Consider the following 274,848-nt stretch of genomic DNA (forward strand, 5'->3'; position numbering starts at 1 on the left):
GTCCTGGGGCCAGGGCTGCCATGGGAGCCAGGCTGAAGGTGAGGCCAGGGCTAGGGGGTGGCCTGGGAGGCTGCAGCTCCTGCCTCTGGTTTTGGCAGTACAGAGAATACTGAGAGCGATGATCTTACCACAGGGATGAATTGATCTTTTACAAAGTCCTGCCTTTTGCTTCCCATCCAAAGCTCACAAACTGATTTATTTGCAATAGGAGATGAGGAGGCTCCTTCCTACTCCTTTTTCAGGGCAATAAGCTGGGGTACTGCCTTGCCAGGACAGTTGTCAAAAGAGGGAATAACCCATCCTGGAGACACAGCTGCAGGGCTCCTGCCACCTTTCCCCTTTCTCCAGCTACCTAGGCTGGCTGTGCTCCTCTGCTTTACTCTGCAAAATAACAATGCACTCTCTCTGGTCCTGCCTCTTCTTCCCAGAGTGAATGTCACCCTGAAGGAGCGTGGTTTTCCCCATGGGAAGCTGAGCTCCACGAGCTGCACCACTCGAAGGCACTGAGTGCTCCCAGAGGTAATGCTGTGCAAAGCCACATTTCCCTTGATACCTTGAATATCTTAAATGCCTGGGGAGAAATAAGTCTCTTCTCTCTTCAGCACGAAATGGCTTTCAAAGTAGATTTGCAGGCTCCAGACTCACCTCCCTCGTGTCTGGTGTGAGCTCTTCAGCGAAGGCAGAGAGGAAACCGCTCCTCCAATAATAAATTGCAGGCACGCGCTCCCCTGAGCAGTTGTTTGGAAAGTGTCCCATATGCCTTGTGCCAAATTTGCTGGCCAGGGAAGCTCAGTGGTATTAGCATGTTCCAGTTAATTAGGGCTGTGAGTCGTCCTTTTCATCGCCTGAAGAGCTGGGAGAAGGACAAAGCCAGAGCACTGCCTTTATAAGGCTTTGTGCTTTACAGCACGGTCCCTGCTCAGCTCAGCTCGTGTGTGCTCTGCTCATACCCTGGGGACACAGCTCTTCCCGTGGGGCACTCGGTGTCATACCTATCTCTGAGTGTCAGACACTGGCTTGTGAGTCATGTTTCTGGGGAGCACGGAGCCAAATGGATTTTCAGCCAAATCCCTGAGTTTAAATCAGGAGTGGATCTGACCCTCCTGTGCTCACACACTGCTGCCAGCCCAGCCCAGCACTGCTGAGCTGAGCAGGGCACAGGTAATCTGCTCCCTGCCCACAGCTGATGTGGGTCCCCATGGGACCAGAAAAGATGGAACAAAGCAGTGATGGAGCAAACATGATCCTGCTGCTGCCACGGTGGTGCTGAGACCTGGATCCCAGCTCCTGGATAACTGGTGCCTTTTGGCAACACCAAGCCCATAGAAGACAAGTCATGCTCTGAATTTTCCAGCCACTTGCATCACTTTTAGTCTTGACACTTTGGAAGAGTTTAGGCTGGGGCTGCCATCAGCCCATCCAGCTCTGCCTGTGCTCATCACACAATCCAGCATTTATAGAGCTGTTTGTCATCTCAGGAGCGACAGCCTGGGCAAAAATGTCTTTGTGGAACTGTGCAGCAAGAGTATCCAGTCTGGGAGAGCAGGACCTTGATGACAGAATACGCTGCTTAAATGAGATGGGCAACTTAGAAAGAAATCCCATAGGGCAAAGTGGGAAAGCAGCTGCTGCTGCTGCACACCCAGGCACCAGGTCCTCTGCTCCAGGGGTGAGCTTGCCAGAGTGAAGCATTTTTATAACCTTTTTTATGTACAGAGAACTGATATACATCAAATGATTTGCCCAAAGGCAGACAGGGAGTCTGTGAGAGATGGGGGAACCACGTTCCAACCCAAAATCTCATCCATGTTTCTGTTTTACCCAGACAACTGCTGGGCTACATCGTATCGTATTTTTGCAATCCCAGCTCTGAAGAGCTTATCTGACTGCAATTATCCTCTTCTGCAGAAGCTGTTTTCTACCTGCCTCAGTACACAAACAACAAGCAACCCTCTAATAAATTAACAAAGCTTTGAGTGCAGTGACTTGCAGAAATGGCAGCTAAATGCAGGGGCCAGTTCTGGGCTCAGCAGTGCTGATGTCTGCCTGGACAAACTGCCTGGAGTCCTTCTGTCCTCATCCTGTGAGGATGATCAAGGGGATTTTATGTGTCAGAGTGAGATCCAGGGGTGGGAAGGGGATGAAAGGGGCAAACCTTCCTAGGCATTAATTGTTTAATCAAAGGAGCCCTGTGGGTTTGCCCCTAGTGGGGCAGGAGCTGAGGTGTGGTGATGTGTTCAGCAGGACAAATCCCTTTAATTTTTTTCCATATGATCATCTCCTTCCTGACTCACTGACCCCCATCCTGCAGACACACCCAGCATCCCTGACTTCTGCCTGCCCTGAAGGTGAGCAGAGCTGTGGCAGACCCAGGCCAATCTCAGGCCAACCCGTGGTTCATGTCTCCTCCTGCTTCTCCAGTGCCTCTCACTGACACTATCAGTGTCAGATAGCTCAGATATTTTAGCCAAACCTTGTCCCTGATGGTGTCTCTGCTCCTTCACTTATTCCAGGAATGTTCACAGGGGGACAAAAAGCTGTTACAAAATGAGAATCTGTTTTTAAATTCAGAGAAGGTACAGACAGCTTCCATCCGCCCTCCCACCCCTGAGTCTCTTTGTGGCTGATTCAGTTCCCAAATGCATCAGACTCCCAAATCCACTGCATCCGTGAACTCTGGGGTTCAAATGGAAAAGGGGCTTTTGTGTTACCAAAACTTGCTGATACTTTGGAGGCTGCTCAGGAAAACACAGGCACAACACCTCAGGAAGGAGCAGTGGAAATGTTTTGGTTACAGGCAGGTGGAATTAAACAGATGTTTAAAAAATGAAAAGCTGCTTTTTAAAGTATGTCACTGTTGCTGCTCCAGATGAAGCAGGATGAACCAGAGCATCTGGAAGCCTTGGTAACAGTTTTCTTAGAGATTCCTCCCAGGGAGTGAACAGATAATCCACCTTCCTTTCCTGACACAAGTGAAGCTACAGCAGATGGCTTACAGCTGCAGGGTGGTCAGACTGAGAACCTGCCTGCTCACAGAGGCAGAGCAGATTACAGGCCTAAAGACAGCTCTCTTCTCTGCCCCATTTCTCAGCCTTTTGACATCATTTTTGCTCCCTGGGGTACAAAATTCACTGTTGTATTTCTCAGAAGCCCGGGTGAGCAGACTCACTGCCTAATAAAAGCCCAACCACTGGGAAAGGCTTTTGAGCTGCAAAGATCCTTTGAATGATCCCATCATGTCTGGAAGGACATGAGGCTCCTGGGACACCCATGAAGGCATTTGTGGGTATCCAGCCTGTGTGGGAGAATACTCAAGGCTTGAGGTGACAACAGAGCATGCAGTGGGTCCTGGCATCTCTTCTCGGGGCTGCACAGCCTTCCACACCCCAGGACAATGCAAGGCACCATCTTTGTATTCCCCCATCCTCCTCCTTCAGAGTGTTGCTGATTGGGGCTGGGAGGACCCTCAGCTGCTTTGGGACCTGCAAGCTGTGTGGGGAGGTTGTTCTGCACCTTGGTGTTCAGGCTGCTGCAGTTTGTGCCACGGCTGCTCCTCTGAACCCAGCAGGAGTGAGAGGGGTCTGGCACTGCAGCCCCCAGGTGTCCCTTCCCTGGGGAGAGCCAGGCTGTGCTGCACCTGCTGCTGCTGGAGCTCTGTTGTGGCTGGGTGAGGTTAGGCAGACTGGCAGGCAGCCTCTGTCTGTGGCACTGTGAGAAGAGCCTGACCCCAGGGACAGGGCTGGGGAGCACCCAGGGACTGGGGACCAAATTCCAGATTGGTGGGTGCCATTTGGGATGACAGTCCAGGTCTGCTGAGAGCTCAGCTGCACCTTTTTGCACTGCTCTGTGTGGTTGAAGAGCTGAGGTGATGTTTGGGAGCACAGCAGGTTTTGGTGCTCCACTGGACCCCTGAGATACGGGAGAGGACTGGGGACTTAGGGACTTGCACTGACTAATCCATGATTTAAGAGCTTGCAGTTGCTATCATGCAGCAAAGACCACGTGCCAAAAATGGCTGGAATTCACCCCATGGTCCTGATGAAGGTTCACAGCTTCAGGCTGCACAAATTTCTCTCCTGTCAATCACTGCCTTCTCCCCAGGCATCTCATTTCAACCCTGGGAAGAGAAGAGTGGGGAGTGGTAGCAAAGGAATCTGGGGAGCAAGCAAGGAAAATCTCACACAGAAGAAAAAGGAGGAAAAAAAATAATCTTGAGCTGAAATCAACCATCCACTGCTGAGGACCCTGGAGAGGAGGAGTACCCATGCACTGGGAACAGGGGAGTAGAATGCTCCACTCACTGCTGCTCTTCACCCCTCTCTGCACCCACTGGGAGACAGCATTGGCTCTCTCCAAGCAGTTTTGTCTTGTTCTACTTCCCCCCACTCCCAGTTTTCCTGAGCAGCTAAATCAACAGCCTTAGGGGAAATGAAGGGGGAGAAGACATGAAACTCCCACAAAAATCCAGTTAGCACAGCTGGTGGATTTCATGCTTTTCCTTCTGAAGGGGAGACAGAGAGATGAGGGGGAAGATGGGACTTATGAGGACTCTTGTCCAAGTCTTGGGTTCAAGTGTCACTTTCTATGTGATTTCAGGAATGTTCTCATTCCTCTTTTTCTGCTGAGCCATTAGAGAGTTTTCTTTCTCGTGGTGTATTGTGAATTTTTGGCACAAAGGGGTGCTTGAAAAGCCTCCCCGTTTCCTTTCTCACAAAGAAAAGGAGACCAAAGTTCACTGTGGGGGTAAAGAACAAGACTTCTCTGATAAAGTTCCAGCTGTAGGTACTCAAAGCCAAGGAGAGGTGTCCTTCCCCTCAGCCTGTGGGAGCTTTTCCTAGCCCAGGTTCCAATTCACACATTGAGTTGGAAATCCTATGCTAAGAATACACATGACTTCTCCTTGAGGGCAAAACCTTTAAAAAGGTGGGGTTATCTGTGCTTATCTGCTTCCTTGTGTTGCCTTTAGAGTGCTTTCCTGGGCTCCAGCGAGCTTGGATTTTGCAGATTTGGACACGAGGATGCTGCTTTTCTCTCTCTCTCTCTTTCTTACTTCAGGTGTGTGGACAGTGCACGCATCCTAAAATTGAAAGTCACTCAGTTTCCACATCCACAATGAATCTGGCTCTGGAGCAGACCAAGCCACTGCAAAGTGGCTAAAAACTTTCCAGCATTGCTTCTGTTGTATCTCAGGAGTCCCTGAAGTCCCGTCCCAAAGCTGCAGATTGCTGTGAGCACTGTGCAAACACTGAGACAGAGGAGGGTGGAGGGAGGCCTGTGGAAGCTCTGCTGAGCTGCAGGACCTGCAGACCTCTTGCTGCAGGGGAGATTCCCCCTCTGGACATGGCTGTGCCAGTCCCAATGAGTCAAAGCTTGAGGAGATGGGACAGCTGTGGGGTGAGGGCAGACAACACTTGCCCAGGTCTGTGGTATGGACGGGGAGCCTGCAGAGCTCCAGCTCCCAGCACTTCTCTCTGGAGAGGAAACTGGATGTGGTGGAAAAGCTTCTCTCTGCTCGATGCAAGAAGCCCCTCAGTGGCTGAACACTGTATAAACAGCAGCAGCAGGCTCCCTCCCCCTTTCCATTGCTGTTTGTTAAACACACGCTCTCTGCCTTTCTCTCATTCAGGAGCCAAGGCAGCATCCAGCTTGGTGAGACAGGGCTGTCAGTCACCCTGCCACAGGGGCTCAGCCTGCTCAGGGAGGGGTTCCAAAGCTACTCCTGGCCATGAAACACTCTCCAGCAGCTCAGATCCTCACCTGACTTCCTCTCTTCTCCGAGGACAGTTGCAGAAAAGTGCTTTTCACTCCTTTGCCACAGGTTGACTTCCAGAGAGTGGAGAGGACCAAGCGCTCGGTCCTGGCCAGCGATGAGGCAGTGACTGGAGGTGAGCAGCTCGGCTCCTGGAGGAGGAGGAGGAGGAGGAGGAGGAAGCTCTGGCCTTTGCAGGTGGGTCAAGGGGGGCTCATCTGAGCAGCAGGGCTGAGAGGGGGCCAGGTCTTGTCCATGCCAGATGGTTTGGACAAAAAAGGTCCAAGCATCTGTGGGAAACTGGATTTGGGGACTGACAGTCCTGAGAGCTGGAATAGAGAAAGCAAATGAAATACTGACAAGGAGAGTTTTGAAAGATCCCTGAGCAGAAGCAGGGAGTGTGGGAAGCAGGATGCTGAGTGAGAGCAGTCAGGAGAGCTCCAGGGTGCTGCAGAACCCGGGCACAGGCAGCTCCAGAGGTGCAGGTGAGGGGCTGTCTGAGAAATCCTGATCTCTCCTGCAGTCTGCCTCCTCGTGGCTTGGTACAAACCTGTCAGCTCCTCCGTGCTGGGGCTGCACACGCTGCTGGCACTCAGCTCTCTGCCACAGATCAGGGTCCTCAGAGAGGGAGATGCAGAGGGGATATGGGGTACAGGAGGAAAATCAGTGCTTGCTTTCTCTCAGCACCCATTGCATGTTAGTCCTGGAACAGAGACATCCTCTTATAGTCCTGCTGCAGATGCATTTCACCTACAGAGTTTCTGGTCTGTCCCAAAGCAGGATACTGTTGTTTTCTCTGTTCTGTCACTGAATTGTTATTTCCCTCTGCTCCACTGTCTCACCTATCCCAGACTCCATAATTTTCAGGAGGTAACAGATCCCCCAGGTTAACCAGGATCCATCCACCACGCTGTCTCTTCCTTTCTGCAGCCCCAGCAACTGGTGTGTCTCTCTCTCAGTGCCACCCATTGATCCCTATGTCCCAGCCAGCCTTGCTCTGCTCCCATGGCACATCCACAGGGCAGAGGGCACTGCACTGCTCCCCCCTGCTTTCTGTAGGATAAATTCCCATGAGAAAGCATGTATGCCTGCCAAACAGATCTCACCACCTCCTTTTTCATCCTGTCCTGAGCTGGGTGATTATGGCATCCTCATTGCCCTGTCCCCTTCAGAGTCTTCCATGGCTCCAGCTAGGCTGGGACATGAAAATATTTAGTGTGAGGAACCACAAGAACTCCCTGTTTTTTTTGTGGTTCCTCATCCTTGCACTTTGTCTCCCAGTGCCAGTTCTACACTGGGGTCCCCCAGGAGCAGTTCTGGGTGGCAGTGAGTGTCTGATGCCATGAGGTTCCTGCACCAGTGGCCCTGAGTTGGATAGATAACTTACAAAGCTGCAGCAGATGGTGGGCTGGTCAGAGGGTCTTCCCTTTTGCTGGAGTATCACAGCAAGGCAATCATCCCTTCACTGGGGACAGAAGGAGCTGGGATAATTTCTCTCTGTGCTTTGGCTTCAGGAAATCATCCAGAGCTGCTGTTTGTCCTGAAACCTGCCCATTGCACAGAGAAGATAAAATTCGTTCCCCTCCATCAGACACATTTTGCATTTTCATGCAGTTCCTGAGATCTATGTTCAGGTTTTATGCTGAGATGCAGAGTCCTCTCTGCTGGTGAATGCAGGAGGCTGGAGTTCGAAAACTTGGGCTCTGCCCAAGCCCTGCTGTGGATGTGCTATGTGGTCTCTGGCAGGCTGGTTAACCTCCATATCCCCATTTATTGTGTTGTCCTCCCTTAAGTGCTGTGCTGTGGGGTGCAGGGACACTGAACTCTGCTGCCTCTTGAGTGTTGGAAGGGAACATGAAGGTGGTAGAAGGTGGCTTCTCCCAGGGTGACCACCAGCTTCTCATGATGAGGGATGGTCTCAGACCTCCATGTCATGGATGTCTGTCTGGATATGGGTCTGGGGATGGGATGAGGCAGTGCTCCTGACTGGTGGAAATTAAGGGATTTGGTGGAGTTGAGCATGGGATAAATCAGTGAGTGAAGCCATGGAAGTATCTATCAGCCTCAGCCCTCACACCCCAACATTGCTGTAGAAAGAGTTTGTCATTGACCAAAGAGCAGAGACTGGCCCAAGTCCCTTCACTCCCTCTTTTTGATGCCATGGACTCCAGCCTCACTGCTTGGACAAAAAGAGAAATTCTAATTAACAAGCTCTGTTTTCTCCAGCCCTCTGACCATCCCTCCAGCCTTGCTTTCTGAACCCTGCCAGCCTTTACAGATGGCTCTTCCAGGTCTGGGTGTGCCTCTTCCAGCCTGGCTGAGTGCCTGGGGCTGCAGCAGGGACATGGAGGGAGCTGGGGCACCCCAGGAAGGAGAGGTGGATGAGTCCCAGGGCACCAGGTCTGGGCCCTCTGCAGGAATGGAGCTGCCACTTTGGTCACTGTCCCAGTCAGGGACAGCAGTGTGCTCAGTGAAGGGCTCCTCTGTGCCCCTCTTCGCAAAGGCTGAAGCTGCTGGCACAGGGGGCAGCTCTGTCTCACTGGGAGCCATCCCTGGGTCCCAGCCCTGCCTCAGGCTGAGGGTGAGGGTTATCTTGATACAGGCAGCACTCTGTTTCTGCATCCCTTCATGAAAACTCAGCACAGAAGAAAGGGCCTGGATAGTACTTCTGTCTCCTCCTGGTCTCTCCTGCTGCTGTCTTGTCCCAAAAACAGTTGGCTCTCAGCTCCAAGGATTTTTTCCTCTAGTCTGGCAGGCCTGTTAGGCATGGGGCCTGACAGCAGCCTACACATATGCCAGTACTTCCATTACTTGCTGGAACAGTCCTCAGTCCACTCCTAGCAGCGTCCCAGCGACCTCCAGGCAGCCCCTGGAGTGGGAACATTTATTATAATCATTTTGTCTCTTAATTAAAATGTCTTAATTGATTTGTAATAGTTCCCCTTTGGAGGAAAAACAAAACAAACAAAATCAAATAGTGACTCCATTAAGGCCATTTTGTTAGGAAGTGAAGCAGCTCCAGCAGCCATGATGCTCCTGGCTCCTCTCAGATGGTGGGCAGCTGCCAGTCTCCAGCAAAGGGAAATGGGCTGAGATGTGAGCACAGGAACTGGCAGCCAGTTGGTGGATGAGATAGAGAAAACGAGAAGGGAGTGTCCACTGGCCTGTTGCCAGGAGTTGGTGCTGGAGATAAATGGAACAGGCAAGCCACAGAAAAGGCAATAACAAGTGATAAAGTAATGCTGGGCAATCAGAAAGTTTAAATCCCAGATGGGTGGCAAGCAGGGAAAGTACAGTCACTGAAAGTGTCCCCAGCACTTGCTCTGTTTCCTTGGCTCACCTTGCTCTCCTGGCAGTGGGGTTTGCTCAGGGCCAGGTGTCTGCCCAAGGGGCTGTGGCTGTGCCACCTTCCCAGGGCGCTGTTCCCCTGCTCTGCTTTCCCCTGCACCCACTGCATGGCACAGCTCTGAGCTCCTCCCTCCTGCCTTAGAACTTGAGCTTCCCCTTGGTCTTTCCAAGGCAGGGTTGTTGTGGGGGTCTGAGATCACCCTTAAACAAACCCTGACCCTAGCAGATCCACCCATTTTTTCCTCTGCTTCCTACCCTCCTAGCAGTACCTACATGGTGTCCCCTATCTCAGAGTGTCTGAGCCCAATAACCTCATTTACAGGAACCACTGGCACAAATCAATCTGCAGAGTGAGATGTCAAGGCAGGCACTGGGCAGGGAGAGGGAAAGAGAAGGGGTCCAGCAGGGGTGGTTTCAGTGCAGGCAGCTCTTCTGCTGGGCCTCAGCAGGGTCCTGGCTCTGCAGCTGGCCAGGCAGATTCCTGGGAGCAGCTCCTGGGGGGAATCACAACCCTTGCTCTGAGGAGGGATGACAGGACAAGCAGATGTTTTAGCTGAGGTGGAAATGCAGTTGCAAAGCATTCTCCCTTCCCAAGGACAGGCTGTCCTTCAACCTTTGGACTTGCATGGGACTTGCAGGAAGCCCACCAGCACCCAGTCAGTGCTCACATCTTTTCTGGGAAAAACCCAGTTCTTTCCTCGAGGATCCTGAGAAGATACCCAGGAGTCTGCCTCTAATTCCCACTTCATTCAAGCCCTTTGCGTCCCTCCCTTAGTGAAAGGGCATTTTGCCCCCTCTCTCTGCAGGTCAGAGAAAACACAATGCTTTGCTGACCTCCCTTTTTGGGCAGAGTGATGACTTTTGCTCACTTTTGTTTAAGTCTGCAGTGGGAGTGGGGCTGGGGAGAGGGGATATGAGGGGCCATGCCCATCCCTCTCCGCACAGCCCACAGCAATTCTGAGCCATGGAGACTGAGCAGGGGCCAGTACCAGTAACAGGGCTGGTCTTTCTCCTGCTGCGTTTGGATTCATGAACACCCTGCTGTGCCAACACTGCTGTTCCAGGGGCACCTAATGCCAGCCAGGGCTTCCAGGCTGTGCCAGCTCTGGCCCCTGGGGCTCCCTGCTCCCACAGCCATCCCACACAGGCCCTTGAGCCCCATGTGGCAGGAGGCTGAGGGATGCTGGGGCTCTGGCTCTCGGGCTCTCTGTGCCTGCATGCTCAGCAGCAGCTCTGTGGGAGGTTGTTCACAGCTTCAGTGGTTTATGCCCTGCACATGCATGTCCCTGTAGGAGCTCCCTCCTCTGCTTAGCCAGAGGATGCTTGGGTGTCACCAACACTGAGAGGACAGAGAGGTTCTTTTAGGGATCCTGGGCAGAATGAAGATGGCTCTAAATCATGGTGACAATTAAAGCTCTGTTTCTTTATCAGGGTATTACAATTAGCATAGAACTGAATTTATGATTGAAACAGCACAAGATTTCTACAAGGAGAATCAACCTAGCATAATCTACAAATAGCAAAATGTAGAATTTATAAATAATTTATGATTTCTAATCACCTAAGTAATAGAGAATTCATAATTCAACTTATAATTTATAATCACCTGGACCCTCTTCAGATTGGGCCAAATCCTAATACATGGTTTGTTGTATCATTGTAACAATCATAATCTGAACTCAAAAATCCTGCAAAGGAATATGAGCCACTCACTGAATCCTTGGAGAAAGCAGAGGATGGTGGAGGTGTCTCCTGGCCATAGGGTTCATGGGTCTCACTGTCCAGTAGCTCCTTACTTAGGACTTGTAGCTGTGCTCTGTGTGCTGTCACACTTCCCTCTTCTGTGATGGGGACACAACACCTGCCTGGCTGGGTGCCTGTGACCTTCAAAGCCAGCAAGGCAGGCAAGATTGCCTGATGCCTGGGAACCCTGAGACTGGCAGGGGAAGGAAGAAGAAAACTGGTTTGTCAAGTTGTTCCACAGGACCTTGAGGGCCTGATAATGAGGGCCAGGAATGGCTGTGAGATACATTTGATCACAGAGAGAGGCTCATGAAATGGCATTAGCTGTGCTACCCATTACTGGGAGGGAGAGCAGACAGTACTGGGTGGATTGGGTGGTAGCATCACTAGCAGGAGCAGTGGCAGAGACTTATGCAGAGGCAAGGGAGACAGATATTTTCACCTGGAGAGGTGAGAAATAAGAAACAGAAAAAAACCTGATGTGCAATCTGTAAAGAAATAAATTGTCACAGGAAGTGGAGAAGAACACCTTGACTTTGAGAATACTGTGTTTTTCTCCTTTACTCATTCTTCAGGTGTTAGGGAATTTTTGTAGGCAAGTAAATCTCATCAAAGATGAGTGCAACCTGTGCTCTCACTTCTGCTGTGTCTGTGTTCCAGACCCCCTTCTCCTCCTTATGGAAAGTCTCAGGCCAGGCATGGGACCATTGGAGGGAGCCAACAGCACATTCACCATGGAGAAGACAGCATTAGATGAGAAGCTGTCACAGGGCTGGCCTGCCAAGGACTTGGTCACTCCCACCCAGGGTCTCTCTGGGTCCCGCAGTGTCATGATGGACAGCACCAAGATCCTGGGGGTCCAGGTCATCCTGATTGCTGCCTACTCCCTCATCATCCTGCTGGGCTTCATCGGGAACTCCCTGGTCATCTACATCATAGTGAAGTACAAGACCATGAGGACTGTCACCAACTTCTTCATAGCTAACCTGGCCCTGGCAGACCTGATGGTGGACACACTCTGTCTGCCCTTCACCCTGGTGTACACCCTGCTGGATGAGTGGAAGTTTGGAGCTGTCCTTTGTCACCTGGTTCCTTATGCTCAAGCTCTGAGTGTCCACGTGTCCACTCTCACCCTGACTGTGATTGCCCTGGATAGGTACCGCTGTATTGTTTTCCACCTGGACAGCAGGATTTCCAAGAGGCTCAGCTTCACCATCATAGCTGTCATGTGGCTGGCAGCAGCTGTCCTAGCAGGGCCTCTGGCCATCTTCAGGGAGTACCGGTACGAGGAAATCCCATCCATTAACCTCAAAATGGCTGTGTGCTCAGAAAAATGGCCCTCTGCTAACAACAGAGATGCCACCATCTACAGTCTGTCCATGCTCCTCCTGCAGTATGTTCTTCCTCTTGCAATTATTTGTTATGCCTACACCAGGATCTGGTTCAAGCTGAAAAACCACGTCAGTCCCACTTCTAGGAATGAAAGCCAGTGCCGGAGGAGGAAGACAACCAAAATGCTCGTGATGGTGGTTGTGGTGTTTGCAGTCTGCTGGCTCCCCTTCCACATATTCCAGCTTGCCATTGACCTTGATCTGGTTCTTATCTTCCACGAGTACAAACTCCTGTACACTGTCTTCCATGTTGGGGCCATGTGCTCTACATTTGTCAACCCCCTGCTCTATGGATGGATGAACAAGAACTACAGGAATGGATTCCTTATGTTCTTCCGTTGCCAGAACAAGCCTGAGAGCATCCACACTGAAGGCTCAGTTAGGGGGAGGTCTTACATCTTCAGGGCCAACACCCTAAATGGGAGCATCAAACAGACTCCTGGCAATGGAGCACTGCCCACAGAGGTTTAGGGATGGGACATCCACTTCCAGGACTGAGGCTGGCTGGGCCCAGAGACATTCTTGGGTGAATGCCTTTTTTTGACAGAACATTGTGCTGCCAATTATAGCCACAGCAGCCATGTAGAAATACGAAATACCCCCTGTATCTCTCAAAACAATAAATCTGGTGTATTTTTGTCTGAGCAAATAACTTAATTTTTCCTTTCACCGCGTTCAAGTTATGCATGGAGACACAAGAAAAAATAACACACAGAGAAGGCTTTTATTTAGCCAGAAAAATACACCCTTCTTGCTATTTCCATTTGCCAAAGTGGGTTGCTCAACCTTTTACCCCCTGACACATTACACATTACAAATGTGGAGCTGATATTGTGTGTGATTGTTCATCTGTACGTCTCCTACCCAAAAGCCTTAATGATCCATCTTAGCTAATGCCTCCAAGGGGAGGGAGACCTGCACTCTGTTCTGCAAACACCTGCTTGTTAGTGCCATCACTCCTCTGACCTGGGGAGAGAGTGGGCTGGCACAGATTGAAGCTGGGCAATCCATGATCTCTTGCCCAACATTTGCATAAATCTGCATTTGCAACCCACGGGATGTGCTCAAGTCCTCCGAAAGCCCAGGAGGTGGCAGTGGCACTACTTACCACAGTCTCCTTTACAAGTGCAGGAGCAGGGCTTTGGGAATGCCTCATTAGCCAGGGCCTGTGTGCCAGCACCCTGGGATTAGCAGGGAGGAGAGCAGGAAGGGAAGCAGATGGGTTCAGTTTCAGTCCTGTCGATCAGCTGCCCCAGATCTTTCCTCTCCTAAGGGATTGTCAAGGGCAAGCAGCTAAAGATGTGACTCCTGCCATGCAATAACTTGACAACATGACCAGAGAGGCAAAAAACTGCCCATGAAACCATTCTCCAAGGCACTCAGAGGGTTCACAGCTTTCCCCTTGCTGAGGCTGAAGGTAGTATGGGTCTGAATATGGATGCTTCCTTTCAGATGTAACCTGCTGGCATGGTTTTCACAGATTTGGTGTCCTCTGACAGAAGACATGGAGACTAAGGAAGATGTGTTCTTTCAAACCAAACTCTGTGTTCTCCTCCTGAAGGCTTGTGTCAGCTGGGGAGTGTATTTTTAGCTCTGCCATCAAAGGAGTCTTGATTGCTACTGTGATCTTGGTGTCATCTCTAAAAGTCAGTGTTCATCAGATTGGAAAGTAACTCCCAGATGCAGGAAAGAGACTCAACAGATCTCCTCATGAAAAATAAAATTAAAAGAAAAATTTTGATGTGTAGGTCTTCACTGAAACAAGGGCAAGAGGTAAGAGGACCTGCAGTACTGAGTACACCAGGCTGGATGAGGCTGCTGGGCTGTCACATCTGGGTCCTCAAGAGATCAATTGCCAGAGGGATTATTTGAAATTCTGCCTTCTCTCTAGCTTGACCTGCCTCTGGCCTTTGTTCTCCAACTCAGCTTCTAACTGCCACAGTAGATTTTTAGCTCTTTGTTTATTTCTGCTCTCTGCTCCATTTTCCTAAATAGGTATGAGAAAGTTGTTTCTGGTTCCTTCCCAAGAGACATCAGTGCCAGTGAGGGGCTGCAGACCACACTTCACACTTGGAAGCATGTTGATGCCTAATAACCTCCTCAGCACCTGACCCTGCAGGTCACAGCCTGGCCTTCTATGCAGGGAGATTCAGGATCTACAAAGATCCTGTCAGGAACTCATTGGTGTTCCAGTTAACAGGTCATCTCCTTCCTGACAGGCCAAGAAATTATGGGAGAACCAAGACACAAGTTAACCTCCTCATGTGAGTGCTGTGGAGTGGCAGTGGGAGTTTACTGTTCCATCCTGATGGAAGGGGGAGGATGTTCTCCTCCACAGCACTGGTAAATTCTGTCCCTGCTTAATGAGCTGGTCACTTCTACAACCCTGAGGAACTCTGCCCACCTTTCCATCAAGCTCCAAGATGCAAGGAAATGTTTATGTTTTAAAAGTAGTTCAAATGTGTGGAAAGAATTCAACTATTGCCAATAAACACTTCAGAAAGTGATTTAATACTCAATAATATAAGTCAGAGTAAAATAACAAATTTAGCAGTGCAAGCTTGGAAGCCAATCATGCTGCCAGGCAAGATGGATGAGGAGCTAAATTGCTCTTCTAGAGGCCTTGCCAAAGGTTTTGTCCTGTGACACCCCACACAGTATCTAACTGCAGAGCAAGGCAGATAATGACATTATGAATGACTGTTTAATTTTGAGCCCAGACTTTTAAACTAAATATGGATAAATAAATAAACAGATCCAAATTCTTAAAAAATAAATACTGGCAGTGGCATGTACAGGGCAGAGGCATTTTTATGCTGGAGCAAACTGAGAAGGAGAAACTATTTACTTGAAAGGTAACAGCAAAGTTCTTGTTTGCTCTGTTTAATACACTTGTGCAGCTTCACTGATAGATTTGTGTCAGTGAGCTTGCTGTTTTTTCCTTGCAATTGGAAAAAGTTACAACCTTCCACACCCACTGCTGGCAAGGAAACCAGCTCTTAGTGGTGCATACTGTGTGTATTCCTGTGGAAAACTATGATGCCTCTATTGAGGGAAAGGAGCCTTAGTGTCCAGTACCAAACAGAACAAGAGAAGGTGGGAGCAAGGAAGCAAAGCTGCTTAACAAAGGGTGGTCAGAGTAGATAAAGAGTGTGTTTTGACTATTGTGACTGCATAGAAGACAAGAATTAATTTGTTTACATGAAACAGAAATCTCTTGGAGATGAAGGTTCCCCAAATATTAACACCCTGCTAAAGATGGCCTTACTGCCATGATCAGCTCCATGAAACCAAAGACTGGCAGCTTTTTTAGCTTTTGAACTATTTAGAGCTCAGGGCAGGGTATGCCCTTGCTCTGTGGGTGTCAAGGGCATGTCCTTTAGTAGTTACAGATAATCTTGCAGTCATCTTCCCACTGCCTGTTCCTTGCCAAAGGCACATCCGTGACTGCCTGGCCAGGGACTGGACTCTCTGCAGAGCTGGCCCTGGTGTCACTGACGTGGGACAGGATGACTCCTGTCACTGGCACAACAGCTGCCAGGGATGAGGCATTTCATTACAGAGCTGGAAACACCGTGACAGAAATGAAATGAACAAGTGTTTCATCAAAGCTTATCTGGAAGACAGTGCTGTACCTGGTGGCCAAACGAATTTCCTCTAGGGCTCTTCCTGATTCTTGCTGACATCCTTCTCAATATGCTGCTTCTCTGAACTGACCTGAGAATATTTCACAGCTTTTAGGAGGGAGATTCTGAATTCCTTTAGAAGCATCCTATTTCTTATGCTAGGATGCTCCTTCTGGTCACATCATCCAAATCTTGTATTATAAAATGTACCACTGCAAAGTTCTTAATTGCCTAGAAAATTATTAACTTTGAATAGACACAACAGGTGGCAATGCTTCTAGCTATTCCATGCAGCCATTCCTCACATGCCAGTCTAATCCAAGAACAGCTGAGATGTGACAACTTCTTAGTTTAAAACCAGCAGCATCAATAACTGTTGTTCCCTAGAACAGGATGCCCTAAGAGCTCTTGAGAACTAGAGTCTCTTATCAAACTTCCAGCCTTCACAAAGCACATTGAAATTTGCAGAGCACAGGCTGTCCTTTGGACACACAGGAGCCTTTCAAAGCACTAGAAATTTTGCCTCTAAAACACTTGGCTTATTCTGAAAATCCCTTCCCATTTAATTTCCAAATCATACACAGCTGTAACAAGGCAGTACACGTACAGAGAGCAAAGGTTTGTATTGTTGGCTTTTTACTTTTCCTTGTGTTAAGGTAACATATTCAGCTGGCACTTCAATCAATGCAGGGTCAGCTGTGTCCTTTGGTCAGGGCTCTCTCAGAATAAAAAACATGACATGCTCCTGCATTTGCCTGGGCTGCATCCTGCTCCTGGAAAGGCCAGATTCAGCCTCTCATGGCTCTCTGCCTTGCACTAACAGGTGCCCTCTCCCATTCTCTGTGGAAGCCCAAGCAAACAATGCCAAATGGCACATGTTTTATTCAACATACCCACAAATGTATCAGCAGAAACACTCCTCTGAGCTTTGCACAAAGGCTCTATAGGGAAATACACACTAGTCCAGGAAAGAGGCCATTCCTCTAACATATGCTAATTTGCCAGAGGAGCTGGAGTGAGTTCTGTGCTGCTGAAGGAGGTCTCAGACAGTTCAGCCTTTCCCTTGATATCAGGTGTTAATCTTATCATTGTTACAGCTAACATGGTCCAAAGCCAAATTAGCCTTTGGGCAGGAGCTGGGGAGTTGGCATTGTCTTCTCATGCCTTTGCCTTTCAGTTGTGTTATTGTGTGATTCCACCAGGGTCTCTAAATGTGCTGAGTTTTAAATAAGGCCCCATAATCAGCTACTCTGGTGAAAATCAGGAATTACTGCAATAATCTGGAAAGAAAAAGAAAGGATTCTGGGTTCATGTGGGTAAGCAGAATTTGGTCTCTTGCATTTGAAAAAAACAGAGCTTTGTTTTCCTTTCAGTTTTCCCTTATCTAGCTTGGGATTCTTCAAATGCCAAAAATAATATTGCATATTACTGCCAGAACTTTTATCTTCATTTTGAGCTCATTTCAGAGACAGGACTTGTTCAGGAGAGCCTGGGAGGGGACAAAGGCTAGGGTTTTAAAGCTCATCCTTATCTCTAGTCTCAGTGTTTTTTAAGTTAAAAGACAAATCAGAAAAAGACAAAGTCACTCACGTCAAGGGAGGTACCAATTTATCTTCAGACAACACAACCTCTATTTAATTTTCCATCCAGACACCCCATCACCCTTTGCCATAGTGTTGTACATACACAGGGCTGGATGAGGTTGGGGGAGGAAAGCATTTTTCTGCTGCTAATAGCAATACTTCAGTGTCATTCATGATTTATAGCCAGCAAAAAAATGCTTTTTCTGCTCTATGTTCTGTTCGCTGTAATGAGTTCAGAAGGAATAGTGCACATGCCTCATGGAGCTCACAGGAGGAAATCTTCATTAGTCCAGTCCTCTCCAGTGTGGTAGCAAGGACTGGGAACATTAGAGGAGAAACCCTCTTGTTTATAACTAGCTTATTGAAGTGCACAGACATGGAGTTGTCACTGTGTCACTCTGCTAATGTGTCACAAACTTTCAGACACTGATCATCTTCAAGATTCGCAAGCAGCTCAGCCACATGGTGCTTCTTGCTGGTGTGTGGAAGGAAGAAGGAAATCAGGGGATAGACAAAGATTTCAAGATATTCAGGAGAAGATGAACCCTTGGATGAAATCTGGAGGTTGTATGGTTCTTTATGTAAGCTGGGGTAGATTGTTGGCTTTATTGGGAGCAGGATCAAAGGGGAGTGAACTCTGCCATGGTGCAGGAAGAACACAGCCTCCATCAAATTAGAGACAAGTACGAAATAACAGCAAACCTGGATCCATCATGTCCACTGCTCTGTTGCAGATTGAGGCAATAAAAGATGCTATTTAGGGAAAGCACACATGCTTGGCCACTTTAGTGGTCCATTCCCCTCATTCCTGTAACAGCAGCCACAATTGTTGTATCAGCTATGCTAAAGTGGACATCCCTGCCTAGGGCATTTAGTGTCCATGTCTAGGCTTTTTGCTTGTGATTTTGTCTAATTGCTGCCTGACTCTAACAATTCTGTCTGCTTCCCAGGGCAGCCAGTTCCAGCAGTTCACTTCCACAGTGTGAAAAAGCACTTCCTTTTATCTGTTAAAACCAACCCCCTATAAGATTCAGCAAATGCTGCTGGTTCCAGGACTTCCTGAACAGCAGCTGAACCAGAGCTTACCTAGGGCCTTCTTCCTTTTACAAATCTTGCTGTTGTCCTCATTTTTCAGCATTCTTCTCTCCTGATTCAATTCACATCTCCTAAGACAGTTTCTTCATACCTCATCATCTTGTTTGTCCTCCTGTGGATCTCCTTTAGTTCCACAAATACTGCAATGAGCTGAATTTTGCTCCAAGTTCCTGTGAAGGAGTGGGATGTATCAGTTTTTTTCTGGCCTTGTTTGGGATTGATCATATGAGTGCTTTTCAGTAGGTGAAGAGGAAGGACACCTCTTGGAAAAAATGTCAGGCTGCCTCTCCCTGGCTGCAGTGTTGCTTATTCTTAATGAAATCTCATTACACTGGTCACTGAGTCAGTTCAATGAATCGTGAAATGCATCCCCAGTTTTGTTTTTGAAGATGAGAGACAAAAGGGCAGTTACATCCCTTCCTCACCCTGAACTCTCTATCCAATAGATTTATCAGGGGCAAGACTGGAGTCTAAATGATCCTGATAGTGAACAAGTGTCATTGATCACAGCTTCATCTGTCCATTCCATGAAACTGAGAAATGAGGAATTATGCATTTCAGAAAAAGAGTGATGAGGTTTTGTTACTTGGCAACTGTAGCTCCCACATATTTTGGAAAAAACTGAGAACATCCTGTACCTCAGAGAAATCAACCAGCTTAGGTGAGGAGGAAGGGAGCTGGCAGCAGATCTCCAAAACTTTGAGCTGGAAAGATCTCGTGGGGCTTCTGGAAGCAAAAATTGCTTTATGTCTTCATGCTCCTCAGCTTGTCTCCTCCACATGACTGTCTGCATCAGTTTCTGGGCTCTTCATGGTGAAATAATCCATTGTTCTGCCATTTCTGTCTCGCAGAGGCATTTCACAGCCATCTGAATGGGCTCTAATCCACCTGCCAGCTGCAATCAGCACACAGCATGGCTGCACTCCTGTCAGCCAAGACTTGAGCGCCAGAAACAAAAACCTTCAAAAGAGGAATCAGCAAGAGATCTGGATGTGAAAACTGGGGAGGGGGCAACCAAACCTGAGGGCTGGTGAGTGCACACACAGGGATAGCCAACCCAGGCAACGAGGCCACAGTAAACTTTGACTTGCCCTCTGCAGTAGCAGTTGACTTCAGACAAGAATTCAGACATGATTATTAAAATAATAATTTAGGGTTTCAGTTGCTGGGAGCCAATCTCCAAGGTTGAGCTTAGCAGACTGCTGTGTTGCTGGACACCAGATAATGCATTTATGTAGTGGTTCAGCATTTTTGGTCCAGCTTTGTTACTGACAACTTTGCTGTGTGAAATCCCATTTCTCTTTCCTAGGCTGCATATAAGAATCCAGTGGTTTCAAAGAGCACATCTTAAGTCTCCAAGACAACCCAGCAGTAACCAATTAAGTAAAAGTCAGATAACAAAACTACCATGGCAAGAACTGATTGAAACGGTCTGTTGCTTCAAGGAATGAGATTGCTACAGTGGCAAAGATGTCTTACTGCAGTCCTTGTAAGGTCTGCCTGGCACTGCAGTCTGTTCTGTGAAATTCCAGTTGGCTTCATGTAAAATCAGTGACAGTTGGGTTGTTGATACCCAGTAGATCATTTGGAATCCTGTTTTTTCCTAATTATGTCATTAAAAGGACATGAGCTGATCTCCCTGCAGCCCAAGCAGCTGGAACAGCCTGGCAAGAGCCTGTCTCTGAGGCACAGATTTTAAAGCACTGCTCAGGTCTCCCAGAGAGTGGGGAGAGGTTCTGGGGCATTTTCATCATGTGCATAGTATAACAAAAGATCATAGGAAATAAATGTGAGGGAGATGGAACTTCTTTAGCTAAACCATTCCTGGTCACAGGGTGTCTCACCTCTTCCAAGGCTCCTGTGATGGTGGTTTCATCTGCTCCCCACACAGTCTAATGTGAGCCCTTCCTAATTGTAACCAATAAATCTCCCTTACTGCAACCTATCACTTCTTGTCCCCTGGCAGACACAGATGATAGTTTATTACCTTCTATACTGCACTTTTACCTATTTGAAGGGTGTCATCATGCATCTCTTCCATTTCCCCCAGATTAAATCAAGTAATCTTTTTTCTGCACCTCCTTGCAGGGCTCATTTGCTGTACCTCTGGTTGTTCTTGCCATTGTCCTCTGGACTCTCTGTGCTCAACAGCCACAAGTCAGGGGGCAGGGGCCAGGCAGTGTGCTGCCACAATGAACACAGAGCAGGTGATGTGCAGGTACCACGTGCAGTGAGAGTGTTGGGAGGCAAACAAGTGTATGTTCTCACATGATTTCCTTCAAGTAAATCCTCCACCATCTTCAAGTACTTCCAGAAGGGACAGTGTGCCTACAGTGCTTGGTACAGGTGAGATCAGATGAGGCTCACAGCCTCGGGGTGAGCCACAGCCACTGTGCCATCCCTGGCACTCCCTCACAGCCTGACAGGGGTCCCACCACCACCTGGAGCACAGAGCGAGAGGAGGCTCAGGGACAGAAATCTGTGTGGCTTGAGTGAAGAGCAGCAGAAGTCCAGTGCCCTCAGAGCAGTGCTGTGCTGCAGTGACCAAAATAACAATCTGGAAGTGAAGCCCCATTACCACTTGGAAGTAATTTGCAGTTGATGGAAGATTCTGGGAGCTCCTGTGGTGACAGGGAGCAGCTGTGTCCATACAGGGTGGAGGGAATGTGGCACTTGGGAGAGTGCTGCATGTCATGGCTGAAATGTGGGCAGCAAATGCTTCACCCTTTCAACCAAGAACAGAGGAAGGCTCACAAGATTATGTGCATGGCAACATTTGAGCTTGATATGGAGAAGGCCTTTGCTTTCCAGGCCTGTCAGGTCAAGGTGTGCAGCATCTGTGTGGAAGTGCTGTGTGAGAAACCACCAGCCTCTGAGAGGAGGTTTGGGATCCCTTCCAACTGCAACCACACACACTTCTTGTCCTGCATTTAGCAGTGGAGATGTGCCAAGTAGTTCAAGAAATCCATCATCAAGTCCTGTCCAGAGTGCAAAGTAATATTCAAGTTTGTCATTCCCAATGTGTACTGGGTAGAAAAACAGAAGAAAAATGAGCTGATTAAGGAGTTTAAGCTGAGTGGGGAAAAAGCCCTGCAAGTACTTTGAAAAAGGGAAAGGAATGTGCCAGTGTGGATGAAAGTGTCTTTGGAAAGAAGTTTTGCAGGGAACAAAAGGGCTGAAGGAGGCAACAAGGTCCTGCAGAAATGCTGGGTTCTCTGAGCAGTTGATCTGTATGCTGGAATGCACAATTGGGAATTACTCTTCTCCAAACACAGTGACTGCCTCTACACTATGGCAGGAGCCCAGGCTCTTTGTTTCCCTGTCAGCTGAGCTATTTCCATGTTCTGACTCATCCACGGCTGTTTCTACCCCAGTAAAAGCAGCAGCATTTGCAGCATTGTTCAAGCCCTTACAGGTGAAAACAATTATGAGGCAAAAGTTTCCCCACAAGTTGCACCAGTCATACTGAGTTTTTCTCTTCTCCCTTTGCCTCATGTGTGCAGCATAGCCATGGTTCTCTAGGACAGAGGGACACAAGTGACAGGAGGCCACAGTGATCACGTCCAAACCTGCCTTTCCTCAGGAACCTGGTGCCTCACAAGTTGTCTCTGAGTCAACCTCAGGACTATTTCTTGTGCTGCCTTCATCTTTCTGCACTCCCCATGCCTGTTGTGAGTGCAGCAGTCACTTCTCACTGTCCTGTGAAGCTCCTTTAATTAATTAAGTTCAGGCAACCTTTAATTGCTACTTCTTCCACCTTCCCTTGAAGAACAGCACTTACATTATATTTCCTTCTGGATAGAAACTATAATTCTTTTCAGCTAGTTCTCTCTTCCAGTTTTGTTAAATCCCTGATGAGTTCATCTTAAACTGATGAGCCTTGCTTTCCTCTTCTAGGAGACAGGACAAGTGCAGCACCCAGAGGCTTGTAAATCCTGTCATCTGTGCTGCTGCAGCAAAAGGCATTGTCATTGAACACATCTTACAATGATTGTGTTGCCATCAGCTGGGGATCTTGGAGGCAGATCTTATTGGAAAGTGCTGCTAAATACTCAGAGAAAAGCAAATTTTGAATTCTCAGGGGTAAATGTTTATTCCAGACACTCAAAAAAGTAGTGATTTGTGAATCAAGGTGTGGGAGGGTTTTTAGTGGTGACAGTGCCTGGAATTTTTCAGCAGCTTTTTTTTCTCTTGTTGAGACTTCCCATTAACAATCACTAATGGTGATGGCAGCAGCTCCACGGGTGTCCTGGCAAATGGAAGAGCTGGGGCAGAAACTCTTTGTGCCCTCCAGTGCACTCATTACTGTTTGGTCTCTTCAAGTTCTGTTTCAAGTCATGGATTCCCCTTGGATCCTTATGGGGCCATTCCACAGATAATAAGCAGCTGCTTTCTGATTCTCAGCACATATTTTCCCTTTGTTACAGTGTTCTCATCAGGTCTGGTCACACTCCCATGTATTCTGATATTTCTGTTACCCTGCACCATCTTAGGAGAAATAAATTAATAAACTTCCTTGCATGCACATCTTTCCCTGTGTCCACTTAAAAACCAGTCCTGTGGCAAAAATTCTTCAGTTCTGCATTCAGATAACTGATGATCTATGAAAGCAAGTTGCAAATGAAGTTCCTAAACAGAATTTAATATAACATTGTTGTTGCAGTGACTGTAACACAGTGCAGATTTGATGTTTTCAATCCAGAGTTAGAAGGGCATGCACTCTTATCAGTCTATTTGATTATAAAATCCCTATCTCTGTTGTACTGTAGGCATTGGGGTAGCTCAATTTGTGGGTTAATAAACTCTCTTGGATGTCTATAGCACTTTTATAACATCTAGGACTTCTTGAGTTTCATGGTTACCACAATGCTATATAGAGCTCATTCCTTCTATTCACAGGTCATTGTGCCAATAAATATGAGATAGATACCTTTGGGCATTAATAAACAGGTGCAGCCCTACAGTGTGACAAGGAAATGATTTTGGCTGGGACTTTCCAGCAGTATATTATCAGATGGGATTGTATAAACAAGTCAGTGCTAGTTGGAAGAAAGCATGGGGTATGGGACTTCATTCCTGGCTGTCATCCCACCTCATAGTCCACAAAACCTCTGTAATTCAGTGGATCTCTGAAGGCTGGAGGCAGCTTGCCTCTGTCTCTCTGTGCAAACTGTTCTACTGAATGTCTGTTCAGGGACCTTCCAGAGTCATGAATATGCCAAGTCATCCCAAGGTATTACATGAAAAGAGACCCTGGCACCAAGTTCTGCTTGCCAGAGACTTGCAGACATTTAGAAATGCTGTCATGCAAGCCAAGATACAGCTCCAAGTTCTTTTAATTCCTGCACTGATCAGACAACTGCTGAATGCGATAAGGCAAGGATTTCAGCTCAAAATGGACTAGGGAACAGGAGGGGAGAGGAGAGAGACAGTAGACAGATACCAGGTAGGAGGTGCAGATGTTAAAGCTTTGATGTTCTCTCCTTCAGTGGAAAGAGTAGAGCCAAGATTAGCAGCATTGTGCTGAGTAATGGCAATATCCTGCTCAAAACACCAGGAGATGCAATTGTTCTGAATGTCACTGTGTGAGTATTTGATTGTCCACTCAGTTTGCTCTGTTTGAAACCAGAAGAATATCTGAGACCAGGATTGTACCTTTTATACTTGACAGCTGGAGCTGGTTATTGTTTTCAAGCAAAATGCCTCCTTGCTGGAGTGGCACTCCAGTACCTGTCCCAGAGCAGGAGTGTGGTGTGAGCCAGCAGCTTCCACTGGAGGAGCATTGCTCTCCTAGCTGTGCTCTGACTGTACAGCCCTGGTGCAACACTGTCAGCATCCCAGACATACTTCAGACATGACACTGGACAGCACACCTGAGCCTTTTTGCTTTCATAAACATTGCAAAGCAGGAGAATGAGCAAGACTCTAGAGGGATTCAGATGTGTTCTGTACATCCCAGAGAAGCTCTAGTGGTAAATGAGCTCTTTCCAATGTAGCACTAAATGATTCACATCTCTCCTGTTGCTCATTGCATCTCCAGGGGAAGATGAGAGTGCAAGGAGTGGCTGTTCTGGTGGCTCTCTCTAAAAAATATGTATTTAATTATCTTGTAGGAGGCAGGATGGAAAAAACAGTCTCACTGCTCTGGGACCAGAAATCAGTGGAATTTATCATGGATCCCAGTCCAGGGATCCTGTTCATTTTGCATTCTGAGATCAGCTTTGAGAGGACTCTGCTGTCCCTACCCAGTCAAGCTCTTCCATTATTGTGGCAACCAGCTGTGCTGTGCCAGGAGAGAAGCTGTTGGCTCTTGCTTTCCCCCCAGCACTGTGCTGCCCTTTGCTGCCACACTGAAAAGTGTGTCCATAACTTCTGTCAGCCTTTTGAGGAAGCTTTTATTGGGCAGGGGTGAGGACCAGCACTGCTGGGAGATGGTGAGGCTCAGCCTTCCTGAGGAGCCTTATCCTGTTCTCTCAGAGGTCCCTGCTGCTGCAGCTAAACAGTGACCAAATCCCTGCCTGTGCCAGGTAAGGCACAGCTGTGTGTGTGATGTGTGGGCCTGTAGGGCAGAGACTTCAGACAGTGTCAGCCAGATCACTTGAATATTCCCTTTCCTTGTTGGCTCTACATTCCTGAGAAAAAATTAAGTTATGGTGCGAGTCACCCCGCAGTCCTGCTGTTTTGGTGACAGCTGTGGGGCAGCTGTGCTGGAAGATGGAGTTTCACAGTGAAAGGGGTAGAGATTTATCTCAATCCAGTTCACTGCTCTTGGGTTGAGAATATTTTAGGGCACCCCAAAAATCATGCCTGACTGTTGCCTGAAAATGAATTTTCAGGGATGCTGAACAGTGAGTGACTCTAATGGGTTTGGGAGATATCCATCTTCAGGTATTCTCTTTAATCTCTTTATACCTCAGGTTTTTAATCATTCAGGTGGGGAGTGAGAAGCAGCATTCTCCTGCCTCCCCTCACATACACTGTTGTTGAGGAGGCTTCACTGCTGCTGCTGGCAAAGTCTCAGATCAGAGCTGCACCCTCAAATGCCAGAGCTTTGGGTAGCTTCTCCTTCACAAACCACAGATAAGTCAGGCTTGTCATAGTGAACAGGCTCAGCACAAAGAACACTCTAATTCCACCTGGTGATGCCTTCATAAGGGGCAGCTCCTTATTAATGAATGGATTTCCCATTCAGTGAAACACATTTCTGTACTTCACAAGTTGTAAAGGGATCTGAGCAAACACACTGCATTGGGAACAGTGAAAAACACCCAACATGGATCAAAAGCATCACCATGCTCATAAAAGGAAGGAGGGTTTTATCCTGATTCATTTCAGGAGGATGTCATGAGTGTGCCACAGACAGACCAGGGCTCCACAGGGATTTGTGGGAGTAAATAGAGAACACAACTTACAAACTGTGGGAGAAAGCTCAGAATCTGTTTCTTGAGGCAAGACCATTTTTCTGGTTCACTGGGGAGAGCTCCAGCTTAATCAGGGATATTGGCACATTATTCCTGATGTTCCTGAGGAAAGAAATGAGTAGGACTGAAATGTTTACTTAAAGAAATATCTTCTGGATCTTATGAAGAGTCAGACTTCATCAAGAATTTGCCTTCAATAGCCACCAGCTCTGTATTCAATCCTCTCTAATACACTCTTAGAGTGACACAGGGCCTTGGGGAACTTGTCCTGGTCTATTAGACAGTGATGAATTTATTCTTCAGATGGGAAGTTGTTCAGTTCCTGTGTTTTTTCATCTTGACACAGTTTTTTAGATGGGTGCATTATCCATGGGAAGCTTTAGTGGGTTTTGGATACTTGCTGATATCCTATACTGCTCTGTGATCAACTGGCAGTAAAGCTGGAGGGATTTCTTCCTCTGAGCTTTGAATGGTCATGTTTCCATTTCACTTTCCAAATCTGAACGAAATTAGAATTTCCAATTTCAAAAGCTCTCCCCTTTCCTTTATCAGCAATAAAGAAGAAATGGGAACGCTTGCCTGGCTTGTTCTACACTGTTCATTATTTTACACAAATGTATCACTAGGTTTCTCTTCTTCATAAAGTCTCTACAGACAGGCTTTTAAACTGTGCTTCTTCTGATAGCTTTCATTATTTTCAACACCTAACATATAATACTTTTATGTCTCATTTAGTGGAAAACTGTAAAGATCAAATTTCTGTTTAAAATATGAAGCCTTGTTAACAGTTTTTTGAAACTGAAATAGAGAAGTCATATGAATCATTGCTTCTCTTCTATTACTTAGGAAATAAAAAGAATAAATGTCTAGAAAATGTTTTCTGTAACCTTTTTGAAAGAAAAATATTTCACTGACTGTAAAATATGTGCTTGTTTGCCTGCTGAGGACAAGATTGGTTGGATGGTGACTCAGGAGCCAAAGCAATTTCAAAGGAGAGGTGGGTTCTGTTTTATAAACACAAAAATCCCAAGTGCTGTGCGTGGCTAGACCTGTCTCACAGAGAAATTGAAATTTTTATGATCCTAGAAGATTAAATGAGAGATTGGTGCAATAACTCTATTGGTTTAATGTATGCTTTGTTTTGGATAACATAAGAGATCTTTTGCAGCCTAAACTGAATGTAAAACTTTTGGTCCCTTTTCTTATTGATTTTGTGCTGTGAGTTCAGTAACAGCCCAAGTTTTGTTTTGTTACTCCCACTGCCCAAAACCTGTGTATATAACCAGAAACGCCGAAAATGTTAACATTTCTGAGATCCTTGATGTTTATGCTTGCAAAGAGCTCCCAAACAGACCAGAATTCATCAGAAATACAACAAATCCCTTTGTTGCTTTTCCACTGGTGCCATTTTAAAAATAGTAACATCTTTATTGCAGCACTTCTGAGGGAAAGGGGCTCCTTTACCCTTCAACAGTCAGACAGATGTCTCCAGTCCTTTGGCTGCTGCTCTCACACCGTGCAGTTACTGCCAGAACACAGCACACAGCCCACGGATGGCACCATGACATGGGAGCTGCAGCAGATGTGTGCATAGAAAGAGGGGCAGGTTCAGTGGGGTTTTACTCTCAGAGGAAATAAAGTGCCCACAGTCACCAGTGCAGTGTCAGAGCAAATCTCAGGGAGGTTTAAAGCAGCTTGGAAGGACTCATGGAAACTGTCCCTGGTGACTACAGCTGACAGCAGCTCCCCCTGGCTACTCCTAAATCCCCTCCCACACCCTCTTTACCACAGCAGGTCCCATGGGGGTTTAAGCTCTCCACCTCCAAGGGGAAGATGACCCCCCCAAGCCCTTGGCAGTGTTTTTCTCCTTGCTGCCACACTGTCTCAATCTCATCTGGCTTCTGTTTCAGGGGATGGGGTCACGAAAGCCTCCTGGAAAGTGATGCTGTTGGAGGTGACACACTGAGATGATGTCAAATCACATTTTTGAGATGACACCTCTGCCCCACAGCACTCGCACAACTTCAACAACATCGTGGTGGCTGAACTGGAGCAGGGATGGAGCTTTGGGAGGCGTGCAGGTGGGGGAGCTGGAGCTGCATGAACTGCTACTGAATAGCTGAATGATCTGTTACAGCTTCTCATCTATTTAAGCAGGCTCTGAAGTCAACTCTTCAGAAGTAAAGGCTGGTACCTGCTGCAGTTCTGTGTGCCTGCCTGTCTTTTGAACTCCTTCAAAGAGGCCCTTGTACTTTGTCAGGAAAATGAAGAGGGAGATCCCTGTGTAATCTCCACCAATACCTTTCATTTCCCGAGGTAACGATGCACGAAGTGTCCTGGGGAGAGAGTGCCCTTCCCCTCCTGACACAGCAGGGGCTCCTGTGGAACCCTCCTCGGGCTCGCAACAGACACAGCTGCTTCCCCTGCTCCTCAAAGTGCCAGCACCGTGTAGCTAAAATAATTTACATCTTGTTAATGCAGTTTTTTTCTGAGATAAAGCAATGTGAATGTCCATGGAAGAGTCAAAATGCCCAATTTAGGAAAGAATTTGAGTTTCTAATGCCATCCTCAGCATGAGCGTTGTTAGAACTCCTCCATGAACAATGAGAGAAACACGGCTGCTTTCCTTCAAGTGTTTTTCTCTCAAATTATTACTTTCAGTTGTTCTGTAAAGTCGACCAGCCATTTTGTTCCAAATATTTGGCTAGGTAATAATTCCAAGAAAATTCTAGTGATCGTGTATTGATCTGAGTAAAAGTATGGAGCTTTGGAAAAGTAGAGGGGTTGGGTGGAGTGTTTGATGCAGAACAGACAGCTTGCCTCAAATTATAAGAAATAAACATTAACAGAGCACAGAAATGACTGCAGGACTTCAGGAGAATAAATAACCATTTGCAGATTGAATACTGGCTGTTGTATCACTGCTTTGTGAGGTTTATTAATGACTGGCTCGGTGAGAGGAGCCCTTTTTCTGCTCCTCCACAATCAGAGGAGGCATGAGATAGATGTGGTTTACATTAACCTAAAGTTAGAAGTCATGATGTAAATTGCAGAAATAGACATGAATACAGAAAAAATCAAAAATGTGTAATTTGAAAAACGTGTTCAAGCAATAGCTGCACGATATCCTGCTTCCCAAAAGGTTCAAAGGGAGAGGGTTATGGGTAGAAAGCCTTATGGGGCTGTTTGTTTCCTGAGGAGCAAAGCACTAAGTTTTAACATTCATGAAAACTGAGAAAACAATTACTTTGTCGTGTATGGAAATTTTCCAGAGAAAAGGAGGCTTAGGGGTGATCTTATTTCTGCAAGTCCCTGACAGGAGGGTGTATAGCCAGGTGGGGGTCAGCCTCTGTTCCCAGATAAGCCTTGGAAATTATGTAAGGCTCCTAATTAATTATTTTTGTTAACTTTTCTAATTGGTTTTTAAAATTACACCTATTTGTATTACAGTGACATAACCAGCAACACAATGAGAGGACTTAAGCTGTCCCAGGGGAAGTTTAGGTTGAATGACGATAGGATTTTCTTCACAAATTCAGCTATTAATTCTTCTAACCCTTTTCTAGCTTCTCATTTTTAAGTATATTGTTTCTGTCTTACCACTCAGGTTTCAGCTGTATTTTTACTGGTTCTTCTGCTTTTGACCTCCCTGGAAAACTATTTTATTAATAGCTCTGAGAGCTTGTACTAGCCTGTACTCATTAATATGGGCCTTCTTTATATAATACCAGTAGGGGTATTATATTCTGACTCACATTCCCCTAATAATCCATGTTGAACACATTTTTTTCACAAAAAACGTGATTAGACACTGGAATGGGCTGCTCGATGAGGTGGAGTCACCATCCTCAGAGGTGTTTAAGGAAAGACTGGACATGGCAGACGCATGGTCTGTTTGACATGGTGGCGTTGTGTTGGGTTATGGGCTGGACTCGGTGATCTCAGAGGTCTCTTTCAACCTAAACGATTCTGTGATTGCTGGATGCCATCCCCGGAGCCTGGAGCAGCGCTTTGCCCCGAGGTGCTGCGCTCCACCAGGGGAAGGGCCAGGCCTGGAGCGCTGCTCCAAGGAGCACAGAAGGGAGGAGCACGTGAAGACAGCGCACAAACGGGAACACACTCCTGGTACTAAAGTGATTTCAGCATTTATTAAAATAAAAAAAGGCCTAAAGGATGGGGGCTTGCAGGCTGAGCAGGAGCATTCCCGTTGAGGATGCTGCAGTGCTGGGTTTCCTTGGGCAGTGATGTCCCCTGTGGAGTGGCACAGGTTCACTGGGTCAGATGCTCCTTTTTATCCTGTTTTTTGTCCCTTTGGATTGGTTTCTGTTTGGATCCTTCATTTCCATGAAGGTTTTAGGCCTTGATTGGCCATTACAGCTCTGTCCAGGCTGGCTCATGGTGCACTTTACTGAGATGTAACACGGTACATTGAGTACCCTATTTCTTATAACGACCCTTCTAACAATATAACAACCAGAGTAACAATGCTTAGCAATTATCAACTATTCTACAACAGTTTCAAATCTATTTTTGACAATTGCACGCACTGATGAACCGAAGAGCTCGATGCTATTCCTGCAGAACGCACTCCCACTGCTGGGCCCAAGCCCGTTACAAACTAAGCGCTGATTAAGCGCTAATTAAGCATTAATTGCGCCGCGCTTCACGGCCCGTGCCGTGCCGTGCCGTGCCGTGCCGTGCCGTGCCGTGCCGTGCCGTGCCGTGCCGTGCCCCGCCCCACCCTCGCGCGCCGCCGCCCTCACGGAAAACGGCGGGTACCGCGCACGTGCGCACCGTCTCCTCACGGCGCACGCGCAGGAAGAGTGACCCCTCCCGGCCGCCATCCCGCTCCGCCATGCCCCGGACGCCGTTTCCGCGGTCACTTCCGGCGGCGGCCCCGGCGCGGAGGCCCCGGTGCAGCCCCGCTCCGCCCGGGCCCGGCCCGCAGCCGGCCCAGCATGCCGGGGCGGCCCGCCCCGCACAGCCCGCCCGCCCCGCACCGCCCGCACGCACGCTCCCCCCTGCGCGGCCGGCCCCTGGCCCCGGCGCTGCCTCCTCCACGCCGCCGCGCCCCGGCGGGAACGTGACCACAGCTCGCCGCCTGTCCGCCCGCGCGGCCGCGGGGCTGTCCGGTGAGTGGGGACACCTGGGAGGGCACCGCGGAAACGTTTGGCAGGTCCGGAGAGAGCCGCGCCGCTCCGCTTGGCCTCGGGCGGTGCGGAGGAGACGGGGCTGGGGGTAACGGCCCGAGGCTCGTCCGGCATCACCGGCTGCCGGGGCCGAGGTGTGGGCCCTGCCGGGCCTGTGCTGCCGCAGGTGCTGCTGCCTTTATCCCTTATGGCCTCTCCGCCTCCCAGAGCCGTCCGTCACCGCTGTCGAGCGGGGAGCACGGGGAGCTGGCGGTGGGTGAGGGTTGCGGGGCTCCCGGCTCCCGCAGTCTCCGGCCGTGTCTCTGCATTGTGGCCCTGATGTGACACCTTGTCGCAGGCAGCTCTTCTGAGTGTGCGGCTCCTCTGGGTCACCAAACTGACCTGAGAGCTCCCCTTGCAATTACAGCTGTGGAAATGCAGATGAATGTATCTGTGCCCAACTGATGGTATTGAAGTTGTAGAAATAGAAGTTTCCTTCTAAAAGTAGATAAATAGAGAACACATAGTTACCTTGTTTTAATTAGAGTCAGACTTAGATGCCAACAGTGCTGTTAGTTTACTGAAGTGATTAAAAGCCCTATTTGTTGGGAGAAACGTTGTATAACTTGGCAAGAGCATAACACAGACCGTGTGTTTTAGCCATGGAGGCTCCCTATGATGGCGCTGAGGTCACGGTGGTGATGGAGGAGATAGAGAGCACTTACACTTACACCTCTCCGGTGCCATCCAAGAAGAAGAAGAAACATAAAAGTACTGGTGATCATGGAGAAAAAGCCAAGAAGCCTCGGTAAGTTCTTTCTGCCTTCATTTAGTTCCTTTGTAGGGTGTGGGAGCAGTTTTCCCTGTTTCTGACATGATTGGACTTTGCAGTGCACTTGGAACACTTCATAGTGTAAAACATTGTTTATCAAATATCAACTTGGCACTTTGGGCCTGCTCAGACATTCTTTACAGGTGCCACTGTTGCTCAGTTTAGAGTTTGTTTACCGCAGAATAATTTGCCTTAGGCTGTTCCTCAGAGGTTCTCTTTTTCTTCTGAGGTTCTCCCCAGAGAGAGAGTTTTAATTTGGTTAAAATATGCATTTGCAAATAAAATTAAATGTAACTTGCTTGTCACATGACCTTGACACAAAGCTAAACCTTGTGGATTTATTTTTCCCCAAAGAATTTATATAGAACGACCTTAATATTTCAATTTCTGGTTGTGTTTCAGATCTGCTTACCTTCTCTACTATTATGATATTTACTTGAAAGTACAACAAGAGCTTCCACACCTCCCTCAATCTGAAATCAACAAAAAGATCAGTGAGAGCTGGAGATTGCTCAGTGTGGCTGAAAAGAGCTACTACTTGGAAAAGGCCAAGCTAGAGAAAGAGGGGCTGGACCCGGTGAGTTGTCTTTCTGGAAGTTCCTTGGCTGCTGAGAAGAGAGGCAGTTCCCTGCTTACATAGCTCTGTGTGGGAGTCATTTTACTGCAGATTCCAGTTTGTATCCTTGCTCAGGGCAGCCTTTAGAGAAGCCAGTGAGGCCACTGCCTTTTGCCTTTGCCTTCTGTTCAGTTGAGGGAGGATGGTTTGTAATACAGGATGGATATGCCTGGTACCTGCTCATGGCAGGTTTTTTTGTGCCCTTTCATCAGAGTGAGTGTCGGTAAAGTGGGTGATAAAACCAGGACTGAACGGGATTCTGCAGGCTCTGTCGTGTGGAGAAATTCCCAGCAAACTACAGGAAACTGTTTGAACCTTAGGCACTAAAACAGCAGGATTGAGAACTGAATCTCTTCCTTTTCTCGTCTTCATTTATTCCATCCTCTGCTTTTGCCCACAGAACTCCAGGGCATCCACTCGAACTGCAGTAATCCCTGACATTCCAGGCTTCCGCAAGATTCTTCCTCGCTCCGATTATATCATTATTCCCAAAACCACTCTTCAGGAGGACAGGAGCAGGCAATCTCTGGAGCTGTGTGTGACACAGAGCCCAGCAGCATCTGAAGGCTTGGCACCTCCCAGGAATGTCACCAGTGTGCCCCGTGACACCGTGCAGAGCATCCTTTCCGTGGACTCGGGCCAGGCCAGCGTCTCGGAGCCCTGCATCGCCATCGAGGGGCTGGCAGAGGACACAGCAGCCTTTGCCCAGCCCGAGGCTGCAGAAGAAGCTGTTACCTCAGAGGTTCTCTCTCACTATGTTGGGCCTGTGACAGAGAAAGTGGCTGGGGAGATCCTCTTGGATGAGACTTCTTTGGAAATAGAAGGGCAGCCGTACCAGGCAGCGCGAGTGGTTATTGAGGAGACGCTGGTGAGCAGCTCCACAGACATCTCCAATGGGGGCATTGCTGTGGCCCGTCCCCAGGTGCCCGATGGGGTGTCTGTGGTGACTGTGGTCACTGGGAGGGTAAGTTTGTCCAGTGACACTCAGGCTCCTGCCAGTTCTCACCTGAAACATCTGGGTGCTGTTTCCCCCATTTTACTTGAGATCCTCTCATTGCCCAACTTGCTGATGCTCAATGCTGAGAGAAACAAAAACTTTTTTTTGTAATGAATGATATAAAAGTAACTCCTTGACTGAGTTGTCTCTGCTTGCAGATTGACTCAGCCCTGTGGTGATATCAATTGTCTTAACATGACTGAGTTCTTTTAATTGTTTGTTATAACAATATTTGAGGTATTGCAGTCCCAGTAATTGGGTTCTGCAGGTGCACTGCAAGATTTTGGTGAGAAAAAATGCTACTGCTGTTCTCCTGATAGCTGTTTTCCTGGTTTTAGAGAGCTAGAAGGGAGTCCTTTTAAGCTGGAGTTTTAGGGATCCGTCATAGAAACTTTAGTCTGTGAAGAGTTGGATTCTCTGTTTTGTTTGAGGAGTTTGGTAATTTCCAGAGTACATCTGGTAAGGCTGTTGCTTTTGAAATGATTGCTGCTCTATTCTGTATTCTGGTATCATCACTCCTTAAGACACATTAATCTTCATGAGAGGGAGGGATACAGGTCACCATGTCTTGTTTTCTGCATGTATTTTCCCTTTGATTTCATTTTAGGATACTGAAGAGAGTAGCTCCTCCACACCTGCAACACAGTTTATCATGTTACCTTTGCCAGCTCACTCTGTTGTGGAGAACCCAGCATCAATTAAATTGGTAAGAAATTCAGAGTCTTGTATGGTATGTTAAAGTTTGGATGTATTGTCATAGATTTCTCTTAAAGATGTTAGAGGGAGGGATTTGCTCATGGTTCAGTTTTTAAAAATAATCCAATTTGGAGCTGCTGTATCACTCGATGTATTTCTTGTCCCTTGTGTTATGTCTTGCATAGGCTAAGAGGATCTCTGACTTCTACAGTGTCTTACAGGGCCCATTTTTTCTGTCTTCTTCCTCAGGGAATTCTTGGAAACAGGTGGAGTAGATAAAGCTATCACAACACATCTGGCCAACAGCAGTTCCTGTGTAGCCATCTACATCCACTAGTTGGGTGCATATTTCTCTTTATAAAAAGCAATGTCCATCCCTTTGAGGGCAGGGATCTGCTCTTATGGCAGGAAAACATGAACTCCAAAGCTTGTGCTTTGGCAGGAGGGGAGCAATGACCTGAGGTTTTGAGAAGCCATATTAAAGGCTGTGTGGCCTGCTGGATGAGGAAGAATAGTATTATTTCACTGATCTAACCACTCCAGCCACCTGTGTTTTTGTAGCCATTTTGGGAGTTCATTGTACAGTCAGTACTGCAGCTCCTTCTGTTATGTAAGCTAGCATCAAATCTTTTTTCCAGGTTCTCTATGCTTCCAGCTGGTAGAACACTGCAGATATTTATAGTGGTGTATAGTGTGATGCTCTTCCAGTTGTCCTGGGGAGAATGGAAATACCTCGGGTTTTTATGCCTGAGAAGGATCTGGTTAAAATTGACTCATTTCCTTGACAGCAGCACTTGCAGTTCTAGAAAAAATCTGTACCTAGTTAGGGAGCTACAGTACAACAGCTCCCTCGGGAGTGTTGAGAACAGGATATTGGAAGTGCTGTGCTGACAAAAACTCAAGTGTGTTGCTGCAGTTGTCCTGGCACAGATGACATGTCCTACTTTAGTTGTTTGTATAAATAGTGCCTGGTGATGCTGCTCGTGTTTCAGTAGTTCATAGCAAGTTACAGTGAAGGACCAGGAACACTTGACCATCCCATACAGCACCAAGTTACTGACAAAACTGCCTTTGCATCACGAGTGTTTCTCTTCAAGTCTTTTTGCTGTGTTGTCATGAGTGTTAATCATATCTTGTCTTACTGTGGATTGCTGTTAGAAGCATTTTAATGCCATCTTACTGTGACTTTTTCATGCTCAAAAAGAACTTTCCCATCACTGTAAATGCAAGATTAGTTTCTCCAGGAGGTTATGTGCATTGTTCATCTCTGCTCTGCAGGTTGATCTAAATCTAAATTCAGGTAATTCCAGAGGCTATTGTGTAGACTGAGCATTTAGACTCACAGTCGTTATGGTGCTGACTCACCTGGTGCTGACCCAGCTGTGTGGTGTTTGTTCAGTAAAATGAATAATAGTGGAAGGCTGGTGATTTGCCATATAGCATTTGTAAGGTGCTTATGAGGAAAAAGAAGTGATCAACACAGCTTTGTGGTTTTCAGGTCTGTAGACAAATTCTTGACAATTCTTGTTTCAGACAACCACCTATACTCGCAGGGGACATGGAAATTGCACCAATCCTGGCTGTTCCTTCACTTATGTCACCAGGCATAAGCCACCAAAATGCCCAACATGTGGGAACTTCCTGGGAGGGAAATGGATCCCAAAGGTAAATTTGTCTTTCTTTTCCTGACTTTGAGACAAAAAGTGCTGGTTTTGTGAATGCCTGTGATACTTCTAGACTGTAGATCTAGCACAGGAGGTCAGATACACCAGAAATGATCCCTGCACTCGTGTTCCAGTGCATGTGCTGGAGCAAGTCACTGTTGCAGAGGACACTTGGCCAAGGTGAGACTTCAAATCACCACAGCTTGGGTAAAGATGCTGCTCATATCTGTTATATGAGATAGATGGGGCTGCATTTGCTAAAATATCTCTCATTGAGAGGATACACATGCTTCTGGCCCTCTGCCTGCACAACTCCTGTGACTGGAAGGCATTGCCTGTTCCTCCTGCTACAGCCCAAACTAAGCTTGGGAAGCTGTTTTGTGGTAATTAATATCAGCATTTGAAGTTTTCCGACAAATTTTGTTTTCTGTGGTCTTTCAACATTGTTTTTTTAACAGAGAGGAGGAACAACTCTCCATTAACAATCCTTTAGGAGCTTGTTAATAAAGTTGATCTAGTGGAAGCTGAAGTGCTGTTGGGTATTGTTGTCTCATGGCCATGTGCCTGATCATGGTGTTCTGACCACTGACTGGAAGGAAGTTTCCAGGTGTTGGTAGAGTTGTAAAGCCTGTCTGAGTGGAAAAGTCTTTCTCCACATGATGCCTACTCTGCTTAAGTTATTGGCATCTCTGCTAGCTGTGTATAGAAAAACACACTTGATCCTTAAACCTTGGCACTATCCTGGTAATTAGTCAGCTCTGAACAGATGTGCATTTCTGTCTGAAGCAAGACTCCTCAGGCACAATTAAAAAGATGTTCTCAGTGTGAAAATTGGCATTGACATTCAGTGGCTTTATGTGGATTTGTTCTGAACCTCCTCTGTTTTGTGTCTGGATCCATTAAACATTCAGGGATGAAACTCTTTTGGGCAGCTTGCAGACTCTGTGGTGTCTGAACTGAAGGCTGAGCTTCCTGTGTGGTAGGGTACAAATAGTGATGGTGACATCTTTGCTTTTGTTTGGTAAACTTGCTGATGTAGAGAGATGGCTGAATGCAAAAAGTATTTCTGGATTCTGCCTGAGCATGGCATGTCTGCTGCTGTTCAAGCCTACTCTGGTTAGAACCTGAAAGGTTTTAGAGGGAGCTTTCCTTTTTGTCTTTCAGACTCACTCTGGTGTGCTGGATTCCATTTCTGATATATTTTTCCATATTCCAGTTTAGTGTTCATTGTACCTTTGTTGATTCCAGTGCAATGATTTTTGTAGCCTTAGTCTTGGAACTAACATTTTTCTTAAAGTCAGAAAATTTTCCTAAATAATCCTGTTTTCTGGTTGGCTCACATGCTTGCTTTTTTGAAAGCTTATATCCAAAAGATGCAGATCCTCTATCTTAATTCCCTTTGATTGCTGTCTGTTCTTCCACATTATTAAGCATCAGAGAGCTGAAGCCAGGAAAGAGGAGCGTAGGAGGTGGGCCCTTGGTGGGTGACTTTGTGGTGTTGATGCTAATGGTGATATTTTAGGGAGTTTAAGAAAGATTGATTCTTCAAAGTAAACAATGTCTAAAAATAATACATGAAGGGCCAAGAGGCCAGATACAATGTTAGCAGGGCCTTTGCTGTTGTAGGAGATGCTGTCTGTCTACTCCCATACAATTCACTGCTTAAACACTTAGAATTCTGCTGTTTTGAGCCAACATTAAATAGGCCACGGCAAACATGGCATATGTGCAGGGGACTTGCTTATCTGTGAAAGCTGAAAGCTCTGAAATGTGACTCTCTCCTTGTTTCCAGGAAAAGCAACCAAAAAGCAAATCTGAGCCAAATTCAGGCACCTCTCTTAAAACTCCAGCAGCTAAAAGAGGTCAGCAGTCAGCCCTCACAGAACCCACGGCCGCCAGCGAGAGTTCCTCCAAGTCTGCCTTGGAGAGCTCCGAAGCTGTCAGCCAGCTGCTGAGTGCTGTGCCTGGTGGAGGGCAGATGCCTGAGATGGAGTGGGAGGAAGTGATCATCTCTGAGGACCACTTTCTCCCAAATAATGTGCCTGCTGAAGACAGGAGGAGTGCCCAGCAGCAAGCAGACACCTCTTCAGAGCAGGCAGAGAAAGGAAGTGTAGGGCTGGGGATGCCCACATCTTCTGAGGTGTTGAGTCCAAATGCCTCTGTGAAAAAGCCAGTGGTGGGGTGAGTCAGTTTTCCATGTGTTATGGGAGCATATGATGCCTATTGTGTGCTCATGGGACTAGTCCCAGAAGTTGAAGGCTGTTGGCAGTGCTTCCTGTAAGACTTACTGTGTTTGCTGTTTTATGCCAGTTCAGGATTGTTCCTTTGAGTCTTTGTCCATCAGAACTAATATTTTTCTTTAAATGACAGATTGTAGTCACAGGGCAGATGCAGCCTTAGCACTGTCTCTCTTTCTATTGCAATAGCTGTGGTTAGTGTGGTAACAAAGCACAATTCAGGGAAAAGAGGAAAACTGAAGCTGAGGGGAAATAGATGGAATGTTTTTCCACTTGTAGCTCTTATTTTTCAGAATTGATGCAACAGCTGCTACACACAAGGGACAAGAAGCAAAGAGCAAACCAAGACCCAAGCCCTCCTTGCTGGCTGCAGCCAGACCCATGCGAGCCATTCTGCCTGCTCCAGCCATCATGGGGAGAGAAGCCAGCACGGAGCAGCTGAGCAGCAGGCAGGCCTTTGCAAGTACTGGTAAAAGCAGCATCTCTGTGTGCTTTGGGAGCTGTTGTCTTTCCTCACCTTGCTGAAGTGGTGTCTGCCAATAATAAGATAGGTTTCAGGGGAGGTGGTTACCAATGCTAGGAAAAAAACAGTTTGTCTCTGCCTGAATGGAGTAAATGGGCCATGAAACACCTGCTTGGGTTATTTCAAGCTCAGAGGAAAGATCTCACATGACTATAGTGGCATTTAACTAAGATGTCAGAAAGAAACAGAACCTGTTTTCTTACATTTAACCTGATGCATCTCTTTCCTCCTTCTAGACAAGCATTCCCCTGTGAGAACATCAGGCTTGAAGCCCAGTACACTGAAACAGTTGGGCCAGTCAGTTCTGCAGCCACCAACTGCTGAGGAGCAAAAGGTTGTTCTTCAAATGCAAACTATTTTCATGAATTTTTTGGGGGGAGGGTTTTGTTTGTGGTTTTGGTTTTTTGGTTTTTTCTTTTTTCTCTCAGGTGAGTGATATGACCTGAGTGAGAAATAGAACAAAAAATGTATCTGCCTTATGATGATGAGATCTGTGAGTGGCTGTTTTTATGATATGGCTGGATAGCAGAATGACTGCTTGGTGGCTGAGTGTGGGAGCTGAGCTGAGAGATGCTGTTGGACAATCCTGCTGTTGGTTACTTTGGGAACCTCCCAGCTACTTCCAGAAGATGCATTAAGGATCTGCTGGTGCTTTGATAATCTGACATGCAATATTGAATACTGAGCTTTTCACCCATAAAATATGACTCAGTATGCCAAGGTGCTGAAATGAATCTGTGAATTGTATTGCCTTTGCATGCAAAATGGTGTCTTATGGTATTTGGGATATTAAATGGACATTAATCAATCTCTTAGCGGCAGTAATGCTAATAGATATTGATATTGGTGCATGTATTTAGTAATAGGTGTCTGATGGGTGTTGTTTTTTCTGCTTTCAATCTCTAGCTCCACAGTTCTGTGACAAGCAGGGCATCTCAGGTTAAAGTTGTGGAGGTCAAGCCAGACATCTTCCCTTCCTACAAGTACAGTTGCACCGTAACTTTGGTGAGAATTTTTCAAAGTGTGGAAAACTATTTCACTTCTGCCACAGGGAGTGTCCTCTCTGGGATGAGGATGATATGGGACTTCTGTTTTACTGACTGGCACAAATACATTTCATTTTTAACATGAAATAATCTGTGCTTTATGTCATCTCTAGACCTAGTCCAGGATGGCTGTGCAGGGCCTTGTTAAGAGATGGATTTTAACTCATGTCCCCATGCAGAATCCCCATGCCCTCCTTGAGTTAGCAGGGAGGATCAGGGGTTTCTGAATGAATTTAATGTGCTTCTGATCTGGAGAACTGGCCCCAGAATGTTTAAGTGCTACTTACAGGATTCTGTGCAAAGTGACAGGGCTTGCTATTGATTAAACAAGATGTTATAAAGTGGAGATAAAACATATAATAATCTTTTTTAGAATCTTGTTGGCTTAGAATCATAAAGCCATTCAGGCTGGAAAAGACCTTTAAGATCATGGAGCCCAGCTATTAAAAGTCAAGGTCAGCAAACATCTCCTTTGTGTCATTCAGGATTTGGGATTAGCAACATCACGTGGCAGAGGGAAATGCAAGAACCCCTCCTGCAGTTATGTGTATACTAACAGGCACAAGCCACGCATCTGCCCAAGCTGTGGATACAACCTTGCCAAAGACAGGACTGAGAAAACAGCAAAATCCCTGGTAAGGTTCAAGTTGGCTTGTTTTATCACATGTCTGTTGTGAGCTTTGCTTTTTTTTTTTTTTCCTTTTCATTATGATAAACTTTTCTGACAGAATGGTTCCTATTTAAAATATCTGTGGTGATGTTTGTTGAATTCCTTTAGCAGTGGTGCTTCAGGCTGAGAGAGTCTGAGCACACCCATTGCTACCACTGGGTGTCTCCTCAACTTAAAAATCCTTCTATTGTATCAGCACATGCTGGGAAAATCGACCCTGAAGTCACCACATTGCTGTGTCAGCTTTGTTGAACTTCAGACTTCATCAAGAAACTCCCAAGTATGCTCTGCTTTGTGAGCAGTTTGGGGCTGGTTGCAGTTAAGTTGGTACATCTTGTATTAGAGCTTCCTGTTTTTAAGGGTTTGTAGAGCAATTTTACTTCCAACCTGAATTTATTTCTGTATGTAGGGATTTTTTTTTCTGATGTATAAGTATGTTTTCAGTTGTCTGCTGTTCTATGTGGATGTAATTAATTCTGGGGTTATTTTTTTTTGCTTTTGCAGTTTCAGAGGTTATCTTTTCTCATACTGAATTGTCATGTTTTTAAAACAATAAATGAAAAAAGGACCTTTCCTGCTCTTAGCTGAAATGCCTACTCAGCAAATAGACAGAATTTTAGTCTGTGTAGTAATGACTCATCCACTTGCCCTTTTTTTTATTTTGAAGAACATAACTTTGTTTGGTGGTGGTTTTGTTTTTTCTTTAAAAACACAAACAAACAGAGATGGCCTGTGTGAAACTCACACAAACAGCTGTGTAAGGAACAGCAGTGTGCTTAGCTCAGCTTCCATTCTGAGAGGCATGTGGCTTGTCTCTTCCTCATTTAGGTTTTGTCTTTTTTTCTGGTTGTAGATCTGTTTAACATTCCTGTCGCACAATTCAGTGTTGTCTCTGGGCTTTTGACTGATCATTTATCTCATTGCTGGACTAGTCATAAAACCAGGTTGAAATGTTGACAGAAGAGTTTGAGGGATTAGACAGACCAGCCTGTTTGGGTTCTCTGTTCTCCTGGCACAACCTGGAGTTTGGTTCTCCTGTGTTTGTGCATTTTGTTGTGATGGTATGTGTTGGAGAAGGGTACACTGTAGACCCATCAATTGTTATTGATTAGTGTGTTCTGTGTATCACAGCCCCAGTTCTCTATTGGTTCCTTGATTCCTCCAGCTTCTGGAGAGCTGTGCAGGCTGCCCTGAGCCTGCCCTGATAGCCTGTGGAGAAAGACAGTGATAACTGGAGGTTCAAGTGATGAGGGTTATTGAAGTGTACCTGTTGGTGGTTATCCTCACCTTCTGGATCCCCAATCCCTGCACTTAACAGTTTAATGGCCAATCTCTGATGGTTTGGCAGTGCAGGAGTTGGGCTGTAATAAACTATTTTTGTTAAAGTAATTTGAGCTTGAAGTGGAATCAATGATTCAGCAGTAGAGTAGAAGTTGGGTTTACTGAGTGCAAAGGCTGCTGTGTTTCTGCTACCTTTATGACTTCTTTGGGCTTAATATTTCATCCCCACGCTTGCCTGTTTGGCTGTGCTGCTTCCTAGGAGGTCAGTGCAGGTCAGCCGGGCGTGCTGAACACCAGCGAGCCCCTGACGCCGTTGCAGAAGGAAACCCAGCGTCAGTCCACGCTGCAGCTGCTGCGCAAGGTGATGCAGATCCCCGAGAACGAGTCCGAGCTGGCAGAGATCTTCACCCTCATCCACGAGCTCAACAGCTCCAGGCTCATCCTGTCCAACGTGAGTGAGGAGACGGTGACCATCGAGCAGACCTCCTGGTCCAACTACTACGAGTCTCCGTGCGTGCAGTGCCTCCTCTGTAACAGCCCCTTGTTCAAAGGGGGACACAAGTAAGATTCTGCTTTGCATTTTGATTCTTTCAAACTCGTGCTGATTTTCTTTGTTCTGAGTCTGCCTGAAATAATATTTGCTTTGGCCCCTGGTAGTGAAGCTGGTGAAAGTGACACTGAGTAAGCTAGATGTGTGTGGAAAGGGTTTGGCAGGATCAAAGAGTGACTGCAAAGTCCAGATGTAACTTTTTTCTTATTGAAACAGAGTATTTTCATTAGTCATCCTCTCTTTGTTTTCCATTCTGATGCTTCGAGGCTGAGAGAGGAAAACTTGTGTGTTTATAGATGGCATTGTGTGATTTCCTTTTTCTCTCTCTCGCTGGTCTGAGTATTTCCTGTGTGGGTCTTTTTGCTTATGATATTTTCATTCCTTTCACTTCTTAGTGTGTGCTTGAGTGAATGCTTTTTGGAACAAATATCCAAATTGAAACCTGAAGGACTTAAGGAAACTTTTAGTAAATAAGCTAGATTGCCTTAACTAGATTTAAATGAAAGCCTGTAGGATATCTCTTCCCTTAGTCTGGCAGACATTCTCCTGTTTCTGAAAATATGATCTAAGATTTTTCCTACAGCAAAATGTCAGGGAGTTTAATGTTGTGTTTCTTTCTTCCACAAAAAAATTCTTGATACGAAGGATGGACGTTTGCTTTGGTCAGGCTTGCACTAACTGAGATCTTTCCAGAAGAGTTACTTTTTATGCTCTGTATTGTTTTCAGAACAGAGCAGTCTCACACCCTGTCCCTCACCATGGGTCTTACCAACCTGTGCATTGTAAATCCTTGTCTGTGCCTGGCTGCTTTGCAGTGCTCTGCACATGGGACTCTCCCATGTGCCTGCACAGGCTCTAATTGAAGCCCTGCCAGTGGGAAGGAGGTGACTTTGGCTTTGATTCCTGTTTTCTCAGGTGGACAGCAGTATTTCAGCCACTGGCACTCTCCTGTCTGAACTCCCCCCTTGTCAGTTACATTGTAGAGGAGCAGACCTTTCTGAATCTCTGTGTGCAGGACAGGCTGGCTGGTGGATTATTGATCACCACAGCAGTGGTACAGCCACTTCTCCCAGGACATCTGGGGCCCTGGTTTTTCTCCACCTCTGCAATAGTAGGTGCCCAGTGTATGAAGCTGAAGGGATGCTCTAGTGCTCTTTAAAAGAATGTGAGCAGTGACCTGCCTTTGCCTGAGAAATCTGTTTTAAAATGTAACTTTTTCTAGTGTGATATGATGTGGTGAGCTGGCTTAGATTTACATAATAATGAACTCATGTCAACTAGAATGTCTGAAGTTACTGCAGGGTTGGACTAAAAACCCATTGGCTTCACTCAGAGTGTTTGCTGTTTTTTTTTTTTGTTGTTGTTGTGTGTTGCAGTTCCCTTGCTGGTCCTCAGGAGTGCTGGCTGCTGACAGCCAATAGATTACAGGTGGTTACAGCTCAGGTCAAAGTGTGCTTGAACCTGCAGTGTCTGGCCCTCCATAGCTTCACTGACATTTACACAGGTAGGAGAAATATGAGCATACAGCATGACTGCAGTCTGAACCCTTTGGAGGCCTTGGGATTGTATCAGGGCATTGTCCAGGCACTAGAAAAGCTTGTTCCCTTCCCTGGTATACTAAATTTGAATTATTTTTTATTTGCTTCTGCTTATTCTGCAAGTAAATCTATATTTGTGAGTGAAAATACATGAATGTTCTGGTGAGGAAGACCTTGCCTTGATTCACTGGTGTAGGTGTCTGTAAATGTTGAGTTCTGCAAGGCAGCCCCTGAGATCATAGTCAGAGACATCTCTGGAGAGTGCTGTTTGATGGCATTGGCTAGTGAGATGGATTGACAGTTGTTCCTTGTGGCTTTTAAAATCAACAGACAAGTCTGTGAAAGGATCTGATGTTTCAGCAGGGAACTCTGCATTTCAGAGGTGCAGAAGCACTGTTTGTGTTTCCATTATCCTCTAAACTGTACTCATGAGTGTGTTGTATATCAAGAAGGAATAAATTTCTTTGTGAGGAAGATCTGGAACCCTACAGACAATAACTGTCTTGTTTTAACTGCAGGCCTTTTCAATGTGGGTAACAAATTGCTGGTGAGCTTGGATCTTCTGTTTGCAATCCGAAACCATATTAAACTTGGAGAGGATCCCAGAGTGGCTGTTGGCAACATCCTTGACTCTGTTCAGGAGCAAACTGGTGAGTTTTCCTTCTTGCTTTTTACCATAATATACCAAAATGTGACCTGATGATGATGGTTAGGTTATAAAAAGGCAAACTTCACCTATTTTAGTGTGGTATGGTTCTATTAAACCACTTCTTGAACCAAACAGTACCTCTATGACCAGTTCTTTGCAACAATTCTCTGGAGGGCAGGTTTGGTTTTATCCTGTGTAGAAGAGCCCTAGTACCTCTCCAGTGGCTTCAGGATGAGAAAACTGTAATAGTGGCATGTTCTCTTTTCAGATAAAAGCCTGAGCCCTGATGAGCAGGCTCAGCTCCAGGAGCTGCTGTGCAATGGCTACTGGGCTTTTGAATGCCTGACAGTCCGGGATTACAATGATATGATCTGTGGAATCTGTGGCATAACCCCCAAGGTGGAAATAGCCCAGAGGAATACGGAAAATGTCCTAGCACTGAAAAATATAGAGGTAGGTTTTTCCCACAGCTCACATCCTGTTTGTGTTCAAAGCAGATCATAATGATTTTTTGCTGACTCTGGTCTTCATGATGCACAATAAATACATGAGACCTTTGTGAGTGGTTTTCTGCTGATGCCTGACAAGAGGATGTGGCTGGTGCAGCAATGCCTGTGCTTCCTCTTAGAGGTGTTGATGTGTAGTTCAGGGAAAACGAGATCCTTTGTCCCTGGACCACAGCTTTTGTCCAGCAGCCTTGGGTAGGAGGAACCTTGGATGGAAGTTGTTGAATTTGGTCTTCTTCCTTTGACATGAACACATTCCTTTTTTCCTCAAGTTTCCCTGAAGTGCTGTCTTGTCTAATGGGGAAAAAAGCACTAGTAGGAGAATGTAGCATGTCTGGCTTTTATGTCAAATAGGTCAAGTTTTGAGTCTTACCTGATGCAAAGTGGTTGTGGGAAGCTTTAGGAGACTGAAATCATCTTGTTATATTTGAGCTAAGCACTCTCCTGGATAGTCCTCATGCCATGAGTGAGACTGACACAGAGCTGTTAAATGAACTGTGTTTTTTGTATTTGACCACTCTTTCTTTCTCTCTGTAGTTTACTTGGCCAGAATACTTGCCATCAAGTGAAGTGAATGTGGAAGACTTTTGGTCCACGATGGAGACAGAGGTGATTGAGCAGGTGGCTTTTCCTTCTAGCATCCCCATCACAAAGTTTGATGCCTCTATTGTTGCTCCTTTCTTCCCTCCACTGATGAGAGGAGCAGTGGTGATCAATACAGAGAAGGACAAGAACCTGCATGCACAGCCAGTGCCAGGTAATGGCTCAGGTTGTGCCTATTAAGGGAGTGCTTGATGTTTTGGTGACTTCAGTCTTGGTGATGTTTAACATTAAGAATAGCTGATTGCATGACACTTTAAAAGTCATTTGTGCTGAGGAAAGACAGGAACACTGAGGTTATTTCAGCTGTTCTCAGGCTACTTTGTTACTTGAGGCTTGGCTTTTCCTGTGAAGTTTGGATGCACTGGTGGGCTCTGATGCATTTGAGACATGGGGGACATGAGAGCATTGCACCCCAGGTGAGGTAGAGTCTGATTGCAGAGGGGTGCATGCACATCTTGAATGCCAGTCAATGTTTGTTTCATGTTAGACTGATATTTGGAGTGTGGAAGTTACTGGTAGTGCTTGGTATCTCAGTGTTACAATCTCAATAAAGGGTGAATAAGTTTTTGCAGAACTTGAGAAAAAACTAGGAGAGTGGTGTGCTAGTCCTGATCAGAGTTGTCAACATTCAGTACATCCACTGCATATTGGTTGCATGGAGCAAGAAACAGTGAGAGCAATAATCTCACATCTAAAAGCCAAGATGAGTTAGCACCTGGTTCCCTTAAGAATTTAAGTGTTGTGTATAGGAAGGAAAACTGGCTTTGCAAGCTTAGCAAGTGTGTGAGTTGGCTTTGCAGACAGGGCTGCAGCTGCTTCAGAGCTGGGCTGCAGAAGAGCTGTGTGGGCTTTTGTGGAAGTGGAGTTCCGGAGAAAGAACCAGGGAGATGTGAAGGCTGAGCCTGGAGCTGTTCAGCCCAAAGGCTGCAGTGACATTTATCTCTGCTCTTCTTCACTTGGTTGTCCTCCCATCAGTCATTTAAAGGTTACAAATGACAGGATAGATAAGTGCTTATGGGGTCTGCAGCTATGCTGGGCTCAGTCGAGTGACCTCAGCAGTGAAGGGCTCAAGACAAGTGGTCTGTGACGTGCTCTGTGTGTAGGACTGTTCACAGCTCTCTCTTGCTGGCTGTGGGTTGTGCAATCTCTGCTTCTGTCATCTTCTTAAGAAATTATTTTGGTAAGTTCCCTTCCTGAGAATGAGTGCTGAGACCTGTTTCCTGCCTTTGCAGGTAATGGGAGTGCCTTGGTGAGGCTCCTTCAAGAAGAAGTCTTCAGGCCTGAGCTGATAAACTCTTACAGTGAGGAAGAGCTGCAGAGCTTTCTGACACAGTGTGGCATCCCCTGGGAGGCATCACATACAAAGGTAATGGCTTGTTTGCCCACAGACAAGCCTGCAGGAGTGGAGCTGTTCTTCAGTGTCTTTCCCTCATCCACTCTTGCCATCCTAGACAATTAATTTCTCATCTGACTGCACTAAGGGCAGGGATGGGTGCCAGCAGGTTATAGGATAATTTACACATGGTGAAATAAATTGAACCTTTGTGGGCTAGAAGAAAGGAAGCCTGTAATTACCTTGTCACTGGCTCAGCATTGTGTAATTGGTTGTCATCCTCACACTGCTGAGTGTGGGATTAGGAAGTTACTGGATGAAGTGCAAATTAGGATTTGGGAGATCTTGCATGCTGCCTTTTCCCTCTCTGCAGGAGTCTGTTAATTTTAGTCAATTTCTCTGGGACCTGTCTTTTCTAGGATGAGCTCTGCTACTCCCTCCTGGCTCTCTATGAGTTTGTACAGAATGGAACAAGCATTACACCATCTTCTGCTCATCACACAGGAGGGAAAATCTACAAAGTGTGTCCACATCAGGTAGGGAAGACTGGAGCCACAATGTTTTTTTTCTTCCTTGGCTCTTCATTATTTGACTTAACAGCATGGAACTTTCTTATTGAATAGAAGCAATGGAATGGGCTTCTCTGAGCCTTGGGAATGAAACCTGTTCCTCAGGGCTTGGAAAATTCCCCATGACAAGGTGAATGTGTATGAGGAGGAAGCAGAGTATCTTTAGAGAAAGTAGCTGTCTGGTTACTGTATAGTCTGCAATACCTGGAAGGAACCTGTATTTTTTTAAGACTAGATTTTTTTTTCTGTAAGTTTTCAGTTTTATTGTGCTGCTGATATCAATCATTTTTTTTCCCTAGGTGGTGTGTGGCTCCAAGTACATAGTAAGAGGAGAAAATGCTCGGGATCACGTGGACTTGTTGGTATCCTCACGTCACTGGCCTCCAGTGTATGTTGTTGATTCAGCCTCTTCAGTGGCACTGTGTGCAGACCTCTGCTGGCCTGGCCTGACTTCCCAGATGTGGGGGAAGAACCAGGGCTGCTTCTCTGACCCCATGGAACCTCCAACGGTTAGTTATGTCTTTGCTCTCTGCTCTGCCAATCCAGCATGGAAAAGCTGCAAGGGAAATTAAAATTAACACACCCCCCATATGTAATCTGCATTGTGGCTCAAGATAATTTTGTAGAATCACACAATGGTTTGGGTATGAAGGGCCCTTAAAACTCGTCCAGTTCACCCTCCTGCCACAGGCAGGATCACCTTCCACTAGGCCAGGTTGCTCACAGCCCCATCCAACCTGGTTTTGAGCACTGCCACGAGTGAATTTGACCTAATAAGTGTCTCCTGATTTAAGCTTTGCCAGGGCATCACTCCTAAGCATAGCAGAATGTATTAGGAGATTGTTTGATTAATTGTCCTTAATAGGAAGAGCTGTGCTGGGAGTGCATTGTAACAGTTCAGATCATGAACTTTGGAGCATGTCACTTATTTTGACACAGCAACTCACTTCTTTCAGACTACTCCTATTCCTTGAGAAGTGGGAGAGAAAGATGGCTCCTAGTGCCTTGGGATTATCTGAGGGCACACAAGTGAGGAGGGAGTGTGGCATGTAGAGGAAGCCTGGATCATTTAGCCCTCCGTGTCTCCTGGGTCATAGTGTTGGTTGGAGTTTGGCCAGCCAGTAATTTTATCTTCTTGGCTGCGGGGAAGTTGTTGTTCCACCTGCTGTGTGTCTCCCCCAGTACGTGTCCTGCCCTGAGCTGCTGGACCAGCACTACAGCGTAGACGTGACGGTGGCTGAGCCCTCCCTGCAGCACCCCATCACCAAGTCCTGTGCGCGCCGCATCGTGCAGGCGGGCCCGGAGCAGAGCAGCCCCTGGGACGCCACGGCCCGGCACCGCTGCATCGCCCTGTGCCGCGAGCTGGAGCCCTACGGCGCCATCGCCGCCGCCATCGGCGACAGCAGGACCAGCACCGTGCGCCAGCGGCCCATCACCTTCGAGAACCCCACGCACTATTACCTCTACAACCGCCTCATGGACTTCCTCACCAGCAGGGAAATCGTCAACAGGCAGATCCAGGAGATCGTGCAGAGCTGCCAGCCCGGGGAGGTGGTGATCCGTGACGCGCTCTACCGGCTCGGCGTGGCCCAGATCAAAACAGAGACGGAGGAGGATGAAGAGGGGAAGCAGGAGGAGGATGGAGGTTGCTGAGTTGGTTTCTCTCTCTGGTTGTGTGGATGGGTGGGCTGAGCCAGCTTTAGCAGCTGTCTGGCTTGAGAGTTTATTTTTTATTTTATTTTATCAACCTCCACAGGTTGGAGATGTGATGCTGGTGGCTTTGACTGCTGTTACTGACCAAAGAGCTCTGTGCTTCCATAGCATCGTGATAGCTGCTGTGAGCATAGGTCTGTCACCCCCTTGCAGAAGGCTGCAGCTGCCTCCAAGGCATGTGATGGACCTGCTGTTCAGGGCTGTGGGATGTTGCCCTCCCTGCAGCTGGAGAGGGGAGAGGAGTTGCTGGTAGCAGGGAGTGTGAGTGGTCAAGCACACACAGGTCATTTTATTCTGAATCTTGCTTGCTGACTTCTTTGTGCTTATTGGTGGCAGGGCTGGGGGTGTGGGACCAGGCATAAACGGTAGATGGCTACGTTTCCCCCAGAACATTCTGAATAGGTGAATTTAGGATACTGACTCCTGCTTGGTAAACTTGCAGAGCTCTCACAAGCATTGGCTGCAAGGAGTCATGAGAAGGAGGAGCTGTGCTGCTTTAACATGCTGTATCTGGGGAACCTCCCTGGAGGCTGCACTCCTGGTCCAGGATTCTGGGTGCTTTGGCTGCAGGGAGTTTCTAGAATTGTTTGTCCCTTCACATGAGCACTAATAACTTAGAAGCCAAAAGGTACAGTGAGAGGAGAGGTAAGAACTGAGCCCCAGGGCGGCCAAGGGGTTGGAGGATGGTTTAAGTGCTGTGCAGGAGGTGGCTGTGGAGAGGGGAGGGACACTCAAATGTTGTCTGTGGGATCAAGGAGGAATGATGAATGCAGCGTCACCAGAGCTGCACCCACGTGTGCAATCTCATCACTTTGTCAGGTGTCACACCTGCCCTGCCCATGTTCCCACAGCACTCTGGGGGTTAGAGGAGTCTCCTGCTGCCCAGGTTGCTTTGTCAGCCCCTTGAGAGGAGTCAGGATCAGACTCTGCCTGTGCAGCACACCTGAGGAGCACCTGGGTCTGTGGCTGCAAAGCTGTGCTGCCACTGCTGCAGCTCCCTTTGGCCATGGCTGGTGGTGAAAGTGTTTGGTGTTTGCTGTGACACACACAGGAGACAAGCAGGATGCCAGACTGTTAAGTTGCCATCTTGGGAGTTTATTTTGTCTGAGTGAGCAGTGGGGAAGATTCTGAGGCTTGCGGTGTGGTTGAAAACTCCCTTCTGTGAAGGGGAACCTATTGAGTACCGTACTGTTAAAGTAAATGTATTAAGTCTGAGCAAATGCAGTAATCATGGCTTGGGGTTTTTCTGTTAAGAACATTAACTTATTATAAGAGACATTAGTGACTTTTTTCAGTCAGTGATAAAGTTTAATAAATTATCTCCAATTTTGGGGGTGAAACTGTGGTCAAGTGACTTGGGTTGTTTTTTTTTTTGTGTGTGGGTACAAGGCCTGGATGGCTCCAGGAGAAAAGGCACAAACACTGCTGAATCTCTTCTGCATTTGCCCTGCTTTTGCCATTGCACTTGCCCCAGAGACTGCTGCCATGTGCCACATGGTGACTTGTCAGATGTTCCATTATCACAACTGAAATTACATTCCATTATATCCGTGCACAGGGACTACTTCAGAGCTTTAAAACCTTGCTTTTAATACATTTTTGTGGTACACAAGAATGAGTGGTTTTGAGAACTGGTACTGAGGAACAGAGTTGCAGGGTGAGTGGGTAGGCCAGTGCATCACCCATGCTCTGAGCTGTTCCCCTCTGAGAACAGTCCTTAGAGTCCTAGGAGAGATTAATTTTGTTAAACACATTTTATTTTTTATAATGCTGACAGAGTTACATTAGCTTTTCATTTAGTAAGGAAGAATGAATCACTTGGTGTTAGCATAAAACCAGGTTTAATAGAATCAGAAATGGCCCACAGTGAAATTGCTCAGTGTGACAAAGGCCACCTGCAGTGCAGTTGTAGTTTCCCTGAGCGCTGTCAGTTGCAGTTTCCCTGTACCTGGAATAGAAATCCTTTACCCACCGAGTCAGGTGAAGCTGAGAAGGTTCTTTAGCTACTTCTGGTAGGTACACAGGACTGGGTGGCCAGGGCAGTAGTAACCCTGAGCAAGAGCTAGCTGAGAAATAGGTTGAAGTGTGTTAGGCCCTAGCTTATGAAAAAAATCACCTCAGCTGTACTATTAAAGTACATTAAGGAAATTTCGTACAAGTCTGTAATAGTGACAAAGGCAGTGATTGCTACATGCTCAGTAACTCAGAAGTTCTGTAGGATATGTGTAATGTTGATCATTTCTAGACCTCTTTAAGCTGCCATTCTTTCCTGGATTGGGGTTGTGTTCAGGGCTCTCATGGAAGAGCACTGTTTTCTGTTGTATTTTACCTGAGAAAGAGCTGTCCTTCTGTCCTGTTAGTGAGGCACAAGTTCACATAACCCTGGCTCAGTGGCTCACTTCACCCAAACACTCCCTGCAGAAGCATCATCTGCAGAGAGGTGGATTGCACAAGGAAGTGTAGGGGTTAATGCATATTTAATGCTATGTAGAAGCTTTACCCATTTCTAAACACACTGCAATCTCCAGGGCTTGACTGACAAAGGGAAGAGAGCAGAACCATCAAAAAAGGGAGTGTGTGGAGTAGTTCCAGTGCCAAGACATTTTTCAAGATGTTCTTATAAAACTCAAGGGTTCAGTAATGTGAGTGACACTTGGAAATGTCTTGGCTGTGACCAGTATTTTTTTTTAAATTACAAAACCCAAACTCCTGCAGCCTTCTCTGGGGCATGGGGAGGCAGCTGCTGGGGACCTCTGTGTACCTTGTAGAGATGGAGCCTTTTTACCATCCTAACAGCTCTATGCTATGTGTGAGATAAGACTCAGGGACCCCAAGGTGTCTTCTTTGCTCTCCTTTTGGTGAGAGAGTCCATAACACTCACACTTCAGAAAGCACAGAGAAGGCCAAAGCAGAAGGTGTCTGTGTCCTAGGGTGAGCTCTGTGGAGCCAGGACAAGGATCAGCCCCAGGGTGAAGGTCCCACCTAACAGAACTGGTAGTTGTTGCCCTTGAGAAGTGGCTGCCCACTCTCCTCTTGCTCACAGGACTCCTCACAGCAGCCAGAGGTGTCACAGCCACTGTCTTCCTCTGCACTGGAGGGGAGGTTGGTGTAGTCCTTGAAAGAAAAGGGAGAAACACAACACCCTGAGTGTGTTTTGGTCCCTTTGATGTCTGACACCTGTTCCCGTGGGGATGTGCTCACTCCACTCTACCACCCTTGCTGTGCCCACAGGGCAGGGCTCACAGGCAGGGCAGGCATGTGCCTGTGCTTTTGTGGCCAGCTAGTCCTGAGAGAGTTCACAGCAGCTCCAGGGGAATGGGGCAGGGTGCTGTGCTGGCAGTGCATGAATGCCTGTCACATTGAGGTTTCTGCCAAGAAGCTGTGCTTCCCTGTCCAGCCCTCTTTGGCCATGGTGGGGAATGACTTAACCCTTCAGCTGGAGCCTCTCTGCACTTCCCACCAACACTACACTGCTCCCATCAGCTTATGGTAGGGGATATCACAGAAAACGTGTCCAGAAGCTGTGTTCATACAGGGGGAAAGATCCTCCCCCTTCTCTCCAGAGGTCCTCACCTGCTCCTTATGCACCTCCAGCTCTTTCTGGATGAAGCAGCCAATCTGGTCGAAGGTGGGTCTCCGTGTGGGCTCCAGGCTCCAGCACGCCTGCATGATGCTGTACCTGCAGGGCCACACAGAGACAGGGAGGTTGTAGGTGCTGCTGGAGGGGTCTGCAGCCCCAGGCTCTTCCCTGCAGCACTCTGCATGTCAGGGACACGTGCAGAGAGAACTGAGCAGTCCCTTCTTGCAAAAAACCCATGGTGAGTGCAGTGCTCCAGGGAATGGTGAACACTGGAGTGGATGGAGCAAACTAATCAACAAGAAGCTTTATGCCATCAAGACTTCAGGCTTACACTCATAACCTCCTGTAGCCTACTCAGGCTTGTCTTCTCATAATCATAGAGTCAAAAGAAGCTAACTAAAAAAAGAAGAAAACCCCACCAAGTTCAGGAATGTAGACATGTAATGTGAGTGTTCCCATCCTCCTGTCCCTAAACAGGAGATGCTGAGTAGACTGCCCCAGGCCTGGTTTTCCTACAGGAGCAGGAGCAGCCTGGTAGGATCATCCTTAACCTCAAGGCAGACAGCTGGGAGCAGCAAGCAGAGCTGTGGACAAGGTCCCTGTGCCATGTCCCGTGCCCCTGCCTGTTGCCAGCCCCCCTGTTGCTGCTGTGTGAATCTCAGTGCATCCACTCACATTTCCAAGGGAGCAAAGTCAGGCCTGGCCATCTGGTATCCCTGCTTCACCATGCTGTAGAACTTGCTGTTCACCACCATGCCAGGATAGGGGCTCTTCCCTGTGACAGTAAAAGGAGCAGAGGTGGCTCTCAGACCACAGTGTTCAACACTGCAGCCTTGAGGGGTGGGAAGCCTGGAGCATCACCAGGTCTGAGTTAGAGGAAATGATGTGGGATTCTTTGTTTTGAATGGTCCCTCTGGAAACATAACAGTGTTTTACAGCCCTGATAAACCTAGATTTTTGTCAACCTTCCTCCTTTCTTGGAAATTTTTCTGCAGATACATTAGGGCAGTAGTGAGCCACAGAAAACAAAAGGGGTTTGCAAGCTTGCTTTCTTACCAAGGGAGAAGATCTCCCAGAGCAGGATGCCATAAGACCACACATCACTCTGCACTGTGTAAATGCAGTCAAAGATGCTCTCTGGGGCCATCCATTTCACGGGCAGGCGGGCCTGGAAGAGCAGAGAGTCCTGCAGACTGGGACAAGCTGGCAGCTTATGCTACACTCTGTCTGTCCTTTCCAGCCCTCCTACCCTTGTACCTTCTCTTGTGTCCATTTCAATTACTTACATTGCCTTTTACAACATAGTTGGAGTCATTCATGATGTCCCGGGCCAGGCCAAAGTCACAGATCTTGGCTACCCGTCCATCTGATATGAGCACATTCCTGGCTGCTAGGTCACGGTGGATGCACTGGGGAGAAGAGACCACAACTGAGACCCAGTAACTGGCCCCCAGCAATCCCAAAAAATTCCCTACAGCCTAGGCCTGCCACCAAAACAACACTTGTAGGGGCAAGGGAAGCATGTACTGCTTGAAGAGCCCTGTCTGAGGCACCATGTCATGTACAAACTCTGTGTTTGTAGCTCTCTTTCAATCACTTCATTTGCAGTGTTAGACACTGTGACATGTCATGCTCGGCCTCTTTAATCACTCCTGGGGCTGTCATCTTCCCCACAAGGAAAGGGTCAGAACCAGGGGCTGTTGACACTGTCCTCATCCCTGAAACAGTCACAGGGTGACGGTCACACTCTGAGCCAGCTCTGGCAGTCAGCTCAACAGCCACTTTCAGTTCCTTGTCCCTGGGGTAGCAGGGACACTGCCAAAGTGAGAAAGCTTCACAACAAAGCTCCTGACCTCGTGTAAAAGCAGGGGAGAAAACGTTGAGACCAGCATGATGCACAGCCCTGGGTTCCCCCTGTAACACTGCCCTCCCATGCAAGGGCTCTGGAGGGAACACCAGACACCAGGGCCCAGCCTGTCTGAACCCAGCAGACACAGCAGAGAGGCCCATATCCAGCAGCAGCTTGCTTGAGCTTGGCTACCCCATCCAAAGACATCCCAAGCCTTCTGCAGCCAGGATTGGGTGGCTCCTGCTTGGCTGGACTGGTGTTTCCCACTCGGTGTGCTGGGGGCAGTGTTTGTCTTGGCACTCACATTCTTTGATGCCAGGAATGCCATGCCCTGGGCCACCTGGCTGGAGAACTGTAGCAGGTCAGAGAGATTGAGGGGACGGAGATCCTCCCTGGCTTCATCTTCCTCCAAGCTTCTCCCTGAAAGTCAAAGCAGAGATTTAGATTTGCTGCAAAGCTGGTGAGTAACACAAACGGTGGCATGTTGGGGTTCCCAGAGCTAAACCAGACAGGATGGCCAAAAGAAAGAAATCACAAACGACAGAAATGAGCCTTTGACTCACCCCTGACTTGTGCAGAATCTGATGCTGCTGAAGATGATGATGATGACACAGGCCTCATTTCAACATAAGTTTCCAAACCCTGGCTTGAGAAGCCACTGTCACTGAGTAAGAAGCAACAGAGAGGGGGGCAGGCTGTTAGAACCCTCCAGCAGTACCTTCTGCCCTGCTCCATGTCCACCAAGAGGAGAAACCACACACCTGCCCCCAGAAGGTGACTTAAACAGGGGCTTAAGGGCAAAGGCAAACTAGAAACTGACACAGAGAGGGGACCTGGGCCCTCTGTGTTATGGGGCTGTAGGGTTCCCCTTTTTTAAGGGTGACGGGGAGCAGTCAGCTCCATCCTACCAAGTGCATGTGCCCAATAGTGCAAGAAACCAAAAGGTTTTGTTTCTGAATTGTGGAAGGTCAGACAGGGCTGAAACCTGCATTTATTGTGGGATATTCAATGACTGCTGTCAAAGTCCCTGAAAAACTTGGAATTATAACCAGGTCTAAACATATGCAACGCCAGTGGCTTTTACATCCTGGTATCCTGCGTGTCCCCAGGCAGGATTTGATCTCTCCCCAGCACAGTGCTCTTCACACTTCTCCCAGGGAGTACCCAGGCCTGCACTGCTCAGCCCTGCAGCTCCCCAAGCTCTGCTCCTACCTGCGGATGTATTTTTTCTCTAGCTCAATGTTCTTGTAATCAGCAGCACTGTCTAAAGAGGTGTCCAGGGCAGAATCCTGGATAATTATGGATTCAGTCTTCTTCCTCAGGAAGTTCAGCAGATCTCCATAGCGACAGTACTCGGTGATGACAAGGATTGGGCCTGGGAGAGCAGCGGAGAGGGTTCAGTAAGGAATGCTGTTACTGTGCCCTGCCCTGAGGACTGCTTTCCCTGGGAGGGCAGCAGAATCCACCCAGCTCATCAGCTCAGCTGTGCCAAGAGGAGGGGCCCTGTCAGGGGTCTGTGGGGGCAGCAGGGCTGGGGGATCCTACCTCCACAGGTGCATGCCCCCAGCAGGTTAACAATGTTCTCGTGGTGTCCCAGGTGACTCATGATCTTCAGCTCAGACATGAGAGCCTCCTGCTCGTCCCTGTCTGCTGATGCTGTGGGGTGAGAGAAGGATTGTGTAAAGGAGTGAGGGAGGGACAAGGGGGAGGTTAAGAGAGAGGACAGAAAAAGGTGCAGACAGAGTTATGGAACAAAAGGAGGAAACAGACTTAGAGTGAAAACTATGCCCTCTAACTGTGCCTCTGGCCTCCCCTGTCCACAAAAAAGGCAGTAGTGTGATTCCAGCATCTGGTACTTGGCACAGAAACAACTTTAAAAAGTAGCTGTTGCAGCCTGTGAGCACCAACATCTGGTGAACACACTCTACACATCCTGCCCAGAGGAGCTTGGAGGATTTCAACCCTTGCAAGTTGCTCTGTGCTCACACTTTAGCATCTTCACAGCCACTTTGAGCACCGAATCTTCTTTGCCCAGCCCAAAAGCTGTGGCTTCTACCACTTTTCCAAAGGCTCCTGCTCCAAGAGTTTTTCCTGCAGAGAGAAAAAAAATGTACTTTTAAGACATGTGATAGAGCAAGATTGAGCAGCTGTCCTGCACACAGCCTTGAGGAGGATGTCTGGTGGACGGGGATGCCTGCTGGGCTCACACAAGATGACACATCCCTTAGTCAGGAGATGGCAAACATCTGTGAGAACTCTACAGTGAGCAAAGGTGGAGTGAAAGAGGCCATCTCCAAACGTTGCCTCACCAAGTCTGTGCCTTAGGAATGACCCCACATGCAAGAGGAGGGACAAGACCCCTGCAGCCTTCCTTGGAGCAGGGAGGCAGGCTACACCCTGCCACTTGCCATCCTTTGTGGAAGAGAGCAGCAAGGCCTGGTTAAGGATGCTGCTGGAATGTCTGGATGCAGCTTTGGATATCCCCCAGAGCTTTGGCTCTGACTCTTGAAACATTTCAGCTCTCTGATGAGCTTCATGCCACCAGGCAAGCAGCAGGGAAGGTTTCTTACCAAACTGGAGGTTGTTCCTTGGAAACTCCCATTTCTCATTGTATGGCAGCTGGGTGGGATCGATAAAGATGTAATTATTGCCCTCACAGGCCTCTATGATCTTCCACCGCACCTGGTACTTGGGTTTCTGCAAGGAAGAGGCTCCAGTTACTCAGTGTTTCCCAAGCTGGGAGGGTTCCCCAGCCCCAGCATCCCCTCAAGCTCACTCTGCAGGTGCAGAGGGAAGATACAGATTTCAGCCCATCAAATATCTTTTAAATCTGGACTGAGTGAGAGGGTTTTTTCTGGACAGCCTGGACTCTTTGCAGTTATGGAGCCCCCCAAGTCATCACCTATGACTGAGGAAGGTTCTCTTGCCACTGGAAGCAGCCTGTTGCCATCATTTGGGATGGCAGAGCTGGGAGATCCAGCCTGTCCCACCAGAGCAGTGGCTGACAGTGCCCAGCTGGTGCTGGAGGGAGATGTCCCCACTGTGTCTCCTTCCTTGGACCCCTGGTTGCTGAGCACAGCAGAACAGTGGGGCTGGCCCACCCCCACTTCCCTTACAGGGGTAAAATAAAAAAAGAGAAAGAGAAGTAAGAATTTCTCTTTTCCAAGAATGTCATGGCAGAAGTAACAGGGCAAGGCAGAGAAGCAGAGCTGGAGTCCCTGAGCAGAGAAGGCTGGGACTTGTCTGAGATAGGTAACCATGCTATTTATAGACATGTCCTGCTTCTCTTGGGCTTGCAAGCCCTTCCAAAAAGCTGTTTATTTCAGATCTGTGCTTACACATTGATCCGTCTTTGTCTGTCTCTGGACCACTGTCCAAAGGCAGCTCTGCCTGCTGAGTTGTAGGTGCTTGTCTGAGAGAGGGCTCTGATGGATCTTCTGACAACCAGCACCAGAACTTTGCTGCAAAATCTTCAGCCTTGATAGGCTGTCAAAGGAAGGGTGCCAAAAGGGAGAGATGAAAAACAGGAGATTTTCACCCACTGATGGAGCAGAGGTGGCTACTGATTGGTTCAGTTTGTGGAAAAAACAGAGAAGGAATCCAAATGCTGGAAATGAGCCTTGCAGAGAAAATGGGGCAAGTTCTTATATAAAAATAGTGACCAAGTCTTCCTGGAAACAAACTACTTCTAACACCATCCTGTTTCTCCATAAAAACAGTTTTTTATAAAGCAGTGAACAGAATAAAAAGTAGATGCAAACTGCAAACCACTTTTTTTTTTCCTCCCTCAATTCAGTCCATGGATTTGTGGGGACCAGAGCAAAACCAGCTGCAACTGACAGCACAGAGTGAGCACCCTTGTCTGGCACCAAACAATAACCACACTGACCTGTGGGCTACAAGACTGAAGGAGCAGGGCAGGGGAGGTTTTAATAGCCTGGGTTGGGTGCATGAGCTTGGCCCTGCAGCAGGAAGCTCCAGATGGGATCTGGGAGGCAGGGGAGGTGAGGGAGGCAGCTTGCCTGGTCCCTCCAAGCTGGATGGTCCCTGGCCTGGCTGCCAGCAGAGGCTGTGTGCCCCTGAGGCTGGGCAGCCCTCACAGCCCGAACAGGGAATCTCACCTGGTTGTACTTGTAGAGCAGGAAGAGGAGTAGGAGGAGCAGCAGCACCAATGCACCAATGCAGGTGGACAGAACAGGGCTGAAGAGCTTGTTTGGAAGGGCCACGACACTCCCTGGAAGAGGAAAAAAAGGAGAATGAGTAAACACTCAGTTCAATCCCAAATCTTGGGAGCATTTTGCCCAGCTATTCACTTTGGGTTCCTCTGTATGCCACACACCCAGCACTGCCCTCAGTACACCCTTTTGGGAGCTGCTGGGAGCTGAGGGAAGGTCTTGATGCCAAACTCTAGGCTGCAATGGTTCTCCACATACCCCCCTATTTCCACACAAACAGCACCAGATGCAGGTCAGACAGAGCAAGACCAAGATCTGTGCTGCAAGAACAGCCCCACCAAAAGAGGCAGCCCCTGTATTTTCATGGGCTGAGAAGCTGCTGGATGCACCATGCCCTGGAGCTGAGTGCTGCAGTTATAAGATGCTCATGGTGTGGCTCAGTCTTTGGCTCCAGGCTATAACCCAGCCAGAAATTCCCGCAGGCCTCTCAGGACTGGCAAATGCCAAAGCCCCATATCTGTGAGGGTAAAGGGCTTGTGGAATCTGCTCCAGCTCTCTTGCAAGAGAGTGGGGATATAATACATAAAGGATGTAATCTCCAAGCCCCCAGATCCTCCCCCACTCTGCCCAGCTGATGGTTTGTATCTTACTGGTGATGGTGAGGGAGTGGAACATGTCAGAGGCATTCCCTTCCCCATTAATGGCCACGCAGCAGAAGGTGAAATTGTCACCCAGCTCCTCGAAGAGGATGCTGCTCTCCACCTCCACCTCTTGGAAGGGCAACACATTCACCACCTGGGGTCTGGAGTCATTGCTTATCAGTCTGTAGTCCTCAGTGTACCTGCAGGGATGGCAAGAGGTCGGACAGTGAGTGCTGCCCTGCAGCACAGCAGCTCACAGCTGAGGGGGCTTGTGTCAGACAAGAGAGGAGACACAGGGAATTAGGCTTGCAGCTCTGTGAGATGTGTTACTCTATGCCCAATTAAAGATCTCCCCCTGAACACAGGAGTATTTTTTTCTCCCTTAATTCTGTCCATGGATTTGTGGGGACCAGAGCAAAACCAGCCACAGCCCTGTATAGACAGAGCCATGAGTGCCTTTATGTGGCTCAGCACTATTAATTAACACTTTTTGTGTTCTGCTATCAGTCCCTTCAGTGGGGCTGGTCCTGAGACACAGCAGCCCTGTCCAGGCAGCTGCAGTTGCTTCCCATGACTCTCTAGCTCAGTAACCCATGCTCTGCAGAGCCTCAGGCCTGTGGAAGTCCCAAAAAGATGACTGGGCCAGCCAGGATGTACCTCTACAGCAACATACACCAGGGCACCTCTCCAAAGGACCCTTATATTCCTTGGAAAAGCATGGGGAGAACATGAATCACAGGTGGACAATCTCTTCAAGCTCAGGACTTTAGGAATAGAAAGTTCTCCCGGTTCTCAGGCAGACCCCAAGAACCTCTTTTTCCAGCAGAGCAGCATCCCTGTTGCTGTTACTGGGCAGGATTGCTGTATTGCCTGCCCAGGAGCCCATGTGGTGCTGCTCAGTGAATGCCAGGCAGGGGCAGGGGCACAGCATGGAGGGCTCAGAGCCCTGGGCAGCCCTCACCTGTCAGAGTGCACGGGGCACTGGTACCACTCGATGCGTGGGGCAGGGTACCCGATGGCCACGCACTGCAGGAGGCTGGAGCCATCAGCTGGCACCTTGATTTTGCAGACCCTTGGAGAAGCTGTTGGGGAAGCCACAAAAACAGTGAATGCCGTGACCAGAGGAAGAGCACATCCCCCATGCTCTGGTTTCCTTTCCATGCATGCAACAACAAACCAGAGGAACCCCTGTGCTACACACAGGCAGCTTTGGGCTGGGTCTGTGCCCTGTGCGTGCTGAGCTGGAAGCAGCCTGGAACCCCAACCAACTGTTTTTTTCCAACTGGGAAGCAGACCCAGAGGCAAGCAGGGTGAAAGAATGGACAAGCACTTACATTTTAGGGAGATGCTGAAGGTAACTGACTCATTGGTCACACTGTGGAAGGCATAAAAGGTGTAGAAGCCTCCCTCTCCCTCCTTCAGGCGGTTCAGGGAGAGCGTGTTCTTGTACCTGCTCACAGAGAGAAACACTGTGAGGGGCACACAGGCCTTGCTCAGTGAGATGCTGCTGCTTCCTGTGCTCTGGAGCACTTCCAGCACTAATCCCAGCCCATCAGGGAGCCTGCCAGTTGCTTCTGTGGGGGAAGTAGGGAGGAACTGATCTTCCTTAGGTGAAATACCTTTTGCCACCAAGAGCACTTCAGCACTTCTGAAAGGCTACAGGTGGGTGAATGCTCAGAAATAATTTAACATCTAAATAATTGCCTTTCAAGGGTCAGGGGATGCTAGTCCTCCTGCCTTTGGCAGAATGAGTTTCTCCATGAAGTTGTGCTCCCTATTGCCCACTCCCCTCTGCCCCCAGCCCATTGCTCAGCCCCTAGTGCAAGAAAGAGTTCACCCTAAAACCATAATTTTTGCTAAGTGGCACAGTTCCTCTTGTGGATTGTTTTTTGTTTTTAAGAAAATGAAAGGGGAATTGCCCAAACCACTAACAAATGAAATTATTTTCTTTTAGTCTCCCCTTGGTCTCAGTTGGCTGCAGGCTTTGGAAGAGCAGACCTGTACCCTCTGTTAGATCACATTCACATAACAATGTTTGTGACATGGGGCTCTCAGTGCCTCTCAGTGCACACTCTTTCAACCTCAGAGCAGGGGATGGGTCCAAGGACCAGTGAGGAAATTAAGGTTTTTGTACCATTCATCCTCTCCTGCAATTTCTTCTGGCAAGGAGAGTGCGGAATTGAACAAGCAGATCACAAACATGATACTGATTCCCACAAGGCTTTCTAAAGAGAAGGCCACCAATTTAGAGAAGGGTGGTGTCCTCCTTGATCTGATCATACTGTGGTTTGCTAATAATACTGGAAAGAGAAAACAGAAATGCAGAACAGTTTCCCTCTTTAAAACCAGAGAGTTTTCTGTAGAATAGGGCCTGCCTGTTTCAAGGAAAACTCTCTTGGAAACATGCCATAGTAGTGTAGAAGACAAACAGCACATACCAGTTGTTTCCAGAGATCATTTCACCCTTGAATACGGTGGTTTTAGAGTGCTTCAAGGGATTCCTGTGTTCCCAGGCCCACTGGAGAAGTTTTGGGTAAGCCTTAATGTGGACCTGCAGCTCCACATTCTCTCCCAGAGCAACCTCCAGGCTGGTGGCTTGCCCTGGGGTCAGGTGCACGTAACCTCTCTCTGCAGGGTGGAGGAGAGCATGGCTGTCAGCAGGCATGTCCAGAGACCTGGAATAACCTTACAGCAGCCCCATAAATGGATCATTATTGGAAAGAGCAGCCTCAGCTGGGAGACTGCAGGAGGGAGTGAAACATTACACAGGTTATGTTCCCAAAGGAGTACTCTTAAATTCTTTCTTTGTCATGGCACTGCCTGAGGAGAGCTAGGAAATCTTAGTGAAGTCTCTGAGGAAAGTTGTACATGTTGTATCCTAGGAAGTGACGAGGTAAAACAATATCTCCTAATTGTTCAGAAAAGACAAGCCTTTTAGCCAAAATCCTGACTTCTCACTAGGAGAGAACAGACTGAGCCTTCTTTCTGAGCTGTGGTTTTGGATCATCAGCAAACTGTGAGCTCTAAGGATAAATTTTACATCTTGAGATACAAACAAGTGTGTAACAGACCTGAATCCCCTTTGGTGGATCTGTGGCTGGGAGAGATCAGATCCATGCTCTGCTCATGTGGCTCACCCTTCCTTCTAACCAGCCTTTCCTGGTCTTCCAGCACAACCTCGCCCCACTCCCTTTTTACTGTTTCAAAGCTGTTTATAAATGCACAGAGACTAAGACTAGCACTCCAATTTTTCACCCAGAGCCCAAAACATGTCCTCTGGCCCCTCAAGATACGAAGGGAACACCAATTCCTTTCCTAGCAGCTCCATAGTTCCCATGTAAGCCCTTGGGCACAAGTGAGAATAATGTTTTCAACAACAAACCTAGGAAGAGAATGGAGGCAGAAGCAGCAAATACTCCAGGCTACACATGATTCAGCCCTACTAGGCTTTTGGGGAAGTACTTACCTACTACCTGAAGCATTGTTGAGGCATTCCTGGATCCTACTGAATTGTTAGCTATGCAGATGTACTTCCCACTGTCTTCCATGGTCACAGCTGCAACGGACAGGGTGTCATTGATGAAGTAGTCACCATTTTCCAAGTCAGTCCTTTTAGTTCTCATGACCTGTCAGGCAGAGAGCAGGGAACAGCACACATTGGGAGGGCAGAACAAACACATCTCACCTGCTCTGGGCTCGAGAGCTCATCCCTGAGAGCAACCTGTGTGTGAGACCCAGAGGCACATTAACCCCAAGGATCCAGGGCAGATATTCCACAGCAGTGAGGTTATAGCTATTGTCAGACAGCACCCTGGCCTTACACTGTGTGATCCAAACATACCTTGTGTGTGGTTTCATCGCCTTAATAAAGGCATCAGTTATAATAAGGACTTCTAGCAAAACTCATCTAACCATCTAGCAGTTAGAAGTCAGCATCATAGAGATTTTGAAATGTATTCCTTTTCTTCAGACGTATCTTTTCTCTGGACAAGTCTGTCCTGCAAATGTTTGCTGCTTATAAGCCCTGGCAGGGCTGGGTGGAGAAATGTTGCTTTAATAGGTACTGTGGCTCCTGTCCAATAAACTCAGCTGAAACAACACACTCTCCTCTCTTGCAGCACAAATCTGACAACAGGCAGGTGTTTCTTAATCCTGTGTCATCCCAAAGAAAGGATATTCAAATTTCTACAGCTTGAATAGCTGCATTGGTTGGGTAGTTCAAGGCTTTGCCGTGGGTCTGAGCAGTTTTTACCGCCCTGTGTCCCCCATTTTCCAGGAAAGCCCCACACCCCAGCTTACTGTCTTTGCTGCTGTCTCCCATCTGATGTCATACTTGTGGGTAGGAGCAATCACTCTGCAGGTGACTTGGAAAGGTTCTCCCACGATCCGCACATGGTCCACAGGGTCCATCACCACAGACACAGGCTTCTCCAGTGCTGCACAAAGGCAAGCAGGGAAAGATCCATGTCAGCTTGTGCAGTGAGCCCATGAGCTCTGGGGACTCCCCAGGACCTGGCTGCCTTGGGTGCTGAGGCACAGGTTGCCCAGAGAAGTTGTGGATGCCCCATCCTCACGTGTTCAAGGCTGGGCTAGGTGGGGGCTGAACAATCTGATCTAGCAGGTTGGAACTAGATGATTTTCAAAGTCTCTTCCCACCCAAACTATTTTATTACTCTATTCTATGATTCTACCTCCTCCTTTCCATCCTCTTTACCCCCTGCCTTCCTTTCCCTAGAGATCACCACTCCCTTTTGAGCACATGTCTGTGGGAAGCAGTACGGGGGGGAGAGTACAGCAGTCAGGACTGTGGGTTGAAAGGGAAGGAGAAGCTTTTGCCATGGTTACAGATGGAGCATCAGGGCCTGAGGACTTGCAGAACATTGGACAGATTTTCCTCTGGTCTGTGACAGTGCCTGCAAAGATTTGGAGACTGCTGAACCCATGCAAACCTGTTGCAGTGTGAAGCAATATCCCGTTTTAGCTATCCCAGTTTCCCAGGTGTGCCAACCTCCCCCTCCCCCTTGCCAAGTGCTGTCCGTCAATCTTAACATTCCAGCAAGGGCATCGTCTGGTTGGTCAAGTTCAAAAGATGCTTCTCAGCCCTGGGGTCATTGGCCAGTCCAGGTGTCATTGTCCCCTGAGACTGCCCCCCTTTCCACCTGGTTGGTGGCTCACCTACCCCTTCCCTCCCCCTTTCCCAGGGCTTAAAAAGACACGGGACCATGCGGTCTGGATTCTGTTGGAGCTGTTACCAAGATTCGGAGGTCTGTGACCATGGAATAAAACTCTGGATTAACCCTCTGGCAGAATCTGACTCCTTTTCCTCTTCATCTTGCCTAAAGCCTTTCCATTAGAGGTAAAAACTGAATTCCTGCTTGCCTGGACTTGTTCCAAGTGCCAGCTGCAACATCCAGCCAGCCAGGGGTGTCTCTGAGGTGAAACACCACAGCTGCCACCTCTGGTCAAGCAGCAAAGGCCAGAAGAGCCCAGGCACTTTCCACCCGGTAATATTGGGATCTTATTCCAATACAAACCCATCTGAAGGAACCAGTTTGCCAGAGGCTGATGGAATTTGGCCTCCATGAAATGACCTTTTGAAACTGCAGGTCCAGAAGGTCTTTCCCTAACTATATACTGTGCCCAGCTTAGCTGTATGTGGCCCTTAGGACAGCAGCAACCCCTGTTCTTCACCTTCTTCCACAACCAGTTTTATTCTTGATGAAGTCTTTATTTTTCCGTTTATCTGTGCTTGGCATCGGTAATAGCCCTTATGCTTGCTCTGCACATTGTAGAGTGTTATTCCTCTCTCAGCACTGAAGGAGTAGTTGGTCCCAGGTGGGAGAGGAGAGGCATCATCCATTATCAGAGTCACACTGGATCCGTACTCGGGGGCCGTGACGAGACAGGGGAAATCAACATTCCCACCTTTGATTCCCCAGATCCGGAAAAAGGGTGTGTACCACACGTTATTAGGGTCTGCAGAGGAGACAGGACAGCCTTGTGAGAGGGGTCAGAAAATGCACTGAAGTGAGAAACACATTCCAGCACGGCAAGCCTCCAGCACTGCTGCCCAGTGGGAGTTCGATGCTGGGGCAGCCCTGCTCAGCCTGCCTGACTCAGCCTCCAAACACTCACATGACAAACCCAGCTCCAGCTGAGGCATTTGAGGGGATCACAGCAACCAGCTCAAAAATGGCCATGGATAAGAGAGGCTGAAAATATGCATACCTCTAATTAAACTTTTCACCGTGGTGAAAATTTTACTTATGAGACCTCCAGCTTCCCTGCTCAGGGCAGCACTTGTGGTACAAGGGAAGGGGTGAAGTCAAGTGGTAGAGCTACCACAGCACAGCTTCTTTTGAGATAAATGAATATTTGGGGTTCAGGTCATGTTGGGAGGATGTAATTCATGTGACCCTCTCCCTTATCTGAGGTACTGGCAATAGAGTTCTCTGATTTTTTCACTGCTCATTACAACACTGAACAGACTGTTTTTCAAGAAGGGAAGCCACAGCAGAAGGAGGGAGAGATCCACATATATATATATATATATGAGATGTAGCTCTACACTTTATCCCAGTGCTTTAACCATGGGCCCCATTTTGTGTGGCCTCACATGGCTGTGGCTCCACCAGGAGCCTGCCCTGCTGCCCAGGCACACAAGCAAACACAGCAGAAAGCAGCTGTGCAGTGCTCCCTGCAGGAGGCTGCTCTGCCAATGGGAAGAGACAAGCAGGGTTACCTCTCACAAACAGGTGGATGGCTGCAACGCCCTTGTCACTGCTGTTGACATAAGCACAGCTGTAGGTGCTTGTGTTCCTGTAAGTGGCCTTGGGAATACTGAGGGTGCTGCTGGTGTGGTTTCTGAATGTAACCTCTTTGCTATTCCATGCAACTTCAGACTCTCCTGAGCAGTGCAAGAGGACTGGATCACCCGTGTTGACAACCAGAGCAGGGGGGTCAGGGCTGATCACTGGAGATGCTGAGCCTGCAAGGGAAAGAGAGAGTGAGAAAGCAAAAATGATCCCTAAAGATTCTCTGTTGGAGTTCACACTGCTGAGAATGGAGTAGCTCAGCATCAGGAAAAGGCTGAGCTTGGGATTCAGACTGGCTTTTTGGCTCACATCACTCCACCATTCTCTGTCCCACCAGACACACATGGCCTGATACTCCAAGGAATGCATTTCAGGGAAGAAACACCACCCTCCACACTTCCCTGCCATTTGAGCATTTAGACAACTGGGACAGGAAAAACAATCATCTGGAGCTGATTAGGGCAAATGCCAGCTTGGCAATTGTTCCTGCTGATTTTTTGCCTCTTCTTACAATAGTTTTCCTTTTGTGGCAGAGCTGGAGCTGCTCTATGGACTGGGTTAGCCCATAGCATCATTTGGGGGAGTTTAAGCCAAGTTTGGTGCATGGGGCTTTTTGTTGTATTGGTGCTGAGATGAGCTAGAACAGACCTGGAAGGCTCCTGCAGAGCAGGTCAGTGCATATAATTTGGCTTTTTGTTGCCAAGTACTGGATTTTGAAGGACACCACCTCGTGTGTATCATGGAAGCACACACTGCATTCTCCTCACAGACACCAACAAAACATTATGAAACGACACAACATTATTATTATTCCTGTTTGGGAGAGGAAACTGAGGCATGGAAAAGCTAAAGAGCTGATGACAGCCCATAGCTGCAGTTGCTCATACAACACACCAGTCCTGCAGACACCAGCATCACAACCAGCCAGAGTTCTGAAGCATCTCTGCTTTGAAGATGCCTGCTCTGCTGGCTGAATAAAGGGGAACCAGGGTCCTACTCCAGCCTTAGTGTCAGAGGGAAATATTTTTCCCCAGTTTTGCCCTGTCAGCGAGTTCCTTGAGTCACCTCCTATATTTAGGGTGGGGGGAAGTGCAGAATGAATCAGTGCCACAGGGCTGGGGAAGAAGTGGTGCAGCCACCCCGCTCCAGGCCCTCAGGGAGGACAGGAAACACATTGCAAATGGCTATCTGTGCCTGGGGGGCTCTGCACCCCCTCCCAGCCCCTGTCCAGGGCTATTCTCCCACTTCTGCTTTCCTTCTCAGTCGCTCACCCAACCTCACATTTAAAGGGACACACACCCTCATTCAAATAATACTAACCATAAAGGGAGCTGTGCAATTATCAATTCATTGCTCTGCAGGCAGTGATCCTCCTGCCATGGACACTGGCCCTGTAAGAGCCAGCAGAAGCACAGCCCCATCCTCATCCAGCCCTGATCACAGCTCTTTAGGGGAGGAAAGCAATGCCCAGGGTACAGCTGTGTGTGCTGGGCTGCCAGCTGTGCTCAGGGCTGTGCCCTCCAGAGCCCACACAGCAGAGCCCAAAGAGCAGCATTTAAACCATCTTGGGCTGATGGCTCCCCCATGCATCAAAGGGTTGGGAAGACCCTGGAGAGCGTTGCTGGGGTGTGTCAATGACACAGTGGCCATGGGGAAGCTCAGACAAGGCCTAGATTAAACTCACTGGCCCTGTAGGGAGAAGCAGAGAACAAGAATCTTTGGAGCATGGAAAATTTGACATTTTATCTCCCTGTTCCCCCCCCACCCTTTTTTTTTTAATTCTTTTATCTTTCTGTGGAAAGAGGAGAAGCCCAGAGTGGAGAAAAACATACCCCAGAATAATTTACAAAGCTACATTTTCCACATATCTGAGGGAAAGCATTCCTCCCTTTTTGCTAAGCTGTGTTTTCTAGTGGGGTTTGATATCTCTGTTGCTTTAACTCTTTGTCACTGGATCCTTTTCCCTCACCTACTCTCTGCTTTGGCTATCCATCCACATCCAGGGCTTTGGCACCATTTCATGGGGAAAATGACTCTTTTTGCAGGAGGACAAGGAAAGAAAACAAAACAAACAGGAATTACCTCACTGTGCATCTTTGTTGTCACCAGCTCACAGGTACTACTGAGGTGCTGGGGCCAGAAAAGGCTCTGGGTAGGTGCTCTCCAGAGCAGTGAGGAAAAAGCCTTCAGGCTGTCACTAGAGCCTCACATCCACACTGTAAGCACCACACAGGTGGAGTGAGGACAGACAAGACAGAGACACCAAATGCAGGACAAGGCAAGCTGGAGGTCACTGAGCACCCACTCCTTCATGTGTGCTGGGGGATGAGTCAGAGCAGTGGGTCCTTTTCCAGAATGGGGAAGCAGGGCTGCTGGGGGAGGCTCTGTCCCTGCTGACCACTGTGCAATCTTGCACGAAGCCCAGGGATGGCTCTGTTCTGCTCTCCAGCAGCTTCCGCAGCACTGCCAGTAACTGCTGGCCAGAGGTTTTACCACACTTGGGTTGTGTAACCATGACCTCTCCTCACAGCTGCAGACAGTCCCTGCCTCTCCCATGCCAGCCAAAACACTGCTCTCCCCTGCTGAGCATTTGGTGAGGAAGGAGAAGTGAAGGCTGGTATGAGAGAAGTGCCCAGGATCCTTACCACAGGAGCCGGCCACCAGGATTTTGAGTTAGTTCTGGGGAGTAACTAGGCTAAGGTCTCGTCCAAAGAGGGATCCATACCAGACCTGAGCTCCCTTTGTCCCACCCTCAGAGATAGCAAGGAAAAGTTTGATTTCTGAGGACCTCAAAGTCACCTACAGTATCTGGATGGACAAAAGTGTGCTCATCACAGCTCTGCTTGGGGCTTCTACCTCAGAGGTTTAGGTTACCCACAATAAGAAAACAAACCTCCCAGGAATACATGTCAAGATGGCCAAGAACACAGATGCAAGATGATCAGGTTTAAAACACTTCCTCTGCTTGATCTGAGCCCCTTACCCTCCCTCAGCAAGAGCCCAGATCACAACAATCACATCACATCAGCCCTGGGTGCTCACAGAAGATGCCCTGGCAATCCAAGAGGCAGGAGAAGGAAGTCAGGCTCTGGCTCCAGCTGGAGGCTGTTGCTTTGTAGAACCTTGGCATGGTGCAGCTTTGAGCTGCAAATGGCCAGCAGTGCTGGTACCCACACAAATGTGTGTCCTACAGCCTGGCATGGCAGACAGTGCCTCATGAAAGTGGCACAGATGGTGATCTGGCACTGGCCAGTGGCTCAAGGAACTTTTGGGGAGATCCTAAAAGCTATTGTTATGATCTCTCACAGATCTGCATTAGACCTCCCTAGTCCCTATTATTGTAAAAATCCACAAGAAATGAAAAACCCTGAAGCCTTCACAACCCAGCTCCCAGCACAGCAGACAATTAGAAAATTATGCTCAACATGTTATAAATGTCACTTGAAGTGAAACAACAAGTGAGAGGCGTGCAAATGCCCTGGGCTGAAAAGATGAGCACTGCAGTGGCCCAAGAAGGATTCACGTCACATGCTAAATGCTGTCCCCACAGGCGGTCCCCTTCCAAAGAGGGCTTCACGGCACAGTCTCCAAGCATGCTCAAAAGGAATATTGTGTCCCCAAGCATGCTCAAAAGGAATATTAAGGTGAGCACCACACAGGACCTGAGAGGTTCCCTGCACTTCAAAATGCGAGATTAGTAATGCTGGTTTCCACCTCTTTGGTTGTAAACCTCAAAACAGGCTTAGTGACTCTTTTTTGAGGTTGGTGGGTTGTCACTTCTTGGCCATCTCTGCAGCCTCAAAAGACAGGCGTGTTCACCTTTCCCTTCTTGCCTGGCTGAGTTGTTTCCATCACACCCTGGCTCTATGGCCCTGCAAACCAGCAATCCTCAGACACTCCAGCTAGGCATAAGGTGCTTTGGAAAGTGCCATTGCAGCTGATTTTCCCAACTCCTCCACCTGCAGACCAAACATCTCCAGCTCCTTCCCCATCTGAGCAAAGTATTATTTTGGAAAGAGCTTCCCTCAGGACACAGTTGCTGCTGAACCATTCCTTCATCTTAAACCCTATCCAGACCCATGGAGTGGGAAGTTTCCTATCCCCCCAAGGCTCTCCTATGCTACATGCACCTCTCCATCCTCCTTGGCCTTGCCTTGGCAGGGCTGCAGGCAGCCAAGAGCAAGCCAGGCTCCAGAGCCAACACAGACCAGCAACACACCCTCTTTCCACCACTGCCCTCCCTCTCTAACTGCAGCCAGCTCTGGGTGACCTTCAGGAAGCTGCTACAGCCAAGCCTGAAGTGAATTCCAGCACTGGTATCTCTTCCCTGCAGTACCACAGAGCACACACCTTCTGCCCAGCCATGCCCAGGGTCCTTGAACCTGCTCACAGCAGTGCCCACTCCATGCAGCAGCAAACGGGGACCATCCCAGCCCACAGCAGCCTTTTGGGACCCAGCCCAGCTTCACTCTCCACCTCCAAGAGCTGAGTGTCTGTGAGTCCAGCTCCAGCACAGCCCCATCCCCACCAAGGCCTCCTCAGCAGAGAAGGAATGGAGCACTCACACCAGAAACCCAGGAAACCCTCACCACATCCCACAGCTCCCCTGGAGTGACCTGGGGCTTTGGGAGTACTCACCATGCCAGAAGCCAGCTGTGGTGAGCAGCAGGAGGAGAGCAGGAGCCATGTCCCCAGGCCCGTGGTGTCCCCAGGCGTCCCCAGCGTGGAGCTGATGCTGCTGCAGGATCCTCTCAAGCAGTGGGTGCCTCTTCTCCAGCACTCCCCTCTCAGGAGCTTCTCCTTTCTGAGCTGACCACAAGTTAACAAATTCCCTATTTTGTTTGTTTTTGAAACAGGGGGAAAAAAACCAGGCCATGCCTTGTCACGTCACCAGTGACAAACCCATGGCAGAGGTGGGGCCATGTGCACACCCCGCTGCAGGGTCCCCTCAGGTCTCAGAGAGGAGCCCATCCCCAGACTGGCAGGGGCCACTGCACCATGCTGGGGTTTGGGAGAATCCTGATGTTCTCTGGCTTCTGCCACTCCAGTGCCCAGGGACATTTATACACTTTTGCCTTGCATGGGGACACAAAGTGTCCCCACACTTGCAGGCAGTGGATTCCATTTTATTTCAGGAGGACAGGTCTCACCTCAGGCCCAGTGCTGGCTTTGGGACCTGAGGACCCTCACAGGGCATGGCAGACCCCTCACAACAGACCCACAAAGGCAATCTAGCCTAGGGCAGCTCCCAGGTGGGAAAAAGGCAGTGAAGATGCCAAATTATTTTGTGTAACCAAAAGTGTGATCCCTGGTGCAGAGAGGGGTCTTGTGGCCACACAGGATCACCCCCAGGCCCCATGCCAGCTTCACCACCTCCCTGGCAGGGAAGGTGTTGGGGTCCAGCATGCAGGCCCCTTCTGGTATGGGGGCACTTGGGAACCCCTGCTCTTTCCTGTCCCCGTAACCTCCAGTCCTGGGGCTCAGAGTGACCCTGTCACCCCCAGGCAGCCACAGGGCTCAAGCACAGACCCTTCCTCCCCCAGAGCCCATCCTGCCCTGCTGCTGGGGAGGCTGCTGGGAGCTGTTGTATAATTGGCAGCCTGGCAGGCACCTCGGAGTGGTAATTAAACTAATTAGCTAATTAGAAGTGTTAGTAATTAATAAATCAGGTACTTTGTTAACCCTCCACTGGGCTGTGAGTATTCCAGAACAGGTGTGAGGGGAGGCTTGACGCTAACCAGTTACCCAGGGACACCCAGGATTAGCAGCTCCTGTCGGACACAGGGAGCCCCTTGCTCCCTGCTCTGTCTCTGGATAACCTCAGGCTGCAGCAGAAGTTCAGGGCTGTCCACAGCAGCTCTGGGGTGGGAAGTGACAGCCATCACCTGACAGTGCTGGGCAGGAAGCTCAGGGGAGGAAGGTCCAGGCTCTGCCATCTGCCCCAGCTGTAGCCCCAACAGCAGGGAGGGGACAGGAGCCCCCTGACAAGAGAAGGGTTGTTCCAAAATATCTGCACAGACGTGGCTGTTGAATCTGCACCTGCAGTGCCCTGAAAGCCTCCAGAGCCTGGAGGGGAACGGGCTGCTCCAAAGGGGGCACTTAGAGAGGCACCAGCAGGACAAGGCCCCGGGGCCAAGAGATGAGAGCATGGCTGACTGTGCTGGGGATGACTAAGAGTCATGGGAGCATGGAGAGCTCTTGGGTTTGGCCAGAAGGATGGCTGGAGACTGTGAGGGAGTCCAGAGAGAAGGAAAGGCAGCTTCTGGCCAAAGAACATTTCCCCTCAGCAGTTTTTCCTGGCAGGATGCAGGGAAGAAGAACATGAATTAGAGGCAGCATGGTGCTCTGGGGGGCTCCTGCCCAGAGCTGGGGGTTGTCAAGCAGCTGGGCCACAGGAGATGTCTGCTTGATTATTCTTTCCTCCTTTCAAGCCAAAGGGGCTTTTTAAAGGATGTTTGTTTCCCTCCTTCTTCTTTTTAAGGCTTCTTTTTTTTCCAGGAACAAATGCCAGCTCAGAGAGAACTGACTCACCAATGTGAATAAGTATTAAACCAGACAGGTTCAATAGAGAGAAGGGAAACAATCTCTCAGCCTTGCTTCTTCTCTTTGAGGGGGCCCCTTGCACAGCATCTCTGCTGGCAGTGATCCCCAGGTGACAGCCTGGACTGGGCACACCTGGGGATGCTCACTGGGACAAGCTTGGGGTCTCTCCCTCTTTTGTGTCCCTCTCTTCCTCCTGCACCCCAAATCTTACGTGCAAGCAGCAGCTCAGCCACAGGAGTGCTGCTGGAACTGCAGCTCTGAGCACAGGGCAGGGAGGCTCTCAGGGAAGCTGCAACCTTACTTTGAGCAATCTAAAGCCCAGGAGTATCTGTGGAGGCCCTGCTGGTTGTGAAAGTTGGGATGAGACTTGCTCAGTGCCTGGCTGGGGAAGGGGGAATGGAGGCTCAGTTGTGTCCCAGGCTGGGACCCCAGCACTGAGCACAGCTGGCCACGGTGCCAAGCCTGCCTGAACTGCCCTGCAGCAGTTTGGGGACACATGTGGAACACCTGTGTCCTGCTGGTACTGAGCTGTTGGTGCCCCACAGCTCCTGGGTTTGTCACTGCAGTCTCTCTGCTTCCCTGAGCTCCTCCATGGGGTGTCTGTCTCTTCACTGGAGAGGAGACTTGTTTTGGGGTGGGGGAAATGCCCTGCTGGGGGTCCCCATGTTGTCCTGCTCGTTTCCAGCCCCAGGACCCCACCCAGCACAGGCTGACATGCACAAGGTCTGCTGGGTAGGGATCAGTGGGAGCCTGCAGGGTTCAGGCTGAGCTCTGTCCATTCCCCCTCTCTGCTGTCTCCCAGGCCTTTGATGCAGCCTCTCTGGACAAAAGGGGATTCTTTTTCTCCCTGCTGATTCAGCTCCTGGAGAAAAATGCCCTGACTGAGCCGTGCCAGGTGACTCAGAGCATATCTGGGGAGAATCAGCCCGAGCTGGTCAGGGAGGCTGCAAACCTCCACTCTGGAAAAATGAGCAAAGGCAGCAACCCAGGAAAGGCTGGAAAAGGGAGCCTTGCTGGAACCTGGACCTGCTTGCTGCTGCACTCCATGCCTTGGACCTCTGGGTACACAGGGAGCTTCCAGGAGCTGAGGGAGGCACAACTGATGCCAGTGGGGGCTTCATTGTGAAGCCAGAAAACCGGGTCAACACTGATATGATTTAACCAAAAACCCCTCTTTGCAGCAAGCACGTGGCTCAGAGAAGGTGCAAACATCTCTGCTCTGCAGTTTGAGATGGATTTTGGAGGAGCAGTTACATTTGAGCTAGAGAGGAGAAAACTTTGGGCAAGACTCACAGAGTGCCTGTCTCTCATGGCTGGGGGACCTCAGTGCCTCTGAGAGGTGACTGGGGAAAGGGGATAGGAGGGGAGAGCACGTGGGTCTGAGGGAGTGGTGGTGTGGGGAGCCAGGATTTTGGCGTTTCAGCTTTTGAGGGCATCAGCAAATTCCTCATGTTAGAGGGAAGGAGGAGAGCTGGGCAGGGGGGCCCTGTGTGCTGCAGGGTGGCTCCTGCTGCTGCCCTGCCCTGTTGCTGTCTCCTGGCCCTCCCACTGCCCTGAGCTATCGAACTGGGTGGGAAAATCAGTGCTGTGGTACCTGCATCTGCTTCAGCCCAGCCCCTGTTCAGTTTGTCATTTCTCCTGCATGCCCACCCTGATCTGAGCACAGCCCCAGCAATGCTCCAAGGGGCCAAGCCAGTGGGGATACACATGGGAGCAACTCCTGGTGTCCTTCCCTCCACCCACAAGACCCACAAGCTGCACAGCCACCAGAGATGGGGCAGATCCTGCCCCTTTTCCTTACCCTGCCTCAGGGCTCAGCTGCTCCCTGCAGTGCTTCTCCCTGCCTGGCTCCCAGCTGGGCTTTCACTAAGCACTGGGGTCATGCACAGAGTATTAACATGCTTAGCTTTCACCCACCACAGGGTTAAGCTGTGTTCCCAGCCCCATCTGAGTTGTTCCCAACCAAAAGCAGGCAAATAAAGTAAGAGATGGGACTTTGCAAAATGAAAAACACCTTTATTTTTAAACTCTTTCTTTAAAAACATATTTGTAAAAGTTTACAGCATAAAAATAATCTCATGGCTATAAATGTGACATAGTACAAATCCTACAAATACAACTGTAAACCTAGAAAAGTGTTAACTCTTTGGTACCTTAGTCTGAACTCTGTTTTTCCCTTTGCCCTCGTGCTGATTTTGACAGACAGCATGGGGATAGGTGCTGCTGCTGTTCAGAAAGGCTGCAGAGGAACAGTGTGATGCCAGCAAGCCAGCACAGCAAGATGGGGAGAGGGCACACTTTGGGCAAGACTGGCAGTTCTGGTGCAATCAGCCCATGAAGGAGGAAAGAACAGGAATGATGGGACACTGCAGGCCTCCCAGCACAAGCTGCCCTTCCTGCCTCCTCCCACCCCAGGCAAGAGTCCTCACTCCAAAGTGCTGCTGGAGCAGCTCCCCTGCCTTTGCCAAAGCCAACCAGATCCACCTTGGCATTTCCCAGAGGCCTCAGGTCTCCAGGTGAAACATGGGAATCATGCTGGTAGCCCAGAAACCCGTGTGCTGGTCTATAAAAACTTATTCTTAGCAATATCTGGCCTGCTTTGGACAGGTCCTGCAGATGCCACGGTGCCTCCACTGTTACACTCACATGCAGGCAGGGCTGGGATGTGCTGCAGGAATGACCTGTGTGGCCCTGGAGCTGCCCTGGCTGCTCTCTGCCTGGCAACCACCCGAGGCAAAGGATGCCAAAAGGGCCACCAAAGGGCAACCTCTGTGCTCTCCAAGTGGGAGCACAACCAGGCTGCATCCAGGCTCCCTGATGATCCTGGAACCCGAGCTAGGCACTGAGCCCAGCCAGGGCTCCTCCTCGCACGTGTGCGTTGGAACAGGGGCTTTGTCTCCTTAGCACTCTGTGAAATCCCCTTCTCCAGATCTGCCAGCTCTGCACAGACCTTGGGCTTCCTCACAGGCAAACCCTGAGTGCTCAGTGCCCTGTATTTGTGGTGCTGTCTCCCCACAGCCCAGAGCCCTGGCTGGGAAGAAAGAGAAGAGCTGCTTCTCACTTCTGGCTGACTTCCCCTGGCTGCACATCTGCACTGCACTTCTGCCCCCATCCCCGTGGGACCCTGCCACAGCCCCCCTGGCAGGTGAACAGAGACAATTTAGTTAAAGTCCACTGTGCTCTAGATTTCACACAACACAAACAAACACTAAACGTGACACTCGCGCTTAAGGAAATAACACACTCAAACTGAGAGGGACAAAAGGATTAAAACCTGTGCACACATCAGTCTGAGGAACACCTAAATATGGAAAGAGACACCAGAGTGCTGCATTAGTTTCTGGGATACACATATGAAATAGTGACTGGCAGTAGGATTATGCATATACTGGTTCTGATAACAATGTAACAGTTGTAGAGTAAAATATAATCTACAAATAAAAAGATATTGCACTAGAGATGGGCCCAAGCTGTGGCATGTGTTCCTTCATGGGGGGGGTCAGTTTGGATCCACCTCTAAACACAAAGACACACCCAAACAAAAATACTGATTATCAGAACAGAAAACTCAGTGGGACCGGTTCCCTTCAGAGTCTCGCAGGGAAATGATGGCTACAAAACTGATGGGCCCAGAACAGGCAAACCTTTCTCCTGGCTCTCACCTGCCAGGCCATGCAGGGACTGGAGCAGAGAGAGAGGGAGTGTGGGGCTGGATCTGTCATGCCCAGCTCTGCCAGGCCCTCTCTTGGAGGGATGCTTAGCAAAATATGTTGGTTTTGTCCAGCTGCCAGCTTGTCCCTGGCTGAGAAGGTCTGGTCACTGCAACTTGCTAAAGGTGCTGTGAAAGGTTGAGTAAGGACAGGAAAATACCACGAAGTGCAAGACTCAGCCCCTAAAATCACGGGCCAAGGGCAAGTATTTGGTCATATTCCTCTGGAGTGCAGAATGTACCATTTTGCAAAGTCTGGCGCACCTACTTTGAGAAGGAATAGGGAGGTGAGAGTAGCATCTCAGCAGCAGCCAGAACAGATTTTGATGCAAATAATAATTGCAGTAAATCTACAAAAGGGACAAAATGCAATAGGCATTCAAATATAGCTAATGCCCAGCTAATAGGACAGGATACCTGAGCTCCCCCAGCAGGAAGATCTCCCCTTCCAGGACTGTGGAAACTATTTGATAGTGGGAAATTAGTAATTTAATTAGCAATTAAATCTGTACAAGATGAAGTTTAGAACAGGATTTTTGAAATAAGCAAATGGCCAAAGGGAAAGTGAGAAGGTGTTAATTGATGGGAAGTCTTTGGGCTGGAGGGAGGCAGTAAAAGTAGCTCTCTCAGATTGCTCTGGTTGCTAGAAGTATCTAATATTTTTATTAGTCAGTCCAGCCCAAAAATAACAGTTTGTTAACAAAATTTGCTGATGACCCAAGGTCTGGAACAGCAGGGAGTAGCTTGGTTAGTAATGCTGGAAGTGCAGAAAGACGTAGGTGCCTAGATTGGTCAGAGGATGACTCCAAGCTCTCAGTATGTTGTGGCTGGGAAAAAGCCAAAATTATCCAAAGCTACACCAGATAAGTTGAGACCAGCACAGGCCAGAACTGATAATGCCCTGTGTGAGGTGTAGGTTTGACCTCACCTGGAGTACTGGGTACTTCTGGTCACCTTTGGTAGAGAAGGGTGAATTAAAAATGGAGCTGGTGCAGACAGGGGCTGTTAGGATAATCTGATGTGCCATCCTCTGGGCTCAAGTTGCAGTGACACAGATCCTACCAAGCACCTTACATGTTAAAAAAAAAAAAAATCAAGTGATCTGACCCAAAGGATCTCATAAATTACTGCTTCTCTGCAGTGAGGATTATTTAATGAACTGTGGCCATAGGAGATGGCTCCTTCATTACAAGCAGGAGGAAACAGAGGATGGAAAAACAGTTGTCATTCACAGTATGTTTCCTATGGATGGTGGGGAATCTGACCACATAGGCTGAAAATATCCTCTGCTGGCTGCCAATAAAAGTGCTATTTCTTATGTTCACATTTTACCAAGGACATCAGCCCACAAAACACCTACTCCTCCTTTAGCTGCATAAATGGCAGAACTGGAATGGTAGAAAACTTTAAACAGAAGCTGTTCTGCTGGGGATTTCTGACAGAAGTTCCATATTTTTTTAAAAATTATTAAATTCTCAGTGGCTCTGAGGTGGCAGAAACCCAGCAAGATGCTGACTGAATTTCTGATTTTGTAAACCTGCCTGTGCAGTTCTTGTAGGATGCACAGAGAGATGTGCATGAGTAGGGCAATGAAGAGTTAATGGGAGCAGGGGACAAGCAGTGAACAGAGCTCTGTGTGAAGTGAAACTCATTTCAGAGAAAAACCTGCTGTCTTCTGTGGTGTCAGAGCTGTGGTTTGGGGGGATCCAGCTTTCATCTCTGCAGAGGTGGGGCTCACAACTGATTTCCAAAGCCTGGTGCCCCTCCTGCTTTGGGTCTGCTCATTCAGTGCCAGCTGAGAGCACAAGAAGCCCCTGACCCATCTGTGAGAAGTGGGGAAGGAGGGCAGAAGCAGGGGGAGCCCATTTAGTTTACAAAACACTCACCAAGAGAAGGGAATCCTCTCTGATTCCTCTTGCCCTGCTTGGTTCCCTGTGACATTTCACAGCCCTGGCAGGCTGCAAGTGGCTCTGCCTGACCCCAGAAGGTGGCAGGGTGTGAGATACAGCTCAGCTGTGACCAAGGAGCTTCCCAGCCTCTCTCCCTCTCTTTCTTTGGAGCTATCCCTGGGTTGGTGTCCTGGTACCCTTATTTCTGCCCATAATCTTGCTGTGACTCAGGAGGGAAGGGTGAGCCCTCCCATCCTGAGAAGGGGTGTTTGGGTGAACAGTTTATCAAAGGTGAGCCTTTGCTTCCCAAAGATAAAGCACAAGGATTCTGCAGCTGGCGTGGTTATATGATTTCCCAGCAGATGAACTGGGTGTAGTGGCAGTAGATTAATGAATAACCATATTGCTTCCTTATACTGGCCCTGGCTAGTGGATTAATATATTTGTTCCCTTTAAATCTTCAATGGAGAATAATTAGCTTAGTGTCCACACAGACAACACGAACAACAGTGACTGCCCTCCTTGCTTCTATAACCAAGTCATTGTGAGGGCATTTGGAGTTCCTGGCATGTCCCTGGGGCTCCTGGTGCCACGCTGGGCACAGAAGGGTGTGACAGCCTCCAGGGGGATGCAGAGCTGTGCCCCAGAGCTGTGAACACCTGTAGTGCTTGTGATGCTCCATCCACCATGGAAGCACTGCCAAGAGAGGAAAATGGTATTTCTGTACCTCCCAGACACTGGCTGGCCTCTTCAGGCTTGGAGGAGAATCCAATGTACTCCTGACCTCCAGCAGCTGAAGGCTGGCGTTGCAGGTCCTCTACACCCCAGCAATGGGCTCCAGGTGGATGATCTGTCCCAGTGGCATTTCACAGAACCACGGTGTGGCTGGTGCTGAGACCATCAGAGAAGTGCTGGTGCAGAGGAGACGAAACTCTGTGCCATAGAGGAGGAAGAGGCTGGAGTGTCATCTTAGCAATGCAGAAAGTGGCCTCTCATGGAGATCCAACCATGTCTTCCACTTGAAAAGGTGTTGGTCTGTGAGATGTCTCCCTCCTGCAGTGGTTTGATCACTGAGGAGGATGTGGCAGTGATCTAGAGGGTGTCTGGCACTGAGCCACCTCTTTTTAAGGGGGAAGGGGATGACAGTGGGGAAAAGTCTTTAATTCCCCACCCAGCACTGGGAGACAGGAGGGAAGGAGGAATGCTCGGGCAGGTGGGGATGTCCTGATGTACAAGCACAAGCATGGCTCTCTGTGACATCTGGGTCAGCCCCCTCAGCTGGCCTCTCCATAGGGAGATGCAAAGTCGGCCCAGCTCTGTCTACAGGAAACTCTCCTCCACTTCTTGGTGTCCTGTGGTTGGCTCCTGGCAGCCTGGTTGTGGGTCAGATTCCTGCTCCTCGTCCTGCTGGAGGCCCAGAGGGCTGTCACAGGATATTGTAGATGATGTGTTGGCCTCGTTCAACATAGAGCTGAAGGGAGACAAGAGGGAGAGAGAAATGAGTGTCTTGTCCCAGGTCTGTGGGTGGGAGAGGATTCCCAGAAACTGGGAAGGTGTTGAGTTCCCATCAGCCCCACTCTATGTGAGTAGCTTCCCCCAGTGGAACAGACCATACCAGGTGGGTCTATCCAGCCCTCAAACACAACACATGGCTGGGTGGGTTCTACAGAACGTGGTTCCCTGCCTGCTCCCCTCCCTGTGAGTGGGGTTGCTTGTCCTCAGCTGTGCTGGCTGATGTGCAGGGATGTGACACTGTGCCCTATCTTAGCTCATGCCCCAGCTCCTCTGGTTCATCTCCACCCTTGTGGGCTCATGCAGGTCACAGCACCTCAGATGGGGTGACACTGCCCTCCTTCTCTCCCAGTATACCCACCCCTAGTCTGTGCCTCAACAGAGCATCCCCATTTTCTCCTGAGGTCCCCGTTTCAGATTTGGACAGCCGGGGCAAAGGACAATGCTCAGGAGCAATGTTCTTACCTGGCCCTGCTGATGGAGGCCTCCTGGGGGAGGTCAGAGCTCCCCTCAGGTTTGGGGTCGGGAAGGGGGATGATGTAGTCGTTCTCCCCCCCGTGCTGGTGCACGGCTGTGTAGAGGATGTGGCTGCTGGGGGAGCTGGCAGCCAGGCGGGCGTTGTTCAGCACGGGAACCGCGGGTCTGGTGCGCACGACCGCGGGGTGGTCGCTCTTCATGAACTCCTCATCCACCTGCTGGTACCTCTGCTCCCACAGGAGGTGACCAAAGAAAGGGAGAGGTCTTGTGAGTGGGGACAATGCACTCATGTTGGGTTTCCTTGTCCTGCCTGCCAGGCTTTCCTAGAGGGGCTGGTATCTCCTAGCTGGGTTCAGCTGCTCTTACTCCAAGAAAGACAGGCCATGGATCTTTCCTAAGGGAGAGGTCAGTGGCACAACTTCACAGCTCCAAAATACCACACGGTTGGAGGCAGGATTTTGATCTGCTGCCAGTTCTGATTTCTGCAGTTGCTGAGTTACCAGCTGCTTGTCTGGCGATGCAGTTGTCTCAGCAATGTTCCTGGGATGCCCAAACCACCTTCACTGGCTGCTCCAACTACTGCAGCCTTGGTCACAGCAAAATCCTCTGCCATGATGAATGCCCACATGTCACATTGTGTGTTCTCTGTTCTCTCACTCTTGATGAGGCTGCTGACTTGCACAACCTGACCAAAGACTCCTGAAGAAAGTCCAGACCAGACTAAAGACTGGTCTCCAAAGCCTGACTGAGGGCCCTCACCAAGGCACTGACCCCCTTCTGTCCCTCCAGCACAGGGTCCTTTGGACATACCTTCCTGTAGCAGTCCACCAGGAGGTTTCCCATAAGCACCACCAGCTGTGAGAAGGATGGCCTGATCTCAAACTTCTCCTCCCAGCACTTCTGCATGATGCTGTAGCTGCCAAGAGGGAAAGGAGAACACTGAGTCAGCAGGTGAGGAAAACAGGTAGAAATGCTTCTGTGGCATGTAGAGCACATCCAGGGGAAACACATATTGACAGCACTTACATCTCATCAGAGGCGTGGGTGGGTTTGGACATCCGATAGCCACGTTTGATGGCGTTGTAGAACTGTTCATTCATGGGCAGCTCAGGGTATGGAGTCCCTCCTGGGGGTAAAGGGAGAGCAGGAATTAGGCTGCAGGATTGCCTGCCACCCTCCAGCCAACATGCATTTCACACCAAGGTTTTCTTATTTCTTTACCTTTCTTGTTTCATTTCACTTCCAAATGCAACGTGAGCATGGGGAAGAAGGAGACAGGGAATGAAGTGCTACTCTGACTGGCAAAGTAGGGACTTGGAGGTTAGAAATGCATTTTTGTTGTTTTAGAAGGGATCCTGCTAACATGTTATCAGAACTACAGACACCACCATGACCTCCAGGGCACTCACCTAGGGTGAATATCTCCCAAAGCAGAATCCCAAAAGACCACACATCGCTCAGGGTAGTGTAGAGGTTGTTGAAGATGCTCTCTGGAGCCATCCACTTAAGGGGCAAGAAGGTCTAAGAGAGAATTAAAAATGAAACAAGAAGAGAGTCAGCTCTACCCACAGCAGTTGTTTTAACAGATAAGAGCCTGACACCCAAATTACAAGCAAAGAAGAGCCTTCAGATCTGCCTGTGAGTCCAACACATCTGTTGACATCTGCTGTCAGTCAGTTCTGGGAGGGACCAGTTGCCTCTTTATTTGTGCAGAACAGACCCAGCAGGCAGGAGGAAAGAATGGATGTGCTGTGTCCATTTCCATCCCAGCCTGCCATGATGAATGCACACATGTCACAGTGTGTGTTCTCTGTTCCCTCACTCTCAATGAGGCCACTGACTTGCACAACCTGACTTTGGAAACCTGAGACCAGGCTGGAGGAGGCTAAGGGGTGACCAGAAAAGAGCCATCCAGCTTCTCTTCTGTTCTTATTCACTCAGAGTAATAAAAATGAAAGCCTCACTTGTCCAGCTTGTATGCAGAACTGGCTGCTGCTCCTGGGATTTGCACAATGAATACCAAAATAATCTCCAGGAAGGATTGCAAAGGGGCTCAGTTTCATTTCCCATTTTGGACAGGAAACCAGCTATGTCAAGGCTGGACTGAAAACCCCAACCCCTCTGGGGGAGGGTCCCCCTGACCAAGCTCTGAGTATCTGTTTGACAGCACGTGGGAGAAAGCATGAGAGAGCTTTGCAGATTAGATAAAGGTGGGGGTTTAAGGCACCTGTCTCCATTCTCAGCCTCAGTTTCTCTGGGAATTACATGGCCTGTTTTGCTTGGGATTGGAGATTCACAAATGCCTCAGGGCTGGAGTGGATAGGCTGTTGTTAAAATCACAGGGAAATGCTTTCTGGCAAAGCTCAATTACAGCTTTATCCTCTCCTGCATTGAAAGATTGGAGACATCTCTCTGGAAAGTAGCTGCTTGCAAGAAAACACTTCTTCTTAACTTGTGGTCTAGTGGTTAGAGCAGAATCCTGTGAATCTCTTCCCAGAGTGGTCAGTGAGTCACTACAGCCCTACCAAGCTGCCTAACCTTGCCCTCTTCCTGCCTGAAGCTCAGGACCACACTCAGTGCTGGCAGGATGCAGCACTGCTGCTGTGATCAGGACAGTGTACAGGGGACAATCCTGAGTTTTGCTACTTCAGGTTCTTCTATAAAGAGCCAGGAGATGGGGACAAGCAATTCTGCTACTTGACAGTGTGCAGAGCAAACAAAGTGAAGGATGGTTGGCTGTTGACATCATCTCCTGAGAGTCCTGCTCTGTCACCATTTCTGGGCACAGTGGTGGACAGGTGGCTCACAGGGGGACTATGTAGGGGGTGCCAGGCCCAGAGCCCTGGGAAGAAGGAGCTTGCAAGGCTCACATTGGTACTCACACTGCCTTTGGAGATATAGTTGGAATCCCTCATGATGTCCCTCGCCAGGCCAAAGTCACAGATCTTCACCAGCTTCCCCTCACAGATGAGGACATTCCTGGCAGCCAGGTCACGGTGCACACACTGCAGGGGGGACACAAAGCACTGTCACTGTGAGGAGCCTTCACACAGCCTGAGAACACAGCCCAGCTCCAGCACCAGCCCACGCCTGGGGCTGCAGGGATGGGAGGCACCTCACGCCATTTCAGGTGTCTCCTTCACCTCTGGGGACAATCATGGCTCCACCACCAGCAGAGCTAACACCTTTTTGCTGTTTGCCTGGACTGCTTCCTCCGTGACAGCATCAGCCATGCAGATCCAGCAGGGGAACCTGACCAGCCCAGCAGAGAGGGGATTGCCAGGGCTGGACCCAGCGAGGGGACTTGGTGGGCTGGGAGGAGGGGGTGTCTCTATCTCTGTTTGGACAACCCAGCCCAGCAGCCTGAACACATCTGAGTTACACCAGCCTGGCTTGTGCCTCCTAGTCTGCCAGCATGATGGATGTTTTCTGTATGAGCAGCCCTGACATTTGCTGTGGGAGCACTGAGCCTGCACTTTTAGGGATCAGACTGTCTGGCTGGGGGCACAGAGCCAGGAATTTCTCTCTGCATTGATGCCATTGACGCCTTCTGTTAGCTCTGCCCTGTGTGATGCTTCACACAATCCAACTTTATTACTGCCTGCCCTGGGCTAAGCCAGACCTTAGGAAGCCCAGAGCCTCGACCTCCACGGTGGCTTAATTTCCACTGAACAAGCACTTCTGATGAGCTCTGGGGTGCTCAGAGCATGCAGTGCAATAAGGGTGTCTAGGAAGAGTAGTTGCTTGCTGCAGAGTGCCTTGTGCTTTAGCTCCCTGCAGGCTGTTTGGTCATCCCAGTAAACAGGGATGATATAATGCCACAGCTGTGCTGAACACGGCTCAGGAGGAGCAAGAGTCAGGGAATTTCAGGTCTGAAGCTCAGTGTGAGCCAGGGTTAGCTGTCACATGCAAATACAGTCATGCTGATCTCCAGGACTGTGTTTCCAAAGGGAAGTGGTCAGCAGCTCTTCAATTGCACAGCCACTTATCCCACAAGGAGTTTGGCACAGACAGAGGGACAGTGGGAGGAAGCCGACCGCAGGACATGGCAGAAAACACACTGCTGGCCACCACAACAGACCAGCCAGCATACATACATTTTTGGAAGCCAGGAACTCCATCCCATTGGCCACCTGGAAGCTGAAGCCCACCAAGTCCATATAGCTGAGGAGTGGAGACTCATTTATCAGTGTCACCCGGTCTGTCCTTTCAGGAGCTGGAGGGCAAGCAGAGATGGATGTTGGTGTTATCAACATCAGAGATGGATGTTGGTGTCACCCAGCACACTGGTGAGCCTCCCAGTAGTGAGAGGACACACTGGGGAATGCTCTGCCTCCAGCAACAAAGGGACACATCTGGGAGCTCTCATTGTGAGGACATCTAGCACTGCTTCTGGACAAGTCCCAGAAGTGACCTTAGCAAGCAAAGGCATCCAGCACCCAAAGCACCTCTCCCTCCTTCTGTGGCCAGGCTGTTACCTGAGGGGGAGTAGCTGTCCAGCTCATAGGGGGTGCCATAGTTAGAGGACTCGATGTCAGCATACTTGACTTCACCCTTCATGTCAGACATGGGCACATAGTCCAGGGAATCATCCTTGCTCATGTCCATGTAGCCCCCGTCACTCTCGACAGACATGGAGAGGTGGCTGTGGGGGCAAGAGAAGAGGCTGCTCAGGTCCAGAGGAGAGGAGGAGACATGAGGGCTGGGGGCAGTGATCTGTGAGTCTGAAATTCCCAAACCCTCAGCCCCAGCACCGAAATTTCCCACACAGCTGGCAAAGAAGCCCTGCATCATGGATGAAGTGGTGTGCAAATGGCAGAGTGCTTAGGAAGACCTCAGCTGCCTTCAGGCAGAAAGGGCAGGGGGGAGCTGTAACACTGCTCTATTTCACTATTGTTTTGCTATGTTGGAAGGAAGTGCTGCTTTCTAACTTCCCAGGGGAACATTTCTCTGCACTGCTGTGCCTGCATCCCTTACAGCTGGCAAACAGATAAAGGACCATTTCCCTTTCCTTGTGACACCTCTTGTGCAATTGCCCTCCTTTAGCACTTCTCCCTTAGGCTCAGTAGCAACTCAACCTGCCCTGGAAATGCACAGCTGAGATCTCCAGTGGTTCAGACATGCTGGAAAACCCTGTGTCTCTGCACTCACTGCATGGCTATGGTTATGCAAATAAAGTTAATGGTGCCAGGAAATATTCCCAACTGGCATGGAGCAGCTGGCATGTGTGCTAGCAAACTCAGGCTCTGTTTGCTAACTCCTCGCTGTCAGGAGCTGCTTGGAGGTCACTGGTTGGCACGTGGGCTGGTCTAAGAAGGTAACAGAGGAGCCAGCTGTGTCCCAGTGCTGGGCCAGTGTTTATTTCACTGCTCTGGAGAAATGCAGGATCCTTCCTGAGAGTACCAGCTGTTGTAGTGTGTTTTTATGTTTTATAATGGTTCTGTCTTTGTATCCCCTTATTTTCCCCAAATGGTTTACCTCAGATTGTATCCCCTCCCTCTACCTGTGTGATCCCTTTCCTTTGCTGAGATCATCCTCAAATCCCCACCCTGGCTCTCTGTCAGTCACTCAGGATCCCATCCCCTCCATCTAGAACTTTCGGCCCAGGACATCGAGTGATTAGCCAGAAGCTGGGGTCAACCCCCCAGGTGTTATCCCATACGCTGTCCTAAATGTCCATTTCCCAGTACCCATCCCTTAATTTTTCTTATTGGTCAGTAAAATGTTATCTACTTTAGGTTTCCACCTCCCTTTAAATGTAACCTTGGCGCCTCTCCCGGGGCTCTCAGCAGGAGCCCCCTGAGGTTGTAGGGGCTCCCCGGAGCTCCTGAAATAAACCTTGCATTAACCTCTGCTAAGAGTCGACCCCTTCATCTTCCACCGTTGTTCCAGCATCTCCTTTGCTGCAGGCATCAACCTGGCTGCCTTCTGTACCCCCAGGAACCAGCCTGGCTGCCTTTGGTACCCCCGGGGATGGGGATCAGCCTGGATGCCCTCTGTGCCCCCGGGGATGGGGACCAGCCTCGCTGCCTTTGGTACCCCCGGGGATGGGGATCAGCCTGGATGCCCTCTGTGCCCCCGGGGATGGGGACCAGCCTCGCTGCCTTTGGTACCCCCGGGGCACAGGGGAGCGCCCCCCTCGCTGTCCACCGTGTCGGGGCTGGCCAGGGTTCCCTCAGTGGCACTCAGAGGGACTCAGTGGCACTCAGACAGACCAGCACACAGCCTCCCTCCATATTGGGGCCAGGACGGGGCGGGCAGCAGGGAGGAGGAGAGAGCTGCTTTCCCGTACCTGTGCACAGGGTCCTCCTTGGGGGTGTTCCCGTAGAGCTCCGCCTCTCGCCGCGCCTTGTCCCCGCAGGCCTGCAGGAAGGTGTGCTTGTTGCGGTGCAGGTAATCCACCAGGTCCCCGTAGCGGCAGTACTCCGTGATGATGTAGATGGGTCCTGGTGGGACACAACACCGGCATCAGCCCTGCCTTGGCCATCCTGGCCGTGAATTTCACTGCACAAGGATATTACCAGACCGCAGGGTATCAAGGCAGGGCCAAAGGGAAAAGCCACTTTTCTGGTACTGAGCATTTTTTGGCATTTGAAATTTGTGTTTGTGGAGGGAGGTGGAGGTTAAGACACACATGCCTTCCCAGTTTCAATCAGGTTGGAAGAAAGGTGTTCAGAGTCCCACATGGTTTTCTTAGGAGAAGGTTGAATCATTTGGAACCAGAAAACAGGTTGAATCATTTGGAACCAGAAAACAGGAATTACTCTATCTAAGGACAGTTGTCCTCCTAAGCACAGCCCAGGGAAGCAGAGATAGGGTGCTCAGGGCTCATCTACCTCCTTTGGTGCAGGCCCCCAGCAAGTTGACGATGTTGAGGTGAGGTCCCAGGTGGCTCATGATCTTCAGCTCGGACATGAGGGCTTGCTTCTCACTGCTGCGGGCTGTGGCTGTAGGGGAGAGCCAGTGTGAGCAGCAGGGCAAGGAGGGGAGAGTGTGGCACTGACTGGTCCTGTAGCTTTAGGGTGGGGAAAGGGGGAGAACTCACACTTGAGCATTTTGACTGCCACCTTCATGGTGGACCGGGAATGGCTCAGGCCATGGGCTGTTGCCTCCACCACACGACCAAAGGCACCGGAGCCGAGAGTGCGTCCTGCAAGGAAACAGCCAGGAGGAAAAGTTGGCAATGTTCGAGAGGAGAGGTGAGGAGAGGAGCCTGGAAAATACAGCTCCTTGTCTGAAACCACACCAGCATTGCTGCAGTCGTCTTGGTGGGCATGGACAAGGCCGTGAGCTATGGTGTTTGGGGTTGGGGCTGGTTTCCAGAACTGCCAGATACAAGGTGGAATAGCCAGGAATAATATGGTGCTTAATGCCAAAGGGGGCAGCTGGCCTCACACCATGGTCTTAGATGATCCCCCTGTTCCAGGACCACATCATATCTCCAGGGAACTCTTGGATTCTGGGTTGGTCTCTTTTGGATTATCACCCCCAGATAGCCAGGACCTCAGGAATCCATCAGTGGGACTGCAGAGCCTTTACCTAACACCAGCTTGTCCCTGGGCACCTCCCAGGTGGAGTCATAAGGGAGCTGCATGGGATCCACATAGATGTACTCGTGCCCATCAGAGCTGACCGACTCAATCACCTTCCAGCGGATTTCATAACGAGGTTTCTGGAAAAGGGAGCAGAGAGAAAAGAGACTTCAGAGAGGCTGGGAGTCAGAGAGGGTGTGGGGGATTTGTCTGGACTTTGTTAAGGAGCCTTTGGTCCCTACAGCCATTGTCTAATTTCCCATCTACCCCAGAGATGCCAAGGGCACACAGGAACTGATGGAGGCCCATAGGTCCTGGTGTAGCTGGGACATCATGAGACCCAGCCACCCTAACCCTGGGGTACCACTGTATCAGGCTGGGAACACTCTCCTCTCTTACCTTCTGCCACAGCACAATCAGGATGATCAAGGAGATCACAGTGAGGACCAGCAGGGCCAGGATGACAGAAATGATGACCACCTTGAATGGCAAGGCTACAAAGATAACAGGGAGAGCAGTCAGACTCCTCCACCCCTGCATGGCCTGAGCACCCAGGGAAAGGAGGGGAGAGCAGTGCAGAGAGGTCCCCGCACACTCCTCCCCCAGACATTGACCCTGAGCTGTTCTCTGAGTGGGGACAGTGTCCTCCTGGGCACACTTTCCCAGCACCTGCAGCCCCCCAGGGATGATGGGGTGATGGGTTGTTACTGGTTTCTGCCTCAGGAGAGGTTTGGCCACAGGAGGGTGGAAAGATCTAGAGGGACTATTTTGCTGGGGGGAGAGGTGTCAGCCCTGGGCCTGGGCTGAGACCATCCTTCTTCATATTTGGGATGTTCAAGTCCGTGGCACCATCTAGTGACCTGTGGGCTAACAACAAGACACTGGGGACCTGCTCAGGCACTCCTGTCTTGCCTCCCTGGAGAGATGACCCTGCCAGTAGTGGGAAGAGCATATCCATGGCCATTGGACATAAGGGCTCCACACTCCAACTGGAAAAATCTTTTCTGTTCAACCCAAGGGAAGCTTCATTTGGGGCAGAAGCAGCCAGGTTTCCAGGCTGGCGACACAGAAAGGTCTATCTCCCCACTACTGCCTCAAAACTTGTCTCATCCCTCACCGTGTGGCACCAGAGTGATGTCCTGGGAGCTGGTGCCCAGGAAGTTGTGCACGGTGCACCTGAGGAGCAGGGGCTCGTGCACCCTGTGCAGCTGCAGGGTGCTGTTGACGCGGTAGAGCTGCCGCTCCGCCTGGTACGAGGCGTTGGTCTGCACACCCATCTCGGCCGACTCGTTCCCCAGCAGCCGCCTGGGCTGGCCCTTGGTGCTGCACCTGCTCCAGAGAGGACAAAGGCACCTGAGAGCCAGCAGGGACCCCGTGCCACCATGGGATGCCCAGGTGAGTGTGCCAGCAGAATGCAATTAAATAACAGCCTGTTATTGTAATAAAGAAAAGCACAGCTGTTCTCATGGCCTCCATCCCTGCACTCACCATTTGATGTCACTGCAAGTAGACCAGCTGATCTCTGGTTGGGGCATGCCTTCAGCAGAGCATGTTACAGTCTGCTCCCCACTGCTGGCACTGCTGTTCTCCTTGAGCTCCACCACTTTAGCTGGCACTGAAACCAAAAGGCAGTGATGGGAATTAATCTTCCCTCCTGACTGCAGGATGGAAGGGGAACATGATTCCTCGGGAATGTGAGTCTACTGTATCCCTGCCATAGCCTAGGGATGAGGTGGGACTCATCACCTCCATTGTGGTTTATTTTTGAAAGGGAATGGCAAAAAGAGTAAGGTTCGAGGGGGTTATGGAGGAGATCTGCCCCCACATAGCCTGACTGGAGAGCAGGGTGAGCATGGGGGAAAGCCCAGGACATCACAGCTGTGCAATCGATCATCTCTACATCTACTACCTTGGGCCAAGCTGATGGTGTCTGTGCTGCCTCCCTGTCCCCCTTGCTCTGAGGCCAAGTGTGAGATATTTCACCCAAGTGTTTTTGTTGCTTCAACACTCTTTCTTTAAGCAAGACCACTCTGGAGCTGCAGCCACAGGAGTAAGGGCTTCATTCTGAGGGTTCTGCAGCAAAGGATGGTGCCACCCCTTGAGGCTGCTCCTGCTCTCCTCAGCCATGTGTGTGCGTGCCCATCCTCACCATTTATCTGCAGATGGAAGGAGATCTCCTGCTCATCATCCTCATTGGAAACCCGAATGGTGTAAAATCCTCCTTCTTCCTGCTTCACCCGCACCAGCACCAGAGCTGTCTGGTACCTGGGGAGACACAGTCCCAGAGTGATGGCTGTGGGGAGGTACCCAGGGACTGGTAGTGCTCCCACCCACCTGAGAAGTGCTCAAAATCTTCTCACAGAAAGCTATTCAATCACCAACTGTGCCCAACCAGCAGTTTGGAGATTCCTTTGTGAATTACCCCTTCTCTGCACCCTGGTGAGGAATGATGGGCCCATACCTGGTTTCTGACAGGTTCCTGCTGGTGATGGTGAACTCGCTGCTGCTCTCCATGGTCAATGTCTTGTTGTTCTTCAGCCACACAATGCTGGGTTGGGGATAAGCCTCCACTTCCACCTGGATAGTGTGGCTCTTGTGGACCTCAGCATACACCGTGCTGGGCAGGTGGGTGTGGAAGTGCACAAAGCCATGCTCTGAGGCAAGAGGAAGAGGGTGGTCAGAAAGGGGAATAACCCCCGCCCTGGCCCTTTAGATAAACATGGATCTGGAACAAAACTCTCTGAACACCCAGAAGTGGTGGGGCAGCTCCAGATCCATCCCTCAAGACCTCAGGCTTGTGTGTGAGAGGAGTGTGGATGCAGAGCCACACCGGAGCAGAGCTCACAGGGTAGAAGCATGTGGCTGTTATCTTGTGGAAATAATGGAGATGGGATAGTTCCCCTCAAATTACATGAAAGAAGGTCAGATGCAGATGGAAGACAACATATCTTAACATCACCCTGGCCCTGCACAGTGCAGAGGAGCTCTTACCAATACCCTCAAGAGTCTTAAAGCCATGAAGGGAAATTTGGGATGTTTTGAAGCCAAGAAGCAGGCAGGGGTGACATGGGGTGAGGTTTAGCTCGTTGTCATGGTTACTTAGAGCAGAAGTGAGGAGGGGAGAAAGCTGGAGGCTGTGAGAGAGGAGGGGGGGTCACTCTGGGACATCCTGCCTGGACGCCCACACGGTTTGGTGGCTCTGGGGGTGTGGGCAGTGACGCACCAATCACTTGGACAGTGATGTCCTTCCTGTCTGTCTTCTCATGGTAGCCCTCAGAGACATTGCAGACATAGGTCCCACTGTCCTCCAGCTCTGCATTCTGGATGATGAGGATGGAGCGGATCTCATGAGTGGATCCAGGCAGGAAGTCAGTCACCGGCTCCACAGCCTTCCCTGCCTGCAAAATGGGGACAGGAGATGTGGTATGAGGAGCCAAAACCATGTTCTGCCACTGGGCTCACAGGGAGGGGGGAGAAAGTGGTAGAGGACCCCAGTCTGGCTGCCACAGGACAGGGAACACACAAATCAGAGACCCCTGAGACAGTCTTAACCCAAGCATATCCCCATCAAACCTCCCTGTGTGGCAGCAGCATCCCATAACTTCTGCCATGGAATATCAATGAGTGATTGCCATGGCACATCTGGGTGAAGGCTGGAGCTGCTGCCCAGAGCCTGTGGGTGTGGAGCACTCACCTGCTTGCGGGGATAATCCCAGTTGAAGTTGACCAGCTCGTTGCCACTCACAGTGCACATGACGGTGACGTTTTCCCCCTGGCGCACCATGGTCTGCACTGCACTGATGGACACGTTCACAGATGACACTGTGGGAGAGGTGAAAGAGAGGAATTAATTATGGAGGGATAAATGTATAATAAAAGCAGGACCCCCAAAGAAGGAAATGATTGGCATCTGACTCCATGGCTTTGGAATGCTGAACACTCGCTTTATTAAAATTATATTATATTACATTATACTATCCTGTAACTATACTACATCATACTTACTTCTAACTTCTAACTACTACTGAAAACTTGTGACTGTCAGCCAACAGTTCAGCCACACGTGGATCCAACTGGTCAATGAATCAAAATACCATCACCAGAATCCAATCAAGTGATCACCCTGGGTAAAAAAATCTTCCAACACATTCCACATGTTCAAAACCACAGGAGCAGCAAATGAGATAAGAATTGTTTTGATCATTCTTTTCTCTGCTTCTCTCCATTCAGAGGGCATGTGAATACCACATAAGTGGGCAACCAGTCCATTTACCCTGGGTGGACTGATCCACTGGGAACTGTCTTCCCTGAGGGATGGAGCTGACTTGTAGGCAAAACCCATTCTCTAACAGAGAACTAAATACAGCCTCCAAATTGATCATCACTGAGGAGACAGGGAGAGAGTTTGGGTGTCTCCTGCCACTGGCCTGAATAAACAGCCACAGCAGGTGCACAGGTGTGCTAAGACAATGTCAGCTCACCCTGGATCCTGTAGACATAGAAAGTGTCAGAATCCACCTCCTGGTCATCCACAAATGTCCGGCAGAAATAGGTTTTATCCTCAAAGAAGCCTTTAAATCCCTGTTGTGGATCATATGTAGCTGGGATGGGGTTCTCCACCTTCTTCTCATAGAGGGTGACCTGCATCTGTGGGTTGGTCACACGGCATGGGATGACAGCCTCTGTGTAGCCCGTGATGAAGATGAAGACCTCTTCAGAGGTGACTGCAGGGAGGAAAACCAGGGAGGGATCTGTGGGAGAGAAGGAACATTGGTTAGAAAATGCTGTTTGGAAGCTTAACCAGGGCTGCTTTGTGCTCCTCCAGGAATACTCGACCACAGGGCCCTGACTCCGTGCCAGTGGGAAGCTTCCCATCCTTCCCTAGGGAAAGTAGAGCTGCATGTTGTGTGCTTGTCAAATGTCTCCTGGGAGGGTGAGAGAGACCCAGCACCACTGAGCAGCACTGCTCCCTCACCACTTGTCCCAGCACACCACATTCTCCATGAGCTGGCACACCAGAGACATGCCACAGCAAGAGAGACCTACCATGAGGGCTCTCCTGCTGTTGGAGAAGGGATCTGGGGATGACAGGAGCTTGGAGACAGAACAATAAGTCAAAGCCCTTTTTTCCCTGGTTGCTAAACCCCATGGGAAGCCAGAGGCAAGGACATGCTGTCCCCTACCTGGAACGTAGATGTAGAGGGCTCTCCTGTCTGCTGGCTCTGGAGCCTGCTCAGGGCTGTAGGTGCAGGTGTACTCCCCGGTGTGATGGCCTGTCACGTTCCTGAGGGTGAGGTTGCTGACAAACACACCGTCCCTGTGCTCCAGCGAGGCAGCGAGGGGCTGCCCCTCCCGTTCCCAGACCAGCTCTCTGTCCCCATAGCACAGGAGGGAGAAGGTGCTGTGGGGGCTGAGGACAAGCTCAGGGTCCCTGGGTTCGATGTGCAGCCTGCGGTCCCCAGACGTCACCTCCAGCAGACCTGAGAGAGGGGTGAGACCAAACTGAATTCCTCTGAAATCCACAGAGAAGCACACCTCATGGCAATGGGTTTGCTTTGTAGTGTCAGCCTTTACACTGTAAAATAACTTTCCTGGGCTTGCCTTCCCTAGTGTAATCAGCACTGACAAACCCACGGTCTCCTCAAAAACATCCTGCCGGTCTAGACCGTGGTGGGTCACCCTTCATTCCCTGTACCTCCTACAACCCTTTCTGGAGAGCAAATCAGACATGACAGGATTCAGCAGTGTTCAGTGCAGCCCATGCTGTCTGTGGCAATATTGGGTGGAGAACCCCCAAGGAGGATAGGAGGCAATTCCTTGCTCTTCTGGATGCCTGTCCATGTAGTGTCAGACAGGACACAGATGAGGATGAAACAATGTCAGTTTACAAGAAAGTGAAAAACCTTGCAGGAAATCCTTTGGAAGCAATAGAGCAGGCAAGGTCTTCCTGAATGGTTCCCCATGTCTCTCCCAGCTTCCTTGCTTCACCATCTGCCCAGATGTCCCAATGGGGCTGTGACACGCTCCCCTCTGGTGTCCCCACAGGTGGGCAGGACAGCTGGGGACAGTTCAGGGACTTGCAGCAATGCTGTGAACAGCCCAGGTGCAGCCAGGAGCCCTGGTGCCTTGCTGGGGGGGTTGTTGGATATTTGGGATCTGACCAAATCCCTCCTGCTCGCGTGGGTTCTCAGGTGTCTGCTGAGGAAGGTCTGAGCACACCTGGCACTGCTGCCTGTGGAAAGGTCTCCTCCTCCCACCACGAAGCAGGAGGGCACTCTACATCCATGCCACCACAGGACTGAGTCAGCCCAGGCATCTGAGCAGGGACAGATGTGCCTGGGGCACGCTGTGCACCCCAGTGCTTCCCCATGGCACTGCCCCTTTGCTCCCCTCACCCCGAGGTCAGCCCCCCAGGCACCACACACCCCTGCCCAGCCACAGCACTCACCAGTGAGGATGAGGAGCCAGAGACACGTCCTGAGAGTGGGGCACGGCATGCTGGGCCCTGGGCTTGGTGTCTGAGTCCTGTCAGGAGCAAAGTGACATGAGCACAGCACTCAGCAGAGGAGGGGTCCCTCGGCTGTCCTGGGCAGGGGTCTCTGGCCTCACTTCTCCACCTCAGAAACTTTCCATCTCTCCAGTTTTCAGCCTTTCCCTCCTGGGGGAGTGGTGCTTCCCCCTCATGCTGGATCTGCAGTTTCTAAGGCTTCTCCCACTGGTAAACAGGGATTTTGCTGGAGGCTCCAGCAGTTGTGTCAACTTTTGCTCATCTCAGCTGGAAATGCCTCTCCCCCTTGGCAGAGCCCTGCCTTCCTCCCTCCCTCCCTTCCTCTGCTTTACCACTTGCCTTTTTTTCCTTAGTTTTTCTTCCCTCAGTCACAGTGAGATAAAACTTGCTAGAAAACAGATCCCCCTCCAACCCTCCCACATTGTTTGCTCCTTCCAATGAAATAAAAGAAGCCTTGTCATGGCATTTGGTTGCTGGCTGGGGTTAAACCACAACAAGCCTGAAGAAACTTCACCAAAAAACGAGTTTCATGTATTTAACTTTTAAATACATAAATTTAACAGCATATCTATGAGGGTTTTTTTTTTAGTTTAACATTCTTCTAATCAACATTTCTCAAGAAATCTTTTCTACAGAGCTTTTTCAGCCTTCCTGGTGCAAAGCAGGAGCCAAAGGAGACGAGGCCAGAGCTCCCTAAGAGCAGGGGTGTCTCCTGTGTATTGGGGTGACAGGTACCCCTCCCCATGGTGCTGCAGGGGTGGGAAGGAAGGAGCATTTCTGAAAGGCAAAATGAACACACCAAGAAGAGGAAGAGTAAAGGAAAAGGCTTCTCTGTGCCTGGGGGAGATGAGTTCACTGGGGAGCTCGGGGATGCTCCTGCATGGAGCTGAACCTCCCAGCTCAGCCACTGCAGCCCGGGCTGAGCTCCTGCCCTGCCACGGGGCCCCCTCCAAGGCAGACACCAGGAGAAGCCCCCTGAGATGCTGGCAGTGCTCTGGGGAGCTCTTGCCAGGCTCAAGGAGGGCAATCTGGACCTGCTGAGGCAGCCCCAGGCTCTTACTGAGCTCTGCCTTGGCCCTGGAGCGGCCTCCCGGCCTGCTTGATGTTAAGGAGGAAATGGTTTTTAAATGACGTGTGCTTGTCAGATGTTTTTATTATTCTCTTGCTTTGGCTCAACAGAAGTTTGATCTACCACAAATCCTTCCAGGTCTCCAGCTTATTCAGCAGCGTCCGTCTTCCTCCTCCCGAAAAAATCTCTGTAACTCTTTCTCTCTCTTCGTTTGCCAGAGGGGATGAGAGCACTTAGGGCAAGAGATGGGGGTGGGTAGGATGAAAGGACCCAGGTGAAATTCAGGCTGTAAATGAATGAGACCTCTCTGCACCCACCCTCAGAGCACCAAGCTGCAGGAGAGAGAAGGATGGACAATCTAATCTCTGCCCCCCAAGGCACTGCCATGAGAACAATCACCTTCCTTTCCCCATTCTCCTTTACAGAGGTGTGTGATTCATCCATTATTCAATGTTCAAGGTTGTAAGGACAACTGGGATCCTCTCCTTTGACCCCTCCCTGCCTGCATGCCCAAGCCAGGTTGTGTTGGCCACCCCAGCCCCCAGATACCTGCCTGTAAGGGGCTAAGATCCTCCCGAGCCCATGCCCAGCTCTTATCTGCCCGTGCAGCTCCCTGGCTGTCACTGCCAGTCCTGCTGAGCAGCCGGGCTTCCCACACAGACAGACAGACAGACAGACAGACAGCTCCCAGCCTGCAGCAGCGATCTCTGCAGGGTCACTGACGGCAAACCCGGAGTGGGGAGCCGGGCAGAGGGGCTGGGCTAGCAGGGCTGGGCTGGCAGGGGTGATGGAGCTGAACTGGGGCTGGGCTGGCAGGGGTGCTGGTGGTGATGCTGGGCTAGCAGGGATGCTGGTCCTGGCCTAGCAGGGATGCTGTGTGCTGTGTCCTGGGCTAGCAGGGGTGCTGGGCTATCAGGGGTGCTGGGCTAGCAGGGGTGCTGGGCTAGCAGGGATGCTGTGTGCTGTGTCCTGGGCTATCAGGGGTGCTGGGCTAGCAGGGATGCTGTGTGCTGTGTGCTGGGCTAGCAGGGGTGCTGTGTGCTGTGTGCTGGGCTAGCAGCGGTGCTGGGCTAGCAGGGGTGCTGTGTGCTGTGTGCTGGGCTAGCAGGGGTGCTGGGCTAGCAGGGGTGCTGCTGCTCTGAGAGCTCCGCAGCCTCCGCCTGCCGCCTCTGGCCGCCTGCGCTGTGCTCAGAGCTGGTTTCAATAAAGCTGCTGCTTTTGCAGAAAGGCATTTCTCTTGGAGATGCTTCCCAAGCAGAGTGGGAGGGTGGCAACGTCTCGCAGAGAGCGGTGACCTCTCCCTTGTTTGCGTGCTCCGGCCGGGCGAGAGGCATGCTCAGAGCCGCTGGCCGAGCTCGGTGCTGCGGGAGGACAGGGACAAGGCTGTCCCTCCCCGGCACAGGGACACTAGTGCTGGCACATGTGGGCGAGCACAGGCGTCTCACAAGGGATGCAAATGCGCCCAGCTCACTGCCAGCTTTGAGAGCACTTGTTTCTCTCCTCAGCCCCAGCTTTTGTTCTTAGCAGGAACTGTGAGTGCCACTGAGAGTGCCAGACGAGGAGGAGCAAACCTACTCAGCGACACAGAAGCGGGCACCCAGACATTATCCCACCCAGGGACCCAAAGACAGGCACCTACACCATGCTCAGCTGCCTTGGGTGATCTCCTCTCACCCCTTTGGCTTAGCAGGGTGCCACAGACCCCTCAGACTCCTACATCCTTCCCACAAGCCAGGACCTGAGTATTTTCAAGCCATGGGATCCTTTGCCTTCAGCCATCCAGGCACAATCATGGAGGCCAGGGAGCTCCTGCAGCAATGCCAGGTCCAGCACCTTCACTGAGCCCTGCATCTCTGTGGCAGCCTCCCAACCTGCAGAGCCCCCAAGGTGCTGTCCCAGCTCTCCATCCCCATGCTCCCTCCCTGCCAGCACTGGTACAGACCTTCCCTCTGCCCCTCTCCAGCTCCTCCATGTGAAGGCAAACCAGTCCTAGCCAGGCAGGGAAAGGAGCCTTTCTCTTGAGCCACACTGTTTATTATTCTAAAGGAGGAATTTGGCTGGGAGAGGAGACAGGAGGTCGGCTGGCTGGCGGGGCTGGCTGGGTGACACAGCCCCACAGCACATGCAGCCCCTCATGCCTCTGGGGTGGCTGTGCTCCCCAGGGGCCCAGCTCCACGAGGGCTCAGGTCCTGGGGGCCACGCTGGGGCATGGCCAAGTGCCGTGGGGGAGGCTGGTCCCAGCAGCTGGCACGTCCCTGCTCGCCCCCAGTGAGGCCAGAGCTGGGCACTGCTGGACTGAGAGTGTCTGGAGTCCAAACAAGACACAGATACAGGCAACTGTCCCTGCCTGGTGACACAGACACTGCCTGTCCTTATCTCCCCTCTGTAATCACAGCAGCCTGGCAGAGCAGAGCGGAGTTTGCAGCAGAGATGAGGAGAGCTGAGCCAATCCTGGGGCTGCTGGCTTTCCCAGCTGGCAAAGGAGTGTCCCAGGGCTGGCTGAGGTCAGACACTGCTGGAATCCTGTTTGAGCATCTCTAGCCCTGTGCTCTTGCAGGGAGGATGCAATAAAAGGGGTCACCCCAACATCCCAGAGCAGCACTGAGCACAGGGCTCTGATGTGATCCTGTGATCCCACAGACAGGACACGGGTGACAGGGCCAGAGCAGAGGTCAAACAGCACGGCCAGGGCCATGGCCAGGGCCACACCACGCCAGGACCAGATTCAAGTCTCATGATTCCCCATCCCATGACTGCACAGCTTTTCCAGAGCAGCCTGCTCCCATTTCTCCTGCATCCCAGATCTGATGACAGCTGAGCTTTCTCCTCTGCCCCCTCTCTCAGTCCCTCACTCAGCTCAGGGCTGGGGCTGATGCCTCTGTGGCTGATGAACTGGGACAGGAATTTCTGCAGCAGGAGCAGGGCAATGCCCAGGAGTTTGGATACAAGGATTGCTGTATCCAGCCTCTGCTGGGGATGGTACCACCTGAATTTAGGGAGCCACCCCTACTGTTCCTTGCGCCTCAGAGTGCCTTGCTAAGCAGCTCAAGCATCACCAGACCTTACTGATTCATTAATGTTCCCCCACTCCAGACCTCTCTCTTGCTTAAGAATGCTAGTAAGCCTAAAATGTCTTTACTAATGCCCAAAATATGCTGTGTGGGTTCAATCTTCTCTGTTCCTGGGTAACAAGGCAAGAATTTCCTCTGACTTTGCTCTGTGTGCCCTGCCATACTCTGAGCCCACTTTTTTGTGCAGTTGCTCCCTGAGTGTCTCCCAGCACCCTGGCAGAACACACACAGCAGCCACTGCTGGTCTGCATGGCCCTGGCAGAACACACATGGCAGCCACTGCTGGTCTGCACGGCCCTGCCCATCCCCAAGCATGGATCATGGGGGACAGGGCCATTTCAGCCCTGTAAACACCATAAACCACAGGAGAGGATGGGTTAGGAACACCAAGGATGTCCTCCCAGCCCACTGTCCTCCTCCCAGCCCACCTAGACCATGTTTCTTGCCCATCCACAGCCAGTGCCCTGTGCAGAACCAGTGTGTGTGTGTGGGGAGGGAGTCCCATAAGCACCCCCAGAGCTGTGGGAGCTGAGAACCAGCCTGCAGAGCTGGTGCACAGGGAGAGGGATGGCTCAGCATGCTGGGGAGTGGGAGAGCAGCCACAGCCACCCTGAGAGCCACCTTGGCCAGAGTTCTGCTGGAAATCAGGGTGCACAGCCCCCCTCAGCAAACTCTAGTTTGTATTTCCAGGGGCAATTCCTGCACCCATTGCCCACGTTGCTCTTCCCTCTGGCCAGGCTCTCACTGCTGCTCCTGTGGTGTTGGGCAGGGGTGCTGGATGCTGGCCCTGCCCACAAGGGCATCTTGAAGGAGCTCTCACACAGCTGCCAATCCTTTCCCTTCCTCTGGATTTCTATTTCTAGCCCCTTTCCTTGCAGGGCTGTGCTTCCAGGCGCTCCCACAATGCTTGATGGCCCCGCTGTCCTGCCAAACAGGCAAGGGACATCTGGTGCAAATTAGTGGGAAGTCAAATATACTTTATTTCTTCTCTGTCTAATCACATCTGAGTCATTAAGTGAGATCATGGGTGCCCATATGCAATAAAAAATTCCTTCTATGGATCCTCATGATCAATACCACTCCCAGCCAGGGAGCAAAGGCATTCCTGGCAGGAGGAGGGGGGACACCATGGGCACCATCCCCTGCTTTTGAAGGCAAAAAGCTCCCTCAGCAAAGGCTGATGACCCCTGAAACCCAAACCCTGCTTGTCCAGCAGTGAAACTCTTTGGCTTGTCTTGTTTTCCTCTGCCACGCTCCCTCTGGCCTCTGAAACTGCTTCTTTCCCACCCTTTAATCTAAATAAAACTGAGTGGTTGTTGGGTTTTTTTTTCCTTTGGCTGGAATTGTCCGGAGTTGCAACATCTCTCCTCTGGGGTCCCTTGGCTCCCATGACACCATGTTTACTCACAGGCCAGATTATCATCACAGAGCCCTTTTTCTTTTTCCCAGCAAAAGGCTGGGATTAGGCAGGGCACACACATGGGGAGCTTGTCATCCCAAGGCCCATAAACGGCTGCTGATAAAACACAGAGGTAGGAAATCTGAAACCGGACTGAGGAGCAGCAGGGCCGGGGAGTCCCTGCGTCCCACAGACCATCCCTGCCCCAGGATGAACACCTGGGGGCAAAACCCTCCTCACCTGGCCACCTGCCAGTGCCAAGGGGGCCCCAAAGCTTTCCCCAGACACTGTGAGACCGGGGGATGCTGAGAGCCTGGGTACCTGCTGGCAATGTGCTGGATCTGGGCGTGTTTCAGGCTGGGAGAGGTGAAGTTTTGCAAGCACAGGAAGTGTCATTAAGGCCAAAACCCTCTGAGTGGTTTTGTGAGAGCTCCTTGGCTGTGAAGATGTTATTAAAGCACAGCCTTGGTAGGGACTGAGCTCTTTAGGAGACAGGAGAAGCATGGGCAGATGCCACCTCTGGGATGAGCTGAGGGACGAGCCCAGGGACACTGTGCCCACAGGAGGGGTCAGCTCTCCTGCTGACCTCTGCATCAGGGAGCAGCTCTGACATGACCAAAGCCCCTGCCCAGGACCCCAGATTCTGGTCCCCAGCCCCAGTGGCATCTGGAGAACGTGGCTGTGTGGTCATGAGGGTCCTGCATGCAGCAGATGCCAGCACACGGGGTGGCACATCCAGCCTCCTCCAGGGCACCCTGACACGGGCTTTGACAGAAAGCTGGAAACGAGGACTGTGACCCTGAAGCAGGGGAGGGAGACTGCCAGGGGGGATGACAAGTCCACATGGAGCCCCAGCAAAGTGATTCAGCTGCCCTGGGGTCAGCCACGTGAGGAATGGGGTGGGGAGCCCCACACAGCCCTGTCTGAGCACGGCCATCCTCCCCCTCTGAGTGAGGGGGGACCACAATTTCCACCCCCAGAACCCAGCAAGTCTCCAGCCACGGGCTCTCCACAGCACTGTGAGGAACCAGCACAGAGGGACGTGGGACCAGGGCGAGCCCTGCACTCTCACCCATATCCCCTCCTCTCTCCCCCTCTGTTTTAAACCCATGGGAGACAGAGGAAACGAGTGACCCATTTAGTGCAAGTTCAGAATAAAAAGAAACATCTGTTTGGAGAGGTGCCAGTGTTATAAATAATCCCCCAGCCCCAGTGATGGTATCCATGGCCCTTTTGGCTGCGCATGCTCCCCTGCTTCCGCTGTCAGAGGAAAGGCCAGACCCCGTGGGCTGCTCCCCAGAGCCTGCAAGCCTGGCCTGGACTGTGGGAAAGCCCTGGGTGAGGACCAGGCTTCACCTGGGCCTGGGGAAGGAGGGAGGGGGCGCCCCTGGCACGTGCCAGGCAATGCCCAGCTGTCCCTTGCTGCATCCCCTGCTTCTCACCCAGGTCAGATCCTGCCCACCTCGGTCTCCCTGGGGCAGACAATGTGTGCCAGGGCCATGGGGGTGCTGGGGCTGGCTCATGGTGGTGCTGGCACTGCTCTGGGGTGGTGCTGGAGGCTGGGCAGTGTTTTGGAGCACAGCCCTAAGTCTGGCATCGTGCATGTCTGGGGATGCTCTTGGGTATGGGGAGCAGCCCTGTGCAGACTCAGGGCTCACCCCTTGTAGTGCAATGACCCCCCCAGGGAGGCACAAATGTGCCCCTTGGGAGCATTTCAGCCCTTCCCAGTGCTCTTTTCCAATAGGATGCTTTAAAATATCCAACACAGCCCAGCCAGGGCCATCCATGACAGTCCCATAATTTCTCTATTACCCATGACAGCAAAGACATTTTTGGGAGAACATACCACACTGCTTCACAAGCATGTGAGCAATGTCAATTATGAACATTGCTGCAGGGACCCAAACCAGGACCCACACATCTCCCTGCCTCCCCCTGGCCCCTCCAACTGGACAGCAAAGCCTTGGGGCTGGCTGAGTGACTCAGCTCTCCTACCCCTCCACCCCCAAACTGGCACATTTAGGGGTCCCAGCTCCTGGCCATGTCAGACTGGATGGGGGCTGTTTGCTGCTTCTCCCCACCAGAGCACAGAATGAGGGAAGCAGGGGACACAGAACAAAGATCAGGGATTATCTTGGCTTCTCATCCCTTGTCCTGGCATCCCCAGGGCTTTCCTCACTCGTGTTCCATGGCTGCCAGAAAGCCCTGTCTGTCTTCCCATGGTGATTCAAGGGAAGCTCTCTGCTGGTGTCTGCACAGGGAGGAGAGCAGTGCCCAGCCAGTCAGCACCTCCATCACCTGCTCACAGCCACTGACCCAGGGGGGCAGCTCTGGTGGGGCCAGGGCTGGAGCCAAAGGTCCCAGCTGGCTCTAATTAACCACTAATAAGCTGTGAAGGAAAAGCAACGGAGGCAGGATGAGAAAAAGAACCATCCTAAGTCCCAGTTGGATGTAGGGGCTTTGCAAAACCCCAGTAGCAAGCAGCGTGTTGAGGTCTTACCAGTCCAACACCCCAGGAAAGGCTGAGCAACCTGATCCTCTTGTGAGCATTTCCCTGAGATCTGCAGAGGAGGAGGAGATAATCTCCGTGGCTGCATCAGCTCCTCCCAGCTGCCTCCCAGGGACCCCAGCTAAATTGCTTTGTTCTGGGGGTTTTAGGCTCTCGTGGCTGGGATTAGGCACTCACCATCTCTGTGGTCAGGGCACCCTGTGCCTGTCTGTAGGAGCTGGAGAGGAGCCTGGCACTGTGGCCAGGGTGGGAAAGGATGGAGCCAGCCAGTGCTGGGTGTGAAGGGCAGAGGCTGCTTTCAGAGGGTTTTTTTGTCTGGCCCTGTTCTGGATTTCTGAGAGGGAGCAAAATGCAACTTCTGGTGCAGCTCTTGGTGCTGTGAGCTGATTCTGCCCCTTCCTGCATAGGCTCATGTGTGGGGCAGGAAGATCAGGATGGTGGCACTTGGCACCAGGACTGCAGAGATGGATAATCCCCTCCTGCATGCTCTGCCCAGGCAGTATAAGCCATTCTTGTCAACCTGCAGGCAGGGTTCTTTATAACTTCCCCTCTCAGTCACAAATCAGAAATCAGCTCCCCTCTGCACCCATGCTCTGCAAACAGCCCCTACCCCCAAAACCTGACAGAACCTCCAGAGGAGAAGCTGAGGCAGGACTTGGCACCAGCAGCTGCCAGCACCCCCTGCCCTCCCCCTAAGTGCAGCTTTTAAATGGGCACTGAGGACTGTTCCTGAATCAGACCATATTCTCCCAAACAGCTCCCAGGCTGGAGAAGGAAACTTGGCACTGCCTGTGGGCAGAGAGGAGGGGACCCTCTCGTGGTGCCTACAGCCCCGAGCAAAGCAGTGTTTCTGTTCTGCCACCATTGCTTGGCAAAGGCTGAAACCAAGGTGACTTCCAGTTTGGAAGAGGAGAATGAGCTTGCAGAGCACAGGCCTTGAAATGGTGCATTTTCTGCTGGCACTGGTTCAGACAAACCCACAAGCAAACATATTTTTTTGTATAAATAAGACAGTGTGTCTCGCCAGTTAAAGCAATTCAAACATGAATGTAGCAATTTAATTGGTGCCAATTGCTGGCTCTTGGTAGCATTAAGATTTCAGTCACAGCCTCTTTCACATGGGAGCTGGGCCGGAAGGGGGAAGGCAGAGGGCCTGGCAGGATGGGGCTGAGGAGCAGCACTGCCCATCTGCTGCTGCTTCAGGAGCATCACCCCTGTGCTGCCCAACCAGGCCCCTTCCAGAGCAGGAGAAGGTGCTCCATCTGTTTCCTGGTGCATTTCCAGGGTTGAGCAATCAGTGCAGTGCCCTGATACATCCCTGCATTCTCCAACCCCTTCCTGCCCCAGCTCCTGCACCCCACAGCTTCCCACCAGCTCCATCACACACTGGCTCTTGCTGAGCCCCAGGAAGAGTGCAGGATGGGTGTCAGTCATTCCTGGATGGATAAGCAGGTGCCCCTGCAGGCATGGCCTGGGGAGGACGAGTCCATCCATGGGTGCAGACAAACACCACACACTGCCCTGCCCTGGCTCTGCTGGCACCAGCCTTTCTGTGGGAGTTTTGTGAGCTCCCAGCTCCCTGCACAGGCTCCACACACCATGGTCCTCTTGTTCTGCAGGTTGTGGTTGCCAGGGAAGGTTGCACACACGGACCAGGGTATGCCACAGCCTGGTGTGCACCCAGGGATGCTGGCACAGCAGGGTGTGGGGGGCAGTCCATCACTGCACAGCTCCTGTGACCACACTGGGGGACAACTGGCCCAAGGGACCCCCGTGCTCAGCACATGAGCCATGCCAGCACCCCTCTGTGCCCCTGTCACAGCTGGGGCTGCTCTGTGCTCCCCGTGGGGCTGGAACGTGCTGCCCTTCCAGGAGGAGGTGTCTGAGTGGCAGCAGAACAGGACAGAGGTGAGCTTAGCTTGGGAACCCTCATTATGCAATGGGGGAGAGGAGGAGGAGGAGGAGGGGGAACACGACCCCTAAACCCAGCCTCGTTATGTCCAATTTGCCTGGCGGAGCAGAAGGAGCCTCCTGGAGCTGCTCCAGCCCCTCAGGAAACAATGCCCAGCCTGTACCCTCCCCCTGCAGCTCCTCTCCAGGGGATTTCTTTCCCTTGGTTAAAGTACAAACAAACAAACTCCACGAAGGGTTCAGCTCCAACCCTGCCTTGCAGGGATAGGACAGATCCAGCCAAGCCCACATGGTCCCAGCTCCTTCCAGCTCTGGGTCAAAGGCAGCCCCAGCTGCCAGGGCTCCCCCGGGGCTCAGCACGGCCCCTCTGCTCCCTGACCTCTGCCACTCCATCCCAGGAGGGGCCTTTGCTGCAGCCTGACACTGTGGACAGCACTGCAATCCCATCCCACTTCCCATCACACACCGAAGCCAAAGGAACCTTGAGGACCAGGCAGAGAAGTCCCTGCCTGGAGCCCCTGGCAGCAGCTGGACTTTTGGCCAAAGCCACGTCCAGCCACCATGTTCTTTTTGCATGGCATCACTCCCACAGCTGGAGAGAATTTCTTAATCTCAGCTTTCCTGTGGTGCTCACTGAGACAATCCTGTCTTGCTCTGCTCCTGCAGACAGGCTCAGTGCTCTCCTCTGCCTGAGGGTGTTGTTCTGAACACCTTGGAAATCCTGTCACACACCCATCAAAAATGAGGCTGAAAGAGATCATGGGGTCATTGTCCTGTTGCTGTGCCCATGTCTTCCCAGCCAGAGCTTTCCCTGGCATGTGCTTTGAGACTTGTGAGGCTGAAGGAACTCAGCCTTCTGTCTTTAAGCCTACAGATATTTCCCCTAAAAGCTCTTTTCACTCTGTGATGACTTTTGCTGTGCATGAAGACTGTGTGTCACCTTCCCACAACACCCAAGGAGCCCCATCAACCACTCTCCCAATCCTTTGCAGCTTCTTCTGGACTTCTCATCATCCTCACAGCTGTCCCTGAGCCCATCCACTCCATGTCTCTCCCTACTGAAGCACCTGGAACTGGGGAGGAGCTGCTCCCTCCACCCTGCCTCTCTGAGCTGCCTCCAGCCATGCATCTTCCAGCACATCCCTCAGGAGCAGCCTGAGTTTCCTGGCACCCTGCTGCAGTCTGGTTTGTGTCCCCTACAGCCACTCTGGATGGTTCTGGCCTCTGCTGGCGCTCTTGGGATCCCCCCACACTGCCATGCACACCCAGCTTGGTGCCTCCCCAGGGTGAGGATGTGTGCTCAGCCACCTGCAGGTGGTTCATGCGGGGATTGCACAGGACCAAGCCCAGGCCAGAGCCCTGCAGCACACCCCCAGATGTGCCCAGGACTGGACAATGAGCCATGGCTAACTCCTCCCAGCCTGCAGAACTGCAGCTGGCCCTGCTTGCTGCACACTGACCATGGCACCCCACACTGCCCGTCCTGGGCAGGGATGCAGGGGGTGATCCAGGGACAGGGACTTGGGTGGCTCTTGTCTCCTAGCTTGCTCTTCCTCCATGCTCCTGAGCTAGAGGAAGGGACAGCAGCTTTAGGAAGAGAGAAGAGCCCTGTGCATGCTGCAGTTGAGTTGCTGTGACTTGGTGCTTGCCCAAAACACTGATCCCTCCTGATGCACTGGCTGGTTCAGGGGTGTTTCCTGGGCTCAGGGACACTGCCCAGGGCTGGTGGCTGCCACAGCAGCCAGAGCACACCCAAGCTTGGGTGACATCCCTGTCAAGGAGTGACTCCAAGCCTCATGTCAGGGCTGCCAACCAGGGCAGCTGCCTGGCAGCTCCCCCTCCAAGCCAGCCTGGCCACGTCCTTGACACTGGATCACAGTGACCACATGAATCTCACTCCTTCCCCAAGAGCATGGGAGAACAAGCATCTTGTCCTGCAGGGTGCTGAGGGAAAAATGACCCTCCCAGCCACCCCTCAATGGTCTCTGGGAAGCACTGGGTCTCAACATTGCTAATCCTTGTCATCAGTGGGAGACCTTCTGAAAAGATTCGGGAATGCCAAGCCTCTGCCAGCACAGGGTTTGCACACCAGACCAATTACTTTAAGCTATTTGCCCATGCTTTAGAATAAACCCCACTTGCTCTGGAACCAGGATGGAGAAGCACAACATCCCTGTCCACCACAAATCCTGTTTTGAATGACTCCCAGTGGGCAGGTGAGTGCAGGAGCTGGATACTCTGAGCCCACTGTGAGCACCAAAGCCCTGCAGGTCATGCTCACCCCTGTCCCTGGGCTGTCAGAGCCTCACTGCAGACCAGCTCTGCCCTGCTGGAGGCCCTCAGCTCTTGTGCTTTCAGGACAGCAGGGTAGTTGCCCACATCCCTGCCTAGTAGGGTTTTACCAAGCTCTGCCCTCTCCAGTGCACAGCACTCCCAGGCACAGACCCTGGGCAGGGCTGGCAGATGTCCCTCTGCATGGCCCACAGGCACAGGAGCCCTGCCATGGCACAGACAGAGGTGACACGGTCCCTGGAGCAGCCTGCAGTTAGGGATGGCCATGGGTGTGTCTGGACAGGCTGGCAGTGGGGTGACACTGCTCTGCATTCACACCTCTGGAGGATATCTCACTGGGCACGGTGAGGAGCCTCTTCCCCATGCACAGCCCAGCCCTCCCACCAGCCTGCAGAGCCAGGGAGAAGCAGAGATCACCCGGGCCCTCCTCCTGCTGCAGTGGGGTCCCTGCTCCCTGTCCTACAGCCACAGCATCCCCCTGCTCCTCTCAGCTGTCCCCATCCAGGACTCTCTGAGAGTTAATGCCATGTTCTTTCCCACGGGATGCCACAGAATTCAGCTGCTTCCCACCAAACACCCTCTCCCCAGAGCTGGGTGGGTGTTTTGTGCTGCCAACCCCTGGGAGGGGAGCAAAGCCCCTTCCCAGCAGCCGGGCTGGCTCAGGGACAGGCGGACAGGCTCCTTCGGGGCTGTACCAGCTCCAACACGGCGTTTCCCAGCTGGAGAGGCAGAGCTGGCCAGGAGGGCGAGCCAGCCCCCGGCTGGGCGACACGAGAGCTTACCTTGAGCAGGGTCCCTCCAGCCGCACGTCCCAAGGGAAGGCTCCGAAATTCCTTCCTCTGCTCCGAGCTCTCCCTCTCTGCTGCCGGCTGAGGCTCTCCGTGCCCTCTCAGTCTGCCCCAGCTGGCAAGGCTTTTCCACTTAAAGGCGAAAGAGAGGGAAAGAACGAAATGAAGTGGAAGGGAGGAGGGGGGGGAAAAAAAAATAAAATAAAATCAAAAGGAGAGACAAGGCTGTGCCAAGGCTGGGCTGCAGCCAAGCCCCTGCTCTGCTCCTCTAGTGCATCTCACAGTGCCCTGAGCAGCCCCCAGCCCAGCTGGGAGGGGGTTCTGCCTGCTCGGACCCGGGGCCGAGGATGTGCACGCGTGTGTGCGTGCGTGTATAAATAAAAGAGACCTCGGGAGGAGGAGAAGGGGGGAGGCTGCTTCGCCAATGAGGAGCGGAGCTCCTCCGACTTCCTCCCTCCACCCTCTGTGGGGACCCTTTGCGGAGCACAACTTGCGATTAACGCCCGGCAGACGAGGGTGATGGGTGAAAAAAAAATTTTTAAAAGGTGGAGAAGCCAAAGTGGCTGCAAAGAGAGGGGAGCTGTGCTGCGGGCTGCGATGGGGCGAGCGCTGAGGGCCCAGACCAGGGAACAAAAGGAGCCCGGACCAGCCCGACTATCGCCTCCTTAAACCGCAGGGAAGGAGCTGCTCTCTCCCTGTGTCTGCTTTCAATTCTGGCCTTTTTCCCTGTTTTCTTTTTCTTTTATTTTCTTTCTCTTTTTTCCCCTCAAGCCCCCCCTCCCGTTTTCTTTTTTTTTTTTTTTTCCCCTTTCTCAGGATATGAGGGGATGTTTAGAAAATCCACTGCCCACGCCAGCAGCTGACTCATGTTTTTATTAAAGAAGGCCTGCAGTGAACTGACTCCGTGTGCTCCCCCAGATGCCTCCCTGTGCTGGGCTCTGCAGCTCCTGGCCCCTGACCCCGACTGGCCACTGCCCCTTGGGGACCACCAACGCACCCTTGCAACTTTTCTTCTTCTTTGGAAAGGGGGATAAAAGGTCTTCTGCAACTGGGATGCTGCAGCAGAGGGTGGGTTTGCCTGGGGATTTGGGGCTGTTGGGCACAGAGCTGGAGAGGTGGCATCATCTCAGATGTCCTACACCCCTACTGCCCTGGGGGGATGGAATCCAGGTGATGAACCAGCTATAAATCCTCCCAGCATCTTAATGAGTTTAAATCAAGTTTCTGAGAAACTTTCAGTAGGCAGAACATGATCATGTGTCCAGAGAGGTTTTGGTTTTTTTTTCAATTTGTTTTAGCACTGTAACAAGGGACAGGATAAAAACTGCCTTTTGATCCATCAGTTCTTGCCACTGTTTTCATCTTTTGGATGCTAAAGGGTGGTCAGGCATTGGAACAGGCTGCAGAGAGAAGTGATGGAATCACCATCCCTGGAACTGTTCAAAAATGTCTAGATGTGGCACTTGGGGACATGGTTTAGTGGTGAAGATGGCAGTGGTGGGTTGGAATCTATGATCTTAACCATTCTGTGTTTCTCTCTGATCCAAACAAGAAATAGTGCAAAACTGCATTGGCTATCCTGAAAAGATACCTGTCAATCTTTCTTTAATTTTCCTTTCTAAGAATTTAAAAGCCCCCCCCCATAATGACAACACTGCTGAAATCTGTATTTCTGCCTTTTTTGCAAGGCAGACTCATCCCCTCCTGATTCCCTGGCCGGACCAGCCCAAGAGATTTGCTGCTTATCTGACATTATCTCCATGTTTTCTTTGTATCTATGGAAAACCAAAGGGGAGGTGTTTATTCTGTGCAGCTGTGGAGGCTGAGGAGAGCCAGGCTGCAGCACCCAGGTTATCCCTGCGTGCCACTCATGGCATGGGGCTGCAGTGCCTGGCAGCAGGACAGCTGCAGGAGGGATGCAGCCCTGGCTTGGATGGATTCCCCCAGCTCCAGACCTGGTGGTGGCCTTGTGTCAGAGCCCTGTCACCCCCCTGTGCAGAAATGGAGCCAGTGAGCCTGAGAGCAGCTTGTGAGGGGAGCAGGAGGCAGAGGGGACGTGCTGTGCACATGGCTCTTCCCAGGGCTTCTCCCAAGGGACAAAAAGATGTGTCTGGTGGATCCATGTGTGGAGACCTAAGGGCTGCTGGGAATTGCTCAGCAGAGTTATTTCCTGGCAGTGTCCCTGCTCTGAGGACGTGACTGCTCCAGGCAGAGTGGGAGAGGGAGAAACTCACTGGTGCAATCCTGCTGGGCCCCTTGCACTGGGGATGGGCTACCTGGGATGAGCAGGGGGTGGAAAAGCTGCCACAGACCATGCTTGAGGGCAGAGCATCCTGAGCCTGAAGTGGGACATATTTCCCCCTCTGTCCTTTGCAAACAGATGGCCCCAATACCCACTCCAGGCTGGGACCAGGAAGAATCTGGCAAACAAAACCTCCCAGTCTGCAAAGGCCAGGATTCATTGTTCGGGGATGCTGAGAGAGCCCTGGGGAGCCCAAAGCATCCCGGCAAGCACACGTCAGCCCACTCTGAGCATCCCGAGGGAGCATCCACAGCCGCACACTTTGTTTAGGAACAGCACGCTGGGGTTACGGCAGCTCCTGGGAAAGGCCAGCTCAGAGGAAGCACCAAAGCCAGAGGAACTCGCCTGTGCAAGTGTGTGGGTGGAGGGCAGCAGCTCTGCTGCTTTGGCCTCATCAGCCCTTCACTGCTCACCTCTATTTTTGGTGCTTCGTGGTGCTGCAGGACCCAGTGGTCCCCCTGGGGCTGGGACAGCTGCGGTGTGGGATGCCAGACCCCTCTCAGCTGAGATTTCCAGCCTCAATGAACATTGTTAAGTGATAATGGGGGCTTGGGGTCATGTTGTGCAGCATCTCTGGTAGTGCAGTGGCTGGTAGGGAAACCAGCCACTGAGACAGACATTCCAGGGTATTTGTTCTGCTCTGGCATCACATGGATCAAAGCAGCTCTCTGTGCTCCTGCCCCATCCCAGGCAGAGCTGGGACCCAGAGAAAAGCCCATATCCCAAGCCTGGCATAAAGGAGAGAGACCTGAGCCAGGTAGCCAAGACAATGGTGGAAACAGCCATGCTGGAGCCAGCAACAGGTACCATGCACCAGCTGGTGACAGGCAGGTATGAAAGAAGCAGCAGATGTTGTCCTACCCCACTTCTCTGAAGGTTTGATGAGGGCCAGATTTGCTCCAGCTTCAGGTTTTCAGAGCCTCTATCAATTCCAAGTCAGCCCAGGAATTTCAGCATTGCTCTGAAGTGGTGTCAAGCCACAGACCACATGAGAGGAGTGGTGGGTGCCAGGGAGCACAGCCCCACATCTGGGCAGCACATCTGGCATGGCAGCTGCCAGCACATGCTCCTGGCTGCATCCAGCTCCTGCAGGGCTCTGCACTGAGGCTTCATCCAGCGTCTCTAAAGCTGCACCCTGGTGTCCAGAGGAGCCTGTACCCTGTGTGTGTGGTCCTGCTGGGACTGGGTGGGTGACACCAGTGCCCAGGGAGGAAGGGGAGGCAGAAAGTGCTGGGCTTCTTCCAAAGTGAGTGTATGCCCAAGCATAACATGATGGGGAGCACCCTGGGGAGTATCCTGCAGCATTCCCCAGCACTGGGAACACTCCTGCAGCATTGGAAACCCTGGCCATGGACACCACAGGGTGCCAGTGGTGCCAGGAGGTAACTCTGGGCTGTACACATGGATGGTGCTGGCCCCTTGCCTACACCCCTGGGCTGGGGCACTTGGAGGAGGCAGCAGCCAGAGGACGATGTTATCCTGCTCCTTTCCCCACCTCGGGGCCATTCCGACCCCGTCCCACGCACTCCTCCTCACCCCCAGCACGAACCTTGGTATGAAATGTGCTCGGCAGAGCCCCGGGAGGCAGCGGCAGCTCCTGGGTGAATACTAATAGCGGTGCCTCCGCTCGCCCCAGCCTTTCCCACACATCTGCAGCCACTTAACGTGGGAATCGTTAACCCTCTGCTTGCCCCGTGCCCGGAACACAGCCAAGGAGGGAAACCAGGATGCTCCCCACCAGAGCAGGGGGAATCACACCCCCTCCCCACTGAGAGCAGGGCCCACACGGGCTGGGGAGTGATGAGGGCTGCCAGCAGTGTCCCTGTCCCCGGTGCCCTCTTGAGAATACTCAGTTTGTGGCATTTGCATTGGCCAAGAAAGCTGATCCAGACCCCAAAGAGGATCAGTGAGCCCTGGATGGGGAGAGGGGAGCTGTGTGGCAGCGCTGGTGGCACATCCACTCGGGCTGTCCTGGTCCCTCTCTCTGGGGACCAGCTCTGCAGACCCTCCTCGGCATGGGGACACAAGTGACAGCACAGGGGTGGTTCAGGCATGTGGGGAGAACCAAAGGCCACACACAAGTCTGTAGGGGGGCTGAGGGAGATGAGGCAGGGGTTGTCCTCTGCAAGAGGGTTGCACTGATGTCTCCATTGCCAGAGAGGAGGGGTCACTCTTGGGGCATTCAGGAGCTAGGGAATGACTGCAAGGTCCTGGCTGGACTGGGATGGGAGTGGGGCCGTGCACTCTGGGATATGCTGGTCTGAAGCCACAGATTTGCCTTTGGGAGCAATAGGAGGTGGAGTATTGAATAGCAATAGGAGGGGAGGTGGTGGAGGAAAAGACTGTGGGGGAAAAGGGGAGCAAGGAGAGACATCTACTTGACTCTCTGTGGGCATCTCCTGCTCCTGCAGAAACCATGGTGGGGTCCAGAGCAAGTTGGGGGACAAGGCAGGACTTGGTTTCCCATACTGAGTGCCTCCTCCACGGGAGCAGGAGCTGATGGGATGGTGTCCCTGCTCCATCTGGGATAGCTGCGTGCAGCCTGGCCCCAGGGACCTCCCAGCCCTCCTCCTTCCAGGAGATGGCATCACTCGATCACGGATAGCAGCACCGAGCCCAAGGGAGCAGCCAGGGAGCCCTGACTGCTCTCCCTCTCCTCCATCTGCCTGGTTTCTACCAGGAGTACCCGGTCTGAAGGACTAGGGGTGGTCCCCAGCTTGGGTGCATTTCTGGGGGTCTCTAGGATGGATGGAGGGGGTACTGCCACCTGCTCTCACCCAGCTGGGGACCCCCAGGGGCTCTGTCATCTGCTCACCCATGGGACCCCAGCGCAGGTGGCATTCTGAGGCACTGAGGGTCCCCCTCAGCACCCTTCAGACCCCTCTGAGCAGCTGAGATGCTCCTTGGGGAGCCCATGAAGGCCTCCTCATCCAGCTCCTCCCCAGCATAAACTTCACCACCAGTAGTAAATGGGTCAAAGAAAGGAAGAAGAGGGAAGTTATTGTTGGTGGATCTTTATGGCCTAATTGTCCTCCCCTTTGCCCACACTGAGGGAGATCATGCCCAGCTGTCAGTGGGCACCTGGCCATGCTGTGCCCTGCCCAGCCTGGGGAGGATGCAGGTGTGGGTTGCTGCCCCAGACCTCTGAGCCCCCCAGTCCCCAGCAGCTGCCTGAGCCCTTGGCATTGGCCCCATAGACTGGGAAAAGACAAGGGGGGCCTGGGCTCCCTGTCCTGCCTTTAGGAAACAGCCAGTGGCAGGAAGAACCCAATCCCTAAAAAACACAGCCACCCCTGGGGTGGGACCCAAGAGCCACCTGTGCTCCTCTGTACCTCCCACCATCTGCGCAGGGGAGATTTTCTTCTTGTTTTCCCCCACTTCCTGAGCATCTTTGCTGATGGGAGGAAGAGGAGGAGTAGGGTGGCCTTGACTCTCTAGTTTGCACAGAGCCATGGCTGTCCTGAGATCTTGGGAAAAATCCAGGATAGATGGGCTTATATGGCACATCAAGCAATGTGAGCTGAGTGATGAGCTGAGATCATCACTGGGTGGGATGGTCATGACAGCCACCTTTGTCACGAGGGAGGGACCAGGGACAAGGCTGAGCAAGGGGTTGGGGACCCTGGGATGCTGCAAAGTGCTCACCTCTCCTGGTGCCTCCAGCCATGCCGGGTTTGGGGGGACAGAACCCAAGTGATGCCAGCTCTGGGAGTGACTTCCCATTGCTGGGGGCTTACCCTTCTCTGTCCTCATAACCAGACCCCTCACCTCCTATCCCTGTCCCCTCCATCTCATCCTGGCACCCACCCTTGCAGGAAGGGGATGTAGCACAGGGGAATATGTGCACCCAGTTTCAGGTAGAACTGGGGCTAGACCAATGGGATGAGGTTCTTGGGACTGACACAGACCACTGAGGGTCCAGAGCTCCACGACAGATGTTTTATCCTCTCCTCTCAATGTCGTCTTTATTTTTTTTTCCCCTGTTTCCTATTGTCAAATTCCAGGCAGTTTTGCTCCCAAGAGGGTGAGGATCATCCTTGCCCTGCTCACATTTATAGCAGGAGAGGGGGCTGGTGCAGAGAAAAGGACAGAGGTGCCTTGAGGAAGAGGCAAAACACCCTCCTGAAACCTCTATAGACTGCTTCTGACTGAGGAGAAAAAAACAGCCTGTAAATGACAGCTGTGGCTGCAGTGGTGGCCAGTGCAGCTGGAGTGTGACACTGGCAGGGAGGGGGACAGCAGTGGGGCCGAGGGTCCTGGCTGCCAGTGGTGGGGGTCTCTGGGCAGTGTGTCACCCATTAGGTCTCTGGGCAGTGTGTCACTCAGGGGGTCTCTAGGCAGTGTGTCACCCAGGGGTCTCTGGGCAGTGTGTCACTCAGGGGGTCTCTGGGCAGTGTGTCACCCATTGGGTCTCTGGGCAGTGTGTCACTCAGGGGTCTCTGGGCAGTGTGTCACCCATTGGGTCTCTGGGCAGTGTGTCACTCAGGGGGTCTCTGGGCAGTGTGTCACTCAGGGGTCTCTGGGCAGTGTGTCACCCATGGGGTCTCTGGGCAGTGCGTCACTCAGGGGGTCTCTGGGCAGTGTGTCACCCATTGGGTCTCTGGGCAGTGTGTCACCCATGGGGTCTCTGGGCAGTGTGTCACTCAGGGGGTCTCTGGGCAGTGTGTCACCCATGGGGTCTCTGGGCAGTGTGTCACTCAGGGGTCTCTGGGCAGTGTGTCACCCATGGGGTCTCTGGGCAGTGTGTCACCCATGGGGTCTCTGGGCAGTGTGTCACTCAGGGGTCTCTGGGCAGTGTGTCACTCAGGGGGTCTCTGGGCAGTGTGTCACCCATTGGGTCTCTGGGCAGTGTGTCACTCAGGGGGTCTCTGGGCAGTGTGTCACTCAGGGGTCTCTGGGCAGTGTGTCACCCACAGGTCTCTGGGCAGTGTGTCACCCAGCCCCTCTGGAGTGCAGGTGTGTCTGGCCTGACAGGTGACGAGTGGGTGATCTCTGCTGGGGTGTTTGCGGCTGGCACCTCCCACCTTGCAGGCAGACAGAGCTTCACAGGTGTCCCCTTTCTGCTTGATTTTCTCTATCACCAACATATGGGGATGGTTTTGCTTTCTTAGGAGAGAAAGCAGGTGGGCAGCTCCTCTTGCTGTAAAGAGGAGCTTTGCAAGACTGTGAGCCCCTTGGAGATGTGTCAGCGCAGGTACTCCCAGCAATGGCCATGGTGTCCATTCCCCCTGCACACGGAGTCTGCCCATCTGTCCTGCTCCCTGAGGCTGGGCTGAGCTTTGCTCTCAGGATTGGAGGGGTGGGCTTGCCCTGGGATGAAGGAAATGCAGACCCAGAGCCTCCACCAGCCCCTCTTTTCCAAAGAGGCAGATGCTGCTGCTGGGCACAGGAAAATGCCATTCAGAGCAAGAACTTGGTGTCCTCCAATGTAGGGACAGGGCAGGTGACGTGGGCCAGCTTGTCCCCTCGCGCAGCCAGCTTTTAATCCCAAGGTATCCTGTTCCTGGGGTATGGATGGTGGTGGGGTCCCTTGGGGCATCCTCACGGGACTCCTGCTGCACCTTAATGTCCCCAAAGCCAGCTACTACAAAGGGACCACGTCCTGTGGCATGGGCACGGTTGTGGGGTGGTGACAGAGGGGCTGGGGGGTCCTCCCTGGGGTCACCTCATCCTCCTTGCAGCCAGAGTGGGAAGCTTGAACTCGTCCCCCTCACCCGCTGGGGTTTCTGCACTTTGAAATGCAAACCTGCCTTTCAATGCAAATGCTGCGAGAGGTTGGGCCCAATAAAAGCCCGTGGGCAGGGAGGTGCCTGGCCCCAGGACAGCTCCCCAAGGCGCCCAGGTGAGCGCTGCCGAAGGAGGGGCGGCCGCCTCCCCGCCGAACCCGGGCGGCCGCAGAGCGGCTCGGCGGCGCAGCATGAGCGCGGGGCCGGCCCGCGAAGATGTACGTGGGATATCTTGTGGATAAGGACACCAACATGTATCCCAGCCCCGTCCGGCACCCCAGCCTCAACCTCAACCCCCAGAACTACGTGCCGGGCCCGCCGCAGTACTCGGACTTCGCCGGCTACCACCATGTGCCGGGCATTAACAGCGAGCTGCACCACGGGCAGCCCGCGGCGGCCTGGGCCTCGCCCTACACCCCTGCCAAGGAGGACTGGCATTCCTACGGCACCGCCGCGACCCCTGCCACCGCCAGCCCCGGCCAGTTCGGATTCAGCCCCCCAGATTTTAATCCCATTCAGCCTCCGGGCTCTGGACTTCTGCCCCCAGCCATCAGCAGCTCGGTGCCCCAGCTGTCCCCCAATGGCCAGAGACGCACCCCGTACGAGTGGATGAGGCGCAGCATTCCCAGCACCAGCAACAACGGTAAGGAAAGCGCGGCCCTGCACCGTGCCGCGGGCAGAGGATCCCTGCGGGCTCCTGCAGGGCTGGATCCTGCTCTGTGGCTCACCCTGCGTGGGGACTGCCAGAGGGACAGCGAGCTTGGCCTGCCCTTGGCACGACAGCCAGTCCTTAAGGAGCAGGAGAGCTCTGAGGTGGCAGGGGCTGAGGATGGGTGCTGTCCTTACACACTGGCTGCTGGGTTTTCATGGCTGGAAAGTCATTTTCACAGTTGGTGCCATTGCCTGTGGCCACTGGGTAGGATGGGCAGAGCCAGAGACCCCCAGAACCCTGGGGGATGTTGGATTGGGGAGGGTCTCAAAAGTGAAAGGGTGAGAGCCTGGGGCTGTGGCTGTACATGAGAGTGTGAGCTGGCATGTGAGAGGCTGTGTGTGGTGGGTGTGCAAGGGAGTGTGAGCTGGCTGGGTGAGAGGTTCTATGTGGTGGGTGTGCAAGGGAGTGTGAGCTGGCTGTGTGTGGTGGGTGTGCAAAGTGCCCGAAGCTGTGTGTGTGTGCAGGGAAGGAGCTGTGTGTATGTCCATGCTCCGTGTGTGCATGAGGTGGGTTCAGTGCGGTGCTGCAGGCTCTGTGTGTGTGTGCAGGGCACCATGACCAGTGTGCGTGTACAGGTCGTGGCGCCAGGTGTGTCTGGGGGAGGTGACAGTGTGCTCTGTGTGTGTGTGCTGAGTGCTGTGAGGATGGAGTGGTGCATGGTGTGTGTGTGAGGGGCACCGTGTGGGGACAGTGCCACATGGAGGGTGGCTGTGGCTGCTGCAGGTGCACGGGCCAGTGGGTGCCCAGCTCTGCAGGAAAGGGGGCCCTGGTTCCTGTGCTTACCTCTGGCCCTGGGCTCGGAGTGGTCATGCTGTCCCCAGGGTCCTGTCCCCGCTGAACTCCTGACCTGGGGGAAGCGTCTGGGTGACCCCCAGCCCCCTCCCCGCCCTGCTGCCCACTTCAAAGGCAGTGGGCAGGTCCCCCTTGGGGCCAGCCCAAATTGACAAGGACTTCTCTTTGTCATGGAGATGGTGGCCGGCTCCTTTGGCAGTGAGGTGAGGTGCGGGCCCTTTGTCCTGACCTACCCTCACCCTTTCATCTTCCCAGCCTGGACCCTTCCCAGCAGGACCCATGGGGCTTGCCTGAACCTGCCACCCCTCTCCCTCTGCTGTGCTGGCCATGAGCTCCTCAGAGCACTGCTGGGGCCAGCTCATTGCAGGAGTGGCTGTGGGCATCTCTCAGGGGTGAGTTTGCTTGGGGTTACTGCTGCCCCAGGTCCCTGGAATCAGGGCCTGGGCTCCCTGTTTGCAAAGTGCCGCCAGTTTTTGGCTCTGCACTGTTCCCAGTGGCCAAGGACCATCTAAGGGCCTTCTGCAGAGGTGCCTGGGGTCTTACAGCATGGAAAATACCTACTCACATTCCCAGAATCTGTGTGGCAGGGATGGGGACCGATGTGCAGTAGAGCAGGCAGAACATCCAGATAAATGGAAAAAAACCCAGCCCCAGTCTGGAAAGAGGAGGGAGAGGCAGGCTGGTATTTCCTGTCCCATTTTAAGCACTGAATGTAACTATTTAGGAAAAATGCTTCCCCCCAGATGCAGGGATGGAGACCCACAGGCGCGAGGGCTTCCCTCTGCCCAGGGTGGAAAGGGAAATGTGATGTGCAGCCCTCCCCTGCAGCAGGGACCCTGCCACTTCTGTGGGTTTTGTAAGTCTGAACATCTTGGTTTCTTCTGAGAAGGGAGGTGGGAGGGAAAATGAATGGGGAAGGAAAGCCATCAGCACACCTCTCCTCTGGATCAAGGCCATGGGTTTACACCCAGCAGTGGGGCCAAGATAAAGCAGGAGCTTGAAAGTGCCTCTGATTGAGTTAGACAACAATTGAGCTGATTGAATTCTGGAAAAATATCATTAGTTGCTTAGTTTGTATCTCTTAGATCAAATACATACAAAGGAACAAATAAACCAGCCTTGTTCCTCTCACACACAGAGGAGCTGCCCCAGCACAGCGATGCAGGGGTGAAAGGCTCTTTCTTGGGGTGCTTTCCTCTGCATGGATGACCTGAAAGCTCCTTTTATAAGTCACCCACAGATTAAGGACCTGTCCTTGCACCTCTGCTGGGTCCAAGCCCAATGCTGCTGCAGGGTTTGGTGGTGGTGGGATCATGAGCTGGGAGATGGTGGGATGCAGTTGGTGCTTTCCAGTGCTGCCCTTTAAATAAAAGTCTTCATTAAGCTTGAAAGAGAGTAGGGCAGAGATGGGTTTGACATAGATAAGGCTGAAGTTTTTAGATGAATCATTTTATTGAAATCAATGAACTGGACTTTGATCAGTCTGGATTGATAAACTCCTCATCTCACCGCAGTGGGAATAGGAAATGAATACATGGAGTTTTTTGCTATAAATATCAACAGTTTCATTGTGAATGCTATAAATCATAATACTTCAGAGGGTTGTAAGTTAATGTTCCCTTTGTGTCTTGGCTCCTATGAACAGCTTCTGGCCATAGTTTGAAAGCTTTTAGGGAAGAGTTGCGTGGTAGCAAAATAAAATGTTGTGCAGGGAATATGAGTGTGTCAGGCACTTCTGCAAATATGATCCAGAGCTTGAGAAAAATCAATGAGAAATCTCCCAGTGACTCACTGCAGAGTCAGGCTTTACAGGGGGGTGATTTTCTGTACCTGTTGCTACATTCCTGCTGCAGCTGAGTTGAGCTAACCCAGCAGCAGAAGGGATTAAACCCCAGTCACCAGGAATTGAGAGTTACAGGGAACCAAGCTGGAAGATGTCCCCAGGCCTCGTTTCTCTCTCCAACGTCACCTCCTTTTCTGCTCATAAAATCTTCACTAGCAGCATGTCAGAGCAGCATGCTTCCTCCTTATTCACAATTATTTGCAAACTTCCCTGTGAATTGCACCCAGGGTTTATAAAAAGCTCAGGAAGGTGGCTGGAAGTGGAGCTGGCTGAACTTTGAAATTCACCCTCTGCTTGTTAGTCATGCAAATCCTCAGATACTGCCTCGGGTCTGGCTTTTAGGTCACTAATTGAGCAGGGGCTGCAGTGCTAAATATTGCAAGTGAAAGTGCAGTTGGAGAATCCCTTGCAGAGGCAAATGTGCTCAGAGCTTTGTGTGGTACCAATGCCTGTGGTGCCCACGCAGGCTTTGGGGTGATGGAGAGCAAGCAGTGATGCTCTGAGCATGTGGTGATTTGCTGGGTGTGCAGTTTCCCATCTCAGTTTGATTATTTTTAGGTCAGTTTTCCAGCTCTGTTTATTTTCCTAGTGGGGCCCGTGAACACTGGGGGAAAGAGTTCAAATCCCAATAATGAGACAGAAACGTTTCCCCTGGGCTGCTGGGATTCCTGCTGTGCTTGGTATGTTTTGGGATGATGGTGCTGGCTGGAGGACAGTGCATTTCCCTGGTCAGTCCCGGCATGGGGAGCCTCTCTTTAGGCCATGCTCATTCCCTGTGAGACCCTTTCCTTCACTGGGACACTCAGGGTGTGTGTCAGGCTGCATCAGTCTTCTCCCTTTGAATTATTAACCCACAACCTGCTCCTGGCCCCAGCTGAGGTTTGTTGACTGCTTAACCTACTGGCCAAGGTACAGGCCTCTCAAACTTTCCTAGAATTGACTTTCCTTGAACAAAAAGGGCTTCCCTGGAGCACTGGCAGTGCCTACGTGATGGGCTTGGCTGGCTAATACCCCGGGATTAGCACAGGGATACTTTAAACCTCTGGCCAATGACAGATGTTTCCTATAGGGGACCTTTCAAGGACACCCACTCCAGTCCTGTTAGCTTTGTGATCCCTTGGATAAGGGGCTGCATCCTTCCCACCCTGCCCCATGGCAAGGATGGGCCAAGCCCTATGGGGCTGCAAAGGGGGAGAAGAACCCTGGTGTCCATATGGGCCCCCCCACTGCCTTGCTGTCCTGCTCTTCCTACTGCAGATGAGCCATATCCAGGCAGGAGGCAGGCTGGGATGAGCTGGATCAGGCTGGAGTGAGGTGAGGTGAGGTTCTGGATGGGGCTGTGTCCAGCCCACGTGTGCCAGCAGCCCGTGTGCCACCCAGCACTGCTCTGCTCTTTGACCCAGCTCATGAGCCAGCCTGGCACTCAGCTCGGCCTCATAAAACATGGCAACAACTGAAGGAATTTGCCAGTTGCCAAAAGAAAGGATCCAGTCACTGCAGGGCTGGGAAAGACTTGCCCCAACACCCAGCTTCGTGCTGCTGCCCCTGGGGATGAAGGGTTTCTGCTTGTGATGTCCAGGAACATGGGGGTGTGATGGGGAATCACCAGCTTGCTGCAAACACCAGGCATTGCTCTTCATTCCCTTAGGGCTTGCACCTCCTGGGAGGAGAATGGGGCTTGCAGGGGGCATGTCCTCACCAGTGGGTGTGGATGTGGGTTCAGCTCTGTCCCTGTCCCACTGTGCTGGCTGTGGAAAACCCAGCCAGGGCCAGCTTGTGCTCCTGTGCACCAGTTTGCACTCTCCAAATCCAGCTCTTTGACCAGGTGTTTCTGCCTTTTCCTGGCAGCAGGGCTGCCCTGCCTGACTGTGCCATGCATCAGGCTCTGCTACAGCCCCCAGGCATGCATTCCCCAGCACACACTCAGACTTAGAGCAAAGCTTTTTAGGGAGCACAGAGCTTGATCCTCAGTGAGCAGGAGAGCAGAAAGCCATTGGGTCAAGCAGTGCAGTTTGGCAAGTGAAATGTTTCCAGTGCTCACATACCAAGTTGAACCAGGTTTTATTGCTACCAGGTGCACATGGGAGAATTGCAGTTTACTCTGAGGCCTTTGGCACCAGGAAGAATTATTCAGGTTGTGTGAGGTGAACCACCATGGAGAGAGCTACTCTGGGTGTAGGAGCATTGCTGGGTTCCTTGGAGGGGCCCTCAGACTCCAAGATGAGACCTGCCTCAACCCTGATGTCTCAAGTGCCCATTTTTCCAAACCAGAGTAGAGATGGGGGAGCTTTGGCAGAGTGAGGATTCACGCATCATTCCCTCCCTCCTCATCACTGAGACATTAAATATGTACAGAGAGGATGTGTGGTTCCTCTCACCCAGTTTTTGACACCCAGCAGTTGTCTAAATGCAGCGCATTCTGGCAGAGGAGTGATGTCAGGCAGGATCTCGGGGAGGATTGCCCTGCAGAGGGGGGCGTTTCTCCCTGGCTGGGATGAAACAAGCCACATGGCTCCGCTCCTTCCCCCGGGCTGGCCGGCCCATCCATCACTGCTCTGCTTCCTGCGGCACGGGAAAAATAGCTGAGGCTGTTGAAGTATGCAAGGCAAGGAGAAGGCTTGTGAAAACCGTGAGCTGCTGGTTCCCAGCACTCAGGGAGTGTGAGGGGCTCGGGTTTATCCCCCCCTCCCAGGCCACAGAGGAGCGTGGGTGTTTTGGAGAGGCTGCTGGAGCCGGAGGGGAAGGAAGGGGGAAAATGAGTGTGGGGAGGGGGTGAACAGGGAGGGCATCAGAGGCTCAGCCCTTGCCACCACCAGTGCAGGCGTTGGGGTTCCTGTTTCTGGGCGGTTCAGGGATGGTGGAATGAGCTGGGCTGTCTGTGCCCAGCCTCAGCTGAGCTCCGTGCAGCACAGCTCCTATCAGTGCTGCTCGGCAGAGGGAGCATCGACCCCTCTGCACACAGGCAGCTGGAGCACATCTGGCTGCCAGATGAGGGTGGCTCCAGCCAGCCTGGAGGCTCCTGAGCTTTAGGAGCTGACCTCAGCCCTTTCCTGGGCCTGAGGTCTCTGTCATGGGGTATTTCTCTGCTGGCTGTCCTCAGTTTTGTGGGGTTGTGAGGGGGATTTCCCCCCATGGAGCTGCAGAAGGACTGGGGGGCTCAGCTGTCCAGGGAATCTCATGGCTCTAATTGTGGGACTGTGTGCCTCAGTTTCTCCAGCTGTTGCATTGCCTAAGCTCTGTCAGGGAGGAGGGAAGTTTTCCTTGATCCTTTCCCTGGGTAGAAATGCCAGATCCTGACAGAGCACTGATTCCTCTGGGATAGGAGGATTTTATCCTCTTTGCAAGTAGATGCTGCTCATTCAGAATGGAGCAGCTTTATCATGGAGAGGAAGCACCCACATGGAGGGGACAGCCTTGTGCCCTGTTTGCTGCACTTTACCTCCAGTAGGGACCAGTTCTTTCCCAGGTCCTCCGTGGTGACAGGACTTTTACACCTGATGCTTTTCAGCATTATAAGATTGCAATGCCATCAGATAGTGTGGGAGCAGGCCCCCAGTGCAGACAGATGGGCAGACAAGGCTGGACAGATGGAGCCAGTTGGGGCCAGAGCACAGCCAGGAAGATGGGATCAGGCAGGATGGATCAGGCAGGCTCTGGGATCAGGCAGGATGGCTCTGGGAGCACAAGGACACAGCACAGAGCAAGGCATGAGAGCTGCTGAGGCAGCCTGGCAGCAATGCCTCCATCCCCCTGCCAGCACCTCCTCTGCAGAGCAACATCCAGTGTGTCCCCAGGCCTTGGGGACCTCTGCTGTCACTACCGTGGGTTCTCATCTCAGTGGCTCCAGCCAGTTGAGTTGGGGCTACCATACCCCAGCTTCCCTGACCAGAGCCCTGAGGGCTGCACAGCTGGACAGAGCCAGAGTTTGTGGTTGTGGTAATTTTGAGCTGCTTTGACCTGTGAAATAGAGACTTTTAGAAAAATGCTGCAGTTTGTGCTCCTGGCTGCTGGCAGCTTGCTACTCCTGCTGTGCCTGGAAGAAATGTGTCCCACGGATGGGGATCCTCCCTTTGGAGCTGATCCCCTCACAACATGCCAGCTTTTGCTCCACCTTCACACAGGGTGCCACTGCCACTCCACAGTCTCTTTGCTCCCTGGTTTGAAGCAGCCCCTTCCCAGCTGTTCTTAGAGCTGCTCAGCCCCAGTCTCAGGGCCCATATTCTCAGTCAGTCAGGGATTTTGGGGCACAGTTTTTTACTCTAAGCCATCCTTTGGGCAGGCCAGGACTGGGGATGGTGAAATGTCCCCTTCCTGGCAGCCTCCACTGTGGCTATGAGGGGAGAGAGCTTGGGATGGTGGGCACAGGATCCACTTTGCTTTTCCCTTCCCCTGCCAGGCTCCTGATGCTGAGCCCTGCTATGCCTGTCTTGGGGCAGGGCTGCTGTGGGCAGTGACTGCAGGCTGGGGTCAGGGCTCCATCCCCCGTGGGTGTGTGTGCACACTGGGGAGTGTGTCCCTTGGGCTTTGCAGAGCACATTAAAGCTATTCCCTTATCTAATCATGGCTCAGGTGAGTGCTATTAGGGTTACTCATTAACAGTGCTAACGATACCCTCTCTCCACGCTGTCATTGGCCCTGCCTTGATCCCAAAGCCCAAACCATTCCCACTGGCCCCACGGATGGCTCCATTTGCCTGTCCCAGCAGTTCCTTTGCCTGGTCTTTCAGGGACAAGAGGCTGTAAATGCACAGCAGGGTCGGAAGGGGCTAACAACTGTGCTAAGAGACATCACTGGCACCCCCTCTGCAGCCCAGCCACGCTCCCTCCTGGGGCAGCAGCCCCAGCTCCAGGTTATCCCAGCCATGGGACAGCCTGTTTCAGCTTTGCCAGGCTTGGCTGGAAATGCAGGAGCAGTTCCATCCCTCTGTTTGGTTCCATCCCTCTGTTTGGCCATAGGCACGAGGGCTCCCCATGAGGAACCGGATTGGCTTGTCCCGAATTTCCTCTTTCTTTTCACAGAGCCATAAAAAGTCTCCAGGAGAGAGTTAAGTGTAACCCAGCATTCATATTCAAGGTAGTTGAATTATTCATTGTCAATAGTATTTCTTGCAAATCCTTTTCTTTTCCCTGTGAATCACCCACAGTACATCCCTGAATTCAGCAAACATCCGAAAACAGCAATTAGTGGAGGTGAATAACTTTCCATCTCTGGCTTGGTCGTCAGCCTCCTGTTTTGAGTTTTTTCTACCTGATATTGAGCAGAAAGTGATGATATTGATACTGATATTGAGCCTGGTGCCCAGCTCACCCCATGATGGCTCTGCCAGCCCTGAGGCAAAGCCCAGCCTCCATCCAGGATGAGGGATAAAGAAGGAATAACAAAGAACAGGCTGTGATGGATCTATTTACAGCTGCAGCAGGAAATAATAATTCCTACTGAAATTCATGGCATATGTGATATTCACAAACTGCCTTATTTCTTTAGTCTTTAATTTATTTTTTTTTACTCTGTCAACTCCTTCACTTTCCAGGTGTTCCTTTTTTCCAAACAGTGGTATTCAAATAAAAACATTGCAAGTAAGACCATTTTTAAGTTATTATCTCTTTAGAGAGGCTTTTGCTTTCAAATGAAAAAAAAAAAAAGAAAAAAGATAAGTCTATGAGAAAGAAAAATCTTGCAGGAGCCCCTGAGCCTGCAGCAACCAGAGGGAGCCCAGTTTCTCATGGAGCTGCTAAACCTCACATAAATCTCCACCAGAGCATCTGGTTTATTGTGTAACTTCTTGGGAATTGCTGTGTTTGCAGATCCAGCACAGGTCCCCCCTGGGCTGGGCTGCAGGAGTTCTTTTGATGCTGGTGAAGCCGGTGAGAGGCAGCAGTGACCCCCAGGATGGAGAGGGGCCCTGTGGGAGGCTGAGGGCAGGGTGGGATCCTGCATGGGCTGGGTTCCCCCAGCGTCACTCCAGCCCAGCAGGGCTCCTGTGGGCAGCTCTGTTTGGAGCTGTCACAGCTGCTGATGTGTGCCAGGCAGGGGACAAGAGCCTGGCAAAGCTGCCATCACCCCTTGCACTTGGAATATCTGTGTTTCAGCTCTGTCTCTCAGACACTCCATGAACACCTTGCTCAATCAAATTAACCTTTTTTACCCTTTTTAACCCACAGAGTCACCCTGTGTGGTATGCACAGGTTTGACCTGATGGTGGTGAGGAGGGATTAGGTGTTTGCTTCTGACCAGCCTTGGGATGAGCTGGGCTCCCCTCTCTGAAACGTTCACTGAATTCATCACATCCCTCAAATATGAGTTAATGGCTGAAGTCCTGCCCTGGTGCTGGAAATCTGGTTCTATTCCTGGTCATGTTGCAGCCTTGCTGGGCTCCTTCCCTTTTCCATGGATCACTGGACAGCCTCAGTGCTTCTTGGGCACTGTGCTGGGACCCTCAGCCATCACCTGCTCATGCTGTGCTGAGCCTGTGCCAGCACCACCAGGAGCAATGGCAGGAGGACACAGACAGTGGCACAGTCATGGAAACTGGGTGCTAAATTGAACTGAGTGACTGCTGCTTGGGTGCCTGGGAGGGCCAGCATCAAGTCCAGCAGGGTGAGATGCCTTCCATGCCCATCCCAGGTCCTGCTGGCTCCCACTCGTGCTTCCACTCTTGGTTTGCTCAGTGGTCAGTGTCATGAGCTGGATTCTTGTGGCTCCTGCTTATTCAGTAGAAATCCAGCTGTTTTCATCCATCCCATGGGATGCTGCAAGGGAGCCCCTCTCCCACCTGCAGTACTCTGTGGCCATGGGTCATCCTGCCTTGAACTCTTTCACATTTAGGTTTCAGCATAAGAAGTGGCTTAGGAATGTCTCCATCTCCTTGCAATGAGAGAGCAGGAGAGAGATGCTGATAAAAATAAAAATAAAACTGAGCTGGTTGACAAGCAGATTTGCAGCCTGGAGGTTGGAGTTTGCTCTGTGGATGTTCTCTGATGTCTCATTAGGGTGTCTAGAGCCCAGTTTTCCTCTGCACCTAAACTCCTGCTTCCACTTGGATGGTGTCAGAATTCAGTTGTACTGCTGGGACTGCCCGGTGTGCAACTGATTTGGCCGAAATGGGTGGATGTGCAAAGGACTTGTTAGGGAGAACAGATTAACAGGATGGCAGGCACACCAAGATCCCATTTCCTGGCAGAACCAGGCTGCAAGCACTGTTATGTAGGTTGCTGGGTCACTAGAAATCCCTTTCTGCACATCTGCAGCAGTGGTGTGCAGTATCTTGTTGATACACCCAGGGCAGCCCCAGGGAGATCCATGGAGCTGTTCTGAGCTTGCTCCCACTCCTTCCCACAGCAGCACTGCTCTCAGCATCAGAAGTTCAGAAGATGGGCAAACACATCTGCCAGGCAAACAAATGGCCAGGCATCATCCCTCTCGATTCCCTGAAACAGGATTTTGTAATTTTGGGTGGAGAAGCAAATATTCACAGCTGTATTTATTCCCTGCCTATGGGCTCTTCTGCAGAGGAAAACACCAGGAACTTGTCAGCAAACTGCCAGGCATGGGTGTCCTCCCTCAGAGTGCCACCTGCCCCCACAGCCCAGGCAGAGTTCCACAGCTCACCCTGTGTGCCTGTGGAATAACAAAGGAACTTAGTGCCTTCTGTCTTAGCTCAGTACAGGGAGAAGGAGAGTGACCCTCTGGGTGGCAGAGAAATGTGGTCCTTGCAGGCCTTCCCCTCTTCTGATCTATGCATGTTCAAGTGATGGCACCTTGGTTTGGGGCTTCCTAGAAAAGGAGCTGGGCATTCCTTAGCCCTGCCTGGCAGCCTGTCCTCAGCCCACCACAGGACCTGCAGCTCTGCTCCTCTCAGGAACCATGCATCATGGCACAGGAGATTTATGGTCCATCTTCTGGGGTGCCTCTGAATCCCTCCTGCTCTTTCCTCCAAGCAATTCCATCAAAGCCCTGGTACTTCCCAACAAGAAGAAACACTCTGGTGCAAAACAGGAAGGATGTTAAAGCCAGTAGGAGCTTCCTGATTGTCCCACTGGGCCCCAGTGGGGAGGCATTGCCATGTTGTCCTGAGCTCTCCACAGGCTGTGTGTCTCCTCCATGCCCTCGGGGATGCTCCTTCCATTCCACTGCTCCCCTTCTTCCCCTGCTGGCTCACCCCCCGCTCTGCTCTCTCTGCCAGGCAAGACCAGGACAAAAGACAAGTACCGGGTGGTGTACACGGACCACCAGCGCCTGGAGCTGGAGAAGGAGTTCCACTACAGCCGCTACATCACCATCCGCCGCAAGGCCGAGCTGGCCGCGGCCCTGGGGCTCACCGAGCGCCAGGTCAGTGCTGCAGCACCCCACAAACCCCAGCCCCGTGGACATGGGGTGGGGAAGGGCCAGGGCTTTAGCCCAAGCAGTCAGAGGAGGCCCCACCTTGCTCCGCAGACATCCCTTCCCTTCCAAACTTTGGGATGCCCTCCCTGCCCCGTGGGGACTGGAGGTTGTCATCCTTGCCTGAGTCCATCCTCATCTCTTCATTGCCATCTTTTCTGTTCTGCAGGTGAAAATCTGGTTTCAGAATCGGAGGGCGAAGGAGAGGAAGGTGAACAAGAAGAAGCTGCAGCAGCAGAGCCAGCCCACCAGCACCACCACGCCGACCCCACCAGCTGTCAGCACCCTGGGACCCATTGGAGGCCTCTGCAGCAGCAATGCCCCCAGCCTCGTCTCCTCATCTCCGCTGACGATCAAGGAAGAATTCATGCCTTAACCCTCTCCACCAGCTATGGACCCCAAGAGAAAAGCACTATGCAGCAGAGCCCTGCCAGCCCACGTGCTCTGAAGGGTGACAGCCCCTTCCCAAAGACATGACTGTCCCTGGCTGAACCGATGGGGCAGGCAGCGAGGCTGGGCCGGGTGGCACTGGGGCTTCCCAAGGGACTGGTGGGCTCTCCACTGTGTAAAAACATGGGTTAGGTACTGCTCTCCCATAGGAACCACACACTGGCTTGGTCTCTGGTCTGTGTAGCAAGGTGCTGATGTCAGCAGAAGGAAGGGGGTGATAGTGGAGGAGGGCTTTCCTGTGGTGCTCCAGGTGCTTCCTTTGGTGTTCCTGGCAACCCAGCTGCCTGGTGCTTTTGGGCAGTTTGAACAAGACTGAAATAGGAAAAAGACCTGGCTGGACTCAAGGCAAAATGAATTTCTGCTGAGCTGGTCTCCCAGGAAGCGAGGAGAGGAGGGCAGAGCAAGCTGAGCTCTGGGAACCAGGCAAGTCCCTCGGCTGTGGGAGGTGACATGGGAGCCCTTCAAACCACAGTGATGGCAGCAAGCTGGAGCACACCCTTGACAAGACTACCTGAACATCCCCTCACATATGCCCAGTGACCTTGGCAGTGCCCAACCCTGCATCCCAGCCCTGCCTCTGCAGCCACCCAGAGCCATGTGGAGCATCCCTGGTTCCCCTGGCTGTGCCATGGCAAGGTGGCACTGCAGCCAGGGCACACAGGGAGAGGGTAGAAGGGAGCATTTGGGGCAGACCACCCTGCTGAGCTCTTCCATGGGGAAGGGAAGGAGAACAGAAGGTTTGCTATCGGGACAGGGTCCAAGAACCAGCCCGAGGCTGTCCAGAAGGGCCAATCCTGGGAGAGTTTTGGGTGCTGGTCCAAGGGAGCACAGTAACTGCAGGCACCAGGAGCTGCTGCCAGGCACGCAGGGGCCTCCTCAGGCATGCAAGAAATGACTGGCATGTGCCCTGGTGTTAGGTGATGGAGAGGTGGTTTTCAGAAAGACAGAGAAGCATTTATTTTCCTATTTTCTTTAAAATTCAGAATACAGGACCACAGATTTTGTCCTCCCTGTCTCCCTGCTCCTCCATGCACTGCACTCTCTCTCACTCACTGTGTTCCCTAGGCCAGTAAGTTAAACCCCATCCATTCCTACTGGTGAACTGCAGCTGAGAAGTCTCTTTATCCTGAGGAGTCTTGACCATTATATAGGCCCAGATTAATGTACAGCCCAGTTTCAGCAACCTCAAAGGCCAGTGGGGCACAGCTGGGGCACAGGAGGGCCTGTGGCTCCTTTTCATGCTGCACCACGTGCTCCTCAGCTTCAATTCCAAAGACCAAGACAGAGATGAAGGAGAATGAGCCTTGCATGGTGACTTGTGGGACGTTTCTCAGCATTTTCTCTCCAAGCTCTGGCAGGATGGAGCAGCAGACATGTCCCTGCTGCCTGAAGACCACCCAGTAAAACCCTCACATCCCACCTGACATTGCTGGTGCCTCACATGCCTTGCCACAGTGTCCACTGCCAGCCCCCACCGCTCCCAGCCCCCAGAACACGAAGTCCCCAGGTGTGCTGTGGCTTTTACAAGTGGGTCCCAGTTATCCCACTGTGTGCACTGCTCTGCTCCAGCCCTCAAAGGCTTTGGATCTCCCTCCTGCCAGTGACACTTTCCACGGCCTCTGTTACCAGTGTGCTCGGTGATGAGGACAAATGTGTGCATCCACTCAGGACTTCAGCTCAGGTTTTGTGTATATAAGGCAGAACTGGTTTTCCTTTTTATTTTTTAGGCATGGGTGAAAATAAAGCCAAGCAGGGATCCTGTGTGACACAGGTTTGTTGCTGTCATTCCTGCCTGTGGCGCTGAGGCAGGGGAGGATGCTGGCTTTGGGGTTGCACAGGGCTGGGGAGGGTATCTTGGGGCAGCAGCCTTGTCCTGTAGCACAGGGTGTGCCTGTCCCACAGGGACACTGCTGGCAGTGGCATGGCTCATATCGTGGCATGGCACTGCCACGTCTCATTCCTGTGGCACCAAGAGGGATGGCAGACACGATGGCTGCAGACTCACAGCACTGCAGACAGAGGGGAGAGGTGAGGCCACTGTTGGGCTGGCAGAGGCCAAAGAACAAGGCCGGCTGCCCACGGATGTGGCCGCCTCCCGTTGGCGCCTCCTGGTCTCTAATCTCGTTTTATGGCTGTCGATGGGCTGAATATCCTCCTTGTCCAAGATGAATAAACAGAGAATGAGGATGTGAGATAGTGCCTGGGACAGCTGGCATTGGTGCCTGACACTCTCCCCTCTCCATCCCATCAGTGTTTCCCTCCTCTAACAGAACACTGAGCAAGCAGCTGCCCTGGAATCCCTGCCCCAAATGGCTCCTCCAGCCCCAAAACTCTTCCCAGTGCCAAGCATTGCATGGAGTGTGTTGAGGTGCCAGGGCAGGGCAGCTGGCTGTGGAAGGACACCTGAAGCAGGATAAAGTCCTCGTGGGTGGAGGAGATGGAGGAGTGGGAACAGGATGAGGTAGCATTGCTGAGAGAGGGACAGAGCAAAGTGTTTGTTCCTGCAATTGCAACAGAGGCTGCACCTACTGCTGCACCTACTGCTGCACCCTGGTGACCCTGCATGGTGCCAGGCTGCCCATAGCACAGGAGAAACACCCCATGCACCCCTGCAAGGAAACATGGGGAACCAGGAACTAAAACAGGCAGGGGGATGCAAATGCAATGGAGCTGGTGCCATATAGGAAAGGGATGAGACTGAATCAGCCACCTGCCTGAGGAGCTGGGCTGGACTGGGGAAACTGGAGCTGCTCCTGTGTGCAAACTCCAGCATGGTCCCCATGGTGGGGGCTGGCTCCCCCACACTCATCCTCCCTCCCTGGGCTTTGGCTGCCTTTAATGTTCAATTTTGCCATTTACACGTGGAGACCAGCAGAGGGGTCCTGGCCTGGCAGGGGATGGGGTGGTGGCAGCACTGGGCATCACTGTTGTCTGCAAGGGGGAGCCTGCAGACAGCAGTGGGGAGGGGAACAGAGTCCTGGTGGGGGTGAAATGTGCATCTCCCAAACTCACCTGCAGTGCTGGGTGGCCTGCAGGGACGAGAGGGGCTGGGACACAGGGAAGATGCTCCACTGCCTGCCCAGAGAGGCTGCGGGTGCTGTTGACAAGATGAAATTCCAACTGATACCCTAATCTGGCGCCTGCCTGTTTGCACAGCAGGGTAAAAGTCCAGGGAGCCGTGGGCTGTGCCCTTGGGTCCCTGCCACCCGTGTGTGCACAGGGAGCCGGCGCGGGCGGGAAGAGGCAATAAATGCACCCACACACCCAGGCACCCCTTCCCCCTACACACACACACACACGCCCCTTGACCGGGTGATGCAATGCATCTGCTCTGCTCCCCCTCCCATGGCCTCCCTGCGCCCTGCACCTGCTCTTTGGGCAGGGATGGGTGAGCCCTGCAGGGCCCTCCCTGTGCCAGGAAAGGGGCTGGTGGGCACCGTGTCCCCACCGGCTTTGGAACCTTTGGTTCAAACCTCCTGGACACGTGTCACCTTGGTGGTTTCAGCCCTGGCAGGTGACAAACACGTGGTTCTAGCACCTGCAGCAGCTGCCTCCCGAGTCACATGGAGCCTGGCCCTTATGGGAACAGCCTGCCCTCCCAGCCAGGGGACCCTGCGGGCTGTCCCCTACAAGTCCCCACAGCTTCTCCCTGCTCCTCCCTCTGCACTTTCCATCAGCTCCCACTGCCCAGCTTTACCCCTCCTTGGAGAAATCTTGAAACCATCATCAAAACAAGGCCCCGCAGAGCAGGTGGCCGAGCAGAGCCATGCTGCAGCAGCCTCCAGCATGGCACAGTCCCAGCAGTGACTAATCAGAGCACCACTGCCTTCCCCATGGCTGCAGCACAGAGCTGGGCACGCTCCCCTCCTGTGCCAGCCGCCTGCTCACCCCTTCCCACCCGGACCTGTGGGGGCTGCCCAGGCTGGGTGGGCAAGGGTGTTTCCCCAGCCTGAGTTCTGGCCTCTCCTTGCCCTCCAGAGTCACAAAGAGCAGGCGGTGCCAGTGGCTGTCAGTGCTGCCCTGGGGTGGAGGATGTGTGCTGTGCTTTGGCCCATGGGAAGGGAAAGGTTTACTTGGTGTCCCAGGGGTGGCTCAGAGGTGGAGTGGGAGAAAACAAAACTTGCTAGGAAAAGCCCTGTGTGTGCTACCTAGTGCCAGCCCCTTGGGGATCAGGGCATGGGGACAGTTGTGCACACCCTTGTGCTCTCCTGGGGTTTTTGGGGTCCCTAGATTGCACTGCTCCTTCTGGCTGTTTCTGCCTCTGCTGTGTGCTGCTCCATGAAGTGCATTTCCTGCCAGCTCCAGGGCAATGCCAGACTTGGTCCAGCCCTGCAATGCTAAGCTGAAACATCCCAGGTCCCTGGGGTGGGACATCTACTCCCTGGTGATCCCAGGCTGTGAAGAGCTGCTGATCCTACCAGAGCAGCACCAGACAAACTAGGAGAGCGAGTTCCAGGTACAGAGCATCCCAGAAGAATTGGGATCAACATGGACATTTCAGGGCACCACCAGCCCTGGGTGTCTCTAATGAAAAATACTGCCCTGGACACAAGAAGATGAGGCCATGAAGTCTGCCCAGGGATGCTGAATGGTTTGGTGGAGATCAGTCCATGCTGGTGATGTGGGGCTGGGTCAGCTGTAGCAAGGTGGCACCAGGCTCTCTGATTCAGATTGCACTGGCATGAAAGGCAAACAAAGCATCCCTGGCCTGCATGCAGGCTGAGGTAGGAGCAGTGCTTGATGCAGCCCCTGGCCTGAATGGGCCAGCCCTTCCAGGCTCAGCATTCCCAGCCAGCATCTGGGAGAGGGAGAAGTGGTGGGCAAGTCCAAGGCAGGTAAAAGCAGCCTGAGTGAATTCCCAAAGATACTTTTATTTTTGAGGAAGCTGTGAGTGTGTGAAAAGAGATGTTTGATGGGTTATCTAGTTTTGCTCTTTCCTCTTTTCTCTGGGAAATCCAGGTAAATATTAGCTCTAAAAGACCCATTGTGCAAATGCTGAGCCACTTCATCATGTTGGATTCCTGCAGAAATGTGTCTTTATGCTGAGAATACCTTTCCTTTCAGGGAAAATTTTCAGAAGTGCTTAGAGGGCTGTAGGAGCACAACTGCCATTAAATGTCCTGGTTATTTGCTTTTATATCAGGCAGCCTGGGTTCTCTCTGATCCAGCTCTGTCATTGTCCTCCTCATCCCCACTCACATTAAACCCCAGTAAAGCATCTGGGCAGAAGTCTGGCTCAGGCTGGAGCCTGTAGGGCACTTGCAAGGAAAAGGGACACATGGTGTCAGAGCACTGGGCACAGTCCAGGGATGAAGTGATGGACAGGTGGATATTATTATAATGGGAAAGAGTTTGGAGCTGTTCTGGTCCCACACTGGCCCTGGAGCATGTGGGGTTGTCCTTTCTCCCATTTCCACCATGGAAGTGGGAGAAGAAGGCACAGACCAGCTCTGCCACCTCACTGGGAATTTGACTGAGTATGAGGGTGAAAAGTCAGCATCTCCCTGAACACTGGGGCTCCAGTATCCCACTGCTGACTCAAACTGGGACATCTAGACCTGGAGATGTGACCTGTGCTCCAGCACTGGGGCCATGATCTGCTGGGCTCAGATGCTCACTCTGGGTACTGCCCAAGGGTTGCTCTTGCCCTCGGTGTGGTGGGATGTGGGACTGGTGGCTGTGGAGCATCCCCTCCCCTGGACTGAGGGCTGGGCTCAGGCAGCATGGGGAGTAATCCCTTCTCATCTGCTCAAGCTCCAGCTGTGTCCTGCCACAGGAAAGTCATCTCAGAGCCAGACAGGAAGGTGCTGTGAGCTTGTGGCATCTCTGCCATCCCTACATGGGGTGCTCAGTGACAGAGTGACCCCAAAGTCAGGTCTTTGGGACACCCAGGGACACCTGATGCATTCGTGGTGTGCGTGGGGCAGCAGCCGTTCCCCCTCGCTGCCCGGCTGGGGGGCTGAGGTCGCGGAGCCCCCCTTTCCCCGCCAGGAGTGCTTTTGACAGACAGACCTCCCTCGTCCCTCCCTGCTCCGCACGCAGCCATCCTCCCCTCGAGGCAAACCTTTCCTCCAGCCTCGCTCCTCGCGTCCCGGCTCTCCGCAGCAGGTGCGTGCCCACCCCTCCGTGCCGGCCATCGCTCCCCGCTCCCCCTGCGCCCTCCCCGGCGCCGGAGAGAGCGAGACGCCAAGAGCCGGAGCGGGGAGCGCATAGCAACAGGGTGCAGGATGCAGCAGCTCCGGCAGCAGCATCTCCGCAAGGTGAGAGCCGGCAGCGGGGATGCCCCAGGGATAGGAACAGGGGACCAGGGTACCCCCGGCAGGTGACAGCCGGGAGCGAGGGTACCCCAGGGCTGGGAAGGAAGCGGGGATAACCCCGGGCTGGGAGCGGGGGAGCCGTGCCCATGGCCCCGCATCCCGTCCTCGGGAGCCTTGGTGGGCAGCCGGCAGGGATCGGGGGGATGCTGGGGAATAGCGTTGGTGCGCGGGGCCAGGGGGAGATGGTGGGCAGCGGGACAGGGCATTTCGTGCCCACTGCCCCTCCTGAGCTGCCCTCTCTGCCCTGCCCTCCCTGCCCTGCCCTGCCCTGCCCTGCCCTGCCAGCAGGCGCTGCCGGCCGTGGGTGACTCATGTTGTGTCTGCCGGGCGCCGTGGGTGGCACCGGGGCAGAGCTGGCTCCCCGCAGCCGGGCACTCCGGGAACGACGCTCCCGGGACTGCCCGGGCTCGGGGTCCCTCCCGCGGGATGAGCGCATGGGCTGGGCAGCGCCTTTCCCACCTCATCCTCCTCCTCATCCTCCTCATCAGGATTTAAAGGGGTATGGGTGATGTGGGGTCAGCTGGACGCTGAACTCTGGGTTCAGAGCAGAGCTGGCAGAGCTACAAACCCTTTTCACATCCTGCTGGAACCCCTTTTTTAACCCATCCTAGACTTTCCCATCCTAGACTCCCCTCCATTGCCACTTTGCTCTTGCCAGTCTGAGCTCCCATTTCCCCTCAAGTCCTTTCTCTGCGAACACGGTGGAGCAGGGGGGCAGAGATGGTGTCAGCCACAGCTCCATCGTGGGGATGTGCTGCTGCTGAGTGGGCCAGCCCTTCCTGGAGCACCCCAGGCAGTGACCCAGGGCTGAGAGCCTCTTCAGCTACACCCTGTGCCAAACCATGCCCACTGAACACAGGGCAGGTTGACTCTGTTGCAATGAATGAAAACCCAGGAGTGTTTTATCCCTGCCAGGAAATTCCTTGGGTATTGGGAAATTCCTTGGGTATTGGGAAATTTATTTTGACATAAAAACCCCAGCAATGTCCTAGTGACAGCCAGCAGGCCCTGACAGCCTATTTCTCCACTCTTGTTTGGAGGCATTGTTTGGCTCTTCTCTTTCTTCCTCTTTCCTACAAATTGCTTTTCCAGATGGCTTTGTGACTGCAAGGTCCATTAAAAGTGGTCTTTGCCCCTCCAATGCCTTTCTGAGTCACTTGATGCTGGTGACCCTCTTTAGCATTTATTCAGGAATTCATTTAGTCCCATGGTGATCAGCTGGGATGGAAAGCAGATGTCTCTGGAGTTTTCCCCATTCCCAGTGCTGCTCAGAGCCCTCTGTCCTTCATTACCCAAAAATTGCTGAGCTGCAGATGGAGGACCTGGTGCTCACAGCCACCTTGGGAGCCCTGTGTTCAATGCTGGCATTGGGCTTGCCTGGAGCTGGTGGTGGCTGATGAGGAGATGTGCCCATCCCCACTGCAGCACCACCCAGGACCCTGACAGCCTCCTCTTCCTCTCATTGTCATCCACTTCCCATTGGTGAGCTGGAGTTTTAAGCTCTTCTTGGCAGACATATTTTAGACATATGGAAACACCTCTTGATTAGAGAAGACCTTTCTCAGGCTCTAAGAATTTCAGGTTGGTTTTTGCATAATAGTATTCCCAGAAGAGCTGAGTGGTTGTTTTCATTTATTTGATTATTTTCTTTGGGGTTTATTTGGTAGAAATGGACTAAATCCCACTGGTGGGGGCCATGGTGCTGGCTGTCCCTTCCCACACCTGGCCAGGCTGCTGAGCAGCATCTTCCTACCTGAGCCACTGCCCTCCTCTGCCTGCCACAAACTGCCTCGAAACTTCCCCAGGGTTTCAGATGAAAATCCACAAACATTTGTATGTGTGCATACTCCCTACACTTTGGACATTGCTGTAATGAGTTTGCTTCAGCCTCAGCCATCTCCAACCTCCCTGTGCTGGCTCTGATGGCATCAGCTGTGACCCCAGGCTGGGGTCACCCAGGGTCAGCTCAGCCCTTTTCAGGGGCTCTTCCTCACCACAGCAGTGCTTTATTTACTTCCCTTTGTAAGTGATATTACATTTGAATTAATTTTTATGCCTTTTTAAGATTTCTTCTCTCAGAGATTAGCAAGCAATTCAAACTAATCTGAAGTGACTCACACTTTAGAGACTCACTGTGCTCAGATCCGCAGGGGAGAAATCTGGTGCTGGGTGGCATTTCTCTTGCTCAAAGGCTGTGATCACGCACAAAACACTGACAAAATAACCCCACAATGCCAGCTTGAATGGAGACAAAATAGGATGAAAACATACCTTTGATCTGGCTGGAGTTTTTTCACTCAGATACAGCTGAATTTTGGTTTAAGTAAATTGGTTTAGAGAAAATAATTAGCACAGAGCCATTTCCTTACAGACCCGAGCTCTTATCTTGGCAGAGACTAAAGTGCTTTTTCTTCTCGGTGACCTTTGCTTTGCTGACTTCTTTGGGAGCATCTTTTGGTGAATAATGGGAAGTGATGCTGTGTTCAAAGAGGCCCTGGTTGCCAAGGGAGCTGTTGGTCCAGTCTGTTTATAACTGCAAGACGGGAGCCCGGCTTGAAGGATGGCAGCTGACATCAGTGGAAAGCACTAGAGCAATACTGGAGCACTGGTGCACTTCAGCTGCTGCTGAAAAGAGAATTTCTGTTATGACAGAGGCTGAAAGAGAGCATTGATCCTAAAAAAACAGCTCTAGAATCAAGCTGGTGTGTGAGATCTCCAGCAGTCAGGAGAAGGGAGCTGTGCTTCCCTCTGCGATTTGGGACAAGGATGGGCTGGAAGCCTTAAATATTGGGCTTTGTAATTCATTTCAAGTCAGGCAAATAGGCCAGTTTTTCTGTGACTTCTACAGAAAGGCTGGGATTTGGGGGAATTTTGAGCATTGCCTTTGTGTGTGTTTTCCAGCAGCATCCCTGACCTGTATCTCCTCAGCTTGCCCAATAGGGACAAGTGTCATTGTCCTTTGGGTTTATCTGACACTTGAGTGGTCTCTGCTTTCTGCTCTGGGGTCCTCAATTTGAGCTGTAAAGCTCTAGATAAAGATATTAACAAGTGAGGCAGTCATTTTTGAGACACAAGTGACAAACTACATCCCATGGCCCTTGAAATGGGGACTGAGGTGGGGACCAGGTCATTCACAATTTGGACAAGACCCCATTGGATCCTTTCATTTCCTGTTGTTGCTTCTGTGTTGATTTCTGTGCTACACCTCATGGACAGGCACCCACCTGTAATGAGATCATGCAGCTCTACCTGTGCCCTCCTGCAGCTGTTTGGGATTCAGACAGAGATGCAGGAATTAGGCAACAGCATTTAATGATCTCCCAGCATCCCTGCTTGCTGGTTTTCTGTGATTCAAATCTGGAAAACAAGAGCTCCCCAGGCAGTGTGATGGACAGGGAAGCAGCATTTTGCAGGGGGAAGATCTGTGCCAGGAAGACCCAGCCAGCTGTGATGGCCCCTACCTGGCAGGGATGTTTGTGAGTACAGCTTTGAGCTACTGAAATCTTTTGGGGGGAGTTCAGAGCAGCCTGTGCATCCCCTGCAAGCACACTCTGAGTGTGCTGGGCTCATTAGCAGGCACAGCCATGGCCTGGAGGTGCTGCTGAACCACAGAGCTGAGTTGAACAACTGCAGGAGGCTGCCAGGTACTGGTGGTTTTATAGCAATAGTATTACATTTGGGTCATATTTTGACTTTTCAGCTTGTGTTTTTGCAACTTTTTCTTCTGACCTTTGCCTTGTGATGGTGGCATCCAGCAGGGATAGGCTTTTCACAGAGGATTTTGGTGTAACAGCTTTGCTGGAGCTGTACATTTCAGGGCTTGCCCTTGTCCTGTCCCTCGAGGTGTTTGTGCTCCAGGTGGGGATGGGGAGGCGTTTGCCTCTGTGTTTGGTGCCTCTGGGCTGCAAGCAGCATGTCTGCAGTGCCAGCAGCTGGGGGTTTGGGGTGCACCCTGCACGGGGGGGGAGCTGGCATCCCTCTCCTTCAGCATCCTGGCTCGGTGTCTCCATGGGAACCAGCAGCAGGAGCATCCTCCAGTCCAGTCCAGTCCAGCTGGAGACAGGGAGGAGGAGGAGGAGGAGAGGAGGTGGCTGCCACTTTCTCTGAAGCCCTGAAAGGGCAGCACTGAGCTCCGGTCACCAGCCAGCTCTGGCCTCCTGGGCACTGGGGTCTGCTGCAGGCTCTGAGCACTGGTGCCCACTGTACAGGAGACCCACAGCTCCTTCTGGCTGATCCTCCACACCCAGATCCCTCTCCTCAACCACCTCCCAAGGGTTTGTTCTCTATGATTATGAACAAGGACAGGGAGATGGCTGCTTTATTTCTTCAGAGAGCCCAAGAAGAGAAGGTTCCCAAAGGGGCTCCTCTGGCCCTGGTGCTGGTACCTTGTCAGCAGGGACACCAGAATGCTCCTGTGCCTCAATACAAACATGATAAACGCCCACACCAGGGCACAGCAATGCATGGTGGCACAGGGACAGGATCCTCATACCACCCCTTTGTGCTGCCTGGTTTTGCTGTGGGTGTATCTGTGATGGGATCTCATCTGGCAGCTGCTGGCTCAGGCTTTCAGCTCTGGAGTCAGTGGGGATGCTTTCCCTGCTCTCCTGAGGTCAGGAAACTGGGGGAATTCAGACTGAGCAGCTCCCTGCAAACCTGATGTACACCCATACACACACAGAGCTGCCCTCCTGGTGCATCACCCCAACCCAAATGGATTGCAGGACTCACACTCCCACTTGCAGGGCTGAGGCAGTGGGGAGGAAGGGAATGGGTTAATGCCCTGCCTGTGCTGCATTGATCCAGAGCACGTTAGGAATTCTGGAAGGAGGTCTCTCATCTCTCATCAGGGACAACTGGGAGTATCACTAAATTCCCACAGTGCAGGCCTTGGGCAGTTGGAAAAGTGTGAAAAATGCACGGAGCAATGAGTGGCAGCCAGCTGAGTGCCTGGCATGGCACACACATGGGCTGGTGTCACACTCCCTGGCACACCACAGAGCTTCTCCTGCTGCCCTCATGCCTGTATCCTGCAGGAGATGCAGAAAGTTTGTTGTGGCCCCCTGAAAGATGTGTTTGGAACATGGGGTTGTGAATTGGGTCCTGGTGAACCTTCCCAGAATGGACAATCCCACGTTTCCCAGGGGAGCTCTGGCCATGTGGGATCACATTTATCATTTTGTTGCTCAGTGGCAGAGCAGGGCAGTGGCTGAGGTGGGGAACAGGGAGCTGCTGGGACAGGGTGTTCCCAAGGCACGAGTGTCAGTGCTGTCAAGGCTTGGGGTCACAAATTCACTCGCGAGTTCTTGGCACTTCTTCCCTCTCTCCCATTCTTCATTCTCTGTTTTTATTCCTTGCTCAACCCCTGTGTGCCCTCTCCCACACCCTGACCCCTCACTCAGCCAGTGACACCAGATCTCCTGGTGAGCCCCAGCAGCCAGGATGGGGACCTGGGCTCGGAGTGCCCAGAGGACAGAGGGAACTGGACGGGGCGCCTGGATTTCCTGCTCTCCTGCATCGGATACTGCGTGGGCCTTGGAAACGTCTGGAGGTTCCCCTACAGGGCTTACACCAATGGAGGAGGTACTTGGGCATCCTTTGCAGTGGTCAGTCTCCCACCCACTGACCTGGGCTGGTAGAATATCCCTGAAGAAGCATCCCCTCCCCTTCCTGGTGCTGGAAAGTAGCACTGGTTGCGGGGTGAAGCCTCCTCCTGCACTTCCCATGGTGGTTTAGGGCTTTACCCACCTGTATCCACCTGGTGTGGAAGGGATTTGTGAGCCCACCTCTGTATTCCTGGCCTCGGACAAACCCCTGTGTCCACGCTGAACAAAACACCATCTCTCCTGGAAGGAGTGAACCTTTTGCAAGAGCCCTTGGGGATAGTGGAAAATGCTGGTTCAACTCCTCCCAGAGCAGTAACAACTGGAGAATTTCAGGGTGTTTGTGAAAGATTCAAAGAAAAAAGAGGGTTGGGAGCCGTGGGGAAGCACAGCACCAGGTGAATCACAGCCCTTTTCTCCTACACTAACAGTGAGCTTTTGCTCTTCCCTGTCTTCCTGATTTTGATTAGATCCCTCAGAGCCACACATACTGAATGAACTGTCACAGTTAGGCTTTAGGTGTTTGTTCTGTATTACTTTCAAGATTTTTTTATTATTATTATTTTTTGCTTCTTGCAGGAGCTTTCTTAGTTCCTTACTTCATCATGCTGGCTATCTGTGGGATCCCCATCTTCTTCATGGAGCTGTCACTTGGCCAGTTCTCCAGCCTAGGGCCGCTTGCAGTGTGGAAGATCAGCCCTCTCTTTAAAGGTGCGTGAGTGAAGTCCAGAGCCTCTGAGGGACCTCTGCCAGAGCTCTTTGATGAGGACATGCACCAGCAACAGCATCCCATGGTCCTCAAAGCTCTTGTTAGAATCAAAAGTACCTGGGGGAAGGTGTGGCAGGCTGGTATTTTGAGTTAGGCATTTTAGTAGCTGCATAGATTGGTCAGTGTTTGAGAGCTCTGGATGGCATGGCCAGCTCTAGAAATGGTATGAAGATTATTAAACCAGCTCTGGTACAAAATAGAGCATGAAAACAAAGCAATATGCCTGTTAAAAGCAAAGGTAAGAATAAAGCATTTGAAAAAAACTTCAGATCAAATACTTTTATTCTCAACATTAGGCTGGTGTAAAAGTTTTTGTATGAGGCAATAGATCATCAATACAGAGAAGGCACGTCCAGATGTTATAATGGCAATAAGTGGCTCCCCCAGCAGGTGAACCTTGGACTGGTTGATCATTTGGCTGCTGAGGTGCAGTGTCTGACCCTTCTTTTGGATGTGCTTTGCTCTGCTCCAGCTCATTCCTTCTTTACCCTCTCCTTCCCCCAGGCGTTGGCATGGGCACGATCCTCATCGTCTCCCTGGTGGCCATTTACTACAATATGATCATTGCTTACGTTCTCTTCTACCTCTTTGCATCCCTCACAAGCGACTTGCCCTGGCAGCACTGTGGCAACTGGTGGAACACTGACCTGTGCCTGGACCACCACATCATCAGGGCGGGGAACAGCTCCCTCCCCATCAACATCAGCAACACCGTCAGCCCCAGCGAGGAGTACTGGAGGTAACGGGGGCAGCCTGGGGGTGTGGCTGGTGTCCAGCCAGGGGGAGGATGGGGAGGGAATGGGGGGTGAGGATTTGCACAGCTCACAGCACAGATGCTGCAGGTCTCACTCACGGGGGTGGTGTGGGTGCAGCAATGGGCTCGTGTGCTCAGCTCTGGGTGACAGCTCAGTTTAGCCACTGGCATGTGGGAGGTGTCCATGTTCTAGTGCTGCTTTGTTGGCTGGGAGATATGCTAGACTAAAATGCATCCCACGTCTGGAATGGCTGGCAATTTGCTCCGGAGATGCCAGGCATCCCTTCTGGGCTCTCTAATACGTGGTGGAGAAATCACTCCAAGTGTTCCCATTTGCTTGGCAAGGAGCTGCCTGTGATAGCTGACAAGGTCATTTTGCAGCAGAGGCATTTCTGGGGTCAGAGGGTCTCTGGAAGGAGGCAGGCCATGCTCACCAGCAGCTCTCCTTCCTCCCTAGCCGGTATGTCCTGCACATCCAGGGAAGCTCGGGGATTGGGGATCCTGGGAGGATCCGCTGGAACTTGTGTCTGTGCCTGCTCCTGTCTTGGACTATTGTTTATCTGTGCATCCTTAAGGGAGTCAAATCCTCTGGCAAGGTAAGGGCTGGCTTCTCTCCTCTGGGGGGGACCTGCAGCGATGCTCACGGGGTGTGCAGCTCTGCACCTCTGGGGACCCACAAACAGCATCCGCTGGGTGTCAGGTACTGTGGGGATGCCTTGCACACCCAGACACCAGCAGGGCTGGCACACCGGCCCTGCCACAGCCCAAGGACCCCAGGGTGATGTGTCCCACCCTAGGGACAGGGCGTGGGGGGCTGTGCTCTCATTCCCAGCTCTCCCTGCTGGCTCTGCTCTCCCACAGGTCGTGTACTTCACTGCCACCTTCCCATACCTCATCCTGGTGATGCTGCTCATTCGTGGTGTGACCCTGGAGGGGGCCTGGAAGGGGATCCAGTTTTACCTCACACCCCAGTTTGATCACTTGCTATCTTCCAAGGTGAGTAGGATATTGTGCAATTTGCTCAAGACACAAAACTGAAACTTTTCCTGCCACCTCCTGAATGCCACAGAGGCAGTTCCCTCACTCAGGTGTCTTTTCTGGCCACACCCTAACCTAAAGCTCTCTTGGTTGCTTCCAGACCAAAAATCCTTGTCCCACACCTGGTCTGGGCCACTATTTCCATGTGTCCCCACCCTCTGCATGTGTTTATGGCTCTGCATGGATGGGATGGTACCAAAATTCCCCTCAGTACCAGGACCATGGGCAGGATCATCCCAGCCCCTGTGATGGGCTGATGGATGCCTGTGGTGGATTTGGCTGTTTGTGGTTCTCAAGAAATCCCCCCATGAGTAGGGGTCAGCAGTGGTGGTCATCAAGAGACCACCCAAGGGCATTTAATGCCACACTGGGCTGGCCCTAAAACATTCTTATTAGCCCTTCCATTAGCCAGCTGATCCCCTATGAGTGGTGAGTGTTAACAAGGAAAGACAAATATCCCATAGGCTGTGCATGCTTGGAGTGCTGGGGAAGATGTGCCCAGGGCTCTGGGGAAGCAGATTTCTAATGTCATCTTCCTCATGTGGAGGATCCCAAACCCCTGCTCTCCTCAGAACTGCTTCCTTCCCCCAGGTGTGGATTGAGGCAGCCCTGCAGATTTTCTACTCCCTTGGCGTGGGCTTTGGGGGCCTCCTCACCTTCGCCTCGTACAACACCTTCCATCAGAATATCTACAGGTGGGAGTCTGCTGCTGTCTTGTAAAAATTATGGCTTGTGGGGAGCTGTGAAGACCTGAGCTGGTGGGTTCAAAGCCAGCAGAAGCTCATGGTGCAGCACAGTCATCTTGCTCTGCTCCTTGCACTGAGGGCATACCTGGCAGTTTGTGCAGGCTTGAGAAGAACACAGGGATCCATGGGAAAAAATTCTCCTAAGCACCAAGGCAGAACACCCAGCTCAGATGTTTTGGGCTGTAGGTGCTGAAAGCTGGGGATATTTGAGGCTGGAGTTGTGCATGTGCCCAGCATCCAGCGTAGTTCACTGAAAGAGACACTTGTTGGATGTTTTTTCTGACCCCATCCACAGGGGACAGAGAGATTTAGAGGAGCCTGACAGTATTATCCATTAAATACATGCTCCTTTTGACCCTGGGAAGCACTTGCCATCAGAGGCACTGAAGGACAGTCACAGGGTCACCCTACTGTGGCACCTGGGGCAGGCAATGCCACCGTGCACTGGTGTGGGAAGGAATGAGCATGTTCAGAGCATCTTCCTCCTTCTCTGTAGGGACACCTTCATAGTGACCCTGGGCAATGCCATCACCAGCATCCTGGCAGGGTTTGCCATCTTCTCTGTTTTGGGATACATGTCCCAGGAGCTTGGGGTCCCTGTTAACCAGGTGGCAAAAGCAGGTGAGGTCAAACAAAGATGTTTTCCCCTTCTCCCTCTCTCTGGGTGTGCTCAGGAGCATCCCTTCCAGGATGGAAGGCACCTGAGGGTGTCAGCATGAGGGATGAAGGTGGATGCTCAGCTGGCCAGGGGGAGGGAAAGAGGCAGATAAGTTCCTGTGGTGTAAATATTGAGTAACAAGTGTTGTCTAATGAAGGTGTGAGCAAGGCTCAGGCTGTTTCTCCACCCTCTGCCACAAGACCCTTCCTGCCCATCTTGCCAAAGTCCTGGCAAGTCTGTGCCATGGTGCTGCTCTGCTGAGCTCTCCTCTCCTCCATCCCCCCCATGCCCAGCTCTGTCACCACCTTTTCACCCTGCTGTCCTTTGCCTCCCCTAGGTCCTGGTCTGGCCTTTGTGGTGTACCCCCAGGCCATGACAATGCTCCCCCTTTCTCCATTCTGGTCATTCCTGTTCTTCTTCATGCTGTTAACCTTGGGCCTGGACAGCCAGGTAAGGACAGAGCCCATGGAGCCAGGCGTGCACTCCAGGCAGCCTGAGGGCTCAGGGGACCCTCTCCTCCTGCAGTTTGCATTCATGGAGACCATTGTCACAGCAGTGACTGATGAGTTCCCCTACTACCTGCGGCCAAAGAAAGCTTCCTTCTCTGCCATCATCTGCATCGCCCTCTTCCTCATGGGGCTCATCCTCACAACAGAGGTATGGCTGTGGGGTGGATCCATTGTGGGGCAAACTAGGGACTTGTTTTAGGGAGAATTTAGGTCAGGAGCCAAGTTTTCTCATGTATATTCATATCAGGTAAGCAGGTGAAGGAGAGAGATGAGCCTGGGCTTCCAGAAGGTGGGAGGGTCAAGGGGAGTGGCACAGTGTCATTGCCATCCCTACACCAACCCCATCAGGAGACTGATGTCTCTTGAGGCTGCTGACTGCTGTCCTCCCCAGAAGTCAGAGGACATGGGTGGAGGTTTGTTGGGATGATGGTCCAGGAGATGCTGGCCTCTGTGCTTTGTCTCCACAGGGTGGGATGTACTGGCTGGTCCTGCTGGATGACTACAGTGCTGGCTTTGGTCTCATGGTGGTGGTGATCACCACCTGCCTTGTGGTGACACGTGTCTATGGTAAGGCTGCCTGTCCCCACAGGGGCACAGGGAAGGGTGTGCTGCCTGTCTAAAGAGAGGGACTTAGAGGGAGCAGTAGGGAAACCAACAGCCTCACAGTGGAGCATGAGACTCTGCTTCCATCACCTGTTTGTTCTTGGCTGTCACTTGATTCACCTCTCCAAAGGTACAAGTGGTGCTGAGCCTGGTCCTTCAGGCAGCACCAGCTGGGCCCCCCTCCTGCATCTCCCAGATGGGCGGGGGGAGTCTGCCTTAGAGGGGACAAACCACTGCTGGTGATCAGGGCAGGGCAGCCTGGTACAGGCACAAGGCTCTGGGGGAGGGATCAAAGCTCCTGAGTCCCTCTCCCGCCCGCAGGCATGAAGAGGTTCTGCCGGGATATCCACATGATGCTGGGATTCAAACCAGGCCCGTACTTCAGAGCTTGCTGGATGGTCCTGTCCCCAGCAACGATGATGGTAAACTGCTCAGCTTGAGCTGCTGGATGGTGCTGGAACACCATGGTGCTGCCAGTGGCCCTGGGGGACCTCCCAGGGTGATAAGTTGGCATCTCCTGCCCCAGAGACCATCCTTCTTCTGGGAGATGTCCATCATCTCCATCTCTTTTTTTGAGCATGAGACCTCTGGGATGATCTCACTTTCTTCCCATCCCACAGGCTCTGCTGGTGTATAACATTGTCAAGTACCAGCCTTCTGAGTATGGCAACTACCAATTCCCCACGTGGGCAGAGGCCCTGGGCATCCTCATGGGAGTGCTCTCCTGCCTGATGATTCCCATGGGCATGGTGGTGGCTGTGCTCCAGGAAGAAGGGACGCTGTGGGAGGTAGGAGGTACTGGGGCCTGACACTGCTGGGGAGCACCCCAGAAATGTGCAGCAGGGAGCACAAGCCCCTGCCACGTCAGAATCCCTGGAAGTTTCTGTATCCTCTCTCCTGGGGAAGTGTGTCCCCATTCCCCCTTGCCGCCCATGGGGTGTGAGACATGGCACATCCCAAAGCATTTCCAGCAGTGCTGCTTCCCTTGATGCCAGGCAGGTACTGAGTAAAACAGCTGCACAAGGGGCAGCCCAGTGTGCACTCCCACTCCAAAACAAGCCTGCTGTGCCTTGTGAGAGAGCACATTGTCCCCAGCGTGGGGTGGCCATGGGCACCTGGGACTTTGCACCCGCTTGGCACAAGCAATGACACAGCAAGGCAAGCAGCTGCCAGACTGTGCAGGCAGCCCAGATGGGATCCCTGCCCTGAAAGGCTTCTCCCAGGAGCAGGTTACAGAGCTGCTGGCTGCTCACAGCTTTCCCAGATCTTCACTGCTCTCGCCAGGCTGTTAAAAGCAGAGGAGCAGAGCTTGATGCCCTCCCCAGGAGCACTTGCTGGCTGTAACCTGGCTGACTCAGCCATGGGCACTGTGGCATGGCCAGGAGCCACCTTGGCCAAGGCTAACCCCTTGTCTGAGTGCCTCTAACCCCACAGCACAGGGCTGTAGCCCTACAATAGCCCCTCACTCCTGCAAGCCCTCACCACCAGCACCCACAGCTCATGACACCTCCCCATCCCACAGCAAGACACTTAGACAGAACCACCTTCCCAAAAGGTTTCAGGACAAGCTTTTGACCCCATCCCCTCCTCACTGGTTCTGTCAGTCCCTGGGGGCCAGCAGGGCCCTGGGAGGGGTGGGTGAGCTGGGGCTGGGGAGCAGAGGGTGCAGGTGCTCCTCTGCCTTCCCTCACAGCGGGTGCAGCAGGCCAGCCGGCCGGCCATGGGCTGGGGCCCGGCCCTGGAGGAGAACCGCAGCGGCGCCTACGTGGCCAGCCTGGCTGGCAGCCAGTCCCCCAAACCCCTGATGGTCCACATGAGGAAATACGGGGGCATCACCAGCTACGAGAACACGGCCATCGAGGTGGACCGGGAGATGGAGGAGGAGGACGAGGAGGAGTCCATGATTTGAGGGCGCCCAGCATCCCGCAGGCTGGGTGGGAGCTCGCCTCCCATTTTGCACAGGTTGCACTGCAGCACTTCAGGACAGCTTGGGGGGGTCCTTCAAGGAGTAGTCAGGAGCTGCTGGCCCTGCCAGGTTCCCCATCACCACCCTGGCCCTGCCAGGACAGAGCTGCTGCCTGTCCTGGTGGCCCTGCTGTGTTTCTGTTCAGTGTGACAAACTGTGATGAGTCCATGTGTTTGTGTGACAGTGTCTGGTTGAAGTGTCATGGCTGTCCCACTCCCACCTGCAGCCCCAGCCCTGCTGTCCCCTCTCAGGGTTGCCCAGGGTGGAGGGATGTCCAGCTGCAGGAGGTGGGGAGGAGGAGAAGGAGCTCCTGTGTATTGATCTGTTCTCTGTCTGTCTGTATTTGACTCCAATAACCCATAAACACATGTGAGAGAATCTGTAACAGCCTCCATGCCCAGAGGACAACTTGTGCCAGAGTGCTCTGATCCCACAGAGGTATTTCAGCAAAACCAGCACAAATCAGTGTCCTCCTAAAGCAATTTGACCTAATAAATGAGCAGTTATAAACAAGCAGAAGAATAAAAGAAAAGGCTTTATAAACAAACCAGACTGTATAACCCCCAAGGACCTTGGTGGATCAGGGTGGCTCTTCCCTGTGGTGTCTGGCAAGGTTGGGGTGATTTGAAGGGAGAGCAGAGATGGTGTAACTTGTCCCTCATGTGTGCAGGGGGTCAGGGACAGGTTTCAGCTGGACCTGTGTCTATTGCCAAGGGAGATCTGAGGTGTGGCCCCAGCCCTGAGTGCTGCCTTTCCCAGGGAGAGGAGAAGGGCTGGGTTTCAGTGCCTGTGTATGATTTGGGGTAGATCAGCCCATGTTCCACCTCCTGCTGACACTGCTGGCCTGAGGGCATTGGTGACCTCCTGGATGAGGCTGTTTGGACCTGGTGCTGCCAGTGCCCATCATCCCAGTGTCATGTGTGCCTTGTGCCATCAGCTCACTCGTAGCTGTGTGACACAGCCCCTGCCTGGGTTATCTGGGGAGGTGTTCAGCATGGAAGAAAGGCACATCCAGAGGAGCTTCCAGGGCTTCCCATACACATCTGGAGGGGCACAGCTCCTCCTGGTCTTTTTTCTGCAAATCTTTTTCCTGGTAAAAGACAAAACTGTAGGACAAAGAGAAAAATGAGTGTCTGTGTCAGGATTGTGGATGTGCTCCTGGTGCACTGGGTCCAGCACTGACCTCCAGGATGAATTCTGTCAGGAGGCTGCAGTCTTCTTTCCCTACAGTACAGGAGATTTAATTATTGCCTTTGCCCCTCCAAGAGCGTAGGATCGGCTCCTACAGCTCCTCCTGCCTGCTCACCTCCTCTTGTCCAGGGATGCTGAGCTCATTTCCAGATGGCTGTGCCTTTCCTTTCTCCTGCAGGACCCCTGGTGGCTTTCCCCATACTCCCCACGGTTGCAGCCCATGGGGGTCCCCCAGCTCCAGCTGCCCCAGCTCTGTGGGGCTCTGGCAGCACAGTCATGGAGCACCTTGGGCTGCTGGCCCTGGGTTAATCATTAGATCCCAGCCATAAAAGTGTGGCTGATGGAAAGCCCAGGCCATGGTGGCTGGGGAGCAGGGAGGGCCTACCATAAACATTTATGGCCCCAATGAATGCCTTGCTCTAACCTTGACACTATTTACTGAGCAGGAGGCCTCTGCCGGTCACGGTGCTGCCCAGCCATCGCTGTGGGTACCGGCCAGGGAGCCCGGGCTGGGCTGGCCCCTGGAGGGGCACACACAGGGATCTCTATGGGTGATGGACTCCAGGGTTTCATGATGGCACTCCTGGTCACAAAGCACCAGAAGAAGCAGGAGAACCTGATGCCTTCCCACAGCATGAAGCTGCTCTGGGCTCACCAAATGGTCCAGGCTCTGATGTTTCTCAGCTTTTCCTACCTGCAGGGGGTCCTGCCATATTCCCCAGAGCCCCACAGCAATCCTGGGATCCTCAGGGCTCTCCTTTGGTAGCTGCCATCACCCAGCACTGTGCTGCAGACAATAGGAGGGATGGAGCTGAGGCTGTGCCAGGATGTGGCTGGGAGGCAAAGCTGGCACTGAGGAAGGACACCAAGGGCAAAAGGCAGTGGGGCAGTGGCACATCCAGAGGACACGTGTCCTGTGCCATGCATGGCTGCCCAGGGCTGGGGGGGACGCAGCAAAGCGAACATTCCAGTGCTGACACCTGCTGGGGCAGATGGCAGGGACAGGGGGCAAAGGGGCACCCCTTTGGGCTGGGCCTGGCGTGGAGCAGGAACAGGGAATGTGGCAGACTGACTCCAGTCCCCCTGAGGTACCAGCCCACCTGCATGAGCAAAGCCCAGCAGCTGCCCCTGGGAGCTCCCCAAACCCTCCCTGGACTTAGCTGGAGGTCCTGTGCCCCTCACCCTGTAGCACAAGGTTCCTCTAAACTCCCCCAAACCTCCCAGTGGGCACCCCCACCCCCATTTAGCTTGAACACCTGCTGGGGCCTCCCAGACCCCAGCAGCACCCAAAGGGAAAAGGGCTGGAGGCAATGAGCTGGGTCTGGGCAGCACCCTGAGCTCCCTGAAACCCCAGAGATGCTGGAGACCAGGGGTGGGCAGTGTCCAGAGCACCAGCACCCTGCAGGCAGCAGGATACCTGCAGCTCCTGCCCAAGGCCTGCTCTCAGCCCTGATGCTTTCGAGGACAGGAGTGCGGTGACGGAGGGACAGGGGGTGGCAGACGGTCTGAGTCACTGCAGTGACGGAGAATCATCCGTTTCCATGCTCAGAAGTTGGTAGCTATTTATTGCACTTGAACACCAAGAATAAAACTGACACTCGCCCTCCCTCCCACACCCACCCCCACCCCGCTCCCCGTCCCTCCCCAAACAGAGCATCCGATTTGAGCAGTGATCATTCTGTTCACAGCCGCAGGTTCAGAAAAGACAAAGGAAAAGGAAACAAAAACAATCCTCCCCCACACCCCCCCCCCCGCCCCAAGTTCCCACTGAATCCAACACGGTCACACTGCTCAACAGTTCGAGTGCACTTACAAAAAGAGAAGAGAAAGGCTTCAGCTGCAACCGTACGGACAAACAGACACGAGGGGACAGGCAGCTACCCCTCCCCGGGGCTTGATTTTTTGTTACGTGACAAAGCTCGGTATACTCTTAATTATAATATATTTTTTGCAATCATCTTAAATAAATATTTCCATAGAGATTTCCTGTAAGTATATATATTTTTTTATATATATATAATATATAAGAGAGAGAGATAGATTTAATTTTCTTTCCTTAAACCACTGTTAACATATTTTCCCTGCTTGTCCAAAAAATGTTACAAAAGCCCTAAAATTGTGCAACAATTAGAAAAAAGGGACAACAATCCAAAGAAGGAAGGAGCCACTCGATACAGTCCCCTCCACTGCTCCCTCTCTCCCACTCCCTGTTGATGACCTGCAGGAGGGAAGGAGATTCAGATGAATCTGGTGGCAGAGTGGCCACCAGCCCCTGCTCTGGTGTCCCCACAGCCTCCTCATATCTGGGTTTCCCTGTCTGATATGGACAGGACCTGCACCTTGGGACACGGGCAAGGTCTCTGCTGGCTGGAGGATCTGTGCAGCATCAAGAGGAGGGGTACACCACAACCCATCCTGTGGTGGGGAAGAAGGGTCAGTCTGTCTCCTGGGGTGATCAGAGGATGTGATCTCCTGCTGGCAGACACTCTTGGTCCATGGGGCTGTGTGGCTGCCCCTCACACACAGCCCTGCAATCCCACCATGGGCTGCAGAGCCCACCGGGAGCTCCAGGTGGGAGGAGATGACTGCTGCCTGCTCCAGCTTCTGGAGATCCATGGGGCATCCATGGGAGGAGAGGCAGGTTGGGGGTCAGACAAGGATTTGGTGCCTGGCAGAAGGGGCATTTCATGCAGGTTTGGGGGGGAAAGACAACTCTCCCAGCAGTGTCTGGCTGGGGTGAGGAGGAGGGTGCCTGCTCCTCCAGCAAAGAGCAAAGGCCTCTTTGTCTTCCAGAGGGGATGCATCAGCAAGATGTGAGAAATGATGATGTTGCCAGTGGACCTTGGCAGCCAGGAAGGGAAAACAGGCAGCTCCCAAACCCACCTGTGGAGCTGGGAGCTCAACACCACTACAGCAAGTGCCTCCAGTTAGACATCCCTGCGGTCTGGGAGAGGAGGAAGAGAGGATGAGTTTGGAGGACTCCCGAGTTTGGTTTGACCCAGGCACCAGGAGACCAGAGGAGAGGAGTTCTGTCTGTGCCAGGAAATTAAATGTGCCATAGCCTGATCTCCAGCCTTGAGGACGATGGGACAGGAGGTCCATGGTGGTAAACTCCATCCCAACAAGGTGGCCCTGTCCATGTTGGTTATTAGGAACATCCCTGGACGTTGTCATTCCCAGAACCATGGTGGGGTTGTTGGGGCGATGCCCGTTTGCATGTGTCAGGGACAGTGTCAACAGCTTAAAAGTAGAGATGTAACAGCAGCATCCCTGGCTCTTCCAGCCAAAGAAGGATGGTGGAAACTTATTTATATAGCTTTCCTGCAAGTTTAGGAGAAATCAGCAAATGGGAAGGAAGACAGAAACAGATGCTTTCCATGGATACTGAAAGAAAAGGTGGAGGTCCATCAGTGCTTGCTGAGATGCTCTGGAGATACAGGAACCCGCTCTGGAGAAGCAGGGCAAGGTGGGGCAGAGACACCAGGCAGGACAGACCCCTAAAGTGCAGGTGCTTAATGCTGCCAGCATGGGCATGTTGGAAAGTTGAGTCTTCCTTGGTCAGGCTGCAGCTTGACTGGAAGACTAGAATGAGTTTAAACTTCAGACTCTGCTTCCCTTGCAAAGGAGTGGTGCAAGGACATCCAGCTGCCTCCTGAGGAGATAATCTTAGGGAAATATCAAAGAGGAGAAACTCCCTCCAAAAAGACACCTCAAAGCCTTCCTGGGAGCCAAGATGCTTCTCCCTAGAAGTGACTGTGGGTTCTCAGTGAAAGAAGCTTGTATCTACCCCAACATCTCATCTGTTATTCCCAGGGAATCCCACCAGACCCCCAGTCCTTTCTCAGTAGCAGCTGCTGGAGCAGCTTGACCCTCACAGCCCATCCAAGGTCCACAGCTATCAGCAGCTTCAAAACCAGACTGTGATGGCATCTGCCCTTCAGCCCCCATGCAGAGCCCTGATATGATGTCCTCCATCATCATCCACCTTATACCAATTCCCAAAAATCCTCTTGACACCTGGAGAGCTTGGACATCAGAAGGTGGATGACACTGACCACGGCTGGCTTCAGAGCCAGCTCTGGAGAGGGAGAGAGAGAACTGTGAAAGAGCTGAGTCCTTCCTTTAAAAATTAAAAAAAACTTCAGCACTACATGACTACAGGAAGAAAAACAGATCTGTAAAAACACCCAAACTCTACCTTAATAACTAATTCTTTCCCTGCATGGATTTCCCTGCTTTGGGGAACTCTTGCAAGCCTATGGTGCACAAAGGCATGGGGAACCCCGTGGGCACCCATGGATCAGCTCTGTGATTTGCCCCCAAAAAGGCAACTCCTACAAACATCACCAGCAGCCATCTCACTGCTGGCCCAGAGGAACACACCAAAACACTTCTCAGGGCCTGTCCGTGCCCCAGCAGTTTAGATTTCTTCCCCTCCATCCAGTGGGAAAATATTTTTGCAGTCTGCAAGGACGCAGCTGCGTTTGGCATGGTGGCTGTCCCTGCCTCAACAGAGAGCAAAGCATTCAAAACCACAGAAAAGGCAAAATACACACTCAGAATTTACATGGAGGAAACATTTCCTCTTTTTTTTTTTCCTTTTTTTTTCCTTTTTCCTTTTTTTTTTTAGGTCCAAAACAAGCAGTTTTTGTTCGTTTCTTTGTTTTTCAACACACGCACCGTCTAGAAAGTTGAACACCATGCAGACAAAGAGAGTGGAGCTAGAAAGTATCCCGGGGCAGCAGTGCTGCAGGAGCCTCACACCAGTGAGTGAAGAGGCTCCAGTCAGGAAAAAGAGAATGTGAAATGGAAGAATTGCCAGAAGAACACCCACCCTCAGACCTCTACCTGATGGCAAAGAGGTGAGACCAACGTTCCCCTTCCCGGCCATGTCTTCTGTCCTGAAAGCCACACGCTGGTGGCACACCCAGAGCCACCCCTGTGGTTTGCCCTGCAGGAAGACCCATAGGGTGCAGGAAGGTGCCACGGTGATGTGGGTGCCCCTGGAGATGGGGGCCCCTGGAGGTGGAGGCCTTTGCCACCCAACGCTGCAGGACAGAATGGGACAAGCCACCACGGTGTGAGAGGAGGGGGCTGGCAGCCGTGGGACCCCTGGCAGGAGCATCGTGGCAGAACAACCCCACTTCAAATGTAAACGCAATGAAAAAACAGCAACCCCCGAAAATCCCCCCTCCCGCCCCACTTAAACAGTTGAATGTTTCTAGTTATTACATAAAGATCCATTTCAGCAAATACTCAAAATCAAGTTACGAAATACACGGTAGGTTGGTTTGTTTTCCCTATAAAAAGGCATGCGCTCAAAGGAGAAGACAGCGAAAGGCTCGTTTGTTGTTGTTGAAGCACAATCAGATTCTGCAGTTTGTCACTAAAGCTTGCATTCCTTGTTGTCGCTGGAAGGAGTCACGGGGGCCATGGAGGTTGGTGCCCCGAGCCAGCAGCCAGCTTGGCTGCCCCCATCCCATCCTGGGAGTCAGGAGCAAGGGAATGCCAGTGCTGTGTGGGGGGGGCAGGGGTGGGTGCTGGGGTAAAGGATCCAGGCTGGGTGGTGGGTGAGGAGGAGGAGGCTGCAGGGGTGATGCTGCTGCCCAGACATGGATGGGAGAGCCCCAGCTCCCGTCTGTGCTGATGGGAAGCAGTTGTCATTCTCCTCCTCTCTTCTCCCAGCATCACCAGTCTCTGCTCCAAAGGGAGAAGGGAGGAAGAAGGGAGAGCATCCTTCTTGGCACAGCAGTTGCCTGGAACCAGGGTGCAAACCTACTTGCTCTCCTGGGAAGGAGCCAGCCTATGCTGGGAAGAGAAAATGAACAGATAGTCTTTACTCACCCATCCAAACACGGCCCTCCTTGCACAGGTACGCATGAAAAATGGACTTGGCAAATGGATTGAGTTGCAGTTCCCTGGACGAGGCCGCTGGGAAGCAGGAACTCAGGTTGGGAGCAGGCAGGAGTCATGGCAGCAGACAGGGACCTTGATAGCAGCAAAGCAAAATCCACCAGCACGCAGGGAGGATGCAGCAGAGAGCGGCTCAAAACTGCCCCCCTTTCCTCGGAGGGCTTCCAGCAGGGGTGGGGATGGACGTGGATGATGAGCCTGAGCCCAGTTCAGGAGATGTGCTGAGTGAGGAGGCCACCAACGCTGTGCAGCCGATGAGGGGGGCCTGTACACCGGCCAGATGCTTGGGTTTGAGTCCATGGTTTCTCTTGTTCTGGTTCATGCAGAGGAAGGGGGCCCAGTGCCGTGACCCTGGCGGGGTGGGGGTTGATGGATGCTTGTGCTGCACTGGCGGGGCTGTCGAGTGTGTGCGGTGAGAAGCGAGGGGTTATTCCAGCGGGAACCAAGCAGCAGAGCCAACAGCCAAAGTCCCGTAGGTGAACATGTCGGAGGGGGTCTCCCCTTGGTAGTCAGTCAGTGACAAACCCAGCACGGGCAGGGCCACACTTCAGCTGCAAAACACAAACCGGGAAGAGCCGGAATTCGCTTTAACCATCCCTTTGGCAGAGCATCCCTCTCCCCACTGCCATCCCACAGCCATCAGCCACCTCCCCACCACAGATCCTCAGCACAGGATCCCACCTCCTGTGAGCTGCACCGTGCCCACCCCCAGCCCTCCCCATCCCTCGTGGCCCTGGATGCTCACAGGGATTACTGCGGTAGGACCGAGGGCGCGCCGGATCTGTGGAAGTGAACAATCTGCCATTTGCCATCCCGGCGGTGCCAGATGCGGGTCTCCTCGGACTGGGCAGTGCGGGGGATCCCTCCAGAGTCCACGTACTGTGTGATGCGGATGTAGGCAATGCAGGCAGACTCGTCCCCCATCAGGTGGATGTGGGGGTTCAGGATCGTCGTGTGCACAGGTTTGCTGTTCCGGGACCACACTGGGGAGGGGGACAAGCACAAGTGGTTTCAGGCAGGGGAAGGGGTTTGGGTGGCTCTTGCTCAGGGTGGCAGCAATGTTGGAAGGGGAGACACTTGTGTTAAGCTCTCTGCTTGATGGGGCTGAGTAAATGCTGTACAGGTGGATTCAGGATGGGTCCCTCTAGAAAACAGCTAACCTAACAACCTCTAGAGATACCTGGCCCCAGGGGACCAAACACCTCCTGCTGGGATCTTCCAGATCAGCCAGAGATGCTCCCACAGCAACCCTAGCCCTATTCCCTCCAACAAACTGATGGAGGTCAAGACAGGCACATGGGAGGTGGGAGGGGTCCCTCACAAAGCAAGTGAGCTGCTTACGGTTTTCAAAGTAGAATCGGTGGAAATCCAGGCCTTCCACAAGGTTTCCCAGAGCCTCAGGCTCAAAAGCAGTCATTCCAGGGTCACACATCTTCCTGGGGAGCCAGGAAAGGGAGAGAAAAGGGAGAGGTTATCTCACCACCTCTGGCATGAGAGCCTCAAGAGCCCAAATGCCTCCTGCTCGGGATGGCTCCCTCAGCCTGAGGAGTGTCTGCACCAGTGAGTAATTATTGCAAAAATCTGACCTCAGCCCTGCATTCTGCCCAGCACACCTCCCTTCCTGCCCACTAACTGTAGCCAAGGCCCCACCAAAGCAGGGTGCCTTCTCCATCAGTCACACTCTGCAATTAAACCTCCTCAAACATTGTCATCATCTTTACAAGAAAGAAAGACATCAGGGAAAAAGCTCATATTATCTGCTCTGTGTCAAAATATCCCTGCTGCGATCCTCTGAGGCAGGGATGACAACCTGCACTCACTCAGACATCACTAATTACATCAGCCTTGGACACAGAAGAGGTGTACTCTGAACAGCATCAGCTCAGCAAGCAGAAATCATCTACACTTCAGAGCAGCCTGTGGCAATCTGGATATAATGGATTCCATGGATACAAACACTTCTTTCACCATAAGTCATGTTTACAATTATTCCTCTTTCTGCAAACCAAAAATTGGGCTCATCTGTGACAGTGAGACCAGCCAACTGTGGCCAGCTGAGCACAAGAACAGCATCAGGCTCAGAAACTGATGTCTCCTTCTTCTTTTGGAAGGTCTCCACTCTTCCCCACCACATCAACCTCATCACCCTGCCCTGGCAGCAGTAAAATCTCCTGGGAAGCACTGTAAGAGTGTGAGACCCTGGCCTGGGAGGCTGAGCCCTCACCCAGCCCAAACCCACACTGGGCACACTCACGTGTAGGACTCGAAGTCGCCATTGCTTATTGCTTCAATCAGCTGCTCTGTGACTTTAATGATTTCTTGCTTCCGTACTGTTGGTTTAAAGAGAACAAGGAAATAAAAGGATAAAGCAAACCTTTTGAAGTAGGCACTGGTGTCACCATATCGGTGAGAGATCTTTATCTCATCAGAAACAGACCAGAGGATGTGGGGGGACTTTGGAAACTGTACAGGGAAAAAGCAGGGAAGCGAGTGGGGGGAGAGAGGTGGAGAAGGGCTCTTCATCTCCAGATTTTCAAAGCCAGGGCAAAGCTGAAAATGCCTGTAATTTCCTAAAGAGCCAAAGGGTTAATCACCAACTGGGAAGCTACCCTCGGCCCAAAAGTTGGGACAGGTTGGTCTTGGCTGAAAAACCTTGCTAAGCTGGGACCCTCTACCCCATGAAGTCACAGCAGAGGCCAGCCAGGGCAAGCTGGACCAAGGATGCTCTCACCTTCCTTTTGAAATGGGAGGAGACAGTCTCAGAAGGGAGGAGAACGGGTGAGTGACATGTGCAGCCACCCCAGGAGATACAAGAAGGGACCCTGCAAAGGGCACAGAACTGTGCAGCTGCTGCCAGAGATTCCAGGCACTGCCGTTTCATCTGGGAAGGGATGGGCTGCAAGAGCAACTTTGGGGCTCCCAGGGATGCAGGAGAACTGTCAGAGGTAACCCTGGGCTTATTAACAAAGCTCTGCTTCAAATGCAAATTGTCATCATGCTTGATTTTTTTTCCTTTGCATTGTGACTCATGAAAGGAGAGGGAGCGTGTTCCTAGGAGCTGTTCACAAAGGCGAGGGAATCCCATCGCTTCCTGAGCACCACCTGCCTCCACAGCCAGGCCCAAGGAGCCCCTCTCCAGGAGGACAAGTTGTCCCATTAGCTCTCATGTCAGGCCAAAGTCCATTTTGCTTTGTGCCGGGATCACTTCATCGAGAGACTTTACAAATTAACACGGATAAATTATTCCCTGGGTTATTCTTAGAAAGCTGCCTCTGGCAGGCAGGCAGGCAGCAGACAGGGATTTCCCCTGGAGGCTTTTCCCAAAGGGAAGCTTATTTTAAAAGAGCAGCCAGGCTGCTATCCCTGCAGATTTCTGCCATTTCCACACCTGCTTTCAGGGAATATCCCTGTTCATAGGAGCACCTTGCTGCTCACCAGCAGTGCCCCAGCTGCTTGTGTCAGCAACCCAGCAGTGAGGAGTTAAAACAACTTCTGACAAGCCCTGAGGCAGTTTGGTGGTGGTGGGTTTTGCTGTGGCAAATATCTCATGAGGGGTGGCCAGACCCATGGGCACCCCTCCAAAACAACCTGCCCACCTTCCCACTCGCCCCCATTGGTACCTTTGGTGTCTTCATCCTCAATGGTGGTGTTGGTGCTCTCCGACGATTCCTGAGCAAAGAACAGAAAGGAGACATGGCATGGTGAGGAGAGTCTTCCCCCATGACAGGTGTGCTTGTGTGTTCGACAGCCCCCCGAGTCTGACCCCACAGCTCAACTGTGCCAACAGACAGAAACCAAGGAAACGCCAGCAGGTCCAACCTGTCCTCAAGCACAGCTCTAGGGCAGCACTGGCAGAGCCCTCCCTGACCTCCACTCCTTGTGGCCAAGGGCACAAGAGGTGGGCTGTGGAGGGTCTCGTAGGAACGGCGCTGCCTTTCCTACTGACACCTGTGGGGACAGAGATGGGGGCAGGTCCAGGGGCCGTGTGGAGGGTTCCTAGGAGCGTTGCCGGAGGGGCAGGGAGAGGGGCTGTGCAGGGGTGGAAGACACCATGTTGACTGTACAATAAAGAGAGAGATGTACAAATTAACAGCGAGAAGGAGCTGGGATGAGAAAGAGGGGACTGTGCAGGAGTGAGAGAGACCACACTGACCGCAGAGTAGGGAGAGAAATGTACAATAAAACAGTGCTTCCAAGACCCACATGGACCACTGAAGGCTGAGACACAGCTCTTTCAAGAAACAGCTGAGCACTACACAGATTTGGGGGGAGAGGGGTACTGACCCCCGTCTCTCTCCGGGAGCCTCATCAAGGCAACTCTGCTAGCGGAGCTAGAGCAATGGCTCTGCTAGCTCTTCCCAGCAGAGCCTTGCTTGTGTATTACCCAGAAGACCCCGATGTAGGTTGGCAAGGTGTCCCATGACCATACAGTCCCCGCAGAGGCATGGAAGGTGTTTCTCCAAGGCTCCTTGGACCGATGCAGCCTGCAGACCTGAGTCAGGAGAACTGGGAGAAACGGCATGAGAACCCATCAGCAAGAACCAGGGCTGGCTTCCCACCAGCTGGTGGCCAGCAAGGGCCTGCACCAACCCTGTTAATGGGGTTTGTGGGTGATACGGCTTTGAGGATGTTCCCTCCAACCCCGCTGTCCCTTCTTCCCTACCCCGAGGTAACTTCCAAAAACGGGGGAAGCTGGAACATGTGGAGAGGCCCAGCAATATCGGCATTTAGGAAGACGAAGGACACTCACCATTAACTGAACGCTGGAACTGGACTTTCTTTTCTGGAAAAACAAGGAGAAGAGATGGAACAGGAAGAGACACAGAGTGAGAAAGGCTGAGAGCAGCACATGAAAGGCAGCAGCTCCTGAGCCACCCTTCTTGGTCCTCATGGGCAAACGAAAGGCGCAGAGGGGCTCGTTGCTCCTGTGGGGACGTGCTGCTGGCTGCAGTGTTGGTGGTGACTTGCAGCTCCCTCCCCACATTCCTGCCAGCACTTTTCTCTCCTGACCTGTCACAATCTCTGGGGTTACTCATCCCAAGGACCTGGCTAGTCCAAAAGGGAATCCCCTAGGAGTCAATGACCACTCTGGTGGCCTATGACCAGGCCAAGCTCACAGGAACAGAAGCGGGGTACTGAAAAGCTAAGGCAGCTTCACCACAGCCCTGTGCCCAGTGTGAACGCTCTGCTGACTTCTCTGGATCTGCTCTGGGTGCATCTGCTGATGGCACTGACTGCTGTGGAGACACTCCTTTAGCTTTGAAACTAGACCAGTCCTAAGCTGGCTGGTTTAAGGCTAGAAAGGCTTTAAGGCCTCAAGGCAGGCTCACAGTGTGGGAAGCAGTCCTGAGCACAGCTCCAGTGCTTTAAATCAGGACTCCAAAGAGAAGACCTGCACATTTATCTCCATCCTTGACCACTACCACTACGCTTCAAGGTTTTTTGAGTTGGATGACCTCATATCCACTCTTCTGCTTGCAATCCCAAACTAATTCTGGACTCTCCTTCCTTACTGTGCTCTGCTCCCCATCTCCATCTCTAATTTAGCTGGGAGGCAGGGGGACATGCCTGCTGACCTCATGGCCCTTCTGCACCTCTGGCTCCCAGGGAATGAATCCCAGTGTGCGTCAGGGAATACCAACGTGCAGAAATCAGAATCTGCAGTGCCAAATAACAAAGTGCTGTACCAGCATATTTAACAAGGCACCAGCTGTGCCTGCCCTGCAGAGGGAAAAGCAGCACACACTGTGCAAATCTCTTGGAAAAGCCCATAGAGCAACCCGTTGGGGTGCGTGGGTGGGCTACAGCATAAAAACTGATGATATCCATTCTCCATCATTGCTCCTTTCATATCCTGACTCCCACCAGCATCCTCAGTGAGTTTCCCCCTCTACTACTGCTGCTCTCCCCTTCTTTGCTAGGTCATAGAATCATGGAATCACAGAATGGTTTGGATTGGAAGGGACCTTAAAGATCTCTCCAGTTCCCAGTAGACCAGGTTGCTCAGAGCCCCACCTAATCTGGCCTTGAACACTTCCAGCGATGGGGCACCCACAGCTTCTCTGAGCAATTTGTTCCAGCGCCTCAACACTCTCACAATAAATAATTTCTTCCTTATATCCAATCTAAACCTGCCTTTTATCTGTGTGAAGCCATTCCCCTTGTTCTGGAACTCCATGCCCTTGTCCAAAGTTCCTCTCCAGCACTCTTGTAACCCCTTTAGGCACTGGGCCATCTCTTGCCTTTCCTTCACCCAAAAAAAAAAGATGTCCTAAAGGGCAGAGTGAGCTGTGGTATTTTGTCAGGAACCTCATGGAGAAAGGGAGCCACTGGAGCTGGGCTGTTGCAGGAAGGACTGACAGCTTCTGCTACCCAAGGACATGAGACGGGGCATCAAACTGCAGAGATTTCAGACGCAACAGAATGCAACACAAAGCAGTGACTGCACCGAGTCTGGACATACAGTAACAGGATGTGACACGGGGCAGTGAGCTCTCAGCCCAGGACGGGACAGGATGTGACACGGGGCAGGGATTCCATCAGTTTACAATGGGACAAGATGTGACACTACACAGGGCAGTGAGAGTATCATAGCTGCTGGCACCAGAGGACCTCCCCCGGACCCCAGAGCAGGGCTCAAGGGGGAATTCTGGTCCTGGGAATGCTTTTAGTAGGTGAGGAATTTCCTCAGGAGGGTGAGTTTTGAGCCCTCTGAGCCTGGGCTGGCACCGTGCTGGTGTTGGAGGGCTGTGCAGACAGGCCAGAGGGCAGGTGCAGCTGCCCACCAGCCCAGCTTTGGGCAGGAAAGGCAGGGCTGGCTGCCTGGGATCTGCCTGCTCTCATGAGGATGGCCAGTCCAGCACCTTACTCCAAGTGGGGACACCACTCTCCTGACAGTAGCCACACCACGTGGCCCTGCTCTGAGCAGGCAGGACCATCCCCTTCCCACCGTGCCAAACACTCAAGGCAGGCCTCCAGGTTCCTACCTTGCTTTTCCAGCCAGTTAAAGAAATTAACACTGCTCAGCAGTGTCCTGACATTTGCTGGTTGCCCAGTGGGCCATTAGAGCTTCACCCACAACACCTGTGAATGAGTTATGCTGCAGGTTCCCCCAGGCTGAGCATGGAAATGAGAGGTGGGGATGGTTATGCTGAAGGTGGACAATGCAAAGAAGCTGTTGGGAGTGAGCTCGTCTCTACCTTGTCTTCTCCTCCTGCACCTTCCTGGCCATCTAGCCAACCTGTCTCCCCTTTACTTGTTGAAAAGGGGGCAATAAAAAAGCAAATTCATTCTCAGAGTTTGTCCACACTCTCCAGATGAGTGCTGGTGGGTAGGTTGCACTTGGAATGAAGCCTCATCATCTGCTCCCTTCTGGCCAGCGAGGGCTGAGGGCTGGGGATGCAAACCAGACTCTCCTCACTGAGTTTCAGTGAAGAGCCAGAAGGTTGTTCACCCAAACAAGCTATTTTGCTGCTATAGGAAGTGCCTCTTTTCCCAGGATAATGTCTGACCTCAAAGCTCCTTTGAAGTCCAACAGGGAGCATCATTAGCAAGCTGGGCTGGCAAATGGTTGTCTACCACAACACAGAAATTCAAAACTGTCCCTTTTTTCTGGAAAATTAGATTCAGGACTTTGCCTGATGAAGCTTCTTCATCCAGCAATCTCTCCTTTAATAGGTTAAAAATGCATCTTCTGTTTGGTCTCACCTGTGCTCCAGCAAGGAGCTTGTACCAAGTCAGCTCTACCTGTGGTGACACATCTTAGGTGACTCAGAAGCACTCTCAGAAGCAACCAGGACCTCAGAGCAGCAGAGGACAGGCCAGCAGTGTCTGGCACAAGGGGTGTTGTTACTGCCCTGGGATCTGCCAGCCCCAGCCCTATTAATTCTGTTCTGGAAGTCTCCTGATATCCTGACAGCCCAAAGTAATGTCCTCTCAGAGCCATCCAGGCCATCAGCCTCATGCTGCAGAATAACACTGCATGGCCAGCATGGCCTCTCGTGAAGCTGAGCCCAGGTTGGAGGGTTGTGCACGGTCTCAGTCCTTGCAGGCTTCTCCTGTCCCACCTGCTGGGCCTGGGAAGAGTGAGAGAAACACATGCCATCCCTATACTGTCAGCTTCACCAACCATCCCTACTGAGGAAGGAAGAAGCTGGCTGAGGGCTCTGCTCTTCCAAAACCCTGCACCTGTCCCAGCCCAACAGTTGGGTCCCTGCAAAAGGGCAGGAGAAGGTTCTATAGGTTCTCCCAGCAAAGGGCCCCTGTACAGGAGGAAGAGCAGCCACACGGCAGTCAGGCTCCCAAAGCTCTGCCTGACGATGGAGGATGTCACCACGATGGAGGATGTCACCACACCAGCTCTCCTTGCTGAGTGATCCATTGTATTTATGAAGGGAACAGGTAAGGAGAGAAGGACCCTCACATGGACCATTCCTTCCTGCAGGAGGAGTTAAACAGAGTTCAATAACCACTGCTACCCACCACACCTCCATGTCACCAGAAACAGCAGAATTCTGCTGCCACCTTGTCCTGGAGCAGAGCTGCACCCCCACCTCGGAGGGGCTGATGAACGTGCAGGCTCTGCAGCCCAAGAAACAAGATCCACCAAGGACCAACTTGCTTTCAGAGCATCACCCAGCCATTTACTCTGTCGAAGCACCACCAAGTTTCTTTGCTGTCTGCACTGGGCACAGGGGACAAGCAGCACGTTAAAAGCACCCCCGTGTCACCCAGCAGCACACCAGCCCTTGGAACAGGATGGGACAGGAACTGGCACCAGCCTCACCGGCTGCAGCAGGACCCCCATGCTGGGCCAGCAGGAGATGAGGCTACCCATCCCGCTAGAGAGCTGCTGTTGGAGCCATGGTCCTGGGCTGCAAAGCTGCTCCTGCTGCCCCCTGTCCTGCTCCAGCCTCTGCCTCTCCCCCTCCCTGGGGGCAGCGAGGGACACGAGGATATTGCCGGCACTGAAACAGCAGCGAGTTCCCGCAGCGCACCCTCCATCCAGCACCAGCCCTCGCCCCTGCGCTGCAAAATCTCCTGTGCGCTGCCTGTGCTGGCAGCAGCCCGGGGACACACCGGGGACACACCGGGACAGCCGAGCCAGCAGCTGCCCTTTAAAGCGCGGGGTGCAGCAGGGACTGCCGAGCGGAGAGCACGGGCACAGCACGGAGCCCCCAGGGCCAGCGGGGCACGGGAGCGCTCACCGCCGGCACGGCACGGCACGGCACAGAGACCCCCTGCATAGGGACCCCGGCACAGGGAGAGCACGGGCACAGGTACCCCGGTACAGGGACCCCTGACACAGGGACCCGGCACAGGGACCCCCGGCACAGGGACCCCCAGCACAGGGACCCGGCACAGGGAGAGCTCGGGCACAGGGACCCCCGGCACAGGGACCCCCAGCATAGGGACCCCGGCACAAGGAGAGCACGGGCACAGGGACCCCCGGCACCGCCCGGCAGCGCCGGGGCAGGCAGCGCAGGGCACCGGGGCTCAGCTTACCTTCACGCCGTCATTCTTCTTGTTGCCACCACTTTTGCCTCCTGGAGAGAGGAGGAAGGAGATTAGCAGAGCCAGGCAGGGCACCAGGACCAGAAGGGCGAGGATCAGCAGCATGGTGCCGGGTGCCAGGGCGGCGGGAGCCCCCGGCCCGGCTGCTGGGGTTCTCCTTCTCTCCAGCAATCACCGCTGCACCCGTGGGAGCTCAGGGGCGACCTTGCCAGCGCCGTCCTGTCCTACCGCAGCGGCTCTTGGCCCAGGGCATGACCCGATCCTAACGTCACGCCAAGCGCCTGGGGCGGCTGGAGGAGCTGGCAGGGCTGCCCGGCAGAGGCGGGCTCTGCCCGGGCCGTGCTGTTGACCCGGCGTGGTGCAGTGTGGAGGAATGGGCTGCCCGCCTGCCGCCCTCTAATTTTAGCCCCATGCTGCCGGGATCATGTGCTGCCGGCCCGCCGGCCCGACAGCTGCAAGCCCGCATTTTGACAAGGATGAGAAGCAGGCGCCTTGCCCTGTGCCCACCCTCCGCTGCCGACACTGCCCCGGCCCCCCGGCTGCACAGCCGGGGCCCCGGAGCCCAGCGCAGGCGGCACCGCTGGAGCCCAGCGCCTGCCGCCCTCAGCTCCCGGCCAGGAGGGACTGCTGAGCCCCTGGGCCGTGCGTGGGACGGGCAGCACCAGGGGAGATGCTTTGAACTTCCTTCCTTTCGGTGCTTCCTGTCCGCCTCTCCCGGCGTGGGGCTGACATCGGATCCCCCCAGCTGCTGGACTCCTCCAGCGCCCGCCACAAGTGCTAAATGTGTCAGCGCGATCCCCCCACGACAAATGCAGAGAGCAGCCCTGGCCACAGCCCTCTGCCCTGGCACCCCTGCCCACCTCCTACACCTGGCACTCGGGGAGCCTCAGCAAAGAGCCCTGAAACACCCAACTAACCCCAAAGAGCTGCCACCAGCCAGCTGAGCAGCGTGCAGGGCTTGGCTGTTGTGTCCCGGCCCTGCAGCACCACCGCAGGGCCGTCCCCAGCGCTGGGCAGGGCAGGAGGTGACAGCGGGTGGCTGAGCCCTGCAGTCACACGGCTCCATTTGGTTCCATGCCTGGGGAATCGCCTGTGACATCCCATATGCAGTGAGGAACTGGAGCAGAGGGATTCTGGCTGCACTGAGACCTCTCCAGTGCACAGGCCAGGCTGCCATGCTGGTCCTGTCTCCATGGCAGAACCAGAGATGTAGGGAGGCAGGAGGAGAGTGGAGAATCCTGCAGGGTTAGCATCCACTTGCCTGGGGAGGGACCTGTGAGATCCTGCTGCCATCTGCCTGCAGTGGCACCAGGGGCCTTTCCCTACTCCCGATGCAGAGGATGCTCTCCCTGTGCCACAAACATCTCCAGGAGGACACAAAACCAAACCAACTGCTTGAGCTCTGCTGCCCCCAGCACCCACATCCCCATTCCTGCACAAGTCAGATGGTTGGGTGGACACAAACCCCGAAACCCTAAAGCACTGTGGATCACTGAGCCTCAACCCCACACTTTTTCTCTTGCATCCCAAGCCAGCAGCCAGCCTGGAGGTGCCAGGTGACCTCTCCTGGAGGAGCACCCACAGCCACACATCCCCAGAGGCACGAGGCTGCAACCTCAGCCTCTCTGTGACACATGAGGCAAAGCCAGCTCTCCAGGGACCCTACAGATTTGCCCTGGGTATCCTGTAAGACAAGGAGATGAGTCCCAGAGACAGCACCTACCGGAGAAGTTCCTGGTGGCCAGCATGGTGGTGAGGATGGCTCCCTGAAAGACAAGGAAGGCAGAAGGAAAGGGCGTGCTGGACCCCAGGTCCCTGCACCTGCTGCTCCCCCCATCCCTGGGGGAGGAAAGCCCTGCTCAGCACCTGTCCCCCAGCCACGGGAAGGAAGGAACTGGCCCACGGATTGATATTCTCCTCCTGCCATCAAAAGCAGCTCTCAATACCTGACTCCATACCCCAGCACCATGGCTGGCATTGGGTTGCATTCTCTAAAACTGCCTTCCCTCCGAGATTAAAGGGATATTAAATATCTGCAGGGCACTTTTCATTCCCACACTGCCCTGTCCTAGATGAAGCACAACCCCACTGACTGGGGCCAGCAGCTGGCAGCAAGGGCACCCACTGGGAGTGGAACCGGATCTAATTGTGATTAAAGCTGTGCCAGCTCAGAGCAGCAGGGCAGGGGTTGCTCATGGGAGCCACGCAAAGATCACCACCACAAAACAACATTTGTAAAAATCCTTCCCCTTTTCCAGCTGAGTCTACTAACTAGTTGCTAAGTGTATAATAAGATTACTTTGGACTAATTGCTTACAGTAATGGATTACTATTTTGAAGAGTATGCCTGAACTAATTTGATTACTTGTCTAGCTGAAAAGTAATAATAGTTTATAGCCAGTTTCTTTGCTTGATAATCTTGTAAGTGGCCTGCAGCTGCACTGCTCTGTGTCACGCTGTGTTCAGGCCTGGAGCACTGATGGCTCAGGCTGTGGCACAGACCAGCCTCACCCCACTCTGCAGGCAGCACTGTGATTTCCAGAGCCCATTCTCAGCACCCTGCTGCCAGCTGAGGCTGAGCAGCACCAGGAGATGGGTGCCTCAGGGAGGTGCTCAAGCTGGAGATGGTGATTTCAGAGGGGTCCAGGCTGTGGTGCATGGCAGCACCCGAGAAGGGAAAGGCTGTGGGGCTGCTGGGGTGGGTGAACTTTTTGTCTGTCTGTGGATCACTTTATTCTTGGCTCCAAAATGTCTTGGCCATCAGGCAAAGGGTCTCACTGTGCCTCTCAGGCCAGCCCCAAAAAGAAGCTATCTGGACACTGGCTCCAGTGGAAAAGTCCTCAGCCAGTGTCCAGTGTAACTCAGTGCTTTCCTTCACCATGGCTTTCTTTGAGCAGTTGGGAACCCCAGCCAGATGAATCTGTCACCCCATCAGTCTCCTTCCCCTTCTTCACAATGAGGGTCCCCAAATGCCCATCACCCCCACACCACTGCCATAGACACCACCCTGTCATTTCCCACCCAGGGGACAAGCCCACCAATGATCTGATTGTGCATTTAGCAGCCAGCTTGGACAGAGTTACCTTCAGCTTCCTGCGGGCATTGAACTTCTTCAGACAGTCCACAGTCTCCTGCCTGTGCATGCATGACGCCACGGTGGCACGGTGCTGGGGGCAGAGAGAGAGAGAGAGAGAGCTGCCTCAGAGCAGTTCTGGGGGAAGGGGCCCCCCAGCCTGGCTCTCACATGCTCACACACGTGTATGACCTCCCACGGCCGAGGCTCGGGCCAGAGCTGCCTGCAGCAGCAGCAGATAAAAGTTTAATGGGCAGTGGGAGATGGAAGCTTTGGAGTCAGCAGGATCTGCTCTGGTGGTGGGGGTGTGTGGAGAACTGGCTGCCCCCTGAGTTAACCCCTTGACTGACCAGCCATGTTTAGCAACGTGCTCAGGATTTGCACATGTCTGGTTAAGCCCACAGACTTCTCCTGCCTTTAGGATCTGATTCAGAGTGAGAACCAGCAGCTGAAACAGCAGGATGCATGAAGGCTGGAGGGACTGCTGCTGGAGTGGATGGATGGATGGATAAACATGAGCCTACTCCCATTGCCCCCGAAGAAAGACTCCCCCCCCCCCCCTCCCATGGACAGCATGACACTGAGCAATTATTCCGTTCCCACCAGGGCAGGGAGCCTGTGTGTCCCTCCCATCACCAGGTCCCCAGGAACATGCTGTTTGCACTCACAAGCTTTTTTCTGCTGTAAAACCTCAAGGAAAATGCTGCTGTGAGAGCATTGAGAGGAACCCTGCCAGGAAACCATTCTCCCAGGATGCAGAAGAGAGCTGGCAGCATGTTTGATACCAAGGGATCCCCAGTGAGATGTTCCCCATTTGTGAATGCCCAGATCTCTCTTCCTTGAGCCCCAGCTCACCGATATCCAGGGGTGCTTCAGAGCCTCGGCGGCCGTGATGCGCTTGGAGGGGTTTATGGTCAACATCTTGTTGATGAGATCTTTTGCTTCAGGAGTGACCGTGTCCCATTCAGGGGAGGGGAACTGCCAAAGCAAAGGGAAGGGGGTGAGACATGGCAGAGAGTCCCTCTGCACTTGGGACAGGTTGGAGAATTGGTGGCCACTGGAAAGAGCTGCCAGGTGGAAAACGAAAAAGCAGGAGGAAGAAAGAAGTTGGAAGGCTCAGGATAAGACCTCTCTCTCTCACAAAGTGGCCCTGAAATGTGCCAATGTGTGCGCTGGGGATGGCAATGAGGCCAATGCTCTGTGACCAGGGCAGAGGAAAGTGCTTGTTCCCATCAGTCAGAATTTGTCTTGGTTGCTCTTCTAGAGCAGCAGCTGTGAGGCAGGGACAGCAGGAGAGAAAGGAGACTGTGAAAGGGACAGCAAGACAAACCCACTCACATCGTAAGCCCCAGCCTTGATCTGCTGGTAGAGTCGGTGTTGGTCTTCATCCCAAAAGGGTGGGTACCCAACCAGCAGGATGTAGAGGATGACACCTGCCCAGGAGAGGAGATGGGATCAGTGGGAAAGAATTCATTGCTGGCAGCAGGGGCACACACAGCCTGGGGACTGATCAAGCTCAAGCAGAAAAACAGAAATTGGGGAAGCATAGAGATTTGGTCACTGTTTAAAGAGCAAAAGGTTTGTTGGTGGGTCCAGTTCAGCACCTGGGGAGGGTCAAGGCTGTGGCAGCCACCACACAGCCCAAAGTGGGTGCCCTGGCAGGGGTGGGTGATGCCTCCTCCCCATCATGGATGGAAAAAGGCTCCCCTACGGCTACAGCTGCTGGGAGGCATTGCCTGACTCCACCAGCACCACAGGGAAAAGAGGCAGGATCTCATCTGACTGGGAGCTTTGGGTGCATAACTCCGAGTTAGGCACCCACAGGGGGGTGATCCTGCAGAGAAGGGTGCCCCTGGATTGGAGGAGAGTGTGTTGCCCAGGGTGATGTGCCATCTCCTGGGTAAATCCTCCACCCTGACTTCGCTGAGGTGTGACTGGAAACTGCATCTTGGGACGCGCTGGATGAGCAGCCTGCCTCATCCAGCCCAGCCCGGCCCGGCCCCGGTCTGACTCACCGCAAGCCCACAGATCCACGGCTTTGCCGTAGGGGTCCTTCCGGAGCACCTCGGGGGACAGGTATCCCGGGGTGCCGGCGAAACCTGGCACAGACAGCACAGACAGCACAGACAGCCCGTCACTGCCGCCGCCAGGCAGCCCTGCCCCAGCTCCCCGGCAGGGACTGCTCCGGCCAGGCACGGCCCGAGCCCCGGGGCTGGCACACCCCGAGCCCCGCGACAGAGGCCTCTGTCACTCCCGAGGCCAGAGCAAACGGCGTTTTTCTACCACTGCAAACCCCAGATGGTGCCCAAGGCTGGAGTGCTCTGCTCTGCACTTCCAGCACTTTCCCCCCACTGGTCTGGCCCTGTTGCTGGCTTGTCCATCTCACCAGGACACCTCGGTGACTCACAGAGTCCCCGCGGAGCTGTTTGCTCCACACCAGCCTGCTCATCCACAGTGCTTCCCGGGCTGGTGCTCTGGGGCCCTCCCAAAACCCTGGGCTGGGGCCCTGGAGCCCCCCTGAACCACCATGCCCCGCCTCAGGCCAGTCCCACTCACCAAACCACGCTTGCTGGTCGCCCTCCACCTCGATGGCGAGGCCAAAGTCAGCCAGCTTGACGGCAGCCCCCTTCAGCTTGGATGCCAACAGCAGGTTCTCGGGCTGCAGAAGGAGATGGGGGTCGGAGAGGAGTGAAAACCCCTCAGGGTCTCTGCTGTTGGCAGGGGGAGCTTCCCAGCACTGCACAGCACAGAGGAAGATCTGGATGTGCTCCCCAACTGCTTTGTCCTGCTCTTTGTCCTGGTGCCCCTGGATCCCAGACTCCCTACCCCAACTTCTGTCATTTCACTGAGGAGTGGTCTTTGCTCTGTGGGTTTCCCGCAGCCCTGCACGAGTTCCTCCCTGCTGTTTCAGCACCCTGAAGGACTCTGGGCGTTGTTCCACAGTGCTCTGCATCACAGATGGGGTCCCCCGTCCTCCCACAGGCACTCTGCCTGCAGCTCCTACCTTCAGATCCCGGTGAACCACCCCCATCTGGTGGCAGTGCAGGACGGCCTCCAGGATCTGCTGGATGCAGTGGCTGTGGGAGAGAGGAGAAAGCTCACACAAGTGCTGTGGGAGAGAGGAGAAAGCTCACACGAGTGCCTGGTGAGGCAGAGTTTTGTCAGACACTTCTGTTCTGCTGCATTTCACCCCTCTCCCCATCCCTCTGCCCATCAGCAGCCCTGCAGCCCAGCTCAGCATCCCTCTCCACTGACACCCACACAGCTGTGGGGAGCAGTTCTAACCCAGTAAGAACCTAACAGAGCTATTGTGCACCAAATAATGGTGAGCAGGAGCTTAGGGGACACAGCTGAGCCCACGGGGACCCCACAGGAGCAGCACTGGAGGCGGGGAGCTGGAGACCAACAGTGAAATCACAATACCAGCAAAGATTTGGTCTCCAAACCCAGGCAGAGCAGATGTGCTCCGTGCAACCTTTGCTCCAGCCCCATTTCCCTGCTTTCCTCTAATGCAGGTGGCTCTGCTGTGTCTGCTTGCTTTATATCTAGTTCATTACATTCCAGCTCTGCTGTGTGCGTGAGACAGGAAGGGAAAAAGACAGAGGCACTGATCACTTCTGCTCCAAAACAGCTTATGTGCAAGGCAGAAGGTCTTTATTTACATGTATTTTATTTTATTTGTATGACACTAATAAGTGGATGGGCTGTAAGTGGATTCAGTGCAGGCAGCCCATTAAATGAGATTGTTTTCTGCCTAGAAATAAAGGATATTTCCATGCAGAGAGGCAGAGTTTACCACCCCCTTGGAGGTACAGGCTATGCTTAGCCTGGGGGCAAAGCCATGAGGCACAGTGATATCTGGGGACTGGAGAGGGCCAGATCATGTCCCCTCAAAAGAGTGAGACTAATCCTGTCCCCTGGATGAGCTGCAGGGACCAAAGGGGTGGCTGAAATGGCTCTGCAGAAGGTACCTGGAAAGTGCCAGTGGGAGTGTGGGAGGGAGCAGAGCTCCAGCACAGCCTGTCTTGACTGCTCCTCCTCAGTGCTTTTAAGTGGCAAATGCCAGAGGAACACTTGCAGAGGGCTGGAATGCAGCTCCAGGGGGAAGGAGTGACATCTGCAGGGTGTCTGTGCTATCGTGGCCCTGGCTGGCCACTAGCCTGGTGCTGGGTTTCCTCCCTGCCAGCCTGGGGAGCCCTGGTGCCCCCAGAGCAGGGAGCACCCAACACCCAGTTCATGTACAGGCAGGTCAGATGTTGGCTATCCCAGCATCCTGAGGATGAGGATGCTGAGGGCAATGGCTGGGAGCCACAGGAGTCAAAGTGGACACCAGTGCTATGGCAGCACATGCTGGGTGAGTTTAAAAGAGCATTTTGGGTGGTTTTGGGTTTTTTATGCACCACAGTTCCAGTCTATGAGTATGTGTTGCATATCGGCTGTAAAACACCTCCCAGGACAGAATGAGCTGGTGCTGCAGAAAGCCAATCATGCAGGACCCTGGGAGGGAGCAGCTTGTGAGAGAAGGGGACGCCTCCTGTCCCCTCCACAGCCTGGCTCACCTGGCATCTGCTTCGCTGTAGTACTCCCTGGCCACAATGTCCTCAAAGAGCTCCCCGCCGGTGACCCTGCAGGAGAGCAGGGGCTGGATTGACTGACAGCACACCCAGCCCTGGCAATCCCCCCAAAAACGGCCCTGCACATGCAGGGGGGAGAACTGGGGGTGCAGCACAGGGACCTGCCCTCTGCCAGGCTGGGGGACCCGAGTTTGGGTCAAACCCAGCCTGTGGGAAGGGCTTGGGTGAGGTGGAGGTCAGGTCAGCCCCGGGGCAGCACGGAGCTGCTGTGGGTAGGGGATGCATTACTCACAGGTCAAATATCAGGTAGTGGTGGCCCTCTTCAGAGATGCTGTCGTGGAGCCTCACTGCAGCAGAGACAGAAGGGTTATGGGGTACACCTGGCTCCCACCCCCTTCCCTGGGAATGCCTCTGCTCCCCTCTGGGCACGAGCAGGAGCTGGGGAAGGGCACAGCAGGGCTATTCCTCTTGCTATTGCCACTGGCTGGGGGGGGGACCCCAGCCTTGGCCCCAGCCTGGGGCAGTCATGCAAGGCTCAAAGATCACATCCAAACTGGGGAGTGCCCCAGGGCTGTGCCTGGCCAGGGTTCCAGGCAGCTGCTGGGCTATCTTGGGCACTGGGAAGGCTCCAGGCATGGGTGTCCCCAACCCCATCAGGAGAGGTGCCCAAGCAGAGGGAGAGCTCAGCAGAGAGCTGAGCTAACAACTCTGGCACCCACAGGGCTTTTTATTTTCTGCTCATGACCTTCCTTTTCTCCTTAGGAATCTTCACGGGATGAATTTCCCCATCTCCTGGCACCCTCTCCCTTTGGGCACACCCCTTGCCAGGTACAGCCAGGTACAAACCTGTCACCCTGCTGCATGCTGGTTATTCAGGCTCAGATCCCTGCTCACACTTGGCAGGCAGGTGTGCAGCAAGGGGACTGGCACAGAAACAGGTGGGGTGGATAAACAGACACTTCTCCAGCATTCTCTGCCCCCTGGTATTTTGTTTGATTCCCTTGAGGCTATAAATATTCAGTGCTTCCTCTCTCTCACCTGGTTTCAGCCTGATACAACTTCCAACATATTTGAGAATGTTGGGAATCAGGGAAGAAAAAAGAAACATTCAGGTGAGAGATTTTGTGGGAGTTTTTACTCCTAGCCCCTTTTACTGCATCTAAATCAGCTGAGCCCTATATGGAAACATCCTCCAGACTGAGTGTGAGCCAGGGGAGATAACAACCCCAGCACTGAGCACAGACACTGCACCATGTCACTCTTATCTGCCAGGCCAGCAAACACCACTTTGCTGCTCCTTTTCCTGTCTCCAAGCTCTGTGGGCAAATCCAGAGGCTGCCAAGAGCAAGTTGCCAGCAGCATCACCTCACCTGGCCAGGGTACAGAGCAAACGAGGGCTGATGGGTGTCACCCTCTTCTCCTAAGTTCTTCTAAGCCTTCTGATGTTTACAGTTTTGTGATGGAGTTTCTCATGCGCTTTTCATGTAAATAATGATTGTTTTGCATTCCTTTCTGGAGGAGGAGAGAATTGATGGACTGTTGGTTTGACCAGTGTGGCTGGAGAGGCGGCAATTTCATCCTTCAATCCATTGTCACTTCTGAAAGCCCATGAATATTGGAGTTTGGAAATAAACTACTCTCTTTTTACCTTGGACATTTCAGTGTGTGCATGTCATTCATTTCATGTCCTGTTGTGACAGATGGGCTGGTCAGAATCTTTTCTGTCTCTCTTGTGGTCTTGGCTACTGACACAAGTTGCTCATCTCATTCCCCGGTTATCCCTCCTGACTGCTGGCCTCTGCAGACATCCCCTGTGCTCTGACATCTGTGTCTGCTCCGTTTTTCTCCAACATACAGCCCCAGCTTTTCTGCCTTCCTCTGCTGGAAGAAACACATTTCCTCCCGTTTCATCTCGCCTGGGAGGGATTTGGGGGTATCACGCCTGGGATCCCACAGAAGCCAAAGGATTCTCAGAGGGATTAGGTGAGTTTGGTGTGGATAGGGCCAGCATAACCATAAGCATATGGTCCAGATATGTTCCCTGCTTGGGAAGTCCCAAAGCCTGAGGCTGCCAGGAGCCAAGAAGGTACAAGAGGGAGCAGCTGCTCTAAATATAGCCTGATCCTACAAGTATCTGTTACTGACCATAGTCAGAGAGAGCCACACTGGCCAAACCACTCCAGCTCAGAGCTGAGAGCCAAGGCAGGAGCAGGACACAGCTTCAGGAATGAGAGTCAGAGGACAAGTACCTGCAGCTCAAACTCCAGGGCTGAGTGCAGCCAAAGTTTTCCCAATAAAGCAAGATTTCCCTGAATGGAAACAGCTCTCCCTAGTATATCACCCAGTGCTGTGGGTGTGCTGTGGTGTCCTGGGCCTGCCTTTAACTGCCCCTGCAGAGCTTTCCATGTGAGCTCTCCAGCAGGCACGGCACAGAGCACAGGTTGGTTCCTCCAGGAACAGCATCTCATGGGAGATGGAAGGACCCCCCTCCCTGCAGGGAGCAAGTAAGAGGACAGCAAAGCCCCTTGGCAGCTGGGGCGCTCCCCCCCGGGAAGGGCTGGACAGGGCTGTTTTGGCTCCTGCAGCAGCAGTGCCTCCTCTTCCTCAGGCCAGGCTGCTCTGCAGTGCACTGCTCATTCCAGCTCCTGTGTGGGTACTGAGCCGCCTGTGGAAGCTGCGAGCCCAAGTTTCCAGGCAGCAGGAGCAGTGGAGGGGGGTGAAAGGAAAGAGGGTGTGGGGTGGGGGGTGGAGAAGAGCCTCCTGAGTATAAATAGCAGCAGATTGGGCTTGTTAGCATCTCATGCTGTTAACCCCTTCCAGCCTTTGCAGCTCTGAAGCTGCCGGGTCACAGCCAAACAGTGAGGGGTAGTGTAGGGATGGGGGACAAGGACAGGGACAGATGAGGTGTTTCAGTCCTCAGAGAGCTTGCCAGACCCAAGGGAATGTGATGGAGAGGGCGGGGTGGAAGACAGCGGTGGGAAAGAGCTGTGGCCAAGCTGGGAACCTGGGGAACCTGCAGGTGCCATCCTGCAGGTGCCATCCCGCAGGTCTCACACGGTGACTTCCTCCAGGTTTAGCATTTCTTCCTACTCACACACTCTGCAGTGTGTTCCCTCAGGTCTCGGCAATCCCCGCGTGTATTTTGGTGCAAAGAGGAGGCTGGAGGCCCCGGAGGGACCCCTGCAGGACAGCTCCTGGTCCTGCTGGAGCAGAGGCTGGGGAATGCTGCAGGGTCCGGCAGCCCGGCAGCGAAGGGGAGACCTGCCACGCAGCCGTGTGCCCGAGACAGATGGAAGCTGACAGTCTTTTTTGGAACTGAAATATTTATGGGACAGGAGCCACATGGCTTGTCCCAGTGGCCCTGGTTCTAGCTCCCTGAATCTGCTGCAGCAGCTCCTGGGGAAGGATGGATCCAGGTCACCGGAGCAGTGAGGGGGCCAGGGAGCAGCTCAGCCACGCAGGAGCCCTCCCAGCTCCTGACTGTGGGTTCAGAGGGCTGCAGAAACCACCAAATGCTTTCCCTAAAGCTGCAGGATCTCACTGGGGTTGGCACATCCTGGGATGCAGCAGAGAGAAGAGGGGGCTCACCTAGACCATCCGCAGGGATCAAGAGCCTGCATCAGCATCACTTCCACGATGGAGTTTGGGATTTTTTTTTTTTTTTTTTTGTAACTGCAGTTTTTCCCCTCCCCTCTCTCTCTCTCTCTCCTTCTGGCCTATTTTTGTCTTTTGCAGGGGCTCAGGAGTTTTCCTGAAACAGCTTTTCCGAAGGAGGCTACTTTCAGATGGACGGTCGGTGGGAAAGTCTTCGCTTCCCCCCGCCATCGCTCCTCCCACACGCCCCGCGCTGCCGCTGCTGCTGCTCCGAGCCGCAGCCGCTTTTTGGAGCACGCACAGCAATACGGCACCCGAGCGGGGGGAGAGCAGTAAAAATAGCCTCTTGCAGCCTCCTGGGGCTCCGCTGCTCCCCGAGGGAGCTGTGGCCAAGTGGGTTAGTCCGGACCTACTTCAGCCCCGCTGTGCCCAGTGGGGACCTTTTTCCCCATGACCCCATTTGGAGATGGTGCTTCCCGTGAGGAAGAGGAGGGATGGCTCTGCAGATCAGCCGGGCAGGACGGCACCGAGCCCTTCTCGGCCTCTGGGACACGCAGCCCGTGCTGCTGCAGACAGGGCTGGGCGATGGATGGAGACCCCCTGGCCCTGGCTGGGACCTGGGAGGGCAGCAGAGCCAGGATGGAGCACCTGCCGTGGGGTGCACTTACCAATGTTGGGGTGCTTCAGGAGACGGCAGATCCGGGCTTCTCGCTCCAGCTTCTGGTGATCTGAAAGAGGCAACGGCCCTAGATTAGGATCTGAGGAAAGGAATCAATGGCTCTAAGAGGAGGTGTTGGCACAGGAAACCTGGGGGGACAGAGCAGCTTTTTTTTCTTTTTGCTAAAGAGTTACGGATTTTGGGATAAGTTCTGCATCAAGGCACGATTGGGCACAATCCCAGCACAGATGCAGTCCCTGGCTAAGCCCGTCAGGCACTGATGCCATGGGCAATCTAGGGTTTGGAATGATCCCTCACTCTCCCCTCTCCCTTCTCTTATGCTGAACAATCTCTGATCACCTCCCAAATACCCTGGATCTGCCTGGGTTATCCTTGCTGGCAGCACTGTTCCTTTTTCTCCTATTCACCCAGGCACAGGCAATCAGCCAGGACCCTGCCAGTCTTGCATGGTACAATTTGAGCAATTGAAGGCAGAGTGAACCAGTGAGAGGTGTGAGGATGAAATGAGGCTATGGGCTTCACTCCCCCTCGCCATCGTCAGCCATTCCACCCCAGGGCTTTGCTCTCCTCCACAGCAGAACCCTACCTCAGAACCAGTGCCTGTCTCCAAACAGGAAGCACAGGTCCCACTCCCCAGCTTTCAGCAGCCTTGGGGATGTGAGACAACAGAGCTCTGGGCAAAGCAAGCTGAGCTGAGCCAAAAAATCCTCCGCCCTGGGACAGCTCAGAATGAATCTGCAAATCACTCTGTTTCTTCCTCTGCCCCTCTCTCCTTGCTCACACCTGACCCAGCTGCCCTGCATGGAGGTGCCTGACTGGAGGCATTTTGTGCAGGCACTCAGCAGCCAGGACAAGTGAGGATATAATTAGGGCTGCTGTCTCTCAGTGCTCTCACTGCTACCTTGCAGGTTCACACCCCAGAGTCTCGCTCTGCATCAAACCAAACCTGGGTGTCTCCGACCGCTGAGCCGTGAAAGCAGAGCAGCCCCTTCTCTGCAGGGCTGCAGCCTCCCCAGGGCTCAGGATCCTGTCCCAGAGGCACTCTGGGGCTTGGGGTCAGCTTTGCTGCCTGTGCTGGAGGCTGTCAGCTGAAGGCTGAGATAACCTTGGTGGCCTCATTCAGCTCTCCACACTGTTTCCCCCGATGGGTGACAGCCTTGCCAGGGTGGGACAGGGTGACAATGAGAGGTTGGAGTTCAGGCTGTTCTCACAACTGAAGTGCATTGTGGGGTGGGTGATGGGGATGGGATGGAGGGCCAGTGTGACCAGTGGGGCAAGCACTTCATTGGGGAGGTGGGTTACAGCCTCTCCTATGCCACAAACCCAGCTCCTGCACAGCCAAACCCCATTTTTCCTCCAAAATCTCCACTTCTCTCCTCCTGGCCCTTCTGTGCTGGTAGCCAGGAGGCTGTCTAAAGGAACAGACCATGACTGGGGATGTTTTGCAGCTTCTCTCACCTTCTCCGCACCTCTCTCCTGCCTGCCCTTTGTACCTGGGGAAGTGCCATCCTCCCTGCCAGCACTGCAGAAACGGGGGATTCCACACCATTAGCCAGAGTCACTGGTGATTCCAGCTGGCAGAGCAGGGAAAAGAACCCCAGTGAAGCCTCTGCAGGGGACCGCTGGGCACTGCACAAAGCCCAGGAAGAACGGAGAGGGGCAAACAGCCGGAGGAGGCGAGCGGAGGCAGGAGGGAGCACAGGGAGGGCGGCTCAATCTGCTGCTCCAGGCAGCCCTGAAAACTGGGAGGCGTTTGCCAGCTGGGGTACCCGGGCAGGAGCCAAGGGCTGAGCCCAGCACTGCACACCCTGCCCAGAGCCCAGCCTTGGGCTTGCAAGGCAGAAAATGATCCGCATGCCTGATGAGGGGCAGGAGTCAGTGCTGGAGGACCTCAGGGGCTCGGTGCCGGCGCTGTGCCGCTTCGGCAGCGCTGTGGGACGGACCCTGCGACATGCTGGTTTAATTCCAGGTCAGAAAGGAGCTTGTCACTCTTTTCTGCATTTCTGTTTTGCCTTCGGAGGTCAGCAGTGGAACTGGGAGAGACACCGAGGGAGGTTAATTAAACCCTCCTGGCAGGGTGCTTCCTCCCCGCACACATCCTGCGCTGCCGGCAGCCGCGGGGAGCCGGAGCGGGGACACGGCATCTGCTGCCTCATCCTTTCAATCCTCCTCACCACAGCTCCTCTGCCAGCTGGGGCAGAGGGGGGCAGAGGGGGGCAGAGGGGTGCCTGGCTTGGGGCAAGGGCTGGTTGATGATTTCTGTGCTGGCTCATCTCAGCCTCACTGGAGATAGACCCACCAGGACAGACCCCCCAGCACCTCTTCCAGCAGCAAGCAGCCAATATGTTCCACCAGAGCAGAAACCAGCGAGGGGTGAGGGCCCATTTCCAGGTAGAAATGAAGTCAAACCCCCACCTGAAGGGATGTTCCCCTTTCAATGATGTAGGTATATGAGTAAGAAAACTTACAGACCCCAGAGCAGGGATGGGGTGTCAGCAGGGGCCCTCTCAGGAAGTTATGGTCCCAAAATAACTGTGCTACCCTGCACCCAAAGCCGCTCTGACTTGTTGCAAGGCTGTAAACATCGTTTTGCTGTGTGCAATGTGTGTGCAGGGTAGTGGGGGGGTCTCAGGGACAGAAATGGGGTTCTCTGGCTCCTGAGGCAGACTGGGGTCTGGGAGTTCCCCAGGCACAGCCAGGCTGCAGATGCATCCTTGTGATCAGATGGGAAGTGGCAAGCAGCCACCAAGACACCTCCTCGGGAATGTTCACCCCATCCATCAAGGAGCTCAGGGAGTAGCACAGTGGGGACAGGGTGGCACAAAGGGTCCCCCTCAAAGACCCCTCACCTCATTGCACATCAAAGGCATCCTCCCAGCACCATGCAGAGGGGACAAATTCCCCACTGCATGAGCCCTGCTCACCTCTTGCCTTCCCCAAAACACCTCAGTCCTTACCTCGAGCAGAGAGCTTCTTGGTGTTGATGATCTTGGCCGCGTACTCTTGTCCTGCCAGCACCTTCACGCATCTCCGGACGATGGAGAAAGCGCCCCTGGGAACAGCAGAAGCCAGAGGTGAAGGGCTTGGCATGGGAGAGGCACAGCTCAGCCCTCGTGTGGCTTGGGGTGAGGGGCAGCCACAGGCATGGGGACAAGGATGGGGATGGGGGCAGGTGCTCACTGGGGCAGGGACAGGGATCAGCTTCCCTGCACACTGTCCTTGAGGAGTGATGGGAGGAGGCACATGCAGAATTAGAGATGAATGTGGGCTTCTCCCCTCTGTGCTCCTCTGGGATACCCCAGGCACTGTGCACTTTTCCTCCTCTTCCTCCTGGCTTTGCCCTGCCTGTTGCCAGGAGGGAAGGGGCAGTGATTTACTGGGGGCAATGGTTCCCAAGGGAAACTGTGGTGGCTGCAGCTGCCACAAAGCTCTCGGCCACTTCAGTCTGTGTAGCTCTCTCTGTTCTAGACCTTTCAGTCACAGCAGCACTTGGCAGCTGTGCCCAGTGCCAGATCCCCCCTCCCACTGCAAAACTGTCACCCAGGCAGGGACAGCCCAGGGGACTCTGCAAGGATAGAGCCCAGCTGGGCAGATGGGATGGATGCTGCACCTTGCACATGTGCAAAGCTCTCCTGGGGTCTGGCAGGAGAGCAAGCACGAGGATGGGACACTCCAAGCACTCCTGCCTGCCCTGGTACCCCCTGCCCCAAGCCCTGCCAGCTCGTGGCACTGCAATCACACACACAGGCTGGGAGCTGCAGCACTGCAATCACACACACACACACGCACGCTCCAGCCCCGCTGAGCACAACCTTTGTGCCAGGTTCCCGTTCCTGCCAAACCTCTCCAATCGCTAAAATAACTCTCAAAAGCAATCCCACCTCCTGCCCCACCCTCCCCCAGTCCCCTTCACCCCGCTGCAACTCCCTGCCGAGCAATGAAAGGCCTCGGGCTGCCGAGAGCGGCTGATAATTGATTTTAGCGGCGGGGGCGGGTGGAGACGGGCAATTTGGGTTGGAATGTGATTTTTAGGAGAGCAGGCGAGCAGCGGGTGTGGAGGGATGGGGATGGAGCCCCAGCAGAGCCGGCAGCCCACGCGCCCGGTGCTGCCACGCAGAGCATCGCTCACAGCACGTGCCAGGCAGGAGCTGGGGGAAAACATCCTGGTGCTTCCCAGCTTCCCCGTCCTGCCATTTAATCCTGGCTGCTGAAAGAGCTGAGCTGTTAATACCCCTGAAAACTGGGGAAGAATTAACTGGAAAGGGTGGGCGAAATGCTCCATAGCCAGCTTGCCGTAGGTAGGCAGGCCAGAGCTCTTGGCAGTCCTGCGGGCTCACTCTCTTCATCCTGCTGGGAGCCCCACACTGTGTCAGGTTTGTGGGCTCCTCTGGATCCCTGGGACTCATCTTATCTACGTTTTTTCCTAAAGATATGTGTGATGTTTCTGCAGTGGCAGGACAGTCTGCAGCAGAGAGTGCAGCAAGCAGGGATGTCCCTCTGCCCCAGCTCAGGGTTTCACTGCAGAACCCAGCAGGTTGGAGGGCTGTGAGTGTCCCAGACCCACTGGAGGCTGGGGACTGATGGTCACTCCTGGTCCCAGTGTCCACAGCCACTTGCTCATCTTCTTATTTGAATTGAACAGCACAAAAGGGGGAGCCATGGGAAGCGACTGTTTCATTCCCCCATCTGCATTCCTGGTTTTGGCTCCTCCAGACCTTCCTAACAGAAACCAAATGTCTGTTTGTGGTCTGTAAAGCATAAGCAAAACCCTGTGTGCCTGGAGGGTGGGTGGAACCTGGAACACTGGATGCAGGTGCAGGATACCCAGGGGTACAGCATGCTTGCCATACCCCCATCCTTGCTCCAGTTGGGTCCTTCAGTGGATCTGCATTAGCCAGGAACCCTCCCCACTGGGTGTTTGACCCCCAGCCAGGCTCTACTCCCTGTGCCAGGCTGTTCCCTTGCTACTCAGCTCCATGCAGGATTTTTCCATCCTAGGGGGAAAAAAGCCCCCCTTTGCTCCACCTAAGTACAGCATCTTCATGGCAAAGGCAGCATCCCCTTCCACACCAGGGGTTCATGGAGCACTGCAGGCACTGCTGGGGGTGCCAGGCAGGAGCTCAGCCCCCCTGAGCTGCAAGAAACCCCTCTGGAAGGAAGGAATCATGTCCTGTTCCCTGGCCATGGGCAGCAGCTCCGGACTCTGGGTCTTTGGGTGGGGATCACCCCAACCTTGGTGGAAGCTGAGGCCCCCACCTCTGCCTGGCTTGGATGAGACAGCATGTCCCAGTCTGAGCAGGGGTTGGGTACATCACCTGCAGGGCCATGGGCACAGACCGTGTCCTTGTCACCTGGCTGGCTGCCACTGCCGGGTGATGCTGGACCCAGAGCCCAGCACAAGCCCTGTCTGCAGCCCTGAGCCCTGGCACTGCTGAGCCCCAGCCCTGCAGCCCCTGTCCCTTGATCCTAGGCCAGGCCTGACCCCGTGCCTTGTCCCCAGGGCCTTCCCCACCAGCTCAAGCAGCGGCTTTGCCACCAGGATGCTCTGCTTCTCCCTTTTTCACACCTTCCCTGCCAGTGCCCGGCTGTGCTGCTGCCACCCTCCCTCTCTTCAACACCTCCTCCTCCTCCGAGGCATTTTTTTTCCTTTCTAGAGAGAAGAGTGTGGGCTGGGGATTTTTTGTTCCTCCATATTTTTTTTCCCCTTTTTTAATAAGCCCCCTCTCCTGCAGCTCCGGGAGCGGAGGGGCTGATCCTACGGCTCGGCACGGTAATTGTCTCCAGCCTCTCCCTGAACCTGCTGCGGGGGCGGATTTGGAGGCGCCGATGGAGCTGCACTTCATGTTTGTCCTACTCCGGGGGGCCGTGGGCAGGATGCTCTCCCCGTCCCCCCCGCTGCCCCCCGCCCGATTCCCTCCTGCCAGCGTGGGGGATCCGAGCAGCCCTTCCCTCCCTCGCTCAGCTTTGCGGGGGCTGCCGCAGGAGTGGGCTTTCCCCGGCTCCGTGTGCCCCGCTCGGGACAGATGTCCTGCCGTGCTTGGGATGTGCCAAGGGCTTGTGCCTGGCTGGGCAGACTCCGCAGATCTCCCTCCCCATCTCTGCCTGCCCCCAAAGCCCCACCGTGGGGCTGCCATGAGGTGTGGGGCATCTCAAACCCCACCTGCCCGGCTGTCGGGGTGGGTGACGGCCGAGCAAACGGCGGAGAAACGGGGTGGGTGCAGCAGCCAGACCTGCCCTCCTGCCGGCCGGGCTGGGGACACACCGTGTGCCCCACAGCAGCCGCCCCAGTCCCTTGGGGACAGCAAACTCAGGATGGAGCCTCTCTGCTCTGAATCCTTGCAGGACGCTGCTCCCTGGTGCGGGGAGAGCCGTCCTGCCCAGCCCTGCCGGGACGGAGCCACCCCGGCTGCACCGGGAGCATCTCTCCGGAGCAGGAACGGCACTTCCCAGAGCAAGCAGCTGCCGCAGCAGAGCAGAGGTGCGGCACTTCGTCCTGATTTCCCTCTCCAAGCCCATGAAGCAGAAATTTCCCCGTGGGAAAGCGCTGATTTTTGAATGTGCCAGGATGTGCTGGAAAGCATCCCAGTGGAAAATCCCCAACGAGCCCCACAGCACCTTGGCTAACCTGGTGAAGCCCCTAACTCGGGAACACCTCAGTGCTGCTGTTGTAGCTGCCCTCTGGAGTGGATGGAGGAGCTGTGGGATGCAGGGAGCTGGGGCTGCTGCCCCTGCCTCAGCCCAGGACTGGGTGGTCGGGGGCGATGCTCGCAGGGGCGGATGAGCTGCTGCGCCAGCTTTGCTCCTTTATTCCTTTAAAATGCATCTGTCCAGGTGGTTTTAGACCACAGTGCCAGGCAATGCAGGCAGCCCCTGAGCCTGGGTGCTCAGCTCTCCTGTCAGCACCCACCCAGCAAAGTGTCACAGCCCAGAAGCCTCCAGGAGCCCTCCTGGTCTTCCCTCATCACTCCTGGCCTGCGAATTCCCCTCCACATCCCCACAGCCACCTCTGCCCAGCCAGAGCCCCACAGCCTCACCACTGGCACCGAGCAGCCACTGCCTCACCTGCCCATCCCCTGCCACCACCACAAAGCCCTAGAGCCCTGAAAAGCCGAGAAAAAGCCGAGAAAAAGCAGGTCCCACATCCCACCTTGCCACCAGCTCCCCGGAGGGTGCCCATCCTCCTGCTGCAGTGCCAGCTGGGGCTGTGCCTGCCACAGGGACCCACTCCCCAACCCAGTCCCCTGCTGCCCACCAGCCCCTCTCTGTCACCCTGATGCCACAGGGATGGGTGTGAGTGTCCCAGGACAGGGGGGTCCCTCTGCCTCCTGCACTTCATAGCAGCACCCCGGTGCCACAGTCTGGCTGGGGAATGTGAGCAGCACTCAGCCCAGCCAGCACAAAGTCCTCCTGTCTCAGCCTCTCCATTTCCCCATCTCTGCCCTGTCCCTCGCCCCCGTTTCACACGCCCACGTGCAGGTGGGCACACGCTCAGGCACAGGCTGCTCCGTGCCAGGCGGTGCAGGGCTGCGGGCTCGGAGCGTCCCTGTGCCTCTGCATGGGCAAAGCTTCCCCTCCAGAGCACAGGCACCCTGAGCCCACCACCACACTGCCAGCCACCCCGCAGGGACGGTGGCCACACGGCCCAGATTTACACACCAGCTCCAAAAAAAGGCACAGAAACCAAAACAGAGGCACATGCCTGCTCACTCCTGCACCCGTCTACAGCCACACGCTGGGCGGGACGGGGAGCATCCCTGCATCCCTCCACACGGGGAGCCTGGCATCCCCTGCTCTGCTGCACCCAGGGTGCTCAGTGCTCCCCAGGATCCCCTTGCTGGGCACAGGCAGCTCTGTTTGCACACACACACACACACACACACACACACTGATCCAGGCACACACGATGTCACCTGCACCCGAGGAGCTGAGCCCTCCCTCGCAGGAGAGCAGGGTCAGACAGGGCTATGGCTCACCCGCACTGGGACAGGGGTGGGGAATACCCTGGATCTTTCCAAAAGCCACCAGGATTCTCTGGAGGCTGCCAGGCAGACTGGGTCTCCTGCAGGTCTAGTCAAGCCCCAGTGAATCCACACACATAAATTCCCTAAAGAAATGTGAGGGGTGTCCACTGCTTTGGCTTTCCTCCGCAGCTGTCCTGTCCCTCCTCCCGGCTGGGGAACTTCCCAAGGGAGCTAGCAGCCTCCTTTTTTGGGAGCAGCTTTTCCAGAAGAGGGGCAGCCGAGCCCTTCCCAGGTAACTCCAGCCCTCTGGGGTGTCCCAAGCCCCCAGCCAAGCACCCATCAGCAGCCCCTGAACTCAGGCAGGGACAGAGAAACAGGTCTGGGGCTCGAAGCCCCCATCCTCACTCGCGTGCCCTCTCTGATTCCCACTGCATTCTCTCCATGCCCATCTCCTTTCCCTCATCTCCAGCAGTTCCCAGCTCTGCTGAGTCTCTCTGCCAGCCAGGGCACAGCCCTGCTCTGAGCATCCCAGCCCCATCTCCAACTTACTTGCCCAGTTCCTCAAAGAGCTGGTACTCCTCAGTGAAGCGGTTGCAGGTGATGGTGGCCATCCTGAGGGGCTGGAAATGCTCCCTCCCAGCGCAGAGTTTGGGGCAAGCAGCTCTCCTCTCGCTCCCTCCCTCTCCGTGTGCTCCCGGGGCTCTCTCCTCGCTGAGGTAAATAAGGGAATATATTTGATTGACAAGCCCAGAGATAATGATGAGGGCAATTTGTCTTCTCAGCTTCACAAGCCTTCGTCAGCATCGCCGTCCCCATGGTGACCACCGCTGCCAGAAACGCCCTGTTTCTGTTGCCGGGGCAACTGCTTCCCAACCCCGCCGCCCTCTGGGGGACCAGGGCCCTGCTGGGGACCCGGCCCGGGGGCTGCCCGGGGGTCACCCCCCCCCTGCACAGGGGGGACATCTGAAATACAACTATTAATGGCAAATTAAAGGCTGTGGCAGTGGTAAAATAATTGGGGCAAAAAAGGTTTCCATGGAAACCGTGGTTTCCATGTTGCAGGAGGATGCTGTCACCCCAGCAACTGCTTATCTCCCCCCCCCCCCACAAAAAAAAATATCCAGGCCCTGCTGGTACCTGCAGCAGCATTCCTGGGGGCCCTGGGGGCTGTGGGATGGGGCCACGCTGCAGCAGGAGGGAGCAGATGGAGCAGAAGTGTGTCAGGAGAAGCTGGAGAAATCATGGCAGGTCCCCAGGTCCCCACACCGTCCTGCCTCCAGCCAGGGTCCCCAGAGGGGCTGGCCCTGATCCCACTGCAGGGAGGGCTGGCTGCTCCCACTCCCCCCTTTGCCCACTGTGTCCCCCAAGAGCCATGGTGCTCCTGTGGAGCAGCTCCTCAGGGTCCCCCCCAGAGAGGGACGAGCAGCCTGGCCTGAAGCACAGCTAGAGGGGAGCACAGGGCTGTGCCCTGGGGTGCTGTGTCCCTGGGCTGCCCCAGCCAGGGTAGAAAGGGGGGAGTTTCAAAGTGGGAATAGGAGGAAGGTCTGGCCCCCCAGTCCTTGGACTTTTTGTTGCTGAGTCGCCTCTCTGCTGTGCTGAACATAAGAAAGCACAAAAAGTGCAATAAAAGTGGAGCTGTGAGGTCCAAAACCTCAGGGAAGGGGGTTCCCTCTGAGTTCCCACCAGCCCTCACTGGGGATCCAGCAGCACCCTCTCTGTCTACACGACCCCTTGCACTTTCCACCTGCTGACTTCCCCCAGAAGAGCTCTCTACTAAGCTTTTGTCCCAAATCTGGATGATTTTGCAGCAGCGGGGCCCTCCTCACAACAGGAGAAGGGACTCCCTGTGCCAGCTGGGAGAGCATTGCCTTTGGCAGCTGAGATGGATTGAGCTCCCTTCAGGCTGCCATGGAAGGGTTAAAAGGAAAAGAAAAGGTTCTAACCAGACAAAAATAGGGAGAAATCTTTGAGAGGGGAGAGAGGAGGAGCAGAGAGGGAGAGAAGAAAGGAGGTGGAAGTGGAGGAGGACAGCAAGTGGCGGAGTGAGGAAGAGGAGGGGGAGGAGGAGAAAGGTCTAATGGCTTTTCCATTAATTGCACCATTACCCACCTTCATCCCCACCTTGCATCCCTGCATCCAGCCTCCTGCTCCTGGCTGGCCCCATCCAGGGGACCCTGCTGGCAGAGCAGGGACTGATTCCCAGCCAGGGAAGGGCACAGGGATGGACCCACAGTCCCCAAGGGCTGATGACCTCCAGACCCAGCCTGGCCATGCCCTGGCATGGGCAGAGCATCCCAGGCACCTCCCTTGGGCTGCAGGCAGTGCACATGTGCCATCTGTGCCCCGGGGACACAACGGTCCCCAAAACGCCTCCAGGCATCTGCACAACTCCTCCCCACGCTGCTCCCACAAAAAGGGGCTTCATTCCCCACGCCAGGGCTGTGCCAGGAGGTGGGGGCTGCTGTGGGGGCCGGGGCATCCGGATGTTTGTGGGAGCGCTCTCCTCCTTCAGCACTTTGCTGCCAGCCCCCAGCAGCCCCCTGCAACCCTAGAGGCAAGAGCAGGAGCCCCCCACTCCCAGGACCCCCAGGATGCCCGTGGGCAGCTTTGAGCCCCCTCCTCACTCCCAGTGCCTCCCACCTGCGCTGCGTTCGTGTCCCCGTGCGCTCGGCAATGTGACCTGCCCCCTCCCGTGCCACCCCCGCGCTGCCACACGTGCTCAGCCCCACACGCGTGACTCTGCGTGCTCCAGGGGAGGGCTCTGTCCCTTGCTCCCCCCGGGCCCTGCTGCAGCCCAAGCCCTCCCCCGGACAGGGGTGATGGCACACTCCCCACCAGGACCCTGCCTCCCTCCCCAGGGCTCTCCAGGAAAAGTTTCTCCCTCTCTGCTCTTCTCTCTATTCAATTTTTTTTTTTTTTTTCATTTTCCTCGACATTTTTCCTTCTGAGGGTAAGGGGGTGTCAGACTTCTGCGTGCTGAACAGGCTCTGCTTTGCTGATAATGTTTTCCCAAGCAGGAACTGCTGTGTGGTCCCAATCCTGGGTGCCTGGGGACAATCCCAGGGGAGCAGGAGCTTTGGGTGGAACCTTCCACCTCTGGGCTGGGGGCTCCCCTGTAGGGGGGAGCACTCCCAGTCCTCTCCCAGAGGCCTCAGGATACCCTTAGGATGTGTCTGTTCCCAGCCATCCCAGGGTTTGCTCCTGCAGGGCTTTGGAGCCATGCTGCTCTCCTGCTGCCATGCTCGGGTCTGGCCACCTGATGGAGACCTTCATCCCCAGTGCTCCTCTCCATCACTGGGCTGGCCTCTCCAAAAATGCATCCTGCTCTCCACACCCTGCTCCAGCTCTGCCTGCAGAGCTTCGGTTTCTGCATCCCAGCACGGGGCTGCCCCAGGGTGGGCACCCGAGGTCGGATGCTGAACCCCAGCCTCACGGGATGGGCAGCTCAGGATGGATCCAGGTGTCCCGGGGGGCTGCAGCAGTGCCCCTGCTCCCAGGGGATGGGGCTTGCAGCAGTGCCTCGCACACCAAACCAGCCAGGCTGCCAATTACATACTGCAGAGATCCCAAAATTACTGGGACAGCTTCACATGCAAGCTGGGGTCTGGGGGATGCTCAGTTGCTGTCCTCTGGGAAGCTGAATTTGGGGTTATTTTTAGATAAGTTTATAAATACTGTGGTGAGGAGAGCTGATTTACATTTAGGGCTGTGTTTGCAAACGTGCCCTGTCCCTACAGGCCCAGCACTTGCTCCTGCATGCAAAGCAAGGTGGTTTTGGCTGAGACAGGGTGCCCTCAGTGCCACCCTCTCCCCTCCAGCAGGGTTCACAGGCAAAACCCTCCTGGGGCCATGCCCACGATGCTTGGGGACACTCAACAGGTGCCATGTGGCTCCCTGTGCACCGAATCTGAGTGGGGGGAACCTGCAAAACCACTCGTCCTCAGATCTCTGGCATGAGAAAGGACACAAGTGTGCCCCTGATGCAGAACACCTGAGGTGCTCAGGGTGCTCTGCCTCTGCCACTGGGGCAGTTTGCTGGGATGCCCATCCCCTGTCCTGATGCTGGGCTTCTCCCCTCTCTCGGGTGGGAGTTGCCTGCGGGGCTGGAGAGGCTCTGACGTACCCCAGTCCTGCCCGATGCATCCCATCCCTATTCCATCCCCGTCCTATCCCATCCCCTCCTCTTCCCAGCCCAGCCCAGCCCAGCCCCACCCTCCTCTTACCCTCCTCCCCATCTCTATCCCATCCCAGCTCCATTCGTTCCCAGCCCATCCCCTTCCCCCTCGCTGCAGCCCGCGGGCTGGGAGCAGCCCGGCCGGAGACAGCCGGTCCATCCATGGCTGCAGGGAGGCAGCCCCCACCGCCCCTTCCAGCCCCACCGCCCCTTCCAGCCCCACCGCCCCCTCCGGCCCCCACCGCCCCCTCCAGCCCCAGGGCCCCCGGGCGCCCTCCCTGCCCTGCCCTGCGCTGCCCGGCCCCGTCCTACACCCGGCTCCTGCGGGGCTTGAAGGGAGGCGGGCAAGGAGGGGAGCCTCAGCCTGTCTGTGCAAACACATCTCCCGGGTGCAGGGAACTCCAGCGCCTGAGCATCTCTCCAGCTGCATTAACCCCTTGGCAGCCAGAGCGCGCACACAGCCCCGGGGGACTTCAGCTCTCTGAAAACACGGGGGTTTGGCACATAGCTGTGTTTTTCCCAGCACAGACCATTAATGAACATCGCTCTGATGAGGGGAACACGTGGCAGCAGCTGCATCTCCTTTCCCAGCCCAATGTTCAGACACAGCACAGCTGGAATCAGGGGTGAAGGACAACTGCTGCCCTCAGGCTGGAGGCTCTGCTCTCTCCAAGCACCCAGAGATGCTCCTGCCCACCTCTCCTCTTTGTTTTCAGGGACTAAGATTTTCCTTCAGCTGCTTCTTCTTGCAAACATTCAGAATCCAACTCTTTTTAATTAAAAATACAGATGACAACAGATCCACCACTGTGACCAGGCTGACAGCAAACCCAGCATCAGCCCAGCAGATCCAAACCTGGAAAGAGGAAGTGTGACCAGACGAACATTTTCATGGGGATGTTAGTAAAAAGGGAAGGGAGAAAGATTGAACATGTTTTCATGGAAATTTCCATTTTTGAAGAAAAAGAAAATAAAAGGACTAAACTTGGATGCATTTATGTAAATATGGAAATGAAAGCTGTTTCCTGAGCCTTGTCACCACCTCATGTCCAGCCCTGCTCTCCCATTCCCTTCAGCACCAACTCTCCCTTAGCTAATATTTGTTCCCAAGCCCCTGCAGCATCACCCCCTGCTCTCCCCTGGCTTTGACTCTGCCTGCTGCAGCCTCCTCTTCTTCAGCAAAATGTTGCTTTATTTTCAGCAACTGCTTGGTTCTGCCAAATGGCAGCCGGTGCCGCAGTCCCGCTGATGGTGCACATCCCCAGGGACCAGGCTGGCTGGCTTGGTTTGAGGTAGTGTGAGGATGTGGAGCATCCTCCTGGGGCTCACCCAGGTGATGTTGTGGGGACCAGTCCTCTTGGAGCAACATGCTAAGGGAGCAGGGATGGAGATGGGGCTGATGGAGGAGCTGAGCCCCCTCTGAACCCTGTGCTTGGGATGTGCCTGCAGGGATGCAGGGATGCAGGAATACAGGGATGCAGGGATGCAGGAGCCAGCAGGTGGGATGGCACAGGGATGCAGGGATGCAGGAGTGTTTGGGATGTGCCTGCAGGGGTGCAGAGATGCAGGGATGCAGGAGCCAGCAGGTGGGATGGCACAGGGATGCAGGGATGCAGGGATGCAGGAGTGCTTGGGATGTGCCTGCAGGGGTGCAGGGATGCAGGAGCCAGCAGGGTGGGATGGCACAGCGATGGGCGTGCGCGGAGCTGCGGGGACTGGCGCACACGCTGCCACACTCCAGCTTTTCAAACTCCTTCCCAGCTCCACAAGAAGAGGCCTCCTCTCTTCTGCCTTGCTGTCAGCTGGTTTTTTTCCTTTGTTTCTATAGAAAATCCCAATACCCCCAAATAATCCAGCTAAGAGTAAGAAAAAAAAAATACAAACATGTCATTTTCTTCCCATCCTCATCCCTCTCTCACACACAGGGCTTGAAAGAGCACTGAAAGGTATTCAGTGTGCACGCTGCCAATTGTCACATCTTTCAATGACAGATTTTAAATGAATGTTATTTTGCAAGGGAGAAAGAGAGGGGGGAAAAGAAAAAAAATAGAAAGCCCACACTGCTCATCCAAGAGCTGACAAGTCCTAACGGGCCTCATTTTCCAGAGACAAAAATAACTATTTTCAAAATTCACAGCAGGGCCTTCGCCTACACACGCTGCACCAAGAGAAACCTGTGGGGAGAAATGTAAAACACATTGTGTAAATGGAAATGCACCATGCATCCAAAACGATTTTAAAGCTATTTACCCCCTTCCATCCTTGCCAGCTCTCCTGCGAGCGCACGTATGCGCGCTCTCACCCTGCTGAAGGCCAGCAGGGAGCTCTGCTGGCTTCCCTGGGCCCGGAGCTCTGCTGGCTTCCCTGGGCCCTGGCAATCCCTGGGCTGGCTCCCCCAGCAGTGGATGATGGGGAGGTGTTTTCCTCCCCACGCGTGCGCTGCTGGAAGAGCAGTGCCCATCTGCGAGGAGGGGACGTGGCGCGGTGCTGGCAGGCGGGAGACGGCCCCATCATCCCCATCCTCCGCCGTGGCTTCAAAAGTCCTGCAGCTACAAAGCAGCAGATCAGCTTCTGCAGAGACCTTCTTGAGATCTTCTCTCTGCACCAGGTTCAGCAATGGGATGTGGGGACAGGGACAGCTCCAGCACTAGGAAGGGGCAGACAGGGTGGTTGGCTGGTTGGATGTGTAGGATTCATAGGGAAGAACGGGGGTGCCTAGAGGCTTGCACATGAGGGGGGTGTCCAGGCAAATTTTGGATGAAAGGCTCTGCTCTACCCATGTAGAGTCCACCACCACAGCCTGGGGCAAACCTTCCTCCCAAATATGGGGCCAAAGAGAATCATTTGTCCTCTGGGAGCATCCAACCATGCCTCCATGGGCCACAGCTCCTCATCAGGGCTGCTCCTGGCCCCCCAAGCCAGTGGAGAGGAGAAGCCATAGCCCCACATGAGGTCACTGTAGCAGCATGACTTAGTCCAGCCACGTTGATCTCATGTCTGACATCTGTCAGGAATCCAGCCCTCCACAGAGAAGCAATGTGGTCTTGGGTTTAGGGAAGGCCCTCAAGTTCCCAGAGCAAGAGCAGAGGTTGCAGTTGCTTGGGAGCAGGCTGCAAGCCAGGAGCAAATAGAGGGAAATGTCGAGAGTTCACGTGAAGGCAGAGCCCCCTGTGCCTCCTCCTGCCCTTGCAATGGCCAACACTTAAAGCTTATGATTGGCTGCAGAATCCTTGAGAAAAGGTCTCTCTCTTTGGAAGCAGTTGTGCAGGGCCAGCCCAGCTCAGCACAGTCATTCACCACCACCAAGCATGGCAGCAGAGACCACATCACCCTTCCTCACCCACTGGGAGGAGCTCCCTGTGGCCACCACTCCGGCCAGGGAGGAGAAGTGTTTTGGAGTGAACCTTGGAGCAAGGGAGAGCAAGAGAGCACTGGCCACCTCCCTGCCTGTCCTTCTCCCTCACTCCCAGCCCATGGCACTGCAGTCCAGAGCTCCACCCTGGCCAGGATGGGTGGATGCTGGGGGAGTGTCCTGTCAGATGCGGTTGGACATGAGCCTGGTGTTCAGCTTGCGGAAGAAGGAGCGCAGCTTGCAGATCTTGCACTTCTTCTTCTTCTTCTTGTTCCTGCTTTTCAGGGACTCCCGGCCTCCTTCCCACTCCTCCCCCTCATCCTCAGTGGCCCAAGGCCCCCAGGCGCCGCCGTTGAAGTCTGGGTGAGCGCGGGGGTTCTCGGCAGGGTACCGCACCGGGATGGCCGTGCGGTTGTAGTGCACCAGCCTCATCAGGAGGCTCCTGACCACGTCTGGGCGCTGCTCTGAGAGGTCGTAGCGCTCGTAGGGGTCAGCAGTGATGTTGAAGAGCCACACGGACTTCCTCAGGCCATCGGTGAGACGCTCCAGGTTCCACCAGCTCCCTGGGAAGTTGGTCAGGGTCTGTGGGGGTATCCAGTCGCTGTACCCTGGGTCGCCAGTGAGGAGCTTCCACTCCCCAACCCTGATGGAAGCTTGTACAGCCGTGTTCCAGATGCCGAAGCCGTCCTCCAAGGAGCCGTACTTGGCATGGTTGTACAAGGGGTCAATGTTGTGCAGGATTTCGGTGCGTGGCGACTCCTTACCCTCACTGATAGCAGGCCAGACATCATAGCCATCCAAGCCTTGGACATTGCTCAGGTTGCCCCTGGCCAGGCTCACCAGAGTAGGGTACCAGTCTGTAATGTGAATCAGCGCCCAGCTTGTCCGACGCTTGCGCTTGATCAGGGGACTGTGGACAAAACCAATGCCCCGCACTCCCCCTTCCCAGTACGTCCCTTTGCGACCCCGGAGCGGCCAGTTGCTTCCCCCGGAGAAGGTCTGCCCGCCGTTGTCCGTGGAGAACACCATCACACTGTTGTCATAGTACCCATACTTCTTGAGGGCCCAGGTGATGTTCTTCACCGCCTCGTCCATGCAGGTCACCATGGCCGCGTACTTGCGGCGGGCGACGTTGCCCATGGAGCGGTAGCGGTAGATGTACTCCTTGGGGGACTGCAGGGGCGTGTGCACCGCTTGGAAGGCCACGTAGATGAAGATGGGCTCCTTGGGGCTGTGGGATGCCAGGATCTTGCTGACTCGCTGGGCGTAGAGGAAGGTGGAATATTTCCCGCTCTGGTCCCACGCCACGTCCTCCCCCTCGTGCAGGTCATAGCCGCAGACGTCGGGCCCGTCGCAGTTGTCGTAGGTGTAGTAATCCACGTTGCCTGTCAGTGAGCCTAGGAAGGTGTCGAAGCCCCGGCGAGTGGGCAGGCACTCCTTCTTGTAGAAGCCAAGGTGCCACTTGCCCACCATGTGCGTGGAGTAGCCGGCTTCCTGCAGCTTCTGCGGCAGGGTGACCTGGTCCAGGGGCAGGCAGTTGGGCTGCCGAGGGCGGATGATGGAGTGCTGCAATCCTGTGTGGATCTGGTACCTGCCAGGAGGAAGAGCCAGAGGAAAGCAATGGTGTGAGGAGCAGCACTGGGTGAGGATGTGATGGCACTTTATGTGTCGGAAACCCAAAACAAATGCAGATTTCCATGTCATCCAACCCAACCCAATGAAGCAAGGTCCAGCCAGGGACAGGGAGCTCCTTATCTGTCTGTAAGTACCAAAAGTAGATGCAAAGAACACAGACAGAGGCTCAGCAGACCTCTCACAAAAATGCCACCAGCATTTGTCCCCACTGCTGCCAGCCTGGGGAGGTGGCTGGGCTGTGCCAGGGCTGGGCAGCACAAGCAAGTGGGTTCATAATGTACCACCCGAATGTCCCCACCATCTCTGTCCTCCCCTGCTTTGCACACCACAAAGATGTCTGGGACCCCTCAAGAACCATCAGGAGAGAAGGGAGGCCTTTGCTTGGACAGTGGTGAGTTCCATCACTCCAGGCAGTAGGTGACCACATCCATAGGCACCTCCCTGGGCCCACTCCTCAGCAGGAGGTGGTCTGGTGGGATCTGCCTCCTACAGGGAGTGCTGACCATGCAGAACTGCTCCAGAGAAAGCCCCACCTATCCTAGAAGGCAGAATGGCCCAGGACAAGGGGACATCTGACTGTACTGCCATGGGAGAGGGCAATGGAGCAACATCCAGCCTGTGCTGGCCAGTGCAGCACTGAACACACATGCAGGCAAAGCACAGACCAAGGGCCTCACAGCAAATCTCCAAGGGCCAGCGTGTCAGGGACTACCTGGGGACACAGCTCCTTGCCCAGCACCAAACACCTCCTGACTAGAGACCACCCTCTCCCAAAGTGTCATCCATTACCCAGCAGCATCCACATTTTTGCTCTTGCCATGTGCCACTCTTTATCCTGTGTGGAAATCAACTATTCACCCAGGAAGCTTTCTAGAGGAATCCAGATCTGCTGGAGGATCTCCATCCTCTGCCAATACACCAGGGCATCACTCTGGCAGCAAGGTGGGCTTAAGCCCCTCAGAGAAGGGACCAAAGGGGGACATGAGCAGGCTGTGAGCAGGCACTGGCTTACCTGCCAGTTATCAGCTGGCTCCGGGACGGGGTGCAGATGGGCTGGATGTAGTAGTTCTCCAGCTTCACACCCTCTGCTGCCAGCCTGTCCAGCGTCGGCGTCTGGATATCTGAGCCGTGATAGCCGATGTCGTGGTAGCCCTGGTCATCGGTCAGAATGAAGATGATGTGGGGTGGCCTGGTGAAGGTGGGAGGCGGTGATTTCTCCATGGGGTCTGTGGCCACATCAGCCACCAAACTGGGCTTCATCCAGTCCCAGGACAAATAGCCAAAGCTGAGCAGGCTGACGAGTGAGAAGCCCGTGAGGGCATAGACGGCCATCCCGAAGCACTGTGCTGCCTGCCAAGGGTGTTACTGTCCCAGCATCGCCCCAGAGCCACGAAAACAGGAGGAGGAGGTCTCCCCCTGCTCCAGGAGGGCTCCCTGACCTAGAGGATGCTCCCCGTACGCCCCGCAGCCGGTTTTGCGGGAGCAGCTTCCATCCAGGCACACTCGCGTGCACACAAAGAGCTTAATCCGCCGGGGCTGGGTCGCCTTCAGTCAAAGGAAAATCGGCCCAGCGCTGCTCCAATCGCACACATCTGCACGGCAGGACGGGCTCCTCGCACGGCCCGGGGCCGCTCACCAGCGTCCCGAGCGCTGCAAACACTTCCTGCCTTCCTGGGGCTTTCTCCCTTTATGAAGAGCTCCACAAAATCCTCGTCAGACAAAGTTTCTGTGGCTCCTCGCCTGCTCCAGCCCTGCGCCTGCCCGGGCTCCAGCCGGCTCCTCGTTAAACTCCTGCGGAAGAGGGTGCTAAAGTTCAAGCCAGGGGTGCCGAGCTCTCCTCCTCACTCCGGGCAAGAGCCGCCCTCTCCTTTTCCCAGCCTCCGCTCCAAGGCACGGTCCCAACATCTGTCAGGAGTTGTCTGAGCCGCCAGGTTTATGGGGAGCTGCCGGCTCGGCCCCTCCCAGCTCAGCGGCTCCAGCAAAAAGCTGGGAAGCCCCAGGGCATGCAGGATCCTTCCTAAGCGTGGCATTCCCTGAGCCACCGATGCTTGGAGCAGCCCCTGGTGGGATGCTCAGCTGAAGCCCCCGTAGCGTCCAGCCCGGCAGGGCAGAGGGAAGGGCTGGGTCTCTGTCTGGGAGGGATTGCTGGGGCCGGCTGCCCACACTGGCAGGATCATCATCCAAAGAAATCCTGAACAAGGAGAAGCTGCAGAAACTTGTTTGAACGTACCCAGTGTTAATAAAACCATCCAGGGACTTGCAGAGCACTAAGGAGTGGGTGCTGCTGCAGACATTTTCCAAGTGGGGAAACTGAGGCAGCAAAGGGCAATTGTCACATGAGAGGGGCAAGGTTTGGTGGGAACCAGAGACTTCTGCCAGTGCAGGGCTACTGATCTGAGCTTGGGGTGCTGGGGCAAGGGGCAGTGCCTGGCAGAGATGAGCAATGGCCCTGTGCAATTCCTTCTGCAGGGCCAGCATCCATCAGGGAGCCCTCGTGCCTGGTATGCATCTTGTCCCCCACTTTCCCAGCCAAGCACATGGCCCAGGAAGGGGGATTTTTAGCACAACCCCCTGTCAGAGCTGGGAGCTGAGTCCTGTCGCTCTTTGCAGTCCCAAAATGATGGGGACCTGAGGGGTCCCAGTACACTGGGCAGCCCAAGAGCCCCCAGCCCAGCCACCCCACCTGCCCTTACAGCTGCAGGGCTGTGCTGGAGCTCACTGGGGGCTGGGAGGGCTCTGCCTTCAGAACTGGCTGAGAAGAGCAGATGAGACAGATGGCTCCATGGCTCCCTGCACATCTCCTCCCCAGATCCCCTCCTCTGGGTCCCCTCCCTGGGCTCCTCCCACACTCCCTGTCCTTCCACTGACCCTCCAGCCCCCAGGTGTCCCCCCTGCCCCACGCCAGCCTGCTCCCTAGGACCCTAAACACCATGCAGGAGTGGGGAGGAGGGATCACCAGGCTCCTCAGTCCCAGGGACTCCCAGGAACAGCAGAGGGAGGATGGGCTTCTCCCTCCTAGCTTTAGACACAGGCACAGGGGATGGGGTCAAGGACAGGGACCAGGACCAGCTCCAGCCAGGGCTCAGGGGCTTGCAGGAGCACAGGGAGGGGTGCAGGGGACAGAGCAGGAGGCAGGGATGGATCACTGTGTTCTGTGCTTTTCCCTGCTGGCAGGAACCCCTGCTCACTCGACAGCTCAGAAGGGCTGGGCTGAGCCCTTCAGTGAGCTCTGATTAATCCCCAGGGGTTCATCTCTCATTTCTTCCACCCAATTCTCTTCTCTCTTTCCCTCACTCCTTGCCACCACTTGCCTCCCTTTTCTTCCCCAACACCTTTAGTTTTGAACAATATCCTCCTCCTGGAAAAACCTGGACCTGACTGAAGGGAAATAGAGGTGGGGGATCCAAAGTCTCCTGGGTCCTGTGTTCTCCTGCACACATGGCTTTGTACACACCCCAAACCAGAGTTATTGCCAGGGCTTGTAATCAGAGCTCTTCCCAAATAATAAATAATGGTCCACTTGGGTGAGTGTTACAGATGAGAGAGGAAATTGAAGATGTCAGGCCTGAGACATGGCAGAGAAACTGTGTTCAAGGCAACAAAGATCACTGATAAACTATGTCCTGCTGGGGGCCAGGGGATGAGCAGGAGGGAGGAGCAGGAGGGGGCAGCAGAAGGGATGTGTGGCCATGGGAATGAGTCTGGAGCCCACCTACGAGGAGCAGGGCTGGATCCCACCTCTGAGGAGCAAAGCAGAGCCAAGCACCTCCTGGGTGTGATTTGCTGCTCCACAGCCTGTGGTGGGTCACATCCAGCTCACACCCTTAGGATGAGGAGGCACAGGCTGGGAGAGTCATCCTGAGTTTCAGCTGCTGTCAGTGGCCAAAGCTCAGAGGATTGAAGGAGGGAAGGAGGTGGCAGCAGGGACCTGGGCACATGCTGACAGGGGCAGGGGACCTCCTGTGCCAGCTAGAGCAGCTGGCTCAGTTAAATCAGTGATGGGTCCAAGCTGGCCCCAGGTCTGGGGAGGAAACAGCAGGGTTAACTCAGCTGAGGGAGCTTTTCCAAGAGCCAAAGGGTGAATAAATAGTGAATTTGTTGGCAGTGACCCTGCTCAGAAGGTTCAGGGACAGCTGGCTGGGTCTCAGCAGCACATGGACACCTTCTGAGTCCTCCTCCAAGAAATGACAAAAGGGTGAAAAGCAGCAAGGGGTGCAGTGAATGCACTCTAGATCCCAGGAAATGGGGTGCAATGGCACCCTCCAACCAGCCCCACTGACATCAGGACAGGAGGCAGGAGAAGGGAGTGGCTAGCAGGGAGGAGGAGGGAGAAATGACAAGTCTGGAGTTTTGGGGTCAGGACGATTCAAGCTGTCTGCACAGCTGCTCTGAGAGTGATTAATGCATCACAAGGTCTAGGGATGGAAAAAGTACTCAGGGCCTGCAGGCACCCCTTCAACCTCTCTTAATTCAAGGCAGTCACTCGTCCAGCCTCACTCAGAGATGTCTCAAGTGCCAGGAGCTTCCTTGGAGAGCTCCAGCATGTTGCACAATGGGGAGATTTCCCCTGGCAGGCGGCCCGGCTGTGAGGGCTGAGCCAGCCAGCAGACCCTGCCTGCTTTGGTCCCGCATCTGCCCTGGCAAGGACAGCCCTGCTCCTCCCATCACACCAGCTGCTGTGACACAAGACACTGAATCTCCCTCCCAGCCTGGTCTGCAGTGGCATTGCCAGTTCAGGGTGATGGGGAGGCCCATCAGCTGAGCTGGGTGCTGGATGTGGGGCTGGCAGCAGCTCTATGGGCAGAGCATCACCCCCTGAACCCCAGCCCAGCCCTTCCAGCTCCCTGCAGAGCCTTCCCAGCTGGAACCAAGCTCCCCATGCTGAGGAATCACTCAGAAACCAGGGTAAAGTCACCAGCCAAAGCCCAAACTGCTCCTTTTTGGTGCTTTTACACCCAGGAACATGACCTGCAGGGCATCAAACCCTGACCAATGCCTGGACCAAATCCCTCCGTGTCCCTGCAGCTGTCACAGCTCCTCACATTTGCACAGCTGGTTCTCTGACCAAATATTTAATTATTCATTTTTCTTTTTTTTTTTTAATTATTAATTTTATGTGGCCTGGGGCAAGAATGAAAATAAGCACAGCCCTTCCTGCTTTTTTCTCCCCACCGCCCCCCGGCTCCGGCCGCACTTGCGTTTTGGCTCCGAAAGTGCTCGCTGCAAATGGGGTTATGCAAACAGGCTCCACATATTTCTCTGTGCCTGAGATCTGCCACGAGGGCCACACAGCAAAGTTTAAAACTGAGCTTCAAATCTTTCTCTTTTTTTTTCACTTTTTTCCCCCCCTTTTCTTTATTTTTTAACCCTTCCTGAGGCCGTAGCTGTTTCAGCTCTCAATACTGCCTTTCTCCTGCCATCAATGGGGCATTATGGCAGGGGATTTATTGGAAGCAGAACTCCCAGGCTTTACAATGGGAGCTCTGTGCAAGGCAAATATTGCACAATCTGTTTGCACGCCGTCAGCTCGCTGCCCTTCCCCTCCGACAGCCCCACTCACGCCTCGGCCTCCGGCCTGCTGAAACAGGACCTTAAAAATCAGAAAAATGAAAGGTTTTTAATAAGTCCCCTCTCTCCTGCTTCAGAGCAAGACATTTGACCTAACAGGGCATCAGGGAGCCTCGCAAAAACACCTCTTGTCGCTCTCGCCTCTTAGATGTTTAAGGGTTTCCACTCTCCCTGGCCAGCCTGTGATGCATTTACTCTTTTATTGGCATGATGAAAGAGGCTAGGCAAGTCTGGAGAAGAAGGGAGCAGTCCCAGGAATGGGGAAAGGTTGTTTTGTCTAGAAAGGGGGGAAAAGGCTGACAGAAGGGGTTGGCCAGGTAATTTGTGGTGAAGGAAAGAGGCTGGAGGCATCACCAGTCCCAGGCCCAGGAGAGGATGGGGCTGGAGGTGAGTGCTTCTCCACTGACTTTGGGAGCCTCCACGTGGTCCTGGACATCATGTCCTCAGCCTGATGAATGGTTCTGTCCTGGTCTTCTCCCTGTCAGGAGCAGTCTTTGCTCCCCAGGGTCTTATCCCCCAGGGGTATCCCCAAGGATGATTTTCGCTCCCTGGTGCATTTCAGGCAAGCAGCATTTCTGCCAGGCAGTGCCAGGCCCTGCCTCCTCCCCCACCAGCCCTCCATATTCTTTTGCCCACTCTAGGACCTCATTTTTCCCACACAGAGCCCAGCACCTCTCTGCCTCTGGCCACATGGACCCTGTGGATAGAAACCAATTTTCAAGTGACAACCGCTGCGGCAAGACCTCCACCAGATTACAGGGTTTGGGTTTGGGTTGGGGAAACTCAGAGGTTTTTAAACACACCATAATTCACTCTCTGGGAGCTGGAGAAAACAGCAAATCTGCATCAGTTCCTGGTTATGCAACCCTGATCACTGCTGAAAGGACGAGGAGCGGTGCAGCAGCAGCCGTGGCACAGGATGCCAAAGCCACCAAGGCAGCAGGTTATGGAGCAGAGAGGAGAGCATCAGCTGTCCCTCTGACAGGGGCTCTGGATTTTTTTCTTGAAGCCAAATGGTCTTTTTTTTTCAATTCCCTGCCTGTATTTCACACCATTTTAGCAGTTGAAAATAATCATCACCGTCAAAAATGCACTTGGAAGCCATAGCAGAGTATTAGAGTCTTTTCTAACGTAAACCATAGCCTCTAACAACACATGCTGGCCTTGGCCAGGGTTTGTTCCCCATCAAAACACTGCTGTTCCCCTTCCTCCTCTCAAGGTCCTGCAGTACCAGCAAAATAGGAAATAAAAACCCTGAATAAGAAAAGTTCCTCTTAGGATAAGGAATTTTTCTTCTGCTTTTGGTCACTGTGATGATGCATCTCAATGATTCTGCAAAACCTCCTGTGAAATTACTTCTACGCCTTCCTGCTCATGTTTGTTTTCTTCCTTCTCTTTCATTCAGGAGACTTCAGTCCATCAGCTTCCCTTCCTTCACATGATATTCTTTCCCTTGCCTTTTCTCCACCCTCTGGGAAACTGCAGCTCGCCGCCTTCTCCTCTCCTCTCTCTAACGACTTGCTTTGAAGAGCTGGAGAGGAGCCCATGGGTTTGGCACTGCTCCCTCCTTCCCATGCCTTATGGCAAGCTTTCCACGTCGCCTGGGTGCTCTCCCTCCTCTTCTGCAGCCCAAAATCCAGCAGTCCCTGAAGCGAGGTGCTCCCCGCTGGAGCTGTGCAGCAGAGCCCCAGGACTCACGCCGTGGCTTGGCAGTCTGGATGGAGAATTCCCTTTGCTGTGAACCAGGGATGAGTGGAGACGTGGATCCCCCACAGGTTTCAGAGAGGGTGACAGGAAGCAACTCAACTCTGGCTTTGCAGGCAGGATAGGCTGGAGATAGGGAACCTGCCCAGGTGTGGCAGTGTTTGATGGAAGATTGAGAGCACGTGGGCATTGCCTGGTCCTGTCAGGCTCTCATGGCTCAGGTTCCTGGTGTGGACTTTGCCCCCAACACACTCACCTTTTCCAGAAGGACTGAGCCTTGCTAAAAAAATGTATAAAAAAAGAGTCAGCAGTTCCCTGGCCTCCAAGGGCTCTCTTTGAAGCAGAGAAGGTCCCAAGGCAGCGGAAGGAAGGATTTAAGCATTTAGCATAGCTGGTTTCTGGCAGCACTGCCATGTGACCCTGACACTGGCTTCCCCAGCTTATTGATTTTGGACTCCCCCACCTTCATTCCTGACACGATTTATCATGGGAGACACAGAAAACTCCTCAATCCTCAAAGTATGCAAGATGCTGGCATCACTTTCAGCCTCACCCAGGCTGGGAAAGAAAGAGCAATTCTTCCCAGCACCTGCCTGGCAAACATCTTCCCATCCCAAAACCATTCCAGACTGCTACCTGGCACCTTTGGTGGAGCCCCTGAACAGGCTTCCTTCCTGGAGCAGCCATGGCCATCAGGTATGCAGGGACTCAGCAAACTCCTGGGTCCATGGGAGCAGCCCCAGCCCCTCCATGTCCTCCTGATACCCCACCAGGGTCCTGGCTCTTGTCCCAAGCCACAGCAGAGCAAGGGACCAGCCATCCTCTCCCCAGGGCTGGGCAGCCTCCTGGCTCCTGCCTGCCCTGAAATTCCATCTCCCCTTTCAGGTGCAGCCTCTTCAAAGGCAGGCAGTGGGTTTGGGCTGGCAGGAGATGCGAAGGACGGTGGGCAGGGTGCCCACCCAGAGCTCTGCCTGCTGCCCCGAGCCAAGGCATGGAGCACGAGCAGGGTGAAGCCCAGCACTCCCCGGCTTGGCTCAGGTGCCTGCCCCAGACAAGGAGCCCTTTCTCACTGCTGAGCTCACAGCAGGGCAGGGCAGCATGGCCTCAGCACCCTGCTTGTTTATAACCCCACTTCAGCACAAGGAAAACACACCTGCCCATGCCAGCAGGGCTCACACCTGGACCCCCTTCGGGCAAACAGCCCCCTGTTTATCCAGGACGAGTTTCCTCAGCAGAGATGCTGCTGCTCCCCAGCACCAAGGGTTGTTTTCCATCCTGGCAGGAGAGAGTCAGAAAGCTCAGGAGTGGCATTTCAAAGAGTTTGACATCAAGGCTGTCCACAACCACGCTGGTCCAGCCAGACCCCACAGCTGCTCCCTGCCCACCCATCCCTGCAGGCAGCAGCCAGCCCTGGGCACAGGAGCTGGAAGCTCCTGCCCCCACCCTTTCCAAAGGTCTCTGTGCTGTTGAGCACTGTCTGGGGAGTGGTTCAGAACAGGCAAAGAGCCCAATTAGACACTGCATTGCTTAATACAAAGGGTATCAATAATCCAGCAGGAGATGAGAGCTCTTTCTCACCCAGGATGCCAAGAGCACAAATTGCCTTCTTGTAAAAGAAAGGCTTAATTTCCATAGAACATGACAGATTAAAGTACAAGTGGGTGGGTCCACTCTATTATTCATCAGTCTTCAGTGCTAACAGAAGAGGGTGTGCTGCCTCCTTTGAAGTTTCTTCGAAGGCCCAGGGTGCCCACAGACATTTTAGCAGGGTGGAAAGCAAAATATGAGGGAATGGAACTTTGAACACCGAGCACCCTGGGTTTCCCTTCGCCCTGGGTTTGTAACACAGCAGCCTTGCTGTTGCTATTGCTTCCCAAGAGGAGTCAAACCAGAAGGTTTGATTTAAACCCAGACACCCTATAGACCTTAAACTAGCAGAGAAGAGGTCCAGGATAACCATGGTGCTGTATCAGCTGCGCCCAAAGCCAAGCAGAGCCTCCTTTCCTGGCTGTGCAGTGAGCTCTGTCAGCAGAGAAATCTAGGATTAAACTTTGGAGCTTGTATTCCTCCCTCCTGAATGGGAAACAGAGCAGAATAATGAGAATAAAACCCAGTTTCTCTCAGCTGAATTTACTGAGGAGAACACTGGAGTATTTTACTCAAACAGAAAACTCCAGGAGTGATTCCTCAGAGGCAGCACATGGCATTTGCAGACAAACTCTGCAGGGTGAGATTTTGCCAGGGGAGGTTTAGGTTGGATGTTGAGAAAAATTTCTTCACTGAAAGGGTAGTGAAGCATTGAAACAGGCTGCCCAGGGAAGTGGTGGAATCACCATCCCTGGAAGTGTTGAAACAACATACAGATTTGGTGCTTAGAGACATGGCTTAGGAGTGAAACTGCCAGTTCTGAGTTAATGGCTGGATATGATGATCTTAGAGGGCTTTTCCAAATTTAATGATTCTAAGATTTTATGATGGGTGCAAATAAGTTAATTTCAAAGCAGAGGGGCCTGGAGGAGCCTCCTCCTGGAGCCATGGGTCAGGGTGAGCTGTGTTCACTCCAGTGCAGGCAGCTGCCCACCAGGCACCAGTCGAAACACCAGATCAAGCAAAGAGATGCAGTTTCCTCAACAGAAAACACCAAACCCAGCACTAGGAGATCATCTAAGGCAACATGGGCACCCAGCAGGACAAATGTTGAGAAGGGATTGGAAGGGGCTGGAAGCAAAGTCCCAGGCTGGAACTGGGAGCTGGAGCTGAATCACAGCATGTGTACCAGGACACCTGCCACACACAGGAGGAGAAATGTGCTCTGTTGGAGAAATGTGCTCTGCAGACACTGGATGTGGAGCACCATCCCCATATTCCAATCCCACCTGTTACCATTGAGGGTTTTCTGCTTGTAATCACAGGCATAACTTACAGGGTGGTTGTTGGGAGGCTTTGAGTACCTATATCAATACTGCAGAGGGTGATTCATGATTATCTGCAGTAATCCAGAAGCTATACAAAAAATTGCTAATAATAGGTCTTCAAAACCGACATTTTAGTCAAGATAAAAAATGACTGGAACAAAGTCCAATCATGCTTTGCTAAAACTATAAATGGAAAGGTATAACCCATATTCAGCTCCCCTAAACACCAAGCTAAATGCAAACAGGGGATGCAGCTCCAAGTCAAGGCAGGGTTGGGATCCCGCCCTGGGAGAAGTTGATTCTCAAATATGCTGAAAGCAGCTCCCAGTGTACCAGGTGCCACAGGACTGGCTTAAATCCGGGATGATGGAGAGGATTCAGGAAGGGGAAAGCATGAGCATGGATTATGTAGCTGCCCTGGCAGCACATGACAGACTGTGTGATGGCAACTGCAGAGCTGCCAGAGCCGAGGCTGCAGCAGTGGGGATGCGGATGTGGGGCCCGGCAGGGTTCACAGTCCTGCTGAACACCATTTCTTTAAGGCTGCTGTGCGATCTGATGCACAGTTGCTAGGTGACCAGAGCCCAGGGATGCGAGGATAACGTGGGAACGGCTGCGCAGGTCAGCCCTGGTCCAGCTCCTCAGCATCACATCCCCAGGATGGTCTCTGGGATGCATCAGGATGTGCCTCCAGCATGAGGAGTGGGATAAATACAGACCTTGTGCAAGGAGATGCCGCGCACATGGTGCTGCCCCTCAGCCCGAGCTCTCAGCCAGGAGAAGGGAACAGAGCCTTCCCCAGCCCCAGGTCCCAAACCTTCCTCTCCCTTGCAGTTCCCACACTCCTCCTGCCTCCTGCTTACCCTGTTGGGAAATCTCTTCTCACCCCGCCTGACTCGCAGTGTTTCATCTGCCCACGGACGGGGAAGCTGATAAAATGTGCTGAAGGCACCGAGCGGAGCCCGCTCCCTCCATCCGCTCCCCGAGCTCGGCCAAACCCGCGGCCAAGCCCCGAAAATCTCCCCTGCCATTAACACTGAAACAGAGCACAGCGTCTGCAGGGCCAAAGTAAACACCAAATCTGCAGGGATTTTTGTGGTATTGAGGACAACTTAACGACTGGAGCCTGAGGCAGATTTATTGTCACAATTTTCACTGAGGTCGGTAAAAGCCAGCGTGTTGCAAGCCGGTCGTTAACATTGGCTTTAGGCTTTCACAGTTCTGCCTTGGGGAGGGGCAGAAAATGTTCCTGTGTGTTGCTGTGGGACTGAAGGTAAGCGTGGGATCAGCTGTTCCTCTCAGAAAAACCCTGGCCCCGTTAGTTTTGGCATAACCAGCCCCTCTTCCACCTTCCCCACCCTTCTCAAGGGAGAAAATGTTTTCTCCCACCTCCTTCTTGGGGGGCTTCACAGTCTCAGATGGGTGAGGAAAGGTGGGATTTAACCCCATAGCAGCTCCTGGGAGCCTAAAAGAGGAGTCTTTCTTACTTTTTTTCCCTACCAAACCATCAGGCGTTTCATACCAACCACTTAAATGAAACCAGACTCCTTAGTCCAAGCAATTACTCATAAGCAGCTTCTAATTACTTCTAGTATTTAAAGAGAACAGAGAAGAATCTCCTTGGAGTGTAAACTCAGTGAAGAAGCTGCAGCTGCAAGGAAAAGCCTGTGTTACCCAGGCACACACCCTCCTTCACATCACCCCATGTCCCTGCCACACGTGCACCTCCCAAAGCACTGAGGGGGCAATCACCCCTTTGTCCCCTTTTTGCCAATAACAGCACAGACAACAGTTAGGAGCGAGGGGATTTGCAAATATACATCCCAATATACCATATCCATACGTGCACTCCTGCAGCAGCATGAGGGGTAAAAGGAGCCCACACTCTGTGGGAAAGTGTTGCCCAGCTCCCCAGAGCAGCCAGATTAGATCAGAGGTTGGCAGAGCCACCCTGGTGTCTGCTGCACTGCAGGTTCTCCCATCCCAGCCCAGATGAAGCTGCAAGGGAGCTGGGGCTGCTGCTCCAGGCTGGAGATGCTGCTGAGCCCACACCCGCTGCCCCAGCCTCCTGGGACATAGGGAGGGTGAGACTGGGGCTTGGAAACCTCCCAGAGCACTGCAATCTTCTGTCTTGCACAGTGCCTCGGGTTGTCCTTCTGGAAGCAGAATTGCAAAGATCATCCTTCAGGAAGCTCTCCAGTCCCTGACCACACTACACCACAGGCAATGCTACTGTCTCAGAGGGAGGGAGAAGAGGCAGAAGGGACTACTGGTTCTCCCCAGGGAAGGCCACAAGGATTGGGATCTGCAACAGTCTCCACAGGGCCAAAAGACACCCAGCAGTACACGGCCGTGGACAGAAGGCCTGTGAGGGGTGACATGTCCAGGGTGACCACACATTGGCACCTTGGGGATATCCCAAGCAGAAAGAAGAGGAACAGGAGCATCTTCCCTTTTCAGTATCCCTTCAGGTGGCACAGATGCTCCTGGAGCATCCCGTCCAGTGGCACCAAGCTGCCTCCATCCCAACCTTGTCTGAGTTCAGGCAGCTCCTCCACCAATCCATGTGTCCAAGCCCCCAGCACATTTGGAGCACTGGAAGGTGCAGGTTTGGCTGGCCACGAGCTCTCCATGAGCACAAAAGACAGACATGGAGCAGCTCTCTGCTTTTCCAAAATTACTATAAAACATGGGTTTCACATTAGACCACCAAGGGGGAGCGAGGGCAAGGCTTCTCTCCTTGTCTGCTACAGCAATTTTGGGGAGTTCCCCCCCTGCTTTTGGCAACAAAAATGGTTTGCTGATGCCAGAAGTGATGCTAACTAAAGCTAGGTGGAATAAAAAGTCCCCGGCTCCTCAGTACCAGCATCCCATTTCCAGCCAGCACTCTCTTCCATCCAGGACTTCATCAAGGACTTTCCAAGACTCTCTGGTTGCCCTCCAAAGGGGATCACTGTCCTCTGCCAGCCCGGGACGCCGCTGGGTTTGTCCTGGGCCACCACAGCACAGGATGGCACTTTGTCACCCTCTTGTGGCTTACAAGGGCTGGCAGGCTTGCTGTGGCTTTGAGGTGGCCACGTCCAGGACCTCTGGTCCAGGGAAGGCAGGGGAGTGCCTTCAGCATCCTCCTTATTCCAGCATCCCTGCTTTGGCCTTTTGCTCCCAGGGATTAGGGGAGGCTGTGCACCCCAGGGGACTGGCTCTCCCAGCTCTCCTGCCCCATCAGTCAGGAGTCTCCAAGGCAATTTCAAGTTCAAGGAAGAGCTTCCTTCTACCAAGACATCCCTGCTCACCCCACACTTCCAGCAAGCCATGGAAAATGCCTGCAAGTCATTCAGGTTGGGTTGCTTTAAGGCACTCCCTCCTTCCCGGTTTAGGTGGCTGAAAATCTCCTACCCAATTCCCAACCCACCCAAATCTCAGCTAGGAAATTAAGCTGCATCAGCCTCTGAGACAGAGAGAGATTCATTCAGCTTTATCTGAAAGCCATTTCAAGTATGTCCAGATTCCTAATGAAACTTGGATAAAGCTCCAGAGATTAATAACAGTGCAGGGCTTTTTCAGATAATGGTTTTCTTCTGTTCCCAAGAGAAACATATATAGATGTGCTTTGGTGGAATCTCTGCATACAATTTTTTGGCAGAAAAGCCAAAATAAATCCTTGTACTGCAACAACCCTCGAGCAAGATAAGGCAAAAATCTGTTTGCAATTCCTGCATATTGTTGTCACACACAGATAAACATGGCATCTCTGGCCATGCTGCCCCCTCAGCAACGCAGGGAGAACAGGCACTAATGTTGCTACAGAGGTTCATCTTGGCTGTCCCCATCAGTGCAGGTGCAAATCTGGTCCCCCCACATGTTACTTCTTCACAAGCCCACATATACATGCTTCTCCTGCCTTAAACTTGAGTTTTTCTGGTACATCAAAGTTACGTCAATTTGGAGAATGTGCTTGGAGCCAGAGTGGGGTTGTGTCCCACTTGAGCAGAAGCAAAGTTCCTCACAGTTCACCTGGGAAGCCCAGGAGCAGACAGGTTTGGGTCCCAGGAGCACGAGCTTTCCATCCTGCCCACCTTCCTGTCTGGCAGAGGGCAGGCAGAGAGCAGAGGCTGTGCTGGGTCACCCACCCACCCTTGTGTGGCTGCCTCTGCTGGGCAGGGGCAGAGGGTTTGGGCTGCAGCCAGTCAGGCTGGCTCAGCACTCACACTTTTACAGGATGAGGATGCTGTGAGCAGGACCATTGCCCTGCCCACCCCTGGCTGCTCATGCCACAAGCATCAGGAAGGGCTGGCAGCACTCTGACACGAGGCAAGGCTCATGCTGGATGTGCTTACACAAGTCTCCCCTGTCTTCAGACTGAGCCCTGCCAGAGCAGGGTAGACCCTTGCAGGGTGCCATGTCCCTTGTGGGGCCCCCCTCAACCCAGAGCCACTTGGTCAATGAGTGCAGGTCCTGGGGGAGCCATGTTCTTCTCAACTCTCCTCCTCCTGAGGCAAAACTCCTAAGGAAGGAGCCCTCCATGACTGCCCAGAGCACTAAAGCATCTGGCATCTGTCCACTCCACTCCTTTAACCACTGTGGCTTTTTCCATCTTCATAAGCAGGGAAAGCAATCAGCGTAATGAACGTCTCTGAGGCTCTCACCAGGGCTCTCAGGATGTGCTAAACGAAATAAACACACATCAAGAGCCCATTAATGGGGCTCTCTCGTGCCCAGCAGCCACATTCAGGCACAAGGGGACCAGGAAGGGATGCTAATGTACAAAGCAGAAACCCTCAGAAAGAGAGGCCTAAATTCTTACTTTTTTTTTCTCTCTTTTTAACCCTGTTTTCAGTTTGCTGCATCCCCACTGCTGGCACATGGCTGTGCCCCACTAGGATGGTGCCACAGGGAGGGTGGTGGGCCATGCTGCTGTACTGTGATGCTCCTCACAGTGATCCTCCCCTGGGTGATCCATCCTGCCGAGCCTTCCTCTCTTTCCCAGCCTCCCAGACTCTACACAGGGAGAATTCAGAGCAAACCAGCTGGCCACAGGTGGTGGTTATGGTCAGGGACTGTGGGACAGAGACTGCCAGGCTGAAGGGACAAATGCTGCTGGTCTGGTGGGAGCACAAGCAAGAGGCAAGTGTCCTGAGGCAAAGCAATTAGGATACAGCCACAGCAGTGGGGCAGCTCACTGCTGAAAAACAAGGGGTGGTTCCTCCTTTCCCAGTCTCATATTGTGGCATTTAACCAGGAGCAAGAGTTTTTCTCTGCTCAGAATGGAGCTGAGGAAGCTCAGGAGGCTAGAAGGACACAAACCACAGCTCAGGTCCACATCAGGACCCCGGCACAAGAAGCCCCTGCCTCCCCCTGCTGCCTCCTTCCCCTTTTCCTGCCCCACACCTTTGGACTTCAGTTGGAGCAGCAAAGGATGCCCGATGGGAGAAAAATAATACCCCAGATCCCTGGCTTCATGAAGGTAAACAGAGCCCCTTCCCTCTCCTCCCAGGTAGAGCTGCTGAGTCCTGGATCAACACAGCAGAGCTGTTGTGGCTGTTGGTGTTGGCCGTGCTGCAGGCGAGGCTGCCAGGCCTTTTAACAGAGATAGGCTTACAAAGGAGAGCAGGAGCCTGCGGGAAAGCAGGGCTGGGCTGGGGGCTGGTTAATAACAACAGCCCTTCTGCTCACTGCATCCATGTGTGTTGGATCTACTCCCCCAAAAAATGAGAAATTAAATGGCCTAATGCTACTTGATGTTCAGTGCCAGCACTGAGTATCTGCCACGCCAGCAGACACACAGGCAGTGAGACACAGCCAGAGACACTTCCAACCGAGGCTGTTAAGCATATTGCAACAAAATGTTAATGTCACGTCTTCTGCTCGTTGGAGTGCTCAAATCTGTTCTTTCAGCTACCAAATTTAAAAGACTGCTTTATATTCCGCAGGCTCAGAGGTGACTTTTTTCCCCCCAGTTAATTAGTTTGAAACTAAAAGGGCTGGGTCACTCTGAGTTCCAGTGATGGAGCTGTTGGGATATGGGTATATATATACATTTTAATATTTTTCTTTTCACTTCTGAGCTGCTCCTTCTCATCTGGCAGCAAGCTGCCAGAGAGTGAGTCAATATTATTTGATGCCTGCCTCATAGCTTAGGGGAAATGATCTGATCACCCCAAGCAAAGCCTCAACAGCAAGCAGCCACATCACAGCCCTCAGGTTTGGCTCTGTGAGTCCATCCTGGCCGTGGGGCCAAGCAGGAGGCAGATGTGGGGACACAGCTTTCCAGAGGGGCCAAGGGCTAAGCTGGAGGTGCTGGGAAGGGCTGTGATTCACCAGGTCAGGCTCCCTTGATCTTGTTCTTCCACCCTGTGCAAAAATCTTTTGAACCTAACACGAGAACTGAGTATCATTTATAACCCCTGAAGTCCCCAAAGGCAATGTGGAGCAGATGTTCCAAAACGAAACACTGGTTTCACCACTGGCAAAGTGTCATGGGCTTGGTTTGGCCTCCAGAAATGCGGCTGTTGAAATGAATTAATGTGACTTGGACACCCAGGCTGGGGAGGGCACCTGCCACTAGGCTGGTGGGGAGGCCTGAACGATCCTCAGTGTACTTGCAAAGCTGGAGGGAGAAAGCTGAGGCTGCCCAAGCGAGGGCAGCAGGGCCTGTGCACAAAACAATGCCATGATTCATCTGAGATTGCCATAACCCATCGCATTTCATCAGGATGCTGTGGCATTTAAAATGGCATTTCCTCCCATCTGCTGTGCATTAGCAGACAAAGAAAAAGGAGGAGGGGGGAGAGAACAGCAAAACAAAGGGCGGGGGGGGGGGGAGAATAAAACGGGATTCCTGAGTCAGACTGTTCCCAAAGCAGCTCCTTGTCCTTGCAAAGCCCGAGCCCACTGGCTGGGCAGAGGACAGTGGCACTGGCCACAGACAATCCTGCCCCCAGCGCTCCCTGGCTGCAGCCAGCACGGTGCCGTGGCACGGTGAGATCTGCTGTGACTCAAATCCCTGCCGAGCAGCACCTGGCAACCCCCTCCACACCCTGAGCTGCCCAAGCAGGGGCCCCACTGAGCAAATCCCCACAGGCTAATTTCATCATTTCCTCTGCTTCTCAGCCCTCCTCAGATTTTCCTTTGCTTCGTACCTCCCTCCCCTGACTCATCTTCCTTCCCTTGCAAATAAGAACCCCTTTCTCTGTCCCTTCACTGCTCCCCCTGTGCCTCTCTCTGCTCCCACCTTCTCCCCTCACTGTACCTCAACACCTTTCATCTCCATCCACCTCCTGCACCTTGTCCTGCCCCATCTCCACCTCCTCCACATTCCTTTCTCTGCTCAGCCCAGGTGGTGCTCCCAGGGCTCTTTCCAGGAGGCAGAGGGCTCTAAGCTCTTTTGACAGAGCACTCCTAGCAGGGAAATTTAGCTCAGCTTCTGAAGTGGGCCATGAAGATTATCCTTCTAAACATGACTTGCACTTTTAACCAATGCTCTGACCCATGAGACACATCAGAGTGACTTGTTGGGGGTCAAAAGGGTCCTGTCCCTGGCCACCAATCCCACCCTGCTCTGGAGCCAAGGCAGGAGCATCGTGCCTGTAGCTCACATTCTGGATGGCATCAGCAGCCATGAAACATGTCAGGTGAGGAGCTGCTGCAGCTGAGGAGCAACCAGAGCAGCTTTCCTCTTGTCCCTGCTCCACCAGAGCAGCTTTCCTCTTGTCCCTGCTCCACCACTGTGATGTAAACACCAGCAGCCAGAGACAGAAACGTCCTTGGCAAACAGCCTGCGACCTTCCCACATCTAGACCCCACACGTGCTGTGTACCACCCTGCCTTGTGATCCCCATGGATCACAGTCCCTTCATTCTGCAAGCCCTCAGCATCATCAGGCATCAACAACCCCATGTGCACCAAACAAAAGGCAAGAGCGTGACAGGAGATGTGTCCCACATTGCTACCACACATGATGTGCCAGGGTGGACAAAGACCTGAAGCTTGGAGAGCAGCCAGTGTCCCTGCAAGCCCAAGGGTCCTGCAGACGTGCCTGGGGGCTGTCAGCTCCTGCTGGGGAAAACGCAGCAAGGACAGAGCTCCCCAGCCTGCAGGCACACTCCCTGACCCCAGGCTTGGCTGGGACACAAGCAGTCATTCAGAACGGAATAGGTGTGGACAAGTTTGACCCCAAGCAACAACCAGGGAGCCTGTGAAAGTGGCAGCAAGCAAAGACCTCAGCTTGTAGGCTGAGGGCAGGGAAGGGCTGTGTGGTTATTAGCAGACTGAGCTGAGCTGGCTCCTCAATTACAGCTGGTTTATCCTGTCTGGACTTCCAACAGCTTCCTCCGATCCCTTCGTGACTCAGTGTCTTGGCATGGAGAACACATACCCGAGAGGTTGGCTTTTGAAATCCACCAGGGACATTTCACCTTCCTAAAATAAAGAGTGGGCAAAATATTTTCAACCTCCTTCCAAAAACTGTGCACACAAAATAAAATACCACTCCTTAATAAGCGCGTGTTGTCGGGTCTCAGCTGGTTTTGGGCTGGGGTAGATTTTCCTGGTTATAATCATGCAGCTGTTTGCTGACTGAATAGCTGTATTTATTTTTTGACATGTTTACTAACCACCTCAAATACCTTCTCTACCTGTAATTGTGGTGCAGCACACATATTATTTTTTTTCAGATTTCTTCATTCAAGTGGGTTGTGTTATTCCCAGGCCCTGCACTGAGGTTTGTGGAGCGTATTCGTGGTTTGAGGGAATGAAGCTTTGGACTCAGGTGACCCTGAACTATGGCAGATCAGTGAGGAGATACTTGGTGGGGGCAGGGGGAAAATTGAGTCAATTTTTCAAGCCATTTGGGTGCTCAGAACTCTAAAATCCTCTATTTGCCTTTCTCAAACAGTCTCTTGTGAAAGCATTTCCTCCCATTTGTGCCCATCTATCTTCCTCCCTTCCAGGTTTTATTGAAGTTGGTCAAAGCCAAACCCTTTATGCTTTCTAGTGCATGAGCCACGGAGAACAGGGGAGGCCTGAAAATGCAGCAGAGGAGGGGCTAACTGCATTCCTGGCCCCCAAATGCTGGGCTGCTTTCCCCGGGCACCCTGTAAAGAACCGTCAGAGGGCTCTGGAAAAGCCGGGCTGGCAGAACACCTCCAGCCCCACCCTGCAGGGCTGTGCTCCCTCTCCTGCCCTCCCTGACCTGAGGGTCTCCTTGCCTTGTCCCACCCCTGCAGGTTAGCAGGATGTGCTCCCCTCCTTTGTCCCTCTGCTGGCATCTTGATGATTTGCTAATCTGGTCACCTGGCACCCTCCCGGTGCTTAATGTCCCACCCACCCTCTGCCCAGACCTCTCCAAACAGCGCTTTTGCAATTCCCTGCACCACACAAGCCTCCATTAATAGTTTGACATTTGTCTCAAGATGTTTGGGCAGTCTTGCTGCCCAGGAGAGACCCTGAGCCCGGGGCAGCAGCTCCTCTAATCACCAGGGTTAGTGTTCAGATTTGGGATTTTTTTTATTTAAATAAACAAAGCAAACTGAGCAATTCCTGGAGGTATAAAGCCAATCCAGACCATGTTGAAGTAGGTCCAAAGCTGTTCATCCATATTCCTGCAGCAGACAGAGCTCTTTTGGGGCTCCAGGGGCTCACTCTGAACCCAACCTCACTTTCAGAGGCCATGAACAGCCCCCTCAGGCTGCCTCTGTCCGCTCAGCCCCATCCACAGCCTCCCCAGGAGACACCCTTCTCTCCTCTCTGCCCTGGGATGCTTCATCTGGCTTTTCCTCTCCAGGAAGGGCCACAAACCAGCCCACCAGCTGAGACGTCGTGCCTCAGGTCACCTCAGAGCAGCCAGAGCTGTGCTGGGACAGCTCGTGGTCCAGCCACCCCATCACGGTGCGTGCTGAGGCCACACTCACACCAGGCTGCAGTGACCACTGGAGCAGGGGGAGGTCAGCCCCAGAAAGGGCTGACCAGGTCTGAGATTCATTTACAGGAGCTGTAAAACTGCCACCTAGACCGTGCCTTTACAGCCTTGGACCGTGCTGGTGTCAAAGATGTTTGGTGCAGGAGCCAGCTGGAGCCAGGCCAGTTTTATATTTAATCCTGCCTATGAATACAAATGCAGGGTCTGTGTTTCGAATGAGCGACAGGCGCACCACGGACATTATTAAACCTTCCAAAAATAAACCCCTGCCAAAGTGATGGGAGCCAGATTTTTCCTGGAAAGCATCAGGACGGGGTGAGGGGTGCTGGTGGGGCAGCCCCTCCCTCACAGGCCCCTCTCCAGCAGCTGCTCTGCATCAGGAGCAGCTTCTTCCCCCTGCCCCTTTGCTTATTTAAGCCCCACAAACGCCAGTGTGGTTCTTCCGAGCAGCTCAAAGTCCACTCAGCACTGTTAGGAAAATTAATCCACAAACACCAGGGGTTTATGTCCAAAAAGGAGACAGAGGAGTCCTTTCGGCTTTATTCAAATAAAGGGAAAGGCCATGGGGCATTCCCCTGGGATCTCTCAATTTTTGGAGGATGCAGCCTCCCTTTTTATCCTAATTTCCCAGCCACATTTCCCTTCTCTCTTTCCCCATTGGCTGAGATACTTGAGAGGTACAGACTCCCTGATACACCTGATACTAAAGATTTCCCAAAGATTTCCCTCTAATGTATAACCCTCCCTCTTAATTTTTAATTCTTAAGGAATTTAGGGGTTTTTCTTTCCCATTGTTTCTTTCATCTCTCAAGGTCTAATTTCGTTTATCAGCAAACCTGAAGTTTATTTGTAAAAGCAAATCTCTTTTTCCATTCACCAACCAGTGGAATCCTTCCCATTGTTTCTTTCATCTTCCAGCGCTAGTTTTACCTACCAGCAGACCCACAGCTTGTTTGTAAAGACAAATCCGCTATTCCTCTCAGCACTAAATCAGCTCTGCGAATTCGCCTTCAGAGCATTTTGGATGAATCTTAGGGAAAACTGCTCTGAAATATATAGAATTACATAGGGAAAACTGCTCTGAAATATACAGAATTACATAAGGTGTTGCTGAGGCAGCCCCGCTGGTGGGAGGCTCGTCCTTCCCCCGCCGCTCTCTGCTCGCCCCCATCTCCCGCCCAGGGCTGCGAGGGGCCCGGCTCTGGCCATGGGGTGAGACCCCGCATTCCCTGCTCTCCATCTCCCTCAGGGCGGTGGAGGGGCCGCCGTGGGCTGGCCGCCCTTTCCCTGCTCAGCATGCCCCGCCAGAGCGATGTGGGCACACCGTGAGGGGACCCTGCTCTTCTTTGGCGCCGTCCCCAGCCGAGGGGTGTGAGGGAACCTCATGGGGTGAACCCCCCCCGCTATTCCGTTCTCCCCAGTTCCCACCGGGGCGTCATGGGAGACCCCATGGGCTCTTTCTCTCTTCTTTCCCCCGGGCCGACTCCCCGTGAGGTGACAGACCACTCCCCACCGGTGCCCCCCCGGCCACTCCCGGCACTACGTTTCCCACGGGGCCGCGCGGCGGAAGCGGAAGTGGCGTCTCTCCGGCGCGGCACGCGGGCCGCGCCATGGCCGCCGACGGCGGCGGCGGGCGGGAGCTGCTCGCCCTCATCCACCAGCACCTGCTCCGCGGCGGCTTCGCGCGGGCCGCCCGGGAGCTGCAGGCGCAGAGCGGGCAGGTAACGGGCGGCCGGGCCCGGGCCGCGGGAGAGGCAGCGGGGACGCGGTCCCGGAGCGCGGGCCTCGGCGGGGCCGCACGGCCCGGTCCCGGTTCGCGCCCTCACCGACCACCGGCAGCGCCACGTGGGTGCCGGGCGCGCCGCGGGCCCTCGGCTCCACGGCGGTCTGCAGGTCCGTGCTGGACCCACGTGGTGTCCCGGCACCCAGCGGGCGCTCCCGGTGGCCGCGGGCCGGGCCGGCCCCGAACCGGCTGGGGAGAACGCTGGCAGCCCGCCCGGTAGAGGCTCCGGTAGCGGGGGACTGCTGCTCCCCGAACACGTGCGGCTCCAGGAGAGGTCTCCGGGGAAACACGCGGCCCTGGGTGCCGCGGGGCGGGGAGTGGGAGGGATTCACCGGGAGGTGTGTGCCGGGAGCGCGGTCCCGTTTTCGGGGGAGGGTTGGATGGGCCCTGCGGTCACTGTTCTGTCTGGTGGGCACATCCCGAAACTGGGATTGGGCCGTGCTTGACTGGTGTTCGCTCTGCTTTCACAGAAATTGCTCCCTTCCCTCTCGACCTCTCTCGAGGACATCTTTACCCACTGGGAAAAGTAAGTCACAGGAGGGAATGAGTATCAAATAGATGGCAGACTGTGCTGACGTCTAGGCTGCATGGCATGAGTGATTTCTATTTGGTGGAATTCCACGTTGTCAGAGGATTTCTGGTGATAACTGTCCACGGTAGAATTCTCTCCTAACCTTTGGTTTCACAGCAATTCGTTTCACGTATTCAGGATTATGCTTGGAGATAAGTTGTTATTTTATTTTTGAGCACCTGATGCTGTTTGTGCTGGTTGATGCTGCAGTGTTGTGGAGCTCAGAGTCATGCTTTACTGTAAGAAATCTGTTCCAGTTCTGTTTCACTTTCTTTTTAAAGCCACGTGCTTTGCAGGATTATTGACCCGAGAACAGAGGAGTTGAGCAGGTGCTGAAATGCCAGAGCTCTTGCACGGACTTAAACCTTGGCATAGATCACAGATGCTGTGACTCAGAGGAAATCTCTTGGTTTCAGCCTGTCCTTTCAAGTCCTTACACGTTCCAAACGCCTTCCTGCACCCTTACCCCCCTTTGAAGGTCTGCAGGAGGGAGCCTTCCCATCTGTGATGTTTGCACCCACCCTGTGCCTTGGTTGGATGTTGAGTGCTGCTGTGGCAGCCTCAGTGCTGGGTTATCTGGGAATCTGGGGGTTAGGAGCTCTGGACTGAGGATCTTCTTAGCATGGCTGTGTCAGCAGCCTGGGGAAGAGTTTTTTTCAAAGGTGTTTTCAGCTCAGTGCCTCGTGCCTTGCTCTGGTCCTCCATACCTGAGCAGGAGAAAGGCTGGATGTAGATGAGGATGTAGCAGCATAGAAATGGCTTTGCAGTTCCTCCCTCTCACAGTTTGTTGCTCTCCTGGGTGCTGATGGTGATCTTCCCTCGTGCTGGTTATCCTGCCTGCTGCAGCAAACCCTCCCAGACACCCTTGCTTTTAAACTTAAGGGGCAACAGGGCATTTGCATCAGGTTTGATTCCTCTTTCTTCAGCATCACCCTTCTGTCCTAATCCTGCCCCACAAAGACATCTGTCTGTTATTCCTGGTCTGCCTGGTTGGGAGCGAAAATGAGGGATGTGTTGGCCAGTATCTATCCTGGAGTGCTCCTGTGGGTGAGCTGTCTTTATCACATCCTGTTGCTTCATGGGCTTTTAGCCCAAAAATGTTCTTCCTTACCCTGTGGCTCTTGCCCTTCTCACCAAGGCCACCCTGGTGCTGTTCTCCAGAAACTCTTCCAGACTGAAGAGCCTGAAGCTGAGATTTGCAGTTCCACAAGTGACATCCCTCCAGAGCTGCATTTACACTTGGAGGATGCAGAGAGGGGTTGAAAGGGTGCCTGGGAGCTGGGGAAAGCTGGACCAGCCCAGCCCTAGGAACAGCCTGAGCCCTGCAGGCCTCAGATATTCCAGAATGCCACAGGGACAGTGCCAGCAGACACCATTTCTTCCCCTCACAGGGTATCCCTGAGTTCCTGGTCACTCACAACAAATTCTCACATCACTCTGTGCTGTGCTGTCAGCTGCCACTGGATCGGAATGGTGTTGCAGGATGAGAGCTACCTTGTTGCTTTATTAAAAGATTATTGGAGTAGTTACAGGACTTTCTAAGGGCAAACGTGCCTTTGGCTTAGCCTGCTTGCACAAAACTTGCTGTTACAGCTGTGCTGCCAGAACACTCTGACACCAAGCACAGCCTTTACTCATCAGATTGTTAAACTAATCCTGTTTTTAAAACAGATGAACAAATAAAATGGGCCAAACTGGCCCAGAAGTGAGGATATTTGCTTCTGATAACTGTGTGTCCCAGGGCTTAGAAGCATTGCCTGTGTGAGTCACACCAGCATGTTCCCAGTATTACCCTTGTAATAAAGCAAATGTGTTATCTTTAATTCTCAAATGAAAACATGGGTAACTTTAGCCACATCATCTCTCCTGGTACAGGTAGGATTTAGAGCCTGGAGAAATCTTTCTCCAGCTTAATGTTTGAACCCAATTGAGCAGCTTAGGTGTTTAATACTTATGTGTCCTTTTCCTCCTCTTTTACTAACACATCTTCTGTAGGTCCAGCCACTTCCTTTCTTAAACTTCTCTGCAATCTGACTTTCCTTTTGACTTGGGAGCCCAAGTTCAAATGGCTTTTGTACCCTTTAGATTGGCTTCTCCTGGCCCTGTGGAATGCCAGGACCTGGTATTTTGGGGTTATCTGCCCTAACCCTGAGGCTACACTTACTCTGAGGCTGTAGCCCCTGGAGAAAGAATTTGTTCTGTAGGATGCCTTCTGTCGAGCACCAGCCTGACTCTGTATGTTTTTATTTCTCTGCTAAAGTAAGAAGGAGTCTGCCTAGGGCACAGAAAAATCATCTAGGTTCTGTATTTACCTGAATGTTGCAGGAATATGTTGCTCTTGGAAGTTTACTGTATTTCCCACCCCCCTTAGGAATTCCTCTGTAGAGAAATTACACTGCCTATTCTTAGGCTGGAGCCTGATCTGAGAGTAAATGAATAATTATATTCTAATTTGTTCAAGATATTTTTTTCCCCATTTTGACACCTATTGTCTTCCCTCAGAACTCCACCAAATTCCAAGAGAAGAAATGTGAGTGATGAGGAGGCAGCAATCCCAGAAAAGATCAGAGTTCCTGATCCCGTGAGCAGCTCTGAGAGCTCAGAGAAAGAAGAGGATGAGAAAGAGAAGGCAAAAGCTGCAAATGGTAGGAGCCTTTCATCCCCCTGGAGCTGACAGGGTAGGGCTGGAGACTTGTGTAGGAACAGCCCAGCTTGCTTGGCTGGAGAAAATGCTTGTAAAGTGATGGCTATTTATTTGTGCTCATAGAAAAATAGGACAACTAATTTAGCATCCCCTTCTCATGTGGAGTTTCTGAGGAGCACAGATGTCTGCTGAGGCTAGAAAAAACCTGTTATGATTCATTGGGGAGGGATGGGTGTTGTGCTGGGTGATGAAGCTTTGGGAACCTCTTTCTGCCCACTATGGAGCACCTCCTAGTTGGTCCCAGGTGTGTGTTGGGCCAGCAAAGGCAGGTCTGTTTCATGGATCAGGGAAGGTCTTGATTGTTAGTCTGGAATGCCAGTGCCCTCTGTCTGAAGTGGGGATAGATCTTGGGTGCAGCTGATGTGGGAGGTGTTGGCTTGCAGAGTCTAACAAAAACTTGTGTCTGATACATTTTGGCAGATCAGTCTGATCTGCTGTATACCAGCCTTTAGAAAAGTGCAGATCTTGACAGATTCCCTGTCTTGGTGGCTGGGAAAGGGATGGGGTGGAGGAGCAAAGTTCTTGCCTGTCCTGGGGACAGCAGTGGTGGTGGTCTTGGGTCAGGTGTGCAGATGGGACCCTGCTGCTGGGGCCCTGCTGCTGGGGCCCTCCTGCAGACCAGAGACTGTGTTGGTGTGAGAAACACACTGACACAGCTGCTCTGTGGCTCTCTCCTGTGCAGCAGCCAGCCTTCCTCTGGCCACGAACTCGGTAGTCAATATAGAAAGCAGTGAGGAAGATGAGTCCTCATCAGAAGAGGAGGATCTGGCTGGAAAAGGTGCAGTGACGGTAAGGCAACGCTCAAGGCTGTCAAGGCTGGTGGTACTCTGAGGCCAGGACTGTCCCATGCTCCTCAGCATGTGTAGAATTGTGTCCTGGGGTGGAAATCATGTTTAAATGACCCTCTTCTGCTGCCATAAGCCTTTTCTTAGATATCTGTCCCCCAAGCACTGCCCTGAAGAACTCTATGGCTTACCTTGCTGCCACATTACTGTTGCAGGTACATTGTCTCCAGTTTAGTTCCCCATCTGTGTTTAGCCTTCTAAGTTCCTTTATTTCCCATAGGTGACAGCAGCTGTGGTGGGTGGCAAAGCTGCCAACTGCCTGCATTCCCCTCCCAAGGCTGCTGCCCCAGCAGGCAGAGCAGAGGCGCTCTCTGCTGCTGACAGAACTGTGCTCTCCAACAAGCAGCAGCCCAATGCCCCAGCTGCAGCTCCATCCCCAGCCAAGGCCCAGAAACTGCCTGGTCCTGGAAAGCCTGGACATGCCACAGCAGCTGTGGCCAAAGTAGGACAAAGCAAAGCACCAGTACCAACCAAAGCTCCAGAGAGTTCCAGCAGCAGCAGCGGCTCCTCATCCGAGAGCGAGGAGGAAGAGGAGACACCGACTGCAAAGGCCCCAGCCCCCAAAGCTGGTAAGGAGCCTGCAGGGTGGTGTAGATGTGTGTGAGCTCCAGCTCTGCTGCAAATTGGATCAGAGACGTGCCTTCAGCTTGTTCCTTTCAGCTCCCTTGCTGGAAAGCTGAGAGTGATGCTTGTTCCTTGGGGAGGCTGCTAGAACATTGCAAAGCAGCCAGCTCTGGAGCTCCGTGGGATGAGCGCAGCGTGCTTGCTCCCATTTCAAGCAGCAGATCCTGTGCTAAGATGTCTGGCAGCACCCAGCACGTACCCAGGGGTTGGGGCTAACAGTGTAGCATGTCCGGAGGAGGTGCAGTACTAATGCTGCTGATACTTTCAGCTTTATGGAAAGGCCCTCCAGTGTTTTCTCTTTATTCCCAATTGCAAAGTGATTCGTTTTGGGGTTTGAAATCTTCAGGGAAATCTTTAAATGCTTTGAAGTGTGTCTGTGTGTGTTGGAGGAGGAGGGTGAGAAATAGATCATTAAAGTTCTGGAAATGATCCTCCTCTTGGCTCTTATCCAGAGGAGGCCCAGCCAGGCTGGGTGCCTCTGCAGGGAGCTGTGTGTGGCTGGGCAGCACCCCATAGGGTCAGAGGGTGGCCAGGCAGCATTTCCCATCTCTGCCTGCACTCAAGGAGAGGTGTTTGTGGGTCAGCATTTGTCTGGAGAAGCTGTTCCCAGCAGCCTATTGATGTTTTCAGCAAGGCTAGGTCCCCTTCCCTGCAAATCCCCTTAGCCCTCTCTGTGGCTTGTTTTGCTTCCCTGACTTCAAAAGCCACATTAGCATCACACTCTGGGGGCCCAGAGCGGGCAGCAGCTGTGACATCTCCTCGTTGTGTTTCAGAGCCAGCAGCTGGGGCTGAGAGCAGCAGTGAGGAATCAAGTGAGGACACATCCTCTGAGGAGGAGCTGGTAATTCCAGCCATCCAGGTAACCTCTCCAGCACGGATTCTTTGTCCCTAGGAAATCACTTCCCCTCTTTTGAAGAAGAGAGGAAATGCTGCAGTGCTGTATTCTGACAGCATCCCTTACCTTGGGTGTTTGAGATCCCCAAGACCAGAGCATATACCATGTGGCTGAGAGCCCCACTAAACCCTGCCAACACCAACCATTCTATTCCAGTTTTTTCTAGTGCCTGAGGCTGAGGGAGATCCTTGGATCTGTAGGAGGTGATTAGTATGCAATTTGATGGATATAGTCAGGCAGTCCATGGAGAAAATGACTTGCTTCAGATAAGCCACGGCTCATGGGTCTGGAAAAGCCTGTCCTGGTCAAAATTAGCAATGTAGCTAGCTTTAAAACAGATTCCATGCAGTTAGAACTTTCAACTATTTTCTTCTAAGGTGTTACCTGATTCTCCTGTTCCCTTTTGTTCCCCCTGTTCCCAGGCCAAGCCAGCTGTGAAAACAGTGCGGTCTAATGCAGCACCTGTGAAAAGTGCACCTGCTGCTTCAGTGTCCCTGAAGAAGAATGCAGTGAAACAAACAGCCCTGGCAGCAAGCCATGCCAAACCAACATCAACAGCAGCTCCCAGGGCTGCACAGCCCAGTGACACAGCAGAGAGCAGCAGCTCCTCAGACAGTGAAGATGAACGTCCATTGGTAACCCAAGTGCCTGAGATCCTCCCTCTCCTTGCATGCCTCTCAGGGCTAGGAGCTGCAGTGAAAAGAAAATTTTGTAAATGCATGTAGTGTGTAGCAAAGTCATGTTGGGGGTGGGAGGAAGGAGGCATGAGTTGTTAAAAGGCACCTCCGTGTCTTTGCTCTGAGCTTTAATCAACCCATTGTGCCTTTCTTAGAAAAACCCATCAGTACCTTTAAAAGAAAGAAAAACCCAGTGATTCTTTTCCCACCTGAAGAGGCAAATTAGCATGGTGGAATTTGCTTCTCAGGTATAAATTGCAATAAATAGTGTCTAATTTGTCAAACTAGTGCAGCTCAGCTTCCCTACTGTGGAGATTGCAAAGTGCTGCCTTGTACCTCACTGGGGGGGACTGGTAGTAGCAGCAGACTGATGAAGAAAGCCAGTTCCTTGTGTTCTGCCAGTCACTAATCTTCCTTCAGGATTTGCCTTTCCGGGGGGGCTCTGAAATTTCTTCCCTTGATTATCTGAGCAAATTAATTATACTGCTGTGGGATTTGCCTTATTTCACTCTGTTCATGTCTTGTCCAGACAAAGCCACCTCCAAAATCCTCCCAGGCCATCCTATCCCCAGTGAAACCTACAACAGCAGCATCACTGCCTGTCAAAGCAACTCCAGTAAAAACACTTCCAGTGTCCCAAGGGAAGGCAGCACCAAAACCAACAGTGCCCAAACAGGTTAAAACCTCACTGGGAAAGACTGCTGCTCCCACGAAGCCTGCTGAAAGTAAAAAGCCAGTGGAGAGCTCTGCCTCATCAGCCACTGAAGAGGAGGACCTCCCTGTGCCCATCAGCCAGAAGGTAGGTGCTGCATTCAGCCCAGTGCCAAGGCATGGAGTATACAAAGACAAGGGTTTATCCCTTAAATGCTGCCACTGATCTTGAAACACCAGGAGTACCTTGTTTCTCACTCCCTCAGAGAGGAAGATCTTTCTAGTTGGAGGCAAGTACAGCCTCACTCTTCTCACACAGGTGTACCAGAGGAGGTGGGAGGCAAATGGTTTGATGCCAGCTATTCACTTGTGCCCCTCTGGAGTGGCCTTGTGTGCAGGGTCACAGGTATCTTGGTCTTGGCTCTCCTGTGGGGTTTGTTCAGAGTTCTCAAACCAAAGGAGAAGGACTGGGAGCTCACAATGGACTCAGGTGGCTAAATTCAAAGGGATGCAAATCCCTTCCTGAGAGCATCCCTAGGCACATTGTACTGAGACCTTCTGCCTCAAGTCTGAGCTGCAGGGGCCTTCAGAAAGTGCCCTGAAAGCAGTCTTCAGGAGATGCAGCCTTACTGTCTGCAAGGGAGGAAGGGAAGCTGGGGGTAGAGCCTCACGTGTCCTTGCAGGGAGGCTCTTTGTCAACACGTCCTTTGACTATTGACAGGCAGGAGCCAGCAAGGCTCTGCATTTTTGTCTTCATAGCCTTGGTCTGCTAAGGTGGGTGGAGGGGGATGTTTCTCTCACAGTTGGCTCTGTGCTGCTCTCTTCCTGCATGATTGATTATATGTGAAGATTCAGCTCTAGGTGACAGGAGCAGCTATTTAATAGCTGTGCCATGAGGTCCCACTGTAAAACCATAGAGAATTGTCCATTTTAGCAGGATTTATGTGCTGGGGTAGGTTTGTGTCCTCTGGTGTTGGTTCTGTGAAGCTTTCAACAGCAAGTTTTACCTGCTGATTTAACCACTTCAGCATCTTCCCTCTTGCAAACTGACATGTACCCCTCCACAGCCAGAGTGAGCAAGGAAGAGCTTGTCATGGAGGGAGCTCTATTTTTGCTATACAGGCTGTTCCTTCCCTTGTTAGTAGCCTGCAGGCAGGGACCACGAGTGAAGCCTGAAGATAAACCATTGGGCTTAGCTGTGTCCATGGTCCTGTCCTCCCAGTCAAACTCTTCTTAGCTCATTCCTCACCATCTGCTACTTGGGCATATGCTAACCACTGACTTACTATATCCTGCAACTTCCTCTGGCTTCTGTGCAAGATCCAAACAGATACAGAGCGTTGGAAGCTGCTTCATCTTTCCCTGTGGGGGTGGATTAGCACAATTAAAATGAACATCATGCCTAAATTGAACTGCTTAATTGGTATGTTTACCCCTGAAGACTCAGGAATATTTAGTCAAAGAAGTTGACAAGGTGTTTGCATATTTTGGGGGGACAGGGTAGTGATGGGGGACAGTCTGATCTTAAAGATGCTGTGAGCTGCTTTTCTTTTGGAACTGCTAATTTTGCTCTGTGCTTCTTTCCTGAGTGTTTTGAGCCAAAGGTGGCACTTGAGCCCTCTATAGACAGGCTTTGGCTTCTGTTTACAAGGAGTGGGTGTGAGGTACACGTGCATCCATGTGTTGGGAACCCGTGTCTTCCTTGAGCATCCCAGGAAAACCCGCGTGGGTTGTGCTGACAGAAGTTGTGCCAGCAACTTTTAATCTTGGACTGCAGGCTGCGTGGGGAGAGGCCAAGTCTCCCAAGAGACAGAGGGTCTCTTTTCCTCCTTGAATGCTGTTCCCCCTCCTGTGCAGGTGGCAGTTGCCCCTTGGCTGGGCTGTGGCACAGCTGAGGTGCTGCTCCCAGTGCTGGTACAGGCAGTGCTCACACAGGCAGTGCTGGAGTGTGATTTTACAACGTGCTGGGCACACGTGGCTCAGTGTTGTTCCTCCTCTTGTCATGCAGCGCTGCAGGATGCAAATGGACCCAGCGAGTGGCAGATGGGTTGTGCGGGAGCTGAGTCATCACACTCACTGAGCCACAGGCAGCTCCTGCTTTGGGGGCTGGAGAGGGAGCAGGAAAAATGATTTCCTCTTGAGTTATTTTCCTCCTCTCTGAGTTACTTCAGTACCTGTGACTCTCAAGCTGTCAGGAGCTCTCTGCCTGGTTTACCTGCTCCCTGGATGTAACTTGGCTGTGCTGTTGGCCAGATCCCACCTGAGACTGTCATCCATTTGATGTGGATGGATGGACCTTGGCTGCCTCCCAGGAAGTTCTGAGGCTGTGTAAACCTTATGGTGGTTTCTGTTATGTTCTTTCTGTGTGTGATGATGCCCCTGCGTGGCAGCTCTTTCCCACTCCATTGCTAAGTTAGAAAATGGAGCAGCCCTGTGCTGTGCATCCACATAGAGGGAGAGGCCAGACCATTGCTATGAAGCACTTAAAACTCAGTGGGCTCTAATCTTGGGAAGCTCTTCCCTTGCACAGCAGTGTTTAGAACAGCAGAGAGGAGTTAGCACGTTCAGAGCAGTGTGTGTGAATTCTTCTGACTGCTTCAAGTACTTGTGTCTCTTCAGCATTGCAAAGCTGGCCTCTCTCCTGGAGATTGTGACTCACTGGTATCAAAACAAAACAGAGAAGTGAGGTTTGCGGTCCCCCCTTCTCAAGCACTTGTGGAGGTTTCTGTTTCTCTAAAGCAGATTCAAAATGTGCTTGGCTCGTTCAGAGAGCTGTTCTGTAATGGGATAAACATGCAGATGCTGTTGTCTGTTTAGTGTTTGGCTTGGAGATGATAAACAGTGCCCCAATGGCAGCCCATGGCAGGGCTGTGCCAGGAAGCTCAGTGGGATTGGTCCTCCCAAAAGGCTACGCTGGTGCTCTCTGCTGTGGGCTGTGGGGGTATCACTGCATTAGCAGCATAGCAGGGATGGTGCAGCTGGGCAGGAATTTCTCATGGAGCACCAAAGCAGGCTGGCATCACATGCAGGGTGCACAGGGCCTCCCTGCCCTGGCAAGCACTGTGTACTCCTTGGCAGAGCAGCCCGGAGATGAGCCATGAGTGGAGTGAATGAGCGGGTGCAGAGCACTGCCAGCCTGGGGAATTTCTGCAGGAGGGGACATTCCCAGACCATTCCACAAGCACTTCCTCTGCTCTGCCACCACTGACCTTCAGTGTGCAGGAGGGGGATCTGCAGCGCTTGGAGAGGAGTCAGGAAGAGAGAGAGAGTCTCACCTGGCAGTTGTGTATGTGGGGCACAGGTGACTGTGGCTTCCTGGTGCTGACACAACAGGAAAAGTGGCTTGTGGTCTTTCCTGGAGCATCTGAGTGTTGACAGGTGCTGCAGAAAGACACAGCCCAAGTTAGTGTCAGAGGTGTTTTGTTGTCTGGAGATTTCTAAATTCTTAGACCTGTTGACAAATCAGCTTCCAAGTTGAGTTGCTCTGTCTCTGCCTGCCCTGTGTTCCCAACCCTTGTGTCAGCCCCGTGTCTACACTGAGCTCTCCAGCAGCTCTGGGCTGTAGCTGCTCCAGTGCTGTGTCTGAATCTTGCAAGTGTGATGGCCCAAGGCTTCCCAACTCTTACTGATTCCCTGAACTGTGGCTAGGTTGTGCTGAAATGGCTTCCTTGGAATGGGAGTCTTGGGGTTGCAGTGCTTCTCCTGTCCTCAGCCAGTGTCTCTGTCTCAAGAAAGAATTGCTTTTAGAAGCTTATATGTACTATTAGCCTGTGTGCTCATGTAAAATGTGCTTGGGCTTTCTGTCAGAAGGAAATTGCTAAATTCAGAGGGATCTGTCTACAGCAGCTCAGCCCAGGCAGTGGCCGAAGCCCTTTCACTCATAACACACCAAGGATGGTGAGAATGTTAGTAACAGCTCTGTTAGGGTAAAACAAAACCCAACCTGAGCTGAAACTGCATTTAAACTCCTAAACAACACCTGTACTAATACTGCATTTCTGGGCCTGTGTTTCTTTTTTGTTAAGAGGTTATCAGACCAGCCCAGGCCTATTCCCAACCTGAGCCAGGCTGCTAAAGCTGGGCAGCCTGAAAAAGCAGTGGTCAGCACCTTGAAAAGCCAGGTTTCAGAAAGTGGGAGCAGTGACTCATCTGACAGTGAAGAGGAGTCTCCTGCAGCCCAGGGACAGCCTTCACCAGCTGGTAAGTTGCCTGGTAGTAGCCAGGATCCCTCACCTGTATCTTTATGGGTTTCATACTCTCCCCTGCACATGGAGCAGCTCCTGCTCTTGATAGCCCCAGAGAGCAACTCTTTCTCACAGTGACAATCTCTTACACTTTTCCTGCAGTGAAAACCAATGCTGTGCCCCAACCAACAAACGTGAAAAAGGCACCAACTTCAGCACCAGCCACAGCCCCTCCAGCTGTGGACAGCAGTGAGGATTCCAGTGAGGAGTCAGATTCAGAGGATGAAATAGTCCCTCCTTCCCAGGTGAGGAGCTTGGTCTGTAGTGCTGCACTCTCAGGAGGTCTCAGGAGTTGGGAGGTGGTGGTTGTGCACATGGTGAGCAGTGCAGAGCAGCCTCCCCTTGGCTGCATTAGGTTTCCTTGGCCGTGTCCGTGGGTCTGGCTGACCCCAGCTCTGGGTGCACATCTTAGCCACAGCAATCCTGCAGTGTGTGAGAGCAGTGGAGAGTGTGTGCTCTGACAGGAACGTGAGTAGACACACTTTCCCTGGGACTCTGTCCCCTCTGCTCTACTCCAGGAATTTGGGCTGAAAAAGCAGCCAAATCCTTACAGGAAGAGTTTTTCCATGACCTGTGTAGTAGCTCCAAGGCAACCCATTGCCTGGTTCCTCACAGACCTCTGAAGTTCTTTGCTTTTCTTTTCCACAAGCCTTGGGAGGATGGCAGGATCTGCCGTGAGGGTAGCACAGCAGTCCTGCTGCCTTTTAGCTGGAGAGAAGGGAAGGTGACCCCATATCTGTGCTGAGAGCACCCCTGAGTGTCATGGAGCTGATCCCAGCTGTCCCACTGGAGTCTCTTTGTGTCCCCATGCCAGTCCTGCAAAGCTGTGGCTGAGCTCCCTGGGGTCAGAGCTGCCTTGGTGTGAAGCTGTCCTGGGGGTGTCTGCACTTGTGCTGCAGTTTGAGCCCAAGAAACCACATTAAAAAACCCACTGACTGAGGAACATGGCTGCTGTTCCACATGATGGTGGCCTGGCTGGTGTTCTGAGCTCAGGGCTTGGTGGCCAAGCTCACTTCATATCCCACACGTGCCTTTGCTGGGAGGGGGACATTATGAGCACTCAGGAAACCCTTCCCCATGTTGGCCTGAGGCTGTAGCTGGTGGAAAGGCTGTCTCCCTCCAGCTGATGGGCAGGCAGCCATCCTGAGCTCTCCTTGAGTACAGCATGTTTACATTACTGAGATTTTATACAATCATGCAGTTGCTGTAACTTGAGCTTTGTGTGAGAGGGCCGAGAGCTCGCGTTGGGCTGCAGGGCGAGCGGGGCCTGCTCCTTCCCAAGGCAGATGATGTGTGGGGGAAATGTCAGCCCACAAAGGCCCAGCTTGTCACACATCTGCAGGGGGAGAGCTGCTCACACAGCCTCGTCAGTAACACAAACCAGGAGGCTGAGTGCTCCCCTGTGGCTCCTTCTCCCTCTTCTACTGGCATTTGTGTCATGGTCCTGTCCTCAGTGCCTGGTTTCCATGCCCCTGGCCTTTCTATTTTTAACCCCTCTTATGGTAAATTTGATGGGAGGTTTTAAATGTGAGGCAACAAAATTGCTCTTGTTAATTTGACCCCTAATCTGTCTTTTGGCTTGTGGACCTGGAGGCAGATTTTCCCTGTGGTTGGTGTCTTTGTTCATCTTTGTTGCCAATTAACTCTTGCTGTGTGATTTTCAGAGTGTAAAAGACATCAGGGAGTCCAAGTGCCCGCTCTGCAAAGGTTTACAGCTGCAGACTTGCTGGTGCTGCAGTGGGTAGGGATTCACAGCCTGCAAGCACAGCACATTTCCCCTGCCTGCCCTCAGGGTAGGTGCCTTTGGGGCACTGAGCTAATGCTTTTGGCACTTCTGGGGTGCTGGCCCTCATTTCTGCTCCTGGCTGTGCCAGAGGCCTTGCTCAGAGGCTCATGGAAGGCAGAACTGGTTTGTAAAGGAGAGAATTAAAAAACAAAAGGTCTTGGTGCTGTGCTGAAAATGATGGAAAGGCTTTGGAGTTGGTGCTGGATTGGTGTATGCCTCTGTATCTTTTCCCTCCAAGTTTGCTCTGTCCTGAATTTCTTTCTCATCTCTTTTAGAGTCTGTCCCAGCAGAATGTCAAAGTAACTGCAGTTTCGAGCATGATGGCTGCAAAGGCAAATGCCAGCCTGCCTTCAGGGAAGAAGACAAAGACCCCTGCTGTCCCTGCAGTGAGCAGAGTGTCTGAGAGCTCAAACACTGATGAGCACAACATGCTGGCAGGAAAGGTAATGATGGAGGAGACCAAGGTGGGGAGCTTTCCTGGGGAGAGGGAGAAGATGGCTCTGCCTGGGGCTGGTGCCACATCCCCAGCTGAGGGAAGTGTTCATGAAGCCAGGAGAGAGGGGCTGCCCTATCCTGACCACAATGATCCTGCTGTGAGATGAGGCAGAGGAGCAGAGGGCAGCTCTGGTACCTTTGCTGTTCCTGTCTCCCAGCTGGCTGGCTGCTTGTTTCCTTTTGTGATAGCAGCTGTCTGCTTGGCTTGGGCTGACTGTGATACCAACTGGAGCAGTACAGCTGAAGAAGGGCCAAGATGTTTCAAGCCCATGTACTCTGGGCTGCTGCTTGTAGTTCATGGATGTGGGCAGTTACTTATTCCTCCTTCCAGATCTATTTCATCTCCCTCTCCCTAGGTCCCTGCTGCTTCTAGCCAAAAGCAAACGGTTCCAGTGGGAAAAGCTGCTCCTGCCAGCACTGCCATCCCAGGAAGTTCCACTGCCAAGGCAAGGCAGCCAGTCCTGCAGCCAGGACAGGACACCCACCCAAGCCAGGCTGTGCCACCCACTCATGCAGAGGACACCTCAGACAGCAGCATTTCCTCCGACACTGACGAGGAGGAGGTACCCAAGGAGCCTTCCAAACCTGGTCAGTTTTCAGAAGATGCTCTCGGTGCTGCTGGGATGGGGACAGCCTTTTGTTACCCTATGGCAGGTTGGAAGTGGTTGGAGAGGCATTCCTCCTCTCTAGCCTGGCAGAGCACTCCCCCTTTTTTGGAGGCAGAAGGGCTTTTGGTGGCAGTGCCTGTGCTGGGAAGGTGAGCTCAGCCCCAGGCAGCAGTGGTTTAACAGGAGGAATTCTGCTCTTCCAGCAGGCTCCCTACAGAAACCAGGAGGGACCCAGCCAGCCCACAGCTCCTCCTCAGAGTCCAGTGAGGAGGAGGAGGATGCAGCATCACAGGTATGGTATTGAGCAGGCTGGATCCTCTCTGGTCTTGCAGCTGGCTCCTAAATAGGACTGAGAGCCAATTCTCATCCATAGCAGAGGGGGTGCTGGGTGGATTTGCCAGCAGATTGGTGGGGGTTCCCCAGTGCAGTGGTGTGAGCAAGACCTTTTGGCAGAGAGAGAGAGAAGCTTTTGAACCTGGAATGCTTCCCCAGGCAGCCAGGCCTTGGGTCCAGGGTTCATGGTGCCTTCCTTGGGAGAAGAGACAGCAGGATATGGTGCCTTGCAAGGGTTAAACCAGAACTGGTGCACAGTGCCAATAGCAGCAGGGATTTTTTCCCCCCACTTTAGTTTGTAACTTAAGCCATGTCCAAGCCATGAAATTGCCTTTGTCAGTAACGTGCAGGGCGTGCAGCACATCTGCAGTGCATTAAGTGTGCGTGGGTGATGGCCAGGAGCCTCCCCCAGCCTGCCTGCCTTGCTGGGTGAGAACAAAGGAGAACCTCTGGCTCAGCTGGTGTCTGTCAGTGCTGGCCCCTCTCCTGGTAGCCCTGGGCTCTCAGAGCTGGCTCCACAGGTGGCCAAAGGTGGGCCCTTCACTTGAAGTATGAGGATAATAGCAGCAGAGACAGAGCTGGATGTCTGGTGTGTGGGAGGCTGCCCTGCTGTGACTCCTCAGTGTGTCTGTGCTGTTTCAGTCCCTCCTCACAGGCTACCCAGTCCTCTCCAAGACCCCAGTAACACCCCATGCACCAAAGACGGTTCTCCCCCAGCCTGGGGGTGAGGTGGGGCCAGGGAAGGCAGCTGTGAGTGCTGCAAACTCCCTCACCAAGGGCTCCCTGAAAGCAGCCATGGCCAACAGCTCAAGCAGTGACAGCAGTGACTCTGACACAGATGACAACCAGGTGGCTGCAAACCACAAAGCAGGTGGGTCTCCTTTGGCAAGGTTGGGAATTTGCTTGGCCCTGGAGCAAAGCTGTGCTGGCACAGGGGGGGTGGCACCGGGGAGGGTGGCACTGGGGAGGGTGGGCCCTGTTCCCAGTGTGTCTCTGCCGTGGAACCCCAGCATGGAGCTCTGCTGCCGTCTGCTGGCTTCCCTGGCCACAGCACAGCCTTCACCCTCAGCAGCCTGCTTGTGCTGGCTGCCTCCAAGGCTCAGTGCCTTTGCCTCTTCCAAGATGTGCTTTAACCACATTAATGAACAGGAGCAGGTAGGGCTCTCCCTGGAGCCAGTGCACGCTGCATTGCTGGCTTCTGTGGAGGGCTCAGACACTGCCTGAAGAACATCTGCTGCACAGTGCTGGTATTCAAACCTCCCCTTGGGCTGTGTGGGCTCTGCTGCACGTCTGGAGAGCAGAGGAGGGAAAGCAAGTGAGAAGACTTGTGGAGAAACAGAATGTCCCACCCTTTCCCTGGTTTGTTGGCAAATTGTAAAACTTGGAGCTGAAAGCTGCTTCTGCTCTGGTGTGACCCTGGCACCTTCAGATGAACTCTGGCCCGCTCCAGAAGTTCAGATGGGTCTGTTGGTCCCTTGGGCACATCATGAAATTGTGCAAAGGGCTGTTGAGGAAGTCAGAACTATCTATATAGGGGCTCAAGAGGTCCCAGGGGCTCTGGGCTTGGCCACTGGTGGTGATTGCAGGAGGCAGTGTGGGGGCCCCCACCACCTTGGGAAGTCCCCAGCTCTCTGGGGATGGTGTCCTGGGGAAGGACTGCTCCATCTATGCTCACCCATCTCGTCAAACAGCCAAAGCTCTTGTGGCTGTTGTCACCCACTTCAGGCTGAGGCATCTTTCTCTGATTCCGCTACAGATGCCAACAAGTTTAGCTTTTTTTGGGAGAAGAACAGGATGCTCCTCTTCAAATGCATATTTCTATCCTCCTGTGACTAGTCTGTGTCATGAATGCTCCCTGAGTTTCCCTGTTTTTGTCTGTTTCTGCAGAAAACAACCCCCCTTCAGGGCAGGGAGCTACAGAAGCCTCCAACAAAGAGAAGGTGGCAGGAAAAACAGAGCCAGGTCATGCCAGCCTCAAAGCTTCCTCACTGAAGAAAACCCTGGCCATGAAAGAGAACAATGTTGGGGCAACAGGGGTGCAAGTGACCCCAGCATCATCACATGCCCTGCCCTCCGTCCCACAGCCACAGCAGCCAAGCTCAGGGAGTGAAACTGAGGTCACCACTGCTGCTGAAGTCCCTGCAGTGCAGACAGCAGAGGGCTCGCAAGTGAAGAAGAAGAAGAAAAAGGAGAAAAAGGAGAAAAAAGAAAAGGAGAAAAAGGAGAAAAAAGAAAAGGAGAAAAAGAAACCATCCTCCACAGCAGACAAGGCTGTGAAAACATCCAAGAGCAAAGACAAAGAGAACAAGAAGCAGAAAACGTCTCAGAAGCGGAAGCTGACGGGAGAGGATGGGGCTGTGGGGCAGCCCAAGGAGAAGAAACGGAAAGGGCAGGCTGATGAAGAAGTACCCAAAAAGAAAAAGAAGAAAGCAGATGGTGACCTGGAGAAGGTGGCAGGCAGCAAGGAAAAGAAAAAATCAGCTAAAAGTAAGCATCTACACTTGGGGCCTAGTTTGCAATAGGTTCTTGCAGCTGATGTACTTTCAGCCTCTGGTACAGGGCCTTGCAAATAGCACCCACTGTCCCACTGGCTTCCTGCTTGGCTGCTTTCCTCGTGGAATCAGTCATGTGGCTTGAAAAAGGTCTCTCAAGATCATCAAGTCCAACCATTAACCCAGGCCCATCCCCAAACCATGTCCCCACATACCATATCTACACATCTTTTAAATGCCTCCAAGGTTAGTGACCACACCGCTGCCCTGGACAGCCTGTTCCAGTGTTTTAACAACCCTTTTAGTGAAGAATTTTTTCCTAATATTCAACTTAAACTTGCCCTGGTGCAACTTGAGGCTATTTCCTCTTATCCTGTCACTTCTGCCCCTTCTACAGTTTGTTCTGTAGTGGCTTACTCTCTGCCCTAATCCAAAGGCCAGGTTTTTTCTTTACAGTGCAGCCTGTATTTGCAAATCAGAGCTGGTTTTGTGCTGGATCTGGTAGAAAGAAAAGAAAAAAAAGAAAGAAAATGAAAAATAGGGAGGGGGGATGTGAATTGGCTGAGCCAGGTCTGATGGTGTTTCTGTTCTGCTGAAACACAGCCCTTATTTTTGGAGGAGACAGACTTGTCTATTGGCCCCTGTGTGAGCTGTTTAACAGGGGTGAATGGAGCCTGTTGAGCAGTTGTGCTGAGCTGAACCTCGTGTCCATCCTGTGTCAGCAGCTCCCCTGGCTCTCATTTCTGCCATGTGCCCATCTACTCCAGCCCTGAAGCAGTTCCTTGGAGCAGGTGGGCAGCAGGAGGGGGAAAGAAGGAAATTCTGTGTAATTCCACCCATGTGTGTGCACAGATGGTGGGATCAAGCTGCTCTGGCTCAGGGGTATTAGGGAAACATCCCTGGGTGCAGCTGCCTGTGGGTAGGGCTCTGCCTTCACCCAATTCCTGCTCTGGAAATCTTGCTCAGGTCTAGATGTGATTGAAATCTTAACTGGAAATGCTCCTACCAGTCTGTGCTCCCTCTCAGAGGCTGACAATACCAGAGTCCCTCTCTTAGTTGGCTTTTCTTTCCCACTCCTAGAAAAGAAGGCTGGAAAGGAAAAGAAGAGCAAAAAAGCATCTTTGGAAGGGATGCCTGTGGCAGATGGCTCTGCTGAGGTTCACAAGAAGAAGAAGAAGGTATGTGTCACACCCTGGGCTGTGGTGCTCACCCCAGCAGGAGAAGGAAGAGAGCCATGTCCTGGTCTTGCTGGCAGTGCAGGGAAGCCCTCAGTTCACTGTGGCCAGTCTGGAGGCACCCTGACCTTTGGCTGGGGTTAGAGTGACTCAAAGGGCTTGTTCCTGTATTGCTGCCCTAGGAGATTCCTCTCCCTGGAATGCTCAAACCCAGGGACCCTTTTGGTGGCAAAGGACTTATTAGTCCTGTCTAAGGAGCAAGTGCTGCTCTCCAGCTGTCTGCTCATCTCATTCTCAGCAGAAGCTGGACTTCCTGAGGCCTTGGTAGACTTCTGCATCCCATCCCAAGGGCTTGAGGGGTGTCAGAGGGAGACTACAGGATGTTCCTTGTGGTGGCTGCCACCTCTACAGGGACATGTCCGTGAAGCCTCTCTGGCTTTGCTGGGTCCTTCATATCTGTGGTGTAAATGATGCTGATGTATCTTCTCCCCTTTCCATTTTAGAAGAAGAAAGGAGCTGATCCTGAAGGATTGTGAGAAGGTACATGGCCTGTGGGGACGGCCATTGGCACCCTGAGCGGCGTAACCTTGGCCACATTCAGAACTCCTGGGCCAGATTTGGGAAGACAAAAAGAGCCCTCTGAGAGCTCCCTGAGCCAGCCTGGCCTTGGATCAGAGGGCCAGGGAGTGGAGCAGTGTGAGGAATGTCGTGCAGCCATGTGCTGGCTGCTCTGGATGTGTCTGACCTCAACTCTGTAGCTGCTGAGATGTCCAGCCTGGGTGTTGCTGACCTCTGTCACCAGCAGAGATGAGTGGCCTCTGGCAGTGTCTGTCTGTCCCTGCTGACCCCCTGTTCCAGGGAGCTTGGAAAAGTGATGGGATTAGATGGTGATGTTGTTGCCACCTGCAAGTGGACCAGATGCCTTTGCCCACGCTCTGCTCAGCTGTAAGGCTGCTCTCCTCCTCCCCATCCCTAACTTTTAACTCCTCTCCCCAAAGGTACCGCATTCCTGTGATTAAAGATTTATGGGTGAAGATCAAACAGAAGAGAGGAAAAGGAAGCTCACCTGGAGAATTCCAACTTTTTTTTTTTTAATAGTAATTTATAATTTCTTTTAACTGTGACTTTTAGAACAGTTGTGTAACTTTCTGCCTCCTCCTGCCCTGCTGAGGCTCAGAGATGTGTTTATAGTCCCTCCATATGGAATGGAAGTGGAGGAGGCAGTTTGAGCAGAGCAGAGCATAAACTGCTTTTCCCCTTGTTGACACCCAGCCATCCCTTCTCTTACCACAGAGCTATATTTTTGAGGAAAACTTTTACCTTTTTTTCCCCTCCTCCTGTGACTTGTGGTGTCAGTCCTTTTGCTACTACAAAGAAAGCTCTCGGGTTTCCTTTTTATTCTAACACTGACAGTGGTGATTATCATGTCCCTGGAGTTGCACTGAACAGTTGTGTCCAGCAGCTGTTCTCAGCCAAGGCAGAGTTGGTTTTTGTGTTGTTTTTTTATGAAATACAAAATAAAAAACAACAAACAGATTTTTCTTCCGCTGCTTTCAGGGGAGGCCAAGGCTGGCTGGCTCTGGAGGGTGTTATGGGTGGGAGAGCAGAGCCCAGGGTCTGCCTGTCTGGGGCAGGAGGACCCCAGGGTCCCAATGAAATCAAACAAGGGATGGGATAAGGAACACAGCCAGTCCTGGGTGGAGACACAGCTGTCCAAGTGCCTGCAGAGATTTTTTATTATCTCTTTTTTGTGAAGTTTCATTTCTTTATAACCTCAGACAGCTGCAAACAGCACACGAAGCCCTGCTGGAGTTGCTTACAAGGCTTTGTTATTCAAAAGTTTATTTGAGATTATTAGCTTGTGAGATCATTTGTAAAGGAACAATCAGATATATTCAGGAAAACGAGAAGCACCTCTGCCTATGCTTACCCACTGCTGAGGCTGTAGGCGAATCTCTATGTACAAATCTGAGCACTCTAGAATAAAAACCCATTTACTCCAGGAATCTAACAGGGCTCCAGCCTACAGCAATCAGTTAAGAAGCTGGTGGGGGTTATTTTGCTGCTTTTAATATCTATTCAGCCTAAGGAAGCTTAAGTTCTTCAGCAGGGGTGAGCTGCACTGCTGCCTGGGTGTTGTTGGAGGTCAAGTCAAAGAGAACAGGATTTATGGATCTGAGGTGGTTGAAATCATTTTCCAGCCTGCTCTACCCACCCTCTGAGGGGACTCTGTCTGATGGTGGTGGCAGCTGTGCAGCCAGGGAAGGGTGCCCAGGGATGCCCACTGTTAACTGTCTTGGAAAAGCAATGTAAGAGCAGAAAAAGAAAAAATTATTCAAAAATTAGCCGGGATGCTGAAGGAGCCGGGATGCTGAAGGCAACTGCTGGCATCCTCTTCTACTTTTCTGTGGGGGAACAAGAGGAGGTACTCAGTAAAAGAGCTCAAGGACTTCCCAAAACCCCTCTCCAGCAGTCCCCAGGACTCTGGGGCTCTTGGACACTCACCTTTGCTTGGGTTCACACGTCGACCCCAGAGAAGATCATCTCCTCTGGGTCTGGGGTGCCAGCAGCAGCACTGGGAGCAGCAGTGCCTGCAAAGGGAGCGCAGGATGTGGGTGCTGGACCCTGGGGCTGCCCCATCACCCACCCCCATCCCTCTGAGGGCAGCAGGGGGGAGCCTGCACCCAGGGCTGAGTGGGGGGCAAGGGGGGCTCATGGAAAACCCTGATTACTGCACAGCTCAGCTGCAGCTACCCACGGGGGGCTGTCGGTGTTGGGATCCCTCCAAGCCTTGACATACTGGCACTGGATGGGTGAGGGGTGCTCCCTGAAGCCTGCATGCCCACCTCTCCTAGCTCTACTCCCAAGCAGTCCATGCACATTACTCCTTCCTCCCTGGCCACCTACCGGGGCAGTCCAGCTTTTCCCGAGTTTTAGTGCCATTAATCTCGGTGCCATTTTTGTAGCAGCACCAGCAGAAGCCGCTGGAGAAGTTGCACTGCTTGGGCAGGTAGTCGCCGTTCTCATCGCACTGGGGGCGGAAGTGGCCCAGCAGATCGCTCCCAAAAGCTGCCTCTGCTTGGCACTTAGTTTGCACTAGGGCAATAGAAACGGAGGGGACACTCCATCAGCCCCCAGGCCCTTCCCCTCAGCAGGAGGTTCTGTCCACAAACAGTTAAAGGTGAACAAGCCCCTGCTCGGGGACCTTTCTGAGGCTCTTGGTCTGACCAGGGATGGAGGATTTGAGGTGGGGCTCCAGCCTTTTGTTCACCCCAAATGCCCTACAGGCAGAGATGTTCTGTGATGTCCTAACAGCCACAAAACAGGGGTTCCCCACACAACAAATAGATCCATGTGAGATATCCCGTGACACCATCTCCCTGCCTGTGCCCAGCTCTGCAGCCCCATCCCCAGTACCTTTCTCTGCTGGGATTGTCTTGCGGTCCTCAGACTGGGGGTTGTTGGCCATCAGAAACAGCAGCCACTTGTGCAGCCAGGACTCGAAGGACTGCAATGAGAGGGTCCAGCACATTAATGGGCATGGGGGAAGTTCAGCCCAGGGGAGCCATGTCCTGAGCTCTGGCTTGGACAGGGAAGGTGGTGAACACCATCCCCTCCTCTGGGTGGGAGCAGCCCAAGCCTGGCTAAGGCCAGACTGTTCATCCTGATAAATGTCCCTTCCCAAAGCACTCCTGGACAGGAGGCAGGTGGGACAGGATGACAGTGACAAGCACTGACCTTCCAGTCCATATGATTCATGGTGCTTCTCAGGTGCTTCAAGTTGTCCATCAGGTTGTCCTTCAGCTCCGGGAACTTCCTGCTGGGGTCTGCTTGCTGTAGAGCAACCACCACAGTGAGGGCAAAGAAAAATGAGGTGGGGGGGTGTGGGTTTGAGTTCTGCTGGTATCAGCCAGACATGCTGCAGGAGGTCAGAGCTCCCACCAGCTCTGAGCACCCTGAGGGACCCCAGACCAGCAGGGAGCAGGGGACTTACCAGCAGCAGGTGCTTCACGATGTCCTCGGTTTTGTTGCTAGCAGGGGCCTTGAACTTAAGAGAAAAGGCAAAGGGGCACTGTGAGCACAGCAGCAAGGCCTGAGGGCAGCAGGAGTGCCAAGCAGTGGTGGGCTTCTCTTACCGAAATGTCTTCAAAGGATGATGCAGGATGCAGGACATTCATGACCAGAGGTGTGTTTGCCTTGGCCATCTTCATCTTACTCACTGGCTTGGCATCTGCCGAGGAAGGAGAACTGTGAGGGGACCCAGCCGGGTTGGGTGGTCCTGGAGGGTCCTGGAGGGATTCATCCCCTCTCCCCCTCCACCTCCCAGCACTCTGGTGCCCATGGGGCTACTGACTGGCAGGCAGCTTCCTCTGCAGAGCCTCCAGCTGCAGGTTCTGGGAGGTCTTGGTCAGCTTGCTGATCTGCCCGCTCTGCTGGTACACGTAGTAGACGGTGACAGCCTGGCCGGCGATGAGCAGCGCCACCAGGATGGAGAGCGTGGAGAAGGCGGCTTTGCGCCCCAGCGCAGACCTGCGGGACGCACAGGGAGCTCAGCCGCCCAGCGGCAGCAGGAGGTGACATCCTGCTGTCACCCCCTCCCGGCCCCAGACACTCCTGTCCCGAGGGTTTGCAGCCAGACAAATGCAAATTCCCCCATCGCAGAGAGCAGAAGTGAAACCTCAGCACCCCTCCACACCGGGAAGCGAAACCCACAGGGGGGGCGGGGGAAGGAGGGACACGGGAGGGGGACCGAAGGACACGGGACAGGGGATTTTGGGGAACGGCATCACTCTGGGCATCGCCTTCTGCGGGATGATGAAGCCGCTTGGAATCTCGCTGGTCCACGGGGCAGAGGACACGACTCATTGGATGTTGTTTAAAATGTTGTGCCAGATCCCGCTGGCTGAATGTGGCGCTGTCGAGCTGCAGCGGTGCCCGGAGGTCACCCCCTGTCCCCGCGGCCCGGGGACGAGCAGACCCTGCCCGGCGCAGGGACAAGTCCCGAGCGGGACGCGCTGCGCGGGCGTCTGCCTGGCGACTGGTGACGTCACCGCTCCAGGGCTTCTGATTGGCTGCAAGTTTTGGGTGGGGTGTCCCCCCGCGGGGGTTGGGACATAAGGAAGAGTTGGGACATGGGGGGGCAGCCCCATAAAGCCATTCGGTTCCAGGGTCCGCTCCTGCCCCATGGCCACGCCGTCATCCTGCCTGTCCCACAGCCTCTTCCCACAGAGCTGCTTCCCCCAAAGCTTCAAGCCATGGCTCCCACCCGGTGAGCCCGGCCACCCCACCGCCACGCCTTGTCCCCTTGGCCCAGCGGTGCAGTGACCCCTTTCATCCCGCTGCCACTCCGTGCCCTCCCAATCCCACAACCACCCAATTCCCCCACCCCACAGCCGCCCCATGTTCCCCTCCCACTGCCACCCCATGCTTCCCATCCCACCGCCAGACAATTCCCCCCATCCCACAGCCCCCCCGTGCCCCTGCCTTGCCTCACAGACCCTCCCACGGCCCTCTTAGCTCCACAGTGCCCCATTCACACAGCCTGCGCCCCATCTCCTGCGCCATAGTCACTCTGTGCCCCCTTGACCCGACTGAATCCCCTTCCATCCCACAACCATGCAATACCCCCCTGTTCCACGTTCTCACTGCGCCCACTTTGCCCTCCCCGTGTGCCCCATCCCCGTGTCCCCAGCAGTGGCACCTCTGGGTGTCCCCAAGGCTGAGCACACCGCTGGCGCGGTCAGAGATGAGGTCCCTCTGCTCCTCAGCCATGGCTCCGCTGGACTCCCCGAACACAATGAGCACCCCGAGGGAGGCTTCTGGAAATACCCTCGGGTCCCCACCCCGCCCTGACACCCGGAGGGGGAGGCCAAAAAAAAAGCGCTATTGGCTGCTGGCACTTGCATCACTCGTTGTCAGGCAGAGCTCTGCTCCAGAGGTCTCCAGTTCAGAAATGATGCTGGGCACAGTCCTGAGCTCCACAGCCGCTCTGTGGGGCTTCACTGCCCACCCCACGCCACCAGCAGGTCACCGTGCCCAGCTGGTGACACCAGTGCCAGGGGCCCAGAGGCCCTGGTACCCCCAGGGAGGCAGGAGGTGAGAAAAGGGGGGTGGCAGTGGGGAGGGTGAGAGGAAAGGTGTGAGGAAGGAAGTGAGGTGCAGAGCTGGGACAGGGGGGTGGGACACCATGGGGAGGACCCCCACACCAAAAGCTGAGCAGGACCCTCCGTGGGGGCACAGTGCCAGGGTACATCCCTCCTGCCTGACCCCCTCCCCTGCTGCTGGGGAAAAGCTGCACTTGGGCTCAAGCCCATCCTGGGTCACTCTGGACCCTCCCTGTGTGGGGGTTCTTGGCCAGCACTTCTCAGGCTGAGGGGACGGTGGCTAAAGGATCAAGGCTTTCAAGCCCTCCTTCCTTCTAGCATTACCCTCTTTGCTTTGCCTGCAGCAGCTTCCAGGGGCTGAACCCCCAAAGCCAAGAGAGCAGGAGCAGCCCCTCGATGTGAGCGATCCCAAAGCACCAGGGGGAGTGGGGCAATGAGGGTCTCCAGCCCCCCACAGCCCCACAAGGGCTACATGGGCAGGGGCAGCCATCCATCCCATAATGCTGATTTTGGAGGTGTTACACAATGTCCCAGAGCAGCCCAGGGGTAACAGACCCCCATGTCCATGCTGGGCCGAGGGTCAGACCAAACCCAGCACCAAGCTGGCTCCAGCGTCAGGACTCAGCACAGCCATGGCCAGAGCTCAGCCAAAAGTGAAACTGCAAATGTGGAGGTGAAAGTCCTACCTCCCCCTACCTAACCAGGCACCACGGGTTACCTGGCAAACCCCCTGGGGCGAGCAGGGACATGTTTCAGAGACTCCATTTCTTTTCCTGATTCAGTGCTGAGCCTCCCAGCTGGCAGGACAGCCCTGGGAGAGCAGACAAAGGGATCATTTCAAAGCACTTTCAAAGCACTTGGTAGGGTGGGGTCTCCTGGCAGGTGCTGCTCCTGGAGGAAATGTGGTGGGATAATGCTCCTTCTTTCCTGGTGGGAAATTGCAGCCCCACACAGGGGAAGGGTTTTGGTGCCTGGAGCCTGATCCCCACCCTGCAACCCAGCTAAGAAAGGCCTGGGCATCCAGGGTTTCACACAGCACTGCCCCAGGGTGTACATCAGCCTCACCCCAGGCCTGTAATAAAGCTGTGTTTAGAAACCATCAGAGGGGTTTGAAAAGAAAATAAAAAGGGAGAGGAGACTGAGAGAAAATGGAAGAAAGTAAAAAAAAGGAAGAAAAAAAAGGGTGGAGGAAGAAAGAACACAAAAGCCTTCCATACATTTTTTGTCTCTGCCCTCATGGGCACTGGGACTTTTGGGGGACACACAGGTTTTCCTAACAGCCCCAGCCCCCACTCAGCTCCTCATTTTGGGGCCACAATCCCTGCCTGGAGGCCACGCTCCTGGTGCATTCCGTGACCGGCCTCAGCCATAAGGGGAACCAGACAAAGTCTGAACAGGAACTTCACAAACAAAACCTCAGCGATTCCATGGAGCTGGGCTGGCTGTGCAAACCACAAACGTGGGGGATAACCTGGGGGTGAGGAACATCCCCTTCCCAGGCAGGCTGAGCCCCTCGAGCCCCAGCCTGGAGGAGGAATGTCAGCCCTAAGTCAGCCCCTGCTCCACACGCAGACATTTCCAGTCAGCTCTTCAGTGCTTCACACACAACTTTCTGCCCAGGGCTGTGACACCCGCTGGGTTCTCAGTCTGTGAACTGATTTTCCAGGGAAGACAAAGACACTTTCAGAGAGCAGCTTCCATCCTGTGTGACCCTCCTCACTCTCCCATCACCTGAGGCTGGCAATGAATTGTCACCACCCTCTTACCCCAAGGCTTTGTATTTGGTGCTGCCCATCAAAAACTTCACAAGTCTTTTTTGAGGACAAAAAAGCCATCTGGAGCAAGGAGTGATTTCAGGACTCTGATGAGGACCAGGCCAGCAGAGCAATTATTTCAGGCAGTGAGGTGGAACCCAGTGGGCATTCACAGGAAGCCATTCATCCCCAGCTGAGCCTTGTCTCGCAGCCCTCAGCCCCAGACCCTGCACAAAGGTTCGGGGAACAGACCCACATTTCCCACCGAGCCTGAGGTGACGCCCTCAGCAGCACAGGATCAGCCCTGGGCAAACCTGAGGGGAAAGGCTGAGCCACAGGGCTCACCAATGACCACTGACTGTGTCTGGGGAGGGAGCACAGCCCCTGAACAGCTCCATGCCCTCCACAGGATGAGCATCCCTGCTGGGGTGACACAGGGTGGGCAGGCAATCACTCAAGACAAGCCAGTTGGGTGAGGCCAGGGAGTGCCCAGAGCCAGGAGACCCATCCATGCCACTCTGACAGGAGGGCCTTTCCCTCCAGAAAGCCCCAGGACATGAGCCAGGAAGGTGCTCTTTGCTGGGGCTTTGGTTTCTCTTCCTCATTCATCATTTCCTCTTTGGGGTTATGCATAAACACAGGAAACTGCTTCAAAGACGTCAGGTCAGCTAAGAAATCAAAGCAATTTCTGCCTTTAACTGTGCAGTGAGCCCAGGCACCAGCATGCCCATGGCACAACACTGCCAGAGCAGCACATGGCACAGGCTGGGTGTACAGCAACGCAGCTCAGCCACCCCTGTGTGCACCTGCACGGCTCCAGCTTCCAAGGATTAAGGGTTAATAGAGCAAATCCACCTTCCCGTGGAGCAGACACCTTCCCCTTTCTACATCTGGTAGAGGCTGAACCAGCCTGGACCAGGGTGGGCAGCAGAGGGAGTGAGTGGAAACACCTCCCCCTGCACTGAGAGATGAGCAAAGCCTGCTGAGTTTTTGCTGCAGCAAAGGTCCTGTGTTGGATTTCTGCTGTAGAGCTCTCCCCAGATGTGCCCCATGAAATAACCATGGTGATGTCCCCTGGGACAGAGTAACTCACATGGAACACACAGAATCACCAGGCTGGAAGAGACCTTTAAGATCATCAAGTCTAAGCCAGCCCTAACACTCATGGCACTGAGTGCTACATCCAATCTTGCACTTACTGTGGCTTTTCGTCGTGTAAAAACCACGACTAACAAAATAACCCAACACCAACCAACCAGCAAAACTGCAACAAACAACTAAAAACCCCACTAGCAGGAGGGAACCTGAAACCCTGTCTGCTTGATCTGCCACATGCCCTCAGACGTGCCACGCCTGCATGGCCAACAAGAACAGCAGCAGCTTTCACTGCATGCAAAGTGTATCAAAAACCAGAGTGGAGCTGTTGGTAACAGTGCCCCATTCCCTGCTCTCTCCTCTGCCCTGCCCACTCCTTCAGCTCCATGTTGGCTGAGCTGCTTCTGGTTTCATGTTTTTGACACCTTCTCCTTGTGGAGTTTAACCACCACTTTAAGGACAAGAAAAGTGATCTGAATGGCAAATGGTGCACATTTAAGACAGTAAGGGAAGTCTGTTCTAATATTTTCCATGGCCACATATAAAATAACAAATAAAACACTATGGCTGCGCCAAAGGAAATGCTGGCTTAGGAACAGAAATCCAGGCAGAGAGGACTTTTTCCACAGAAAAGGGAAGTGATGCATTAAGCAACATTTTGCAGAAAATCCAGCAGCAGTTGCTCGTTCCCAGCCCAGCTTTCTTTTCCAGGAGATGCAAGAGGTCATGACTCATTTTAAAAGCAGCCTTTACTATATGAAGCCCAAGACCCTTGTGGCTTTGGATCAACCAGCCTGGCTCCCCTCCAAGCCAGAGGCCTCGTTCCATAGCACAAGCCATCAATGGATGGAATTACCTGAAGCCCCTTGGCTTCTGAGCACACCCCAGTAAGAAAACACAGAGTTAAACAGAGGTTTAAGAGAGCTTTAATAACAGAAGGTGCTGCGCTGGTTACAGACGACGTCCACGGCGCCCACCCTTCCTGCGAGTGCTGTCGGAGGGGATGGGGGTGACATCCTCTGCAGGGAGAGAATCCAGAACACAGTTACCTTCCAGAGGCACCCCCAGAAACCACCTGGGCACAGCCATCACCCAACACCTCAGCACCTGGATGCCACAACAGCTGCATGTGTGCAGAAGGAACTCTCCATGAAGGTATTTGGGAACTTGCCACAGGATGGGTATCCAGGGCTTTGAAGCTGTGCAAGCAAAAATTCCCCATCTCCCATCCCACTCAAACCAAGCAGCCACAGCAGTTCAGAATAAACACAGGATGCTTGCAGAATTTTCAGCACAACCACCACCACTCCGTCTTGTGATTTCCCCACAAAGTTCAGGACTCTCCCTACAACAGCTGGAGAACTCCATTATTACTGAGTCACCAAGACCAACAACGTATTTTTAGGTGACAGAACAGCCATATGACATCAGAGGAGGAGCAGCAACCTGCTCCAAGCTGGGGTTTGCTCTGCACACAGAAACCTGGGTTCTGAGTGCTGCTCTCACCACCTACTGGTCAATTTAAGGATCTGTTTACATGAAATCCTTTCATCGATGCCATCTAAGCGGCCATGAAGAAAGTCCCCAAGTTAAGACCAAGCAGAGCAATCATTTCACTAAATAATCCCTTTTCCCTCACTCACCAATGCGGCCAATCTTCATTCCAGAGCGAGCCAGAGCTCTCAGGGCTGACTGAGCACCAGGTCCAGGAGTCTTGGTCCTGGAGGAGAGTCAGAACCAACAACCTCTTTAATGACCCAGAAGCTGAACACAGTTTACAAACAGCCAGGAATATGAAAGCCACACTTTCCCCATGCCAAACCACTCTCCTGGTGTTCCACACCCATTCACCATCAGCCCCACAGCCATGTCCCCATCGGTGTCCCAGCCCTCCTGCTGTACCTGTTGCCCCCAGTTGCACGCAGCTTGATGTGCAGGGCCGTGATGCCCAGCTCCTTGCACCTCTGGGCAACGTCCTGGGCTGCCAGCATGGCTGCGTAGGGAGAGGACTCATCTCTGTCTGCCTTCACCTTCATCCCACCGGTCACACGGCAGATGGTTTCCCTACAGAAGGAAAAGGTGATGCTCAAAAGAAAGCCATTCCTTGTTCTTCCCCCAAGCCAGAACTTATTATTTTTAATGTTAACAGATCAATAAGCCACACAGTACTCTGAACACCATCTTGATCAGAAGAGCTCACCAAGCCACCCAGTTCATGTATATGCACCATGCATGAAGCTCAGCAGAAACTCGAGGATTTTGGTGGAACCTCTTGCCAAACCCAGTTTCTGCTTTCACACCCGAAGGAGCTGGGCACTGCAGGGAGGTGATGCCTGTCCCATACTCACTTGCCGGACAGATCGGTCACATGGACAAAAGTGTCATTGAAGGAGGCAAAGATGTGGCAGACGCCAAACACATTCTCTCCTTCAGCAACCTGGGGTCCCAAGCTGATGACCTGCTCTTCCTTCTTCTCCTTGCCCTTACGAGGTGCCATTTCTGAACAACAACAAAAGAGATGTATGAGTGTTGGTAGTTTCTCGGTATTGTTAAAGAATTTTATGAAATTCCTGCTATTTCAACCTTTTACCAAGCAAGAAAAAATGAGTTATCACTGGCAAAACACAGGTACATTTCTTATAAACCCCATAGTTCCGAGCTTTGCTGTATCCTGGCACACAGGTCATCATCTACAGCTGTTTAGTGGAGTCTCTCCTGCTGCACTACATGGCAGCTGATGTCCCCAAGTCCCACCACAACAGTGTACAAGGGAGCTCATTTCCTTGATAACCAGCAATGCTGAGCATTTCCCCTTGTTTATGTGGGTTTATGGAAAGAAAACACCAAACCAAACAATTACACAGACCCGGTATTGTCAGTAAGCCGCGAGTCTGCAGACATTTAAGTATTAGCTTGGATTCTTCCATGTTACTGGTCTCCCAACCACATCCTTGGGACTAGCCCAGCTAAGTCTCCTGCTCCCGAAGCCCATCCCCAGCGATGGGAGACAGCAGGGGCAGCACTCGGCCGTGCTCGGTTTGATGGCCGCGGATCCTGGGCATCTGCTCCCAAGCACAGAAAAACGGTTCCCTATTGCCCTCTCCTGCCAAACTCCTGGTACAGCCGGCGCCCTGCACAAGGGAGATGTCCGGCCACTGCACCGAGGTACTCAACCCAAACACAATCCACGATCACCCTCGGCCGTGCCCTCTCCACCCACTGCCGTGAGCACTGTAACATCGATTTACAGCAGTGTCTGCGCGGCCACTTCGATAGCACCACATCCCCTCCTCGACACATCCATGGCGCACGGGCTCCACGGACAGCGCTCTCCCCAGCCCAGCGAGGCCCACACGGAGCACGCAGCACACGCTGTACCGCCGGCATCGAGCTGCAGGCGACGAACGCGCCGCGCTTCGCCGCGGCCCCGACCGCTGAGGGTCCGGGGGAGGGCCGGCCTGGGGCCCAGCAGCCCCAGCGGGGCGCTCCGCTACTCCAGCCCGCGGCTCTCCCGCGGCCCATGGCCCCGCTCCGCCGGGCGCGCCTCCCCCGCGCCCAGCGCGCTGCCCCGCGCAGCCCCGGTCCCGCGAGGGCGGGCGGCGGGCGCGGAGGCGGCGGCGAGGCGCGGGCGGGCGGATGGCGGCGGATACGGCGCGGCCCGGACTCACCTGCCCGTCTGCTCCGGCGGCTGCCGCGGAAAGGAAGCAGCGGGGTCAGGGGGCGTGGGTCACCGCCTCACCCGGAAGGGATGGTGGGAGGCGGCGTGTCCGCTGCCGCAGGCGCAGGACTGTGTCCCCATCCCAGTCTCGATCCTGCCGGGCCGGGCCAAACCGTGACCGTCCCTCCCGAGGCCGGGCCGGGCCGGTCTCGTCTCCCCGGGATGGCGCGGCCGCCTCTCCCCGCACACAATAATTATTCCGCCGGCCCGACCTCCCCAAGATGGCGGTGGCCTCCCCCCGGCTTCCTCCCCAAGATGGCGGCGGGTTCGGGGCCTGTTAGCGCTCCAGACGGAGCCAGCCCGGGAGAGCTTTGGAAACGAACCGGTTTAAAAAACAACTGGAGGGAAATGGGTGTAATTCCAGCAAGCATCCCGCTTCCCCCCGGCTCAGCTAGAGCCGGGTTGGGGCGCAGGCCTTTCCCCCTTGCTCCCCTGTCGGGGGCGAGCATGGTGAGGGGTCCTGGGGATCTGCAGGCAGCTGCTTGTCCCCGTCGGAGCCCTGACTGCGAAGAGCTGGTGGGGAATTCACCCACAGGGGGATGTATGTGGTGGTTTAATATGTGTGAGTGGCATATTTTCGTTAAGGGGCTAATGGGAGACGTTTCAGTTGCGGTGAGTCGCTCAGGAGCTCTGGCAGCGGATGGGAGAAGCAGAGACTGCAGCTGTGAACTGTGAGTGATGGTGCAGGAACACCTCCCTGAGCTGTGTTGGAGGGGGTTTGTTCAACCTCAACAAAAAGAATGTCAGTTTGTAAAATTTTACATAAAGGTGGTCCAGCAAGACAATATTTTCTGTTTCCAAGTGATTTAAAAAGTGCTTAGGAGAGTAAGGATGGGGAACACCAAAAACCTTCAGAACAGAGGCACGACAAAATTGAATTTATAGTGCTGATGAAATGCATCCTGGGCATGATCCTGCACTGCTTCCAGCTGCTCCACCTGGTGCTGGGCTGCCTCTGGGAAACAGAGAGCTCTGAGCCACATGGGCTGGGGTGTGACAGAGCAGGAGCAGCCGTGGGTCCCTCCTTGGGAACGCCTGACAGAGCTTCAGATCTGTGCCCAGAGCTGTGCTCAGAGCTGGGCTGGTGGAGGAGAAGCAGCTGGACAAGGGAGGCTCCTTGTAACAGCACTGCTAGTGAGGCTGCGCAGTCCAAAGGCCTGGAAACATCGCAGGGAGGGTCCAGCACCTCTGTTTGACTGAGAATATTTGGTGCTGGCCCATCAGAAACTTCTGCCTCCATTCTCATGTCCATCTCCTTTGCAGCTGTGGGGTGGTACGTGTTTTTAGGGTGGCATCCACTTGCCCATATTGCTCATCCAGATTTCCCATACATTTTCCTTTCTCTGGCCAAGCATTCCAGGATGCAAACCTCTGGGCTGCCAGCAGGAAAAAGAGATTTGATCCTTAAGGCTCCCTGTCCCTGTGTACCACCCCCACCCGTGCTGGGATTTTTCCCTGGGAAAGCTCTCTGTGCTCAGGGATGCCACTGTAACCCCGGTCTCGACCCTGTGAACACCTTCACTTGCTCCTGTGCTCGATACACTTTTGCCACTGCACCAGGGATCTTCCTGTTTGGATATTGAAGGAGAGGCTTTTAAAATACACACTGGCAGAGCTGCTGTAATTCCAGCCGGGAGCTCCGGTGGCAGCGGCTGTGGCCTGATTTGGAGTAAAGGGGAAGGAAAGAGTCAGCAGCAGAGGTCAGCCTCTGTCAGGGCATGTGTGCTGTGGGCGCCCTGTCTGAGGAGGAGCCTGGGGTTGGTGAGGGGTGCCCAGGCAGCCAGGCAGGCTGGGTTTGTCCCCACGGAGCCAGGTGTGCTGCTCTGCCTGTGACAATCCTCCAAAAGGACGAGCCTATGGATATTCCCCTGGAACAGATGCAAGCCAGAGGCAAAGAGATGAGCCTCAACTTGCGGGCAACAGGCTGAAATAACCATATGAGCTGCTAAAAGAATTAACCCACTGGTTCAAAATCCCCTGCTGCCCTCAGCCCCAAAGTTGCTGGGAGACAGACTGCTCCCGATCCCTCCAGCTTCTGGGCAGGATGGAGCTTTCTCCACTCCCTGGGACACATTCTTCCCTTTCACTTTGACTTGCACTAGTTCTGATGTGTCTTCAAGGGAGCTGCCTGCCCTGCAAAATGTTCCTGGGGCTCAAATGCCAGCTCCACTGCATCAGGGATCTTCTTGTTTGAATATTGAAGGCCGTCCTGCTGCTGAGGACAGCGCTGAGAGTGTTCCCTGGCTGGGATGAGAAGGGAGGGGCTTCCAGCAGGGGCTGCAAGGATTGCGTCCTCCAGCCTGGCTGGGAAGGATGCTCAGGTCACTGTGGGGTTAGTGCCAGAGATGATGTGTATTTGCTTTGAGAAATCCCCCAGATTTAGTTCCTTAATGGGTAATTAACATTCCAGCTGCTCCGTGGTAATAGCCTCTCCAGCCCATGGGAAACCCACAGACACGGTGACGCTGCAGGCGGATTTCATAACTCAGCTGGTGACTAAACAAAAAGGGCAGGCAAACAGGAATGCTGCTCCTAACATCTTCTCCTGCCGGGCTTTGGCCTTGGAGTAAACTGGTTCAGGCTGAGTGGGGTCAGTGGGAGGTGAGTGGCCTGACCTGCGAAGGCCCCAGCTCTGGGCTTCCCACAAGAAGGAATTTTTGGTGCTCAGCTATCACTGTCTTCATGGCTGTGACCTGTTCCCATGAGCCATGGACCAGTGGCCTTACTGGTGGCCCTGAAACAGAGACTGAAACTGAAAGAGGCCAAAATTCCCCCTGCAGCAGGCTGAACCCCAGCTGTCTGCCTGATAGGGAGCAGAGCCTGCAGTCTGCAGGCTCTCTAACAGACCCCTCAGGATGGCATATCTCCTCTAACAGCTATGGCAAAGAGACATTCAGGGTCCCAATTGCATCATTCACAGGTGAAAAAAAAAACTCAAACTTTTCCATTTGCTTTTAATGCCATTTTTAGTTTCAAGAAGGGCAGTTGGTGCATGCACACATGTAAAATGATGTGGCAGAAACAGGCGTAGGAAGATTAAAACAGAAATCTCCAATGCTGAAGTTAAAGCACTTAAGGAATTGGCAGAGACTTCAAGAGCGAGTTTCTGGTCCTAATGAAGTTGGTGGAAGTGCTGCCATGGACTTCAAGGGGACCATAATGTGGTTGTAACTCAGTAGGGAGCTGGAAGTGTTGATTAATAAATTGGAAACAATGCAGAGGAAAGCCGCTGAACTGCTTTCTGACAGATGTGCTGAAGAAGAGCCTGTAGCTTAAAGCACGCAGGAAAGGAATTGGTTTCCTTTGTGTTTGCAAACAGAAGACAGGCAAGAAAAAAAAGCTACCTGATACTCATGTAAAATGGCAAAGCTGGTATTAATAAATCCCAATGCCTTTCTGAGCAGCTTTCTGTTTCCACTGAGTCGTTTTTTCTTAAAAAAAAAAAAAGGAAAAAAAAGGTATTCACAAATGCCAGACCTAGAATTCAACAAATTCCTTTTTCTCAGAAGAAATTATTCAGTGGAAAACTTTACCGCTTGAGACTGTGGATTCTGCAGATTGTTCTTGGAGTTTGGTGCGTGCCTTTGATTACTCATTGCTGGCTTTTTGCTCAATGATTTGTGCATGAATCTCCTCTGGCGGAGGTTAGCATGGCCTCAGAATGCTGTTCCCAGGGGAGATACTTTTTTCAGGCTGAGTTTGCAAATCATTTAAGGCTGAAAAAAAAAAAAAATCCCTTTAATACTCTTTACAGCAGTTCACAGTTGAAAAACTTGCTGTTTGTCCCTTTTTGTTTTCTGAGCTTTCAAGTAATTTTGGCATTTGCAAAATATTCAGGGATCTTCAGAGAAAATGCTTGTGAGGGAAGTGAAATGTTTAAGGATAAGAAGTCTTTGACTTCAATGAACACTTAGAAAATTTGCAGCCATAATAGTCTGCCATTCTTTGTGTCTATTTCCCTTCAATTTCCTTTCTTGTTTTCCTTTTGTTTGTTTATCTGCTTGCTCCATTTGATTGAAATTGCTTCCTCGACTCTTGTTCAGTCGGAAGCTCTCCCAGGGTGTGCTGCCTAAACCAAACCCAGCAGACCTGCCACATCTCATCCCCACGGGCTGGACATGAAACTTGTCCCCATGGGCTGGACAGGGTTGTCTTAATGCGCCACATCCCTTCTAACCGGGCAGTGAGACAGACCTGGGCGGCTCGAGTGGGTGATTAACTCTGGACCTGAGCGTGTCTCTACATGCCGGCACAGTCCCCAGCAGCCTCCGAGGGCAGGGCAGGAATGGAGCAGCTCATTTCCCCCCTCTCTGAGGAATGAAGGGAATTTTGTGTGTGTGCATGCAAGTTGGGGGCAGCCAGCCAGTAACTTGGATGTGGCCCTTGAGCTTATCTTGAAGTCAGGGAGGAAAAGCTGAAACGATGTGATCCCGGCACCCTGAAATGACACCTGGGCTCTGCAGATGGGCAGGAGGCTGGGGACAACCTCAGGTTTGACCGCCTTTAGAAATCTGACACAAAGGGTGTGTGCACACTGGGGGAAGGATGAAAAGGCTCTGTGTCGGAGCCTGACGCCCCAGTTACACCAAACACACAGCCTGGGCCATACCCTTTGGACACCCCATCGTGCTCATCCCGGCAAACAGTGGGAATGAGGGGGCCTGGCGGGCGCATCGCGGAGCACCACGATCATCACAGGCACCCGGGGCGCGGGGATCTGAGCCCTCCCGCCGGGGGATTACCGCCCGCCTCACGGTCACCCGGGCCCGGAGGGGCGCGGAGCGGGGGCTGCGCTGGGAGGGGCGGGGGCAGCCCCGAGCCCCGCGCTGCCCCCGGCGCTGTCCCGGGCCAGCCCCGGCTCCGGCCGAGCCGCGGAGCCCCGCGCGGCCCCCGGGCGGTGCTGGCGGGGGGCGGCGGGGGCGGTGCCTGCCCGGGCGGCGGGCGGGACGCGCCGAGCGGGGCCGGGCCGGCGGAGCGGGCGGCGGCGGCGGCCTGGCGGAGCGGAGAGGAGCGGAGCGGAGCGGGCCCGGCGGCGGCAGGTACGGCCCGAGCGGGGCGGCGGCGCAGACAAAGGGCGGGCGGGGGAGCGGGCGGGCGGCAGCGCGGGCCGGGCCCGCCGGGCCTCGCACCGCCCCGGCCGGGCTGCGCCGGGAACCGGGCCCGGCGGGTCCTCCCGTCCCCCGCGAGCGGCGGCACACCCCGCCCGGCCCCGCGGCGGAACGGCCCGGTGCCCTCGGGAGGAGCCGGCCCGGCTGGAGCGGGGGTCCGGCGGGAGCCCCCAGCCCCGAGCCGAACCGCGGCCCCGCCAGGCCGAGGGGGTCTCGGGGCTCGGAGGAGGCGGCGAGGCCGCGCGGTGCCCGGGGCTGCCGTGGCCCCGCCGCTCCGGGCACCGCCGGGGAGCAGCCGAGGCCAGGCTGCAGCACGGTGCCAGGCGCGGGTGCTTGGCCTGGGGTGTCCCCGCTGCCCAGCGGTGCGAATGGAGGTGGCTAAAAGCGTGCGGGACCGGAGAGGCAGGGCAGCGCGGCCAGGACACCTGGAGGTGCACACCTTGCGCATGGCACGGCTGGCCCAGCCTGGCTGGCGGTCCTGTGGAGCACCTCACCACCCCCTCTTGAAGAGGTCCTGGCATTTTCTCCCCTGCTGGTGAGCTCCTGGGCTTCTCGTGCATAGCTGTGTGTATTATCTCCCCAAGTCTTTTGGGTTTGCCTCTACCACCGCACCAGGCTGTCCCCTGCAGGTATGGGCAGCCCCTGATGCCCGGTGGCACAGAAGCCACAGCAGCTTGGGCGACCTTTGGCATGACCTGGAAGACTTTGCTTCCTATCGAGGCTGGTGCTCCCTCCCAGCACTGCAGTCATACCCCAGCACTGGGACTCTTCCATCCCATGATCCCAGTCAGCTGCTGCCACAGCACACCATGGGGATGGTTGTCTTCCCACTAACGGTGCTTGCAGGGTTGGGAAACCGGCGCCTTGCAGTGCCCCTTTGTCACCGGCAGCCTTAGAACAGCAGCTCTTCCTGCAGCAAAGCAGCACCTTTGTTACTCACATCTCGACAGTGGTTTTTACTGGGCTGGGCTGGTGAAGATGGGGAGGTGAGCAGCCCTGTGCCTGCTCCTCTCAGCTGCACATGGGGACCACAGCTGAGGAAGCTGTCCTTTTCCAAATAAAACAAGCAGGACAAATTCAATAGGAAATAAGTTCCTCTCTTCTGAGTGAACTTGCCGTGGGTGGAGAAGAAGGAAATTAAACAATAGAAAAAACGTGCGGGGCTTGATATGGCAGGAAAATAAACCCCAATGCTGGTGGCCTCTGGCAAAATGACTGAGCATCTTCCCTTTGCCTGTGTCAGTGTTCATTTTGGGCAAGGACAGCAAAGGCAAAGCTCATGTTTCCCAGTGCCCCTCCATGGTTGGGGCATCCCTGTGTGGGTATGGGGAAGCCAGGACCTCCCCATGCCACCCATTGCCCAGCCCCAGTACATGCCATGACACCCCACCAGCTGCAGCCCCCCAAATTTCCCCTTCCAACCTGGAGCTGCTTGCACAGGGCACGGTTGTGGTGGGGAAGCCCTCACACACACAAAGCCCTTCCCGCTTCCTGTGCCTTTGGGAAGCTGGTGGGTCTGATATGATTTTGTTTCTATGGGGTTGGAAAATCCATGCCACCAACATACAGGCAAACAGACTTTTCCTGACAGGTTGTTTTGGGTTTTGCCCCCCTTCCTGTGTGTCTCTGTCGGTACTGTAGAACAGGACATATTTAATACGCTGTTGGTGGTAATTTAAACTGAAGGAAAAAGACACCTCATAAGTCAAAACCCAGGCTGGAATGAAGAGGGAATGATTAATATTTTCTTCAGTAGCATGTCATGGTGAAGTATGGCACAGTCGAGTGTGTCCCTGCTGCAGAGTGTCACCATCAGCACTTGCTTTTATAAGCAGGTTTGATTTTGGGGTATCTCTGGGTGCTGGGCTGAGGATGGAGGGCTGTGGTGCCACCAAGTTTCCCATCTTGGCCAGCTTCTGACTGCATGCTGGAGATGGAGCTGCTGTCTTGGCTCCTTGTACTCTGGGGCAGAGTCATGGAGGGTTTTGCTTAAAAGAGGTTTTTTTCTGCCTTCTAGATGTACGTTAATGAGCTGTGTTTTTATTTTTGGCTGTTGAGGTAGAGCTTACCAGCATAAGGTTACGACTCCAGACAGGAGAAGCAAGATACTAAGTTTCTATGTCTTGTATTTGCTTCATGGCCTCAGAGGACAGGGGCTGCCGGTCTCTCACTGATGTTTCCAACCCTTCCAACTTCAGGACAGCCCTTGACATCCCTGTGAGGTTTTGGCTGAGGTGGTGGCGTTGCTTTGTGCCATTTCACATGTATGCTGGTGGTATTGGAACTTGACGCAGGGGCAGGAGGACTTGGGTGGAGGGAAAATGGGATGCTGCTTTCTTGGAGACCATCCTGCAAGCCTTGGGGGCTGTGCCCAGTCTGCAGGTGCTGGTGGGAGATGGTGCCCCTGTGCCCACTCTGTCCCCAGGTGTGGAGGAGCAGGACAGCCCTCATGCCGGACTCCTGGAAGGGCTGGATGAGTCCCACCCTGTGGACACAGAGAGATGGTGGCCTGTAGCTTATGATTCATGTTGTTTTCCTGCAAAAGCCACTGACTGTAATGGCAGAGCTGGCAGAAGACTGATCAATATTGAGCTGTAAATCCCTCTGTGACTGCGGCCAGCGGCAGGGGACTGCCACTGGGAGCACCTCGGTTCCCATGTCCTCCCCAAAACCAGCAGGACCTTGCTGCAGCCTCCAGAAACAGGACACTACGTTCTGCACTACTTTCAGGTGGCACAAGCCTTCCTAAAGGGGTTTAGGAAGGTCAAATGATCCCTAAGTGGGAGGTATCCCAAGAGGAACTGCCCTGGTATTTATGGTGGGCATGTCCTGAGTTCAGCCCTGCTACTGATCTGGTCAAAGCTGTGGAAATACAGATTGTCTTGGAGTGGTCAAGACTCTCTTCTAGGACCTCTGTCCTGTTATCCTGCTTCTGCCAGGGAACACAAAATATCTTGGAATTTACATTCTCTAATGTAAAGCAGGGAAGAAGTGTCTCCTGTCTCTGAGCCTGGGCATGTTGAGGGTTGGATGTAGTGAGGGATGTCCAGGTCAGCTCCCTCTGCCTCATGGGGAGATGTGTGTCTCACCCCAAAGCTCTGGGTATGCTTAGGAAGGATGGCAACCCCTAGGATGTTGCTGCTCCTTGGGGTAGCCTGCTGCTCTCCTGGCTCTGCTTCCCATGTCTTGGCAAAACCCAGATACCTGGATACAGGTATCCAGATACAGGGCTACAAGTAGTAACCTTCTAGCTATTTGTCAGCACCCCAGCAAGTATTCACCTTCCTTCCAACACTATCTGCATCTTCACAGCCTTGTACAGGCCTGCAGCCCCAGGGCTTGGAGCTCTTAAAGAAAGGGGATGCATTAAAAAGCGTTAACCACAGTTCTGAAGTATGGCTGTGAGTGCTGTCAATGCCTGGACACGTGGCTCAGGCCGTTTTCAGTCTCCTCCATCGGCCTTGATCCATCCCTTGCTGTGCTGGTGCACTGCTGGTCTCATGGGTTTGCGTCAGAGAGTGGGATTGAGGCCAGGAGGGAAGGAGTTGGTGCAGGTGGGGCATGACAGGTTGGTTCCTCCAGCGTTTGCTTGCCTTGGAGCCCCTGCAGAGGAGAAGGAGGGGACAGGGCTGATGCTAGAGCAGAAACCAAACCAAAGCAACATACTTATCCTGGATATGCCATTAGGTCCCTGCAGCCTCAGACCTGGATCTGGAAGTAGGAGAGGCAAGAGGCAGCTCAGATGCTTGTTGGGGGCAAGTGTGGCCTTCGCCAGTGCTGTTCTAGGGGGGGAAAACAAAATAAATCTTGCAAGTGTTCACTGTGCCTGTTCCTGCTCCCTGTGTTTCCCCTGGGCTGCTGAGCCTTGCAGCCTCTGGTACATTTGAAGGGTGACAAAGTTTACATGCAGAGGTAATGTCTTTTATTAGCCTAACTAATACCTTTAGGAAAAAACAGATGTGCTCTTGGGCCTGAGAAATGCCTGTGAGGCCAAAATGTGTTGCTTTTTCCAACTGTGTCCATTGGTCTAATAAAAGATCTGACCTCCAGCCTGTCCTGGCCGTGACCTTGGAGCGTGCTGGCCCTGGAGGCTCCTGCCTGTGTGTCAGTGTGTGCTGCCCAGCCCTTCCCAAAGGACCTGCCACCCCAGGAGCCACCCCAGGAACACACCCATGGCACGGCAGGGGCTGCTCTGACTTCTCCTTCAATACTGGCTGCCAGCACCTGGCCCTGAGGCTGCTTTGGGCTCCTGGCAGTGTCTGCAGCAAAATGGAGATCAGAGGCAGCTCAGCAAAGCACTGGGGCATCAGGCAGGATGGATGTGGTGTGACAGGAGCATCCCGGGGAGGAGGGAGCAGCTCCATCCTTGCAGGGATTTCTCTGGAATGTGGGCACTGGCAGGGGGGTTGGTTGCTCTGTGTGAGCTGGTCCATGCTGTGGTTTTATGGATTCTGCTTTGCAAAAGTGCTGGTTTAGGGCTGGGCTAGCACTCACAGGGCAGCCTGTGCCCTCCTGAACAGCTGGCAGGATGGCTCTGCTCTCCTTGCTCTCCTACCAACTTGGGAAGCTGTCAAGAAAAGGAAGCAGCTGGCCCATCCCATGGGCCTGGCAGTGCTGCCATGGCTGAGCACAGGGAATCGCTGCTGCCTCAAGGCTCTCTGAGATCCAGTGTCACCCTCACACCCATGGCAGGACCAGCATCTCTGCAGAGAAAATCTGGCCCAGCCGAGTGTCAGAGGCAGCAAAAGGTGGCATCAAGGGGCTTTCAGGCCTTGATTTTTTGGGTAGGAGTCCTCGTGTGAGCTGCCTGTGAGAGGGCAGGCTGCCACTCCAGTGAAATATAAAAATGCATGTGAGATTATTTTCCCCTCATCCTTTTCCTTTTTAAAATACTTGGGATTCAGACCCTGATTATCCAGAAAGGCTCTTGGGTGCTTGGAAAGCCACAGGAACCGACACGGCACATTTCGAAGCAGGAAAACCCAATTCATTGAGTGGATTTTTTCCCCCTGTGAACCCACTTAAAATTCATGGGGAGTTTTGTCGGTAAGAACCTGTTTCAATTAACAGACAAAAGAAACTCTCCTCGTTAAGCGCCTCTTTCAATTAAGGTTTGGGAGAATTCCCCAAGCTCTGCTCTGAGGCTGTTCCCAAGGATTCAAGGACAAAAAACACCCCTGAGGAGCAGTCACCTGTGAAGGGCTTCAGCTTTTTTGGGGGGGCTGCAGTGGCACAACCCAAACCATAACCTGGCTGTGGGGCGTTGGGATGTTTTGTTGGGATGGTGTTGGGGATCATCAGTGCTGAGGGATCAGCTGCCCAACCCCAGTGTCCCTGGGGCATAGGAAAACTAATGACTGCTGCTAATTGCTGGCCTAGTTTGTGGAGGAGACTGATTTCACGTGGGTATTGGGAGATGGTGAGGTGCTCATCCAGATCAGAGTGCTGAGGACAAGGAGGGTGGGAGCCACTGCTGCCCCAGGATCAGAAATGGGTTGACCTCTGCAGAGGATTCCTCTGTACAGCCTCACTGATGGGGCTGGGGAACAGAGTGGGAGATGGGGATTAGCAGGGACAGGACCTTGGCATGTGGGTTTGAGATGTGGGGTTTGCTAGAACTAGTCTTAGAAACCCACCAGTTGGGCTTACCAGCTGCTCTGCCATGAAAAGTTTTAATTATGGGCTTCCAGAAACCTAACCCAGTTTTTAGGGATTTAGATTTTTTTAAAAATTTATTCAGGTTTTTTTCTCCCCTAAAAATTCAGCATATACATGCCACACACACTGAACCTTGCTTTTTCATCCCTCTGCAGGCAATGAGCTGTTCTCATGATTGTTTTTTTGAAGAAAACCTGAGAAAAACATGACTTTTATCTTTTGCAGTAAAACTGAAGTGCTAACAGGGCTTTGTGGGTGAAAAAAATGCCTCTTCCAGAGCTGGACACTTTGACTAAAAATAAATTTTTTAAAGTGAAAATTCTTAACCACTTTCACTGGTCTCATTGCTCATATTGGTTTCATTCCCCCAGGAACAGGAAGGTGGTGGGCAGGCAAAGCCAAAGGTTTATTTCCAGAGCAGAGTGAGTGTCAAGGGGAAGCTTAGTTCAGCAATCCAGGTGAATGCTCCAACTGACCAGGCTCTATAAATCAGATCTTAACAAAAAAGAGCTGAGAAAAAGGGAGGATTTTCCTGCTGAAGTCCTCCTGGGGTGGAAATTCTCCAGACCTTATAAATCATGGATGAGTTTTCCTGATACTCCCCTGTGTCTGGTCATACCCAGCCTGTGCAGGAAGGGGAGAAGCTGAGCCATGTGGGTTTGCAGTGGGAGCAGCACCAGTTGCTGCCTGTCACTGCCTGTCCCAGGGGCAGCTGCTGGGGCTGCCCTTGTCCATTTATAACCTGGCACCTCTTGGGCACTGGTGGAAGGCTGGTGTCCTCAGGAAAGGAGCACTGGGATTGTCCCTCTCACAGAGCAGGGTGTTTTTCTCCCTGGTAGGTTGTAACTATTGTTTGCAAAGCACTTAAGCAGCCTGTGTAATTACTACTAAGATGCTCCTTATCTGGCATTACAAAACCTCTGGCAAGTGGGTGACTGGGACAAGCTCCTTTCTGCTCCCCTGTGTCCTTCTCTGTGTTTTCCCCTCTCTGTCTGCTCCTGCCCAGACACCCAGGCTTTGCAGCTTGGCAGGAGGCAAAGGGATGTCCCTACAGCTGTCCAGGTCTCTTGGGCCCATCCTAAAGGCTCATCCAGGCTGTCAGGACATGGAGATCACCAGGAAAAACTCTTGGTTTTGCAGTGGCTGAAGTTTTTATGCTGGCTTTCTCTTCCTGGGCTGCTATGGCTTAGTTTCTTGTGACCCAGGGATTGTTCCCCAGCTCCAGGGGCATCCTGGTGGGATCATCACACCACCACACACCACAATAAAGGAGATAATCTCCTGATTGTGCCTTCTCTTGGTCAGTGGGTCCAGCTGTGGCTGGGGAGGGAGGAGATGGGGACAGGGACAGCCAGTGCTCCTTCACACCCTGAGACAGCTCTTTTCCCTTGCCAGTGCTTCCAGCTGCCTGCAGATATTTCCAGTCATAGCTGGGATCACTGTCATTTAGAGCTGATAAAGGCAGCAGTGCAGAGATGGGTGTTTAAAGGCCATTTTTCCATGCCAGTTACTTTTTCATTTTCAAAGCAACCTCCCCTGTCTTGAGCTTGCAGTTGTCTCCTGAATAATGTGATGGCATTAATCTCTTCTCTAAGGACATGCTTAGCTCAGTGGTTTTAGATCTGTAGCCCTCTAAATATTGCCAGTGAGTGAAGGGGATTCCCTCCAGAGGGAACTTAAACCTATTAATAATAATATGGCTGCCTCTTGTGCATCTTTCACGGGTAGTGCTGATTCCCATGGCTGCAGGGCACCACTTGGTGATCTCTGGGGATGCTGGTGAGGTGTGAGAGAGACAGAAGGTGGGGTTGGATGAGCACTATCCACCTGCTGGGGGCCTGAGCCCCAGCCTGGCCAAATTTAGACCTTCCAGTAGCCTTTTGCTTCCAAGTGGGAAGTGCAGCAGATGTGTAGGTGGGGCTGATCCATCCACATTCCCTGCAGTGGTCGGAGAGGGGAAGTGTTGGAGCGAACAGGAGTGATTGCAAATCACTGAGCTGTGCAATGCAATTTAGCATCCTGCCTCTAAATCCTCCTCCATCCATGCTTAACCCCCAGGGCTGGCTCACATGGAGAAGTGGAGCTGGCATGGTGCTGAGGAGGTGATTAATCAGCAGTGGTGGGTCTCTCCCTGCAGTGATGAGGAGTGAGAATCAGGGGTGCCCACCCAAAGGGTGCCAGCAGGAGAGGAGCAGGGTGACCCATCTGGCTGTGATGTTTAAGATGTGGCTTCATCTCTGTGGGTTGAATGTTGGAGGATTTGGAGCTGCTAGAATTGGGGACCAAGGTTCTTGCACAGAATCTTGAAGTGTTTTCTGCATGACAGTGGATGCCTGCTCTCCTCCTTCTGCCCTTTCCAAAGTAGTGTAAGGGAATGTGTGAGCAATTTCTTGTTCTGTCACACCCGTAGTTTTGAGCTCCCCTCTTGTTTCTGAGCTATGGGCTTGGGACAGTTGATTTATCCAACATATGGGACTTGTGAACTGCCTGATCTTCACTGCTTGCACCTGCAGCCAGACCTATTCCACCCCCCAATAAATCAAACCCTGCTGTGGTTGTCTTTTGGGATCACTGACCCTTCCCTGTCCTCTGGATCTGTTTGCACTTCCTTGCTTATATTCAATCTTTGCATCCCTGCAAAATCTCACTGGAATTTAAAGGAAGAGTGCTGTAAGCCACTAATGGAGATGGTTTCATTCCCTCTCATCCCATCTCGTGCCTCCCTGACTTTCTGGGGTGCAGTGGTTCCCCAGGCAGTATTTATGGAAAATAACTCTGAGCAGGGGGAAACCACCATCCCCAAACTGCACCAGGGGGTGTGTTTTGAAAAGCTTTTCAAACATTTTTCCTTTCCTCCTGCAACTCTCTTAGATTTGAAAAGTAAAGGGCTTCCCTGTCCCCTGGTTGTGCTCCGTGCCTGTCCTGGGGTCGGATCCGGCTCCGCAGGGCGCTCCGGGCTCCCAGCCACGCCGGGAAGCTGCTTGGATGCTGATTGTGTTTGTCAGGGCAGCCGGATTAAGAGCACAGTGGCTAAGCCTCCTCACTGAGCCTCCTCTCCAGTGGAGTCTGTGCCAGGGCATTGCTCAGAGACCCACGAGAAAAGAGCATTTTCCAGGGCTCTTTCTCCCGGGGTCCTTGATGTGCAGCTGTGGCTGAACACCTGCCCGGTGATGGGAGCCTGCCAGCACCGATTTTGGGGGCCTGAGGTCTGTGTGTGAGACTCAGGCTGACATTTCCAGCTGGTGCCTTTTAAACAACCACTGTGGTTTCAAAAGGCACCTTAGCAGCATCTAAAAATCAGGTTAAAAGGAAGTTTGACCCCAGCTGTCACCTTGCCAGGTCTTGTGGTTTTTTAAATTTTACCATCTTGTTTCTGTTTTTGTTTTAGAAAAGCTGTTGGTCTCAAGGACTTGTTTTGTGCTTTTGGGCATGAACCTGCTTCCTTCTCTGGCAATGAGCTATCCCACCACTGCTGGGGCTGTGCATGGGTTTGCTGGGCAGGATGCAGCCAGCACCCACTGTGCAGGGGGAGGGTTTGCTCTGGCAGTGAACTGGCAGAGCAGGATTCCTGCCTGCTTCCTGCCACACTGGCAGGTCCCTGGGGCAGGATGCTGCCCATCCCAGCCCCAGCTCTCACCTGGCTGCTCTGGGGGTCCAGTGCTGGCCCCCTGTCTGGGCAGGCTTTAACGTGGCAGCCTGGGGAGACTCAGCCAGAGTCTGGCCGGAGATGCTGTCTCCAAAGCCTGGTCATTAAGTACCGGTAATTAAAAGCTCTTAGGAGAGAATGGACTAATGAAGCGCCCTTGGAAATGGCAGGTGATGTAAATGCAGAGTCCTCTTCCCTGTTTCATGGAGGGTGGAACAAGGATGGACACACCATCCTATCCATCAGCTGCTGGCTCTGGTGCTTGGCATCAAACCCACTGCTGCCATTTGCCTGCCCATCACTGTGGGAATGCAGCTGGCAGCACCCTCTGCTCCTGGCAGATGAAAGAAATGGAGAGGGAGTGGGATGGCACAGCCAGGTTCTGGATAATGCATTCCCAGCTTGCTGCATCCCTAGGCAGGGAGATGCAGGGAAGCCTCTGCACAAGCACATCCCTAAAATCAACAGACCTGGAGAAGTGCCCTGTCCCAAAACCCCAGCAGGGCTGTTGTCTCAGGGATGCTGGAGGGGCAGAAGGACTGAGGTGGAAGAGACAGGACACATCTCAGGGGGGCTAAGGAGAGAAGGTGCAATCTCTCTTGGTTGTGCCTGGAGATCATCCATGTGCACAAAAATAAATTACAAATCAGTAAACCCAGGTGTTCCACCATGCTCAGCACAGCCGACAAGGGGAGATTGCTGGTGTGTCCTGGAGATGGTGAAGGAGGAGACAGTGATGGAGGCTGCAAGGAGACCAGCTGCCAGCAGCACCTACAGAGGCCTGGCTGAAGCAGTGCCATGTTGGCAGGATTGGGAAGCACTGCCTGGAGCAGGAGTTGCTGCTGGGAAGGGCAGGGATGACAGGATTACCCTGCCAAGCCCCAGCCTGTAATCCACAGTGCCGCTCAGCCGGCCACGTTTAATCCTGTTAGGAGCCCGGCTGGTGTCAGCAGGAAGGGTGCTCAGCCACGATGCTGGCAGGGCACAGGGAGCTCTCCCTGGGAGGAGCAGGGACTCCTGCCCTTGTCCCCAACACTGATAGTGAGTCTGGGAACAATGCTGTGAGTCACTTCTTTTCCTTAAACGCATTGCCCTCATCAGTCTGTCTCCTAGTTGGCTTCACCTTCTGGCAAACAGTGCTTATTGTTTTCCTGTTCTTTTTTCAAATGAGCCTTTCACAGGGAAAACAAAAATATTCCCAAGGTCCCTTTGGCTCCATGTGGTCACTCCTGCATTCCCATCTCGGTGACCTTGGCTGGTGGCTCCTGGCTCAGCCTTGAGCCGCCCTGCTGGCAGGCTCCCCATGTCCCTCCCGTGTCCCTCCCTGCCAGCCCAGCTGGGCCATGGGGGCTCAGACCACCCCCCATTCTCCCTGGCAGAGTGCAGCTCCTGCTGGGCACAGGCAGGAACGGGCTGCTTCTCCAGCTGCTTGAGGTACCAGAGATTCACCAGGGGCTGGGGGCTCCCCTCCAGAGCACCTGGGGAGGCACCTGCACTCCAGGTGCACCCACAGCCGGGATCCCACGGCGCGCCGCACTCCTGCTGCATCCCTGGTGCCACAGCATTCTTGTGGCAAGCCCTGGCACGCCAGCGAGCTCGTGAGGACTCTGCTGGGGCTGTCAGGCTGGCAGAAACAACAGCAGCAGGTTGGCACTGTCCCTGCCCTCTCATCCCACCCCTCTCTCTCAGGGTGCCGTGTGGAGCCGGGGAAGCAGGGATCAGCCATGCCCACATTCCCAGCAGGATCCACGCCGAGGCCGCCCGCCGCCCCCTCGCCCCGCTGAGGCCATGGAGCTGCTGCTGCTGCTGCTGCTGCTGCTGCCATCACCACAGGAATTTTGGCTTGGCAAGGGGACTCTTGGTGCCTCTGCCATGGTGACATGAAGCAGACGGCGAGGGACGCCGGACTGCTGGAGGGGAGAGAGCCTGCACAGGCAGCCTGCTAGTATTTTAATTTATTAGTAGTATTCAATTTGATTTTACCTGATTTTTTGTTGGTTGGTTGCTTGCTTCTTCCCCTCCCCGGGGCTCGTGAGGGGAGGGGGTGGGCAGGGGAGAGGGACCCCGCCTCACCCAGCGGATGCAAGGATGACTGTGCTGGCCAGGGCCCGGCGGGGTATCTGGCAGCTCTCTCCGCAGGTGGTGTTGCTCCTGCTCTTTGCCTTCTGCCTGCTCAGTGTTTTCATCTCTGCTTATTATTTATATGGGTGGAAAAGGGGCTTGGAGCCCTCTGGGGACGTGGCGGGGCCGGACTGCGACGAGCCCAAGGTCGCCCCTTCCCGCTTGCTGCCACTGAAGACCCTCAAGGTGGCCGACTCCTCCCGCACGGACCCCCTGGTGCTGGTCTTTGTGGAGAGCCTCTACTCCCAGCTGGGCCAGGAGATTGTGGCCATTTTGGAGTCGAGTCGCTTCAAATACAGGACAGAGATTGCCCCGGGGAAGGGGGACATGCCCACGCTGACCGACAAGGACCGGGGACGCTTTGCGCTCATCATCTACGAGAACATCCTCAAGTACGTCAACCTGGACGCCTGGAACCGGGAGCTGCTGGACAAGTACTGCGTGGAGTACGGCGTGGGCATCATCGGCTTCTTCAAGGTAAGGGGGTACAAGGGGCAGACCAAATCCCATGTCCAGGCCAGATGTGAGCCCTGTGTCCTGCTGCCCCACCGGGACTTTGCCCTCCCCATGATTTCTACAAGCAGCATGAGTTGGTGTGGAGCACAGGCTTCTAGCAGAGAAGCTCTCCCTTTGGAAGGGCTGTGTGGCCTTTGGAGATTTTGGGGGAAAAAACACACTTCTGGGATCAGTCCAGTTGCTTTTAGCACTTGTTTTCCAGCAGTGACCCTTGCTGGGGTTTGCCAAAAGCATGAGCAGATATTTTGCCCAGCAGCCCTTCTCCTGCCCAGGGCTCCTAGCCTTGGGGCACTTTGCACATAGGACATGAGCAGGACTGAGTGTGTGAGGGGGATGAGGGCACCCCATTCTCCAGAGAGGAAAGAGAGAACCCAGAACCTGGATCTCAAGGGGTGGTGAGCTGCTACCTCTGTTGCCGTGGCTGTTGGTGAGCCCCTGCCTTGTCCCCAGTGTCCCATCTCCTGTAGCTCCCATTTTCCCCATGCAGGCCAACGAGAACAGCCTTCTGAGTGCCCAGCTGAAGGGCTTCCCACTCTTCCTCCACTCCAACCTGGCGCTGAAGGACTGCAGCATCAACCCCAAGTCACCCCTGCTCTACATCACACGGCCCAGTGAGGTGGAGAAGGGTGTGCTCCCCGGGGAGGACTGGACTGTCTTCCAGTCCAACCACTCCACCTACGAGCCCGTCCTCATGGCCAAGACCAAGTCAGCTGAGTCCATCCCTCACATGAGCGTGGATGCTGCCCTGCACACCACCGTGATGCAGGACCTGGGCCTCCACGATGGCATTCAGAGGGTGCTCTTTGGCAACAACCTCAACTTCTGGCTGCACAAGTTGGTCTTTGTGGACTCTGTCTCCTTCCTGACTGGCAAGAGGTTGTCTCTGCCCCTTGACCGCTACATCCTGGTGGACATTGATGACATCTTTGTGGGCAAGGAGGGCACAAGAATGAAGGTGGAAGATGTCAAGGTGTGTCTGTGCTCTCCTGGATGGGTGGGTGGGGCTGGACACTTGTGCTTGCTCAGGGATGCTCCAGAGATGAACTTTCCTGCTCCCCTGTCCCTCTGAGAGCCCCTCTGCAAAGTGCTCAGGGACGTTGGTGCTTGCCCTGATGTGGCAGCTGTCCCTGAGGCCACGTGCTGAGGACACTTTGCTTTCTCTCCCCTTCTCCCAGGCACTGTTTGACACCCAGAACGAGCTGCGCACCCACATCCCGAACTTCACCTTCAACCTGGGATACTCAGGGAAATTCTTCCACACAGGTGAGGAGGGCAAGGGCACCGCTTCTCCTGTGGGTGCTGTACAGCTGGTGCTGGGGCACCAGTTGGTGCTCAAAGACGGTGCTGTCAGGGCTGTAGGAGAGTCCTCGGGCATCCCACCCCATTCTTCCATCACCTGGCCACCAAGAGGGGCTGGCCCTCCCTCTGCCCCAGCTGCTCACACAGCTCTCTGTGCTCAGTGGTGACAGCAAGTGTCATGCCACAGGTACTGATGCTGAGGACGAAGGTGATGACCTGCTGCTGTCCTACGTGAAGGAGTTCTGGTGGTTCCCCCACATGTGGAGCCACATGCAGCCTCACCTCTTCCACAACCAGTCGGTTCTTGCTGAGCAGATGACCTTAAACAAGAAATTCGCTGTTGTGAGTAAAATGCTTCCAGTGGGGTTGCTTGTGGTGAGGGCAGGATGGTAGAAGAGGAGCAAAGAAGATTCCCAGGGAATGCCCCCTTCTTGCTGGAGCAGAGGGACCTGGTGACATTAAGTCATGTCCCCCATGTTGCAGCTGTGTGGGTAAATCCATTTATACTCTAGTAACTAGAGCTAAAGGCTTTATCTGCAGCAGCCAACTTGTTGCTGTGGCAGTGAGCTGCCCCAGTGGCTGTTCAAGGGGAGACTCTGTGCCCTGCAGCTGTGCTCACCTGGCCTGGAACCGTGGGGATGCAGAGATGCAGCCCAGGGGGATGCTCAGCTTGGCCCCGTGTGAACATGTGCTGGAGCCATGGCTGTGCTGGGAGGCTCTGGCTGGTGGAAACTCCCTCTACAGGCTGAACCGTCAGGGACATGTTTGATTTTAAAGGCAGGCTCTGACCTTCAGCTTGGTCTTGGGCTGTCCTTTGTGTGGCACTGACACCAGTTCATGCTGTGATTGACTGACAGCTGTCTTGAATCCAAACTGGTAAAGCCAGACCTGTTAATAATTGGATCCTTTGGCCTAAGAGAGGGATCTTCAACCTAGCTTGAATTTATTATCTGATAATTACAAGTGCTTAATTAGAGAGAGACCAGACCTTTCCTACTTAGGATGGGCAATGTTCCAGCTCAGACTTTCCAGGCTGTTTTGTATCTACTGATACAAACCAATCTGCAGACCTATATAGCTGTACCTCCTCATTCTTCACACAACAGCTTGCCTGTGGCTGTTCTGTGGGTGACAACAGAAGACAGGGACGAGGATGGTCTGGATGAAGCAGAGGAGTGGGTGTCCACCCAGCATGGCTGCTCCCGGGCTCCCTTTTGTGGAGACAGCGAGGCGTAGGAGAGGATGCAGAGGCACAGCCTTGCCCTGGTGGCTCTGCAGAGGCCCAAGTAGACAGTTTGTAGCTGGGGATGGAGAGGGGTTGGTTTGTGATTTTGGGGTCTCCACAGTCACCCATTCCACACTCTGTTCTCTGCAGGAGCATGGCATCCCCACTGACATGGGGTACGCTGTGGCCCCCCACCACTCGGGCGTGTACCCTGTGCACGTGCAGCTGTACGAGGCCTGGAAGCAGGTTTGGTCCATCAGGGTGACGAGCACGGAGGAATATCCACACCTGAAACCCGCCCGCTACCGCCGCGGCTTCATCCACAACGGCATCATGGTGGGTGCTGGCCTTTGTCTCTGGGCCTCTCTTCTCCTGCCTCCCCCACCAAAACCAGCACCTTGAGATGTGGTTTCTGTGCGGCTCCAGTTTGAGGGGGTTGTTCCCCCTTGCTCATCCTGCATGGGTGAAGCTTGTGTGAGGACAGTTTTTGGCTTTTCCATCTGTCCACGTCCTTCCCTTCTGTGTATGGATTCAAGTCAAGGGTGGTGAGGGGCAGTGGAACTGGTCCTGGCCTTCAAGGGGTGGAGGTCAGGTTCCCCCTTTTTGTTGGGAAGGGAAGGAGACCCAGCTCTCAAAGCCTGGAGGAGGCCATGTGGCCATTTCATTTCCCTGGCTCTTTCACCTGTTCCATACATATCTTTTTTCCTGCCCCAGGTACTCCCCCGGCAAACCTGTGGCCTGTTCACACACACCATTTTCTACAATGAGTACCCTGGTGGCTCCAGTGAGCTGGACAAAATCATCAACGGCGGTGAACTGTTCCTGACTGTCCTCCTGAACCCTGTAAGTACTGCCCAGGGACAGACAGACAGACAGATGTCTTGCAGGGCTGTCCTGGCCCTGCTGTGGGAGATGTCCCCAGTGTCCTCAGTCAGGGTGGGGCCATTTGTGGGATGGCTGCTGGGTGAGGCTCCAGTAACCCCTGCTCTGTCCTCTTGGCTTCAGATCAGCATCTTCATGACCCACCTGTCCAACTATGGCAACGACCGCCTGGGCTTGTACACCTTCAAGCACCTGGTCCGCTTCCTCAACTCCTGGACCAACTTGAAGCTGCAGACATTGCCCCCCGTGCAGCTGGCACAGAAATACTTCCAGATCTTTTCTGAGGAGAAGGACCCACTGTGGCAGGTACCCCTGTGCCTATAGTAGGGGGGCTGTTCTTCTTTATTGTGCTGGGAGAGGGTAGTGGGGTACAGCTGGCCCTGCTTTGGGCCTCAGGTAGCTTCCAACCTGGATTTCTTTCTGGTTCCCTGGGTAAGATGTGGCTTTTCACCTCTCACTGGTTCTGCAGGCAGTGCCAGAAAGGGATTTGTCCTGTAGACCTGGAGACAAGCCCAGTCTTTGTCCTGCCTGCTGAGCAGGGTGGCTCCCCTGTGTCTGCTGAGGCTGGAGGGGCTGAGCAGTGGTGGGGTCCCATCCAGGCTGCTCTGTCTCTGATCCTCCACACTGTGTTTCAGGATCCCTGTGAAGACAAACGACACAAGGACATTTGGTCCAAAGAGAAGACCTGTGACCGATTCCCAAAGCTTCTCATCATTGGGCCTCAAAAAACAGGTGCTTCCCTTCACCTTCAGTTCTGTGAGCATGCTGGGGGACTTGACAGGACCCACAAAGAGCCTCTGTCAGCCCTCCTGCCCTGAAGCAGAGCTTGGAGGGAGGTTTGGCCTGTGTAAACTCCCTCTTTCTGTCTGTCCAAAGGAACAACTGCCCTTTATCTCTTCCTGGGGATGCACCCGGACCTGAGCAGCAACTACCCCAGCTCGGAGACCTTTGAGGAGATACAGTTCTTCAATGGACACAACTATCACAAGGGCATCGACTGGTGGGTCTCTGCATTGTGGGGACTGTCCTGGGAGTGCCCATAACTTTGGGAAGGCGAGCAGTGGTGCTGTGAGGTTTCCCTTCTGAGTATCTGAGATGTCGTGAGGGCGGTGCTGGGGCCATCTTGTGGTGCCTGTCTGCCAGCCTTACACTGTGCCTCCCCCAGGTACATGGAATTCTTCCCCATCCCCTCCAACACCACCTCTGACTTCTACTTTGAGAAAAGTGCCAACTACTTTGACTCTGAAGTGGCTCCTCGGCGAGCTGCAGCCCTGCTGCCCAAGGCCAAAATCATCACCATCCTCATCAACCCTGCAGATCGAGCCTACTCCTGGTATCAGGTCAGCCTCTGCCCCTCCCCTGGGTTGGGCAGTCCTGTGGCATGGTGGGCTTGGCTCGGGATGTGAGGTGACTGTGGCTGAATGAGGACACATCATGGTGGCCTGGCAGCCCCTGCACCTCGTGGGCAGCCCAGGATTGGGTTATTACCCTGGGGACAAACCTGCCTTGCTCCTGCCTGACAGCACCAGCGAGCTCACGATGACGTGGTTGCCCTGAAGTACACGTTCCACGAGGTGATCACGGCGGGGCCCGAGGCGGGGCCGCGGCTGCGGGCGCTGCAGAGCCGCTGCCTGGTGCCGGGCTGGTACGCCACCCACATCGAGCGCTGGCTCAGCAGCTACCACGCCAACCAGGTAGGGATGGCAGCAACCTGCCACAGGCTTCTTTCATGGAAAACCCTTTCCTTGGGGGAAGGAGAAGCTGAGAGGCCTCAGGAACAAAATGTAAACAATGGTTATCTGCTGCTGTGGAATGCAACAGGTGCATCTGTGATTGGCCCATGTTGGATGTTTCTAATTAATGGCCAATCACAGTCAGCTGGCTCGGACAGAGAGCCCAAGCCACAAGCCTTTGTTATTATTCCTTTTTTTTCTCTTCTTAGCTAGCCTTCTGATGAAATCCTTTCTTCTATTCTTTTAGTATAGTTTTAATATAATATATATCATAAAATAATAAATCAAGCCTTCTGAAACATGGAGTCAGATCCTCCTCTCTTCCCTCATCCTAAGACCCCTGCGAACAGCAACCAGTCCTACAGCCCTCACCCACACAAGGATGTGGGGGAAAGAGATCTTGCATCCTTCCCCTGGGAGCTGGTTTTCTTAAACTGTACAAATTACAGGGAGAGGAGTAAAAGTACTTGGAGAAGGGGCAGAGGGGAGATGCTGTGCAAGAAGGGAGCCTGGTGATGAATAACACACAAAGATGGCCTTGTGTGGGTTGTCAGAGCAGGGTTGAAAGGGAGTGGGGCAGAGGGCTGTGGGTGGCTCTGCAGGGTCACCCAACACTCACCCTCACTCTTGGCCACACAGCCCCGGGGCTGCCCTGTCTGGTGTCACCATGGCATTGAACAGGACAAAAATAGCAGGTGAAGCTGCCCATAGTTCAGGCTGTCTGCAGGGAAAACAGGAGCTGGATGCCAGCCCTGCTGTGACCAACACAGTGCAGCACTGCTGGAGAATAAGGATCAATCCCTGAATGATTTTTCCACTGTTGATTAACCTTATAAAGTCTTTATTAGTTGCCTGCTGCTAGAGTAATTGCTGTGTTGCAATCCCAGCTGCCTGTGGGTTGGGTAGCCCTGAGCAGAAGCTCTGATGTTGTCCTGGGTGGGTCCTGGCCCTGGCTTTAGTTACATTTCATTTTCCAACATCCAGTGTAAGGGAGCACCAGGGCACATTGGTATTGAACAGGTGTCCTGGTGGCAGATTTGGCTCCAGGGTGATCTAAGGTGTGTTAAAGGTGTCCTCTTGCCTCAGGAGAGCAGGGCTGGGAGCCAGTGACACCTCACCCCTCTGCCTTGCTCCCTGCAGATCCTGGTGCTGGATGGGAAGCTGCTCCGAACAGAACCCGCCAAAGTGATGGACACGGTCCAGAAATTCCTTGGCGTCACCAACTTCATTGATTATCACAAGACCCTGGCGTGAGTCCTTGCCCAGCTTCTCCTTCCTCCACCCTGCCATTGCTCCCATGCACTGTATTGCCCTGGGGACACTGTCCCAGAGCAGCCCCCAGCCCTGGCCTCTCCACAGAGCTGCTGTTGAGTTGGATGAGGCTGAGCTTTCACCTGAGACTTATCCAGACACTACAGTGAGGTCACTCCAGGCAGCCCAAGAGCAGCCCTGGGCTCCTGGAGCAGATTTCAGCATTTGTGACACAGATGATGGTATTGAGCCCTGGCACTCCATCTCCTCATAAATGCTTGAGAGCAGCTGCTGGCTGTGTGGCACCTCTGCAGGTGTCACCTTGCTCTGAGCCTTCCATTAAACCCCACTGTGGGAAGCCTCCAGAGCTCCTAGAGAAATAATAATTTACCTCTGCCAGGGCTTGCCTGTGTATTTGTCCACCCAGGTGCTCCTGGGGCACTTGAGGGCATCCAGGAACAAAAGTGCCACAGAAAATGGCAATTAAACCCAGGTAGAGACTGTGCTCCCTCATCAGGGCAATGAATGAGCCTTGGTGAACTGCTCATTGCACAGCTGCAGGGGGAACCTGTGGTACCAGGGGGTTGATGACAAGATGTTAGCTGGGTTGTGGATTCCAGAGGTGGAGAAGTGCCCTGTGCAGGGCTGGACAGCAGTGGGACCTGCTGGACAGGATGTCCATGGAAGGTGTGAGGGGGATAAGAGGGCTGAGGCAGAGCTCTCACTTCACAGGTTCGATCCAAAGAAAGGATTCTGGTGTCAGCTTCTGGATGGAGGGAAAACGAAATGCTTGGGAAAGAGCAAAGGGAGGAAGTACCCCGAGATGGATTCAGATGTGAGTATGCAGAAAGCCTCCTGGGCTGGTCCTGAGCAGGGCAGGGCTGGGCTGGGGAGCTCCAGGCTGGTCCCCTGACTCTCCTCTCTGCTCTCCCGTTGCAGTCACGCTCCTTCCTGCGGGACTATTACAGGGACCATAACATAGAGCTCTCCAAGCTCCTGTACAAAATGGGGCAGACTTTGCCCACCTGGCTGCGGGAGGAGCTGCAGAGCACCAGGTAGCTGCTGCTGCCACCCCCCAGCAATACCTGAGCGGGGCTGACCCTGTGCCAGCAGGACCTTCTCAGCAATACCTGGCCTTGGAGGGGACCCCAGGAGCACACAGCATCACTGGAGGCTTGGAGGGGATCCCCAGGAGCACAGGGCTCCACTGGAGGATGTCTGAGCAGCGATCCAACTCTGCAATCCCTGTGCTCCCACCTCTCTGCCTGCCCCACACCTGTATCTCTTTCATTTTATTTTTCCTTTTTAATTCCTCGTCACTTCCCGCCCTGCTCTGGCATAGGGAAGTGGCACAAATTCCCCCTTTCTCTGCTCAAAATGGGTTCCAACTGCCTTGGGCCCGAGGGCAGCACCAGAGCTGTCCCTCACTTCCTGGTCCGAGGGTGGAAGAGCTGTTGTGGGTGCACTGGTGGTGACTTTGCTGAGCTGGAGCAGAGGGATGGAGCTGGTGGAGACCTAAAGCACAGAGGAAACCAGACCCACTCCTGCCATCAGCCTCATGGCAGGAAACAGGAGAGTTTGCTGGATTCCCCCAGCACCTACTCGGAAAAGCTGAGAACAAGGTGGATTTTTCTTTCAAAGACTGGGGCACCATTTCTTTTGTCATCTCTGTCATCATATTCCAGCTCCTCAACCTCTGGCTCCCTTTCCATGGGCAGTGTGGTGGGAATGTGGCCTAGCAGGAGAAGGGGCTGGCATGCTGGTCTGGGCATACTGGTCCCAGTATGCTCATGACCCCCAAGCCCTTCCTGCACTCTTGTACACATGTGGTGTTTCCTGTGGTAAAGCCAAGTGGTGCCCAGCACACCCTGGCTTGGAGGAGAGCTCGGGGACAGAGCAGACATTGGGATAACGGCAATCAGAAGAATGCTGAGAGAACTTCAAACCTCTTGAATATTAAAAATGAAAGTATTTTAATAATGCTGGGTTTTATGGGGGTGTGGGGGGGTGGTGTTCATTTGGTTCCCATTTTGCAGGGAGGTGTTTTTTCTTCAGTGCCAGGATTTGTACCTAAACCCCGAGGGTTTTATGTGGTCTCTTTGGTCATTAGACATGACATGGACAAAGGTCAGGGGGGAAACAGGAGGGTTTCCCAGTGGGAGACACATCTTTGTACCAGTGGGGCTGCACGGAGCTGCAGCCTCTCCCACGCCCTGGGATTGCTGGCAGAGGAGACTGAGCCATCACGGGTTTGCTGGGATAAGGGCCCACGGTTCCCCTTGGATGGAGCTGCCCTGCAGGATGTGGGATGGCAGCAGTTCCATGGGAGGGGAGGCAATGCCCAGTGCTGCCCGAGGGGGCCAGGGCAGTGGGGTGGATATCTCACTGCCCAGCTGGCAGCAGCATTCCCACGTGGATGTTTCACAGGAGCCCTGTAGCCACACCTGGGGCCATGGGGGCTGTGCTGGGGAGGCTCCCAAGCACTGGTGTAGGGTCCTCTTGAACCAACTGCTAATAAATGGGGGGGGCTCTGGTTTTATTTGCTGTTGTTGCCTGTGTCTCTCCTCGCTGGCATGATCCAGCCCTGCCCCTGGGGGTCCTGGCTGCCTTTGGGCCCATCTTTGGGGGTTTGGAAGGGGCTGTGTGGGAGCAGCTCTCCATGCACGAGGTGGCAGCAGCTCTCTAGTCCTGGATCCGTGCACACTGCACAGCTCCCAGAGCCTCCTCCTCCTCCTCCTCCTCCCGGGACAGCATCCAGCACCGACTGCCTGAGCACTGGGGAGGGATCTGGGGGCCCGGGGGTCCCTGCCTGCCTTCTCCCCCCTGCCCCACGGTCCATTCCCTGCCTGCCCGAGCCTGCCCGCCCGTCTGCTGCCTCCCCGCTGCCTTCCCGCCCGGCCCCTGCCGAGCGCTGCAGGAAACCAAGACGGAGCCTAATGAATCCCAGACGGGTCTGTTTGAACCTGTCCGAGTGACAAACGACGTGTGGTGCCGAAGGAGCCGCCGGATGGAGGGAGGAGAGGGGGCTGCAGGGGGAGATCTGGGGGGAACGATGGAGCTGCTTGCCCAGAAGAGGAGGCTGCTCATTCCCTGAGCTCATTCCCTGGAGCACATCCCGACCATGCACCCACCATGGTTCCATTCCTGTGTCCCCATGCCCAGGAAGGAGCAGTGTCAGGGGCTGGCCTCCAGCCCCAGATGATGTGCAAGGAAACCTCCATCTTGGCCCTGGGCTGCCCCAGGTGGGCCCAGCTGGTGCTCAGCTTAGTCCTGAATTAATTGTTAATTACCAGGGTCATAAGCACAGCTCAGCTCCATGCCATGGCCATGGGGTGCCTGGGAGGATGAGGAGGTCTCTGCCCTCCCACAGCCACAGGAGAGCCCTGTGTGAGGGAGGATCTCTTCCCCTTGCCTGTCACCCGCCTTGGCACCAGTGATGTTTTTTAGCTTCTGCCAAAAATGCGCGAAGTTGGCAAAATCCTTTCTGGGCTGAGCAAGGGCCAGAGGCTGGGCAGCTGCAGCCAGCAGGCTCAAACCCTCACTGCCCCCGGACTGCAGGGCTTGTCTGGGCTGTCCCTGCTGCAGCCTTGTCCTGCAGCCCCTACCGGGGACCCCACGGCAGCTCCTGCCCAGCTCTGAGCTTCCATGAGCTGCACAGGGCACTGGGTGGCAGTCAGCAGCTTCTTGGGGTTCCCAGAAGAGCAGATGAGAATGCTCCTGGCAGCCCCAGCCTGCAGGCACGACCACAGTGGCCATGGTGAGGGCTGGCTTTGCAGCCCACAAACTGCTGTGGGGTTGGGTTCATCCCTGATGGCTGCATTCTGCACTTTGATTCATCCTGCAGCGTGCCCTGACACGTCCCCTATCCTCGTCCTGACACATCCCACCTCCGTGCCCCAACGTGTCCTGCATCCTCCTGGCTGTTGGGATGTGCAGGATGTCTGCAGGAGGGACATGGAGCACAGCTGTGCCTGGGCTGCTCTTCCCATGGGGTCAGGAGTGCTGGTGGTGCCACAGCCCACCCAGGGGCCAGGAGGGATGTGGGCAGGAGGGATGCAGGGAAGGGATGATGTGGCAGCAGGGATGATGAGGCTCACCTGGCTGGGCACAGGGTTGGAGGCTGCTGGCTGCAGGCAGTGGGGTAACGGATGAGAATGTGCCACTGCATGCAGGCACTGCATGCAGGCACTGCATGCAGGGACCTGTTGTCCCCTAACCCTTTCCTTGTCCCCAGCACAGCTGTACAGACCAGGCCTGGATCCCACCCCCAGGTGCCTCACTTGATTTAAGACCCCCCCAGCCCTGGGAAGGAGGGGTTGGAGAGGGGTTTTGCAGGGAATGAGGTGGCAGTGGCAGCAGTTGGGGTGCATGTACACCCAGCCAGCTCCTCCTGCCTGCTGCCAGCAGTGCCCTGGCTCCCTGTGGCTGTTGGGAGGCAAAGCCCTGCAGAGGGATATTGTGCCTTCCATCATCTGGTGAGCAGGGTGGGCGGGGGGACAAGAGACAGAACTCTTGGATGACTTGAAAGCCATCTCCTGTGTTGGCTCCCCAAAGCAGATGGAGGTGGGGGTGCTCAGCAGTTTATGGGTGGGATGGGTTCCTCCTCCATTCACTGTGTGCTCTCCCCAGCCTTCTCAGCCTGCTGAGCCTCGACATTTAAATCAAGCTTTACAATGAGACTCAAGAGAAATCAGAATTATTTCAATCAAAGTATGTCTATACCACGGATTTAGGTTGAAGGAATCTCACTGTCACTCCCCCATCTCTGCTCCTCCAAAGAGGCACACAGGTATGGCCAGAGCCCAGCAAGCTCTGGCCTGTCCAAGACCTTGGCTCTGGAATCCATGGAGGAGTCAGGACAGGCCATGGGCACTGCTCTCTCACAGGCTGTGTCTGCACCCAGTCAGTAACAGAGATCCCTGACCATGAGGAGCCCCCTGTCCCTGAGAAAGGTGTCCCCAGCCCAGGTGAGGGTAAAGCAGATATTGCAGATATTTTATACTGTGGCAGGACTGTGAGCACAGCAATGGCTTCACCTTCTTCCACAGCCCTTTGCTGCAAGCTGGGGGCTTCCCAGGGGATTTTGTCATGGACAGGGAGGTGACAGAGGTGCTGCTGGTGAGGCTCTGGCTGGGGTCGTGCTCCTGCAGGGTGATGGGACCCTCATGGAAGGTCAGATTCAGGGCTATTGGAAGCCTCCTGAGGCCCCACGTGGTGTCACACAGTGCCGTGTGCTGGGAGGGGACTGTGGCCATGCCAGGCCCTGCTGGAGAGCTGGGTCCCTTTGCATCCCCCCCACAGCTGCTGGGATGTGACCTTGGCTCTGCAGCCCTGACCCTGCTGCATCCTTGTCATGGGACCTGTGACTGGAGAGGGATGATGCCTAGGAGGGGGGAACAGTGCAAGTCAGCAAGTCCTTGAATAAAAGCCATGCAAAATATTTCTTTTAATGCCTCTCATGATTTTGAAGTGACATATTTACACTTTGTGATAAAACAACACTAAATCCCAGTGTCTGAAAAAGTCAATGTGTTTCTGTTACATGTTCATCTACCCTGTGACTACAAAGCTGATATAAATAGTTTTGTAGATCTACATTTTCCTGTAAAGATTTATAGCTCTTGTTTCAAAGATACAAATGTATAGAATGTCTCCTATACATGCAAAGACATTTATATATAAGGTATTTACAACGCCTAAGACTGTAAACACAAATTGCCCATTTAAATGTCACAGCCCAAATCAGAAAATGCTGGGGATGCAAAATAGACTTGAAATGTCAAAGGACAGATGATGAAAAGATGTTTCTTCCATCTGGGAAAATTCTTATAACCAATTTCCATTAATCCCAGCTTTCCGGTGCCTGCAGTTAACCCCGTTCTGTGAGTGCTGCTTTTGCAGAGATGCGGTGATGGGCAGCTGGGCCCCTCCAGCCCCCAGGGCTGGTGCCCCCCTCAGCATGCCCCTCATCCCAGCCCTGCAGCTGCCCTCCCTCCCCACCTGCAGCCCTTCACCCTGCATCCCGCTACCCTCCTGAAGGCGCCTTTGTCCCTTCCCGCGTGTTTGTGATTGGAACCAGGTGTGGGAGCAGCTCTGGGCCTGGGGGCAGCAGGGGCTGCTTCCCTGGGCTCTGGAGGCAGGGAAGCAGTGGGTTGTTCCCCCCCCAGAGGGGGTGCAGGGGCACAAGGGGATGAAGTGAGCATTGAAGGGGTGACCCGAAGTCCTCTGGCTCCTGCTGGAAGTACTGATGGCTGGCAAAGCTGGGACCAGGCAGGTTTTGCATGAGTGGAAAAAGATAAAGGCTGATAAGGAGGATCTGGTTTAATAATGCAGGGGCCAGCTGGGAGGCAGGCTGGGGTGTCCTCTCACGTCAGGAGGCCGAGGATGAGGAAGGGGTGTGGGGGGATGCTGAGCCCTAAAGAAAAGTGAAGGCAGACACTAAACAAGGCTCCAGACTCTGAGGGGGGCAAAGGGTGACAAGACGTGTGTGATTCTGGCTGTCCTGGCAACTTTTCCTTGAGCAAATCCAGCTTCTGGCCACGTCAATGC

The 274,848-nt window shown here is 53.2% G+C and overlaps 12 protein-coding genes and 1 pseudogene across 22 annotated transcripts; 7 read left to right on the forward strand and 6 right to left on the reverse strand.

The window, feature by feature from the left end:
• Nucleotides 1–5,623: 5,623 nt before the first annotated feature.
• Nucleotides 5,624–13,279, forward strand: LOC139597723 (neuropeptide Y receptor type 2-like). Its single transcript, XM_071443355.1, has 2 exons — nucleotides 5,624–5,947; nucleotides 11,501–13,279. The coding sequence occupies exon 2, from the start codon at nucleotides 11,518–11,520 to the stop codon at nucleotides 12,700–12,702; it is 1,185 nt and encodes a 394-aa protein (XP_071299456.1). The 5' UTR covers nucleotides 5,624–5,947; nucleotides 11,501–11,517; the 3' UTR covers nucleotides 12,703–13,279.
• A 7,063-nt stretch (nucleotides 13,280–20,342) lies between these two features.
• LOC139597915 (E3 ubiquitin-protein ligase makorin-2 pseudogene) lies at nucleotides 20,343–22,109 on the forward strand (annotated as a pseudogene).
• Nucleotides 22,110–30,807: 8,698 nt separating this feature from the next.
• Nucleotides 30,808–50,453, forward strand: HMGXB3 (HMG-box containing 3). Of its 3 annotated transcripts, none has more exons than XM_071443359.1 (20): nucleotides 30,808–31,088; nucleotides 31,746–31,893; nucleotides 32,320–32,494; nucleotides 32,934–33,401; nucleotides 34,138–34,236; nucleotides 35,760–35,891; nucleotides 37,683–38,071; nucleotides 38,421–38,596; nucleotides 38,887–38,984; nucleotides 39,557–39,655; nucleotides 40,182–40,331; nucleotides 41,907–42,208; nucleotides 43,574–43,701; nucleotides 44,254–44,385; nucleotides 44,653–44,837; nucleotides 45,428–45,647; nucleotides 46,726–46,859; nucleotides 47,246–47,362; nucleotides 47,695–47,904; nucleotides 48,578–50,453. In XM_071443359.1, the coding sequence occupies exons 1-20, from the start codon at nucleotides 30,812–30,814 to the stop codon at nucleotides 49,046–49,048; spliced, it is 4,110 nt and encodes a 1,369-aa protein (XP_071299460.1). In that variant the 5' UTR covers nucleotides 30,808–30,811; the 3' UTR covers nucleotides 49,049–50,453. The 3 variants fall into 3 exon arrangements, with proteins under 3 accessions (XP_071299460.1, XP_071299458.1, XP_071299459.1); XM_071443357.1 differs by having other exon boundaries at nucleotides 30,809–31,088; nucleotides 32,934–33,497; XM_071443358.1 differs by having other exon boundaries at nucleotides 30,809–31,088; nucleotides 32,934–33,497; nucleotides 38,421–38,590.
• Nucleotides 50,454–50,677: 224 nt separating this feature from the next.
• On the reverse strand, nucleotides 50,678–70,988 carry CSF1R (colony stimulating factor 1 receptor). The gene is made up of 21 exons (XM_071443360.1): nucleotides 70,807–70,988; nucleotides 66,096–66,341; nucleotides 65,045–65,329; nucleotides 63,653–63,789; nucleotides 62,820–62,979; nucleotides 61,792–61,981; nucleotides 60,688–60,803; nucleotides 60,315–60,435; nucleotides 59,363–59,553; nucleotides 58,659–58,771; nucleotides 57,108–57,234; nucleotides 56,524–56,628; nucleotides 56,083–56,193; nucleotides 55,750–55,912; nucleotides 55,101–55,201; nucleotides 54,842–54,957; nucleotides 53,975–54,097; nucleotides 53,745–53,856; nucleotides 53,364–53,463; nucleotides 52,682–52,787; nucleotides 50,678–52,222 (listed from the first exon to the last, which is right to left on the reverse strand). Exons 1-21 carry the CDS (start codon nucleotides 70,853–70,855, stop codon nucleotides 52,091–52,093), a joined length of 2,904 nt encoding a protein of 967 aa, XP_071299461.1. The 5' UTR covers nucleotides 70,856–70,988; the 3' UTR covers nucleotides 50,678–52,090.
• A 3,718-nt stretch (nucleotides 70,989–74,706) lies between these two features.
• On the reverse strand, nucleotides 74,707–108,042 carry PDGFRB (platelet derived growth factor receptor beta). The gene is made up of 23 exons (XM_071443361.1): nucleotides 107,372–108,042; nucleotides 94,279–94,355; nucleotides 93,014–93,310; nucleotides 92,312–92,581; nucleotides 91,525–91,652; nucleotides 91,054–91,228; nucleotides 90,292–90,484; nucleotides 89,980–90,095; nucleotides 89,319–89,445; nucleotides 88,948–89,159; nucleotides 88,230–88,324; nucleotides 87,838–87,970; nucleotides 87,344–87,448; nucleotides 87,135–87,245; nucleotides 86,591–86,744; nucleotides 84,777–84,943; nucleotides 84,396–84,514; nucleotides 83,181–83,303; nucleotides 81,708–81,819; nucleotides 81,325–81,424; nucleotides 81,109–81,214; nucleotides 80,287–80,525; nucleotides 74,707–79,780 (listed from the first exon to the last, which is right to left on the reverse strand). Exons 2-23 carry the CDS (start codon nucleotides 94,325–94,327, stop codon nucleotides 79,630–79,632), a joined length of 3,282 nt encoding a protein of 1,093 aa, XP_071299462.1. The 5' UTR covers nucleotides 94,328–94,355; nucleotides 107,372–108,042; the 3' UTR covers nucleotides 74,707–79,629.
• Nucleotides 108,043–115,621: 7,579 nt separating this feature from the next.
• Nucleotides 115,622–127,507, forward strand: CDX1 (caudal type homeobox 1). Its single transcript, XM_071443742.1, has 3 exons — nucleotides 115,622–116,048; nucleotides 126,935–127,080; nucleotides 127,301–127,507. The coding sequence occupies exons 1-3, from the start codon at nucleotides 115,622–115,624 to the stop codon at nucleotides 127,505–127,507; spliced, it is 780 nt and encodes a 259-aa protein (XP_071299843.1).
• Nucleotides 127,508–133,401: 5,894 nt separating this feature from the next.
• On the forward strand, nucleotides 133,402–149,863 carry SLC6A7 (solute carrier family 6 member 7). 3 transcript variants are annotated; one of them, XM_071443362.1, is made up of 14 exons: nucleotides 133,402–133,841; nucleotides 139,301–139,481; nucleotides 140,081–140,212; nucleotides 140,775–141,009; nucleotides 141,482–141,620; nucleotides 141,886–142,020; nucleotides 142,654–142,757; nucleotides 143,305–143,429; nucleotides 143,804–143,916; nucleotides 143,992–144,123; nucleotides 144,443–144,542; nucleotides 144,900–145,000; nucleotides 145,199–145,373; nucleotides 146,272–149,863. In XM_071443362.1, the coding sequence occupies exons 1-14, from the start codon at nucleotides 133,809–133,811 to the stop codon at nucleotides 146,889–146,891; spliced, it is 2,325 nt and encodes a 774-aa protein (XP_071299463.1). In that variant the 5' UTR covers nucleotides 133,402–133,808; the 3' UTR covers nucleotides 146,892–149,863. The 3 variants fall into 3 exon arrangements, with proteins under 3 accessions (XP_071299463.1, XP_071299464.1, XP_071299465.1); XM_071443364.1 differs by having other exon boundaries at nucleotides 133,418–133,841; nucleotides 145,199–145,366; nucleotides 146,272–146,625; XM_071443363.1 differs by having other exon boundaries at nucleotides 133,412–133,841; nucleotides 143,804–144,123; nucleotides 145,199–145,366; nucleotides 146,272–146,625.
• On the reverse strand, nucleotides 149,272–183,851 carry CAMK2A (calcium/calmodulin dependent protein kinase II alpha). 2 transcript variants are annotated; one of them, XM_071443366.1, is made up of 19 exons: nucleotides 183,592–183,851; nucleotides 178,039–178,133; nucleotides 175,071–175,130; nucleotides 171,101–171,155; nucleotides 170,794–170,859; nucleotides 169,239–169,311; nucleotides 168,791–168,893; nucleotides 168,250–168,333; nucleotides 167,573–167,667; nucleotides 167,090–167,212; nucleotides 166,245–166,328; nucleotides 164,885–164,927; nucleotides 163,153–163,193; nucleotides 158,399–158,431; nucleotides 157,269–157,317; nucleotides 155,903–155,978; nucleotides 154,990–155,084; nucleotides 154,394–154,631; nucleotides 149,272–154,199 (listed from the first exon to the last, which is right to left on the reverse strand). In XM_071443366.1, exons 1-18 carry the CDS (start codon nucleotides 183,651–183,653, stop codon nucleotides 154,399–154,401), a joined length of 1,470 nt encoding a protein of 489 aa, XP_071299467.1. In that variant the 5' UTR covers nucleotides 183,654–183,851; the 3' UTR covers nucleotides 149,272–154,199; nucleotides 154,394–154,398. The 2 variants fall into 2 exon arrangements, with proteins under 2 accessions (XP_071299467.1, XP_071299468.1); XM_071443367.1 differs by lacking the exon at nucleotides 158,399–158,431 and having other exon boundaries at nucleotides 183,592–183,825.
• A 6,900-nt stretch (nucleotides 183,852–190,751) lies between these two features.
• ARSI (arylsulfatase family member I) lies at nucleotides 190,752–193,708 on the reverse strand. The gene is made up of 2 exons (XM_071443743.1): nucleotides 193,216–193,708; nucleotides 190,752–192,159 (listed from the first exon to the last, which is right to left on the reverse strand). The coding sequence occupies exons 1-2, from the start codon at nucleotides 193,533–193,535 to the stop codon at nucleotides 190,752–190,754; spliced, it is 1,728 nt and encodes a 575-aa protein (XP_071299844.1). The 5' UTR covers nucleotides 193,536–193,708.
• Nucleotides 193,709–213,873: 20,165 nt separating this feature from the next.
• TCOF1 (treacle ribosome biogenesis factor 1) lies at nucleotides 213,874–233,725 on the forward strand. 5 transcript variants are annotated; one of them, XM_071443369.1, is made up of 18 exons: nucleotides 213,874–214,027; nucleotides 214,560–214,615; nucleotides 217,163–217,305; nucleotides 218,047–218,153; nucleotides 218,430–218,778; nucleotides 219,607–219,692; nucleotides 220,151–220,363; nucleotides 220,935–221,204; nucleotides 225,082–225,256; nucleotides 225,403–225,545; nucleotides 227,362–227,529; nucleotides 227,938–228,169; nucleotides 228,393–228,481; nucleotides 229,165–229,393; nucleotides 230,410–231,009; nucleotides 232,095–232,192; nucleotides 232,693–232,729; nucleotides 233,188–233,725. In XM_071443369.1, exons 1-17 carry the CDS (start codon nucleotides 213,917–213,919, stop codon nucleotides 232,723–232,725), a joined length of 3,102 nt encoding a protein of 1,033 aa, XP_071299470.1. In that variant the 5' UTR covers nucleotides 213,874–213,916; the 3' UTR covers nucleotides 232,726–232,729; nucleotides 233,188–233,725. The 5 variants fall into 5 exon arrangements, with proteins under 5 accessions (XP_071299470.1, XP_071299473.1, XP_071299469.1 ...); XM_071443372.1 differs by having other exon boundaries at nucleotides 232,696–232,729; XM_071443368.1 differs by having other exon boundaries at nucleotides 232,693–233,725.
• Nucleotides 233,726–233,996: 271 nt separating this feature from the next.
• CD74 (CD74 molecule) lies at nucleotides 233,997–238,031 on the reverse strand. Of its 2 annotated transcripts, XM_071443373.1 has the most exons (9): nucleotides 237,891–238,031; nucleotides 236,544–236,719; nucleotides 236,326–236,420; nucleotides 236,184–236,237; nucleotides 235,928–236,023; nucleotides 235,607–235,697; nucleotides 235,097–235,285; nucleotides 234,695–234,780; nucleotides 233,997–234,594 (listed from the first exon to the last, which is right to left on the reverse strand). In XM_071443373.1, exons 1-8 carry the CDS (start codon nucleotides 237,959–237,961, stop codon nucleotides 234,707–234,709), a joined length of 846 nt encoding a protein of 281 aa, XP_071299474.1. In that variant the 5' UTR covers nucleotides 237,962–238,031; the 3' UTR covers nucleotides 233,997–234,594; nucleotides 234,695–234,706. The 2 variants fall into 2 exon arrangements, with proteins under 2 accessions (XP_071299474.1, XP_071299475.1); XM_071443374.1 differs by lacking the exon at nucleotides 235,097–235,285.
• Nucleotides 238,032–242,052: 4,021 nt separating this feature from the next.
• Nucleotides 242,053–245,022, reverse strand: RPS14 (ribosomal protein S14). The gene is made up of 5 exons (XM_071443376.1): nucleotides 244,811–245,022; nucleotides 243,491–243,641; nucleotides 243,045–243,206; nucleotides 242,786–242,862; nucleotides 242,053–242,161 (listed from the first exon to the last, which is right to left on the reverse strand). The coding sequence occupies exons 2-5, from the start codon at nucleotides 243,637–243,639 to the stop codon at nucleotides 242,094–242,096; spliced, it is 456 nt and encodes a 151-aa protein (XP_071299477.1). The 5' UTR covers nucleotides 243,640–243,641; nucleotides 244,811–245,022; the 3' UTR covers nucleotides 242,053–242,093.
• A 4,731-nt stretch (nucleotides 245,023–249,753) lies between these two features.
• NDST1 (N-deacetylase and N-sulfotransferase 1) lies at nucleotides 249,754–270,838 on the forward strand. The gene is made up of 15 exons (XM_071443377.1): nucleotides 249,754–249,899; nucleotides 260,962–261,870; nucleotides 262,397–262,879; nucleotides 263,085–263,172; nucleotides 263,396–263,550; nucleotides 264,584–264,769; nucleotides 265,148–265,276; nucleotides 265,439–265,621; nucleotides 265,951–266,047; nucleotides 266,192–266,315; nucleotides 266,481–266,655; nucleotides 266,839–267,009; nucleotides 268,189–268,298; nucleotides 269,032–269,134; nucleotides 269,239–270,838. The coding sequence occupies exons 2-15, from the start codon at nucleotides 261,361–261,363 to the stop codon at nucleotides 269,356–269,358; spliced, it is 2,634 nt and encodes an 877-aa protein (XP_071299478.1). The 5' UTR covers nucleotides 249,754–249,899; nucleotides 260,962–261,360; the 3' UTR covers nucleotides 269,359–270,838.
• Nucleotides 270,839–274,848: the final 4,010 nt, after the last annotated feature.

The sequence above is a fragment of the Agelaius tricolor genome, unplaced genomic scaffold (genome assembly GCF_023055355.1).
Source record: "Agelaius tricolor isolate 1412-34295 unplaced genomic scaffold, bAgeTri1.0.p SCAF_18, whole genome shotgun sequence".
Classification (NCBI taxonomy): Eukaryota; Metazoa; Chordata; class Aves; order Passeriformes; family Icteridae; genus Agelaius; species Agelaius tricolor.

What these genes read in the sequence shown, in the direction of transcription:
- PDGFRB (XM_071443361.1), bottom strand. Translation starts at nt 94,327, where the DNA reads ATGCCGTGCCCCACTCTCAGGACGTGTCTCTGGCTCCTCATCCTCACT. An exon ending in CCTCTACATCTACGTTCCAG is followed by an intron (nt 92,582 to 93,013) that starts GTAGGGGACAGC and finishes TCTCTCCCACAG; the next exon opens with ATCCCTCCCTGGTTTTCCTC. An exon ending in CATCACTCTGGTGCCACACG is followed by an intron (nt 88,325 to 88,947) that starts GTGAGGGATGAG and finishes TTATCTTTGTAG; the next exon opens with CCTTGCCATTCAAGGTGGTC.
- NDST1 (XM_071443377.1), top strand. Translation starts at nt 261,361, where the DNA reads ATGACTGTGCTGGCCAGGGCCCGGCGGGGTATCTGGCAGCTCTCTCCG. An exon ending in TAAACAAGAAATTCGCTGTT is followed by an intron (nt 263,551 to 264,583) that starts GTGAGTAAAATG and finishes TGTTCTCTGCAG; the next exon opens with GAGCATGGCATCCCCACTGA. An exon ending in GCAGCTACCACGCCAACCAG is followed by an intron (nt 267,010 to 268,188) that starts GTAGGGATGGCA and finishes TGCTCCCTGCAG; the next exon opens with ATCCTGGTGCTGGATGGGAA.
- CAMK2A (XM_071443366.1), bottom strand. Translation starts at nt 183,653, where the DNA reads ATGGCCACCATCACCTGCAACCGCTTCACTGAGGAGTACCAGCTCTTT. An exon ending in CAAGAAGCTCTCTGCTCGAG is followed by an intron (nt 175,131 to 178,038) that starts GTAAGGACTGAG and finishes TGCCTCTTTCAG; the next exon opens with ATCACCAGAAGCTGGAGCGA. An exon ending in TCAAGGCTGGGGCTTACGAT is followed by an intron (nt 167,213 to 167,572) that starts GTGAGTGGGTTT and finishes TTGCTTTGGCAG; the next exon opens with TTCCCCTCCCCTGAATGGGA.
- HMGXB3 (XM_071443357.1), top strand. Translation starts at nt 30,812, where the DNA reads ATGCCCCGGACGCCGTTTCCGCGGTCACTTCCGGCGGCGGCCCCGGCG. An exon ending in CGCGGCCGCGGGGCTGTCCG is followed by an intron (nt 31,089 to 31,745) that starts GTGAGTGGGGAC and finishes CGTGTGTTTTAG; the next exon opens with CCATGGAGGCTCCCTATGAT. An exon ending in CTTCACTGACATTTACACAG is followed by an intron (nt 43,702 to 44,253) that starts GTAGGAGAAATA and finishes TTTTAACTGCAG; the next exon opens with GCCTTTTCAATGTGGGTAAC.
- LOC139597723 (XM_071443355.1), top strand. Translation starts at nt 11,518, where the DNA reads ATGGAAAGTCTCAGGCCAGGCATGGGACCATTGGAGGGAGCCAACAGC.
- SLC6A7 (XM_071443362.1), top strand. Translation starts at nt 133,809, where the DNA reads ATGCAGCAGCTCCGGCAGCAGCATCTCCGCAAG. An exon ending in TTCCATCAGAATATCTACAG is followed by an intron (nt 142,758 to 143,304) that starts GTGGGAGTCTGC and finishes CCTTCTCTGTAG; the next exon opens with GGACACCTTCATAGTGACCC. An exon ending in TAACCAGGTGGCAAAAGCAG is followed by an intron (nt 143,430 to 143,803) that starts GTGAGGTCAAAC and finishes TGCCTCCCCTAG; the next exon opens with GTCCTGGTCTGGCCTTTGTG.
- RPS14 (XM_071443376.1), bottom strand. Translation starts at nt 243,639, where the DNA reads ATGGCACCTCGTAAGGGCAAGGAGAAGAAGGAAGAGCAGGTCATCAGC. An exon ending in CGTGCAACTGGGGGCAACAG is followed by an intron (nt 242,863 to 243,044) that starts GTACAGCAGGAG and finishes ACTCTCCTCCAG; the next exon opens with GACCAAGACTCCTGGACCTG. An exon ending in AATGAAGATTGGCCGCATTG is followed by an intron (nt 242,162 to 242,785) that starts GTGAGTGAGGGA and finishes CTCTCCCTGCAG; the next exon opens with AGGATGTCACCCCCATCCCC.
- CDX1 (XM_071443742.1), top strand. Translation starts at nt 115,622, where the DNA reads ATGTACGTGGGATATCTTGTGGATAAGGACACCAACATGTATCCCAGC. An exon ending in TCCCAGCACCAGCAACAACG is followed by an intron (nt 116,049 to 126,934) that starts GTAAGGAAAGCG and finishes TCTCTCTGCCAG; the next exon opens with GCAAGACCAGGACAAAAGAC. An exon ending in TGGGGCTCACCGAGCGCCAG is followed by an intron (nt 127,081 to 127,300) that starts GTCAGTGCTGCA and finishes TCTGTTCTGCAG; the next exon opens with GTGAAAATCTGGTTTCAGAA.
- ARSI (XM_071443743.1), bottom strand. Translation starts at nt 193,535, where the DNA reads ATGGCCGTCTATGCCCTCACGGGCTTCTCACTCGTCAGCCTGCTCAGC. An exon ending in AGCCAGCTGATAACTGGCAG is followed by an intron (nt 192,160 to 193,215) that starts GTAAGCCAGTGC and finishes TCCTCCTGGCAG; the next exon opens with GTACCAGATCCACACAGGAT.
- CSF1R (XM_071443360.1), bottom strand. Translation starts at nt 70,855, where the DNA reads ATGGCTCCTGCTCTCCTCCTGCTGCTCACCACAGCTGGCTTCTGGCAT. An exon ending in CATCCACCTGTTTGTGAGAG is followed by an intron (nt 65,330 to 66,095) that starts GTAACCCTGCTT and finishes TCTCCTCTGCAG; the next exon opens with ACCCTAATAACGTGTGGTAC. An exon ending in CATTCCTGGCATCAAAGAAT is followed by an intron (nt 54,098 to 54,841) that starts GTGAGTGCCAAG and finishes TCTTCTCCCCAG; the next exon opens with TGCATCCACCGTGACCTAGC.
- TCOF1 (XM_071443368.1), top strand. Translation starts at nt 213,917, where the DNA reads ATGGCCGCCGACGGCGGCGGCGGGCGGGAGCTGCTCGCCCTCATCCAC. An exon ending in TGCAGGCGCAGAGCGGGCAG is followed by an intron (nt 214,028 to 214,559) that starts GTAACGGGCGGC and finishes CTGCTTTCACAG; the next exon opens with AAATTGCTCCCTTCCCTCTC. An exon ending in AGGAGGATGCAGCATCACAG is followed by an intron (nt 228,482 to 229,164) that starts GTATGGTATTGA and finishes GTGCTGTTTCAG; the next exon opens with TCCCTCCTCACAGGCTACCC.
- CD74 (XM_071443373.1), bottom strand. Translation starts at nt 237,961, where the DNA reads ATGGCTGAGGAGCAGAGGGACCTCATCTCTGACCGCGCCAGCGGTGTG. An exon ending in GCAGAGGAAGCTGCCTGCCA is followed by an intron (nt 236,421 to 236,543) that starts GTCAGTAGCCCC and finishes CTTCCTCGGCAG; the next exon opens with ATGCCAAGCCAGTGAGTAAG. An exon ending in CATCCTTTGAAGACATTTCG is followed by an intron (nt 236,238 to 236,325) that starts GTAAGAGAAGCC and finishes TTTTCTCTTAAG; the next exon opens with TTCAAGGCCCCTGCTAGCAA.